This window comes from Schistocerca cancellata, chromosome 3 (assembly GCF_023864275.1).
Source record: "Schistocerca cancellata isolate TAMUIC-IGC-003103 chromosome 3, iqSchCanc2.1, whole genome shotgun sequence".
NCBI lineage: Eukaryota > Metazoa > Arthropoda > Insecta > Orthoptera > Acrididae > Schistocerca > Schistocerca cancellata.
In genome coordinates this window covers 956191076-956479433 of record NC_064628.1, presented here as the reverse complement: position 1 = coordinate 956479433, position 288358 = coordinate 956191076, and the positions used below count along the sequence as shown (strand labels likewise).

General features: G+C 41.6%; 1 protein-coding gene and 1 non-coding gene across 4 annotated transcripts; one reads left to right on the top strand and one right to left on the bottom strand.

Annotated features, from left to right (window-relative positions):
- Positions 1-97554: 97554 nt before the first annotated feature.
- LOC126176020 (zinc transporter 9) lies at positions 97555-271311 on the top strand. Of its 3 annotated transcripts, none has more exons than XM_049923143.1 (13): positions 97555-97923; positions 98077-98207; positions 98421-98693; positions 119197-119386; positions 119520-119602; positions 129551-129677; positions 138917-139055; positions 169836-169991; positions 209724-209835; positions 239889-240099; positions 249639-249831; positions 268274-268387; positions 269674-271308. In XM_049923143.1, the coding sequence occupies exons 2-13, from the start codon at positions 98111-98113 to the stop codon at positions 269716-269718; spliced, it is 1740 nt and encodes a 579-aa protein (XP_049779100.1). In that variant the 5' UTR covers positions 97555-97923; positions 98077-98110; the 3' UTR covers positions 269719-271308. The 3 variants fall into 3 exon arrangements, with proteins under 3 accessions (XP_049779100.1, XP_049779099.1, XP_049779101.1); XM_049923142.1 differs by having other exon boundaries at positions 97556-97919; positions 269674-271075; XM_049923144.1 differs by lacking the exons at positions 97555-97923; positions 98077-98207; positions 98421-98693 and having other exon boundaries at positions 119259-119391; positions 269674-271311.
- On the bottom strand, positions 237925-237998 carry Trnat-cgu (transfer RNA threonine (anticodon CGU)). Its single transcript has one exon. It is a non-coding gene; the product is annotated as a tRNA-Thr (tRNA).
- Positions 271312-288358: the final 17047 nt, after the last annotated feature.

The following is a 288358-nucleotide window of genomic DNA, read 5'->3' as shown; positions in this document are numbered from 1 at the left end:
TTCAGGAAGAATATAATAATCCCAATCCCAAATAAAGCAGGCGTTGACAGATGTGTAAATTACCGAACTATCAGTTTAATAAGCCACAAATGCAAAATACTAACACGAAATCTTTACAGACGTATGGAAAAACTGGTAGAAGCTCACCTCGGGGATGATCAATTTGGATTCCGTAGAAATGTTGGAACACGTGAGGCAGTACTGACCCTACGACTTATCTTAGAAAATAGATTAAGGAAAGGCAAACCTACATTTCTAGCATTTGTAGACTTAGAGAAAGCTTTTGACAATGTTGACTGGAATACTCTCTTTCAAATTCTGAAGGTGGCAGGGGTAAAACACAGGGAGCGAAAGGCTATATACAATTTGTATGGAAACCAGATGGCAGTTATAATAGTCAAGTGGCATGAAAGGGAAGCAGTGGTTGGGAAGGGAATGAGACAGGGTTGTAGCCTATCCCTGGTGTTATTCAATCTGTTTATTGAGCAAGCAGTAAAGGAAACAAAAGAAAAATTCGGAGTAGGAATTAAAATCCATGGAGAAGAAATAAAAACTTTGAGATTCGCTGATGACATTATAATTCTGTCAGAGACAGCAAAGGACTTGGAAGAGAAGTTGATCGGAATGGACAGTGTCTTGAATCGAGGATAGAAGATGAACATCAATAAAAGCAAAACGAGGATAATGAAATGTAGTCGAATTAAATCGGGTGATGCTGCGGGAATTAGATTAGGAAATGAGATGCTTAAAGTAGTAAATGAGTTTTGCTATTTGGGGAGCAAAATAACTGATGATGGTCGAAGTAGAGAAGATATAAAATGTAGACTGGCAATGGCAAGGAAAGCTATTTGGGGATCAAAATAACTGATGATCATCGAAGTAGATAGGATATAAAATGTAGACTGGCAATGACAAGGAAAGCGTTTCTGAAGAAGAGAAATTTGTTAACATCGTGTATAGATGTAAGTGTCAGGAAGTCGTTTCTGAAAGTATTTGTGTGGAGTGCAGTCATGTATGGAAGTGAAACGTGGACAATAAATAGTTTGGACAAGAAGAGAATAGAAGCTTTTGAAATGTGGTGCTGCAGAAGAATGCTGGAAATTAGATGGGTAGATCACATAACTAATGAGGAGGTATTGAATAGAATTGGAGAGAAGAGAAATTTGTGGCACAACTTGATAGAAGAAGGGATCGGATGGTAGGGCATTTCCTGAGGCATCAAGGGATCACCAGTTTAGTATTGGAGGACAGCATGGAGGGTAAAAATCGTAGAGGGAGACCAAGAGATGAATACACTAAACAGATTCAGAAGGATGTGGCTTGCAGTAGGTACTGGGAGATGAAGAAGCTTGCGCAGGATAGAGTAGCATGGAGACCTGCAACAAATCAGTCTCTGGACTGAAGACCACAACAACAACAACAACAACATTTATAATTGAGCTAAAACTTATGAGAACAAAAGTGAACACTCATGAATGACCAACAAGCTAATAAGCATGATAGTAATTCGTAATAAAGATGATCAAACAGTAAGACTTTATGTGCTAAGCTTAGTGTCAACTTAGTGTCTATTTGATTTAGTTTAAGAAGTATTTACCAATGAAATGATACCCCAGGGTCATGGGAACTTAGTATGTAGACATGGGCACACCAGTGATAATAATGAAGGGGTTATACCCATGAGGACTATTGTGGTAATGTTCGAGAAAGTGAAGAAGATTTGTAGTGTCATTTAAATTAATTTCGAACTGTGATTCTTGGGAAACAAAATTTCTCAGGTGCTATAGAAGACAGACTCTCGATTGTTTTTACAGTTAATTTGTAACACCTTTGTGATACTACACCACTAGAACGGTACAGGTCATCTGTAAATTTCCAGTAAAATTGACCAAAATTTAAAGAAAAATGTAACAAAAAAGATACAAATCAATAGAATTCTGTCTTAACTCCGAGAATACAGACTTCAACCAAACTTGAGGAGTAAGTACACGAAGCATGTATAAGTAACTTCTAAAATTTCATTCAGTTGCATGAAAAAGTGTTTGAGAAACTTTGTCATGAAATTACCAAATTTGACATTAGCGGAATAGGTCATGCATACTCGCCTTAAAAGATGGGAAGTTCTCTAATTGTCTGAACTAGACCACTTAACCCAATTTTAAAATTGTATAGCACACTGGCACAGTCTGTATAGTTGCCACGTATGTGTCTCAGAAATAGGAAAGGGATGCACTTGGGTTTTTATTTACACAAAGAGAAGGCCAGGTAGAAGGTCTTGCAGAGACCAAGGTTGGGTTTTATGGTCCCCACAGATCAGGGGGATGTTCCACACTGCTACTGCAAAGTTCCTCTGACACTGCCCCACTGACCACCTCATCCACGCCAGGCGGGGTGACGCCAATCTTTGTCGCACTCCACAGCTATGGACAAACTGCCAATAAGCCCTAGCACCTGACCACCGCACAGAGTACACAGTGCACTGTCACAGGGAGGCTGCATCAGCCTCTGGACTGGGAGAGGATCTACCACACTGGTAACTGGGTGCTCCACAGACTGGCGACTGACCCCACACTCAGGAACCTACTGTGGAATACGTGCAGCGGTATAACAGCAGCTGTGACGTCAGACAATGTTTTTGTACCCACCCAATAGACCAGAGCCTGCTCATACTAGAGTTTGGAATGCAGCCAAACACCTATGTTTGGCACAGGCTGAATACCCTGCCATAATACATTACACGACTTCTCACTTTGGGCAAGACTAATTTTAGAACTGTGTGATTTCTGGCCTCTTTGTAACCTGGAATGCAACCCCTTCAGACGTATTTCTAAAGCCTTAACCATGCCCCATTTTTAGAAATTCTTCACGAACTGATGCAGCCACTATGGCCATGCACCATCGTGCACAGTTGAAGAGTTTTCAAGTGAATTGTGCATAGAAGTTCCACAATGATACACCAATTAAACTCATCCAAGTACACATCGCAAGGCAGGCATGGGCGTGCTGTTACTCGTATCACTAGTTGATTATGCATGACACAAGCCTCTCAGAGGTTTATTTGGGGTACTCACGACCAACTGTTCACACTGTTCACGAACTTTATCAGATTCCAATTCGGTAGTTGTTATTTTTTTCAATCATTCAGACTAAATTAATAATAACCTCGAAAAGTTCGAAAATAGTTCTAACATGTGGCAATACTATTCACATTAAGATCTTTCCACTCCAGCTTCAGACTGAAAATCAGAACAATTAGGAAATTAAGGGTTCCACACATATTTCTGAGCATACTGGTGTAAATATAGACGTTACATATTTCCACAGGATTACTAAATAATTTCCAAAGAATATGTATGTGCTTCCCTCAACAAGTGAGCATGTGTGGAGTATGCAAGGTGGAGAAAAAATGCCGCACTTGGGGATCGGTATGCGATTCCTCATCCAGATTCAAGACAAAAATTTCTCTAGAAAAATCACATCATGAGTAGACTGCTGGGACATAAAACCCACGTAGACCACAGTGCTATGGTTGGACTCGTCGTCAGGTTCCTTTTTTATTTTTTAGACTTCCATTTTCTAGTACTCGTCGTTTATAAGCAAGACAGCATTTAGTCACATAACAATACCCTATGACATGACAGTGGGATCCACTAACTGTATGCTGTGCGCAACCATAACTGGTAATGTCAGCTTCCTGGTGGAGTACACAAACGATGAATGCGTCGATATACTTTTGGTGCTGTGTACATCCAATAATCAAGCTGCTACTACTGCTGCTCGTGCATATGCTGCAAAGTATCATCAAAGACATCATCCAGAGAAGAATCTTTTTTGTCGCCTGGAGGAAAGCCTTCCAGAAACCGGTAATCTTCGTCCACAACTAAAGGAAAGAGGTCATCCAAGGACTAGATGTACTCCACAGAGGACATAATTGTTGAAACCGTTCAACAGCCACCGCAGCAATGTGCCCATGATATTGTAAAGCAGTTTCAGATATCTCAAAGACTGGTTGTTTAAGAGTTGCACGATGAAGGAATGCATCCATATCATTACAAATTAGCTCAACACCAGTGGTCAGAAGACCACATTCAAAGAGCACAGTTTTGTGAATGGCTTTTGCACCAAGTGGAAGATAAAGTGGAAAATAAAAACTTTGAGGTTCGCCAATGACATTGTAATTCTGTCAGACACAGCAAAGGACCTGGAAGAGCAGCTGAACGGAATGGTCAGTGTCTTGAAACGAGGATATAAGATGAACATCAATAAAAGCAAAACGAGGATAATGGAATGTAGTCGAATTAAATCAGGTGATGCTGCGGGAATTAGATTAGGAAATGAGATGCTTAAAGTAGTAAATGAGTTTTGCTATTTGGGGAGCAAAATAACTGATGATGATCGAAGTAGAGAGGATATAAAATGTAGACTGGCAATGGCAAGGAAAGCGTTTCTGAAGAAGAGAAATTTGTTAACATCAAGTATAGATTTAAGTGTCAGGAAGTCGTTTCTGAAAGTATTTGTGTGGAGTGCAGCCATGTATGGAAGTGAAACGTGGACGATAAATAGTTTGGACAAGAAGAGAATAGAAGCTTTTGAAATGTGGTGCTACAGAAAATGTTGGAGATTAGATGGGTAGATCACATAACTAACAAGGAGGTATTGAATAGAATTGGAGAGTAGAGAAATTTGTGGCACAATTTAACTGGAAGAAGGGATAGGTTGGTAGGGCATATTCTGAAGCATCAAGGGATCACCAATTTAGTATTGGAGGGCAGCGTGGAGGGTAAAACTTGTGAGGGAGACCAAGAGATGAATACACTAAACATATTCAGAAGGATGTGGGTTGCAGTAGGTACTGGGAGATGAAGAAGCTTGCACAGGATAGAGTAGCATGGAGACCTGCATCAAACCAGTCTCTGGACTGAAGTCCACAACAACAACAACAACTTTTGTGAGAACAACAAGCTGCATACTACGTTTCGCTGAGCAGGAGCGAGGTATACAATTCACATAGAACTTCGCACTGTTTGTCAGCTGTGCTCCCTACTTGGTCGCCTGTGTATGTGCGAGGCACATACAAATACGTAAGAATAGTATCCATCCTGTTCCGCCGTCTGGATATCGTATGCGTGGATCTCGTGCAAGTGGTCACGTCCACACCGTAGGCGCTGGCGGAAATAGTCCACCATGGGTACTCTTTCAAGCTCATATGTCCCACGCAGAACGGGCTTTAAAGCTAATCACTGCCGGTGCACAGTTCTGTGCACACTCCACTTCATCACTTACATGCACTGCATCGCAGTCACACAGCTAGTGTGTGTTTCAACAGTACAGTGTGAAATTAAATAATTTCTCGTACTTGGCGAGGGTAATGTTTTCTGAACTTCTCTGGCTTGCAAACGTACAATGAACGTATTACATACGTATCTAAAACTTACATCCTAATAAGCAACATACATGAAACACGCAAAATGAAATCTTTCCTTAGTACTTAACAACAATCGTAATAAGTGTATTCAAGTGGGCAGTACGTCATCTCTTATACAGGGTGATCCAATGATCGTGACCGGTCCAAATATCTCACGAAATAAGCATCAAACGAAAAAACTACAAAGAACGAAACTTGTCTAGCTTGAAGGGGGAAACCAGATGGCGCTATGGATGGCTCGCTAGACGAATATCAACTGCGTTTTTTTTTAAATAGGAACCTCCATTTTTTATTACATATTCGTGTGGTACGTAAAGAAATATGAATGTTTTGGTTGGACCACATTTTTCGCTTTGTGTTAGATGGCGCTGTAATAGTCACAAACATACAGCTCACAATTTTAGACGAACACTTGGTAACAGGTAGGTTTTTTTTTTAATTAAAATACAGAACGTAGGTACGTTTGAACATTTTATTTCGGTTGTTCCAATGTGATACATGTACCTTTGTGAACTTATCATTTCTGAGAACGCGTGCTGTTACAGTGTGATTACCTGTAAATAACACATTAATGCAATAAATGCTCAAAATGATGTCCGTCAACCTCAATGCATTTGGCAGTACCTGTAACGACATTCCTCCCAACAGCGAGTTGTTCGCCTTCCGTAATGTTTGCACATGCATTGACAATGCGCTGACGCATGTTGTCAGGCGTTGTCGGTGGATCACGGTAGCAAATATCCTTCAACTTCAACTTTACCCACAGAAAGAAATCCGGGGACGTCAGATCCGGTGAACGTACGGGCCATGGCATGGTGCTTCGACGACCAATCCACCTGTCATGAAATATGCTATTCAATACTGCTTCAACCGCACGCGAACTATATGCCGGACATCCATCATGTTGGAAGTACATCGCCATTCTGTCATGCAGTGAAACATCTTGTAGTAACATCGGTAGAACATTACGTAGGAAATCAGCATGCATTGCACCATTTAGATTGCCATCGATAAAATGGGGGCCAATTATCCTTCCTCCCATAATGCCGCACCATACATCAACCCACCAAGATCGCTGATGTTCCACTTGTTGCAGCCATCGTGGATTTTCCGTTGTCTAATAGTGCATATTATGCCGGCTTACGTTACCGCTGTTGGTGAATGACGTTTCGTCGCTAAATAGAACGCGTGCAAAAAATCTGTCGTCGTCCTGTAATTTCTCTTGCGCCCAGTGGCAGAACTGTACACGACGTTCAAAGTCATCGCCATGCAATTCCTAGTGCATAGAAATATGGTGCGGGTGCAATCGATGTTGATGTAGCCTTCTTAACACCAACATTTTTGAGATACCCGATTCTCGCGCAATTTGTCTGCTACTGATGTGCGGATTAGCCGTGACAGCAGCTAAAACACCTACTAGGGCATCATCATTCGTTGCAGGTCGTCGTTGACGTTTCACATGTGGCTGAACACTTCCTATTTCCTTAACTAACGCAACTATCTGGCGAACGATCCGGACACTTGGATGATGTCGTCCAGGATACCGAGCAGCTTACATAGCACACGCTCCTTGGGCATTTTGATCGTGTGGCCGATATCGACCTTTTTCGCAGTTGGTAAATGGTCCATTTTAACACGGGTAATGTATCACGAAGCAAATACTGTCCGCACTGGCGGAACGTTACATGATACCACGTACTTATACGTTTGTGACTATTACAGCGCCATCTATCACAAAGCGAAAAAAGTGGTCCAACTAAAACATTCATATTTCTTTACTACCACACGAATACGTAATAAAAAATGGGGGTTCCTATTTAAAAAAAAAAACGCAGTTGATATCCGTTTGACCTATGGCAGCGCCATCTAGCGGGCCAACCATTGCGCCATCTGGTTTCCCCCTTCAAGTTAGACGAGTTTCGTTTGATGCTTATTTCGTGAGATATTTGGCCCAGTCACTATCAATGGACCATCCTGTATACACTTATACACATCGCTCCAAACCGTGCTTGATCAGTGTCAAATTCTGTTTAGTGCACAAATTGACATGAATCTTTGTGTGGGTAGAGACCTTTTTCCTCACCACTATTTAAGTATACTAACTTATAGGCTCCTGGGTGAGGGACTATTGATATAACAAATGGCCCTGTGTACAGTAGTTGCCACTTACAATTAGAGTCCTGAGGAGTACTTGCTGTCCTACATGATACTCTACAATGTCTCTTAATTTCAGTTTGCCTCTTAATTTCAGTTTGGCATTGCTTTGTCCCTGACCAGTGGTGGTTCTTCTGCAGAATATTCAATTGAGTATCACTATTTAAAAGCTACTTTGGGACAAATTTTCTGAAGAAAGACACTAATCCAATTTATCCCTTCCACTGTTTCTTGTTATGAGGTACAGGGCAGTGTCTGATATCATCGAGCTTCTTAGGGTCTGGAAGTGTAGCTTGAGGTGATATTATGTGTCCAAGGAGTTTAATCCTTTCTGTACCAAAATGTGACTTCATGAGGTTGTCTCTGACTTCGTATTCTGAAAAACCTGTACAAGACTTGAACCAAAAGCCTTAAGTGTTCTGACCACATGTAGGAAGCAATCTGTAGATCATCAACATACAGAGTGACTCTACTTAACAATTCAGGTCATAAGACTCGATCTAAAGCAGAAATAAATATTTCTACACCGATGTTTAAATCAAAAGGGAGAACACAAAACTCATAGCAGCTGCCCCCTGCATACAAAGGCAGTGTACTTAACGGCTGTCTTGATGCAGTGCAATCTGCCAGTATGAAGTCTGAGATCTATTACTGCAAATACTTAATGTTACAGAATTTTATAAATTGTTCTTCCAGGCTGTGAGGCCACATCCTGACAGCCACAATAATTTTCTTTATCCATTGTGTGTCGTAGCACAAGGCGGACACTACCATCTCATTTGATAGCAGCCAAAATGGGGCTACAGTATGGAGACAAGGAGGCTTTCATTAGTTCCCAGTTTAGCATTCTATTGATCTCTTTCCTCACAGCCTCCTTCTTAGCCCATGTTGTGGGGTAAAATGAAAATCAGAAGGTTTCATGTGGGTACATCTCCATTTTTTATTTGTATTCTTTGATTGTAAGGGCATCGTTCAAACACATGAGCGGAATGTATTAAAAGATCCTGCAGTTCTTCCTTTTGTTCTTCCATAAGACACGCTGACTTGCTTATGTTGATGTGCACGATCTCAGGGCCTATTTCCTCTTCATGTGATTGCTCAATTTCCTGCGTGTTTAGAAACATGACCCTGGGATAGACGAATTGTACACACATCAAAGAAAGTTTTGCATCACCTCGGTTCCGAGAGTTCCAGAACCTGTACAGAAAATTGGAATAGAGATCAACACAAACATCATTTCCACCCTTTTTATTGCTCATGAATACCACACATTGCATGTTGTACCACCATACAGCGAGACCATCTGAGGTGGTGGTCCAGAAAGCTGTACACACCAGTACCTCTTACACCCAGTAGCACGTCCTCTTGCACTGATCCATGCCTGTATTCGTCGTGGCATGCTATCTACAAGTTCATCAAGGCACTGTTGGTCCAGATTGTCCCACTCCTCATTGCCGATTCGGCGTAGACCCCTCAGAGTGGTTGGTGGGTCACATCGTCCAAAAACAGCCCTTTCCAGTTTATCCCGGGCATTTCCTATAGGGTTCATATCTGGAGAACATGCTGGCCACTCTAGTCGAGTGATGTCATTATCCTGAAGAAAGACATTCACAAGATGTGCACGATGGGGGGCAGAAATTGTCGTCAATGAAGACGAATGCATCGCCAATATGCTGCTGATATGGCTGCACTATCAGTCGGAGAATCACATCCACATATCGTACAGCTGTTATGGCGCATTCCATGACCACCGGCGGCGTGCGTCGGCCCCACATAATGCCACTGCAAAGCAGCAGGGAACCTCCGCCTTGCTGCATTCGCTGGACAGTGTGTGTAAGGCGTTCAGCCTCCAAACAGCTCTCCAACGATTGTCTGGTTTTAGGCACATGCGACACTCATCAGTGAAGAGAAAGTGATGCCAATCCTGAGCGGTCCATTCGGCATGTTGTTGGGCCCATCTGTACCACGCTGCATGGCGTCGTGGTTGGAAAAATGGACTTCACCATGGACGCCGGGAGTGAAGTTGCACATCATGCAGCCTATCGGGCACAGTTTGAGTCGAAGCACGACGTCCTGTGGCTGCACGAAAAGCATTATTCAACATGTGGCGCTGCTGTCAGGGTTCCTCCAAGTCATAATCCATAGGTAGCGGTCATGCACTGCAGTAGTAGCCCTTCGGCGGCCTGAGCGAGGCATATCATTGACAGTTCCTGCGTCTCTGTGTATCTTCCATGTCCGAACAACATCGCTTTGGTTCACTCTGAGACGCCTTGACACTTCCCTTGTTCAGATCCCTTCCTGGCACAAAGTAACGAAGCGGACGCGATCGAACCGCGGTATTGATCGTCTAAGCACGGTTGAACTACAGACAACACGAACCGTGTATCTCCTTCCTGGTGGAATGATTGGAATTGATCAGCTGTCGTACCCCCCTCCATCTAATATGCGTTGCTCATGCATGATTTTTTACGTCTTTGGGCGGGTGTAGTGATATCTCTGAATAGTCAATGGAACTGTGTCTGTGATACAACATACACAGTCAACGTCTGTCCTCAGGAATTCTGGGAACCAGGGTGATGCAAAACTTTTTTTGACATTTGTATTTGAATGTCAGCAGTGTGTTTTGGTTCGCTTTCTCTGGCGTTTGACTTGGCTAGGTCTACTGAATATTGTTGGTCGTTCACAACAAAATGACACTTCCTGTACCAATGTCAGTTTGTGCCTGGTGCTTCCTAAAGGTATCCATGCCAATACGGCAGTTTACTATGAGCCTTTCAACCACAAGAAGAATGCATTGTAAAGCCAAGCAAACAATTTGAATAGGAATCCATGCCCATAGTTTTACACCTTCATACAGGGTGTTTCTGTAAGATCTTGCAAAAATTCAGCAGGACATAGAGGATATTCCACTGAAAAATTTGAGGCAGGGAACCTGGGATTGGAGTAGTCAACTTAAGGAGATAATAGGAATAAAATCACTTTACTGTGTAGTTTTTATTTACATTAGTTACAGTGAACTGCAAATACCATCACTGACACAATGAACGTAACATTTGTGCTGTATCTGAAAAAAATGTGCGGAAACTGATGGCCAACAACCTCGATACAAGCATGGCATCGGTGAATTAGATTTTGAAACATACTGTCAAATATCCCTGGTATGTTTACAATCATATCACAGGCAGCTAAAATTCTTGCAACTAATTCCATCTCCGTATCCACTAGGGTCAGGTACACAGGAGACTTTAGATATCCCTATCCCTTTCCAATCCAACGACAAGAAAATACAGCACTGAGATGGTTGTGGACATCCACACTGAAGTAAGGCGGCATTCCTACAACATGGCTTCCTAGTAATCACGCTCGTCCTCGTTGTTTCCTTGCACGCAATAAAAATGTACATGTAAATAAACAGCGCAGTACATGTAAACTTGTTCACATGTCAGTTGTAAATAAGCTGGAAAACAGTCATGCTAGTCAAAGCGATACACAAGTTTGTTCCATATCTCCTTAAGCTGGCTTCTTCCATCCCAGGTTCCCTACCTCAAATAGTTCAGTGCGGCAGTCTCTATGTCTTGTTACACTTTTGCACGCCCTTATGGAAACACATTGTACTTACCTCCTACAGCTGCTTGGATTTTACGAGTATGGGAACAACACCGATTCCATTCCAAAGTACCATTATCCAAGATGGCGGCGATTACGTCGTCCAAGATGGCGGCGAAGACGTAATCTAATATGGCTGATTTTGGCGGGAATTTTGAATTTTGGCGGGAAAGTAGCACGCCCCCTGTTGTGAATTGGCAGGAGCCAATTCACGGAGTTTGGAGGAAGCCGAAAGGCACGCGTTTAAGCTCACGCAGGCTGGCGTGAGGTCTGGAAAATGACAAGGAATTATAGTAGCCAAAAATAGTACATAGCTTCTGGAATACTTAACTTTAATCCATTATTGGAGAACATCGCTCTTGATGATACATAATTACAATCTCAATATAAACTCGTAATGGCGCCTTGCTAGGTCGTAGCAAATGACGTAGCTGAAGGCTATGCTAACTATCGTCTCGGCAAATGAGAGCGTATTTGTCAGTGTAGCTTCGCTAGCGAAGTCGGCTGTACAACTGGGGCGAGTGCTAGGAAGTGTCTCTAGACCTGCCATGTGGCGGCGCTCGGTCTGCAATCACTGACAGTCCGACACGCGGGTCCGTCGTATACTAGCGGACCGCGGCCCATTTAAAGGCTACCACCTAGCAAGTGTGCTGTCTGGTGGTGACACCACACCCCCCTCGCCCAGAAATATGGCGCGAAGTTCAAATTCCAACATGATAATGCATCACACCCCAGTTATCTCTACTAAGCAAAGAAAATGGTGGGAAAAAAGGACTTGTCTTTATTATGTATCCAATTTCAAGCATGTGTTTTCGCCACTGGGCCTGGACTCCAACTGACTTAGTTAATATCTTCGCCACCAGAGAGCACCACCATGACGTCATCCAAGATGGTGGATGTTGGCGGGAATATACTACACTTGGCCTACCTCCACTAACCTAACCCCCCTCCCGCCAGAAAATGGCGGTAAGTTCAAATTCCACTACGATAATGGCGAGAAAAACTGACTTGTCTTTATTATTTAACCAATTTCAAGCAGATGTGTTCGCCACTGAGTCTGGACTGCAACAGGCTTAGTTCATATCCGTGCCATCAGAGGACACCACCGTGACGTGGCGCGAAAGAGAAAGCTGACAAACCTCAGTCATCTCCTGACGTCACAGACCCGCGAGCGGCCGAGCGCTACCTCCATACACGCTCTGGACACAGTCTTTCGTAAATATTCTGACACCCACATCCCACATCTAACCTATCAATTACCTAAGTACTTAATTCCATTTCAATTTTAATCATATTCAATAATTCAATTTACAATTTCGATATTGAATAATCAAATGAGAAGTTCCACATTTTCCCACTATCAGCGTGGTGTTCATTCATGACCTAGCACACCCCACCCCTAAAATGCTGCACTGGTATTGGCCACGTGATTCGACTCCATATAGGTATGAAAAGGGGTTCACTATACTTTCAACTACCTAGTTTCAACTACTTTCAAGGTATAGACCGCCACCTCTTCCTAGGAACTGCCGCCGAATTTGAATTCTGGCTGTAAAGAAAGGTCACTTCTGCTTTCGCTACCAACCTAGGAAAATTGTTGCAAACGAAGCTCACCACCACTACCCTAAGCCTCCAGGGAGCAACCTCTTCGTAGGGGTTGCTGGTAAAAGTACTCAGAACGCACTAGGCAGATGGAGAGAGAAAGGAGTGTAATTTATTTATTTGGGGGGCAATTTATTTAGGGATGGAGTATATGTATCACAGAACACACATGCCCCACATCATACAGACCTGAAAACTACTCCTACACAACTCATCTATAGCGCTCTACACATATGCTTGCTAACTGTAAACTGTCAAAAATAACACATTGCACAACCTACAGACGTGCGAACCACACGTAAATAATGCTAAGCAGTCACGTTCAAATAGCCAAATAACTCGTAAATTGTCAAAAATAATCCATCTAAAGCACTCTGTTTGCTAATTGTCGAATGTAGAAATCATACACCAGCCTTTATTTGAAGTATTAGAGGCAGTACCACCACCCAGTGTATTCGCCACTGAGTCCAGAGCCCAACTGACTTAGTTCATATCCGTGCCACTAGAGGACGCTGTAGTGACATCAGGTGATGACGCAAGTACCGTAATCTGAGATGGCGAAACCTAGTGCGTTCACCACGGGCTCCAGACCCCAACTGTCTTAGTAGATTTCGTCGCTGCCAGAGGATGCCTCCGTGACACCAGCTGATGACGCAAGTATAGTTATCCATGATGGCGGCAAACAGTGAGTTCTTCACGATGTCTAGTACTCAGTACCACCTGCAGAGGACGCTGTCGTCCTTTCCATGACGTAAACCAAGATGGTGAGGGAAAATGGTCGGAAAACGACTCAGCCTGCTCTGTCCGTCACACTGATACAAAACGTCCACCCTGATGTGCCTGGGGACATGTTGCACAGCCCACAGACACGCAACCAACTCGTAATTTCAGTACACAATAGCAAACTGCTCCTCAGTAATTCTTCACACTGATATCTAGACACACTCAGTACTCGTAATGGCGCATAGCAGGGCCTACAGAGCCGCTCACGAAATAATGCGATCAACGCACGCAAGCACAGTCCACCGCCCCCTACCTGTAGAGTACGCAGGAGGTAGCAATAAGTGACGCATCCGTCAGATGTCAAACCGCGCACAGCTCCTTCTCGGCTTCCGCTACATACTGATGACGACTCGATTGCACGTACAGCCGACGCGGTCGTCAACTGTTAAACCATGTGCAGGCCCCACACCAGCGTTCCGCAAGCATGAGAAGGCGTCAACCCCTTTCGTACACTACTGGCCATTAAAATTGCTACACCGAGAAGAAACGCAGATGATAAACGGGTATTCATTGGATAAATATATTATACTAGAACTGACATGTGATTACATTTTCACGCAATTTGGGTGCATAGATCCTGAGAAATCAGTACCCAGAACAACCACCTCTAGCCGTAATAACGGAGTTAATACGCCAGGGCATTGAGTCAAACAGAGCTTGGATGGAGTGTACAGGTACAGCTGCCCATGCAGCTTCAACACAATACCACAGTTCATCAAGAGTAGTGACTGGCGTATTGTGACGAGCCAGTTGCTCGGCCACCATTGACCAGACGTTTTAAATGATACGAGAACAATATTGCTTTGCGGAGACGTATAGTGTCCACTATTCACATCCGATCATGATTCAGAAATTATACGATGCCTGCATCAGGGCTATATATAAAGTGATAGTTAGTAGTGGGGGATACATCCTACAAGGAAACAGACAAACGCATAGCAGCAGCGTCCGACATGTGAAAATTACAAGTCATTCCGTCACTAACTCTGCAAACAGCACATCAGTCGGGTAAATCTGTACACAGGGATTGTAGTGCATCACAACCTCTTACCGCTAAGTTAGGTATGATGCTGAAATCTCGATTTTACACACACAAGATGCGACAGGGGGATCGCATAAAATCAAAATTCGTTTAGAGGAGTGTCTCAAGTTTCTTCACACATGAGATGGAAGTCCTCTGATGACCGACACGTTTACCGTTAACGATCGCAAGTAGACAGTGCTTTAAAACACATACTGGACACGTAGCTGTACACGAGTAGAATGCGGGCTATGTCACGTGCCTGATGGATCCGGACAGATCACTTGAAAAAAAAGAAAATGACCTCTATCAACTTATCCTCCTCTAGAAGGAATCTGTCAGCCATTAAATCGTACCTCATTACAGCTCTTTCTCAATCGATCACCCGGTCCACTCTCTGTTATCCTTTAACGCAGATGCAAGTAAGTTTAGAGGTGAAATGATCTCTGCACTCCTCAAAAGCACCGAATACAGTAGTCAACTCGCGTGTATTACTGATACCTCAATAGACATACAGTATAATACTGACTCAAAGGGAAAAAATTGACTATCTCCATGATTCCCCTTCGTTTCGATGTCTTCGTTTTCTCGCATTCCTCTTGTTGGCGCATACTTGTTCCTATGTACAAACTGTTCAGCGTGAACCAAAACATACACATGCACTTCCTCAATTTCCCCGCATTTTTGTGTATATTCGATCAATTTATACCTATTCCCTAGACATTTTTAGCAATTCTATCGATTTTATGTCAGATCTGTTCATGCGATCACGACGTACCCGCTTGTTCTGGGTTCTAAAATTGCATGTAAATTTAACACAGCTGCCAACACCTAGTCCAAATGCACTAATCGGGAGGTGTAATATAGCACTGTATTCGAATCTATCCAGTCACCTCCACATTCTGAGAGCATTTGCTCTGTTTTCTGCGTGTCTGTGTATATGTACAAAAGCGTGTTAGAAAACAGTGTTTGAAACAGGAGCAGAGGGAGGGTCTCATAAGACAATTCGCTTACAGTATAGGTGAAAGTTTAAAGTAGTCTATGCGGTGTTTGTATATTTAATATGATTGTCTCCACGTAGGCAGCTGTGGTTCGTGGTGTCGGACTTGGTGAACCGTTAGGAATTCTGGGTGGCTGCATCCTACGCTATTCTGGGGAAGGATTGTGAAATGTCTCTCTTCGCGATGGAGGCCCACCTTAGCTATACGTCATTGCGCCCACATCGACGCCTAGGTGACTTGTAAATAGGATGATCTTTTATAGTTCGTAATTTTTGTTTGTTGGGGTGGGTATAGAATAACAAAGATTGCATGCTGGGGATCTGTAGTACTTGTATCTAGTTTGGGTACGCACCACATTGTGCGCATTTCCACCGAATGCTCAAAACACGGTCCTGTTGCAGTAACTCAGCTCGATCTGTTACTACACGGGTTGCAGAAGGCGTTGGATATGTCTATCTCGAACTTAAATTGGAACTAGCTATTGTGGAAAACTGTAGAAATGGGTGCGACTGGAGGAAGTGTAGGGTGTGATTAAAAGGTGGTTGTAGTTTTACTGTAGCAGACTTATTCGAGGAAGGTGACTTGTTTAGAGATATGAGAGAGCGTGAAATATGATTAACTTGTGGGTGTGAGCCTATGCAAGTATGTATTTGAATGGACGAAATTTCTAATATATAACGTAAGGCTAGAGATCTGAGAAGTTAGTGTATATTTTTCTTTTTAGGACCTCAATCAGCACATCATCTATATCCCGGAACATCTGATAGGGGAGACAGAATGCATTGCAAAAACTTATGAATTATGCAGTTGCGTGCGGTGTGATGGAGTCGCAAATAGCGCTTGCATACGACGTTCCTTAGCTGAATGACTTACAATAGTTCATTGAGTTTATCGCGAGGTTGCATCATTGGCTCTTAATACACACATTTCTACGATCACCGTCACGGTATTTGTCCGGAAATCACCACCTCACTCAGACGTAATTCTTACCTCAATGTGTAAAGCAGTTACAGGTTTTAACACGGATACTGGGGTGCACCTGTAGAGCGACAAGCGCTTGTGAGAGTAACGTGCAGTAGTTGTTGGGATCGGGATGAGCTCGAGTATGTCTATGACATGGTGGTATGACTTGCAGGAAGAACGTAACAGACATGCACAACCATTGTAGATTTTTGGTCAGTATTACTTGGTGTCGTATGCATCCAGTTATTGAGGAGATAATATTATACTTAGTATTAGTGTTAGGTGTGTGATATGTTCGCATTTGAGCATCAGGTTTATAAAGTATATCTGTTTGTGTAAAGGAAATGTCTCTGTGCTGTTGTAGGGAGGGCATGGATTTCATCTGGAGTACTGTGATAGCGAAGGGAGGAGTATGTCTAGTGGTAAGGTAGGTATAAGTATTTCCAGAGCTGCAGCGTTCAAAAGAGTGTATTTCCAATACTTCGCTCATTGCCGAATACCGTTCAGTTGAGACCACAATCATAAGATTTAATTGTAAATATAATGATAGGACATATATGTGAGCGGTTTTCTAGGATGTGTTCATGTACGCAAAGTCTGTGGTGGTATTTATTCGCGTTCCCATGTTATTGGTAAAAGTCTTCCGAATGCAGAGGCCTGTTGGAGTGTAGGAATGTATCATAGTTAAATTTACCATCTTCTAGACGACCGAATAGCGAACTAATACTTAGTATGTGCTGGGCGGCTTTTGTGATCAGGCGTAACTTTGAGAAGATGGTGCGTTTGCTGTGGAGCATTATTCCCTCCCATGTATATTGTTCGTTCGACTGCTTCTGTAGATTTGGTGCCTCTATTTAGTTGAGCGAACATCGAATGTGGTGTGTTGGACACACGTTTGCCTGTTCTCTAGACGTGGGAAAGACCGTAGTTGGTTTTTAAACAATATTGATCATCTGGAACCTATTACATCACACTCTTCGGTATTCGAGAGTGGAAGTGTAAGTTTATTTGTTTCTAGTTAGTCAATGGTTACAGCACGCTGCATCTCACTAAACTTTGATGTTTGTGGAGAAATAATTTACAGTCTATATCTAGTGCATTATGTCGTGTTAACGATCGCGAGGCTACTGCTGTATGCTTGATATCGAGAAGTACGGCGAAAATTGTATAACATTATGTTGAAAATATGGTTCCTCTTTTAATCGAGGAGTATGGAGATGTCGGTAGAAATGCGAGCAAGAAAGCGGAAAGAGTAACGCGTTTGTGCTGGGGCGAAACGAGCCTGTCTTTGCACATCACTTCTGAAAGAGTAACTTCGGTTCACTGATGTAGAGGGGATGATTTGGTATGGTGGGTGATATGAATTGCATGTTTACTAGATCGAGACAGTACTCAGTGATATCTTCCCTGGTTGGAGATAGGTTTGACGCTCCAATATTGTGGCAAGTATTGTACGTATTTGATGACCTGTAGACAACTTCTCGATGTTTAGTTTTCGGTGCGAAATGGTGATCAGTGTAAAATAGTTTATTACCACTGAGTGCAGCTTCTGTCGAAAGAAAGAACAGGTTGGGGATGTATAGATTGAGGGAATTGTCGGCGCAATTTAGCAATCTTTGCAAAGTAAGGACAGAAAGCCACAGAAAGAAAATGCTCAATTGATTGTGGTGGGATATATGAGCGGTGAGAACATTTGCGTGTTTTGAGAGAAGGAAGGCTACCACGTTATGTGTGGGAGGGAGACGGAATTCGGCGATATTTTGGTAAACAGGTTCTGTTAGGGCAGGAATTTTGGCGCATACGAGCTGAGACAACAAGAAAGCGACCATTAACTCTTTCTGGGGGCCTATGGAATTTAGTAGAGTTAGGCTTTGTTATTATATTAGATGTGAATGTGACTTGAGTATAAGATTGATAACATTGTTAGATGCATTTGCAATGGTATGTAGCTACGCGCGGTGAAGCGTGAGTCAAACGTGATGTGTGATCCTTAAGACAGCAAATTCTGCTATTGAGGAACGTTACTACGCAGTGTCTTCGCCGGACCACAGTTAGAGTGAGTGTAGTGAGGAACGGCGAACGCGTGCGGCTCTGCTTGCTGTGGTTCAAATGGTTCAAATGGCTCTGAGCGCTATAGGACTTAAATTCTGAGGTCATCAGTCCCCTAGAACTTAGAACTACTTAAGCCTAACTAACCTAAGGACATCACACACATCCATGCCCGAGGCAGGATTCGAACCTGCGACCGCAGCGGTCGCGCGGTTCCAGACTGTAGCGACTAGAACCTCTCGCCCATTCTGGCCGGCTGCTTGGGGAGCGCGCTATGTAAATAAGCATCCGGTCATTAACGGCATCTACATACAACTTAGCCTGCGTTGGGTTGCAGCTCGCGGTTGCACTCCCACTCGATGACCTCACCGCGTGTGTGTAGGTGAACACGTATTTGGACAGGAATTATGCACACTACTGGCCATTAAAATTGCTACACCACGAAGATGTGCTACAAACGCGAACTTTAACCGACAGGAAGAAAATGCTGTGATATGCAAATGATTAGCTTTTCAGAGCATTCACACAAGGTTGGCGCCGGTGGCGACACCTACAACGTGCTGACATGAGGAAAGTTTCCAACCGATTTCTCATAGACAGACAGCAGTTGACCGGCGTTGCCTGGTGAAACGTTGTTGTGATGCCTCGTATAAGGAGGAGAAGTACGTACCATCACGTTTCTGACTTTGATAAAGGTGGGATTGTAGTCTATCGCCATTGCGGTTAATCGTTCGCGACATTACTGCTCGCGTTGGTCGAGATCCAATGATTGGTAGCAGAATATGGAATCGGTGGGTTCAGGAGGGCAACACGGAACGCCGTGCTGGATACCAACGGCCTCGTATCACTAGCAGTCGAGATCACAGGCATCTTATCCACATGGCTGTAACGGATCGTGCAGCCACGTCTCGATCCCTGAATCAACAGATGGGCACGTTTGCAAGACAACAACCATCTGCACGAAGAGTTCGACGACGTTTGCAGCAGAATGGACTATCAGCTCGGAGACTATGGCTGCGGTTACTCATGACACTGCATCACAGACAGGAGCTCCTGCAATGGTGTACTCAACGACGAACCTAGGTGCACGAATGGTAAAACGTCATTTTTTCGGATGATTCCAGGTTCTGTTTACAGCATCATGGTGGTCGCATCCACGATTGGCGACATCGCGGTTAACGCACATTGGTAGCCTGTATTCGTCATCGCCACACTGGCGTATCACCCGGCGTGATGGTACGGGGTGCCATTGGTTACATTGGTCTCGGTCACCTCTTGTTCGCATTGACGGCACTTTGAACAGAGGACGTTACATTTCAGATGTGTTACGACCTGTGGCTGTACCATTCATTCGATCCCTGCGAAACCCTACATTTCAGCAGGATAATGCACGACCGCATGTTGCAGGTCCTGTACGGGCCTTTCTGGATACAGAAAATATTCGACTGCTGCCCTGGACAGCACATTCTCCAGATCTCTCAACAATTTAAAACGTCTAGTCAATGGTGGCCGAGCAACTGGCTCGTCACAATACGCCAGTCACTACTCTTGATGAACTGTGGTATCGTGTTGAAGCTGCATGGGCAGCTGTACCTGTACACGCGATCCAAGCTCTGTTTGACTCAATGCCCTGGCGTATTAAGTCTGTTATTACGGCTAGAGGTGGTTGTTCTGGGTACTGATTTCTCAGGATCTATGCACCCAAATTGCGTGAAAATGTAATCACATGTCAGTTTTAGTATAATATATTTGTCCAATGAATACGCGTTGATCATCTGCATTTCTTCTTGGTGTAGCAATTTTAATGGCCAGTAGTGTATGAATGGGGTTGACGCCTTCTCATACTCGCGGAATTCTGGTGTGGGGCCTGCACATGGTTTGACAGTTGACGACCGCGTCTACTGTACGTGCGATCATGTCGTCATCTGTATCTAGCAGAAGCAGAAGAGGGGCTGTGCGCGGTTTGACATCTGACGGATGCGTCACTTATTGCTACCTCCTGTGTACTCTACAGGTAGGGGGCGGTGGACTGTGCTTGCGTGCGTTGATCGCATTATTTCGTGAGCGGCTCTGTAGGCCCTGCTATGCGCCATTACGAGTACTGAGTGTGTCTAGATATCAGTGTGAAGAATTACTGAGGAGCAGTTTGCTATTGTGTACTGAAATTACGAGTTGGTTGCGTGTCTGTGGGCTGTGCAACATGTCCCCAGGCACATCAGGGTGGACGTTTTGTATCAGTGTGACGGACAGACTCTATCATTAAATAAGTTGTTTGAAGATAAATAGAGTGCACACCGTCCCTACTCTCCCCAGCAGCCGACAGCAGGCTGAGTCGTTTTCCGACCATTTTCCCTCACCATCTTGGTTTACGTCATGGAAAGGACGACAGCGTCCTCTGCAGGTGGTACTGAGTACTAGACATCGTGAAGAACTCACTGTTTGCCGCCATCATGGATAACTATACTTGCGTCATCAGCTGGTGTCACGGAGGCATCCTCTGGCAGCGACGAAATCTACTAAGACAGTTGGGGTCTGGAGCCCGTGGTGAACGCACTAGGTTTCGCCATCTTAGATTACGGTACTTGCGTCATCACCTGATGTCACTACAGCGTCCTCTAGTGGCACGGATATGAACTAAGTCAGTTGGGCTCTGGACTCAGTGGCGAATACACTGGGTGGTGGTACTGCCTCTAATACTTCAAATAAAGGCTGGTGTATGATTTCTACAGTCGACAATTAGCAAACAGAGTGCTTTAGATGGATTATTTTTGACAATTTACGAGTTATTTGGCTATTTGAACGTGACTGCTTTGCATTATTTACGTGTGGTTCGCACGTCTGTAGGTTGTGCAATGTGTTATTTTTGACAGTTTACAGTTAGCAAGCATATGTGTAGAGCGCTATAGATGAGTTGTGTAGGAGTAGTTTTCAGGTCTGTATGATGTGGGGCATGTGTGTTCTGTGATACATATACTCCATCCCTAAATAAATTGCCCCCCAAATAAATAAATTACACTCCTTTCTCTCTCCATCTGCCTAGTGCGTTCTGAGTACTTTTACCAGCAACCCCTACGAAGAGGTTGCTCCCTGGAGGCTTAGGGTAGTGGTGGTGAGCTTCGTTTGCAACAATTTTCCTAGGTTGGTAGCGAAAGCAGAAGTGACCTTTCTTTACAGCCAGAATTCAAATTCGGCGGCAGTTCCTAGGAAGAGGTGGCGGTCTATACCTTGAAAGTAGTTGAAACTAGGTAGTTGAAAGTATAGTGAACCTCTTTTCATACCTATATGGAGTCGAATCACGTGGCCAATACCAGTGCAGCATTTTAGGGGTGGGGTGTGCTAGGTCATGAATGAACACCACGCTGATAGTGGGAAAATGTGGAACTTCTCATTTGATTATTCAATATCGAAATTGTAAATTGAATTATTGAATATGATTAAAATTGAAATGGAATTAAGTACTTAGGTAATTGATAGGTTAGATGTGGGATGTGGGTGTCAGAATATTTATGAAAGACTATGTCCAGAGCGTGTATGGAGGTAGCGCTCGGCCGCTCGCGGGTCTGTGACGTCAGGAGATGACTGAGGTTTGTCAGCTTTCTGTTTCGCGCATGTCACGGTGGTGTCCTCTGATGGCACGGATATGAACTAAGCCTGTTGCAGTCCAGACTCAGTGGCGAACACATCTGCTTGAAATTGGTTAAATAACAAAGACGAGTCAGTTTTTCTCGCCATTATCGTAGTGGAATTTGAACTTACCGCCATTTTCTGGCGGGAGGGGGGTTAGGTTAGTGGAGGTAGGCCAAGTGTCGTATATTCCCGCCAACATCCACCATCTTGGATGACGTCATGGTGGTGCTCTCTCGTGGCGACGATATGAACTAAGTCAGTTGGAGTCCAGGCCCAGTGGCGAAAACACATGCTTGAAATTGGTTACATAATAAAGACAAGTCCTTTTTTCCCACCATTTTCTTTGCTTAGTAGAGATAACTGGGGTGTGACGCATTATCATGTTGGAATTTGAACTTCTCGCCAATTTTCTAGGTGAGGGGGCGTGGTAATTTTCCACTAAAATTCAAATTTCCCAGCAAAATCCGTCATATTGGATGACGTCACCGCCACCCTCTTGGATGACGTCATCGCCGCCATTTTGGATTATGGCACTTTGGAATAGAATCGGTGTTGTTCCAAAACTTTTAGTTTTGGGCTGGAATTATCGGTATGTGTCCTCGTTTTCCTAACTGATCAAACAGACAGATCGTGGTAGCTGTACTGTCTAGTACTATGGCTACCCTTAAACGAAGTATTGTGCATTGATTCCTTCCTGTACTGTGTCTTCTTCGCATTTACACAGTTAGTGATGTCTTCTTGACATAGGTCAACTTTGACATTACTACAGCTGCCGTCATTCTGAAAACAGCTTTTAGCTACACTCATGCTCATAAATGAAGGATAATGCTGATACATGGTGAAACAGCGCTCTGGTGGGCGGTTTTCGGGTTTTAATCGCCTCGTGGTATGACCATGCGGTGCATGTGACCAGCAGTCCTTGCACGGTGGCATTGGCAACAGTTCACATATGCAGAGGTGTGTTGGTGCACGACAGAGTACGGTGCAGCGAGTAAGTGTGCAGACGTTTTCAGACGTGCTAATGGTGACTGTGTGTTGAAAATGGCTCAAAGAATACGCATTCATGACGTTATGAGGAGCACGATACTAGGGCGACTGGAGGCAGGTCGTAGCATGAGCCCTCCATGTGCCACAAAGTGTGATCTCAAGATTAGGGCAAAGATTCCAGCAGACAGGAAACGTGTCCAGGCGCTACATTACGGGACATCCACAGTGTACAACACTACAAGAAGACCGATATCCCACCATCAGTGCCTGCAGACGGCAATGGAGTACTGCAGGTAGTCTTGCTCGGGACCTTACCGCAGCCACTGGAACAGTTGTCTCCAGACATACAGTCTACAGACGACTGAACAAACATGGGCTATCGCCCGGAGACCTGCAAGGTGTATTCCACTGACCCCTGGTCACAGGAGAGCCTGTAAAGCCTGGTGTCAAGAACACAGTACATGCTCGTTGGAACAGTGGTCCCAGGTTACGTTCACAGACAAGTCCAGGTATAGTCTAAACAGTGATTCTGGCCAGGATTTCATCTGTCGTGAACCGGGAACCAGATACCAAACCCTTAATGCCCTTCAAAGGGACCTGTATGGAGGTTGTGGTTTGATGGTGAGGGTGGGATGATTGGTGCATGTACACCACTACACGTCCTTGACAGAGGAACTGTAACAGGTCAAATGCATCGCGACATCATTTTGCAGCAGTATGTCCGCCTTTTCAGGGATGCAGTGGGTCCAACCTTCCTCCTGATGGATGATAACGCACGGCCCCACCAAGCTGCCATTGTGAAGGAGTACATTGAAACAGAAGATATCAGGTGAATGGAGTGGCCTGCTTGTTCTCCAGACCTAAACCCCATCGAGCACGATTAGGATGCTCTCGGTCGACGTGTCGCTGCACATCTTCAAACCCCTAGGACACTTCAGGAGCTCCAACAGCCACTGGTGCAGGAATGGGAGGCTATACCCTAGCAGCTGCTCGACTACCTTATCCAGAGTATGCCAACCTGTTGTGCGGCCTGTGTACGTGTGCATAGTGATCATATCCCATGTTGATGTCGGGGAAATGGAAATGAGCGTTTGGCGTCATTGGCCGGGAGGCCCCTCGCGGGGCAGGTCCGGCCGCCTTGGCGCAGGTCTTATTACATTCGGCGCCACATTGGGCGACCTGCACGCCGGATGGGGATGAAATGATGATGAACACAACACAACACCCAGTCCCTGAGCGGAGAAAATCTCCGACCCAGCCGGGAATCGAACCCGGGCCCGGAGGACGGCAATCCGTCACGCTGACCACTCAGCTACTGGGGCGGACGATGTCGGGGTACATGCACAGGAAACAGTGGCGTTTTGTAGTACATGTGTTTTGGGACGGTTTTCTCAACTTATCACCAATACCATGGACTTACAGATCTGTGTCGTTTGTGTTCCCTATGTGCCTATGCTATTAGCGCCAGTTTTGTGTAGTGCCACGTTGTGTGGCACGACATTCTGTAATTATCCTTAATTTATGAGCATGAGTGTAGTTCCACACCCCTACCCCTACTACTGGTCATTTAATGGCGCCTATCGAGACCGGTTCGCCAGTTAATATCTTGTGCGGCTCTCGATTCGAAAATTAGTAGTCCCCGGCCGCTATTCGAAACTTAATTTTTATTGTAGTGATTATATCAGGTGGCGGTGGATTATGTTGTCACCTGGTTGCGTTCTGACCTTTCCAGTTGTCGTTCTGGTCATTGCCCCTGGTCGGCGGCGCATTGTATGTTTGCTGACCACGACTTCTCTGGCCATTAGATCCTGACCGACTGAAATTCTGTCCTCAGTTGTTTTCATATTCTCATTTAATTTTTTGTCTCTTTCCGTTTCCAAACTGGTTCCTGTTGATATTGCTGCGTGGGGGTATGGCTGTCAGCTGTGTCGGTTGGCCGGCCGAAGTGGCCGTGCGGTTCTGGGCGCTACAGTCTGGAGCCGAGCGACCGCTACGGTCGCAGGTTCGAATCCTGCCTCGGGCATGGATGTGTGTGACGTCCTGAGATTAGTTAGGTTTAATTAGTTCTAAGTTCTAGGCGACTGATGACCTCAGAAGTTACGTCGCATAGTGCTCAGAGCCATTTGAACCATTTTTGTGTCGGTTGTTATTGCCATTTCCACCGTGTCGTTCACTACTTCTTGTGGGGTCTGCTTTCTCGCTGTCAATTTCTGGTTGCACAAGTCTGTCTTCCTAGGTAAGATCAATGGAAAAAACTGAGAGGAAATTTTCTATATCGTGCTCAGAAGTGGTGATTAATTTCTCATGCATCTTAACCGGTAGTTGGTTTTTCAAAATTTTTAGGACATCTACGTGTGATATCGTGTTTGTCCAGTAATAGGTTATAGTTACATACTTCTCGAAGAATCTTCTGAGCCCTCCGTGTTTACTGCCGAATGGTGCCAGGTTAAACACTTCATACCTCAATCTCTCTTCTATTGGGAGGGACCAGAACTTGTGTAGGGATGACCTTTCAAATTGTTCATAGGTATGACATTTTCCGCTATGTCGGTGGCCCACAGCAAAACATCACCCTGTGTATAACCTACCACAAAGTGTATTTTCCGCACTTCGGTTCAGTTCCTTGGCAAATATTTCTGGAAGGCTCTTATGAACACGGCTGAGTTTGCTCGCTTACCTTAGGAATAAAAAATCGGAAACTGCCTGTGCCGTAATAAGCCTTCATCCAAGAGCAAAATACAAATTCGTGCAGCACTGTCCGTTGCCAGTGGTGCATTGTTTTGATATATCGCATAGTATTTCGAATACCTCTACGCGAAGTCGGCAGCACCTGATGCATATTATAGTTGTGAACTATTTCACCTGACAGGTTGCGTATTTCACGATGAATCACATAAAATTAACAAAAGAAAATCTTAATGAACCTAACTTAAAGCAAGGTAAACACATGAAAATTTTCGTATACAACTTTACACTAGTGTAATCTCAAAAAAGAAACAAATACTGACGTAACATCAGGTACACTAAACACATGAAAATGTACCAGAAAAATATTGCACTGACAGTGTTATAAAATTACTCAGTTGACTCCTCTATGGAGCTGTACAATATCGTGTATCTGCTGAATGCCTACCCCGAATTTAAGCCCCAAGAACGTACACGCAATATGTGGCTGACAAGGACACAAGGGAATGAGAAAAACTACACACATCAACTCCAATCTAAAGCAGATCTGAGGTGAACATACTCTAGCACTCCCATACTTCAGCGTCTGATGAACGCAGTATTTACCTTGTGCAGGCTGCGGGTATAATGGCAGCCACAGTCGGCTGTGGCGTGTGTTGGCGGCGGATGTGTTAACGACTTGTGAACTGTAGGCCTGACAATTCTGCTCTGGCCTTGACTGGCTATACAGTCGTAAACTTCCCTAAGTTTTCGTGAGGCGAAAAAACTACGTTTTTCTCTGGCTAAATTGACTGGCTGTGTGCACTCGCTAGGGCTGAGTGAAGTGTACACTGTTGTCCTCAAATGTTTGGCAGAACTTAACTAACACAGCTTGCAGCTCATATTCTAAAATATCGAGATATTACGAGGTATTAGAGCCTCGTGAGCACACACAGGTGTTCCTAACAAAATGTCTCTTCCAGAGTGTGATGTGCTCGATCCAGCACTCGGCCCTTCTAGGAAAAGAGTGTCCTCAAACTACTTATTTGTAATTGCATATATTGTCGCAGCCTTCCCCTGCCTTATTGTTGGTTCCCCTCCTCCTACAACTAATGTAAGCAAGTGAGTGATTTTGCTGCAAATTTCGTTGTTTGCATGACCAAGGGGGTTTCACAGACAAACTGCGATGTACATTTGTTTCACCCACTTCCCACAGCTTGTTTCTACTCTACATAATTTTTTTAATGTGTATAATTCGTGTATACGTATGAGTGTATCTGACTGTAGTTAAATGTAAATTAATGTGAGCAAAAAAAATTACTGGTAGCAAAGACTAGTGCAAAATACTATCACAAATTTGTCAGTAACTTGTAAATTATAGATTGCATCGATCAGTCGCCTTTTTTAAATTTTTTATTTGCAGATCTAGATTTCGGCTAGAAGATAGCCATTCCCAATGCACTATTATGCCAAAATCTAGATCTGCACAATAAAAAATTTAAAAAGGACGACTGATCGCTGCAACCTATAATTTACAAGTCAATGTACCAGTCGCTGAGTGCAACAGCCTTCTGAATGGAAGGTAATCTGATGAAATTGTCAGTATGTTATCATAATTTTCGCTGTCAACGGGCATTATGAGTGGAAACTAACTCGTTCGACACTACAGTGAGAGAATGCATTTATGACCCACTGACTAGGCAAACAATTAACCATCTTCTATGAATAAGTCGAAGGAATGCTGACCGATAGCGTCGAAAACCTCCGATATCTCGACAGGTAATCCTGTCATATCAAGGCATTTTCCAGTTCGTGTCTTGAAAATGATAGGAGTTTACTCGTCGCAATATCGAAGTTAATGACGAATTTATCCAGCCTCATTCTCGCGAGTAATTAGACCGTAGAACACGCTGGGCAGAGCCTAACTTCTCCTTCGGAAATATGTGGAACATTATAATCTACGTACTTCATGAGATACAAATTCCTAATCAAAAAAGGCTACGAAGTTCTCATTTACCACGTATGCAAACAATATGTTGACAAACAGATTTTTAAAACCATGAGTCTTTAAAATCAAGAAATATTAGTTTATTACTTTACTTTGTTGCAAAGTCTACATCGTAACACAATCGCCACTGATATCTGAGTCCATGTCTTAACCAACTGACTGTGAATTTAGGATAGTAGGTTCCAAGCTTATATAAATCTTCACCTCCCTATCAAAGTCTTCTTTCTGAAGCTTTTCAGTGTCCCACACAGTGTGCCCGCAGTCAAAGGGGATGTTGTCTATTGCTTCACACACAAACGATTCAGTGTCTGTAATGTTGACCGTTTAGTTTTTTCCCTCACATGTCTTTTAACATGTGTCCAAATTAACTCTGTCAGATTATAATGACAGTGACATCTGGGTAAAAGCAAAACTGTGTTACCACATTCAAGTGCTTGAAAGTCTAATTCGTCTCTCTGTAAGGTTACTTTTATTAATTAACAGGCTGCAAAAGTTTTGCAGGAGTCTAGGTTATAATGTGCTGTGGCCAAAAAAAGCGCTGTATCATCTGAGAGATACAGAGGAGAGCGAGTGTGCCGGGACTGACCCCAGTTCAATGCTAGTAGCGCCATGTCACCACTATACGTCTGTGCTTAGTACACAAGTATTGCACCATAATTTAAGAATAGAATTAAAAGTTAAAGTTGCTTTTCCAAACTCTGTCAGCATATGCTTGAGTATATTAATGTTTAAACTGTCAAATCTAAGATTGATCAGATGAATATTTTTCTCTAAATACATCGTTTTTTTAAAAAAAGTGGTTCTAAATAAAAAAAGCTACGAAGCAAAAAATTGGTCATAATGTGAAGATGCATGTCAAAATTAACTGCTACAAGTCTCAACGCGAATGAAGCAATATTTTGGTCGAAATTCACTTGTTTAAGAAAAGCTGAAGGCGCCCAATATTAGACTTAGAAATATGAAGTTTCAGTTTAGTAAAAACATTAATTATGTAATCCCATTCAGGTACTTATAATAGTTTTCGAGTAATTTGCTGAAAACTAAATTTGGAACAAAAATGTCCTTATTCGTAGTGGATTAAGTATCTGTTATATTAATGCTAGAAAGTTTTATTTACTGTACATGATGAAACCTATTAAATAACAGAGCTATAACAAGTGTCAAGGCCTGGATGTAAATAATAACAAATACAAGGTCTCTTAAATTTGTAGTTCAGAGGTCATGTTCGACTGTCAGTTCTGTTCTAAAAATTCTAAACGGCAGTGTTCAAACGCAGGCGATCTAAAACTTTATCTGTGATTTTATCCAACTTAACTACATTCACACAAAAATTACAATGATTCAAAAATTGATTAATGACATTGTTATACAATACATGTGTCCAAGAAAGTGGCCGTTTAGAGGCTATTACCGTGGGCATAGAGCGGATAACAGCAGATGTTCCCTTGGCCGTCAGTTGCACCCGTATGTAAATAGAGCCTGCGAGGCAAAACTAGTCTTCACTTTGCACCCAGCCACCATACGATCCACGTCAGTCAAACGCTGGAGAACGCATTGCCTCGCATGACGTCAGAGACAGGCTATTACTAAACGTATTTTTTTGAGTAATAATAGAAAGTGGAATCTTTAGGACTGTACACTGTCATGGACCTTTGCCTTTCGTGGGCAAGTGCTCTACCATCTGAGCTACCGAAACACGACTCACGCCCGGTACTCACAGCTTTACTTCTGCCAGTGTCTCGTCTCCTACCTTCCAAAGGTCCCGAGTTCGAGTCTCGGTCGGGCACACAGTTTTAATCTGCCAGGAAGTTTCATATCAGCGCACACTCCGCTGCAGAGTGAAAATCCCATTCTGGAAACATCCCCCAGGTTGTGGCTAAGCCATGTCTCCGCTATATCGTTTCTTTCAGGAGTGCTAGTTCTGCAAGGTTCGCAGGAGAGCTTCTGTAAAGTTTGGAAGGTAGGAGACGAGATACTGGCAGAAGTAAAGCTGTGAGTACCAGGCGTGAGTCGTGCTTCGGTAGCTCAGATGGTAGAGCACTTGCCCGCGAAAGGCAAAGGTCCCGAGTTCGAGTCTCGGTCGGGCACACAGTTTTAATCTACCAAGAAGTTTTATGGTCAGTATGTTCTTCATCGCTTTCTGGCTGACCACAGAAATACACTCCTGGAAATGGAAAAAAGAACACATTGACACCGGTGTGTCAGACCCACCATACTTGCTCCGGACACTGCGAGAGGGCTGTACAAGCAATGATCACACGCACGGCACAGCGGACACACCAGGAACCGCGGTGTTGGCCGTCGAATGGCGCTAGCTGCGCAGCATTTGTGCACCGCCGCCGTCAGTGTCAGCCAGTTTGCCGTGGCATACGGAGCTCCATCGCAGTCTTTAACACTGGTAGTATGCCGCGACAGCGTGGACGTGAACCGTATGTGCAGTTGACGGACTTTGAGCGAGGGCGTATAGTGGGCATGCGGGAGGCCGGGTGGACGTACCGCCGAATTGCTCAACACGTGGGGCGTGAGGTCTCCACAGTACATCGATGTTGTCGCCAGTGGTCGGCGGAAGGTGCACGTGCCCGTCGACCTGGGACCGGACCGCAGCGACGCACGGATGCACGCCAAGACCGTAGGATCCTACGCAGTGCCGTAGGGGACCGCACCGCCACTTCCCAGCAAATTAGGGACACTGTTGCTCCTGGGGTATCGGCGAGGACCATTCACAACCGTCTCCATGAAGCTGGGCTACGGTCCCGCACACCGTTAGGCCGTCTTCCGCTCACGCCCCAACATCGTGCAGCCCGCCTCCAGTGGTGTCGCGACAGGCGTGAATGGAGGGACGAATGGAGACGTGTCGTCTTCAGCGATGAGAGTCGCTTCTCCATTGGTGCCAATGATGGTCGTATGCGTGTTTGGCACCGTGCAGATGACCGCCACAATCAGGACTGCATACGACCGAGGCACACAGGGCCAACACCCGGCATCATGGTGTGGGGAGCGATCTCCTACACTGGCTGTACACCACTGGTGATCGTCGAGGGGACACTGAATAGTGCACGGTACATCCAAACCGTCATCGAACCCATCATTCTACCATTCCTAGACCGGCAAGGGAACTTGCTGTTCCAACAGGACAATGCACGTCCGCATGTATCCCGTGCCACCCAACGTGCTCTAGAAGGTGTAAGTCAACTACCTTGGCCAGCAAGATCTCCAGATCTGTCCCCCATTGAGCATGTTTGGGACTGGATGAAGCGTCGTCTCACGCGGTCTGCACGTCCAGCACGAATGCTGGTCCAACTGAGGCGCCAGGTGGAAATGGCATGGCAAGCCGTTCCACAGGACTACATCCAGCATCTCTACGATCGTCTCCATGGGAGAATAGCAGCCTGCATTGCTGCGAAAGGTGGATATACACTGTACTAGTGCCGACATTGTGCATGCTCTGTTGCCTGTGTCTATGTGCCTGTGGTTCTGTCAGTGTGATCATGTGATGTATCTGACCCCAGGAATGTGTCAATAAAGTTTCCCCTTCCTGGGACAATGAATTCACGGTGTTCTTATTTCAATTTCCAGGAGTGTAGTTTCCAGGCTCTCGTAAAACATGGCGATCAGTATTCCAATTTCCTATTACCTATGACATATTATTAATTATTCATTATTATTAACCCACTGCCCCACATTGTGGAATATTTTCATTTAATTTAGAACGCTCTATCCTGTTTGCTAGTGTTTGTACTTAATGTTTTCTCTGTGAGAACAAAGCGATAGCTGGCCTGGTAATTACATGACCGACTTTGAAGCAAGGTATGACAAAAATTGTTCAGTGAAACACTTCTGGAAGCTAGCAATGCTCATTTCCGAATGATAGTCGCTGCTGTCACATTGCGAAGGAGAAAAGAGACCCACTTGAAATGTTGGGAATATACCGTATACCGTGCACATGCGGAAAAGTTTACGTCGGAATGACTGGACGATCCATTAACACCAGGATCAAAGAGCATAAGCGACATTGCAGGTTGGGGCAGGTGGAGAAATCGGCAGTGGCAGAGCACGCACTGAATGAGACTGTGGCGGCAGCACCGTCCAACGCACGAAGGGCTGAACTACGGCACTGCCGACACAAGTAGGGGCAGCTGTACCGTTACGCAGAATTTCGGCAACGGTGCGTCGCACACCGGACCGCACGGGAACAAAGCAGGCCGCCAGTGCGAGCTAGTCGACGCGACGCGACACACGTCTCCCCAGTTCTTCCGCCGCGGACCACGTGCGTCGAGTCAACGCGACTCCGCCGTAAATGCGTATGCGCGGTCGTAAACGCAGTCGCCGTTAAATTGTCTTTCGCTTCTTCGCGGACGTTACGGCGCCTCCGGTCGCGCCAAGAGCAGAACATTCTGTGACGCGGCCTTTTGTCTCGCTCGGTCCACGCGGTCGCGCCACGGTTCGTCACTGGAGTGTACACCCTCCGGGATCGGTGACCGAGCCGTGCCGCCAGTGCAACGTGTCTGTATAGACGAACATTAGCGAAGTATATTATTTCTCATTTTGTAACGGTAGGAAAAATAAATGTGTCCTGTCCAGAAACCGCTTTAGTCGTTTATTGCTAGAAAGCCTCTCCCTTGAGCATAGTGCGTGGCCGCGGCGATAAAGCCGGTTCACTGCACATGAGAGACTGTAAGCGGAGATACAACACGTCCCCGCTTCAAGACCGACCACGTAATAAAATTCGCCGATACGGAAGTTCTGGCTGTAGAGAAGCACTATCACACGCGCATGTTCAGAGAAGCTGTAGAAATACAAAAACACGCGAACAGTTTGAACAAGAAAGAGGAAAGCCTTAAGGTAAACGGATCCTGGCTTCCCGTACTGCAGCGATCGACCGTCGCAGGTAGCAAGAGGGGAACCGCACCGGAAATGACCGCGGAGAAGCCCTCAGACGTTGACGCGCCGGGTACATATAGTCTGCGTCCGCGAGCTCGGCTCCAGTTCACCACCGGCAATGGAGGGTGAAGCTTTGACAACGCCAGCCACTCGTGCTGGCGAAACGTCAGAAAAATCATTAGATGAACGTCGGCCGAAGAACCCGAGACAGAAGCCAACAGGTAGTTTGTCATTTGTAAATGTGGCAAATAATCCCAGTCGCCTGCGTGTGAAGCATTTCACGTTTATTGCCATCATTTGACCGATTTATTTGGCAGTCACACTAAAATACTTACCGAGACATTCACAGCTACACTGGTAAAAGAAAGCAACGTCGACAACTGAATAAATAATTCGGTCGCCCTGTGAATGAAAGTGCATTGTACCGAAGTACAACAAGAGCGCAGCATGCGGGAGAGGGGTTCTCGCAGTCTTGTTGAAAATCACGGCTAGCAGTCAGTGGAGGGGGATGGGCACAACGTCTGAAAATTTGGTCGCTTTCTTACGTGAAGCGAATTGTAGTGTCAGCCAATGAGCGCTTTTGCTGCGAATTTTGTTGTTTCTTTGCCCAAGGGGCTTCACAGACAAACTGGGATGTATGCTGATATCATCTGGTTCAATGAGCGTTCGCCCTTCTTTCATTTAGTAATAAACTTCGTCCAAAAGGGCTGTCCACGTGAACATCATGCGTCGCTCTCTCCAGTATCAAGTGATTTTTGAATGTTTACCAAAAATACCAGTGCCTCGCACTGTTGTCTTTCTTTCTGCATCTCAAGAATAGCCCCCTGCTGCGTTGCTGAGTGATTTCTTAAGTTTAAAAGCTTTCAAAGAGCAGGTCTGTGCCTCGTGCCCTATACATATTAGTGTTACGTGAATTTTGTTTATGTCAAGCTAATGAAGCACTTTTTGCGTTCGTTTCCATGTAAATAGAAGGACAGTGTTCTTCTTTGAGAGCACACCAAAATGGATCCCCTACTGCGTTAAAATATTTACTTCAGCGAAGGTGTGCGTCAGATGATTCTTGTCTCTGCTGAAAAATGCCAGGAGTGGTCCGCGCGTCATGTTCCTAATTGACCTCCCGCTGTGGAGTGTCCGCTGGTTTGTGGCTTTCCTAGTTCCCTGTTGCTTTGCGTGGGTCGATTAGGTAGCTTCATTTACACTTCAGTCCACTGCCACAGAAATGCTACTTATTTTGTTTGTATCAACTTCATGTGAGCCATGCTTGATTTAATTACACTCCATACTATGCAAATAATGTGATTCTAAGCAAAGTATGGCTTGTGGAAAATCAAACTCATCATCTTGAGAAGCAGAATCGAGTTCCTGACAAAAAAGCGCGTTAGATGGTAAAAATTATCCTATCACATTACAACGGCTCCGTTAGCTACAACGAAATATTTGTTAGAGGGTGAAAGTTGCTATGGAAATATCTCCACAAGAAAGCAAAAGGCATAATTAACAAAAACTTTGGACCGTAACTGCCAGAATCGCTTTTTGAACAGAAGTACATTCGGAAAAGACCATGCTGATGTGGCCTTAATTTGAGTGAAAGCTGCGAAGGTTTTGCAATTTGTGGGCGACAAAAATTCGATTAAGTAGAAACAAAAGAATATCTGCAGGCCATGCAGTCTTGCATGCAAAGCAGTGGGCGCTAAGCTAATGTTTAAATAAAAGTAACAGTAACAGACAGAAAAACGCAAGATTCCGAATTGCTGTTGTGGTCTTCATCCCAAAGACTGGTCTGATGCAGCTCTCCATTTTGCTTTATCTTGTGCGAGCATCTTCATCTCCGAATACCTACTGCAAGCTAAATCCTTCTGAACCTACTTACTGTATTCGTCTCTTGGTCTCCCTCTTCGATTTTTAGCCCCCACACTTCCCTCCAATTGGTGATCCCTTTATGTCTCAGATTATGTCCTATCAACTGATCACTTGTTTTGGTCAAGTTGTGCCACAAATTCCTTTTCTCCCCAATTCTACTCAGTATCCCCTCATTAGTTATGTGATCGACCCATCTAATCTTCAGCATGCTTCTGTAGCATCACATTTCACAAGCTTCTACTCTCTTTTTATCTAAAGTGTTTGTAATTCATGTTTCACTTTCATATGTTGCTACACTCCATACAAATTACTTCAGGAAAGACTTCCTAACATTTAAGTCTATATTCGATGTTAACAAATTTCTCTTCTTCAGAAATACAGGGCTGTTACAAATGATTGAAGCGATTTCATAAATTCACTGTAGCTCCGTTCATTGACATATGGTCACGACACATTACAGATACGTAGAAAAACTCATAAAGTTTTGTTTGGCTGAAGCCGCACTTCAGGTTTCTGCCGTCAGAGCGCTCGAGAGCGCAGTGAGACAAAATGGCGACAGGAGCCGAGAAAGCGTATGTCGTGCTTGAAATGCACTCACATCAGTCAGTCATAACAGTGCAACGACCTTCAGGACGAAGTTCAACAAAGATCCACCAACTGCTAACTCCATTCCGCGATGGTATGCGCAGTTTAAAGCTTCTGGATGCCTCTGTAAGGGGAAATCAACAGGTCGGCCTGCAGTGAGCGAAGAAACGGTTGAACGCGTGCGGGCAAGTTTCACGCGTAGCCCGCGGAAAATTGGCTCATGCCACAACTGGAGACCGACAGCGCCGACGTCATCTTTCAACAGGATGGTGCTCCACCACACTTCCATCATGATGTTCGGCATTTCTTAAACAGGAGATTGGAAAACCGATGGATCGTGGTGGAGATCATGATCAGCAATTCATGTCATGGCCTCCACGCTCTCCCGACTTAACCCCATGCGATTTCTTTCTGTGGGGTTATGTGAAAGATTCAGTGTTTAAACCTCCTCTACCAAGAAACGTGCCAGAACTGCGAGCTCGGATCAACGATGCTTTCGAACTCATTGATGGGGACATGCTGCGCCGAGTGTGGGAGGAACTTGATTATTGGCTTGATGTCTGCCGAATCACTAAAGGGGCACATATCGATCATTTGTGAATGCCTAAAAAAACTTTTTGAGTTTTTGTATGTGTGTGCAAAGCATTTTGAAAATATCTCAAATAATAAAGTTATTGTAGAGCTGTGAAATCGCTTCAATCATTTGCCACGACTTGACTAGGCCTTTCAGCTGAGGGTGTATGCTATGGTATGAAACTTGGCGACGCCGAAGAGTTCGCAGAGTCGTGAGAAGAGTGCAGCCTCAAATTGACATCCCTGGTCGATGGTGAGAGATAGGGGAGAGCGAGAGCTGCATCAGGGGAGAGCGAAACTCATCTACTGCTTTAAGTGTCTCGCTTCCTAAACTAATTCATGTAGCATCACTTGATTTAATTCGACTATATTCCATTGTCCTCATTTTGGTTTTGTTTGTGTTCATCTTATATTCTCCCTTCAAAACACTGTCCATTCTGTTCAACTGCTCTTCCAAGTCCTATGCTGTCTCTGAAAGAATTACAACGTCATCGACAAACCTCAAAATTTTTATTTCTTCTCCCTGAACCTCAATTCCTTCTCCAAATTTTACTTTGGTTTCCTTTACTGCTTGTTCAATGTAGATATAGCATAACATTGGGGATATACTACAACCCTGTCTCACTCCCTTTTCAACCACTGCCTCCCTTTCATGGCACTTGATTCTTGTAACTGCCGTTTCTGAACAAGTTGTAAATCGCGTTTTGCTCCCTACATTTTACCCCGCTGCCTTCAGAATTTCAAAAATAGTATTCCAGTTAACCTTGTCAAAAGCTTTCTCCAAATCCGCAAATATTATAAGTGTAGGTTTGCCTCTCCTTAACCTATCTTCTGAGATAAGTTGTAGGGTCAATATTGCCTCGAGTGTTTCTACATTTCTTGCATTATGGAGGGGTAAATTGGATATAATTTGCTGCTTTAACTGGGGAAAATAAAGTTTGATGAGAACGTGACTCTGACTTTGGTGAGTTCCCCAGAGCATTTCCTCATCTTACTGAGCTAATGGGACACCTGCAGCACAGTGTAGAGTTCATGCTCCATTTCTTGGTCACGCTGCACACAGTTGCAGTGTTGCCAGAGCTTCATTTTTAAATCGTGTTATTGTTAAACCTACTGGCTAGAGCTTTTGCTAGGTACACTTTTGCCTTGAATTGGAATGAGGAACCACATGCTGACTGCAAAATGCATCATTTTTTTCTTCATCCTTTATAGTAGCTAAAATCCTGGTAAAATTAGGAAGCAGTGCACTGATATAACATCTTGTGGCGTCTCTAGCGCAGAGTGCCCCATCTTTGGCACCTTCCTTCTTTGAACTAGTTGTTCTTGTCTGAATTTCTGGAGTGTAGCATGTTCAACTGCCATCTTTGTGATATGTACGAGGACCGATAAATGTGTATTCAATATTAAGTGTGCTATCTCTCAACTAATCTTCTGTGATAACCAAAGTGGTGACCCCGACACTATCGACATCTCATCCAGCATTATTTGTCCTTATTTTCGTCATTCGCTCACAACGTGTGCCGGACTGCATTGTTTGCACCATAATGGATCTAACTGTGACTTTCAGTGCAAGTGTAACGGGCCCCATCAACTCTCCCACTTGCGACCATGAGTTGACAAGTGTACCTCCTGTGAACTTGGTTAAAACTGAACAGTTATTTACGCCCAGCCATGCTGGTGGCCACCTAACCTTATCCAGCTCAACATGGCCGCCACCTAGCATGGCAGCACAACAATAGCATCAATATGAACAGTGCTTGTCACCTGACCATAACTTGGACAACCTTCCAGTTACCTTCAGGATGGCCTGACGCACCAGCAAATTTCCAGGACTGTGAATCGAATATTTCTATGCATGGGATAGCACATTCTCATTAACATAGTATTGCAGCACCATCCCCCCCCCCTCCTGCATGCCATTTCGGCGACGCTGGTCGCCTGAACTGCGCCTATTTCCGCGACCATCTTCCAATCACTTTCGTACTGGCTGTTCCACCCACCCTGGTCACCTGGTCCGCCGCCCAATGGCTCCACCATGACCGCCACCCACCCACTGTCACTGTTGCTATGGCACTGGCCATTACACCCATGTCACGCTCATCGTCAGGCTTGCTGATTGGATACCCCTTGCCAACTTATACGCACGCTGCCTCCCCCACCTACTCTGTATCATGTGGTGCTTGTGGCCACTGCCCCACCCAGACTTCAGGCGACGCACCGCTCACCGCTACCACACTTTCGGTGTTGGAGGCGTCCTGCTCTGCCCGCACTGATCTCCATCTGCCAGTGCTGCCTCAACATGTGTTACCAGGCAGGTTCCCTAAGCTACCTGCATTGCAAAAAGACAACACAAAATCTTCGCCTTAGTGGACCACCTCCTGGACATCCACAGCATTTCCGACGACTACGTCTATTTTGTCTGCCTGGTTAGCCATTTCCTCACACGACTTCATCAGCGATGTGCTCCTCTCACCGCCCACCTTACACGATTATTCGATGGCCAAATCACTGCTTATCGATTGCCTTTCCTGCCCTCCGGCGGAGGCGATCCATGACATATTCACAAGGAGCATCTTGATGACCACACCCCTTCGCAACTCTGGTGTCGTCTACATTCTTTAATCGACAACCAAGCATTGCCTGATACCGCCCTTTGCACGTTGTGGGTGGTCAAAATGCCTTCGAATCTGCAGCTTCATCTACTGTGTCACGTCATTGACCCACTCGAGATTCCATTATGCATGGCGGATCAGGCTTATGCCATCATTCATCACCAACACCGCCCCCTCGAATGACATCTCAACCATTCTCAGTTGGCACACCTGCACCTCTGATTCCACGCCCTGCTGTCAAAGGCTGGCACAGTCACCTTGGCACCTCAGCTGCCTGTTGGGAGCTGCCACCTACTGACTTACAGGAGGTACTGCCAGCGGGCTCCCGACAGCCACTGACCTCACCTGAGCAGCGGACTGATCAGATACCAGCCCCAAGGCAGCCAGTCGCCACCCCCGCCCGCACCGCACCGGCCTGTCAAACCCCTTACCCGGTGGTTCCGTGCTACTTACTTTTACGCCGCCCGCAACTGCCGTGTGCCCTGCACCTACACCAACGAGACTGGTGGGTATGTTTAGGCGCCAAATCCCGCCATGTACCTTCACAGCACCTATTTTCTGACGCTGCACCACTCGCTTCAGTGACTTGACGCCTCTATGCCACAGATATCTCGATCAGCATCCGCTTTCTCGTTGACACTGGCGCCGACGTGAGCGTCCTACCAGCCAAGCACACCGTCGACGCGCTATCCCCCCCCCCGCCCCCCGTCTACCCTCACCTTGATCGCCGCCAACCGTTCTCTCATTGTGGTCCATGGCTCCATCAAGCTGTCGCTTCACCTCTCACCAGTTCACACCTTCCCTTGGACCTTCCACGCGGCCGCCGTTGATGAACCTGTGATCGGGTTGGATTTTCTACACCATTAGGAACTTTCAATAGACCTCCAGGCTGCCGCATTCTGCCACGGTTCCGAGCACACCTGAGTTCAGCACCACTTCGTTCTCTGTCTCCTTTGCTGTGCTTTTCACGTGTGCTCCCCTGGTCGAGCGCATAACCACGTCGCTCTTTGATCTGTCGTACGTACACTCCCAGATCGAGAAACTCTGCACCCAGAACAGTGACCTAGGCACCCACATTGCTTCTGCCTCTGCTGAATTGTCACATGCACAGCGTACGATACATCACCTGAAACTTCCTGGTAGATTAAAACTGTGTGCCGTACCGAGACTCGAACTCGGGACCTTTGCCTTTCATGGGCAAGTACTCTACCATCTGAGCTACCCAGACACAACTCATGCCCCATCCTCACAGCTTTACTTCCGCCAGTACCTCGTATCCTAACTTCCAAAGCTGTGAGGATGGGGCATGAGCCGTGCTTGGGTAGCTCAGATGGTGGAATACTTGCTCCCGAAAGGCAAAGATCCCGAGTTCGAATCTCGGTTCAGCACACAGTTTTAATCTGCCAGGGAGTTTCATATTAACGCACCCTCCGCTGCAGAGTGAAAATTTCATTCTGCATACATCGCCTATCTGCAGCCTTGCAGCAGGGCAGCCCAGCACACGTCTCTATAAAGTCTTCTCGGCAAGTAATGGTACGTGCCATAAGATTCGTACCACCAACCCCCTTAACCCTTCCAAACTTCTGCACCCCAAGGAGATTGGCTTCGGGTGTTCTCTGCCCCTCTGATAGCACTGGTCTTACCCTATTCACCTCGTTCCCAGAAAGGACGGTACCTTACGTATGTGCGGGGACTGAAGGTCCTTTAATGCCAGCAACATTATCAATAACTACCCCATTCCACACATGCAAGATTTCATGCAGTTGCATCATTGTTCTACGTTTTTCTCCATATTAGATTGTTTCAAAGTACCTCATCAGATTCCTATGCATCCACCGGATATTCCGAAGACGGCCATCATCATACCCTTTGGTCTACTTGAATACTGTTACATGCCTTATGGATTGAAAAATGCTGCACAGACTTGGGAGCAGTTCATTAATTCCATTTTTCTCCCTCTGCCTTTTGCCTATGCTTACTTAGACGATACCATTATCTTTCCTTTTTCCGCTGAGGAGCATCGATTCAATCTCTTTGGCCCTCCTCGCCAACGGTGTGGTGATCAGCCATCATAAGTCTCAACTGTGTTCCACATCCATTTCCTTCCTCGGCCATTTCGTCTCTGCCAATGGCCTCCGACCGACGAGTCCTCGTGTCGAAATCATACTCAAACTTCCTCTCCCTGAGGATTATGCTCAGTTCCATCGTCCTCGGCTAAGGACCTTCCGCCCAGGCGTTTCTGCCATACGGACTACATCTCTCAGCACTCTTCCGACACATGCTATATCCAAGGTGCAGAGAACGTTATGGCAGACTACCTTTCCCACATCTGCATTCTAACCACACCACTGAATCTGGAGGAACACGCCCGACTACGAGCCGACGACGATGATATACAGCGAATAAAATCAGACAGTGGCTCATGGCTCTCTGTCCAGCCCCACATACTACCTGGTCCGGCAATCCCTGTCCTTTGTGACACCTCTATAAGCACACTTGGCCCCCTAGTCCCAGCCGCAATTCGCCATAGTGTCTTTACTGCCTTGCATGGCTTAGCTCACCCTGGGACACACGGAGCACTTCGTCTGGCCTGGTGAGACCGTCGCCCATTCCCTCATCTCAGCGTGGGTTGCTCGCTTCGGCTCTCCTCTATCTCTCACCATCGACCAGGGATGTCAATTTGAGGCTGCACTCTTCTCAGGACTCTGCAAACTCTTCGGCGTCGCCAAGTTTCATGCCATAGCATACACCCTCAGCTGAAAGGCCTAGTCAAGTCGTGGCAGTGGACACTCAAGGCCGCCCTAATTGGCCACGGAGGCGTCTGGTCGGAAGCCCTCCTGTGGGTCCTGCTGGGTAATCACTAGGCTCATAAATCTTTCTTATAAAAATTAACTTTTGACAATCATTCAATTCCATTTAAAGATTTTACTAATTTCTCCAATCGATGGTCATCCTGACTATTGTAAAGAAAAATCAGTTGTTTCTTTTTATACGTGACAAATCTATCGGCCAGCATTGCCCTGAGCTGTGCAAGAAAAATTTCTTATAGGAGCAGATATATACGCGTTATCCGGCGACCTTATTGAGGTAAGAATTTTCAATTTACTCAGAATGATCTTTCAGGGCCATGACGCAGCGCTGCTGACGTCCAAAATTTACCAGTTTAAATTCAGTCAGTTATTGAAAGGTTATAAGTGAGCCACAATGTTATTGAGAGATTAGTCACATTGTATTATTGGTAGGTTACGGAATTATTTATTGGGAGGTTATGCTGAATGTGAATGATATAAATAATTATATTTTTTACTGTTGTGAGGTTTTTTTCTGTTGGGAGGTTACACTTGGCGACAACCGGCCAGGATCGTATTTTTGTGAATTTCTGAGAAGTAGTCAGTTATACACTCCTGGAAATGGAAAAAAAGAACACATTGACACCGGTGTGTCAGACCCACCACACTTGCTCCGGACACTGCGAGAGGGCTGTACAAGCAATGATCACACGCACGGCACAGCGGACACACCAGGAACCGCGGTGTTGGCCGTCGAATGGCGCTAGCTGCGCAGCATTTGTGCACCGCCGCCGTCAGTGTCAGCCAGTTTGCCGTGGCATACGGAGCTCCATCGCAGTCTTTAACACTGGTAGCATGCCGCGACAGTGTGGACGTGAACCGTATGTGCAGTTGACGGACTTTGAGCGAGGGCGTATAGTGGGCATGCGGGAGGCCGGGTGGACGTACCGCCGAATTGCTCAACACGTGGGGCGTGAGGTCTCCACAGTACATCGATGTTGTCGCCAGTGGTCGGCAGAAGGTGCACGTGCCCGTCGACCTGGGACCGGACCGCAGCGACGCACGGATGCACGCCAAGACCGTAGGATCCTACGCAGTGCCGTAGGGGACCGCACCGCCACTTCCCAGCAAATTAGGGACACTGTTGCTCCTGGGGTATCGGCGAGGACCATTCACAACCGTCTCCATGAAGCTGGGCTACGGTCCCGCACACCGTTATGCCGTCTTCCGCTCACGCCCCAACATTGTGCAGCCCGCCTCCAGTGGTGTCGCGACAGGCGTGAATGGAGGGACGAATGGAGACGTGTCGTCTTCAGCGATGAGAGTCGCTTCTGCCTTGGTGCCAATGATGGTCGTATGCGTGTTTGGCGCCGTGCAGGTGAGCGCCACAATCAGGACTGCATACGACCGAGGCACACAGGGCCAACACCCGGCATCATGGTGTGGGGAGCGATCTCCTACACTGGCCGTACACCACTGGTGATCGTCGAGGGGACACTGAATAGTGCACAGTACATCCAAACCGTCATCGAACCCATCGTTCTACCAATCCTAGACCGGCAAGGGAACTTGCTGTTCTACAGGACAATGCACGTCCGCATGTATCCCGTGCCACCCAATGTGCTCTAGAAGGTGTAAGTCAACTACCCTGGCCAGCAAGATCTCCGGATCTGTCCCCCATTGAGCATGTTTGGGACTGGATGAAGCGTCGTCTCACGCGGTCTGCACGTCCAGCACGAACGCTAGTCCAACTGAGGCGCCAGGTGGAAATGGCATGGCAAGCCGTTCCACAGGACTACATCCAGCATCTCTACGATCGTCTCCATGGGAGAATAGCAGCCTGCATTGCTGCGAAAGGTGGATATACACTGTACTAGTGCCGACATTGTGCATGCTCTGTTGCCTGTGTCTATGTGCCTGTGGTTCTGTCAGTGTGATCATGTGATGTATCTGACCCCAGGAATGTGTCAATAAAGTTTCCCCTTCCTGGGACAATGAATTCACGGTGTTCTTATTTCAATTTCCAGGAGTGTGTATCTGCTCTTACTTACTTATTTGTCACTTTTTCTTTCACAGATCATCGACAATTTATTGTTCTTTGTTGTTATTGTATTTGATCCATTTTTTGCTTTGTGTTTGTTTGATTTTGCGCTTAGCTTTGATTTGTGAAATGCCGCGAAAAACTGCTAACAGTACATCGCGATGTGCAATGAGCGAAAAAGCCGACCTGAAAAATTTGACCGATAATTCTAGCGACACTCACTGTCATAGTGATAATCCTCTAATTACAGACAATCAGTGCGTACCGACCACTAGTAATGATTTTAATCCTAATGAAGAGCAAACAAATACAATTATATCCACACTTCATTTAACGACAATTGATAACGCTACACGTTCCGGTACAATGAACGCTGTCCAGTTTGACACACCTGATTTGGAAAATTTATACAGTGAACGGATAAATGTTTCTCACGAAGATGAACAATGTAGTCAAAGTACGTCAGATTTATTTGATTCCGATGTAGTGACCAACAGTGCACATCCGATTGACAAACCTTTTGGTGAATCAGACAATGACCAAATGGTTACACAAAACGTGACATATGCAGATACACTATCACACAGCACAGAAAATAGAGTCGCTAATTTTGGCATGGATCAAGTTATGGCAGTATTGCTACAACTTCATTAAAGTTTCAAACAGTCGAATAAAGAACAAGATAACAATTTCAAATAACTCAATGAAAAGCACGACAGCCTCAATGAATCGAACAAACAACTTAATGAAAATCTCAAACAGTTGATTGAAAAACACGTCAACCTTAATGAATCGAACAAACAGTCAAATGAAAAACAAGACAACAATTTCAAACAGCTTACTGAACAGATTACAGCCGTTGCCGTACAATGTCATGATACTAAAGAACAATTACGTGAGGAAATTAAGGCTTGTGCTAGGAATAGTAGTGAAGAAATTATATCTGTTGCACAAGAATTAAGTAATACACGTGCAGCCACAACAAAATTACTTAGAGATGAAATTAGTGCAGTAGCTAAACAATGTTCAGTAAACGCAACACAGTTACGCGACGAGTTTAAATTAATGTCAGCAGAACTTTCACGCACACTGGATGCGAAAGTCGACAAGAAACTTGAACAACAAAACAGCCAAATTCACGAACGTTTTAATCACCACCTACAAAACAATGAAATGCGTTACCGTAAATTCATACAGGAACAGAACAAAGTAAAGAAACAAGTCATGGAAACAATTGCTGCACAGAGACAGGAAGATAAGCGTAAGTTATTTACGAAAGCAAAAACATATGTGACACTAACATTGCGACAGTATCAGACGAAATTAATACTATCAAACAGTTGAACACTGAATTACATGATGATATCTCCGCTCTTAAAACAAAAACAGACACACCCACAGTAGACTTTCAGACAATGACCAGCAGACTTGAACAATTGGAATTAATACAGGATCCCGATGCTATTAAAGCAGACGTTAAGAAATTAAACAAAACCACACGTAAAATGCAAACACAAATTAATGCTTGTGACACTAAAAATGACGATCAGGTTAAAGCACTGACTGAAAAATTTGATGAATTGGCCAGTCGTATTGATGTTATCGAAAATAACAAAGACACTAAATCAGACGATACGTCACCAATTTCGTTCAAACACCCGAATTCCAAAACATACAGCATAAAATCAGTGAGATAGGTTCGTCCAATAATACATTACGTAGAAAATTGTCATCTTTATAGCAAGAAGTGACAGAAATAAAAATTTTTCATCCTCTAACACGTCACAGCATATGCCACATTCCGAACATTTGTCACACTCACACAGCCAGTATAACTTAGGTAATTTACAGAGAGTACGTGCCTTAGATTCTGAACAATCACAGACAAACGGATTATCATACAATCCTGAGCCTGCTCAGACATTCAGAGACGATAATTTTGATTACGAGCACTTTCTATCTGTTAGGAAATTTAAGGATTTTAATAATGGCAGAACACAGATTCACCCTTGGATTGGATACTACGATTTACTTTTGCATTTCCACCAGCTTGGCGTGTAATGCAGAAACTAAAATTTGTTTGCAGCGCGTAAGTGACCTCAGGGGATTCGATTCATTACACTTCGATGAATATGTGCCGTAGCGTGCACACGACCCCGAGCCGTAGTAGTGCTATTTCTTCTTTGGTTTTCTGCACTGCTGCCTACTGTTTTACTGTCCTTTACATCTATCAAAACAGCTCTTCAACTATCGATCTATCTAGGACTAGGAATGAGTAAAGAAAACCAGATATGACAAGTTTTACCTGAAAGTGCCAGTTTTCATTAGACACTCCAGAAATGACAAGAAATACCAGTATAACTTTAATAACAGACAAAATTTTAATCATCAGTATGTACAAAATTTTCAGCAATCGCAGACACATTTTGGCAACAATAGGGGCTTTTCCGCCCTACAGCAACAAAACCAGTCGGTTAGCATACCTAACCAACAATATAATGTGCAAGGTCAACGCACAGCAACAAGGAAATCACTACGTACAGAAAACACACCATTTCAAGTCCTATCGCAATGCGCCGTTGTTGTTGTTGTTTTGTGGTCTACAGTCCTGAGACTGGTTTGATGCAGCTCTTCATGCTAATCTATCCTGTGCAAGCTCCTTCATCTCCCAGTATCTACTGCAACCTACATACTTCTGAATCTGTTTAGTGTATTCATCTCTTGGTCTCCCTCTACGATTTTTACCCTCCACGCTGCCCTCCAATGCTAAATTTGTGATCCCTTGATGCCTCAGGACATGTCCTACGAACCGATCCCTTCTTCTAGTCAAGTTGTGCCACAAACGTCTCTTCTCCCCAATCCTATTCAACACCTCCTCATTAGTTACGTGATCTACCCACCTAATCTTCAACATTCTTCTGTAGCACCACATTTCGAAAGCTTCTATTTTCTTCTTGTCCAAACTATTTATGGTCCATGTTTCACTTCCATACATGGCTACACTCCATACAAATACTTTCAGAAACGACTTCCTGACACTTAAATCTATACTCGATGTTAACAAATTTCTCTTCTTCAGAAACGCTTTCCTTGCCATTGCAAGTCTACGTTTTATATCTTCTCTACTTCGACCATCATCAGTTATTTTGCTCCCCAAATAGCAAAACTCCTTTACTACTTTAAGTGTCTCATTTCCTAATCTAATTCCCGCAGGATCACCCGACTTAATTCGACTACATTCCATTATCCTCGTTTGACTTTTGTTGTTGTTCATCTTATATCCTCCTTTCAAGACATTGTCCATTCCGTTCAACAGCTCTTCCAAGTCCTTTGCTGTCTCTGAGAGAATTACAAAGTCATCGGCAAACCTCAAAGTTTTTATTTCTTCTCTCTGGATTTTAATACCTACTCCAGATTTTTCTTTTGTTTCCTTCACTGCTTGCACAATATACAGATTGAATAACATCGGAGAGAGGCTACAACCCTGTCTCACTCCCTTCCCAACCACTGCTCCCTTTTCATGCCCCTCGACTCTTATAACTGCCATCTGGTTTCTGTACAAATTGTAAATAGCCTTTCGCTCCCTGTATTTTACCCCTACCACCTTTAGAATTTGAAAGAGAGTATCCCAGTCAATATTGTCAAAAGCTTTCTCTAAGTCTACAAATGCTAGAAACGTAGGTTTGCCTTTCCTTAATCCTTCTTCTAAGATAAGTCGTAAGGTCAGTATTGCCTCATGTGTTCCAACATTTCTACGGAATCCAAACTGATATAGCAACGATTATTATGACAGTCGCAAAAGTAAAGAGCACAGTTTTCAGCGTACGTTTAATAACAGTAGGTCTTAACCAGCAGCAGAATCATCCGCAACAACAGATTATCATTAATGAACCACAGTCAGTATCATCCCGAACCTATTACGTCAGGAAGAAATAACAGAACAGTACAAATAGTCGAAATGCCACAGCATCCTCCTGAAAATAACAGCACGTCAGACAGATTTTGACTAGATACAGTACAGGTTGCATCTTCCAGCAACGTAAGAAATACTTTTGACACACAGGATCTTGTTCACGGAAATGTTATTACTTTTGACGACATCCGAGACTCACTTTTACATGAAAAACCAGTTATACAAAAAGCCATTTCCCACCCTGGCATTGAAGTAAAGGTTGGATACTCCACAGTTTCAGCAGTAAGCGGTTCTGGTTCACCTATGTCAGTTATAAATGAATAAACCTTCAACGAATGTAACAAAGAGAATACTTATCTTACGTTACCATTAGGCAAAACTAAAGTAAAAGGAGCAGTATCTGGTAAAGGAGTAAATGTAAAATTACGGACACACTTATAATTTTGTATTGCAGGTCATACGTTCCACTCAAATTTTTGGATTGTTCCCTTATTGACAACAGGCGTTATTTTAGGTACGAATTTTTTGGTACAACACGACGCAATTATTGACTTTCAAAATTTCTACTTAATGTTAAAGGATGAATAGGTACAACTGGCATTAGAATTTCAGCACGCTTTATCTGCAGATGAACAGGCAATTAATCGAACAGAGGTCATTTCTATATCGCGTAACACAGACTGTCATTCCACATTGGTCACAGATACGTACGTACACAACTATAATACACCAGACGAAGCTGACTATGACGTTATGCAAATTATTTCAGAGAAAGCAAAACACAGCAGTTCAAACACAGACGACGAACGTACTCAGCTTCGCAAAATTCTTTTACATCAAGCTCCAGTTTTTGACAACATCCCTGGTACTACGTCCGGTTTCATATATGAATTTCAAGTTGAACAGCATGACACGCTTAAATTTAAAATTATCCTATTCCGTATCATCATCATCATCAGTTATCTGCTATATTAGCAGGTCCTTTGCCTCACCATTTTCTGCGATCCATTGCTTCCTTCTTAAGGCTGCTGTATGTTGTACCGTCCATCATGTCATCCAGTATCTGGAATCTCTTCCTTCCTCGCTTCCTTTTCCCTTCTACATAACCTTCTAAAACTGTTTTTATCAGTCCGTCATTCTTTCTTAATATATGCCCAATCCAATTTCTTTTTCTTCCCTTTATTACATCTAGTAACTGTCATTTCTCTCCCACTCTTCTCAGTACCTCTTCATTTTTTACTCTGTCCGTCCAACTTATTTTCTTCCATCTTCCGCCATGTCCAGATCTCAAAAGCCTCCAGCCTTTCTCTGTCTTTTTGCCTCATAGTCCATGTTTCAGCGCCATATAGAAGAACACTCCATCCAAGACATTTTATGAGTCTCTTTCTGAGTTCTCTGTCCAGACCACTGCAGAAGATTCTCCTTTTCTTTAACGCCTCTTTTGCCATTGCTCTCCTTGTTTTAATTTCTGTGGTGCACTTCCAGTCGGTGTCTATCCTGCTTCCAAGATACTTAAAATTTTGCACCTCTTCTAGTGTTTCTCCACTCAGCATAATTTTTATTTCCTTATTTCCTCCTAGTGCAAATACTTTTGTTTTATTTGTGTTAATTTTCATTCCATATTTTTTTCCGTTAGTTGCTATGGTGTCCACCAAATCCTGCAAATCTTTTTCACCTGTGGCTAGAAGGACCATGTCATCAGCAAATCTCAAACACCCTACTCTTCTTCCTCCAATTTCTACTCCTTTGTCATCTAATGAGCATTGGTCAATCATAATTTCCAAGTAGAGGTTGAAAATAGTAGGTGATAAACAGCATCCTTGTCTTACTCCTTTTCCTAGTCTGATCCAGTTTGTACTTTCTCCTCACACTTGAATTGAAACTTTTTGATTAAGATATAATGAGTTTATAAGTCTTCTGGTTTTCCAGTCCACTCTCTTTACCCTCATTATAGTCGCCAGCTTGTCCCAAACCACATTGTCAAATGCCTTTTTCTAGATCGATGAAGCACATATATAGGTCTCTTCCTTTTTCAATAAACCTTTCTCCCAAGATTCGTAGGAGCCCTGTTGCATCTCTGGTGCCCGTATTCTGTCTAAAGCCAAACTGATCCTCGCCAAGATTCTCCTCCATTACTTTTTCAAGTCTTTTATTAATTATTCTTAACATCACTTTGGCTGCATGTGAAATGAGGCTGATTGTCCTGTGCTCGCTGCATTTCTTGGTTCCTTGTTTTTTCGGTAATGGAATCATTACTGTTGTCACCACTGTCATATATTTTATTACATAACCTCAATATTTCTCTTATTCCATCGTGGTTCAAGCATTTCAGTATTTCTCCCGGTATTGTATCTGTACCTACCGCTTTGCCATTTTTCATTGCAGCTATGGCAGACTTTACTTCTTCCATTATGATGGTCAGTCCTTTCTCGTCATCACTTACACTGTTGTGTGATTCAAGTTCCAGAGTTTCTGGTTTGCTATTTGTGTCATATAGCTCTTTTATATATTCTTCCCATCTCTGGAGGACATCGTCACGATCTTTGTTCACTGCCTCTTTGTCTTTACTCAAAATTTCCATAGCTGCACTTCCTGCTCTGTTTTGTTCCCATGTCATAGTCTTTACTCTGTTGTATAGTAAGTCGTATCTTCCCTTCCTGTAGAGTTCTTCAATTTTATCACATTCCTCTTCTAGCCATTTTTTCCTAGCCTGCTCTGTTTCTCTTTGCAGTTCATTATTTAACATTCAGTATATCTTTCTTGCATCTTCAGTGTTCTTGTTTTTGAATTTTCTTCTCTCCTCCATCTTGGAAATCATTTCTTGTGTGACCCATGGTTTTTTTGACCTTTTCCCTTTTACATATCCTATATTTTGCTGTCCTGCTTTAATGATTCCTTATTTCAGCATATTCCAGTACTCGTTGGCATTTTCTGGAGCTTCTTTGTCTCGTAATGTGTTTAGAAAGTCCTGAGACAGCATTTTTGTAATTTGTTCTTTGTTGGATCTTATCTTCTCTAAATCCCACTTCTTCACCTTGGTCGCCTTCTTCAGTTTTTTCATTCTTATTGCTATTTCTGCCGTAAGTAAGTTGGGGTCACTATTAATATCTGCACTTGGTAATGTGTGCACCTTCTTGATTCCATTCCTGTATCTTTCTTCTACCAGTATAAAATCAATTTGGTTTCTGTATTTATCCCCTGGTGAGTTCCAAGTGTAGAGCCTCCTCTTGTGGTTCTTGAACCATGTGTTTGCCGCTATCAGCTGCCTTTCCCTGCAGAATTCAATTAACCATTCACCTCTGTCATTTCTCTTTCCAAGACCATGATTGCCTACTATGTTTCCCTCTTTCCCTTCTCCCACAATGGCGTTCCAGTCTCCCATTACTATTTTGCAGTATTTTTTTTTATTTTCGTCCATTATTCTCTCTATTACATTGTACGTTTCATCTACAATTTGGTCATCATGTTGTGAAGTTGGCATATACACCTGAACAACCAGTAAACCTTTTTGTGCTCCTTTCAGCCTTACACCAATAGCCCGGTCATTTGCATAGTCTACATATTCCACACATTTAGCCAATTCCTATGTCATAATCATTCCTACTCCATTAATTCCTTTTACTTCTCCTCCTGAGTAGTAGAATACATATTCATCTGACTGCAACTCTCCATGTCCATTCCATCTTACCTCAGCAACTCCTACAAGGTCCATATGATTCTTTTCCATCTCTCTTTTAAGGTTTTCTAGTTTTCCTACTTGTAGCAGAGTTCTGACATTCCCCCCGAATGGGGGACTATTTTACCTCCGGACACTGATTTAACATGAGAGGAAGCCATTTTTTGTGCATAAAATGGAGACTGCATTAAGCAGGGAAGATAATCTGCGGTGGTATTCCGTTGCCTTCCGCAGTTCTGGAGGCCTCCCCTAACATGGGATACAGATGCCTATAGCAGCCGCCCGCTCCGGGTTAGACGCTGCATGAGAAGTATAGGTTGGAAAACGAAAGACCCCTAGCCCTCGATACCTAATAGCGTCAGGGTCAGAAAAGAACAAGAGCTGGCTGAGGGTGGCCAGATAGGAAAGATAAAAGTGAGGAGCTGGGCTTAAGTAAGTGGAAGCAATGCCAGGACTCAGCTCGGGGCCCCGTGGTCGCCAGACACATATCACTAGGTGTGACTCCCTGAGGCAATATTGTAGCAGACGCACTATCCCTTTCTCTCAGCAACAATCAGCAAGACATGGCAACCAACTTCTGCCAAGCAAATTTTAGCGTCATGTAAATTCAACAAGTTGCATTCGACAATTTCATTTCGTCGTCATTACGAGACATAGCACAAGAGCAGAGCAAAGACAACGCATGGAAAGAAATTAAACAACTTTGGCAAGATAGGAACAACGTTACCATTAGAAACCATTATACTGTACGCAAGAACATTCTGTTTCGCCGCTCTCACCCTGACAGCAACAACTGGTTATTATGTATTCCTGACGAACTTGTTAACAAATTAATTTGGTATACTGATTTAAGTTACGCACATTATGGAGCCAGAAAATGTTTTCTTATACTGAGATAGAACTGTTATTTCGCCAACATGGAGAAACGTATCCGACGAGTTTTAGCGTCATGTACAATCTGCCAGAAAGCTAAATCAGACACGACTTTACATATTCCTCCGTTACATCCCATTGTACACGTTAAATTGAGACACATGGCCGCTGTAGACATTTTTGGTCCGATTCCCAGATCTAATATAGGTTTCTGTTACATCTTTGTCGCTGTTGAACTCACTTCGAAATTTGTGACCTTCACTCCGTTACGCAAAGCTACTGCTAAATCTGTTTCGAATGCATTTGTAAAACATTTTCTATTTCATGTAGGGCATGTATTGAAAGTAATTTCCGACAATGGACCACAATTTCGATCTGTAATATGGACACGTATGTTACGAGCAAGAAACATTTCTCCGGTCTATATATCCAAGTATCACGCTTTTCGAACTCTTGTGAACGACTAATGAAAGAAATTGGTAAACTATGTAGAATATACTGCCATAAAAGACATATTGATTGGGATACACATATTCTCATTCCAGGATGTAATTAACACCATACCAAATGAATCTACTATGCTATCTCCGACTGTTATATTGAAAACTGTTGAACCACCTAACAAAAATAAAGAATTAGTTTCTTTTCTTACATCTCGTCGACTACGCCACCCTGAAATAATTGACATTGCGCTCAACAACATCAAACGTGCCGCAGAGCGCCGGAGAAGACAGCAAAACAGGTTTGTACAAGCCGTGACTTTCACATTGGACAGAAGATATTAGTACGCACACATTATTTATCCAACAGAGGAAAGAGTATATGCAGTAAATTTGAGCTCCTATACGCTCGTCCATATAGAATTCGCAACATTCCTCACCCCAAGATAGTGCATGTCGAAACTTTGAGAACCAGAAAAAGCAAAGCAATATTTCCAATATTAAATCCTTTCGTGAATGAACATACTTTACGATTTATCACACTGTAATGCCATTTCCCGATATTTGTATGACCACTTACTGATGATGATTATATTTTTTCTTGGCGAGTGCCCGTCAAGGTAAGGTTAGCAGGTCGCTTTTCTTGTCGTTACATACCAGACTGTGCACATTTTTCGAGATAAACTTACATATCATGTGACCATGCAATTATATCTATGTGACTACTTACTGATGATGATCGTATTTTTTCTTAGCAAGTGCCCAGCAAGGTAAGGATAGCAGGTCGCTTTTCTTGTCGTTATATATCAGACCGTGCACGTTTTTCATTTTTTTGTGTATGTATGATTGTTTTCCTATCGAAAGTAGAATTTTTCTCTGTATGCACTTTGAAATCTTTAAGATATGATAAACTCCAGTTTACTTTTACATTTTTGCCTTATGATATCCCAATATCTTGAGCATTCTAAATCTTTTTGCTACTACATTATGATACTGTGTGTACATTTTTTTGCACTTGAAAACTGTCTATGTTTTTGACATAATGAGTTTTCTGTCATGCTATGATGTATGCTTCGTTATATCACTAGGAACAAGTTTTATTTATTTAATGGGTATGTGATTTAAATGCAAGATATTAATCCATATTCGTCGTTTTTCAGAAAGCAATAACGTGTAAACGAAATGAATTAAACAAACCTCAGTGGTTTACTATGAAATGGAAATTTCACCATCGGATTGGACGAAAGAAAATGCAATACCTTGTCATGAAGAGTAAATGCATCAGAATTAACAAGCAGTAACAAGAATATACTATACACACTGTATGATAGCAGTCTTGACTAATTATTTTTCTTTCATAATACGAGGTGATTAATGCAGGCTGTCAGACAGAACTACACATGTTAATTTTAGTAATGAAATATGCTAGAAGTAAGAAACCCTATAATATATGAAGTAATGAATGATAATGAATAGTTGTATGAGGAGAATGATAATACAAATATGAATAATGAAGTGTCTATTTTTGCAGATGATAATAAACGATGATGAATAGTTATATGTAGAATATGGTAATATGAATAATGAAGTTTTTCTTTGCAGATGATGATAATGATGAAGTTATGGTAATATGAATAATGAAGATTTCTTCGCAGATGATGATAATGATGAAGTTTATATATTTTCTGTTAGTTAAGAAATGCTATGTAGATATTTAAGTATTTGTTGCAGTTCCTTTCGACAGTATGTTTTATGTCACATAGTATAATGACTGAAAGTTTTGGGAAAGACAGCTAAAGTACATACATATTAAGTGCACGTTTCATTACCTGTTAATTCGAAGTTTACTACTTTCCAGCATAATATGAATACATTTCTTCTTTCAGCTCAGTAACCCATTTTGTATTTTTTTTTCAGGAGAAGCTTTTCATGATATTAATATGCTATAAGCAGTTAATTATTAACACTGTTCTAGTACTTGCATTTTTTTTACCCAGTTGTGTATCATTCATGAATGTGATCACATATGCTCTACTTGTTTCATAACCTTGCTACAGCTGACTCATGACGAATGATGTTATTAATCCTTATTTCCATCAATAAGTCATAAGCAAATATTTTCATAACCCAGCAATTGACTATCGAGCCCAATGCAATGCATTGCTAGCACAAAAAAAATTATTACCAGGCCCAACTATTACCAGTATACAAATAAATAATGCTACCAGTTTAAGATATATTTCTAGTCCTAAATATAATGCAAATTTCTCTGATGTATTGATTCCATTATGTATTATTGGACTAAACACCTTGAATACTAGTTCCAATGTCTTAAATTTTAAATATGTCTTATGTCACTAAAATGATACCAATATAAACACTAGCAGCTTGATGCTACACTCAATAACTCCTGTTTTGAATGATGACTTCTGAATAATGCATAATAAATGCCTTGTAACTGGCCTTTGAATGCCAATGATTACTGTAATGAGATGAGTTTTGAATAATTTTCTGTAATACTCCATACAAACTACATAAATGTTTAGTAACTGGCCAATGAATGCCAATGATTACTGTAATGAGACGACTTAGGCATAAATGCTATGCCAATGATTACTGTAATGAGGTGACTTATGAATAATGTTCTGTAATACTCCATACATACTATATAAATGTTTAGTAACTAGCCAATGAATACCAATGATTACTCTAATGAGATGACTTATGAATAATGTTTTGTAATACTCCGTACATACTACATAAATGTTTAGTAACTGACCAATGAATGCCAATGATTACTGTAATGAGATGACTTATGAATAATGTTCTGTAATACTCCATACATACTACATAAATGTTTAGTAACTATCCAATGAGTGCCAATAGTTATTCAGATCGATTGATACACTAGTGTAATTCTGAATGGCTAGCATAAGACTTGAGGTCCTTCACCTTCTGACCTAATAACCAGCAATTACTGCAATATCCATATGTCCTGTTCATCCTCATGATCATGGAGCACTATATTTGTTTTTTGCACTAATTCTACGTTGATGTAAGAGTATGGATTCTACAAGAATCACATCGAGCTCCACCACTCTGACCAAAGGAGATGTCATTATGGTCCTACTGTTTGGTGTACCTAATGTACTACCAAAATGATAACATAGAATATTAATACAACGTTTCAGTGTCTTGGCTACACTGATAAATACTTCGGGAAGAGAACTTCAGATTGTCTCACTTGGTGTCGTGCTTCTGTAGAAAGATATGGATTTTCAGTGTAGCTATGTGCAACCCACTGTGCTACAACCATGATGCTATCCTTCCCATTCCGTTCCTAGTTCTTGTAAAATGCTTAAGACTTGTACAGTGCATATGCACTTTATTTCATCTCTTAATGGGTTTAATTCATGTAAAAATGCTAAAGACTTTTAGAGTGTGTGTGCACTTTATTTCATTTCTTAATGTATTTAGTTCTTGTAAAAAAATGCTAAAGACTTATACAGTGCGTGTGCACTTTATTTCATCTCTTAATGTGACCAGTTCATGTAAAAACGTTAAAGACTTATACAGTGCGTGTGCACTTTATGTCATTTGTTAATATATTTTGTACTCATTGCGTATACACCTGTCATTTCTTAATATGTTCTGTACTCAGTGCATGTGCACCCTGTTTCATTTCCTAATATATTCTATACTTATATTATTTATCAATAATTATATATATATGTACATGCTCTGTGACTGTAGACTTAGTAAACTAAATAGATTATAGAAAAATTGGTTGCTCATGGCAAGTACAATTGACTCACCATCGCTGCCAAATTTTTGCCCCCCCCCCCCCCAGTGGAGGGTTGTGTAAGAGGTCCATGACTAAGGAATTTATTGCTAGCGCAATCGAGCAGATGTAATTTGTGTGGATTGCTCACGTGCTTCCTGCGATATGTAAGCTACAAGAGAATCTCAGACCAGAGAACAGTGTTGACTGCAGTAGGAAGTGTGTGGCAGTAGGAGTAAGTAGTTGCTTGCTGTCTGGTGTATCGTGTTGGCTGGGCCTGTCGTGTGGAGCGATGGTGGTGCCTGAGCGTTGTAGTATAAAGTAAAAGCAGCCTTGCGCATATGTAGTATTGTTATATCAAGTCCCATGTAAATGCTTTTAAAAAGAAATCTCTTAATAATAATGTTTCTTATAAAAATTAACTTTTGACAATCATTCAACTCAATTTTAAGATTTTACTAATTTCTCCAATCCATGGTCATCCTGATTATTGTAAAGAAAAATCAGTTGTTTCTTTCTATACATGACAAATCTATCGGCCAGCATTGCACTGAGCTGTGCCAGAAAAATTTCTTATAGGAGCAGATATATACGCGTTATCCGGCGACCTCACTGAGGTAAGAATTTTCAATTTATTCAGAATGATCTTTCAGGGCCATGATGCAGTGCTGCTAACGTCCAAAATTTACCAGTTTAAATTCACAGTCAATTATTGAAAGGTTATAAGTGAGTCACAATTTTATTGAGGGATTAGTCACATTGTATTATTGGTAGGTTACAGAATTATTTATTGGGAGGTTACACTGAATGTGAATGATATAAATAATTATATTTTTTACTGTTGTGAGATTATTACATTTTTCATGTGTGGAGAGGTTACATTGTGGTACCAACACGTTCATCATCCACTTCCACAGATGGCCACAGACAGTCTCAGTCATTAGACTTAAACTGGCGTGATCCCTCAATGACGACCATCCTCCCAACACGCCACTTCTCATGGGCAGCTATTGGAACCACTGGTCTGCAGCACCGCCAACACTACTGTCCCAATTCCCGCGCTGGCCACTGCCTACAACCATCACGTTGTCACCAAGATTACAACTTCATCTTATCAGGCTTCCCTCTGCCATGCTCTGCCATAATGGGTGGGAGGGGGGGGGGGGGCTCTGTGGGGTCTCTGACGCAAAGTGCCCTATCTTAAGCACCTTCCTCCTTTGAACTAGTTATTCTTGTGTGAACCTATGGTGTGTAACGTGTTCAATTGCCATCTTTGTGATATGTACGAGTGACCAGTAAATGCGTATTCAATATTAAGTATGTTATCTCTCAACTAATCTTCTGTGATAACCACAAGCTTTTAATTCTTTGCAATGAAAATTCTCGGTAAATGTCTAGATTGTTCTAGCGTCATCGATGTAATTTTTCCTTTACAGTAAATGACATTTAGACTTGGCCCTTTAATACATGGTATTTTCCAATACGAATTGCACTTAACATAGTTAGAAAACGGTACCACTGTAACTGTGGAAGATTTTCAGTGTCATATTCGCAACTGTTTGTTATGCACTTTCACATGATTTGCGGTCTTTCGTCTCACAAGTACATTATGTTTATGTGTCCAGCTGGTCACATAGGACTACCTTTGAATTCTCTGGAAGTCATGAGAATGATCTCTATGGTTAATTTTTTAATATAAGGTCTGATAGATTGAAAGTTATTGAAACCTATCACTATTAAAAGGCTATATATGCAATTTATGATACTATTCAGGAGCCTATGATTTCGTTCAACATCTATTGTCATGCTCTCCAAACAATTTTCTAGAATTGATCATATAGCATCTTCTATGTCATTTTCCTTTACAGTACATTTTTCGAGAACTATTCAGTCATCCGTCTGTTCCTCCTGTACTTTGCGAGGTCAAAGAATGATTCCACTATATCTCCAAAAGGTTTTCGACGTATGCACACTAGGTGAGAGTGGTGAACACGCTATTCAAGCGTGCTGATGGTGATTTAACACCGTCCAACCATCCTTAGACCCATACGTTCAAGTAAAATCAATAGAGCAGTACTGCATTCATACACAAAAATCCAATCATCCAGCCTATAAACAGAAAGTTATCTACTATTCAGGAGATTTTAAGCGAGTCGTCATATAAATTATAAGTGTTTTACATTGTATACAGAACGTCTAACATCTCTGGTGGACTTCTTTTGGTACTGTCCTCTAAATTTAAACATCAGGTGGACCTGTGCGCCACTGAGCTCAGTATCATTGTAAAGAACATGACCTCATGGGAGTCGATCCGTAGTATTGTCTTGCTTAGGACAATGAAACTTATGAGCTGAAGATATGTTGTTTGTAATTTTGGTTCCTCAATGTTTCTAAGTTTGAAGATAAGTTTAGCAGATTTGTGATCGAAAATAGATGGTAGTGCAGTACATTCAATCAGGAGTGTTGCATGAGATGCAGAGTGTGTTACTTGTCAGACATACACATCACATTTTCCACAAGATTTCTAAATCATTTCTGATGACAAAGGTGTGATACTTTCAACAATGCACTAGTGTAGGAACTCTTTTCTGGTCGAGGTTGGGAAGTCCACCAGTCGTGATGAAGAAGATTCTTTTAGAAGTTTTACACAGTGCTTCATAGTAAGGTATGCCCTGCAATTCGTCTGTACAAACTGCATCACCCTATAGCAAATAGCACACAGTTAAGGTAGCAGAATACCATGACTACATGAATCAGACTGTTATCACTGAACTATGCATGCCCTCACACCAAAGTAGCACAATTCAACCATCCTACATGGACACTCCTCCTGCTGCAAGACAACACAGTTATTTACACTGGACTGCAAAGATCCCACATCTCAATACATAAATGACAGACATACACATCGAATGGTTCCAGTGGATTCTAAATGATTTGTGATGAACACCAGTGCTAGTTACATTGGTCTGCAGTATTACGATTGAGTCTTACACCACAATTAATTATAAGGGTGTTTGTGCAGGAAAATTCTACTGCAGATCTCTTATGGTACTGTTTTCTGAGGTTTAATATTAGGCGAACCTGTGAACCACTTAGCTTAATGTCATCGTAGTACAACTTACTATTACCAATATTTATACACACGATCATAAAAGGAGATGTATAAAGTTTCATCCAACAGATGGTCATAGCCAAACTCTTCTCTGAAGCATTGTTTCCAATTTTGTGTTAAACTCTAGCACTGCATGTTAAAGTGATTTTTAAGTGCCTCTTCACATAAATTTTAAGTGTTTTTACGATATACATAAGACATCTAACATTTTCAGCTGATTTATAAACAGCAACAGTTGAGGAATCTGAAGGTCTGAGTGAGACATGAAACTTGTTTGTAATCGACTGGTGGGGTAGTGGGACTTCTGTATTAGAAAGCTTACATACTTCCACAGGATTTCTAAAGCATTTTCTGGCGCATGTCGTATGATTTCTCCAACAAGAGCCTTTGTGCAGGATGTCATTTTTCTGGTCATGATAGCAAGTTTCAGAGAATGCGATGTGAAATGATCATGCATGAGGACTTGGAAAAACTCTACAACGATGTGCAGATATATCAGATGTGACAGAAAAACGGTATATTTCATGCTGCCTCCAACCCATTCGCTTCTTGGTTTGGCAAACTCTAACTACAAAGGGGATTGCAACTTAATCTTCAATTTTGCGTTGAAATCAGGGAATTTAAAGTTAAAAAGGTTTTCCACCTGTTTGTGTCCAACATAAAGGAATCATGGTCCATATAAGTAGTGTTGCAATGTAGGTATCAGCACATTTTGTTAGTGTGGATTGCCCACATCAGGAGAAAGTATACATTCAGGAGCAAATCTACTGCTTTATTTTGATTGACATGTCCTTAACCTATTCTTCTGCTAAGTAAATTACGACCACTGGGGATAAGCCGTCTTTCTGAGAAACTTCCCCACTCCCCTCGACCTCCCCCTCCTCCCACCCCCACTGGAAATCTCTAACCCAACCCCTTCTCCCTTGCTGATACAAGTACACTTTCAGGCCTGTGTTACTCTCAATCTACCAATTTGATTGACTAATTAATTAAATTGATCAATTAATTAACCCCTTCCCCTGTGGTAAATCTTGAGCTCACTCCTCCAATCCCCCACCTGGAAATTGATGGGTCTGTGCTGGAGAGGAGGGGGATCTCATAACTGGAAATTCAGTTACATAGCAGAGGGTATATTGTTCATTTATTTTAAAATATCAATTTGCAGGAGTTGGATCTCTCTTTCTCATCATTCTCTCCTGTTTGGGAAGATGCAGGTCTTGTAAAATACATCGAAAAGAATTAATTAAATCTATTGTTTTTTTTAAATTCTGATTGCACAAGCAATACTGTCATAAAAGACTCATTACACGTAAAAATCTTTAGGATGTGAAGTATGCATCATCCACCAGGCAGCACCACATGCAGGCCACACTACGCCTGCTTGGAGCTTTGCAACTGGAGTCATGTTTGCTGTCACGCAGCCACCTCATGTGCCAAAAAGCGACGTATCCATCAGTGGCCACCGTTCGCCACAGACTGAACTGGCGACCGGAAGCTGTCTTTCTGGATGGGTCAAAGACTGCTTCCAGCACAAAGAATGGATCAGTGGTACAAGTTGGTATTTCCAGAGTGTGCCAGAACACACATGCAAAAGCGAGTGAAATGCATGGCCGAGAGATCAGCACCAACATGTCTTGCATGCTCAGACCAACGTTCATCAGCAAGAGGGAAGGAATGTGCACTCTTATTTGCTCCCTGGGTGAAATGCTGGCAGGAATTCAACATATCTACTTTAGGAGAGTGTGCACAGCTTTACATGGACAGTGACGAGTGCTCGTTTGTGGACGTTTTCGTGAAATTCTGGAGTGTATGCATGACCACATATTTTCTGGTTCCTCCCCCCCCCCCCCATTTATAGTACGGAGCCTGGGATGTCTTGGGACGAAATGCTCAAGTAAAAGAAGTTCAGCATTGAAATGTTGACCGATGTTGACATGCTTCTTTTCTTTGAGTGAGGAATCTGTGGGGGACTTTCCCAATGTGTTTATAGGCACACAAAGGCAAATGATGCACGGACAGGTGAGAGGTTTAACGCATCTCTTGACTGAGTTACGTAATGTACTTGGATGTAAATAACTTATACGGGCACACCATACAAGAGTTATCACTGATTAGTAAGTTTCGATGGTCGGCCGAAGATGAATGCAAAGGATTAGGTGGGAAGTTCATGGAGGACATGGCAGCTGATTCTGATGCAGGGTATGTGATGGAGGCAGAATTCACATATCCTATTCATTTGCGCAATGCACACGCCAATTTGCCACTGTGTTCAGAGCAACTAGTTCCACAAGGATGCTCCACCCCAAAACTGATAACAATGTTGGAGGACAGGTGAAGATACACAATTCATTATTGTAATCTGAAGTAGTGTTTCAGCTTGGGGATGGAGCTGGTTAGAATCACTCTTCAAGCAGTCCTCCTAGTTGGAGAAGTGTATTGATCTGAATACCATACAAAGACTTCTGTGATGTGTGACTTTCAGAAAGATTTTTATAAATTAATTAATAATTCAATTTTCAGCAAACCAATGGAGAATTTTAGGGAAATTTTTTATTAGAATCGAATGGGATGGGCGTTATGGCGCGAGAAAATGCATTGACAGACCGAATTTTAAGCAGGTCATCGCATTCAATAAGAATTTTGTTGCTGCAGAGATGGCGAAGACTGCAATAGAGTTTGTGAAGCCTCATTTATTTGGGGATGTCCATACTACACCTATCCAAAATCCACATGTACCGCTTTCATTATGAATTTCCAAGAATTCATTTCGCAGATCGTAAATTACTTTATCTGGATATAGATAGCTTCATCTTTTGAGTGAAGAACTGCAATCCATATGAAGTAATGAGGTACCACATTCGACACATACTCATACATGGCTGATAATCCCAATGGCATTGTTCAACAAAACAAGAAGGTTATAGAGATGTGAAAATGGAAATGGATTAATAATTGCTTGAATAACTGGAAAAATTTCCCCATGAACCACGGACCTTGCTGGTGGTGGGGACGCTTGCATGCTTCATATAGATAGCCGTACCATAGGTTCAACCACAATGGAGGGGTATCTGTTGAGAGGCCAGACAAATGTGTGGTTACTAAAAAGGAGCAGCAGCTTTTTCTGTAGTTGCAGGGGCAACAGTCTGGATGATTGAGTGATCTGTCCTTTGAACATTAACCAAAACGGCCTTGCTGTGCTGGCACTGTGAACGGCTGAAAGCAAGGGGAAACTACGGTCATAATTTCTCCCAAGGGCATGCAGCTCTGCTGTATCGTTAAATGATGATGGCGTCCTCTTGGGTAAAATATTCGAGAGGTAAAATAGTCCTCCACTCGGATCTCCAGGAGGGGACTACTCAGGAGCAAGTCCTTATCACGAGAAACAAAATTGGCGTGCTGCAGATCGGAGCGGGGAATATCAGATCCCTTAATTAGGCAGGTAGATTAGAAAATTTAAAAAGGGGAATGCATAGATTAAAGTTAGGCGTAGTGGGAATTACTGAAATTCGGTGGCAGGAGGAAGAAGACTTCTGGTAAGGTAAATACAAGGTTATAAATACAAACTCAAAGAAGGGTAATGCAGGAGTAGGTTTAATAAAGAATTTAAAAAATAGGAGTGCGGGTAAGTTACTACAAGCAGCATAGTGAATGCATTATTGTAGCCAAGACAGACACGAAGTCCACGCCTACCACAGTAGTACAAGTTTATATTCCAACTAGCTCCGCAGATGATGAAAAGATTGAAGAAATATATGATGAGACAAAAGAAATTATTCAGATACTGAAAGGAGGCGAAAATTTAATAGTCATGGGGGACTGTATTTCGAAAGCAGGAAAAGGAAGAGAAGGAAAAGTAGTAGGTGAATATGGAATAGGGTTAAGGAATGAAAGAGGAAGCCGCCTGGTAGAATCTTGCACAGAGCATAACTTAATCATGGACAACACTTGGTTTAAGCATCACGAAAGAAAGTTTACGTGGAACTGGTCTGGAGATACTGAAGGTTTCAGATAGATTATATAATGGTAAGACAAAGATTAAGGAACCAGGTTTTAAATTGTAAGACATATCCAGGGGCAGGTGTGGATTCTGATCACAATCTATTGGTTATGAACTGTAGATTAAAACTGAAGAAACTGCAAAAAGGCGATAATTTAAAGAGTTGGGACCTGGATAAACTGAAAGAACCAGAGGTTGTAGAAAATTTCAGAGAGAGCATTAGGGAATGATTGACAAGAACGGGGAAAGAAATACAGTAAAAGATAAATGGGGAGCTTTGAGAGATGAAATAGTGAAGGCAGCAGAGGATCAAGTAGGTAAAAAGATGAGGGTTAGTGGAAATCCTTGGGTAACAGAAGAGATATTGAATTTAACTGATGAAATGAGAAAATATAAAAGTGCACTGAATGATGCAGGCAAAATGGAATACAAACGTCTAAAAATGAGATCAACAGGAAATGCAAGATGGCTAAGCAGGGATGGCTGGAGGACAAATGTAAGGATATAGAGGCACATATCACTTGGGCTAAGATAGATACTGCCTACAGGAAAATTAAAGAGACTTTTGGAGAAAAGAGTTCAAATGGCTCTGAGCACTATGGGACTAAACATCTGAGTTCATCAGTCCCCTAGACTTAGAACTACTTAAACCTAAGTAACCTAAGAACGTCCCACACATCCATGCCTGAGGCAGGCAGGATTCGAACCTGCGAGTGTAGCAGCAGTGCGGTTCCAGACTGAAGCACCAAGAACCACTCGGTCAAAGCGGCTGGCTCGGAGAAAGGGGAAACGCTTATATATCAAGAACTAACATGGAAAACCAGTTCTAAGCAAAGAAGGGAGGACACTTAGGTGGAAGGAATTATAGAGGGTCTATACAAAGGCGATATGCTTGAGGACAATATTATTGAAATGGGAGAGGACGTAGATGAAGATGAGATGGGAGATACGACGCTGCATCAAGAATTTGACAGAGCACTGAAAGACCTAAGTCGAAACAAGGCCCCGGGAGTATACAACATTCCATTAGAACTACTGATAGCCTTGGGAGAGCCAGTCATGACAAAACTCTTTCATCTGTTGAGCAAGATGTATGAGACAGACGAAATACCCTCAGACTTCAAGAAGAATATAACAATTCCAATCCCAAAGAAAGAAGGTGTTGACAGGTGTGAAGATTACCGAATTATTTGTTTAATAAGTCACTTGTTCAAAGTACTAACGCGAATTCTTTACAGATGATTGGAAATACTGGTTGAAGCTGTCCTCAGGGAAGATTAGTTTGGATTCCATAGAAATGTTGGAACACAGGTAGCAATACTGACCCTACGACTTGTCTTAGAAGAGAGAGTAAGAAAAGGCAAACCCACATTTCTAGCATTTGTAGACTTAGAGAAAGCTTTTGATAATGTTGACTCGAATACTTTCTTCCAAATTCTGAAGGTGGGAGGGGTCAAGGACAGGGAGCAAAGGGCTATTTACAATTTCTACAGAAACCAGAGGGCAGTTATAAGAGTCGAGGGGCATAAAGGGGAAGTAGTGGTTGAGAAGGGAGTAAGACAGTGTCCACGCCTATCCCTGATGTTATTCAATATTATTGAGCAAGCAGTAAAGGAAGCAAAAGAAAAATTTGGAGTAGGAATTAAAAACCATAGAGAAGAAATAAATTTTTTTACGTTTGCTGATGATACTGTAATTCTGTCAGAGACAGCAAAGGACCTGGAAGGGCAGCTGAACGGAATGGACAGTGTGTTGAAAGGAAGATATAAGATGGACATCAACAAAAGCAAAACGAGAATAATGGAATGTAACCGAATTAAATCAGGTGATGCTAAGGGAATTAGGTTAGGAAATGAGGCACTTAACGTTGTGGATGTGTTTTGCTATTTGGGGAGCAAAATGAATGATGATGGTCGAAGTAGAACGGATATAAAATGTAGACTGGCAATGACAGAGAAAGCGTTTCTGAAGAAGTTTGTTAACATCGAGTGTAAATTTAAGTGCCAGGAAGTCTTTTATGAAAGTATTTGTATGGAGTGTAGCCATGTATGGAAATGGAACATGGATGATAAATAGTTTAGACAAGAAGCTTAGTTTAGAATAGTTAGAATAGCTTAGACAAGAAGCTTTCGAAATGTGGTGCTACGGAAGAATGCTGAAGATTAGATGGGTATATCACGAATCTAATGAGGAAGTACATCGCGTAGTCTCCTTCCGCCGCCGAGCAGTGTGTCAGCAGTGCCCAAGTGGCAGCATTACTGCATTTACTAGGCAATCTTGTATTTTAATAACCGTTTCAATTTTGTGTCGTTTTGTTTGCGCTCTCTGTAGATTAGTTCAGACGTTCTTTGCACAACAGTTTTTAGCATGGATAGGGACTGCAACTGCTGTGTTCGGATGCAGGCTGAGTTGGCATCCCTTCGCTCCCAGCTTCAGGCAGTGTTGGCTTCGGTCACACAGCTTGAGGCTGTTGCCAATGGGCATCACTGTGGGGGTCCGGATGGGGGTTTGTCGGGGACGGCCAGCTCGTCCCACGCATCCCCCGATCGGACTACGACTGTGGTTGCCCGGGATACTGCCCGCATTGAGGCTGATCCCTCACCTGTGGTAGAGTGGGAGGTCGTCTCAAGGTGTGGCAGGGGGCGAAAGACATTCCGGAGGGCTGAACGGAAGGCCTCTCCAGTTTGTCTGACGAACCGGTTTCAGGCTCTGTCTCAGGCTGATACTGATCTTCAACCTGACATGGCTACTTGTCCTGTTCCAGAGGTTGCCCCTCAGTCTGCAAGATCCGGGCAGTCGCAGAGGGTGGGCTTACTGGTAGTTGGGAGCTCCAACGTCAGGCGCGTAATGGGGCCCCTTAGGGATATGGCAGCAAGGGAGGGGAAGAAAACCAAAGTGCACTCCGTGTGCATACCGGGGGGAGTCATTCCAGATGTGGAAAGGGTCCTTCCGGATGCCATGAAGGGTACAGGGTGCACCCATCTGCAGGTGGTCGCTCATGTCGGCACCAATGATGTGTGTCGCTATGGATCGGAGGAAATCCTCTCTGGCTTCCGGCGGCTATCTGATTTGGTGAAGACTGCCAGTCCCGCTAGCGGGATGAAAGCAGAGCTCACCATCTGCAGCATCGTCGACAGGACTGACTGCGGACCTTTGGTACAGAGCCGAGTGGAGGGTCTGAATCAGAGGCTGAGACGGTTCTGCGACCGTGTGGGCTGCAGATTCCTCGACTTGCGCCATAGGGTGGTGGGGTTTCGGGTTCCGCTGGATAGGTCAGGAGTCCACTACAGGCAACAAGCGGCTACACGGGTAGCAGGGGTTGTGTGGCGTGGGCTGGGCGGTTTTTTAGGTTAGATGGCCTCGGGCAAGTGCAGAAAGGGCAACAGCCTCAACGGGTGCAGGGCAAAGTCAGGACATGCGGGGACCAAGCAGCAATCGGTATTGTAATTGTAAACTGTCGAAGCTGCGTTGATAAAGTACCAGAACTTCAAGCGCTGATAGAAAGCACCGAAGCTGAAATCGTTATAGGTACAGAAAGCTGGCTGAAGCCAGAGATAAATTCTGCCGAAATTTTTACAAAGGCACAGACGGTGTTTAGAAAGGATAGATTGCATGCAACCGGTGGTGGAGTGTTTGTCGCTGTTAGTAGTAGTTTATCCTGTAGTGAAGTAGAAGTGGATAGTTCCTGTGAATTATTATGGGTGGAGGTTACACTCAACAACCGAGCTAGGTTAATAATTGGCTCCTTTTACCGACCCCCCGACTCAGCAGCATTAGTGGCAGAACAACTGAGAGAAAATTTGGAATACATTTCACATAAATTTTCTCAGCATGTTATGGTCTTAGGTGGAGATTTCAATTTACCAGATATAGACTGGGACACTCAGATGTTTAGGACGGGTGGTAGGGACAGAGCATCGAGTGACATTATACTGAGTGCACTATCCGAAAATTACCTCGAGCAATTAAACAGAGAACCGACTAGTGGAGATAACATCTTGGACCTACTGATAACAAACAGACCCGAACTTTTCGACTCTGTAAGTGCAGAACAGGGAATCAGTGATCATAAGGCCGTTGCAGCATCCCTGAATATGGAAATAATAGGAATATAAAAAGAGGGAGGAAGGTTTATCTGTTTAGCAAGAGTAATAGAAGGCAGATTTCAGACTACCTAACAGATCAAAACGAAAATTTCTGTTCCGACACTGACAATGTTGAGTGTTTATGGAAAAAGTTCAAGGCAATCGTAAAATGCGTTTTAGACAGGTACGTGCCGAGTAAAACTGTGAGGGACGGGAAAAACCCACCGTGGTACAACAACAAAGTTAGGAAACTACTGCGAAAGCAAAGAGAGCTTCACTCCAAGTTTAAACGCAGCCAAAACCTCTCAGACAAACAGAAGCTAAACGATGTCAAAGTTAGCGTAAGGAGGGCTATGCGTGAAGCGTTCAGTGAATTCGAAAGTAAAATACTAGGTACCGACTTGACAGAAAATCCTAGGAAGTTCTGGTCTTACGTTAAATCAGTAAGTGGCTCGAAACATCATGTCCAGACACTCCGGGATGATGATGGCATTGAAACAGAGGATGACAAGCGTAAAGCTGAAATACTAAACACCTTTTTCCAAAGCTGTTTCACAGAGGAAGACCGCACTGCAGTTCCTTCTCTAAATCCTCGCACCAACGAAAAAATGGCTGACATCGAAATAAGTGTCCAAGGAATAGAAATCAACTGGAATCACTCAACAGAGGAAAGTCCACTGGTCCTGACGGGATACCAATTCGATTCTACACAGAGTACACGAAAGAACTTGCCCCCCTTCTAACAGCCGTGTACCGCAAGTCTTTAGAGGAACAGAAGGTTCCAAATGATTGGAAAAGAGCACAGGTAGTCCCAGTCTTCAAGAAGGGTCGTCGAGCAGATGCGCAAAACTATAGACCTATATCTCTGACGTCGATCTGTTGTAGAATTTTAGAACATGTGTTTTGCTCGAGTATCATGTCGTTTTTGGAAACTCAGAATCTACTATGTAGGAATCAACATGGATTCCGGAAACAGCGATCGTGTGAAACCCAACTCGCTTTATTTGTTCATGAGACCCAGAAAATATTAGATACAGGCTCCCAGGTAGATGCTATTTTTCTTGACTTCCGGAAGGCGTTCGATACAGTTCCGCACTGTCGCCTGATAAACAAAGTAAGAGCCTACGGAATATCAGACCAGCTGTGTGGCTGGATTGAAGAGTTTTTAGCAAACAGAACACAGCATGTTGTTATCAACGGAGAGACGTCTACAGACATTAAAGTAACCTCTGGCGTGCCACAGGGGAGTGTTAGGGGACCATTGCTTTTCACAATATATATTAATGACCTGGTAGATAGTGTCGGAAGTTCCATGCGGCTTTTCGCGGATGATGCTGTAGTATACAGAGAAGTTGCAGCATTAGAAAATTGTAGCGAAATGTAGGAAGATCTGCAGCGGATAGGCACTTGGTGCAGGGAGTGGCAACTGACCCTTAACATAGACAAATGTAATGTATTGCGAATACATAGAAAGAAGGATCCTTTATTGTATGATTATATGATAGCGGAACAAACACTGGTAGCAGTTACTTCTGTAAAATATCTGGGAGTATGCGTGCGGAACGATTTGAAGTGGAATGATCATATAAAATTAATTGTTGGTAAGGCGGGTACCAGGTTGAGATTCATTGGGAGAGTCCTTAGAAAATGTAGTCCATCAACAAAGGAGGTGGCTTACAAAACACTCGTTCGACCTATACTTGAGTATTGCTCATCAGTGTGGGATCCGTACCAGATCGGGTTGACGGAGGAGATAGAGAAGATCCAAAGAAGAGCGGCGCGTTTCGTCACAGGGTTATTTGGTAGCCGTGATAGCGTTACGGAGATGTTTAACAAACTCAAGTGGCAGACTCTGCAAGAGAGGCGCTCTGCATCGCGGTGTAGCTTGCTCGCCAGGTTTCGAGAGGGTGCGTTTCTGGATGAGGTATCGAATATATTGCTTCCCCCTACTTATACCTCCCGAGGAGATCACGAATGTAAAATTAGAGAGATTAGAGCGCGCACAGAGGCTTTCAGACAGTCGTTCTTCCCGCGAACCATACGCGACTGGAACAGGAAAGGGAGATAATGACAGTGGCACGTAAAGTACCCTCCGCCACGCACCGTTGGGTGGCTTGCGGAGTATAAATGTAGATGTAGATAGATCTACATCTACATGATTACTCTGCAATTAATACTTAAGTGCCTGGCAGAGGGTTCATCGAACCACAATCATACTATCTCTCTACCATTCCAATTCCGAACAGCGCGCGGGAAAAACGAACAACTAAACCTTTCTGTTCGAGCTCTGATTTCTCTTATTTTATTTTGATGATCATTCCTACCTATGTAGGATGGGCTCAACAAAATATTTTCGCATTCGGAAGAGAAAGTTGGTGACTGAAATTTCGTAAATAGATCTCGCCGCGACGAAAAACGTCTTTGCTTTAATGACTTCCATCCCAACTCGCGTATCATATCTGCCACACTCTCTCCCCTATTACGTGATAATATAAAACGAGCTGCCCTTTTTTTCACCCTTTTGATGTCCTCCGTCAATCCCACCTGGTAAGGATCCCACACCGCACAGCAATATTCTAACAGAGGACGAACTAGTGTAGTGTAAGCTGTCTCTTTAGTGGACTTGCATCTACCAAGTGTCCTGCCAATGAAACGCAACCTTTGGCTCGCCTTCCCCACAATATTATCTATGAGGTCTTTCCAACTGAAGTTGTTCGTAATTTTAACACCCAGGTACTTAGTGTAATTGACAGCCTTGAGAATTGTACTATTTATCGAGTAATCGAGTTCCAACGATTTCTTTTGAAACTCATGTGGATCACCTCACGTTTTTCGTTATTTAGCGTCAACTGCCACCTGCCACACCATACAACAATCTTTTCTAAATCGCTTTGCAACTGATACTGGTCTTCGGATGACCTTACTAGACGGTAAATTACAGCATAATCTGCGAACAACCTAAGAGAACTGTTCAGATTGTCACCGAGGTCATTTATATAGATCAAGAACAGCAGAGGTCCTAGGACGTTTCCCTGGGGAACACCTGATATCACTTCAGTTTTACTCGACGATTTGCCATCTATTACTACGAACTGCGACCTTCCTGACAGGAAATCACGAATCCAGTCGCACAACTGAGACGATACCCCATAGGCCCGCAGCTTGATTAGAAATCGCTTGTGAGGAACGGTGTCAAAAGTTTTCCGGAAATCTAGAAATACGGAATCAACTTGAGATCCCCTGTCGATAGCGGCCATTACTTCGTGCGAATAAAGAGCTAGCTGCGTTGCACAAGAACGATGTTTTCTGAAACCATGCTGATTACGTATCAATAGATCGTTCCCTTCGAGGTGATTCATAATGTTTGAATACAGTATATGCTCCAAAACCCTACTGCAAACCGACGTCAATGATATAGGTCTGTAGTTCGATGGATTACTCCTACTACCCTTCTTAAACACTGGTGCGACCTGCGCAATTTTCCAATCTGTAAGTACAGATCTATCGCTGAGCGAGCGGTTGTATATGACTGCTAAGTAGGGAGCTATTGTATCAGCGTAATCTGGAAGGAACCTAATCGGAATACAATCTGGACCTGAATACTTGCCCATATCAAGCGATTTGAGTTGCTTCACAACCCCTAAGGTATCTACTTCTAAGAAACATATGCTACCAGCTGTTTGTGTTTCAAATTCTGGAATATTCCATTTGTCTTCCTGGTGAAGGAATTTCGGAAAACTGCGTTCAATAACTCCGCTTTAGCGGCACAGTCGTCGGTAACAGTACCATCGGCACTGCGCAGCGAAGGTATTGACTGCGTCTTGCCGCTTATGTACTTTACATATGACCAGAATTTCTTCGGATTTTCTACCAAATTTCGAGACAATGTTTCGTTGTGGAACCTATTAAAGGCATCTCGCATTGAAGTCCGTGCAAAATTTCGCGCGTCTGTAAATTTTAGCCAATCTTCGGGATTTCGCGTTCTTCTGAACTTCGCATGCTTTTTCCGTTGCCTCTGCAACAGCGTTCGGACCTGTTTTGTGTACCATGGGGGATCAGTTCCATCTCTTACCAATTTATGAGGTATGAATCTCCCAATTGCTGTTGCTACTACATCTTTGAGTTTGAGCCACATCTCGTCTACATTTGCATAGTCAGTTCGGAAGGAATGGAGATTGTCCCTTAGGAAGGCTTCTAGTGACACTTTATCCTCTTTTTTAAATAAAATTATTTTGCGTTTGTTTCTGGTGGATTTGGAAGAAACGGTATTGAGCCTAGCTACAACGACCTTGTCATCACTAATCCCTGTATCAGTCATGATGCTCTCTATTAGCTCTGGATTGTTTGTGGCTAAGAGGTCAAGTGTGTTTTCGCAACCATTTACAATTCGCGTGGGTTCGTGGACAAACTGCTTGAAATAATTTTCGGAGAAAGCATTTAGGACAATCTCGAAAGATGTTTTCTGCCTACCACCGGTTTTGAACAAGTATTTTTGCCAACATATCGAGGGAAGGTTGAAGTCCCCACCAACTATAACCGTATGAGTGGGGTATTTATTTGTTACCAGACTCAAATTTTCTCTGAACTGTTCACCAACTATATCATCGGAGTCTGGGGGTCGGTAGAAGGAGCCAATTATTAACTTAGTTCGGCTGTTAAGTACAACCTCCACCCATACCAATCCGCACGGAGTATCTACTTTGACTTCACTACAAGATAAACCACTACTGGCAGACACAAACACTCCACCACCAACTATGGCTAATCTATCTCTCCTGAACACCGTCTGAGACTTCATAAAGATTTCTGCAGAACTTATTTCAGGCTTTAGTCAGCTTACTGTACCTATAACGATATCAGCTTCTGTGCTTTCTATTAGCGCTTGAAGCTCAGGGACTTTCCCAGCACAACTACAACAATTTACAACTACAATTCCGACTGTTCCTTGATCCAAGCACGTCCTGTATTTGCCATGCACCCTTTGATATTGCAGCCCACCTCGTACTTTCCCGAGGCCTTCTAACCTAAAAGCCGCCCAGTCCACGCCACACAGCCTCCACTACCCGTGTAGCCGCCAGCTGAGTGTAGTGAACTCCTGACCTATTCAGTGGAACCCTAAACCCCATCACCCTATGGCGCAAGTCAAGGAATCTGCAGCCAACACGGTCGCAAAACCGTCTGAGCCTCTGATTCAGACCGTCCACCCGGCTCTGCACCAAAAGTCCGCAGTCGGATCTGTCAACGATGCTGCAGATGGTGAGCTCTGTCTTCATCTCGTAAGCAAGACCGGCAGCCTTCACGAAATCAGATAGCCGCTGGAATCCAGAGAGAATTTCCTCAGATTCAAAGTGGCACACGACATTAGTGCCGACACGTGCCACCACCTGCAGCTGGCTGCACCCTGTGCTCTTCATGGCATCCGGAAGGACCCTTTCCACATCAGGAATGACTCCACCCGCAATGCACACGGAGTGCACACTGGATTTCTTCCCCTCCTTAGCCGCCATATCCCTAAGGGGCCACATTACGCGCCTAGCATTGGAGCTCCCAACTACCAATAAGCCCACCCTCTGCGACTGCCCAGACCTTGAAGGCCGAGAATCATCCTCTGAAACAAGACAGGCAGCTGCATCTGGCTCAGCCAGAGACAGTACCTGAAACCTGTTTGTCAGACACACCGGGGAGGCTTTCTGATCAGCCTCCGGGGACGTCTCTCGCTGCCTGCCACGCCTTGGAACGACCTCCAAATCAACCACAGGCGAGGACTCAGCCCCACTGTGGGCAGCAACCGGGGCAACCACAGTGGCAGACCAATGTGGGGACAGACGGGACGAGGTTGACATCCCTGTGATACCCAAATCCAGCTCCCCACAGTGGTGTCCATTGGCAACAGCCTCAAGCTGCCCGACCGGCAGCTGTGAGCGAAGGGATGCCAACTCAGCCCTCATCCGAACACAGCAATCACAATCCCTGTCCATTCTAATCGATGTTGAACGACAGTTACTGAAACACGAGTCCGTGTCTACATAATGCAAGGGAAACATGCAAAGAATGTATGAACTAACCTGTACAAATGCCTAACGACTGCGCAACAATCTGCCTGAATTTACGATTACAGTAACTAAAATTCGAAATTACACCTCCTATACGAAACTCACACGCAATTTAAGTAAGAATCTACGAAGTAAACACAGAAAAGAAGCTTTATGCGCTGTCGATGTGCACCAACTGGGAGCTCAGGCCACACTGAATAGAATTGCGGAGAAGAGGAATTTGTGGCACAACTTGATTAGAAGAAGGGATCGGTTGGTAGAACATGTTTTGAGGTATCAAAGGATCACTAATTTAGTATTGGAGGGCAGCGTGGAGGGTAAAAATCGTAGAGGGAGACCAAGAGATGAATACACTAAGCAGATTCAGAAGGATGTAGGTTGCAGTAGGTACTTGGAGATGAAGAAGCTTGCACATGATAGAGTAGCATGGAGAGCTGCATCAAACCAGTCTCTGGACTGAAGGCCACAACAACAACTGGAAAAATTGATTGGAAAGAATAGTTGAGAAAATTTTAAGGGTAAATTATGAATCTGTGCACAATCTTGGGAGAACTTTAACTGATACCAGTATCACAGACTTTGAATATAATAACATTCAAGGTCAATAAACATAATTTCCATTACAGACTGCTGCTTCCAGTAGTAGTTGTTGTTGTGGTCTTCAGTCCTGAGACTGGTTTGATGCAGCTCTCCATGCTACTCTATCCTGTGCAAGCTTCTTCATCTCCCAGTACCTACTGCAACCTGCATCCTTCTGAATCTGCTTGGTGTATTCATCTCTTGGTCTCCCTCAACGATTTTTACCCTCCACGCTGCCCTCCAATACTAAATTGGTGATCCCTTGATGCCTCAGAACATGTCCTACCAACCGATCCCTTCTTCTAGTCAAGTTGTGCCACAAACTTCTCTTCTCCCCAATCCTCTTTCACAGTAGTTATGTGATCTACCCATCTAATCTTCAGCATTCGTCTGTAGCACCACATTTCGAAAGCTTCTATTCTCTTCTTGTCGAAACTATTTATCGTCCATGTTTCCCTTCCATACATGGCTACACTCCATACAAATACTTTCAGAAACGACTTCCTGACACTTAAATCTATAGTCGATGTTAACAAATTTCTCTTCTTCAGAAACGCTTTCCTTCCCATTGCCAGTCTTCATTTTGTATCCTGTCTACTTCGACCATCATCAGTTATTTTGCTCCCCAATTAGCAAAACTCCTTTACTACTTTAAGTGTCTCATTTCCTAATCTAATACCCTCAGCATCACCCGACTTAATTCGACTACATTCTATTATCCTTGTTTTGCTTTTGTTGATGTTCATGTTATATCCTCCTTTCAAGACACTATCCATTCCATTCAACTGCTCTTCCAGGTCCTTTGCTTTCTCTGACAGAATTACAATGTCACCGGCGAACCTCAAAGTTTTTATTTCTTCTCCATGGATTTTAATACCTACTCCGAATTTTTCTTTTGTTTCCTTCACTGTTTGCTCAATATACAGATTGAATAACATTGGGGAGAGGCTACAACCCTGTCTTACTCCCTTCCCAACCACTGCTTCCCTTTCATGCCCCTCAACTCTTATGACTGCCATTTGGTTTCTGTACAAATTGTAAATAGCCTTTCACTCCCTATATTTTACCCCTGCCAACTTCATAATTTGAAAGAGAGTATTCCAGTCAACATTGTCAAAAGCTTTCTCTAAGTCTACAAATGCTAGAAACGTAGGTTTGCCTTTCCTTAATCTAGCTTCTAAGATAAGTCGTAGGGTCAGTATTGCCTTACGTGTTCCAACATTTCTACGAAATCCAATCTGATCTTCCACTAGGTCGGCTTCTACTAGTTTTTCCATTCGTTTGTAAAGAATTCGCATTAGTATTTTGCAGCTGTGACTTATTAAACTGATAGTTCGGTAATTTTCACATCTGTCAACACCTGCTTTCTTTGGGATTGCAATTATTATATTCTTCTTGAAGTCTGAGGGTATTTCGCCTGTGTCATACATCTTGCTCACCAGATGGTAGAGTTTTGTCAGGACTGGCTCTCCCGAGGCCGTCAGTAGTTCTAATGGAATGTTGTCTACTCCTGGGGCCTTGTTTCGACTCAGGTCTTTCAGTGCTCTGTCAGTAGTACACAGTACCAAATAATCACTGCTGCCATTGAAATTGTCAATTCATCTACAAGTTCTTAAACAAACGAAACAATATTTTTAGTATAAGTAAACCAAGTTCAGTAGGTGCACGTGACATTGTTGATGCAGGACTGCTCCTCCAGGTATGGCGTTAATTATTCTTGTCTGCAGTGAACCCCTTGATGCAGGATCTCAGAGGCGAGAGAAATGATGAACAGATAGGACTGTGTATAAATATTCCTTTATATAATAACCTTTTATAATACTTTTAGTGAATGGATAAAATACACGTTTCTAACAGTGCTGGTATGACAGATCCAAGCATATGTTTGTATGCTTCCACTTCCCGAAACAAAAGGGTGAAGATACATGAATTAATGAATTGAGGAACATATTTCTTACTTTGTTTCATACATATATTAGCGATGTATCAAAACATTATCCTTTCCACAACCCCTGCAGTGAACCCCTTGATGCAGGATCTCAGAGGCGAGAGAAATGATGAACAGATAGGACTGTGTATAAATATTCCTTTATATAATAACCTTTTATAATACTTTTAGTGAATGGATAAAATACACGTTTCTAACAGTGCTGGTATGACAGATCCAAGCATATGTTTGTATGCTTCCACTTCCCAAAACAAAAGGGTGAAGATACATGAATTAATGAATTGAGGAACATATTTCTTACTTTGTTTCATACATATATTAGCGATGTATCAAAACATTATCCTTTCCACAAAGTAACTCGTTAATTTATTTTTGGCGGTTTCTTTGGTTCATAGCTCATTCAGTTTACATATAGCTTATATATAAGAAAAGAAAAGAAAGAAAAATAATATGATTCAATACAATTGCCACCCACTGTGCACTGATGTCATACAGAGATGGACAGTGTTTGAGCTTATTTCCCTTTTTCAGGTTTGATAATACTGGCCCCTATGGACTCAGCCTTTATTTTAGGGCCATTGGAGTTATCCCGAATCATTATCAATTTATATGGGCGTGTCAGCTTCTTTTAACACATACATATATACGTTTTCTCGCCTAACAAAGTGCATGCTGTAGCTGTTGTATCCACGGACCCAACCAACCAACCAACCAACCAACCGCCGACTGAAGATGTCGCTCCATGGCTGAGCTCGGGTCCACAGCCCCCTCTGCCTTTTGCATATAAGAAGGAGCGCTGGCCCCGAGACAGACAGTCTATTGTCGATTGTCTATTGCTAGCCTTTCGTGGAGTTTATAGCGGAGCCATTGCAGTGTGATATTTGCTATTGTATTGACTAGGCTCAGTACACAGATTACTCTTGGATATTACTTGGACTTGTATTGCTGGTGCACGTTTCGTCAGAAATAAAGAGAATTTATCTCTTCATTCTGGCTGGCGCAATTCTTGTCCTTAATTGTTTTTCGGCCAACAGACATAGCTACATCCTGGTCACTACCCACACTTTATACAATTTGTGGTGGCTGTCCCAAAAGTACCGCCGAGGGCCTTGAGTTTGGGAGCCGTCACAAAAGTACCCACATAGTCCCATTATTGTGAGTCAGCGTCTGAACAGTGTTTAGCTTGTAAAGTACGTGCACACAGCCCAACGTCCATTATCATCACAGTTCGCGTTCACTCGTTCAGTACGAGGCCAGAGTGTCTGTGTTGTACATTTACAGTGGCTTTCACTGCACAAATTCGTGAAGCTTCTTTCCAGCTGCATTATCTTTTTTGAAATCTTTGAAGTGACAAGTGATTTTCATATCAGTGGCCCGAGGAATTCATTTCACCTCGTCGCTCCCACTTATTCAGTGGGGAGACAGCTGTACATCTCACATCCATCAACAAGGTAAGTTCCTTGCTGCTTTTACAATGTTGTCAAGCACAGAAAATTCATTTTACATGAAGTATTGCCATTTTTAGTTTACCACCCACACATCCACTTACAGTTTTAACCCACATACACTTAACAATTTGCAGCAAAGTTTCGTATGTTTGTACCCTTTGTTTTTGAATGTCTTTCATACAGTTGCATTACATGAAGTTTCTGTAGTGTTCTTTCCACATACTGTACACATAACGTAATAAAATACAAATACAATTACAAAATACACTTATTCTATTAATTTTCTGGCATGCCATTAACGTCGCTCATTCACATTATAGTCTGTAACACACTATTTCCCCTTTTTCTATATCGGGTCATTACTTGTCATTTGGATTTAATACATTTTGTCAGATTTCATTTTTGTTACATTATTCGATTCCAGTTATATGAGTATACATTTTCCTCTCGTTTATACAAGCTTCATATAACATTCATACAATAATAGATTCTGTTTTCATTTATAGCATTAACTGACATACATTTCATTTCAATTTACAATGACTTCTTGCCGGAGTATATTTATCAATTCAAAAATAATCAAAGAAGTAAACAAACCTTTGACAATCGGATCTGTCAGTACACCCAATAAACATGGAAGTCACATCAAAAAGTCTTTATGTGGCGATAAAAGCGCTTTTTTACATTATGCATTATTTCTTTTTTTCTTTACCTAATTAATAATGTCTTAAACAACTGTATTTCCCTCCTTCATTAGAACTGTCTTTCCACTTAAAATTTTATTTAATGAAAATTTCTGTATCAACTTGTTCTTATTTATATACAGTGAGGGCAATAGTGTAAGAGGTCCATGACTAAGTAATTTATTGCTAGCAGACTCGAGCAGATGTAACTTCGATGGATTGCTCTCGAACTGCCTGTGATATGTATGCTACAATAGAATCGCAGACCAGAGAGCAGTGTCGACAGCAGTAGTAGTAGTAGCTCGCAGTCGGGTGGTGGGGTCAGGTCGCATGTAGAGAGCAGTTGTCTAGTTGTATAGCTCATAGAGAGTACATGTGTCCTGTATGGAAATACTACGGCCAGTCGTGAAGAGTGATGGCGGTGCCTGAGCGATGTAGTATAAGGTAAAAGCAAAAATCATTATTATTTATAGCTGTGCGCATATGTAATTTGTAACAACTGATTTTGTATTATTGGTGTATCAAGTCCCATCAAAATGCCTTTAAAAATCTTTTAATGATAATCTTTCTTATAAACATAACTTTTGACAGTCATTCATCTGAATTTAAAGATTTTATTTATTTTTCCTATGCATGGGCATCCTGATTATCGTAAAGAAAAATCAGTTGTTTCTTTTTATACATAACAAATCTAGTGGCCAGCATTGCACTGGGCTGTGCCAGAAAAATTTCTTGCAAGACCACATATATAGGCGTTACCCGATGACATCATTGAGGTAAGAACTTTCAGTTTATCCGGAATGACTTTTCAGGGCCATGATGCAGCACTGCTGACATCCAGATTTACCAGTTAGATTCACAGTCAAATATGAAAGGTTATATATAAGTCATATTTTTATTGAAAGGTTAGCCATCCCATTTATCGGGAGGTTACAGAAATAAATAAACTGTTGTGAGCTTACACTTGCCAACAGCTGGCCAGGATCGTATTTTTTTTTAATTTCTGAGAAGTAGTCAGTTATATATCTGCTCTTATCTACCTAGTGTTAAATGTAGTTTGCACCTGGCGCAACGCATTTACTAATTTGTCACTCCTTCTTTCACAGATCATCTGCAATTTATTGTATTTGTTCCATTTTGCTTTGTCTTTGTTTGTTTTTGTCCCCACTTTTGACTTGTGACAATGCTACGAAAAACTGCCAACAGTATATCGCGATGTGTAATGAGTGAAAAAGCCGACTTGAATAATTTGACTGATAATACTAGTGGCACTCAGTGCCGTAATGATAATCTTCCAATTACAGATAATCGAATGGCTTTGAGCACTATGGGACTTCTGAGGTCATCAGTCCCCTAGAACTTAGAACTACTTAAAACTAACTAACCTAAGGACATCACACACATCCATGCCAGAGGTAGGATTCGAACCTGCAACTGTAGCGGACGCGCGGTTCCAGACTGTAACGCCTAGAACCCCTCGGTCACTCCAGCCGGCTACAGATAATCAGTGCGTGCTGACCACCAGTAATGATTTTAACCCAAATGATGAACAAACAAATTCAATTATGTCCACAGAAATTTAACGTTCCGCTACAATGAACGAAGCCCAGTTTGACACACCTGATTTGCAAAATTTACACAGTGAACAGATAAATGTTTCTAACGAAAATGAACAATGTACGCAAAATATGTCAGATTTATTTGATTCCGATATAGTGACCAACAGTGCACATCCAATTGGCAAACCTTTTCAAGAATCAGACAATGACCAAATGGTTACACAAAACGTGACAAATGCAGATACACCATTACATAGCACAGAGAATAGAGTCGCTAATTTTGGCATGGATAAATTTATGTCAGTATTGTTACAACTTAATGAAAATCTCAAACAGTCGAATGAAAAACAAGGCAACAGCTATAGACAACTTAATGAATGGAACAAACAATTTAATGAATCGAACAAACAACTTAATGAAAACTTCAAACAGATTAATGAACTGATTACAGCCATTGCCGTACAATGTAATGAAACTAAAGAACAATTATGTGATGAAATTAAAGCTTGTGCTAGGAATAGTAGTGAAGAGATACGCATACACATGCAGCCACAACAAAATTACTTAGAGATGAAATCAGTGCAGTTGCTAAACAATGTTCAGAAAACGCAACATAGTTGCGTGACGAGTTTAAACTGATGTCAGCAGAACTTTTGCGCACTCTGGATGTGAAAGTCGACAAGAAATTTGAACAACAGAACAGCCAAATTGACGAACGTTTTAATCACCACCTACAAAACAGTGAAACGCATTATTGTAAATTCATGCAGGAACAGTAAAGAGACAAGTCATGGTGAGACGTAGTGCCTTATAACGATCCTGCCTTGGAGGCAGTAAAGTGGGAGATGTGTCTCAGAGCTGGATAGTGACAGATGGTGACGCGAGACTGGATGCGCACGTAGTTTTTGCATCAGCCGATAGAGGAAAATATTGGATAGGGGGACTATGATTTTAGTTTCGATTGTGCCCACTAGAGTGCACTAAAGTAAGAGAATGTTTTTCATAAACTGTTCTAGTATTTTGACAAAGTTTTATTATATCTTTTTGTGTATGTAAAATGTTATAAACGTGTTTCAGCAGTATGAATGATGTGCGAGTGTGGTTTAAGGTTAATATGGAGATAATTGTTTAACGAGTTATATAGTAGGATATAGTGAGGGAACATTTCGAAGAAGTGTGGATATGGACAAAGGGGATTTTTGTAGAATAGATTTTTAAAGTTAGTTTATGATAAAGGGAAAGTTAATTCAGGTATAAATAACAACAGTAAATAACTTTATGCATAAGCAAAACTTCAGCATATTAGATAATTACTTCAGTAAAACGTGCAGTCGTTAGGTTTACTATTTTGCCATTGGTTATTGATGAAAAGCGCGGACTGACGCGGGAGAATGTTCTTTTGCTATTGGCTGTTGAGTAAACTGAGGAATGGTAAAGCAATATTCTTCGCACGCCTTTCTCTGCTGATAGAGAAGAGTTAGAGTATTCTAAAGAAGAGTCGAAGCCTAGCCATGAAAGAGATCGGACGTGTGCAGTAGTAGTTCCGATGGAAATGATAAGTTGCCGGATCTAGCGGTGTTTCATACATCAAAAGTGTTGGAAAGTGACGGCATAATTATTCCGATGTGTGTGTAGAAATTTCGGAAGTTTTAAGTGAATTTTGTGACGAGAAAAGACATAAATTCCGCGTGGCGTATTGAGCAGGTCGGTGGCTAAAAACTGTGACTGCCTTTGGTACCGACAGACTAAATATTTGGCGAGCATTCTCAATCAAAAAGAATCAGTATTTTTGTAGCTATTACGTTTTCGGGAAATGCAACACCATAAACTTGCTAACGTGAATGAAAGGGATTGTGAGTGACTGTGTTAAGACTAGCACGGGCTTGGCAGTGATACTTGTTCTCCTAAGTTTCAGAATATATTAATTGAGGACAAAATTTCCAACCTTTCATTTCGTGTTTCTCCCGAAACGTAGATTAGTGACTTTAATTGCAGCCTGGTTCACGTCGAAGTACAGTAGGGTTTACTCAGCTTTCCTACTGATGATCTGCTGACAATGTTCACAGGTAGGTGCAGGTCCGTCGTAAAGGGACGGAAAGAACCGCGCCGCCGCAATGGAAACAATTACTACACAGAGACTCGAAGATCAGCGTAAGTTGTTTACGAAAGCAAAAACTTACATAGACACCAGCAGTATCAGACGAAATCAATACTATCAAATAGTTGAACACTGAATTGCATGGTGAAATCTCCGACCTAAAATCAAAAACAGACACTAATATTCAGACTTTGGAAAATAAATAAACAATAGTCTTTCAGACAGTTACCAGCAGACCTGAACAATGGGAACTAATACAGGATCCCAATGCCATTCAAGCAGATGTTAAGAAATTAAGCAAAACCACACATAAAATGCAAACACAAATTAATGCTTGTGACACTAAAAATGACGATCAGGTAAAAGTACTGACTGAAAAATTTGATGAGTTGGCCAGTCGTACTGACGTTATCGTAAATAACAATGACACCAAATCAGACGATACGTCAACAGTTCATTCAATCAAACACCCGAATTCCAAAACATACAGCAGACAATCAGTGAGATAGGTTTGTCCAATAATACATTACGTAGAAAATTGTCATCTTTATAGCAAGAAGTGACAGAAATGAAAAATGTTTCATCCTCTAACACGTCACAGCATACTCCACATTCTGAACATTTGTCACACTCACACAGCCAGTATAACTTAGGTAATTTACAAAGACAAATAGATTCTCGTACAATTCTGAACCTGCTCAGACATTCAGAGACGATAATTTTAATTACGAGCACTTTCTATTCGTTAGGAAATTTAAAGTATTTAAAAATGACAGAACACAAATACACCCTTTGGATTGGATACAACAATTTAGTTTTGCTTTTTCACCAACTTCGCCAGTAACACACAAACTTGAATTTATTTGCAGTTTTTTGGAATGCGAAACAGTAACTCGTATGAGACCAATCGCGAGACAATGTTACTCGTTAGAAGAATTTCAGAACGCTTTTCTGTCAGCGTATTGGCCAAAGATGACAGTGCGGAATCAAGGATCAGTTAATTAGCTTACCAAATTATGAGAACTCAAACTTTTCCAACGCAATTTTTTGAACACATGGTACAGCAAAACCAATGTTTATGTGAGCAATACAGTGAGTCAGCACTTATCCAATTATGTATTTCAAAATTACCACGATCGTTAAGAGTGTCACTTTTTAACAGGACAGCAGAAAGAAAATATCTCGGCATTTAGAGATCTGGTGCAGCTTCTGGAAGTTCAGCAATCAGATTATTCCTTCACAACCAAACTTTTTCACAACATAACCAAGGCCAACAAGCATACAGTAATCAACCACGCTATTTTAACAGCAAAGGTGATAGACGTTCCAGCAATGACAACCACTAGAACTTTAATAACAAACAAAATTCTCGCTACTATTTGCCCACGAAAGGCAAAGGTCCTGAGTTCGAGTCTCTGTTCGGCACACAGTTTTAATCTGCCAGGAAGTTTCGGCAGTAGCTTGCAGTCGGTCGGTGGGGTCAGGTCGCTCATAGAGAGCAGTTGTTTAGTTGTATAGCTCACAGAGAGAACTTATGTCCTGTATGGAATTACTAGGGCCAGTCGTGGAGAGCGATGGCAGTGCCTGAGGGATGTAGTATAAGGTAAAAGGAAAAATTATTATTATTTTTAGCTGTGCGCATATATAATTTGTAACAACTGATTTTGTATTATCGTTATATCAAGACCCATCTAAATGTTTTTAAAACTCTTTTAATTTTTCTTATAAAGATAAATTTTGACAATCATTCATCTGAATTTAAAGATTTTATTAATTTCTCCTATCCATGGTCATTCTGATTATCATTAAAAAATCAGTTGTTTCTTTTTATACATAACAAATCTAGTGGCCAGCATTGCACTGGGCTGTGCCAGAAAAATTTCTTACAGGAGCAGATATATACGCATTAGCTGGCGACATCATTGAGGTAAGAACTTTCAATTTATCTGGAATGACTTTTCAGAGTCATGACACAGCACTGCTGACGTCCAGATTTACCAATTAGATTCACAGTCAGTTAATTATGAAAGGTTATATATAAGTCACATTTATTTATTAGTCATCCCATTTAACTGGAGGTTACGGAAATAAATAAACTGTTCGGAGATTACAATAGCTCTGTTTTGTTACTGAATAATGTAAATAAATTTTCGCTTTCAAATACCTGATCTCACATGCTGAAGAACACACAACAGAAAAAATATTCAAAATGTCATAGAACATTTGTAATTTGCTATGAAAACAAAACATGGTAATAAAATAAAGTAGCAGACAGAATGTCTTTATATAGGTCAATGGCCAGTGATGCACAATCACATATTGTTTTTTAGTCTTGGCTGCACTTTATTTCTCAGACACAACAGAGTGCAACCAAGACTTTGTTGTTTTTGAGACAATTGAGTGTTTGTGTATAAAGCGAGGATCAAGCACCAAGTATTTGTTCCAAGGATGAAGATGATCAAATTAGGATTAAATAACAAAGGAAATTATGAAACGCTAGCAAAATTTTTGACAGGATCTTAAGCTGTTCATTTCCAACAGTTAAATTAGTATTTCCAGCAATTTGAGTCTCGGTCTGGCACACAGTTTTAATCTGCCAGGAAGTTTCAATAACACAAGCTTTTGAAGACGATTTCCCAATGACTGAGCATAAATTCATCAAACCATCATAGCACTCAAAAACAACAGAGAAAATGGTGAAGACTCCATTGCAGCGGAATTATTGAAATGGTCAGAACAAAGATTACAAACGGTCTACAACAGCATTTTGAGAACATTTACAAAATTAAAAAGGTTCCAGAACGGTGGAAAATAGCATTAATCCATCCACTACATAAAAATGGAGACAAACAAAAAGTCATCATTGCAGAGTCTGCCAGTGGAATACAAAATATTAGAGCTATAGTAACTTTGTACAAACAATTGGGAGAATATGTGGGCGGTTTTCAAAGGGGATTATTCTGGGCATAACAAATTTTTAACTGAATATCAGTTACTCGCCATAGAAAGTTAACAAGAAAACCTATTATATATCTTATATTAACATCAAAAACCATTTGATTCAGCATAATTGATGTAATAGTTAAAAAAGTGGAGAGAGCATATAATTTTACAAAGAATATTTACAGCAAGAAATGTGTATCTATAAAAACGAAACTAAAACGCCATACCACGTTGGTGCAACTGGAATGTTATATGTATGTGAATGCCTAACAACGAACTATTATAAACTGGACAAAACAGAGATACTTGAAAGATGGATTGTCAGAAAAATAATGTTTGCAATACAAACTATAGATGGCTGGAAAATAAGAAGTAATGAGGAGATCTGTGGGAGATTAGAGAAAAAAATTAAAGGTAATGTCTAAAAGAAGATTAATTCATTTTGGAAACCTCTACTGAACAGGCCCACAAAACAACTGTTCCTGTATTTTTGAAATAAGAATTCGACAACAGCATGGATTGCAGAAATAAAGAAAGAACTAGATAGAAATAAGAATCAAATACTAAATTTAGAACGCTTTCAGTGCAGAAGAAATAAGATATCGGGAACAGCATGGACAGAAAAATGAAAAGCAACATGAGGGAGAAGATGAAGGAGTAATGAAAAAATAGGAAACAATAAGGAAAGAAAAGGAAGTGAAGATGTTACTTACTCCCAGTTGGTCAATATGAAAATAAAAAAAGATTAAAGTGAAACAAAAGCACAACATCAACTACTATGAGTGAGCATGGACAAGGTCGGTTCATCTCCAATGCTAGTGGATGATGATACCATCAGCACCACAGTGGTCAACACTTTCTTCCCAAGAAACTTTGAAGTGATGTGACGTGATGTAGCGATTCGTTGATGGCCTGTGTGAATGTCGCCTTTTGAAATGCGTTGTGAAACGTTTTAAGGTAACGTAATGTGAAATTTGTTTGGTTATTTAGGAATTACATAACTTTTTTGTAGATAAAAAACACACTGGTTTATTAGAAGTCTGCAGAAGAACGCTTAACAACGGTAATAAATTTCCACTGTGCCAAAGATTGCACAAACTGTTCACAATGCAAAACTTTAATACTCTCCCATATTTAGTAACTTACAGACTCTCAGATTTTTGCACAACTGTTGCAGTTGGGCAGCCAAGTAGTCTGGCATCAAATAATAGTTTTGTTAATAAATCCACAAGCTTATTTTCTGTATCTACTCCTGAAATTGTAATTTCACCAGCTGTAACTCATTCTTGAAGAAAGAAGTGTCTGAGATGAATATGTTTTGTCCATTGGTGAAATTCAGGATTCTGTTTGAGTCGAACATAAGCTTCATGGTCCACTTGTAGGCAAGGTTTCGAAGCCTTTAGCTGTCAAAGTTACGATAAACAGTCTCTTCCTCCAGACCATTTCTCATGCTGCTTCATTAGCTGCTACAGCTTCATGTTCCATAGTAGTGATTACAACTGAAGTTTGTTGCTAAACCATCCAACTGACAGGTGCGCCGAAGTACAGGAAGAGAACACCTGAGGTCGACTGCCCAGTTCCTAAATCACCTCCATGATTGGCATATACTATAACATTAAAGATTGCATTTGTTTTCACTGTTTTTGTAAATAAGTTCATAGTCATATGTGCCTCTCAGATAGCGAAAAATTCTTTTTACCTTTATTACATCAAGCGCGCAATGGATAAGTCCCTGCAGTCGCGCTATTCATCTGTGTCCTCAGTGCCATGCAAGCAGGAGGTCCCGGGTTCGTGTCCCAGTCGGGGAACACATTTTCAGCTGTTCTCATTGAGGTAAATCAACAACACCTGTTGGCAGCTGAGGGTTTCGATTAATTATCATTTATTCTTGAGAAGCTGCATGGTCATCAATGGTATCTGTTCTTTCGGGAACAGTTACTATCTTCGTATGTAGTTAAAGGCTACATGGACATCAACCTTCATCTTGTGCACAAGTTGCACGAACCTTGTACAGGAATCGTCTCCTTAGTGGGTGTGAGTAATGAGTGGATGGGCAAATATCTATTAGGAACATTAAGAAATTAGACTGTGGACAGTTGGAAATGTGGGTCTCACAGGAAGTGTGCAAGGGATAAGGCCCTGCAGTCGCGCTATTTATCCGTGTCCTCAGTGATTCAAATGGACAGAGTGTCTGCCATGTAAGCAGGAGATCCCGGGTTCGAGTCCCAGGCGGGGCACACATTTTCAGCTGTCCTCACTGAGGTAAATCAACAACACCTGTCGGCAGCTGAGGGTTTCGATTAATTATAATTTATTCTTGAGAAGGTGCACAGTCATCAATGGTATCTGTTCTTTTGGGAACAGTTACTGTCTTCATATTTATTACATCACGCTCTGTTGGATGTTCAAGACGTCTAGATAGTACTCCAATAGCATATTTTATGTGTGGTCTTGTTCCACACATCACGTACACCAAGGATCCACCTGCTTGTCTATAAGTATACTCATTAATGATAGGGTCTCTTCCATACTATCGTCCTTGATAATTGGAATTGTTAGAGCGCTACAACCACTCATGCCAAAGTGCTCCAAAACCTTCTTGGTATAGTGAGTCTGACTGACTTGAATGCACCCATCTTCTTTTCTATCAATTTCCAAGCCTAAGAAAAATTATGCTGGCTTTTATTTTATGTGGAATTCTCTTTCAAGTGCTCCAATAAATCCTTTAAGTTCACTATCATTGTTTGCTTCAGTCAGTTCATTATTAACATAAAGTATGAAGAAATCTTTTAAGAACCTTTCTGTCTCATGAAGAGGCAAGGATTAGCTTAATTAAATCCTAATTCCATCACATACCTACTGAACCTTTCATTCCAGTAGTGGGGTGCCTGTTTCAGGCCATATAAGGTTTTCATTAATCGATATACTTTTCTAGAACCATAATTATAACCTTCAGGTTGTGTTATTAATATAGTTTCCATCAGGTCACCGTAAAGAAAGGCACATCTATTTGTACCACGTTCATCTACCCTTTGTCTGCCACACATATTAATGTTCGAATAGTCAACATCTTTGCAACAGTTAACATCCCTTTCTTTTGAGAAAATCCTTTGATAACCAATCTTGCTCTGAAACTGTCAACCGATTCATCAGCATTCGTCTACAGTTTATAGATCCACTTACATGGAACTGCCCTCGTTTCAAGAGGCAAATCTTCCAAAATCCAAATTCCATTTTCTTGATGTGCCGCCATTTTTTGATCCATTGCAGCTTTTCATTCGTCTTGTTGACTCGAATTTATGATGTGGCAATAAGATTCTGATTAGTTAAAGGTCATTAACTGCTTTACATAGTTTTGAAGTCTTTTCGGACGTTTTAGCTTTAACTGTTCATGCAGTTGTAGCGTAATTCTTCTATAATCAGACTGTTCTAATCTCACATCAGTTTCATATAGTAAAACATCATAATTACTGAACTCTTCTTCTGCTTCTTCTTCTTTTGGTAAAAGTAGTTCTGATAATATTTCAGGTGCTGTAACCCTTCTTAAACAACAAGCACCAGCAACTGAGAAATTCTCTTGGTCAAAAATCACCTCTGGCCACATTATCAAATCTATAAAGAAACATAAAAACTAAAAAACAGAGGACTATTATGGGCTTAGTAACAGTATTGTTAAACACATAGCCACTTCAATCTTAATGCCACTAACATATCTGACAAATCATAAACTTCAAGAAGGAGTATTCCCTGAATGTCTGAAAATGACAGCTACACTCCCAATCTATAAAAAAGGTGACAGAAAAATGCCAAACAATTATAGACCTGTATCAATAGTTCTCATTATATCAAAAGTAATAGAAACCTGCATACATATCTAAATTTACAATTATTTTGAAAGTAAGAAATTATTGAGTAAGAACCAGTTTGGCTTTCGATCTGAACTATCAACAACCAACGCAGTTGAATGCCTCCTTAGTAATATATATGAAGGATATGAAAACAAGAAACTCACTTGTGCTACACTGTTAGATTTAACGAAAGCCTTCGACTCAGTCACACATGAAATAACGATAAAAAACTAGAACATTATGGTACTGTAGATAAACCATTACAATTTGTTCAATCATACTTCAGCAATAGGGTACAATTAGTAAAAGCTAACTATCAAAAGTCAACACCCATGAAACCAAAGGTGAGGAATTCCACAAGGGTCAGTGCTTGGCCCTTTCCTGTTCATTGTTTACATCAATGACTTCTCACATTATATGCCATGCAACAATGTACTGTATGCTGATGATATGATGCTAATAACAGAGGGAGAAAATCTGCAAGATGTCATAGAATACAACACAGTAGTAACTGAAATGCAGAGCCAACCTTTTATCAATAAACAAATTGAAAACTGAAGTAATTTACTTCACACTGAAACCAATCGAACAGAATACAAAAAATGCCAAGTTACTAGGTTTACATATAGATCAGAAACTTACATGGGACAGACACACAAATTATCTATGTGGCAAACTTGCTCAAACTCTCTTTCTATTACACAAGCTGAGACATGTTATCAGTAAAAATCCGCTAATCTCCACATACTTTGCTCTTTTCCATTCACAACTGCAATATGGGGTACTTCTTTGGGGTAACTCAGTGGGTTCAAGTACACTCTTCAAGTGACAGAAGAAAGCAGTTAGGTGCATTTTAGGACTAGCACCAAGACAAAGTTGCAAAAATCGTTTTAAAGAACTAAAGATAATGACACTACCTAGTATATACATTTATAATTGTTTCATATATGCTAAAGAGAACGTAAAGAACTTTAATTTAATATCTGAAGTGGACGTTCATAATACTCGAAATAATAGTAAAATAGACCAACCATACACATGGCTGCCATTAACACAAAAGAGCCATAAACACCTTAGTTTGAAATTTTATAACAAACTCTCAAAGGCTGTGAGCGAACTTCTGATGAATAACTTTTAGCAAACAATAGAAGTGTGGCTCAAATGTACGCCACGTTACTCACTTAACGAGTTTCTAAACAGTGACACAAAAGAGATATGCTACATGAAACAAAAAATTACAATATGAATTATACCTATATGTTTGTGACAGTAATGTACCAACAAAGACTTTTATGTGGATACCTAAAATGTGCCATAAATGTATCTTGATACTATTGTATATTTGACTGTTATGATGTATTATTATTATTATTAATATTACTATTGTGAGTGAGTAATTGTTGTATTATCAATATTACTTTAGCATGTGTATCTGCTTGCCCTGCACAGGCACAATTATGTACAATAATAATTACTGTAATTTAAAAAAATGTATTGAACACACTGACGATGCCAATTGTATAGAAAACATACTGATAGGCAAATAAATATTCTATTCTATTCTACTCTATTCTATTCTTGAAAACTAAATTTCTCTTTGCTCTTAATTTCGTCTGATGACTCTTGAGACTTCTGATGGAGGAAATCAAGAACCACAGGAACTATTTACTTTCCGTTTGCATGATTTTCTCTTCAAAAATAACATCCTGTGATTGCATTAAATGTCAATTTTCTTCACAGCAGATCCGATAACCATCGTCATTGTCATAGCCAATCATAGTCCCTTTTACTACTTTTCGATCCCTTTTCGCCCTTAATTGTTTTGGAATGTGAACATATCATTTTGACTCAGTTATATGTAGGTGCTTCACGCCAGGGTTCTTTGGATACCATATTTCATATGGAGACGTTCCTAAAATACCAGTAGGCCCCATTTAATTCATAATGCATGCTACAGAATTTATCATTTCAGTCCAAAACGACTGAGAAATGTTTCCATAAACATATATTATAGCCCTGACTGTTTCAACAAGTGTGCGACTTTCTATTTCACTACATCAGTTTTGCTTTGGAGTTTATGACATAGCAAAACATTGGATTATGCCATCTTCTGCAAAATCTCCCTTGTCTGTTTATCGTTGAATTCTCATCCATTATCGCTTAAGAGGTTTTTAATTGTATGTCCAGCAGTCTTTGTTTCAGTTACAAAGTGTTTTAGTTTTTTTCTCCCTGACGAAGTAAACAGCTCGAAATTTACTGTAATCATCTTTGAATAAAACAAAGTTGCGATACACAGAATTGTACTTTTCAAAAGGACCACAGAGATCTGTGTGAATCAGCTCTCTCAGTTCAGAAACTCTCTTATGGGTTCCAAATGGAAGCCAGTGTGTTTTACCATAAATACAGTCTTCACAGAACTCATAACCCAGTCCCACTTTTATGCCTAAGATTTGGAAATTAACATCTTAAAAAGTCGCTTATTTTGATGTCTAAATCGTTATGGTACAATTGTAGTAAATTTTCTCGACTGATTTCATTTACTTCAGTAGAAATGTTTTATAATTTAATCAGTCCTCCATAACGATAACGGTAACCAATTAGTTTTGCAACTTCACACCAATTTTTAAAATAACTCCTTTATTTTGTAGATAAAAACGTACTTTTTGATTTTTATCTTGTGCTGCTAAGACTGAAAACAGGTTCTTTTTAATTTTTGATACGTACCATAATTCACTCAGAGTGATTTTGTGCCACTTTCCATTCACTGCCGCTTCCATTTCTATTATGCCGTTGCCAACAGCCTCAACAGTATCACCATCTGCTAATGTCTTGAAAAAATTGACAGTATTGGTGATACAAATCAGCTGCCAGTATCACACTCAGCTGACATAACAACAGACGTCTCAGAGAAGAGAACCATCTTTGTATTTGAAGTTTTAGCAGTTTCTGGAACATTGCTTTTCTGAGACTTTTGTGGTCGACCATACACAATCCACTTTCGGCATTTCTTTATCACATGATTACTTACAATAGTGACAGACAACTTCCTTTTTCCTCTGAGGTTGTTTAGAAGACTGTTTCAGTGAGTTACATATAAGAGGCTCTTATGATGTGAGTCTCCTTCTTTATTCAACAAAGCATTCTCATATGCCCAAAGTTGAGTTGTCAAGTTATCAACAGTCCTATTGTTTTCTAAAGTGGCGTGATTTGGTTCATGGGGTCACGAAGAGTCGGTACCTACTAAACGAATAGAGAGAGAGAGAGAGATTGTTTTCTAATATAAGTATCCAACTTGAGTTAAAAGAAAAATACTCGTCTGGTAGCGTGCCTAAAATTTTACAGATTAAAAATAAGTCGTTTAATTCTGGATTATTTTCTGTATCTTTGGTCATTTCTTGCTTTAAATCATTCCACACGTTTTTCGGCTTCGGTATATGAGTTGCTACATCATCACTATAATGTGTCACATATCCAAAAAAATTATAAAAAAAGGTCATACACCTTATCTTCAGAAACATGATCATATAATTTATGCAATTCATTCTGTCCGTACTTCTCAAGATGTATTAAGATACATTATTTTCTGCAATGTTTCCTTTGTCACATTCGTAGTCAATAAAAATAAAGCGTTGCTGTCAGCCTTAAGATAATTATTTAGTGCTTTCTTATATGTCTATTTGACTTGAGCATCTTCCACATGTTCTGTGGGTTTAACTAACTTACCTTCGATAACATCAAGCGCTCCAGGAATACCACATAGACAGACCTTTGCTTTGTATTTCCATGTGTTCCAGACTGATTGCCCTCCCACTAAACCAATGCTTATTACTCTTGTCAAATCTGTGGTTGTACTTCACTCCAAAAGTTACACCAACATACGAAAGTCACAATAAGCGAATTTCAGAATTTACACTTCATTTACATACGAAACTTACAACTTGTGATTTTTCAATTCCTTTATATAATTGCACAATAGCACACCTGGGCCTGTAACCCGTTTGGTTATTTAGGAATGACCACAAGTTTTTCGTAGGTAAAAAGAAACACACTTGTTTATTAGAACTCTACAGAATAATGCTTAACAACAATAATATATTTCCATTGTGGCAAAGGACGCAAAACAATCCATGTGTGGTAAGACAGAGATATTTAAACGTCAGTGAAGTTATTAAATAAAACTGTTCACAACCCAAGACTTCAACAAAATTTACTGCGAGAATGAATTACACATATACAGGGTGAGTCACCTAACATTACCGCTGGATATATTTCGTAAACCACATCAAATACTGACGAATCGATTCCACAGACCGAACGTGAGGAGAGGGGCTAGTGTAATTGGTTAATACAAATCATAAAAAAATGCACAGAAGTATGTTTTTTAGCACAAACCTACGTTTTTTTAAAATGGAACCCCGTTAGTTTTGTTAGCACATCTGAACATATAAACAAATACGTAATCAGTGCCGATTGTTGCATTGTAAAATATTAATTACATCCGGAGATATTGTAACCTAAAGTTGACGCTTGAGTACCACTCCTCCGCTGTTCGATCGTGTGTATCGGAGAGCACCGGATTACGTAGGGATCCAAAGGGAACGGTGATGGACCTTAGGTACAGAAGGGACTGTAACAGCACATTACGTCCACATACTAACACCTTTTTATTAGTCTTTTTCACTGACGCACATGTACATTACCATGAGGGGTGAGATACACGTACACACAAAGTTTCCGTTTTCAATTACGGAGTGGAATAGAGTGTGTCCCGACATGTCAGGCCTATAGATGTTCAATGTGGTGGCCATCATTTGCTGCACACAATTGCAATCTCTGGCCTAATGAATGTGGTACACGCCGCAGTACATATGGTGTAATGTCGCCGCAGGCTGCCACAATACGTTGTTTCATATCCTCTGGGGTTGTAGGCACATCACGGTACACATTCTCCTTTAACGTACCCTGCAGAAAGAAGTCCAGAGGTGTAAGATCAGGGAAACGGGCTGGCCAATTTATGCGTCCTCCACGTCCTATGAAACGCCCGTCGAACATCCTGTCAAGGGTCAGCCTAGTGTTAATTGCGGAATGTGCAGGTGCACCATCATGCTGATACCACATACGTCGACGCGTTTCCAGTGGGACATTTTCGAGCAACGTTGGCAGATCGTTCTGTAGAAACGCGATGTATGTTGCAGCTGTTTGGGCCCCTGCAATGAAGTGAGGACCAATGAGGTGGTCGCCAATGATTCCGCACCATACATTTACAGTCCACGGTCGCTGTCGCTCTACCTGTCTGAGCCATCGAGGATTGTCCACGGACCAGTAATGCATGTTCCGTAGATTCACTGCCCCGTGGTTTGTGAAATCCGCTTCATCGGTAAACAGGTAGAACTGCAACGCATTCTCTGTTAATGCCCATTGAAAGAATTGCTCTCGATGATTACAGTCATCACCATGTAATTGCTGATGTAGCGACACATGAAACGGGTGAAAGCGGTGACGATGCAATATGCGCATGACACTACTTTGCGAGAGCCGGTGGACTGAGTCAATGTCCCGTGTACTCACGTGTGGGTTCATGGCAACAGCAGCTAACACACCAACTGCACCCGCCTGTTACGGACCCGTTTGCGTGCTACGACCATACCTGTTGCATACAGTTGGTGGTAGATGTTTTGCAATGTTCGGCACGTTGGATGCTCTCTGTCCGGGTACCATTCTGCATACACCCTGCAGGTTTCAGCTGCATTTCGTCGACACTCGCCATAGATGAGTATCATCTCCGCCTTTTCAGAGTTCGAATCCACCATGGTCACAGTTCCTACAACACTATACTATCACAGACGTCTGGTAACACGGTGTACTACAGTTGGTCTGCATGCAGAGACGAATGCAGAATAACAATAGCAGCAAGCGCTACATGCGGACACTGCGACAGCTAGACCAAACAACAACAGTGCACTACAGCCACACTCGTAAACACGGTCGTCATCGTAAACATGTCCCTGCAGATGCTGCTCGCCGACCGTGGCCCGTGTTTGTTACAACACGCAACTGAACGTCAGAGGTTTCAAGCGCCAACTTTAGGTTACAATATCTCCGGATGTAATTAACATTTTACAATGCAACAAACGGCACTGATTACGTATTTGTTTATATGTTCAGATGTACTAACAAAACTAACGTGGTTCCATTTTAAAAAACGTAGGTCTGTGTTAAAAAACATACTTCCGTGCATTTTTGTATGGATTGTATTAAACAATTACAGTAGCCCCTCTCCTCACGTTCGGCTGTGCAATCGGTTCGTCAGTATTTGGTGTGGTTTACGAAATATATCCAGCAGTAACGTTAGGTGACTCACCCTGTATAGTACCAAAAACCACTGCCTGTAAACGAATATCTTCAAAGTATACTGAAGGACATGAATGATGACAGAGGAATCCCTAATTACTGAAAAATAAGAGTACCATAGCTCTATAATCATAATGTACTTTTGCAGTCATGAAAAATGTAGGTACACCATATGGGCAACCTGAAACTGGAAGAATATGTGTGTACTTCTGTAATTAAGCTGCATGTAATATATAATGGAACAGATAATGTATTTATTTGTATAATGATATGTAATAAGATGTACTAGAATCTCCCCCCATGAACCATGGACCTTGCCATTGGTGGGGAGGCTTGCGTGCCTCAACGATACAGATAGCCGTACCGTAGATGCAACCACAACGGAGGGGTATCCGTTGAGAGGCCAGACAAACGTGTGGTTCCTGAAGAGGGGCAGCAGCGTTTTCAGTAGTTGCAGGGGCAACAGTCTGGATGATTGACTGATCTGGCCTTGTAACACTAACCAAAATGGCCTTACTGTTCTGGTACTGTGAACGGCTGAAAGCAAGGGGAAACTACAGCCGTAATTTTTCCTGAGGGCATGCAGCTTTACTGTATGATTAAATGATGATGGCGTCCTCTTGGGTAAAATATTCCGGAGGTAAAATAGTCCCCCATTCGGATCTCCAGGCGGGGACTACTCAAGAAGACGTCGTTATCAGGAGAAAGAAAACTGGTGTTCTACAGATCGGAGCGTGGAATGTCAGATCCCTTAATCGGGGAGGTAGGTTAGAAAATTTGAAAAGGGAAATGGATAAGTTAAAGTTAGATATAGTGGGAATTACTGAAGATCAGCGGCAGGAGGAACAAGACTTTTGGTCAGGTGAATACAGGGTTATAAATACAAAATCAAATAGGGGTAATGCAGGAGTAGGTTTAATAATGAACAAAAAAATAGGAGTACGGGTAAGCTACTACAAACAGCATAGTGAACGCATTATTGTGGCCAAGATAGACACGAAGCCCACGCCTACTACAGTAGTACAATTTTATATGCCAACTAGCTCTGCAGATGATGAAGAAATTGATGAAATGTATGATGAGATAAAAGAAATTATTCAGGTAGTGAAGAGAGACGAAAATTTGATAGTCGAGATGTACGAGACAGGCGAAATACCCTCAGACTTCAAGAAGAATATAATAATTCCAATCTCAAAGAAAGCAGGTGTTGACAGATGTGAAAATTACCGAAGTATCAGTTTAATAAGTCACAGCTGCAAAATACTAACGCGAATTCTTTACAGACGAATGGAAAAACTGATAGAAGCCAACCTCGGGGAAGATCAATTTGGATTCCGTAGAAATGTTGGAACAAGTGAGGGAATACTGACCTTACGACTTATCTTAGAAGAAAGATTAAGGAAAGACAAACCTACGTTTTAGCATTTGTAGACCTGGTGAAAGCTTTTGACAATGTTGACTGGAATACTCTCTTTCAAATTCTGAAGGTGGCAGGATTAAAATACAGGGAGCGAAAGGCTATTCACAATTTGTACAGAAACCAGATGGCAGTTATAAGAGTCGAGGGGTATGAAAGGCAAGCAGTCGTTGGGAAGGGAGTGAGATAGGGTTGTAGCCTATCCTCGATGTTATTTAATCTGCATATTGAGCAAGCAATAAAGAAAACAAAAGAAAAGTTCGGAGTAGGAATTAAAATCCATGGAGAAGAAATAAAAACTTTGAGGTTCGCCAATGACATTGTAATTCTGTCAGAAACAGCAAAGGACTTGGAAGAGCAGTTGAACGGAATGGACAGTGTCTTGAAGAGAGGGTATAAGATGATCATCAACAAAAGCAAAACGAGGATAATGGATTGTAATCGAATTAAGTCGGGTGATGCTGAGGGAATTAGATTAGGAAATGAGACTTAAAGTAGTAAAGGAGTTTTGCTATTTGGGGAGTAAAATAACTGATGATGATCGAAGTAGAGAGGATATAAAATGTAGACTGGCAATGGGAAGGAAAGCGTTTCTGAAGAAGAGAAATTTGTTAACATCGACTATAGATTTAAGTGTCAGGAAGTCGTTTCTGAAAGTATTTGTATGGAGTGTAGCCATGTATGGAAGGGAAACATGGACGATAAATAGTTTCGACAAGAAGAGAATAGAAGCTTTCGAAATGTGGTGCTACAGACGAATGCTGAAGATTAGATGGGTAGATCACATAACTACTGTGAAAGAGGATTGGGGAGAAGAGAAGTTTGTGGCACAACTTGATTAGAAGAAGGGATCGGTTGGTAGGACATGTTCTGAGGCATCAAGGGATCACCAATTTAGTATTGGAGGGCAGCGTGGAGGGTAAAAATCGTTGAGGGAGACCAAGAGATGAATACACCAAGCAGATTCAGAAGGATGTAGGTTGCAGTAGGTACTGGGAGATGAAGAAGCTTGCACAGGATAGAGTAGCATGGAGAGCTGCATCAAACCAGTCTCAGGACTGAAGACCACAACAACAACAACAAATGTGTTAAAATCTGTCTGCACTTAACTAAAATTATGTGTACATGTATAGCTTCAATTGACAGTCAGGTACACGTTAAACATGCTAAAAAATAAACAAATAATAAATAAACAATGGCGGCGAGTGTGTAGGCTTTCAATCGTGTGGCGGCGAGATTAACTGATGACCCTGTAGTTTGGTTCCGTTATATCTCAAACCGAACAAACAATGTTGGCCAGTGTGAATTTGCCTCACCACTGCAAGATTTCTGGGATCAATAAAAAAATCAAATCACGAAAGCTGTTCTGGTAGGAATTCTGATTGCGAGTGTAGAAACAATTACTGGTGCCAAAATGCATCAAACCTTTCAATCGTGTGGCTTGGCAGATATGACGCTGCGCCGGTGTGTGCAAGGCTCAACAGTGCTTTACAGCGATTGCTTCTTCAAAATCTATTTCAAACATCTTTGGCCTGAAAGTGACAGTATTATAGCTGAAGATAGGATTCTGCTGCAACATAGTATGACGTATAGCAGACAATTCTTGCAAATTTCTGTCGATAAATTGAGTTAACGCATTGGTGTAGTCAGACATTTTCACCACAACCTTACAAGATTTGCCACCATATCAAGACTGTTTCAGCGCAGTTAAGAAATTACATACGGTCGGCGTCCCGTATTGCAAATATTAAATGCATCTTTCAGACTTCGGCAGTAATGAAAACATGTTCGATTTAAGGGAAATCAGAAAAAATTGCTTTTAGTACAGCATTGTTGTATATTTGCTACCTACGTAACGAAGTAAACACGGGCACCTAGATGGTAAGTAAGTAAACAAATTGTTCAGAAATTGAGAGTAAGTTTTTTATTTTTTTTGTAATTTATTTGCATAAGCTGAAATATTGTGACATACATCTTGATGTTGCCGATTGTTGGTTGGTTAAAATTACGCGGTTGGTGGGCACTGTTTCCTTTTCAGATTGTAGTTTAAAGTCGGGGTGTGCCCTAGAGCAATGTTATTGAAGTCAGCTTCGTGCACTTTCCTTCGCCACAGGCCTGTTGCGAAACATACATACAAAACGTTTGAGCAGTTACTGTTGAATAAGCATGGTAAGAATATTTTTTTTAATGAACTTCAGTCTTGTCTGACCTGAAATTATTCATCAGTCATGACTTGCAAGTAAACAGGTCTGTTTGTGTTTCCGTTTATTGTGTATTTATTTGTGCTTGATAATTAGTGGTTATGTTGTGTTCAAGGCATAATTTGTAACGTGTGTATAAGGCATGCTCCAGATTTGTGGTAACTGAAATGGATTGTTACAGGATGTCATGGTAGGAGCTTTTTTAGTAGGAACTCACCATCTGCAAATAATTGTTGCGGCATTAAATGTATACAGAACCATATCATTCCTAAACAAGATGGGTGTTTCAAATGGAAATTTAACGCCCTGTGTTGGCAGTTCTTGTCAACTGATTCTACAACTAGAGGTGAAACTGTCTCTAATGCACAGGCAGAATTGGACACCCATAATATAGGGAAAGATGAAGGAAAAAAGAACACTGCAGAAGCAATTAAGGACGCAATTGCAAATAAAGGTATAATGCTAGCCTACTCTTGGGTTATTCCATGTCAAGTCAACCAAACCATGTCGTACACCATCTGAGATCTGGGTGCAGCTTGTCTGTTCTCCATACAGGGATGTGTACCCATCAGGGATGTGTTAGCTTATCTGTCTGTTTCCATTTTACAGCATTTCAAAGTTTTGAAGCTTTGATATTCTTCACACCATGATAGTGCAAAGTGACATTTACTAATACTGTCAACATAAGTTTCAGATTTTTTATTTATCATTTTCACAAAAATGTATAGCCTACTTACATTTTGGTATTGTACATTGTAAAAACATATTTTGTTACTTTGAATATTACATAAAGAGAAATGGATAATGGCTGAAATCTATTTGTTTTCAAAAATAAGCCTTGAAGCTTGGACTGTCGCATGGAAAAATAAAATTCATTCGCCATTTATCTTGCTACATTGGAAAGTCTATCTGTTTCCTTGCAGTCGTCATACTAAATCTGTCATTCTTAAAACATTTTTAAAAAAATATGTTTTTAGATTTTTTTATGTTTTTTATTATGTCTTCTCAGGTACTTGAATTAATTCTCATGTGTGTTGGGACAGGCAGCATGTTTGTTTTATTAGAATGTTGTAAGATAATTTCTTGAAAGCAGTTCCTTTGGCAGCTACCATATCTTCCCCATTTTTTGGGTAACAAATGGCATCTGCAATGCAATAAATCATGATCTTTTGTGCTGATCCTCTCAAGTAGCCAGTTTTTGAGCTTGTTAAAAGTTCTGAAGTGTTTTTCAGGAAGTCAATACTGCATGGACTAAACAGATGTAATGAAAAGGGGTGATGTGAAATAACACTGAAAGATAGTTCTTTTAATTGTAGCCGGCCATAGTGGCCGAGCGGTTCTAGGCGCTTCAGTCTGGAACCGTGCGACTGCTACAGTCGCAGGTTCGAATCCTGCCTCGGGCATGGATGTTTGTGTTGTCCTTAGGTTAGTTAGGTTTAATTAGTTCTAAGTCTAGGGGACTGATGACCTCAGATGTTAAGTTCCATTGTGCTCAGAGCCATTTGAACCATTTTTAATTGTAACTGTGTATAGATCCCTGCTGGGAAATTTTAAACTGGGTGTGGATATCTTACTGTGCTATGTCAGACAGCAACAAGCAGTTATGTCTGTGCTAACTTCAGTGTAGATTTCCTAAAGGACTGTGATAGGAAAAATGATCAGGAAACCTTGTTTGTATCCTACAATTTGATCTCAGTAACTAACATTACAGCACGGGTGGATAATGACAGTAGGACCCTTTTTGAAAATATTTTCTTTTGTGAAACTCAATGCAAGAAAAAACTGTTTGCTGAGTAACAAATGCTCTCTCTAATCATGATGCGCAATTTGTCAGGATAAATAACACAGTGCCAAACAGTGTGGATACTCCACAGTGAAAATCAGTTAGAACAGTTGACAAATCCAGGAAAAATTGTTTTTAAGAATAGTTTACATTGGGTAACTAGGGATGAAATTTATAATGAACTTAATGCTGATATAAAATCTATTCAGTGATCAATTCATATCATTATTTGAAAATAGGTTTCCGTATAATATAAGAAAGGGCATCAATAGCCAGGTAAGAAAACCATGGATCACAAGAGGGATTAAAGTATCTTGTGAAAGGAAAATTTTTTTTTTTTGGCACGAACAAGTAGAGTGTTTCTGCAGTAGTCAAAATTACAAGGAAAGATTATTAAAAAATATCAGAGAACATGCCCATAATGTTAGAAATCAGTAATTCCGACAGCAGACAATATGGAATGTGGTGAAACAAAAGATGGGACAATAGGTGACAGAACAGGATAACATCAATATTGAACTAAATGGAGGGGCTGTAAATGATGACGAGTCACAGGTAGCAAATATATTTAATAACCATTTCTTAAATATAGTAGAAAGTGATGAATAAACAGTTAAACAGAAAAATCACAGCAGTAGATTGAAAAAATAACCCTCAGAAAATTCAGTCATATTATGTATCACCACCTTCTCTTGAAGTTAAGACAATCATGCAGTCTCTCTCTCTCTCCACAAAAAAAAAAAAAAAAAAAAAGTCTGAAGTATGTAATGCATCACTCACTCAAGGCAATTTTCCAGAGACTGAAATACCCTTTCGCTCAACACTTCAAGAAAGGTGATACGAGAGAGATCAATAACTACAGATCTGTTTCACTGCTGACATCATTTTCCAAATTTGTTGAGAAGGTGATGTATTCTAGAGTTATCTCTCACCTTAGCAACAACATCCTCTTCAAATCACAGCTTGGGTTTCAGGAGAGTTGTTCTACTCAGAATGCCATTTCCATGTTCACTGACAAACTTTTATAAGTATTAAATAATAAAACAGTGCCAATTGGTATTTTCTATGACCTGTCTAAGGCATTTGGCTGTGTGGATCACAGTATTCTCATTGATGTTTTATGATTTTGATGGTACAGCCAACTAATAGGTAATGTCATATCTAACCAAAAGAGTACTGAAAATTGTGCCTAGTAGTTAAGTCAATGTTGTCTGGGGACATAATCCTGATTAGGGAGAAATCATGTATGGCGTTCCCTAAGGCTCAGTCTTAGATCCACTATTGTCCCTCATATATTTGAATGATTTTCCATCTAATATACAAGTTAATTCTTTTTGCAGATGACAAAAGTATTGTAATTACTTCAAGCATACTTTTATATCTTCAAATTTAACACATATTTCGGATAACAACACATATAAGTCACTGAGTAAGTTGACCTGTGTACAAGTCGGCATTCGATTAAACACTGAGTCTCAGTCTAGCGGCCGCTGCTCGGCTGGCCGCTTAGGTGGCGCAGCTGCTGCGTGGCTGGCAGACAGCGCCGCACGTAGAGGACGTGCGTAATTGCGCGGCGGCACTTTGAATAATTGGCGAGTCACAACACATACATACAGAAATGAAAGAAATGGTAAACAATGTCCTTACGAGCATCATTGACTGGTTTTCTCTGAATGTGTCATCCTGAATTTTAAAAAGACACAGTATATTCAGATCTGCACATCTGCACATCAGTGATGAGCGTCACACATGGTGAGGAAATAATAAATAGGGTTGAAAATTCAAAATTGTAGGTGTCTCTATTGATGAGAATTTAACCCAGAGAAAGCACATTTTGAAACTCCAAAAACAACTTACTTTGGTCACATTTGTATTTAGAATTATTGCAAATCTTGGTGAGAAACATATAAGTAAATTGACGTACTTTTTATATTTTCATTCAGTAATGTCATATGGAACAATGTTCTTTCCCTCTTAAGAATGAGTCTTCATTGCTCAAAAATTAGTGTAAGAATAATATGTGGTGCTCACCCATGATCATCTTGTAGAGTTCTGTGTATGGAGCTGACAGTCTGACTGCTGCTTCACAGTATATTTACTCCCTCATGAAGTTTGTTGCAAGTAATCCACTACAGTTCAAAAGGATCAGTAACGTACCAAAGGTGACATTCATTACCCCACATTAATACTGTCTTTAGCACAAAAAGAGGTGCTCAATGCCACAACAAAATTTGTGGTCACTTGTCCATTGATACAAAATGTCTGACAGACAATGATATAAAATTTGAAAACAAACTGATAAAGTTTCTCCTTGACAGTACGTAGATTTCTATCTTCGTAATGTGTAAGAGGTGGTGGTAGGAATTACAAACTCACATTGTATTTTTTTTATACCATGCCATGAGAAATGTTTGCATGTAAACATAAGTTATGATGTAAATGATTACACATCATTACCTTTTATCGTGTGAAATGATCCCTGGAACACAGGGGTAATTGACATAGAAATCCCTTACCAAACGAGGTAGCTCTGCGGTTGGCGCACTGAACTTGCATTCGGAAGGACAATGGTTCAAACCTGTGCCTGGCTATCCTGATTTAGGTTTTCCATGATTTTCTTAATTCACTTCAGGCAAATGTCAGAATGGTTCCTTTGAAATGGCATGTCCTACTTTCTTCTCTGCTCCGAGATTGTGCTGCATCTCTAATGACCTAGTTGTTGACGGGATGTTAAACACTAATCTCCTCCTCCTCGAAGTCCCTTCACTTGGCTTACGGCATATGGTTTGGCATTGTCATGATGGAGAATGACTGACATATCTCTCAGCATATTGTGGGCATTTGTCTTTATGTGAACGATTCAAATTGAGTAATTGTGCTTCGTAGCATCCAGCATTCACTGCTTGACCAGGATGCAATTAGTTATTCATGTCAAAATTGTTGTCTTTGGATCATCGAAACTAGTCTCTTCACATCATTTCCAGCAGAGCATGTGCTTAAATGATGGCTTTTTGCAGCAGATTTCTTGAGAGGAAAGCAGAAGGCTGACACTTACTGCAAGTGATGAAGCCCAATATGTTTCAGGCACAGAATATGTATGTTCTTTTTGCTCCACTCAAAAAGTCACACACGGATCTGAAAGCCTTCTGTTTCTATTGTTAAATAATTCTTGTGTGTGGTGTGCTATGCTGCATTAGCACTACTACTACCCAACTTTGTGAACGGTGAGATTTAATTCAAGCTCCCAATATTATCCTTCTTAATAAATTATACATTATTTAAAAACTGAGGAACAAATGGCAGTTGGCATGGTTAATGAATGATGAAGTGGCAACAGGTAATGTCATAGGTACTGGGTTATGCGACAAAACATAAATTTTAAGCAGATAAAACTTCTAACAAACTTGTTCAACTAGCACTAATTTCTTAACTGCTTTGTATATAGTTCAAGTCATTTTAAGCAGAAACTTTTGTTTTTGAGTTGAGCATATCCAACATACCAAGGTTTTGAAAAAACAAATTGTACTAAAAGAATAGTAATGGAGGAAATCAAAAATTTCCATATAATTATTTGAACAAATATTCTACCGACAACAGATTTTGTAAGACACACTGTAAAAAAAGTGACAAAAAATCAGAAAAGAACAAACACCTCACTAATTTTATCTTCCTAGATTATACTCCCTATTCTGAAGATGATTTTGGCGCAAATATTGTAGGGATTATCACATTCCCTTTATGATATTAAGTGTGATGCAGGACTGTATTGTTTTCAAAATAAAACCCACAAATGTAAATATAGAGTTTTCGGATCAACCTGGACATGTGATACCACTCATCTGCTTTGACCTGTGGCATAACTGTGTTATGTGGTATGTGGCATAGTTGCAGTGTATTATGTTTGGAGAGGGCTCTAGTGTGGGATATTTGTGATTTGTCTGTGAGTGGTGTTAGTGGTACTGGGATCTGCAAGTGCTGTCTGGGGTATTAATATTGGAAGAATTTATTAGTGAGATATTTTAATGATGGTGATTATGTGCAGTAGATTCATTTTTTGATTTGGAGTTGTTAGTGGAGTGTATTGTTTATGGTTGGAGATTTAATTTTCTGTTTCGCTCTTTGAGTCACAGTGGGGGATGGCATGTTGAGCACGGTAAATTCTTGTAATTATTCATTGTAATTACTGACTGTGTGAAGTGTTACATTTGTGGAGAATCTGTGAGATTGACCAAAGTTGCTGCATTTCAGGCCATGGACCAGTGTATACCGTGTTGTCGGCAAGATGACATATAGCTTTATGTTTATAGGTGCTCCTGATTTGAGAGCTCTAGGCTTGTTGTCAAGAGAGATTGCGTTGTAGACGTATTGTTTGTGCTGTCATTAGAATGCTAGATTTATACGTTGGCTGACATTGGTTGGTAAGTATATTTCCGTGGTTTTATGTAAATAATTTAGGAGTTAGGAGACTACTCGTGAAATAGCTGAAGCATTGAGTTGTCAACAGGCACAAACAAAACAGATAGAAAACTTGCTAGCTCTCAGAATAAATCCTTTGTTGAGTTAGAGTACACACACACACACACACACACACACACACACACACACACACACACACACACACGCGGTTTGCTGACAAGGAATGTGGGAGGGAGGGATGGCAGGTGCATATGCTAGGTATATGATATGTGGGTACTAATACCAATGGATTAGGTGCACATTGAAGGTGATGTGAATTGGGAGGAAGAGGTAACTGTTGGGTGGAGGGTGTGGGGACAGTGGGTTAATGGACATTGAAGCCAGGAGGGTTGTGGTAGGGTTATGATCCTGTGGTCAGGGTTCAGAAGTGGCATAGGGAGGGATGAGTGTTTACTGTGTGGAGGTGGGTGAATGAATACAACTTTAGGAGAGGTGTGAAGGATCTTGAATATAATGGCCCATGTTTCTGGGGATGATGATGGATAATAAAAGTCCTGATGAAGGATGTGGTTCAGTTGTTCCAGTCCATGGTGATGTTGGGTGACCAGGGAGATGGGAGGGAGGGCTGCTCCTTTGTAGGTGATTTGTGGTATGTAGGCGGAATTAGAAGTGGCATGGAAAACCTGATTGTTGACTAGGTTTGGGGGGTACTGCATGACCGGAAGGCCCTTGTGAGAGCTTCAGCGTACTGGGCAAAGGATTTCTCACTACTGCAGATACGCTGTCCACACACAGATGGGAGACTGATTTTTTGGTGTGGAAGGGATTACAGCAATTGAAATGGAGGTACTGTTGGTGCCTAGTGGATTTAACATGAACGGAGGTGTGGAGGGAGTTATCAGAGGTTGAGGTCAACTTCCAGGAAGGTTACACATTGAGGTGAGGATGACTAGGTAAGGCGGATGGGAAGAAGGTGTTAAGGTTGTGTGGAATGGAGATAGGGTGGCTTGGCCCCCAGTCCAGAACATGAAGATTTCATTGCTGAATCTGAACCAGACAGTGGTTTTGGGGCTTTGGGAGCCTAGGAAATTCCCCCTGTATGGTCCATAAAGAGGTGTGCAGTGGAATGTGCCATGCGGTGCCATGTTTGTACGCCTTCCCCTCGAAGGAGAAGTAGTTGTGTGTCAGTATATAGTTGGTAGGGAATGTCAAGAATGAGGTAATGGGTTTAGAGTCTGTAGAACATTGGAAGAGGTAGTGTTCAATGGTGGCAAGGCCAAGTGCATGAGAGACATAGGTATATAGGGAGGTAGCACCAACAGTGAGAGGCATCGAGAAGATAGAGGGGTGGGGATGATAGAAAAGGAAGTGGTTAGTGTCTTCAATCTGAGAGACTGTGTGTCAGGCAGATGGATACAGACATTGGTCAACAAGAGCAGAAATTCTTTCAGTAGGAACACAATAACCAGCTACAGTGGGTTGCCCTGGACTGTAGGGTTTGTGGATTGTTGGGAACATGTAGGTGTGTGGGTTGTATATGGGTGAGGAGAGAAGTGGATTGGGGAGAGGTTCTGGGAAGGGCCACAAGGATTTCAGTAGGGATTATAGGTTATGTTGGACTTCTGGGATGAGCTCACTGTGGTAGAGCCTCAGAGGTGGAGGAGTCAGACAGTTGGCGGAAGCCTTTTTTTGTCTGCAGGGAGGATGATTAGGTCGGGTTATGTTTTTTCTGCTGAGAGGTTAGTGTTCTTGGAGGGGACCTGAGGAAGGATAGTGAAGCCACGTTGGAGGTAACGAATTCCTGGAAAGTGACCAGGAGTGGTTTGGTAGTGGGGGTGAGATGGTCATAGCTGTGAATGGTAGTATGAACTGGGAGGGACAAGGTTTAACGTTGGGATTAGACTGGCATTAGTTGGAAGGACTGGTAACAAAATAATGTATCCACTTTAGGAATTGAGAGAAGAGTAGGTCTTTGATGAGTCCGTGATTAAACTTGCGTGTGGGGCCAAAGGTGAGACCTTAGGATAGGACTGAAACCACTGTGGGATTTCCATTTCTGTTGAAAAAGTTTTTTGCATTTGTCTGGGTTCTAGATTTCATGAAGTGTTGGGAGGGAGTTTTGGAAGATGCTGCAAATTGAAAAGGCCAACTGGTCAAGACCTGGGAGCTATGAGTGGTTTCCTTATAGGTAGAACAGGTATTTATGGGTAGTGGTGCTTGTAGGTGGGAGTAAGATGTCAACAGATTGGACAGTTTACAGGAGTGGTGTCTGGAATGATCTTCCAGATGTTGGAGGACAAGAATTTCTAATTTGGAGATGTGATGTATGTAGTTAGGGTTTCACACTAATAGTATCTTGTGAAGGGAAGCAGGGGTGGTTCTCAGGTGCCTTGGCCATGAAGATGTGTTCTACAGTACCATGTTTGTGAGGGATTGGTGGAATCTGAAAAGATGAAGGTTGATGTGAAAGGAGGGTTGGAATCCAGAAATGCAGGTTGATGATTCGTCTGAAAAACCTGGAATTTTGAGGAAATTACATTTTACCTGGAAAGATCAAGGAAATCTTGGGGAATTTCAGGAATTTTGTAAAATGTCAGGAACTGTTTTTAAACTAACATTGAAATTGTGTAATTCAGCTTTATAAACCATAAATTTTAAAATATTTAATATTTCAGAGTGTATTAATTCTTTTAATATTAGTCCTTATAAATTACTGATGTTTAAAAACTGCAGTTAAAAGCCACCTGCACTGTTAATTTCACAGGAGCTTCTTATGACATGTTCTTCTCCCAGGCCCAGATCTAGAGAGGGCCAAACCAAGGTATCTGCTCTGGGTGGCAATATCAGGTGGCACCAAGTTCATATTCCTGAAGAAAAAACCTTGTTTCATAAAGTGCCTAGCATTGAGCACACATTGGTCCATTGATTATTCATATGATTGTGGAACACATCCCTGTTTGTTTTTGAACATTTTTGAACACATACTAAGTTGATTTCTGAACGAGTAAGTTGATTTTTGAATACATACGTGGTGTAGTGGTGTATCTGATGTCTCTGCCAGGGGAATCCCATAATATCAAGAAATAAATAATCTTTCCACAGACAAAAGGGAATGGAGCTATACAAGCTGAGCTGAATAAACCCAACTGGGTGAATGCCAATCACTGTTTATGTGGTTGGATGTGCAAATGACCAGTGTTGTTATAATTATTAGCGAAAACTGTAGGTTCAGGTTACCAAAGTGGAAATAAACGGCTAACAGGAATAAGAAGTAAGAAAGGTTATACGAGGGTATTTCGGAAAGTAAAGATACACCATACGCCAGAGGAACAGAAGAGTTTTGGCGAGCAAGTTGGCAACACTTGTGTTGACCTTGAACCGTTAGCTTTCTCGTCGCGGTCGTTCAGCAGTTGAACGTTGCTTCTGGTTGGAGAAGGTCGTGTTTAAAATGGCTGCGCCGATTCAGAATCCCACCAAATGTGAAGTGTGCTCCGTCACAAGTTTTCTTCACGCAAAAGGTCAGCGACCAGCAGATATTCACAAAGAAATTGTTTCTATTTATGGGAACGTTATGAATCGACAGAATGTAACGAAATGGTGTTGTCATTTCTCTGAAGGTAGGACCGATGTTCATGACGAACAAAGAACAGGTCGGCCATTGTTGATCTCTGATGCCCTTTGTCAGTGACAACTCTTTATGACATTGTGACTGTCAAGTTAGGGTACAGGAAATTGTGTGTGTGCTGGCTTCCAAAACTTTTAACGGAAGAACACAAAAAGAAAAGGATGGGCTTTGCACTCGACTTCCTCACACACTGTGCTGCAGCAGGTGATGAGTTCCTTGATCACATTGTGACAATGACGAGATGTGTGTTTATCACCATACACCTGAATCCAAGCAACAATCAATGCGCCATTTGAATTCACCAAAAGCCAAGAAATGCTAAGCGTCGATTTCAGTGAAGAAAATCATGGCTTCGGTTTTTTGGGACAGACAAGGCAGTCTTCTGTTGGAATTTATGCCTCCTGGAATGACAATTAATGCTGCTGCATATTGCCAGACTTTGAAATGTCTTCGAATGGCAATTCAAAACAAACACAGGGGAATGCTGACAAGTGGAGTCCGCTTGCTTCATGACAATGCTCGGCCTCACACAATGCTCGTAACCAAAGCACTACTGAAACAATTCAAATGGGATTTATTGGACCATCCGCCATACAGCCCGGACATTGCACCTACCGACTTCCATGTCTTCCGTTACCTGAAGTCACATCATTCCACGATGATGAAGAGATCAAAGCCTCCGTATGAGCCCTAATTCTGGCACATTACATTCATGGTCCTTATGCAAAATGTACATTGGCAGCAGTAGAACTGTTCTGCAGTCAGCCTCAAATGCTGGTTGTCAAAATTTCCACAATAAGAGAATTGTTTTCCCTCCAGAGATTCCCATGTGAGTTCCCGAAGCATCTCTGTACTATTTGCGTGTTGATCGAAATTATTAGTTAAAAATCTAGCACCTCACCTCTGACTTGATTCGTCGGCCTTCAGTTTGACCTGCTGTGGATTCCAAACACTCAAAACAGCGCTCAAGGGAGGGTTATACCAGTATTCTGTAACCCGTTTTTCATGGATGAGCAACACATTCTCAAATTTTCTAAGTAAAATGAAGTCGAGCATTTGCCTTTCCTACTACAAACCTGAAGTGCTCATTCTATTTCGTATTCCTTTGTAACATTTGCCTATATAGTTAATTGATGTGGCTGTGTCAACCTGTACAGTACTAATGCTATATTTGAAAGTTACAGGACTGTTTTCTTACTTGCATGCATTAACTTGTGTATAGGGAAACATTCCACGTGGGAAAAATATATCTAAAAACAAAGATGATGTACCTTACCAGATGAAAGCATTGGTATGTTGATAGAGAGACTAACAAACAATCACACACACACACACACACACACACACACACACACACACACACACAAAATTCAAACATGATTTTGTGCATGTGCATGTGCGCACGTGCGTGCGAGTGTATACCTGTCCTTTTTTCCCCCCTAAGGTAAGTCATTCTGCTCCCGGGATTGAATGACTCCTTACCCTCTCCCTTAAAACCCACATCCTTTCATCTTTCCCTCTCCTTCCCTCTTTCCTGATGAAGCAACCGTTGGTTGTGAAAGCTTGAATTTTGTGTGTATGTTTGTGTTTGCTTGTGTGTCTATCAACCTGCCAGCGCTTTCGTTTGGTAAGTCACATCATCTTTGTTTTTAGATATATTTTTTCCACGTGGAATGTTTCCCTCTATTATATGTCCTACCAACCGATCGCTTCTTCTAGTCAAGTTGTGCCACAAACTCCTTTTCTCCCCAATTGTATTCAATACCTCCTCATTAGTTATGTGATCTACCCATCTAATCTTCAGCATTCTTCTGTAGCACCACATTTCGAAAGCTTCTACTCTCTTCTTGTGTAAACTATTTATCGTCCATGTTTCACTTCCATACGTGGCTACACTCTGTACAAATACTTTCAGAAACAACTTTCTGGCACTTAAATCAATACTCGATGTTAACAAATTTCCCTTCTTCAGAAATGCTTTCCTTGCCATTGCCTGTCTACATTTTATACCCTCTCTACTTCGACCATCATCAGTTATTTTTCTCCCCAAATAACAAAACTCCTTTACTACTTTAAGTGTCTCATTTCCTAATCTAATTCCCTCAGCATCACCCGACCTAATTCGATTACATTCCATTATCCTCGTTTTGCTTTTATTGATGTTCATCTTATATCCTCCTTTCAAGACACTGTCCATTCCATTCAACTGCTCTTCCAAGTCATTTCCTGTCTCTGACAGAATTACAATGTCATTGGCAAACCTCAAAGTTTTTATTTCTTTTCCATGGATTTTAATACCTACTCCGAACTTTTCTTTTGTTTCCTTTACTGCTTGCTCAATATACAGATTGAATAACATCGGGGAGAGGCTACAACCCTGTCTTACTCCCTTCCCAACCACTGCTTCCCTTTCATGTCCCTCGACTCTTATAACTGCCATCTGGTTTCTGTACAAATTGTAAATAGCCTTTCGCTCCCTGTATTTTACCGATGCCACCTTCAGAATTTGAAAGAGAGTATTCCAGTCAACATTGTCAAAAGCTTTCTCTAAGTCTACAAATGCTAGAAACGTAGGTTTGCCTTTCCTTAATCTTTCTTCTAAGATAAGTCGTAGGGTCAGTATTATTGCCTCACATGTTCCAACATTGCAATGGAATCCAAACTGGTCTTCCCCGAGGTCGGCTTCTACCAGTTTTTCCATTCGTCTGTAAAGAATTCACATTAGTATTTTGCAGGTGTGACTTATTAAACTGATAGTTCAGTAATTTTCACATCTGTCAACACCTGCTTTCTTTGGGATTGGAATTATTATATTCTTGTAAGTAAATAAGTTATACACAACTGCAACAAGTCACTTTTTTTGAATAGTAATGCTTTATTACATGAACTGGTTTTCGAACCTTTTCATGTTCATCTTCAGATGGTTTCGGGAGGATCCGGGAAGTTACATCATTACTGGTAGTAGCATAATGCTGGGTGCTGGTTTGCGACAGTATAGGCGGCTTCTTTTGTAAAGCGCATGCTGGATGCTGGTAAAGTGTCACTGTCAAAGAGGAAACTAACATAGTTTGTGTGAAAGTGTTCGGGACATCAAAATGGAGGCAGACAGATCCCAAAAAAAACCCGCCTATACTGTCGCAAACCAGCACCCAGCATTATGCTACTAACAGTAATGATGTAACTTCCCGGATCCTCCCGAAACCATCTGAAGATGAACCTGAAAAGGTTCGAAAACCGGTTCATGTAATAAAGCATTATCAATCAAAAAAAGTGACTGGTTGCAGTTGGGTATAACTTATTTACATTCAATATACAGTCATGGTTCTAAAATATCCGTAAGGATAAGCATGATCTTATTATATTCTTCTTGAAGTCCGAGGGAATTTCGCCTGTCTCATACATATTGCTCACCAGATGGTAGAGTTTTATGAGGACTGGCTCTCCCAAGGCTATCAGTAGTTCTAATGGAATGTTGTCTACTCCCGGGGTCTTGTTTCGACTCAGGTCTTTCAGTGCTCTGTCGAACTCTTCACGCAGTATCGTATCTCCCATTTCGTCTTCATCTACATCCTCTTCCATTTCCATAATATTGTCCTCAAGAACATTGCCCCTGTATAGACCCTCTATATACTCCTTCCACCTTTCTGCTATCCCTTCTTTGCTTAGAACTGGGTTTCCATCTGAGCTCTTGATATGCATGCAAGTGGTTCTCTTTTCTCCAAAGGTCTCTTTAATTTTCCTGTAGGCAGTATCTATCTTACCCCTAGTGAGATAAGCCTCTACATCCTTACATTTGTCTTCTAGCCATCCCTGCTTAGCCATTTTGCACTTCCTGCCGATCTCATTTTTGAGACATTTGTATTCCTTTTTGGCTGCTTCGTTTACTGCATTTTTGTATTTTCTTCTTCCATCAATTAATTTCAGTATCTCTTCTGTTACCCATGGATTTCTACTAGCCCTTGTCTTTTTACCTACTTGATCCTCTGCTGCCTTCACTATTTCATCCCTCAAAGCTACCCATTCTTCTTCTACTGTATTTCTTTCCCCCATTCCTGTCAGTTGTTCCCTTGTGCTCTCCCTAAAACTCTGTACAACCTCTGGTTCTTTCAGTTTATCCAGATCCTATCTCCTTAAATTCCCACCTTTTTGCAGTTTCTTCAGTTTTAATCTACAGTTCATAACCAATAGATTGTGGTCAGAGTCCACACCTGCCCCTGGAAATGTCTTACAATTTAAAACCTGGTTCCTAAATCTCTGTCTTACCATTATATAATATATCTGAAACATTCTAGTATCTCCAGGGTTTTTCCATATGCAACCTTCTTTCATGCTTCTTGAACCAAGTGTTAGCTATGATTATGTTATGCTCTGTGCAAAATTCTACCAGTCGGCTTCCTCTTTCATTTTTTAGCCCCAATCCATATTCACCTACGTTTCCTTCTCTTCCTTTTCCTACTGTCAAATTCCAGTCACCCATGACTATTAAATTTTTGTCTCCCTTCACTACCTGAATAATTTCTTTTATCTCATCATAAATTTCATCAATTTCTTCATCATCTGCAGAGCTAGTTGGCATATAATCTTGTGCTACTGTAGTAGGCGTGGGCTTCGTGTCTATCTTGGCCACAATAATGTGTTCACTATGCTGTTTGTAGAAGCTTACCCGCACTCCTATTTTCCTATTCATTATTAAAGCTACTCCTGCTTTACCCCTATTTGATTTTGTATTTATAACCCTGTATTCACCTGACCAAAACTCTTGTTCATCCTGCAACCGAACTTCACTAATTCCCACTATATCTAACTTTAACCTATCCATTTCCCTTTTTAAATTTTCTAACCTACCTGCCCGATTAAGGGATCTGACGTTCCACACTCCGATCCGTAGAATGCCAGCTTTCTTTCTCCTGATAACAACATCCTCCTAAGTAGTCCCCGCCCGGAGATCTGAATGGGGGACTATTTTACCTCCGGAATATTTTACCCAAGAGGACGCCATCATCATTTAATCATACAGTAAAGCTGCATGCCATATATACAGGGTGATTCAAAAAGAATACCACAACTTTAGGAATTTAAAACTCTGCAACGACAAAAGGCAGAGTTAAGCACTATCTGTCGGCGAATTAAGGGAGCTATAAAGTTTCATTTAATTGTACATTTGTTCGCTTGAGGCGCTGTTGACTAGGCGTCAGCGTCAGTTGATGCTAAGATGGCGACCGCTCAACAGAAAGCTTTTTGTGTTATTGAGTACGGCAGAAGTGAATCGATGACAGTTGTTCAGCGTGCATTTCGAACGTAGTATGGTGTTAAACCTCCTGATAGGTGGTGTATTAAACGTTGGTATAAACAGTTTACAGAGAATGGGTGTTTGTGCAAAGGGAAAAGTTCTGGACGGCCGAGAACGAGTGATGAAAATGTAGCACGCATCCAGCAAGCATTTGTTCGCAGCCCAGTAAAATCGACTCGCAGAGCTAGCAGAGAGCTGCAAATTCCACAATCAACTGTATGGAGAGTCCTACGAAAAAGGTTAGTTATGAAACCTAATCGTCTGAAATTGGTTCAAGCACTGTCTGCAGCTGATAAGATTAAATGAATCGATTTCTGTGATTTAATCCTTGCTCAAATGGAAACAGATGAATCTTTCATTTCAAAGATTGTGTTTAGTGATGAAGCAACTTTCCACACTAACGGGAAAGTCAACCGTCACAATGTCTGTATATGGGGCACTGAGAATCCGCGGGAAACAACTCATTATGAACGTGACTCGCCTAAGGTGAACGTTTTCTGTGCCATTTCAGCCAATAAAGTTTTTGGTCCCTTTTTCTTCGAAGGTGCTACTGTAACTGGACTACAGTATCTGGAGCTGTTAGAGAATTGGCTGTTCCCTCAGCTCGAACAAGAATCACAACAATTCATATTTCAGCAAGATGGAGCGCCACCACATTGGCACTTATCTGTCCGTAACTACCTGAACGTCAACTACCCGAGGCGATGGATCGGCCGCCAGGCAGCCCGTGACAGAGCACTTCATCACTGGCCTCCAAGAAGTCCTGATCTTACCCCCTGCGATTTTTTCTTATGGGGATATGTTAAGGATATGGTGTTTCGGCCACCTCTCCCAGCCACCATTGATGATTTGAAATGAGAAATAACAGCAGCTATCCAAACTGTTACGCCTGATATGCTACAGAGAGTGTGGAACGAGTTGGAGTATCGGGTTGATATTGCTCGAGTGTCTGGAGGGGGCCATATTGAACATCTCTGAACTTGTTTTTGAGTGAAAAAAAAACCTTTTTAAATACTCTTTGTAATGATGTATAACAGAAGGTTATATTATGTTTCTTTCATTAAATACACATTTTTCAAGTTGTGGTATTCTTTTTGAATCACCCTGTATATTAGAGGGAAACATTCTACGTGGGAAAAATGTATCTAAAAACAAAGATTCTGTAACTTACCAAACGAAAGCGTTGCTATGTTGATAGAGACAACAACAAACACAAACACACACACAAATCTCAAGCTTTCGCTACCCTCGGTGGCTTCATCAGGAAAGAGGGAAGGAGAGGGAAAGAAGGAAGGATGTGGGTTTTAAAGGAGAGGGTAAGGAGTCATTCCAAGCCCGGGAGCGGAAAGACTTACCTTGGGGGGAAAAAGGGACAGGTAATACACCCGCGCGCGCGCACGCGCACACGCGCACACACACACACACACACACACACACACACACACACACACACACACACACACACACACACACACACACAAGCAGACGTGTAAAGGCAAAGAGTTTTGGCAGAGATTTCAGTCAAGGTGGAAGTACAGAAGCAAAGATGTTATTGAATGACAGGTGAGGTATGAGCGGCGGCAACTTGAAATTAGCAGAGGTTGAGGCCTGGTGGGTAACGGGAAGAGAGGATATATTGAAGGGCATGTTCCCATCTCCGGAGTTCTGATAGGTTGGTGTCAGTGGGAAGTATCCAGATAACCCGGACGATGTAACACTGTGCCAAGATGTGCTGGCCATGCACCAAGGCATGTTTAGCCACAGGGTGATCTTCATTACCAACAAACACTGTCTGCCTGTGTCCGTTCATGCGAATGGACAGTTTGTTGCTGGTCATTCCCACATAGAAAGCTTCACAGTGTAGGCAGGTCAGTTGGTAAATCACGTGGGTGCTTTCACATGTGGCTCTGCCTTTGATCGTGTACACCTTCCGGGTTACAGGACTGGAGTAGGTGGTGGTGGGAGAGTGCATGGGACAGGTTTTACACCGGGGGGCGGTTACAAGGGTAGCAGCCAGAGGGTAGGGAAGGTGGTTTGAGGATTTCATAAGGATGAACCAAGAGGTTACGTGGACGGCAGAAAGACACTCTTGGTGGAGTGGGGAGGATTTCATGAAGGATGGATCTCGTTTCAGGGCAGGATTTGAGGAAGTCGTATCCCTGCTGGAGAGCCACATTCAGAGTCTGATCCAGTCCTGTAAAGTATCCTGTCACAAGTGGGGCACTTTTGGGGTTCTTCTGTTGGATGTTCCGGATTTGGGGGGATGAGGAAGTGGCTCTGGTTATTTGCTTCTGTACCAGGTCGGGAGAGTAGTGGCGAGATGTGAAAGCTGTTTTCAGGTTGTTGGTGTAATGGTTCAGGGATTCAGGACTGGGGCAGATTCGTTTGCCACGAAGAGCTAGGCTGTAGGGAAGGGACCGTTTGATATGGAATAGGTGGCAGCTGTCATAATGGAGGCACTGTAGCTTGTTGGGTTTGATGTGGACAGATGTGTGCAGCTGGCCATTGGACAGATGGAGGTCAATGTTGAGGAAGGAGGCATGGGATTTGGAGTAGGACCAGGTGGATCTGATGGAACTAAAGGAGTTGAGGTTGGAGAGGAAATTCTGGAGTTCTTCTTCACTGTGAGTCCAGATCATGAAATGTCATCAATAAATCTGTACCAAACTTTGGGTTGGCAGGCCCGGGTAACCAAGGCTTCCTCTAAGCGACCCATAAATACGTTGGCGTATGAGGGGCCCATCCTGGTACCCATGGCTGTTCCCTTTAATTGCTGGTATGTCTGGCCTTCGAAAGTGAAGAAGTTGTGAGTTAGGATGAAGCTGGCTAAGGTAATGAGGAAAGAGGTTTTAGGTAGGGTGGCTCCTTTAAAACCCACATCCTTTCATCTTTCCCTCTCCTTCCAACTCTTTCCTGATGAAGCAACCGTGGGTTGCGAAACTTTGAGATTTGTGTGTGTGTTTGTGTTTGTTGTTGTCTCTATCAACGTACCAACTCTTTCGTTTGGTAAGTTACAAAGATGATGTGACTTACCAAACGAAAGCGTTGGCAGGTTGATAGACACACAAACAAACACAAACATACACACAAAAAATTCAAGCTTTCATCAGGAAAGAGGGAAGGAGAGGGAAAGACGAAAGGATGTGGGTTTTAAGGGAGAGGGTAAGGAGTCATCCCAATCCCGGGAGCAGAAAGACTTAACTTAGGGGGAAAAAGGGACACACACACAGCCATCCGCACATATACAGACACAAGCAGACATAGGTAAAATAGCCTAAAACCATCACCTGCTCAACGAACTTTCCCCAATGTCATCATGACTCTCGACACAGGATAAGTTGCAGCTTAGCCCCTGTTTGTTATAGGGCAACAGAATTCTTGGCAAAGTTTTATGTGAATGACCAACCCTTTAAATGAGCCATCTGAAATTTGGCTAGAAAATTTGTGGCAAAAGTATATTAACCGTATGCTAATAAAGCCTAAAGAACAACTGGCTACAGGGAATCGTGTACTGTTTCTGACACAGAGGGTGTTTAACTGCTTAAGAATTGGCATCGCACAGCCCAATACTAGTCTGAGTGGCTCCTGTTAGTGTGGTACAATACAATGTCGTCATATGCCCCCCCCCCCCCCCCCCCGCCAAAAAAAAAAAAAAAAAAAAAAAAAAACAACTTGCACATTGGCAGACCTCATAATAGCAAATGGCAAAGCCATGCTTTATAGTTGTTGACTCAGAAATTTATTTAGCTCTCATAATTTTTCGCAAGGTGCGTAGTGCAATTTTGCTATTTCTGTATTAATCAAACAATGGAGACCCTAGTAGGAATATCAACAATGTAGGAAAAGAAAAGATTGCTACTTACTGTAAAGAAGACACGTTAAGTTGCAGACAGGCACAATTAAGACATTTGCATATATCTTTCAACCACAACCTTCATCAGTAAGAGAGACGCACACCATACTGCATACTTTTCCTGCATTGTTGCGATTTCTGTATTGATTTTTACGCTATATTGGATTCCTGTCATTGTTGCATTTTGTGTATTTTACTTGGGATTAACAGAAATGTGGATATTTTCTAAAAAAGAAAACCAAGCCAGAAGATTAAATAGTATTTTTATGCATTTTATTTTTTATTTATTTTTATTTTTTGGAATTTATTGGTATTGACAATAGTTAAACTATTTAGTTTAAATTCTTATAATTAAATTATTGAAAACATTCTTGCAACTCCTTTATTCTAAAAATGTAAAATTTGTAACAGAGCACCCTGAAGAAGTCTCTGATAACATAAGCAAAATCTTGGATAACATCGTAATTTATGAAGATGGAACTCATCTTCTCTGACAGCTGTTGGAGGTTTGTCAAGTCCTGAACCTCCTTTGAGCAGACAGCACAAACATTGCAGAAGCTGTCGAACTATGGATAGATCTTCTAGACAGAATCAGAATGTAGTGAAAAAAGAACTGTAGGGAACAAGCAGTAAATTCCTTTCACTATCTTGCTAATATGTTACACCTGAGATTCGGATGGAGAAGATTCATTACAGAACAAAAAGAAAGTGTGGAAAATTGGCTCATAGAGATGCATCCACACTAGGTTGCGTATATTATGCCTTTTAAGATTGCTGCTTCTGGTTATTTTTCTGCCACAGTGTTTTCTCATGTAGTTGTAATACAGTTCCTTCCAAACAGTTGGTGAACAGCAGTGGAGCTGAAAACAGGGGAAAGAAAGAAAACTTACCAACAGGATTTGTTACTTTTGTGAAGAACGACATTTCTTGCCCTGTTAGCAGTTTACTCAATGAGAGAATCTTCTTCATCTACAGACTACTTTGGTCAAAATTAAGAAATAATTTAGGAGAGAAAAGACCTGAGAAATTATGAAAATCTCTAAATTTCTGCATGCTTCTAAAACAGACGAAGTTGTACTTTACAGTCATTATGATTCACATCAAGTTAGTTTTTTTATGGAAGTTAAATGTTATTTAACTGTATTTCTTATATAACAAAACAAGTTAAAACACAATATAAATAAAATAATTTTGTAAGGCTAACCATGTAACATTTTATATGTTAAATAATTATAGACGTTTTAAACTTGTGTTTCTTGTGTGTGTTACATTACAACATCCCTGATCTACCTGTTCATGTGATTTTGGAGTTCTGTTAGATTTTAGCTTGTCCCTACCCAAAACTCCCACTTTCCCACAATATTTATTTCAAAGAATTTGTACGATTTTGTACCTGGTGGTTATAATTCTTGTGCAGTTCAAAGGTCTAAGGTTATTGGTGCCATCTTGAAATCATGTTTTTGTTGCATCTGGGGGATTTTTATGATACCATTGGTCAAAGCTTGCCAGATGGTAACGGATGCTCTGGTTTATCCTAATGTTTTCCTGCCTTTGTGTGCTACTGAAAAAGTATTAGGTCATTTTACTTACAATCCTTATGCTGTTGGGTATAGCACCACCAAATTTTTTATATTCTGGATGACAAACGAAAAACTATAATTTATTTTCAGAATGTTAGAAAAACTTTGTGCCCTTGCGATGCTAAAATGCGATGCTAAAAACCAAAACTTTGAAGTGCCATAAAATGAAAGTGAAGTCAGGTAAATTGCTGAAATTTGATTTGGGTAAGGTGAAGAAATAAGCCAGGTTTCATCAATATCTGAGATGCTGAGTAAGAAAGTTACTGTCTTAATTGACATGGAATGACCTATGTAAAATTATTGTAGCCAGGGTGTTATTTTGTGTGTAAATAAATACATAGTTGATTAAAAGGTTGAATATGGTTTAGGGCTATGATTTTAAAACAGTGTTGCACCTATTTAATTTACAGTGAAGAAACGACAGCGTGTAGATGTTACTGCAACGTCAGTAGAACGGAACTTCATAACGCCTGTCAGAGCAATGGCAGATTTCCTTTTGAAACCATCCGATCTTGAGGGTCTGCGAAAGACAAAACGGAGATCACCATATGAGAATGAACCTCCAATTACTGTTTATTGGAGGAAAGATGTAGAGGCAAAGTAAGGTATTTCATGCTTTATTGTAATTATTTCTTTCTCAGTTTTTGTCTTATTAGAAATAAAAGTATGATGTGCAAATTTTACTAGTCATCTGTAAATCGTTACCAGTTATATTTCAATACTCTATTGACAGAGCACTGGAAGTTTGGGGATCAAAGGAACAGCTTCTACATGAACTTATGATCCGAGAAAATGAAAGGAAAAGATATCAGCAAAGTAAGTATATGAATTATTTGTCTGTAAGATAGGCTCATGAAACATGATTTGTAAAATAAGGGTTTCATGAGGAATTTCCTGTTTTGAGAGAGTACACATTGTGTGTGAGCATTTCTGAATGGATGAGAACTGAAAATGCATGCTTATGAGATCAATAGCAGTGGAATTTCTAGTGTAAAGTTATGGACAATGTCTGACAGTACAATATATGTTATGTTACTTCTAAATTCTATCTACATGTATTATATACATGATGAACATTGATTGCAAATGTAGTAATTCAGCAAAAGATAAAAAGTGAAGTTGATCGCTGTAAATTTGTCTTTAAATTCCTCAGTTAATTGATAATTTTCCAAACATCTTACACACAGACCAGAACACACTTGAATTATGGCCTATTCAGAACCAGTGGAAATGTTGCAGAAATATTTGGTTTATGTATATTTCGATAAAATATTATATATTATAAACTTTCTCTTGTCTGTAGCATTACAGATGAGTTAAGAGAATAGTACCTTGGCTAATTTCTCAGTTCATTAACCAAAAATATAAACTGAATGAAAAATGTAATAAAGAGTTGTAAGGTAGGTAGGAATCTAATTGTGTATACGAGAAATTACTAATTTGGAATTGAGCAAGATGGTTGAGTGGATAAAACACTGGACTTGGACTCAGGAGCAGGAACCACAGTTTGTTTCTATCAAGTGATCCGAATGTAGACAACACATGGTTACCATAGATCGCTTAAAATGAGTAGTCGTATGGTTCCTTCAGAAATACTTGGCCAATTTCTTGCTCTATGCTTATCCCACCTGATATAGTTTTCTGTTATTAAACTGCTTGTTAGTGGTCATTCTATGTTCTCTGGAGTTGTTGGGGAGAAAAATATAGGTGGATAGTCGCTGTTCAGGATTTGCAAATAGTATCTATTCTGGAAGTATCTATTTTCTGCACAGTTACGCGATTGACAAGAGATATGGTGTTTCTCATATTTTGTGTTCCCCCTTAACATCGTCCCAATACAGACAAGTACAAATAAATCCTGCTGCTTTCATTAACTTCATTATTGTGTGTTATATTTGTTAGGCTGCACGTTTTCTGTGTACATACATCAGAACAATGGTTGGAATATAGAAGTAAATTTTTAACAGCTTCATTTTCTGCAAATCACCTTCCTTTCCTTTCCTATTCAACTGTTTTCTTTTGTTTTTAAATTTGTCTTGCGTTCAGTATGTCATTACCTTTTGCAGTCAGTTCATGTCTGTCACTGTCACATGTCTGGACTTAAAAAATTATCTTGTGCATCAGCAAGGAAGGCTGAGGATTAACATTGCTACAGTCATTTTACACTGCTAACAGAATCTACGACATTGTTGCAGAAAAAGCCAATGCTTAATATTTTAGTCTTTACAGTGAAGCACATACTACTTTTGGACTGAATTTTAAAACTTTTTTGGAAAATGCAAGTTGAAGACTTTCATTCGTATTTCTTGCTGGCAATACTAGCAAACTGAGTTTAATCTTGTTTCATGGGAAAGCAACATTTAAGAACATTGTTTTTTAGTAAATAAAAATAAAAAAAAGTTCTGTAGTAATTGTAGTTGCTCGAAGCAAAGCAGAAATTACAAGATTCCTTCAGAGCATTTAGAATATACCAATTGCAATACACGCACAGAGACGTGCTCTCTGCATTTTTAACTGACATCCTATGATGGCAAACTGCATTCATTATGAACAGTTGCATGCACAGTGTTGGTGCGTTCTTTGGGATAACAAAAGAGAGAGCTGGATTTCATTCACTTGTTCTTTTAATAGTTCTGCTACTTCTTCTGTCATGCAGGCCAACCTCTGATCGCTCTCTGGGGCCAAGATCTATTCCTCAGCATCCGACCTGACTGTAGCAGACAGTGTCAGTGTAGACCCTATTTGTATCTCTATCATCTTGGGCAGCCACTTTGTGGAAATTCCAAGCTCCTCCCACTATCGCCCTGCCTTCCTCCATCAGAAATTGGCAGAAGTGGCCCGGATGATACCCTTCTCTTCTTAGTATTATGAGTCCTACAGTGCAGCCTTTGCTATGAGGGAGCTAGTTCATGCTCTCAGTTCATCCTGGTCCTATGTCCCAGGGCCAGACGCTGTTAACATTCAGATGTTCCAGCACCTTCCCGTTGCAGGCAAGCACTTTCTGCTTAATACATAGAATTGCATCTCAGCAGAGGGCATGTTTCCCAGATGCTGGCATGAAGCCACTGTCATACGTGTACCTAAGCCAGTAAGGACAAAGACCTTCCTTCTAGCTACTGCTCCACTTCTCTCAACGCATAATTCCTGCCCTGGGTTGACAGATAGGGTCTGTATGTACCCCTTGGCACAGGCCAGGCCCAGAGAGGCGTGATTGCCTGAGCTGCTACCTTCCCAAATTGCCAATTAGTCCCTCTTTCAGGTGTTTGGGAGGTGTGACCTGAAGTGTGTACAATCACCTAAGGCAGGTGTGCCCCCTTCTGAAGGGTGCCCCCAGTTGGAAGGAGTGTGCCATCAGAGACACTGGCAATCACATGGGATTTTCTCACAATGAGTCAATCATCTTCACAGTCAACAGCTATGAAACGTAAACAGAATAGGCTAATGATCGAAGACCCTCCCAGCTGCATCATGGCTCGTATACTGAAGATTGTTACTCCTTCACTACGGTAAATCCGTTTATTATTGAAAAAGGTGTGGGGCTTCCATGCCAAGTTTGCTTCTGGAATTTTTATAAGACTGAGTTTTCAAGGTCCATATGGGTTCTGCATTGTTGGACAGATTCGTACAGATAAACAGTGCTTCTCAGGACTCCGTCCTAAGCATTGTCTTCTTTACTATCACCATTAACCCTATAATGGCCTGTCTCCTGCTGAACTTCTCCGCCTCCTTTCTTGTTGTCAATTTTGCCATCTATTGTAGTTCCCAATGGACCTGTCTTATTGAGCAGCATCTTCAGCCATTTCTAGATTATCTTTACCCATGGAGCATCGACAATGTCTTTCATTTTCCCCTGACAAAACTGCTCATATGAATCTCTGCTGCCACAATTGGTTTCTTCCAACATCTTTACATTTTGGGTCTGTGGCTCTTCCGTTTTTTTGAAACTACAAACTTCCTGGGGCCCTTGCTCGATACAAAAGTTTCTTGGCCCTCCCACATGTCTTACCTGGCAGTCTGCTGTGTGCGGTCCCACCATGTCCTGTGTCCTCAGTGGTATTTCCTGGGGAGCATGTTGAACCACTAGTCCCTTGTCCATTTGAAAGTAGACTATGGATGCTTTGTTTATGCCATCATCTCAATACTATCCACCATTGTGGCATCTGTTTGGCCACTGGTACCTTTACACTAGCCTGCTTGAGAGTCTGAATGCAGAAGCTGCGAAACTACCGCTGTCATACTGCTGTGACTTTCTCCTCAGCAGATATGCATGCCATTTATCTGCCATGCATGACCGTCCATCGTATGCCTCCTTCTTCGATGACTACTTTCTCCTCAGCAGATATGCATGCCATTTATCTGCCATGCATGACCGTCCATCGTATGCCTCCTTCTTCGATGACTCCTATGATTGCCAGAATGGGATGCATCCCTTTTCTCTGTTACCTCTTGGAGTTCACTTTAAGCTCTTGGTCTGGCAGCTTAACTTCATGCTACTTGCAACTTTCCTGGTGGGTGTAAACCCTTCACCACCTTGGCTTCGTCCCTGCAGGGGGCTTGCCACTCTTTGGCGAGTTCATGCTTGGCTACCATGGGGCCCCAGCCTTTGCAGCATCTTTTTCCTTCCATGCTGCATGTCTGTCTTCTTGCTACTCTTTATCCCCTGGAGTGTTATTGGCAATGTTCCACACTGTCCATTGCTGACACAAGAACAGTGTCACCACTGTTTTGCGTTCGTTTTCCTTTCTATGATCACCTTCTCCTATCCTTCCTCTGCTTTGGTGTGTGAGGTTCCTTTTTCCCTTCTTCCTTCCTGTGTGCTTCTGAAGGCTGGCCCACGTCTCTGACATGTGACAGGTGGCTGGGTAATGCATAATTCCCAGCCCTGGGTCGACAGGTAGGATTTGCATGTAACCCCTAGTAGAAGCCAGGCCCAGAGAGGGGTGATTGCCTGATCTGCTACTTTCCCAAATTGCTGATTGGCCCCTCTGTCAGGTGTTTGGGAGGTGTGACCTGAGGTGCGAACAGTCACCTAAGGTGGGTGCGCCCCCTTGTGAAGGGGCCCCTAGTTGGAAGGAGCACACATTGGCAATCGTGGGGAATTTTCTCGCGGGATTTTCTTGCATTGAGCCAATCGTCCTCAACAATCAACATGTATGAGACATAAATGGAATGTTACTAACGATTCAAAGACCCTTCCAGCTGCACCACGGTTGCTCGTAATTTCACACACTGAAGACAATCAGTCCTTCGCAACAATAATCCGTTTATTATTCAGAAAGGTGTTGATGCAATTGCCAGCTCTGTGAAATTCTGCTCTCATTTATGGAATGGCACATTGCATTTGGAGACTACTTCTGGTTCTCAAGCACAACTACTACGTGCCGCCTCGCTTCTCCACAGCTATCTTGTCTGTGTTCAGGCCCGTAGAACTTGGAATTCTTCCCGTGATGTTTTTTTACACTAGGCTGCTTGACGAAATCCAATCGTACCTCTCTGATCAGGATGTCATTGCCATCCATTGGTTGATGAAAAAGGTGGATTCCTTCGTAGTGCTCACACGCACTCTTTTTCTTCTTTGATAGAATGGTGCTTCTGTCCAATATCAAAGCAGGCTACGAAATTATCACAGTCGGACCGTACATTGTGAACCCAATGAGCTGTTACCAGTGTCATCGTTTCAACCACACTAGAACGTCTCGTCGACAGCCAGCCAAATGTGTAAGCTGCGGTACGGATGCTCAGGACGACGATTGTCCGCCTCCTTTTTCCCCACTGTATCAACTGCAATGGTGACCATGCCGCCACCTTTCAAGATTGTCCCATGTATCTTGACAAGTGGGCTGTCCAGGAGATCCAGGTAAAGGAAAAAGTGCCTTACTCGGTTGCTCACAAGTTGTTGGCTGTTTGCAAAACCTGCGTTCTACCGTCTGGCACTTATAGTTCTGTTCGTGCTGCATCTTGCACCGTGAAACACATGCCACGCATACATGCATCCTCAAATTCACCTCTGAAGTTGTGAAAGCATCCAGCGTCAAGGTAGCATCGCCGTCTCCTTGTCCAGCTGTGCAATGAGCCATCAAACTCTGACCTCAAAGGTCGAAGTCACCAGCTACACAGCTAGCAGGCACGAAAGGACAGAAGGAGCACTCCCGTGAAGACTTTTTATGTCCCTCCAGCCAACCGACACACGAGTCTTCTTCTGCTAATTGGAAAGGCTCGAAGAAGTCAACAAAGGCATATGGTCTTCTTCTTCGCTGACTCGAAGATCCTCTTTGACGGTGTCGCCACTTGATACTTTTGCCCAGCCGGCCTCTGTGTCACCGGTGTGCACCACCAACTGTTTTTCTGTGTCAGACTCCACAGATCGACAGCACAAAAAAGCTGACGCTTCCGTGGACCTCGTGGAGCTGGATCCTCCTGCGTCTGTGCCCTGTAGCAGCGAATCTTCACAGGCTGGCACTCGGCAGCCGTCGATGTGACACTCCTTCATTTTTTCCTCATTGTGGCTCTCCTCCGATGGAATGTTCGTGTCCGTCAATGCAACAAAGAGGGTTTACGGCTGCTTTTAGAATTGCTGTGTCCGCTTGTACACTGCCTTCAGGAAACGAAATTGCGTCCTTACATCTGCTTTGAGCTTTCACATTTCTTCCTGGTTCATTTTGAGCTTCCCCCTGAGGTCGGCATTCCATCTTGTGGGGGGGGTCATGCTGCTCATATGGGATAACATTCGTAGTCCCTGACTAACCATCCACAAGCTGTTGCAGTTTGCCTTTTCCCTCCTCACTTGACCTTTCCCCATTGTACCATTTACATCCCTCAGCCATTCGATGTCAACAGGGCAGACTTCCTCCAGCTTCTTGGGCAGCTACCCCTCACCTGTTTCTGCTGCTCGGTGACTTTAATGTGCACCATCAACTTCGGTGTTCTCCCAGCACCTGTCAGAGAGGTGCCCTCTTGGTTGACCTTCTTAATCAACTTAACCTCATCTGCCTTAACACAGGAGCACCCACATCCCTTTCCGACTCTTTGCATACTTTTTTCCGTTTCTACTTATCCTTCTGCACTGCCCAGCTTGCCCATTACTGGTCCGTTCTTTCCGACACGTAGTTGAGCGACCATTTCTCGCGTGCTATCATTTGCCGACTCCTATGCCACCTGCGTGCACACCCAAATGGCAGATTACTAAGGCCAACTGGTGACTTTACTCCTCCCTGGCGACCTTCGACGAACACGATTTCCCCAGTTGTGATGACCAGATGGACCTTACAAACATTATTCTTACTGCTGCATATCATTCCATTCCCTGCACTTCCTCTTTACCACGCTTTGTCCTAGTCCCTTGGTAGAGTGAGGAATGCTGTGATGCAATTGACGCACGGAGACGTGCTCTCTGCGTTTTTAGCTGTCATCCTATGATGGCAAACTGCATTCGTAATAAACAGTGTCTTCGCGTTCTTTGGGATAGCAAAAGAGCTAGCTGGATTTCATTCACCAGTTGTTTTAACAGTTCCACTCCCTCCTCTGTCATGTTGGCCGTCCTCTGACTGCCCTCTGGGACCAAGGTCCATTCCCCAATTCGTGGCCTGACAGTTGCAGATGTCATCGTGGACCCTATTGGTATCTCCAACACCTTGGCCCGCCATTTTGCAGAAATTTCGAGCTCTTCCGACTATCACCCTGCCTTCCTCCATCGGAAATGATTGGAGAAGGCTAGAGCCGTATCCTTTTCTTTTCAGAATTGTGAGTGCGACAATGCTGCTTTTACTGTGAGTGAGCTAGTTCATTCTCTCATTGAATCCCAATCCTCTGCCCCAGGGCGAGACGCTGTTAACATTCAGATGTTGCTGCAGGACTGTTCTCTTGTGGGAAAGCACTTTCTGTTTAATATGTTCAACCACATCTGGGCAGAGGGCGTGTTTCCCAGATGCTGGTGTGAAGCCAGTCATACCTGTACCTAAGCCCGGTAAGGACAAACACCTTCCTTCTAGCTACCACCCCATCTGTCACACCAGCTGTGTTTGCAAGGTGATGGAATGTACGATTCATGCCCGCGTGGTATGGTGGCTCAAGTCTCGCAATTTAATAACCACTGCAGTGTGTGGATTTCTAGTTCAGCGTTCTGCAGTTGACCATGTTGTCACTTTGTCCACCCGTGTCGTGAATTTTGCCATCTATTGCAGTTCTTCATGGACTTATCCTCAGGAGCATCATCTTCAGTGTTGTGTCGATTGTTTTTACTTGTGGAGCATTTGACAATGGCTGTCATTTTTCCACTGACAAAACTATTTGTATGAATTTCTTGTGGTGCAATTGGTTTCTCCCACCATTTTTACATCTTGAGCCTGTTGCTTTTCCATTCATTGAAACTACAAAATTCCTGGGACTCGTGCTCCATGCAAAACTTTCTTGATCTTTCCACGTGTCTTATTTGGCAGCCCGCTGTACACGGTACCTCAATATTGTACGTGTCGTCAATGGTAGTTCCTGGGGTGCATATCAAACTACTCTCCTCCGTTTTTACCAGTCACTTGTCCATTCAGAATTATACTATGGTTGCTTTTGTTTATGCATCTGCACGTCTGTCCCTCTTATGTCGTCTCAATACTGTCCACCGCTGTGGTGTCTGTCTGGCCACTGGCGCCTTTTACACTAGCCCGGTTGAGTGTCTCTATATAGAAGCTGGTGAACTACTGCTGTGACTGTCTCCTCAGCAGATATGCATGCCGTTTGTCTGCCATGCGTGGCCACCCATCCTATGCTCCCTCCTTTGATGACACCTTTGATCGCCAATATGGGGTGCATTCCTCTTCTCTATTACATCCTGGGGCTTGCTTTCGGCTCTTGCTCCGGCAGGTTAACTTCTCGCTCCCTGCAAGCTTCACAGTGTGTGTGGACCCTTCACCATCTTGGCTTTGTGTGGTGCTCCGTGTCCACCCTGGTCTTCATTTGCTTCCTAAGGACACTACTCCAGCCTTGCTCTGTCACCTTCAGTTTCACGACCTTCGCACGGAACTTTGCGACTGTACCTTTGGCTCTCGGTTGACCGTGATGTTGGGTGTGCCTTTGTCATTGGTGCCCTGTATCGGGCCGTGGAGTACTTCCGGTGACACAGGCTTTTCAATTGTGTGCTCTGCTCGGACACTCTCAACACACCTTTCAAAGTCTCTGTGCACTGTACACCGCCCATCCCTTAGTGCAACAGGTCCAGGAATATTGTCACTTTCTTACTCTTGATAGAACCACTGTGATGTTCATGTGGATCCCTGGTCATGTCAGTGTGCCAGGAAACAAGGCTGTCGATGCTGCTGCCGAGGCTGCAGTCCTCGTACCTCGGCCCACAAGTTCTTATATTCCCTCTGATGGTCTCTGTGTTGCAGCCTGTCAGGAGGTGGAGTCACTTTGGCATCATCAGTGGTCCTCCCTTCATGGGAAGAAGCTCCAGGTTATTAAGTCTCTCCCAGCAGCTTGCACAACGCTCTCTCAGCCCTCTCGTTGTGAGGAAATGATTTTAGCTAGGCTACATATTGGGCACGGCACTGTCTTTTTATCCATCGCCATTTGTTAATTCGTACTCCCCCACCACTTTGTACTCATTACATTCAACCTTTGATGGTCCACCTTTTCCTGACGGAATGCCTTGTTTTTAATCACTACATTCTTGTTTGTGTTTGCTGTCTGAGTTATTGGCCGTTTTGCGACACTTGTTTGCTGGAAACGCCTCATAGTTTCACACAGTTTCTGAATGCCTGTGGTGGTAATAGCCCAGTTACTCAGTAATACTGAGCTAACTGCTCCTAACCCTCATAATCATTAAAACTCCACTTTTTCTTTTTCTTTCAGTGTGAACGTACTGGTCACACACTACGACAAAGCAATGTCCAAATGCCATAAGCTACATTTATGATTGAAAATTACATTATGTAGCATTGATTCAACTGCCTGCAACTGTTAAACAATTTTTGAACCTGTATAAAGAATATGTGGTTGTGATTTGTGGATTTGATCTCGGGATTTCATCTACGTGTTGTACAAGCATCACAGTTATATATGTTTGCAGCTGCAACAAAGGTTAGATTACAAAGTATGTTTTCGTATCTATCTTTGGCACAGTTTGGTCCTTTGTTGAAATAATACATTTGCTATAAGTAACCCCTTGCTGCTTTGGTTGCTGTAGTTATGGGATGCCAATGCACCAGTAAGTTTCCACGTTAGTGAGGGACAGCAGGCTCCGTGTCAAATCGGACCTCCATAGAGGTGCTGTCAGTTGAGAGGTATTGCATTAGTTTGCTCGGAGTTTCGGCCAGTACTACGGACATAGGTCAAACGGTGTGGGGTGGTGCATCTGTCTTGATTTCTCAATCTGTCCTTTCATTTCAGAGATGCAGCTGACACAATAGTAAGCAATGTCCCTCTTACTTTCACTGATGCCTCCCTCTCCATCTGTGCCTCCCCTTGGCCTCATAACAGGTGAGTCCACTTCAGCTGTGAATCTGAGTTGTTGGCCAACCAAAATCTATCCCTCTTTTTCCCCTGACAAAGGACTTAACAGTTCTGTAAGTTAGAAATAGTTTTTTCATTTTTAGAGGAGGTCATTAGCAGTACTAGAATTTCACATCCAGGCTGCCCAAATCACCAAATGCTTTTACCGTTTGTGTTAAGTGTAACATTTGGTCTTTTGGTTACAAAAAAACATACAGTTGTATTTGTTGTTAAAAAAAGTTAGTTATTGTGCTTCTGAGATTTTCAATGTACACCCTTATTCAGATATCTTCAATGTGAAGAGACGCCTCCGTGACTACAGACGTGAACAAGGGGCACAGACCAGGCAAGAAGCTCAGGAAGCGGGGCTGTTTGGATCATCGGGACGTGTCGTCATTACTGCTATCATTATGTGAGTCAAATGCTTGTCCACTGTAGTAATCGGCATGACATTTACAAAAGATTGAATTAAAATTATGAGTAAACTGTGTAATTGTGAAAACAACAGAATCAAATGATATTTTCTGCATAAAGCATTAGTTTGGGTGTCAGATTCCAGAAATGTTGACAGGACACGGTAGAATCAAGTTACAATGGTAATTTTATAAATTGTGTGATCTAGTTTGGCTAGCATTAAAATCTGTTATTTTCAGAGCATTTTTAAAGCTCCTACAAGTCGTGTAAATTAAGTTTTATGTGAGAATAGTGGTGTGTGTTCAGAAAGAGATAGTTATCCCTCATACTGTTGGTGTGCCCTTCCCAGTGTGGACCAAACAGATGAGTGGCAAATTCTTCTTGTCAAATTTATGAACAATTTTCACCACTTAAGTTACTTTTTACTAACATTTATTAGCACAACACATTTTGATAGCGTGCTGCAGTTGTCAGGTGCATTGCAGTTACACACACATCACATTAATCTCAATTATGATGCTTAATGCCAGATGCTCCCATGGCGTTATGTACCAAAATTTAACCTTGTACAGAAATATACATTATTTTAGTGTGTATGTTGAGGGAGTTGCATATTAAAATACACTGAAGGACTAAAGAAATTGGTATTGGCATGCATATTCAAATACAGAGATATGTAAACAGGCAGAATATGGAAGTGCCTATATAATACAAGAAGTGTCTGGCGTGCTGCTAAAGTGGCAGGTTATCAAAATTTAAGCGAGTCTGAACATGGTGTTGTAGTTGGTGCACGAGTGATGGGACACAGCATCTCTGAGGAAATGATGAAGTGGGGATTTTCCCATATGACCTGCTTCCAATCTTGTCCATTGTGAATTCCGACGGACTTGAGCTATTCCAGCAGGACAATGTCCAGAATTGCTACATAGTGGCTCCAGGAACATTCTTCTGTGTTTAAACACTTTCGCTGGCCACCAAACTCTCCAGACATGAACATTATTGTCATATGTGGGCTGCCTTGTAATGTGCTGTTCGGAAGAGATCTCCAACCCTTCATACACTTACAGATTTATGGACAGCCCTGCAGGGTTCATGGTGTCAATTCCCTCCAGCACTACTTCGGACATAAGTCAAGTCCATGCCACATTGTGTTGTGGCACTTCTATGTGATCGTGGGGGTCCCACATGGTATTAGGCAGATGTGCCAGTTTCTTTGGCTCTACAGTGCAATTTTTTCTGGATATTTGTCTGGCATACAGAGCACAGTAATAAACATGGTAGTCGTCACTGTCATCATTGTCTGGATTATTGTTAGTTAATATATCACATTCAGACCAGACGTTTGCCTTCAAAAGACTCTTAACTGCTATGATAAACTTATTTCAGTCGCTAAAGGTATATAAACACTGAAGATAAAATATTTTTTATACAAGCATATAGGATAGGTTGATATTTTGGTATTTGGTTAAAAACACTAATGTTAAGATAATTTTTCTTTATATTAATAAATAATCACTCCACATTAGAGAAATTTTTGAACAAATTTACATTGCAATTTTCTATCTTACAATTTAGCAACCTTTTACCGTATACAGTGCCGTGAATGGATATTCCTAAATTTTCCTACAAGTCCATTTGCCGCCCCCTGACTACTTTATGTAATACATGAAGATCATTTTTCTTTATATCGTGGAGTGAGTGGGCAGAGTCCTTTATCTGGGTGCCTATTGCTGATTTCGTATAATCTTTCTTTTTTGTATTTTTATATTATTTTTAAGCCTCTCTCAGTAGCCTAGGACTTTACATGTATTACTAACTGTTTTGTAAAGGCCTAGTTGTGTGTGCTTACATTGTGTCCGAGTGTGTGCTGCTGTTTGCCTGTTGCGAAAGCATTGTTGATGTTGTACATCTGAAAATATTTGGTATTCTATAGGTGAGTTTGCCTGCAAATGGTTTGCAAGCAGTGGGTTCCTCTTTTATTTTGTGTGTAGCAATTGGTTTATTATTGTTTTTGCTTTTCTATGTGAGATCGATAAGTGTTTCTGTCAGAGCCATTTGCTAGAGCTATTGGCCTGATTATGTTGAGTTGACTATGCTTTGCATATTCATATGTTGGTACTGGATGGTTATAATAAGTGCAGCTACACACAGAGGCCCATTGTGAGCTGTAATTGTTGTACGGGAGCAAAACTCGATAGATACTCTATTGCAGAACTGATTTATGCTAGAAAAATTAATTTCAATTTTAGCCACCAGATGCAAATCTGGTGCTGTTAAATATAAGAAAGATACAAAAATGTTTCCATATGCAATGGATTAGGAATGGGATGTGAGCAGAAAAGGTCAAACAATTGAGAGAGGCATACTCTTGATATTATTATCAACCACTGCTTCCACAATTTGTTCAATATCAGCACTGGAGAGGACGACGAGGTGATGTACAGCTCCAGATTTGTACATGGTGACCAAAATTGGAACTAATTTTTTTCCAGTGTAAATCAATTCCACATTAACATGTTATTGTATCTACCAAGTTTTGCTGCCATTCGATAATCACAGCCCACACTGGGCCTCTGTGGACAACTGCACATTAATGATAACCATCTGTTATATTGCTGACTTTGTTAACTAGTGCTCTGTATTTGGTGTGTTTCTGTGTTGTAGGGTGCCAAGATCAGCTATGTATGGTGATGTTTGTTGTTTTTCTGTGAACTTTGGAATTCTGTAAATTATTATCCATACTGAAGTTAAAGCTTAGGCAGATAATGCTACCATTGTGTTCATATTCTACAATGAATTTTATTTATCTGTCCAGTTTATTGAGTGTATCGAATGTGTTGTTAATATCACTTGTGTCACAATTTGCCAAGAGCAATGTAGTCAACATTTATAATGAATAATTTTGGCCATAGAGGTTGATTTTATCATAAGGAGTTTTTGCTTCAGGTGGTATTTGTATCTTGTCCGCAGCTCGTGGTCGTGCGGTAGCATTCTCGCTTCCCACGCCCGGGTTCCCGGGTTTGATTCCCGGCGGGGTCAGGGATTTTCTCTGCCTCGTGATGACTGGGTGTTGTGTGATGTCCTTAGGTTAGTTAGGTTTAAGTAGTTCTAAGTTCTAGGGGACTGATGATCATAGCTGTTAAGTCCCATAGTGCTCAGAGCCATTTGAACCATTTGGTATTTGTATCTCAATTTCAGTAAAAAAAGACATTAATGAAGTTACTTAAACACACAGCTTACCAAAAATGCACACTAAAGTAATGTGTCATTCCATACATGTTCACATTTTTGCACACAACCTCACAGGCACATCCAGCATACAATCCTTCTCATACTTCAGATCAGTGTAATGTACCTGATGATGGCAGCATGCAGCCAAAATGTGACCACTGTAAACATCATTTTATAAATTTGTAATGCAGTTGCAGGTCTCATACAATTCCAAACAACATGGATAAATTTAAATTCTTGGAGAATGGGTCTCATGAAATTATTTGAATGTATATCTCTACAGTCTCATGTGTAACAGGAAATGTACTGAGCTTCTATGCTTCTAAGGATATAGGCAGTCACAGCAGATACAAACACTTGCCCATTTCTATAGATACTGGATGAGCTGGAACATGGGTTAGTCCATATGAAATCAACAAAATTATTTTTTTCTTTGATCTCTTTCCTATGAAGGCCTGTTTGGCCAAAAGCTTACTTGCTGGTAATCTGTTTGTTGTGCCTATCTGCGACCTAGGTTCTCCACTATATGGTGAGTAGCAATATCCTTTTCATAATATTGTCAACAAAATTAGGTGCATTTTTTCACCTTGATGTCCCAGATTAAGGAATTTTTAATAATTTATGGTACCCATAAAACTACGAGATACTGTAAGTTCAAATAGCTTTTGACCTAGCAAGTCTTTCTTCCTTTCTTTTTTCTATTTTTGACAAATTGTCCTTTCCTCAAAATATTTAGAAACTTTTGGAAAAAACAGTATTGAACTGATGCACCAATCCAATAGGATACCATTGAATTCAAGTATTTGAATTGCATCTTCACTTTCAACTGCTCAGAATACAAGATATTGTCCTTAAATCATTTCTTGTAAAAGCTGATTGCTTAACAAGCCATTGAGCAGCACAGAATTATTATAACATAGTAAAGACGTCCTTCTTTTATTATTGCTGTGCACCACCATATGAAATATATAAAAAAATATCTCGCTTGAAAATTGAATTATGACATCTAAGCAGCTGTATGAATGTCTACATCTACATCTACATCTACATTTATACTCCGCAAGCCACCCAACGGTGTGTGGCGGAGGGCACTTTACGTGCCACTGTCATTACCTCCCTTTCCTGTTCCAGTCGCGTATGGTTCGTGGGAAGAACGACTGTCTGAAAGCCTCTGTGCGCGCTCTAATCTCTCTAATTTTACATTCGTGATCTCCTCGGGAGGTATAAGTAGGGGGAAGCAATATATTCGATACCTCATCCAGAAACGCACCCTCTCGAAACCTGGCGAGCAAGCTACACCGCGAAGCAGAGCGCCTCTCTTGCAGAGTCCGCCACTTGAGTTTGTTAAACATCTCCGTAACGCTATCACGGTTACCAAATAACCCTGTGACGAAACGCGCCGCTCTTCTTTGAATCTTCTCTATCTCCTCCGTCAACCCGATCTGGTACGGATCCCACACTGATGAGCAATACTCAAGTATAGGTCGAACGAGTGTTTTGTAAGCCACCTCCTTTGTTGATGGACTACATTTTCTAAGGACTCTCCCAATGAATCTCAACCTGGTACCCGCCTTACCAACAATTAATTTTATATGATCATTCCACTTCAAATCGTTCCGCACGCATACTCCCAGATATTTTACAGAAGTAACTGTTACCAGTGTTTGTTCCGCTATCATATAATCATACAATAAAGGATCCTTCTTTCTATGTATTCGCAATACATTACATTTGTCTATGTTAAGGGTCAGTTGCCACTCCCTGCACCAAGTGCCTATCCGCTGCAGATCTTCCTGCATTTCGCTACAATTTTCTAATGCTGCAACTTCTCTGTATACTACAGCATCATCCGCGAAAAGCCGCATGGAACTTCCGACACTATCTACTAGGTCATTTATATATATTGTGAAAAGCAATGGTCCCATAACACTCCCCTGTGGCACACCAGAGGTTACTTTAACGTCTGTAGACGTCTCTCCGTTGATAACAACATGCTGCGTTCTGTTTGCTAAAAACTCTTCAATCCAGCCACACAGCTGGTCTGATATTCCGTAGGCTCTTACTTTGTTTATCAGGCGACAGTGCGGAACTGTATCGAACGCCTTCCGGAAGTCAAGAAAAATAGCATCTACCTGGGAGCCTGTATCTAATATTTTCTGGGTCTCATGAACAAATAAAGCGAGTTGGGTCTCACACGATCGCTGTTTCCGGAATCCATGTTGATTCCTACATAGTAGATTCTGAGTTTCCAAAAACGACATGATATTCGAGCAAAAAACATGTTCTAAAATTCTACAACAGATCGACGTCAGAGATATAGGTCTATAGTTTTGCGCATCTGCTCGACGACCCTTCTTGAAGACTGGGACTACCTGTGCTCTTTTCCAATCATTTGGAACCTTCCGTTCCTCTAGAGACTTGCGGTACACGGCTGTTAGAAGGGGGGCAAGTTCTTTCGCGTACTCTGTGTAGAATCGAATTGGTATCCCGTCAGGTCCAGTGGACTTTCCTCTGTTGAGTGATTCCAGTTGCTTTTCTATTCCTTGGACATTTATTTCGATGTCAGCCATTTTTTCGTTTGTGCGAGGATTTAGAGAAGGAACTGCAGTGCGGTCTTCCTCTGTGAAACAGCTTTGGAAAAAGTAACCATTCCTGGAATCTATTTTGAATTGTGCACAGCAGAGAAATATATGCAGAATGAAATCATGTTTTCCCCCTGATACAGTAATTCATAAACCATTCAGGACTCTTATAAACTACACTCTGTCATTTTAGTGTCTAATTTTCAGGCTGCAATGAAGCCATACCCTTTGAATGGTAAACCAAGTATGCAGATCATTTCTTATCCTCAGAAGATTTTTGCATCATTGAAGCTGGATTTATTAAAACTGTGTTAGACAATAGTGTTAGTTCTCAAAGTTGGTGGCATGTTGCTTGCATTCTTGGAAACAATCATAAATCCAAGAAATGCAAAGGTAGTGTTCTTTGTCCAGAGGGACTTGCTGCTTCATTTTTTAACATTATCCATATCCAGAAATCTCAGATATGCCAACTGATTGTATCCTAAGAAAGTTTGAGCACAGTATGCCTACTGGAAGACGCTACACATTGATTATGGATCACATATCACCAGCTTTTTTATTTTGTTTATAGGTATCCTCTCTACCACAAAATCTGACAAAGAACTATATCTCATACAGTTACTTGTGTAGATCTAAATGTAAAGGTGGTAAAATGTGTATATATTAAAACAGAAAAACTCTGAAAGACTGTAAATAATGAAGATGAGAGATTACTTATTACTAAAGAAAAGACTTTGAAATTACTAAATTAGTGACATGACATATGAGTGTTTTGTGTGTGAAGGTCACCAGATAGCAAGATTACTTACTATCTTTTTGGAGGGGAAAGGGGAGGGGCGGGGGATTGCCATCATTCAGTGAATGAATATGAATGTGAAAGTTTTTGAAAATAATAATATAGTTGGGTGAATAAAAAATGTACTCACCAGAGAACTGCAGGAAAAAAGAAATATAAAATGTCAGGAAATGTTCAAGCCTCCAGAACCAGTAGCTCCTTCTTCTGGCAGAAGGATTGAAGGGGAAGGAAGAGGGGTGAAGGAAAAGGACTGGTGAGGTTTTGATTTTTCCTTCTGCTTTTGCCTGGTAAGTTTCCCCTTGCCCAGGGTTATGGGTGACTTTTCTGTAACTCTCCCATTTCCTGAACCTCGCCAATCCTTTTCCTTCATCCCTCTTCCTGCTCCTCTACCCTGTCCCTTCTCCTTGTCTGCGTTTGCCACATACTCCTTTCCACTCTGATTCTGTACAGAACCTCCTCGTTCCTCACCTTATCAGCCCACCTAATTTTCAACATGCGTCTGTAGCACTGCATCTAAAATGCTTCAGTTTTCCTCTGTTCCGGTTTTCCCACAATCCATGTTTCACTACCATACAATTCTGTGCTCCAAATGTACATTCTCAGGAATTTCTTCCTCAAGTTAAGGTTTGTATTTGATATTAGTAGATTTCTCATGGGAAGGAATGTGCTTTTTGCCAGTGCTAGTCCACTTTTGATGTTCTCCTTGTTCCATCCATCATTGCTTGTTTTGCTGCCTAGATAGGATTCCTTAACTTTATCTACTTCATGACCATCAACCCTCATGTTAAGTTTCACACTGTTCTCATTTCTGCTACTTCTCATTACTTTTGTTTTTCTTTGGTGTACTCTGTTGATATTCAGTTCTCGTTGGACTGTTTTTTCCATTCAGCAGATCATGTAATTCTTCTTCACTTTCACATTTTTAACCACCCAACTGTATTATATTGTATTACATTATGTTGTATGATATTTTGAAGAGAAACATTGTTATAGTTGGAGGTTTTAATACTGAAGGAAAAGGATCAAAATCAATAAAAGATTTAGAATTATTGTTAATACAGTATAATATGGAGGCAACAGTGTCAGCACCAAAAAGAGTTAAGTCTCAGAATCATACAGTTACAGACAATGTCATTAGTAATGTTTGTAGATATAGCTATGAGTCACATGTAGTCCAAAGGGAAATATCTGATCAACATAAATAGCTGATTCTGGATTTTTTTCCCAGGCAATGACATGGTATTAGAATAAAAACGAACAGTCAAAAAAATTGTGATAATCAGTGAGCAAAATCTTAACATCCTTAAAACAGTAGTAAGTAAGGAAAATGTACATGAACAGAATGTAAATGAAAAGTATAATTCATTTATTACAGCTGTTAAAAATCATTTTAATGTACTATTCTACAAAGTAAAGGGACAAGAGAAGCTTTAGGATCAAGTACAGTGGGTGCCAATGAAATATTGGAACAGTGTAAGAAGCTGAAGGAAATGAGATGGATGGACAGTACTGATAACTATAAAACATAACAGAAGTAGTACAGGAAAATAATAAGAGAGATGAAAGCAAGAGCCCATAACACCATCACAATGAACTAAAAAACCCCAGATAAAGGCAGTTTAGAATGTAATTAATACTGAAAGAATGTAAAATATTTGTCAAACGGAGAAAGAGATCAGTTTAATGAAAATAGACCACTCTGTGGTTACAGATGGTAGAGAAATAGGAAACATACCCAGTGATAGTAATATAAATGTGGTAGAGAACCTAAAGTTGGTAATAAATAGACTAAAAAAGAAGGTTGCTGAACTATGAAAAACCTCGTACAATACCATGCTCTTGTAACCTTCATAGTCTCGGATTTAATTTGGCATTTGTTAAAATTCAGGAGTAAGTAAGAAATGTATTTTTTTTGTTTTCTCTAAAAAAATTACTGCACTGACATACAGGCCTCAAACATGACACTGTGAACACCATTTTGAAGATGCGAATTTCGTAAAAAAAATTTTAAATTCTGTATCTCTGTAACAGTTTTAGATATTTTGTTAGAGTTTGTCTTATTTGAAAGATAATTGCTTTATGATTACAATGGTTTCTTCCGTTTGGACTTGTTTACTTAGTCCTTCGTTTTAATATATGCTAAATTCAATAAAATCAGTGACTATGAAGGTAAGATTTTTTCCTAGCCTGCCTGAATTCATATGGACTAAGCCAGTCATATGCTTCTAATGATTGAAAATCATTGTTTCCAAAAATTCAATGGCCACCTTTGACAAGAGGGACTTAAGTGCTCATGCAGTACAATTGCGTGTGATGTATATTGGGTGCTGGCCACTTATTGTAAACAATCTTGTTAGGTACTAAGGTGATTGGTGCACAAAATGAGTCATGGTGTGTAAAGAAGGAAGATTTGGGTAGTGAATGCCCTAACATCTGCACACAGTAGATATTTTTGAATACTCTGTAAATCTGTTGTCTATGGGTAGCAAATATTATGACACAGTATGCACCCTGTGTAACCCTGTTTTAGAGTGAAACTTCTTCACATTCTAGATTATGGTACTCCACGCAGAAATTTATTTTGTATTATAATGATACTATATTCATTACTTTTTTTCTTTTTTACAGAAATGGAACCAACTTTATTCTCAAACTCTGTGCTTGGATGTACACAGGGTCTCACAGCATGTTTTCAGAAAGCATTCACTCCCTAGCTGACACTATTAATCAGTTGATATTAGCATATGGGATACACAAATCTGTGCAGGTGAAATCCTTTATTATGTCTGAGCTTAAAATAGTACAGATATTTGCTCTTGTTAAATGTCATTTTCTATTCTGTCTACTTTACATGTAATGTAATTAACAAAGCAATCCAGCCATTAATTCATTCACAAGATGTTTGGTGTTCCCTCATATTTTCGTTGCTGTTGCTCCCATTAGTTCTGAGAGGTGTACTGTAAATATAATGTCAAAATGATAATTAGCAATAGTCGAGGTTATTATTAAGGCATGGTTTTTGTGATCCAGAAGGATCCTTTCCGGGAATAATGAAATGACCATAAAAATAAAAGGCAGGGGGATTAGAAGCTGGCCATTCTCATATAAATAAAAACACTCACCTTTGTATGAAGTAAAAATAGTAAGCACTGTTGCAATATGAAAATTAGTTCTGAGATCAGTAGGGAGGGAAAGTAGAAAATAATACTCAATGAGTATAAAATAATAATAATTCATTGACAACTTTCATGAATGAGTAAAACTAAAGCTCTGTGCAATTTGAAAGATGGTTAGAATACTGCAGTGCCTTATCAGGCGTGGTCCTGTAGGAAGGGCTACGCCCTCGTCTTACTTCAATCTTTACTCGGCCAGGAAAAAGGGACCTACTGTTTGTTGAGGACTCCAAATGTAAGTACAGATTAGCATTTTCCATGGAAAGAAAATTTTGGCCAGAGGTGATAAGTGATGAGGGACAAACTGGGGAGTCTTACGGTTTGTATCCTGAGTAAAAGCTGAGTGCAGCATGAAAGAGGCCTTGGGAGTTACTAAGAAATGAGCACTAGCAAGGTGGAGAGGAAGGGGGTGTGAGACAGCTAGGCGAGGAAGGTCTTAACATTCTGTGAAAGAACAGGAAGTAGTTAGAAAGGAACTGATGACTGAAGGAGCAAGTACAGAGCAGATTGTTAGCAAATAACTTCTGCTTAATGAAAGAAATTGTTGGAAAGCAATCCACTGTTCGCTGGAACCTAAGACATTTGTGCTTCAAAGTGACATCAATAGCATCTGGTAAATTTGAAGCCATGAAGATATGACCTGGACGTTTCCTTCTGTCTTAAACTGAAGTTGTATGTGAAATCTGGAATGGACAGGACTAATGTCAAATCATCTGGTGTATTAAGAGATTCGGACTAGTCTGAAATACATGGGACTAAACATTCAGTTAGCTCTGAGACACAGAGACACATAGAAGAAGGTGTAATTAGGTGAATGAGGAACACTAACTTCATGTAATGAAGGTTTATTCAGCCCGCACATATAAGAGCGCGGAGCAAATTGCCTCCAGCCAGAACACATACAGTATATAGACAGCTACAGAACATTCCAGTACAATGATTCTTGCCATTTGTGGATACTTCTAGAATGTACTAGAACCGAATATAAAACTTAAAAATGCACAATCCAGGTGAGTTTTGAACTCACGACCCTTCATGAAACAGGTTAGTATCATACCCACTACACCACGGTGCTACTCGGCTTCTTCTGTGACATTGCTCCCTCCTTAAGATAACAGCTTATTTGTGTTATGTCCTCCTAGTCCAGCAACGAGTCATCGGTCTTGCATACTCCAACTCCTGATGATTGATTCTCGCCCTGGTGGTGATCTTCTTAGAAGTTATTTTGCCGCTACGCTCTTCGTCACCTTTCTGCTTGTTGCCTGTCACTGGAGCTTCGAATTTACCCTGGGTTGCAGGATCCTTATGGGGCTTAATTCGAAGGACATGGACCGTATCTCTGATCTTTCGTTGTCTTGTGTCGGGGTTGAAATCTTCAACTTCTTAAGTAACGTCGGACAACTGTCTTTCAACCTTATAAGGTCAAAAGTAGTGCCTGAGGAGCTTCTCAGAGAGACCAACCTTCCGAACAGGAGTGAAGATCCAGACGAGGTCACCAGGCTGGTAGACAACAGGGCGGTGGCTCGCGTCATACCTTCAGCGATCGTTTTCTTGTGCCTGCAGTGTGCGGAGTTGAGCTAACTGCCGAGCTTCCTCAGCTCTGGTTGACACCTGGCTGATGTAATCGTCATCCACATCATCAGGATGTAACAGAAACACAGTGTCTATCGTTGTCATCGCTTCACGCTCATGCACCAGGGAAAATGGTGTAAATCCTGCGGTGTCTTTTTGGCAGTTTTGTTGGCAACCGTCATGAAAGGTAGCATCCTCATCCCAGTTGATCTGCTCAACATTGACGAACATTGATGGCATGTTGGCTAAGGTCTCATTAAGGCATTCAGTAAGCCTGTTAGTTTGCAGATGGTAGGCTGTTGTCATGTGATGAGAAATGTTGCACTGACGGTTTATCTCTGTCACAAAATTCAATTGAAAAACTTTCCCTCGATCCGTAATTAATGACCTTGGGGCACCATGTTTTAATACAGTGTCTTCTACGATGAATTTGGCTACCTCAAATGCTTCGGCTGTTTTCACAGCTTTTGTAATGGCATAGCATATCAGATAATCAGTGCAACAATAATCCATCTAGTGCCACTAGCAGACGTTGGAAATCGTCCGAGGTGGTCAATCCCAACACGCTGGAAAGGAATTTCGGCTTGTGGAATTGGTATGAGTTGGCCAGGTGGTTTCTGAGGAACTGCTTTTCTCCTCTGGCACTCTCGACAGTGTGACACATAGTGAAGGACACTACTAAATAAACCTGGCCAGTAAAATCTCCTGTGGATTGTGTTGTATGTGTTAATAAATCTTAAATGTCAAGCCTCAGATGTGTCATGGAATTTCTGTTGAACATCTAAGTGAATGTGTTTAGGAATCACTGGTAGCCACCTCTTTCAAAATGGATCAAAGTTTTTATTGCAAAGTAATCCATTAACTACCTTAAATTGTCGTGTCACATCTTGTGACCGATTTAAGGCAAGCATAATTAGAGATATCTTGGCGCCCTTCTCCTCAGCAGAGAGATCCTGGAGTGCAGCGAGACAGTTACTATCTTCATTAAAATCTTGATGGTCTTGCACAGGGTTTCTTGAGAGACAGTCGGCATATTGGTGTTTTCTTCCACTTTTGTACACTATGATAATATCATACTCTTGAAGATGTAGTGCCCACCTGGCGAGTCGTCCTGTTGGATCCTTAAGACCTGTCAACCAACAAAGTGAATGATGGTCTGTAACAACTATGAATGGAATTCCATAGAGATACTGTCGAAATTTGTACATGGCCCAGATCACAGCAAGACATTCTCTTTCTGTAGTTGAGTATTTCTCTCAGCTTTTGTAAGTTTCCTAGAAACATAGGCTATAACCTTCTCTTTTCTATAAGAAATCTGCACCATAACAGCACCGATTCCATACCCACCGGCATCTGTGTGTAGTTCTGTGGCTGCTTGCTCATCATACAGACCAAGTACAGCGTTCGTCTTCAGAGCTTTTTGCAGCACATCGAAAGAATCTTGTTGAGCACCACCCCAGATAAATTTAGTATCAGCTTTTAACAACTCTTGTAGCGGCCTGGCTTTGATACGCAAGTCTTTGATAAAACAACTGTAATAAGAACATAATCCAAGGAAGCTTTTCACATCTCTAATACTTCTAAGAATAGGAAATTCCATTATAGATCACACATTTTCTTTGTCTGGCTGCACACCTTCATTTGACGCAAGGTGTCCAAGTACTTTGATTTCTTTTGCCCCCAAGAGACACTTTCTTGGTTTAAGTTTCAGTCCGCCTTGTTGGAGGCAGTTAAGAATGGCCCTCAGTCTTTTTATGTGTTCATCAAACGTCTCTCAAAACACCATAATGTCATCTTCAGGTGCCTTAGAAGATTATCCGTTATCCGTTCAAAAGCTGTTGATTCATTACACAAACTAAACGGCATTACCTTAAACTCATACAGGCTCTTGAGGGTGATGAGTGCAATTTTCTCACGATCAGCCTCATCTACTTTGAGTTGCCAGTATCCCGAGTAAGTGTCCATGGTTGAGAAAAAGTTAGCCCCCTTCAGACAATTTAGTGTATCGTCAATTCGTGGAAGAGGGGAAACATCCTTTTTAGTTATTTAACTTCCTGTAATTAACGCAGAAGTGCCAACTGCCATCCTTCTTCCTGACTAGGACCACTGGTGATGGCTATTGGCTCTGCGAAGGCTGAATGATGTCAATCTTCACATTTTCCCTACCTCGTCGTGAATTATTCTACATTCTGTTTCTGACACACGGTATTCTCTCTGGCTTATTGGTTGATAGTCTCCAGTCAGTGCTAATCCAGTACTTCACCATCGATTTGTCTAATTTGCTATTCACCTGTGGATCTAAGCATTCAGAGAACTCTTGAAGAATGGCAAGTAGCTTCTTTTGTTGTTCCTTAGTGAGATCTGGTGATAGTCGAGCTAGAAGATCGTGTCTTCTAGTGGTAGGGCTAATTTCACCCACAGACTCTGCATGGGAGGTTTCTATGATGCTCAGCTGTTCTTCAATTATTGGTTCAGCGACATGCGTCTTGGAAGTATCTGCGGTTCTTGGTGACAATTAACTATCCACAATTCACCAAATGCATTCTTAAACAAGTTGACAGAGGCTGGGATGACCAAGTTATTCTTCACTGGTAAGGTTCTCTTACATTCCATTAAACTTCTAATTGTTGTTGTTTATAGGTCCCCTAACTCTGACTTCAGAGCATTTCTGCTCAAGCTAGAGCGGGTTTTTGATTCACTTTGTAGGAAGTACCAGAAACTAGTTATATGTGGTGAATTGAATATAAATTTTTTATATGATGGTACAAGAAAAAGGATGTTGGTAGACCTAAATTCATATTATCTGATGCAAACTGTATTTTTTCCAACAAGGGTGCAGGGGAACAGTAGCACAGCCATAGACAATATTTTTATTCATTCTTCATTACTAGATGGGCATTCTGTTAGTTGAAGCGTGAATGGCCTTCAGACGATGATGCACAAATTTTAACACTAAAAGGCTTTTGTACTCAAACCAATGTCATATTTAATTACAAACTATGTAGGAAAGTTAATCCAGCAGCAATAGAGAGTTTTTTAAACCTTGTCAAGGAACAAGAGTGGCAGGATGTTTATAGTGCCGATAACATAGATGATAAATACAATGCTTTCCTTAACACATTTCTCATGCTCTTTGAGAGTTGCTTTCCATTAGAACATTCTAAACGGGGTACTAGCAGTAATGGGCTGCCCGGGTGGCTGACTAGTGGGATAAGGATATCGTGTGGAACAAAGTGGGAATTATATCAAAATGTTAGAAGTAGTCACAATCAAGCTACAGTAGCCCATTACAAATAGTATTGTAAGGTGCTTAAAAATGTTATCAGGAAGGCAAAGAGTATGTGGTATGCAAATAGAATAGCTAATTCACAGGATAAAATTAAAACCATATGGTCAGTTGTGAAGGAAGTGTCTGGTCAGTAGCATGAGGTTGACGGAATAAAGTCAATTTACAGTAAAAATATTTTGGTTACTCATAAATCAGATACATGTACAGCATTTAACAATCATTTTCTGAGCATTGCTGGTGAATTAAATAAAAATTTAGTTTCTACAGGAAATCATATGACTTTCTTGGCAAATGCCTTTCTGAGATAGATGTCTGAAATATTCCTCTGTGTCACAGACAAGAGGGAGATTGAGGCAGTAATTAAATCACTGAAGACTAAGGACTCTCATGGTTATGATGGAGTGTCTAGCAGAATATTAAAGTACTGTGCTGCACATGTTAGCCCTGTATATAGCGATATTCGTAATTTTTCCTTTATGTATGGTCAGTTTCCTGAAAGATTAAAGTACCCAGTAGTAAAGCCGCTTTCTAAAAAGGGATGAAGGGATAATGTAGATAACTTTAGACCTATTTCTATGCCATCAGTGTTTGCAAAAGTTATTGAAAAGGCTATGTATGTAAGGATAATTGATCATTTTATATCACACGATTTGCTATCAAATGTACAGTTTGGCTTTAGAAGTCATTTAACAACTGAAAATGCTATATTCTCTTTTCTTTTTGAGGTACTGGGTGGGTTAAACAAAAGGTTTCGAATGCTTGGCATATTTTTTGATTTAACTAAGGTATTTGATTGTGTTGATCACAAAATATTGCTCCAGAAGTTGGACCATTACGGAATACGGGGAGTAGCTCACAATTGATTCACCTCTCACTTTAAATAGCAAAAGGTCATTGTTGTGACTTGCCAATCTTTCAAAGTCCCGCTGTGCTGTTACGCGCGTCCTCTACATGTGGCGCTGTCTGCCAGCCATGCAGCAGCAGCGCCACCTAAGCGGCCAGCTAGCCAGCGGCCGCTAGACTCGGACTCAGTTTTGATTGACTGTTAAAGTGTACACACGTCTTACTCTTGTTTACTTGATCCGTGACTTTCAAGTATTGCGTCTTCCTTGAAATATATTTGTTCAACTTGAAGTTATAACAATTGGCGACGAGGTAGTGATTTTTCTTTTCCATCGTTGACCCACATGTTTCCATGGCTACTTTAGAGCAACTATTGCAAGGTCTCATAGAACAGCAAACACTTCTCACAAATGCGATTCATGATTTCGTCGCGGCATCAAATGCGGGGCATCTCTCGTAGTCATCTCTACCTCCTTTTCCTCCTTACGACGAGACGGCGGTAGACTGGTCTGATTATGAAAAAAGTCTTCGAAGGCACTTCTTGGCATTTCATGTCGCGGACAAACAAACATGTAAGTCTCTGTTCCTTTCATGGATTTCACCCAAATGTATTGGTTGTTGTCGCAATTTGCTTCTTTGAAAGATCATGCGTCTTTGTCCTTTGCTGAAATGTGCTCACTTCTGTCCGTCTATTTTCAAAAGCAAACGCATGTGGTAGCCTCTCGTGTTGCCTTTTATCATTGTCAAAAACAACCGAATCAATCCTGTAGCGCTTGGGCTGCTGAACTTCACGGCCTCAGTAGAAAGTGTCAGTTTGTTACTGAAGTTCACAAAGAATCCTACGCCGATTCCATGGTTGTTGTTGTTGTGGTCTTCAGTCCTGAGACTGGTTTGATGCAGCTCTCCATGCTACTCTATTCTGTGCAAGCTTCTTCATCTCCCAGTATCTACTGCAACCTACATCCTTCTGAATCTGCTTAGTGTATTCATCTCTTGGTCTCCCTCTACGATTTTTACCCTCCACACTGCCCTCCAATGCTAAATTTGTGATCCCTTGATGTCTCAAAACATGTCCTACCGACCGATCCCTTCTTCTAGTCAAGTTGTGCCACAAACTTCTCTTCTCCCCAATTCTATTCAATACCTCCTCATTAGTTACGTGATCTACCCACCTTATCTTCAGCATTCTTCTGTAGCACCACATTTCGAAAGCTTCTATTCTCTTCTTGTCCAAACTATTTATTGTCCATGTTTCACTGCCATACATGGCTACACTCCATACAAATACTTTCAGAAACGACTTCCTGACACTTAAATCTATACTGGATGTTAGCAAATTCCTCTTCTTGAGAAACGCTTTCCTTGCCATTGCCAGTCTACATTTTATATCCTCTCTACTTCGACCATCATCGGTTATTTTACTCCCTAAATAGCAAAACTCCTTTACTACTTTAAGCGTATCATTTCCTAATCTAATTCCCTCAGCATCACCCGACTTAATTTGACTACATTCCATTATCCTCGTTTTGCATATGTTGATGTTCATCTTATATCCTCCTTTCAAGACACTGTCCATTCCGTTCAACTGCTCTTCCAAGTCCTTTGCTGTCTCTGACAGAATTACAATGTCATCGGCGAACCTCAAAGTTTTTACTTCTTCTCCATGAATTTTAATACCTACTCCGAATTTTTCTTTTGTTTCCTTTACTGCTTGCTCAATATACAGATTGAATAACATCGGGGAGAGGCTACAACCCTGTCTTACTCCTTTCCCAACCACTGTTTCCCTTTCATGCCCCTCGACTCTTATAACTGCCATCTGGTTTCTGTACAAACTGTAAATAGCCTTTCGCTCCCTGTATTTTACCCCTGCCACCTTCAGAATTTGAAAGAGAGTATTCCAGTTAACATTGTCAAAAGCTTTCTCTAAGTCTACAAATGCTAGAAACGTAGGTTTGCCTTTTCTTAATCTTTCTTCTAAGATAAGTCGTAAGGTCAGTATTGCCTCACGCCTCACGTGTTCCAACATTTCTACGGAATCCAAACTGATCTTCCCCGAGGTCGGCTTCTACCAGTTTTTCCATTCGTCTGTAAAGAATTCGCGTTAGTATTTTGCAGCTGTGACTTATTAAACTGATAGTTCGGTAATTTTCACATCTGTCAACACCTGCTTTCTTTGGGATTGGAATTATTATATTCTTCTTGAAGTCTGAGGGTATTTCGCCTGTCTCATACATCGTGCTCACCAGATGGTAGAGTTTTGTCATGACTGGCTCTCCCGAGGCCATCAGTAGTTCAAATGGAATGTTGTCTACTCCCGGGGCCTTGTTTCGACTCAGGTCTTTCAGTGCTCTGTCAAACTCTTCACGCAGTATCTTATCTCCCATTTTGTCTTCATCTACATCCTCTTCCATTTCCATAATATTGTCCTCAATTACATCGCCCTTGTATAAACCCTCTATATACTCCTTCCACCTTTCTGCCTTCCCTTCTTTGCTTAGAACTGGGTTGCCATCTGAGCTCTTGATATTCATACAAGTGGTTCTCTTCTCTCCAAAGGTCTCTTTAATTTTCCTGTAGGCAGTATCTATCTTACCCCTAGTGAGACAAGCCTCTACATCCTTACATTTGTCCTCTAGCCATCCCTGCTTAGCCATTTTGCACTTCCTGTCGATATCATTTTTGAGACGTTTGTATTCCTTTTTGCCTGCTTCATTTACTGCATTTTTATATTTTCTCCTTTCATCAATTAAATTCACTATTTCTTCTGTTACCCAAGGATTTCTATTAGCCCTCGTCTTTTTACCAATTTGATCCTCTGCTGCCTTCACTACTTCATCCCTCAGAGCTACCCATTCTTCTTCTACTGTATTTCTTTCCCCCATTCCTGTCAATTGTTCCCTTATGCTCTCCCTGAAACTCTGTACAACCTCTGGTTCTTTCAGTTTATCCAGGTCCCATCTCCTTAAATTCCCACCTTTTTGCAGTTTCTTCAGTTTCAATCTGCAGTTCATAACCAATAGATTGTGGTCAGAATCCACATCTGCCCCAGGAAATGTCTTACAATTTAAAACCTGGTTCCTAAATCTCTGCCTTACCATTATATAATCTATCTGATACCTTTTAGTATCTCCAGGATTCTTCCAGGTATACAACCTTCTTTTATGATTCTTGAACCAAGTGTTAGCTATGATTAAGTTATGCTCTGTGCAAAATTCTACAAGGCGGCTTCCTCTTTCATTCCTTCCCCCCAATCCATATTCACCTACTATGTTTCCTTCTCTCCCTTTCCCTACTGACGAATTCCAGTCACCCATGACTATTAAATTTTCGTCTCCTTTCACTACCTGAATAATTTCTTTTATCTCGTCGTACATTTCATCTATTTCTTCGTCATCTGCAGAGGTAGTTGGCATATAAACTTGTACTACTGTAGTAGGCATGGGCTTTGTGTCTATCTTGGCCACAATAATGCGTTCACTATGCTGTTTGTAGTAGCTAACCCGCACTCCTATTTTTTTATTCATTATTAAACCTACTCCTGCATTGCCCCTATTTGATTTTGTATTTATAACCCTGTAATCACCTGACCAAAAGTCTTGTTCCTCCTGCCACCGAACTTCACTAATTCCCACTATATCTAACTTTAACCTATCCATTTCCCTTTTTAAATTTTCTAACCTACCTGCCCGATTAAGGGATCTGACATTCCACGCTCCGATCCGTAGAACGCCAGTTTTCTTTCTCCTGATAACGACGTCCTCCTGAGTAGTCCCCGCCCGGAGATCCGAATGGGGGACTATTTTACCTCCGGAATATTTTACCCAAGAGGACGCCATCATCATTTAATCATACAGTAGAGCTGCATGTCCTCGGGAAAATTTACGGCCGTAGTTTCCCCTTGCTTTCAGCCGTTCGCAGTACCAGCACAGCAAGGCCGTTTTGGTTAATGTTACAAGGCCAGATCAGTCAATCATCCAGACTGCTGCCCCTGCAACTACTGAAAAGGCTGCTGCCCCTCTTCAGGAACCACATGTTTGTCTGGCCTCTCAACAGATACCCCTCCGTTGTGGTTGCACCTACGGTACGGCCATCTGTATCGCTGAGGCACGCAAGCCTCCCCACCAGCGGCAAGGTCCATGGTTCATGGGGGGGGATTCCATGGTACGGGATGCTATTATCCGATCGGCACCCGACAAAGAAGTTAGGCCACATGCCCTTCAGTTGGCAAATCTGACTCTAGATGAAGTCCTATCCATCGCTCAGTCTTTTGAAATTTCTCGCGCTGCTGGAGCGCAAATAGAGGCATGGGGCGACGTCGGGGAAATATAACCTCTGTGCATGTTGACGAAGCGTGTGGCGTGTCCCTGCCGGCCGACGTGGCCGCAGTACGCTTCCAAGCTCAGCCTCGACCTAACCGTAAACAAACCTCTGAGAAACTGCAGCAAAACCCACGGCAACTTCCTTCATGTCTGCTGTGTTTTACGAAACATTCATGAGAAGATTGTCCACAACGTTGGGCTGTGCGTCACAAATGCAAAGAAAAAGGGTCATGTGTCATCCGTTTGCAAATCTGACCACATACATGATGTTCATGAACATGACGGTGATTTTGATTCTGTGTTGTCTGTCAATTGTACTTCTTCCCTTTCAGGTAAGTTATTCCTCACTGTCCAAATACTTGGTCAAGATGTTCGCATGCAGGTGGATACTGGTTCTGCTGCCACTATCATCAATTCTCAGATGTATCTTCAGTTGGGTTCTCCAATCCTGTCACCTGTCACTAGGCAATTACAGACTTACACTAAACAGAAGATTTCTCTCTTGTGACAATTTGATGTTGAGGTATCTTACAAATCTGTCGTTCGCACTGTTCTCATATTTGTGGTCGACCATAGTAATGCGGAGAATTTTTTTGGTTTTGATGCCTTTCGCGTTTTTGGGTTCTCCTTAGATGACTCCGTCCATCTCATCTCTGATGCTATTCCTTATGCTCAATTGGATTCCTTGTCGACGACATTTTCATCCCTTTTTTTCTCCTGAGTTAGGCCGTGCAAACGACTTTGAAGCTCATATCACACTCAAACCCACTGCTCGGCCTAAGTTTTTTCGGGCTCGGCCCATTCCTGTGGCCCTTCGTGATCAGGTCAAACGGGAGCTGGATCGTCTCACTGCTTCAGGGGTCTTGCTTCCTGTCACTTCCAGTGAGTGGTCCTCTCCTGTCATTGTCCTTGCTAAGCCAAATGGTGATATTCGTCTCTGTGGCGATTTCAAAGCCACTGTAAATGCTCAGTGCCTTATCGACACTTACCCTATGCCTCGACCTGAAGAATTGTTCACTAAACTTGCTGGAGACCAGTATTTTTCTCGACTTGACCTGTCAGAAGCTTATCATCAACTTCCTCTCTACACTGCTTCCCGGCAGTTTCTGGTCCTTAACACACCTTCCGGCCTCTGTCAATACCAATGATTGCCATTTGGGGTTGCCAGCGCCCCTGCTCTCTTTCAGCGATTCTTGGAACAATTATTGCTCACTGTCCCTGGGTGTATAAATTACCAGGACAACATTGTTGTCACTGGCTCCACCACTGACGAACATCTTCAAAATCTCTGCACACTTTTTCACGTCTTACAGACTGCCGGTCTTAAGTGTAATCTTTGGAAATCAAAATTTTTTTCAGGTATCTATCACGTACTTGGAGTTTCAATTCTCTTGGGATGGTATTCGTCCGCTTCAGCAAACTGTCGCTGCGATTGATGCCCTTCCTCGCCCTACATCTGTTAAGGAACTGCAGGCCTTCTTGGGGAAAATAGCTTACTATCACAAGCTCTTACTGTCTGCTGCTTTGGTGGCTCAGCCGTTACATCGCCTGTTGCATAAAAACAGGCCTTTTCACTGGTCCGCGTCATGCGATGTGGGTTTCCAAAAATTGAAGACTTTGTGAAACAGGCCCCGTGCCTGGCTACTTATCGACCTGGCCAACATCTTGTTCTTGCCACGGGCGCCTCTCACGGGGTCGGTGCAGTCCCGTTTTTCTGACGGTTCGGAACAACCCATTGCTTATGCCTCCAAAACGCTCACGGATGCCCAACAAAAGTATTCTCAAATTGAAAAAGAAGCTTTGGTCATTATTTATGCTCTTTATAAGTTTGGTGTTTCTCTCTCTGGATCCAAATTTCATCTTGTTACGGATCACAAACCACTTGTTTCCTTGTTTCATCCGTCAACGTCACTTCCTGACAAGGCTGCACACCACCTCCAGCGTTGGGCTCTTTACTTGTCTCGTTTCAATTATGAGATTCATTTCCGGCCGACGGCTCAACATGCAAATGCTGAGGCACTGTCCCGCCTTCCCATGGGTCCTGATCTGGCATTCGATAGGGACGAACTTTTGTGTTTCCACCTGGATGTTGCCGAGCAGCGGGTTGTGGACGGGTTCCCCATCACCGGGGACCGGCTGGCGGCTGCTATGGGTCCTGACCCTACCCTCTCCCGGGTTTTACGCTGTATTCAGAAGGGTTGGCCAGATCGCCCGTCCGCTAAGACTCCTGATCCGTTGTGCAACAACCACACTTTGCGTTACCGCCTCACGGCTAGCTATGGTATCCTCCTTTCCACCGAAAATGCTCCGCCGCATGTTGTGGTACCTGCGTCTTTGCATGCTTCGGTCTTGCGCCTCCTTCATCAAGGGCACTGGGGTGTCTCTCGCACAAAATCTCTGGCGTGCCGTCATGTGTACTGGCCCGGCATCGACTCTGAAATCACACACATGTTCGCTGCCTGCGGCCCTTGTGCGTCACAGGCTGCCGCCCCGATGTCATATTTGTCACCGTGGCCTTCGCCTGAGAAGTCCTGGGAGCGTATTCGTGCTGACTTCGCGAGACCTTTTTTAGGTACTTATTAGCTTCTCGTTATTGACGCCTACTCTAACTTTCCTTTCATTGTCTGTTGCACGTTGCCTACCACCGTGGCAACCACCAATGCTCTAGCTCGCATTTTCTCTGTGGAAGACCTTCCCTCTGCTCTTGTTACTGATAATGGTCTGCAAATTGCCTCTTCCAAATTTGCGGATTTTTGTGCCCGTCACGGCGTCGTGCATGTCACAGCCCCTCCATTCCATCCACAGTCAAACAGTGAGGCTGAACGACTGGTCCGCGCATTTAAGGCTCACATGAAGAAACTCCTGACTTCCTCTGCTGCTGATGATGCGGTTCTTCAATTTCTGGGCGACCACAGCCCGGCTGAGCTCTTACATGGCCGACAGCCCCGCACGCTACTTCATCTTCTGCGGCCTTCCACCTCACGGCCGTGGGTGCCTTCGCTTGTCCGGTTCACAACCGACGACCTTGTATGGGTACGGGGATATGGCAGGCGGCCGAAATGGAGTCCTGGCTGCATCTTAAAGACACCATGGCCGACACCTGTATGAAATCCAGACGGACACGGGTGTTGCAGTGTGTCATTCAGACCAGCTTCGGCCTCGTGTGCCGGCAATGCTTGTTCCGGATGCCGCTACACCACTTTCGGCTCTACCTGACGCTTGGGATACTGGAGTCTGTCATTACTCACAACGCAGTCCTCTCACTATCATATCAGTGCAAGCACAAGAACTGATGCCACCAGGAGACGTGCCCATGCAGGAACCAGATGATCATCATCTGTCGGAGCAACTCTACTCGCCTCCTCCTCCTACGGACGCAGACACATAGCCCATGTCTCCTGTTATAACAACTGGACTTGCCACAACAAGCAGATTGGTGCACGGGGCATCAGCAGATTCGACCCCCACGTCTCCTGTCATCTCGACCCGTTATCATCGGGGACACTTCTGTCCGTACGGGAAGCCTCCTCCTCGAGACTTTACAGCCAGTCAAACAACACGTATGGACGTTAGCAATCTACAGGCCACCTCCATCAAGACCTGTACAAAAACTTCAAAGGGGGGAAAAGTGTTGTGACTCGCCGATCTTTCAAAGTGCCGCCGCGCAGTTACGGGCGTCCTCTACATGCGGCACTGTCTGCCAGCCATGCAGCAGCAGCAGCGCCACCTAAACGGCCGGCCAGCCAGCCAGCGGCCACTAGACTCGGACTCAGTTATGATTTGACTGCTAAAGTGTACACACGTCTTACTCTGTTTACTTGATCTGTGACTTTCATGTATTGTCTTCCTTGAAATATATTTGTTAAACTTGAAGTTATAACAGTCATTATTCACAGTGTTGAGAATGGCTGTGATTGTGGGGTCTAAGAGGGGTACAGTCAAGTGGGGGGGGGGGGGGGTGCCTCAGGGATCAGTGTTGGGACCACTCCAGTTCCTTATTTATATAAATGATATGCCCTCTAGTATTACAGGCAACTCTAAAATATTTCTGTTCAATGATGACACTAGTTTGTAGTAAAGGATGTGTGCAACACTGGCTCGGTTTCAAATAGTGCAGTACATGACCTCAGTTTATGGATTGTAGAAAATAAACTAACGCTAAATCACAGTAAGACTCAGTTTTTATGGTTTCTAACACAGATTTCAACAAAACCTGATGTTTTAATTTCGCAGAATGGACATGTTATTAGTGAACAATTCAAATTTCTAGGTGTTCAGATAGATAGTAAGCTGTCGTGGAAAGCCCACATTCAGGATCTTGTTCAAAGACTTAACACTGCCATTTTTACTATTAAACGGTATCAGGAGTGAGTGGTCGTTCGACATGAAAATTAGTCTACTTTGCTTATTTTCATTCGCTATTGTCATATGGTATTAAATTTTAGGGTAACTCTTCTCATTCTAAAAGGATATTTTTGGCTCAGAAACGGGCGGTTTGGGCAATAAGTGGTGTTAGTTCACGAACCTCTTGTTGACCTCTTTTCACGAGTTTGGGTATTTTGACACTGGCTTCTCAATACATATATTCCTTGTTGTCTTTTCTTGTTACCAATATTAGTTTATTCTCAAGAATAAACAGCTTTCACTCGGTTAATACTCAGCAGAAATCAAACCTGCATTTGGATCGAACTTCCTTAACTCTTGTGGAACATACTGCTGCATCCATTTTCAATAAGCTGCAACTCAAATTCAAAAATCTTAGCAGTAATCCACTCACTTTGAAATTGAAACTGAAGAGGTTCCTCATGGATCACTCCTTCTATTCTGTCGAGGAGTTCCTTGAAAAATTAAGCTGGTTTTTTATTGTATTGCTGATAGCGTTTACTTAAAATTATGGACTGACTTTATTAAGGTTCATGAACATTTATTTTCATCTGTTACATTTCATGTACTGACACGTTCCACGACCTTGGAGATGTGCTCCTCAATTTGGTCCTATGGAACTTGACGAGTAAATAAATAAAAAAAATACAAGATCTGTCGGTTGATGCATGGCACGGCACATGACAGTTACCTTTCTAGTGCTGACTGGAGGAATGATCACTTCATCCTGCACACATAGTCTCCACACACTCAGATGTGCATCTTCCTGTCCACAGTATCTCGTCTCGTCCATCATAATCTTCGAGCGACCACAATCTGTAATTCCCTGAGAAGCTTTCAAAAATTCCCATCCAAGAATGTCGTCGTGACTACATTCTTGTAAGATGATGAATTCTAAGGGCTGTGTATGGCCACTTATACCCACACGAATGACACATCGTCTTGTAGGTTTTACATATTTCCCATTAGCCACCTTAGCCAGAGATGTTTTGTTGTCTACGAATACGGTTTTCTGCAACTGGCGACAGTACTTCTCCGAAATGACTCAATATGATGCTCCAGAGTCCACAAGAGCTTGGCCTGGTCAACCATTCATGAATATATCATTTTTGTAGTGATCGACTGCAGGTGATTTTTCTCTTCTGCAGCTTCACCTCCAAGAAAGGTTGCACCGTTTAGTTTTCCAGGTTGCGGTGGCTAGGTGATCAGCTGGAGCTGCTAAATGGCGATGGAGACCTTGATCGGCACGTTGGGGAACGTCCTCTCCAGCGGCTAGCTTGCAGCGATGGTGACCTACGTCATCCTGCACCCAGATCTTCTTTTTCATCTTCTTTGTCCCGGAGTTGGTGTCAGCTAAGATCAGTCTGCTGTCTTCTGGTGCGGGCGTCATTAAATATCCGCCACCTTTCTTGACAATAGCGTATCAGATATCCCGGTCATCTGCAGTGGAAACATACTGGTTGGTTATCGTGGGTCCTCCAGACGTCAGTGTTCCTTGGTGCCCAAACAGGTTCCTCATGTGGCATTGTAGGAACGTAACTCCATCTGGGTCTCGACTTTTTTGTCGTTTCAAAGGGAAGTGAAGGACAAGGGATTGGATTCAATGTTTGTTCCACTTCCTCCTTTATGACCTCTTGAAGTGTCTTGTTTTTTTCTCACTGTGCAATCCAAGTGCATTCTCAACTTCCTCTCTCACTATCAGATGAAGAACACTTACGAAATCAGTTGCTTCCTCCATCACAAACATCAATATGATGTTTGGAAGCCGTTCAAACTTGTTGCATGTAATTCTTTTTTGATGCGTTGTCTCAGTCTATTGGCACCATTTCATGAAGTTGTCTGCTGTCGAAACCACCTTCAGGAGTAGGGCTTGATACATGCCCTCAGCAATACCCTTCATGAGATTTGCAACCTTATCTTCCTCCTTCATTCTAGGACCCACTATTTTACACAGCTCCAAAACATCTTGAATGTAGGATGCTGTAGTTTCTCCTCGATGCTGTGCCCTGCACTTTATCTTTAGCCTCGCATGTCTGTCGCCGTGTGTTGCCATAATACTTGCACAGTTCTGTCTGGAATAGATCCCAGTTTGTGAACTTCTCCAAGTAGAAAAATACGTTAGCCAAACACACAGTGTCATCCCATTTGTTAAATTTGGCTATACACTCATATACCTTCAGTCACTTGTTTGGATGTTGGCCATCATCACCAGAGATCCCGGAAGGATGTCTCGTGTGGTGGCACACAGTTGCTGTCATTGTAACGTCCTCTTCTTCTGTCTCTGATAGGTGGCGATCTGTTGAATATGGCTCGAACTTGGTTTTCTCACCATATAAACGGGGGTTCTATCTGCGGAGACAACGACCAGAGACTTCCTTGCACCTAATATCCAGCACGGTAGCCAGTCCGTTGTGATGGGGCCACCATGTACCCTGTTGGTTGTAGCCCCAGACAGGGATCGCTCTACTGATGCGTGCGCCGTTAACTCCCCACGTATGCCAAGAAGTAGATGCCTCTCTGCCTGGGGCATCGGGACTCCCGGCAGTGGCCATCCTGCCAGGTGGCCCTTGCTGAGACTGGGTGGCGCCTGTGGGGAGGGCCCTTGGTCAGAGTGGGTGGCATCAGGGCGGATGACCCGCAATGAAGTGTGGTACATAATCTCTTGTTGCTGGCCAGCCGCCGACACTCTATAAGCGTTATCAGGCTCAATTCAACGCTCAGAAATAAAATCACAAATTGTTCCCCTCCCTGGCCACACTGTGGGAGGAGTGTAAGGCTCAGGATGGCAGTGACACTTATTTGCCCCGGTTCCTAGTTTGTACGAGAGCTGATCGGGAGTCTTTCATGGCAACGAAGCCTCAATTCTTCATGGAGCATTCAGAGGGCAAGTTTGGGGAGGTGGAGGGCTTGTCCAAATTGCGCTCAGGGTCAGTAATGATAAAAACGGCATCCTCTGCCCAGTCACGAAGGTTACTTGCTTGAGACAAGTTGGGGGATGTTTCAGTTACCATCACACCCCATAATAGTTAAAATATGGTCCAGGGCATAATTTTCCATAGGGACCTTCTTTTGCTGTCTGATGATGAGCTGCGCGCCAATTTAGAGCGGCGAGGTGTTCATTTTGTCCGGTGCGTTCATTGACGTCCGAAGGATAATCAGATTGCTACCGGTGCCTTCATCTTGGCCTTTGAGGGTGATACATTATCGGAGAAGGTCAAGGTGATGGTCTACCGCTGTGACGTCAAGCCCTGTATCGCTCTCCCGATGCGGTGCTTTAAGTGCTGGAAGTTCGGCCATATGTCCTCCAGCTGTACTTTCAGCCTCACATGTCGAGATTGCAGACACCAATCACATCCCGATACTCCATGTGCCCCACCTCCCACCTGTGTCAACTGCAGAGAACACCTTGTCAGACTGCAGGAACTTACAGAAAGAGCGGAAAATCATGGAATATAAGAGCCTGGACTGACTGACCTATACTGAGGCTAAGAGGAAATATGAACGACTCCATCCTGTGTGAATGACTTCCTCATATGCCGCCACTACGACAACGGTGATAGTCCCATCAGTTCAGTGAATTCCAGTCGGCTCTACAAGCCGTACAACTCCACATGCCCCCTTGCCCACGGGGGGCACTACCCACCCCGTTGCTCCTGCGCCACCTACCTTGGGAGCAACACCCTCCCCCCCCCATCCTCTCAACCCCCCCACCCTCCACCAATTGGGGACGTCCGTCCCTGCTTCTGAGTCGGAGAAGCATCCAACTTCTTCAGCTCCTCTCACTCCCAAAGGGTCCCTTTGGTCCCTCCCTTCCCAGGTTTCCGCAAGTGGGAAGGACGTCGTCCTGCAGTGGCATAAGTGGCTGGTTGTAGGGCTTTGTGATCCTCCTCTGTCCCGGAGACTGAATCGGTGAAGCCCTCCCTACCAGTGAAACCCAAGGAGCAGCGAGAAAAGTCCAAGAAGAAGACCTCTAAGACGAAGGAACTTGCTGTGGCACCCACCCCACCGCAACCTACAAACTCTGCATCTGAGGGCGAGGTAGAGATTCTGGCAGCCGCTGAGGACCTATATCTTGCCGGACTCTCAGACACAATGGATGTCACTCGCACAGGTTCTGAATCGGTGGCAGCAGAGCTGCCTCCTCGGTCCCTTCATGCCTTTCTCGGCCATGGACAATGTCATCCTCCAGTGGAACTGCAGCAGTTTTTTCCACTTTCTTGCTGAGCTCTGACAACTCCTCAGCCTTTACCTTTTCCTCTGAATTGCTCTTCAGGAAACTTGGTTTCCGGCGATGCTGCCCCTGCCCTCTGTGGCTATCGGGGTTATTATAAGAGCCGGGCACAACATCACTTTTCTGCGCGCCCCTGCAGATGGGCCATGAATAAGGCTGACAGGGACTTGTTCACCTCCATTGCCACTGTTGAGCATCTTTCCAATGACGCCATTGATGAGGTGGTTCACTCGGTCACCACCGGCATTGTTACTGCCGCAGAGTCTGCCATTCCCTGTTTTTCTGGGTCTTCTTGGCGGAGGACTCTGCCTTGGTGGTCGCCTGAGATCGCTGAGGTGATTAAAGATCGCAGGCAGGCACTCCAGCATCACAAGCGGCATCTCGCATTGGAACACCTCATGCCTTTAAACAGCTCCGTGCACAAGCATGCCGCCTCATTTGCCGACACAAGCAGAGGTGCTGGGGAAGGTATGTCTCCACCATTGACCTCCGTACCTCTCCATCGCAAGTTTGGGCCAAGATTAGGCGACTCTGTGGCTGTCAGACCCCTGTCAGTGTACCTCCGCTTTCACTGAATGGAACAGTCCGTGCTGCCTCCAACACAATTGCATACTGCTTAGCGGAACATTTTGCTCAGAGTTTCGCTTCAGTGAATTACCTACTGGCCTTCCCCTCCCTGAAGGAGTGGCTGGAACGTTGGAGCTTTTCATTTCACATGCGCCAGCCTGAATCGTACAATGATTTGTTCAGTGAGTGGTAATTCAAAAGTGCCCTAGCCGCTTGCCCCAATATGGCTCCCGGGCCAGATCTCATCCACTGTCAGATGCTCAAATGCCTCGCAGTGGACTGCCAGTGACGCATCATAGACCTTTTCATCCATATCTGGGTTGAGGGTGAGTTCCCGTCAAAATGGCGGGAAAGCATCGTAATTCCCGTGTTGAAACGTGGCAAAAACCCACTGGAGGTGCACTGCTACCGCCCCATTAGCCTCACCAACGTTTCTTGCAAGTTGCTCGAACACATGGTGAGCCGGAGGTTGAGTTGGCTACTTGGCTCTCGGAGCCTTCTGGCTCTGTCTCAGGGTGGGTTCCATAACGGCTGCTCTGGCGCCAATAATCTGGTGTGCCTGGAGTCTACCATCCTTACAGCCTTTGCCCGCCGTCCGCATCTGGTTGCTGTTTTTTTTGACATAGGAAAGGCATACGATATGACATGGCGACATCACATCCTCTCTACGCTACATGGTTGGGGTCTTCGGGCTCCACTCTGGATTTTCATACAAAATTTTTGTTCGCTTTGTTCCTTCCGTGTGCAAGTTGCGGCCTCCCATAGTTCCTCCTGAGTTCAGGAGAATGGTGTACCACAAGGCTCTGTCTTAAGTGTCTGCATCTTTTTGATTGCAATTAATGGGCTTGCTGTGGCGGTGGGAACATCTGTGTCAGCTTCGTTGATTGCTGATGACTTCTGCCTATACTTTAGCTCCACTGGCATTGCAGTTGCTGAACGGCAGCTGCAGGGCACTATCTGTAAGGCGCAGTCTCGGGCTGTCCCGCATGTCTTCCAGTTTTCAGCTGCCGAGACCTGCGTCATGCATTTCTGCCGGCGACGCACTATTCCCCCTGAGCCACGGCTTTATCTTGATGGCGAACCTCTTGCTGTGGTGGAGACGCATTGGTTTTTGGGATTGGTCTTTGATACCCAGTTGACTTGGCTTCCTCATATTCGGCAGCTTAAACAAACGTGCTGGCAGCATCTTAACGCTCTTCCTTGCTTGAGTCACACTAGCTGGTGTGCCGATCAGTGTACCCTCAACGGCTGTACCAGGCGTTAATTCAGTCCCATCTATATTATGGGAGCCTGGCTTACAGTTAGACATCCCCTTGTGCATTGCATTTGCTGGACCCCATCCTTCACAGCGGGTTCCGACTCGCCACTGGAGCTTTCTGGACAAGCCCTTTCAACAGCATACTTGTGGAGGAAGGTGTCCGTCCATTGCGGTTCCGGCACCAATGATTACTGGCCGCTTATGCTAGACGTGTTTGTAGCTTGCCCGGGCATCCCAGTTATCGTCTCCTGTTCCCTCAGTCGGTCGGCCATCTTCTGGAACGGCGGCACGGTCAGGGTTTACAATCGCGGTTTGCGTCATAGCTCTTCTCTCTGGGCTTCCGGTTTTCCATCTTCCACCTCTCTTTCAGGCCCCTCTGTGTATACCCCCATGGTGTGTGCCTCGCCGATGCCTTCGGCTTGATTTGGCACAGGGCCTGATAGACTCAGTCTCTCCTGAGGCCCTCTGCCACTGCTTTCTTTCAATCCTTGTTGCATTTCCAGGCTCTGACGTTGTGTATACTGACGGTTCGTGTCCATACTGATGTTTCGATGGTTGCTGGTCGTGTCGGTTATGCTCTTACCCGAGGGGATCATTATGAAAAACTCATTACCAGTTGGCTGCAGTGTTTTCACTGCCGAGCTGGTCGTCATCTCTTGCGCCCTAGAGTATATCCGCTCCTGCTCAGGTGAGTCCTTTATCTCTAGTGACTCCCTGAGCAGTTTACGAGCTATCGACCAGTGTTTCACTCGCTCTTGTCTGGTGATGGCTATCCAGGAGTCCCTCCATACTCTCGCCCATTGTGGCCGCTCTGTGGTATTTGTGTGGACCCCGGGTCATGTCGGCATCCAGGGAAGTGAATGTGTTGACACGCTGACCAAACAGGCTGTCGGTGCACCAGCATTGGGGATCAGGCCATCAAGGAGGCTACCAGTGCATGGCACTCCTCCTTGTGGATCTCTCACACGGACTCTGTTGTCCTCTGCCGGCTGCGCATTGACCACACCTGGATAATGCACAGCTATTTATTGTGCCACGGGGACCCACCTTTATGTCGCTGTGGGTCAGCTTTGACTGTGTTCCACATCTTGTTGGACTGCCCACTTTTAACTCCGCTCAGGCAGACATTTGCGCTGCCTGATACGCTTCCTGCACTTTTATCAGATGACGTTGTGATGACTGATTTAGTTTTGAGTTTTATTCATGCAGGGGGTTTTTATCGCTTGATCTAAATGGTTGTCCTTTTTTGTGTTGAGCCTAGCCTTTGGCCTATGATTTTAGACTTGGATTTTTAGTGTGTTTCTTGGTAGTCGGATTTTTTTTTTGTTTCTGTGATCGGACAACCACTGTCACACTCGGTGTGAATTTAATTCCTTTCTTCTGGTCTCTGTCTGTGTCTTTCTTGTCCTGTGTCATCTCTTGTCATCTCCGTCATTTGTTTTTATTCCTTGTGGGCGTTTCAAGTTCATGGAAAAAGGGACCGATGGCCATAGTAATCTGGTACCTTCACTCCCACAAACCAACCAACCAACCAACCAGACAATTCCCATCTGCATAGTTCAGAGGAACTTGTGCTGGAAGGGAGTATCCAAATAGCCCTTGTAGTGAAACAGCCATTGAAGTCACTTTGTGTTTATGTGCAGCAAGTTCACAAATGAATGGTCAAGTCTGTGGTTTGCCACAGATTGGCAGTGGCTATCCATGTGAGTAAACCGTTGGTTATGTGTCATTCCCACTGAGAATGCTGTACAGTAATTGCACCATAGCTTATATTTAAAATGGCAGCTTTCATATGTGGCCATGCGTTTTGTTGGGGTAGGAAGTGCCTATAACAGAACTGCATTGGTGGGTCCTGCACTTGGGCCAACCATAGGGGAATGACCAATGTGGTACAGGATTGGCAGTAAGATTGAAAAAGTGGTGGTGTTGATAATCATCATCTTTACTTGTCATATTAACTTTGCAGTCTTGGACATCATCATTTTTTTGTGCATTTTTAACAGTGATTTCTTGTAATACATATAATTAATACATATATCAAGTAGTACATTGTATGCTTTTATAAACAATTCAGAATTACTTAAGTGAGTACCAACATCTTTCAGTTAACATTTGTTTCAATTTGCCCTTAAGAAGACTGCCATGGAGTTACTTCATATTATTTGGCTATCTGATTATATTAGCAAGTATCCTAACTGCTCTCTTTTGAACCCTAAAAATCCTATCCATCTAGACTGTGGCTGCCCAACCTCAAAATCTCAGCCCCTTATTACAAATGTGAGTGAATTAAACTGTAGTACACTAGTTTAAGGGTGGGGGAGGATATTATATTGGCAAGATTTTTAGTAAGTGAATATTACTGGTAATATTTTTACAGATATAGCTGGTATGCCTTTTTTATGTGAGATGTTTATCAGGGTGCCTAAAAACTTACGTTTATCATATTTTTCAACTGTAGAAAGTCATTCAATATCAGTATTACAATAATTTAACAAGAACTTTATTACATTTGTCTTGTCCCTGATCTGTGTAAGTTTGTACATTGTTTAATGTTCTATGATCATTTCAAAGTTCTCTTTATTGCTTATGCTAGCTGCTTGGTATGGTGCCAGCATAGTTTACTATTTAGAATTTTGTGGCTGTTTTATGTCATTGATATATACAAAAAACAAGAATGGCCCAAGTCTACAAGGGTAGAAGTATGGAAGGGTATTCCTCATCTCAGGCCACAATAGTAGTTGAGGTTGTTGAAGTCCTGGTGGAGGATGTGGTCAAGCTTTTCAAGGCCAGGGTTTTACTGGGTGGTCAGAGGAGAGCTGGTTGGCTGCTAATTGACAGGTTTAATGATGGCATAGGAGCATGGCTCAGGAGATATATAATTGGGAGACACTTGCACTTGCACTTGCACTGCTGGCAAGGCTGTAAGCAGGAATGGGTAACAGTTGTCATAGTGGAAGTACTGTTGGTGGTTGACACAGTTGATATGCACATATGAATTTATGCAGCCATATTAGAGGTGGGTACATGGATACAGACATCTAGGAAGGTGGCTCAATGAGTTGAGAAGGACCATGTGAAGGGATTTGGGAGTAGTCGTTCAGGAAAGAGCAAATGTTGAATTCACATCATGAGAATGTTATCAGTGAATCTGAACTGGACAAGAGGATTTTGGTATTGACTGGATAGAAATGATTCCTCCTGACAGCCTAAAAAATGGTTGGTATAAGATGCCATCGTGCGAGTATGCATGGGAGAACAGTGCATTTGTTTATAAATTCACCCTTCAAAAATGAAAGAAGTGTGGTTCAGGATGTCGTTGTCTGGGAGATTAGGAAAGAGGTGGTTGGTGTGGGATCAGAAGGATATTGGGAAAGGCAGTTTGGGCTGTGGACATGAGAGGATGTTGGCAGACAAGAACATTATGTCCACAGAAACAAAGGAGTCTGGTGGTAATGGGACAGGAACTGTGGAGAGGAAGTGAAGGAAGTGAGCAGTGTCTTGAATGTGGGATAGGAGGTTACAGACAGTAGTTTGGAGGTGTTAGTCAACAAAGGCAGATGTTTGTTCAATGGGAGCAATGTACCCGGCCACAGTGGGATGACCAGTAGGGAGTTCTGCAGGGTTGGGTTTTTGGAATTTGGGGAACAGGTGAAAGGTAGGATTGTGGGAGTTGCGGGTATGAGAAAGGGGGATGCGTTCAGGTGTCAGGTTTTGTGACCTAAGGCCTCAGAGAGCTGCTACAGCTTGTGTTTGACTTAGGCTTTTGGCTGGAAGTGAATCCTTTAGAAAGTATTGAGACTACTGTAGTGGTCAGAGTTTAGCCAGGAAGACTGGCAGTAGCGTTAAATCTACATCTATAACTCTGCAAACCACTGTGAAGGGCATGGCAAAGTGTATGGCCCATTGCACCAGTCATTAGGACTTTCTCCCCATTCAATTTGCATATGGAGTGTGGGATGAATGATGTTGCTCCATGCTTGCTGTAATTGATCTAATCTTGTCCTCAAGATCCCCAAATGAGTGATACATAGACGGTTGTGGTACATTTCTGGAGTTGTCATTTAAAATCGGTTCTTGAAACTTTGGTAGTAGACTTTCATGGGAGAGTTTCCATTTATCTTGAAGAATAGGCTACATAGGTTCTTTCAGCATCTCTGTGATACTTCCTCCACATGTCAAATGGACCTGTGACCCTTCTGTGTATATGTTCAATATACCCGTTGTTCCTTTGCGGTATGGGTCCCAAGCACTTTGTGTGAGTAAATTGTAAACAATCACCCGTCACAGACTTATTGCATTAACCTCTTAATCTACTACTTGCTTTACCCATGATGGATCCTATATTTCATGTCCCTGTCAAGTGTTACCCTGAGATATTTGTATGAAGTTACTGAGTTAAATTGTGACTCACTGATATAGTCATAGGATACTACATTTTTTCATTTTGTGAAAGCGCACAATTTTACATTTCTGAACATTTAAAGCAAGTTGCCAGACTTTGCACCAATTTGAAATCTTAATTGTCCAACTTCGTGCAGACTGTATGTACTTCATTCTAGATAGCTGCATCATCTGTGAAAAGTGACGTTGCTCTTAATATTGTATGCAAGGTCAATAATACACACCATCGACTGCAAGGAACCCTGGGGGACACCCGATGTTACTTCATCTGTTGATGACTCTCCATCAGAGATAATATTCTGCATCTTCCCTACCAAGAAATCCTCAATCCAGTCCTAAATTTTGCCTGATACCCCATATGATCTTACTTTTGATAATAAGTGTAACTCTGAGACAAATGCTTTTTGGAAATAGAAGGGTGTTGTATCTACCTAGCCACCTTGACCCATGGCTTTCAGGAATTAATGTGAAGAAAGTGCGAGTTAGGTTTCATGTGAAAAATGTTTCCAAAAATCATGCTGGCTGGGATGGAGAAGATCATTCTGTAAGAGGTACCTCATTATGTTTGAGCTCTGAATATGTTCTAAGATTATGTTACAAACTGATGTCAAGAAAAGTTCCTACACACCATATAGTGGAGATGCTGATACGCAATAGGCACAACAAAAAGATTCACAATTATAGCTTTCAGCCATTAAGGCCTTTGTCGGCAATAGACACACATGCACACCTGCACTGGCGCCTGGAAAATGAAGGTTAGTCACTGCCCTCACCCATCCAGCCCCATCCCTGTTCCCATTCCAGCACTACACAGCCGTCATTTCATGGCCACACCCAGTCTGTTAATTTATTTTTATATCTCTCCTTTCTGCTACTTACCCCCCACCTTATCTCCTGCCCTCCGTCTAAATTGCAACACTTCACTGTCTGCCACCCCCGCCATACTATCCCTCCCTGCCCCAGCGTCCTCCTTAACCCCACCCAGTCGCCACTCCCATCATGCACTGATGCTGCTGCTCGCAGTGTGGTTTCAGTTATCTGAAACTGCAGACGTGTGTGCAAGTTACATTTGTGTGAGTGGGTGTATGCATGTGTGTCTATTGCTGGCAAAGGCCTTAATGGCAGAAAGCTATAATTGTGTGAATCTTTTTGTTGTGCCTATCACGACTCAGCATCTCTGCTGTTTTGTGAATAGCAACTTTCCTTCTCTAATATTGTCACATTCCATTCTGGATTTTCTATTGTTTGAAATTGATGTCAAGGTTATTCAATGGTAGTTTTGTGAGTCGTTTCTGCTACCCTTCTTGTAAATGAGTGTGACCTGTCTTTTTTTCCAGATACTGGGCATGCTTTTGTGTTCTGTGGCTCAATGATAGATTATAGCTAATATAGGAACTAACTCAGCCTTGGATTGGGTGTAGAATCTGATTGGCATTCCATCTGACCTGGAGATTCGTTCAATTTTAATAATTTCAGCTGTTCATCAGCACTATTGACACCAACACCTATTTCACTCAGCTTTTAAGTGGTATGAAGATTGGAATGGGTTTTACTTTGTGAAGGAATATTTGAAAACAGAGCTACAAATTTCTCCTATTGCTTTGCTGCTCTCATTTTCAGTTCGTGTCCTGTTCTTGAATGACTCGACTTCAACACCACTAGCAGCCTTTACATAGACCAGAATTTCTTTGGGTTTTGTTAAAGACCATTTGACAATATGTTGCTGCGGTAGTCACTGAAGGCTTCACACATTGCTCTCATTACTGCCAAATATGTTTCATTCAGCATCTCTCTGTTTGCATTCCTATACTTTTTTAATACCTGTTATACAGTTGTCTCTGTTTCCCATAGAAGTTTTTTTTTACATTGACTATGTAATGGAGGATCTCTCCCATCAATAACTGTTCCACTGGGCACCTATCTGTCCAGTGCAAGGTTAACTGTTCTTTTAAATTCAAGCCATAGTTCCTTTCCATGCTCCTGTCCTAAGCTAAAAGTTTCAAGTTCCTCATTGAGATATGACACTACGATTATTTATTTAGTTTGCTGAACATATAAATCATTCTACTTGTTTTAATTGCCCTCTGTACTTTGTTCATTGTTGCGATAACTGCCTCATAGTCACTGATACCGGGTTTGATATAGGTGTCCTCAAAGAGTGTCATGTATGTATGTCTGTCTGTTTCCATTAGATCTAATATACAAGGTGGAATCCAAAAAACTTTTTGGGACTTGTGCTGCCATCTGGAAAGTAGTAGTAGTAGTAGTAGTAGATATTTGCACTGCTAGGTTGCGAGAGCAGTATATCTGATGAGTCAGTGTGTGGAGTGGCATTCAGCTGGGAGGATGTGTTGTGTGTCCACAGTGATTTCCGTAGTACTCTGTGTTTGGTGTGTGGCGATTTTACGATGGATCTGCGAACAGAACAGAGCGTGTGTATCAAATTCTGTGTGATTCTGGGGAAAAGCGTTACGGAGACCCTTTCAATGAATCAACAAGTGTTTGGGGGACAGAGCATGAGCCGTATGCGTGTGTTTGAGTGGCATACTCAGTGTAGGGCCGGCTGTACGGACGTCGAAGATGATGCTCACACTGAAGAGCATGATCATTGTTTTCTTTGATACCAAGGGAACTGCGCGCAAAGAATTAGTCCCACCTAACCAAACAGTGAATTCCGCATACAACTGTGACGTTTTGCAACGGCTCCATGAAAATGTGTGGCGATGATGGCCCGAACTTTGGCGGCAAGGGAACTGGCTGCTGCATCTCAATAGTGTGCTCTTCACATGTCCTTGCTCACCAGGACCATTTTGGCAAAAAACAACGTGGAGGTTGTACCCCACCCGCCGTATTCGCCAGATTTGGCACCTTGCAACTTCGCGCTATTCCCAAAACTGAAACTCAATTTGAAAGGCCGTCGGTTCGACACTCTAGAGAGGATTCAAGAAGCATTGCTGGTGATGATAAACACCCTCAAAGAAGAGGACTTCCAGAAAATGTTTGACCAGTGGCAGAAGTGCTGGTACCAGTGTGTACATGCGATGGGAACTACTTTGAAGGTGATGGTGACCATTAGTCCAAAGGTAAGGTTTTCAACAGTGACAGCACCAGTCCTGAAAATTTTGGATAGCACCTCATATTTCTATTATGGTTGGGATTCTGAACTATCTATTCTAGGTAGTTTCAGAGAAGGCATTTAACAATGCACAGGATTCTTGTCGTGCCCACCACTAACGAAATTATAAGTATCCCAATCAAGTGATGAATGATTAAAGTGTCTTTCAGTGATTACTAGCTCATTACTCACACAAAGTTATGAGTGCTATCGACAAGGAATTTCAAATTGATTCCATATTTCTAGATTTCTAGAAATCTTATGACAATGTACCTGACAAGCAGCTTGTAATCAAATTGATTGCTTATGGAATATTGTCTCAGTTATGTGATTGGACTTGTGATTCCCTGTCAGAGAGGTCACTGTTCATAGTAACTGACGGAAAGTCATCGAGTAAACCAGAAGTTATTTCTGACATTCCCCAAGGTAGTTTCACAGGCCCTGTTCTGTTCATTATCTATATAAGTGACGTAGAAGACAATCTGAGTAGCTGTCTTCAGGTTGTTTGCAGATGATGCTGTCATTTATAGTCTAGTAAAGTCACCAGAAGATTGGAACCAATTGCAAAATGATTTAAATAAGATATCTGTATGGTGCAATAATTGACAATTGGTCCTAAATGATGAAAAGTGTGGGATCATGCACATGAGTGCTTAAAGGAATCCATTAAACTTTCATTACATGATAAATCAGTGAAATCTGAAGGTCATAAATTCAACTAAATACCTAGGAATTACAGTTACAAACAATTCGAAAGAGCACACAGAAAATGTTGTGGGTAATGTGAACCAAAGACTGCATTTTATTGGCAGAACATGATGCAACAGATCTGTGAAAGACTGCCTACACTGTGCTTGTCTGTCTTCTTTTGGAGTATTGCTGCATGATGTGGGATCTTACCAGAGAGGATTAATGGAGTACACCGAGAAAGTTCAGAGAAGGGCAGTACTTTTTGTCCATCAAGAAACAGTGGAGAGTGTCACATACAAGACACAGGATTTGAGGTGGAAATCATTTAAACAAAAGGCATTTTTCATTGCAGCTGTCACCAAATTTCCCTGCAAATGCGAAAATATTTTGTTGATGCCGACCTACATAGGGAGAAACGATGATCATAATAAAATAAGAGAAATCAAATGTCGCTCGGAAATATATAGTTGTTCGTTTTTTCCTCCCGCTGTTCAAGAGTGGAATAATAGTGTGCTATTAGGAAAGTGGTTCGATGAATGCTCTGCCAGGCACTTTAGTATGATTTGCAAAGTAACTGTGTAGATGTAGCTTAACGAAGTTAAGTGCACATGAACTGATATCTTCTGTGAAGTTTTTGGTTACATCAGGAGGTGAATCTGGTGGTAGACAGAAGGAGCCTATTATAATTTTATGCCTATCCTTGTTACTGAGTCTTACTTGATCAATCTCTCATGCAGCTTAAATTTTTATCTCAATGGATTTGAGTTTCTTGTCTATTGCACCACATCCATTTCCATAGCATTTCGGTTTATGCTTACAGAACGGGTGTCCAGGGGCAGTGTGTTTTGTGGGGGTGGAGGAAGTTTTTTGGATTGTGGAAGACGGAGAAAGTCATCAAGGCCTGGTCAGGGAGTTGCAAGGGTTTAGACTGGTTTTCTAATCCTCCTTGTCAGCCACATCATGACCCAAAATTATTTCACTTTTGAAGGGTAAATCTATAAACAAATCTGTCATATTACCATGGGTACTTGCATAACACCATCCTATGCCAACTTATTTGTGGCCACATGCAGGAAACCATTTCTATCCAGTGAAGACCTAAAACCTCTTGTCTGGTTCAGGTTAATTGATGAGATTTTCATGCTGTGCACTTATTGGCAAGGACATTCATTGCTCTTTCATCCATAACCTCATCACCTACTCCCAAATCCACTTCACCTGGTCCTTCTCAACTCATTGAGCCACCTTTCTTGATATCAAGCTCTTAGGTTGCTCCATATATACATCTTAATGTATCAAGTGCATCGACTACGAACAGGACCTGCACGTCTTTGTGGTTGTGTGTGGATGCTGTCTCCTGTTATGTGTTTCTGTGCTCCACGCAACAGTACGCTGTAGGTGACTGGTTGCCTTTCCTTATTTTACATGTAAATAATACTTTTATGAATGAGACATTGAAGAAAATAACTGATTACCAGATTTCACTAACATTAGTGGTATGTAATTTTAACTCTTATTGCATGCTATTCTGTATAATAATTTTCTTTTCATCTCCTGTCTGTCTCACATTTGTGTAATTTTTAAAGTTAAATTTTGCTTGTGTCATTTCATATGTTTAATACTATGTCAGTTCGTAACATTAAAATTTAAGTCTTAGAGCTTTGACTACTGAAATGAACTTTGACAACCTTACTTCTTTCCAGAGTGCAAATCTTGAACATCCATATGGCTATAGCAACATGAAGTATGTGGCTTCATTGATATCTGGAGTGGGTATCTTCTGTGTAGGCACGGGCCTTTCTCTGTATCACGGCATTGTTGGCCTACTGCATCCAGAACCTGTGCAGTCTCTATATTGGGTATGCATACTACATGTTACTTATTTCAGTTGCTAGAATAAGTTTTAAGTTTTAGTGACTTGATGTTTTATTAATTTGTCATGTGGGCTTTCTGTGTTGAAGATACAACCATGTTTGTGTACAGTGCTTGGCACCAGTGACAATTAGCAACAGTTGTCCAAAATGGTTGACCAAGCGAGAGGTTGCAGTGGCGAGACACAGGAAGATGGTAGTCAAATCCCTGTCCGAATATCCAAATTTTTCGTTTCCCCAAATTACTTAAGGCAGGTGCCTGTATGGGACCTTTGAAAATAACGTAGTCCGTTTTCTTCCTTATCCTTTCTCAATCTGAACATAGGCTTCATCTCTGATGACCTTGTTGGCGACAGATGTTAAACCCCAATCTTCTTCCCACAGCATTTGATGCGCCTTTCTGAATAAAATTACTTGAATATGATTTAGGACCTACTAGGTATATTATCTGTCCAGAGAGTTAGAGAGCTTCATGTTATTACCACAGATCCAGTTGGCCTGAATTAAGTGGACATTAACCTTCTTTTGAATATAATTATTCCAAAGCTTTTGAACTTTAACTTCTCATAAAATATCTTACTGTTTTCTTTATGATTTTGCTCAAATACTACATGCATAAGAATTTAATTAACAGTAATAATTGAGTCCATAATATTGCAGTGTCAACAGTGTGTTGTGGTCTTCAGTTCAAAAACTGGGCCCCCTGCGGGTTCGGGGTTAAGAATAGGCCTGCGGTATTCCTGCCTGTCGTAAGAGGTGACTAAAAGGAGTCTCAAACTTTCAGCCCTTACGTAATGGTCCTCTCTTGAATTTGACCACCATATTTCAAAATTATTCCAAAGAGCGAGATAATTGGGGAAGGGTGCCTTACTTGGTATATTGTGTCCATCGCACATCGAGACCTTTAGCGAGCTTATTCGTCGTCGCATTGCAGGCCCGCTCGCTCTCCATCTCTTGGGCGAAGATACTTTCCTGGGTGCGATTTCCACCATGCACTCTGCAGTGTCGCTTTCTGTGCTGATGACGACCATTATGCCACCTCATATCCAGCACGGTAGCCAGTCCGTTGTGGTGGGGCCACCATGTACCCTGTTGGTTGTAGCCCCCTGACAACACAGGGATCGCTCTACTAATGTTTGCTCCGTAAACTCTCCACGTATGCCAAGGAGTAGGTGCCCATCTCCCTGGGGCATCGGGACTCCCGGCAGTGGCCATCCTGCCAGATGACCCTTGCTGAGGCCGGGTGGTGTATGTGGGGAGGGCCCTTGGTCGGAGTAGGTGGCATGAGGGTGGATGACATGCAATGAAGTGTGGCACATCTTCTCTTGCTGTTGGCCAGCCACCAGCAGTCTCTAAGCGTTCGAAGGCTCACTTTAATGCAAACATGTATGACCCCAAATCATTCCCCTCCCTGGCCACACCATGGAAGGAACGAAAGGCTATGAATGACAGTTAGACATATTCGCCCTGGTATCTAGTCTGTACGGGAGCTGATGAGAAATCCTTTGTGTCCATGAAGCCTCAGTTCTTTTTAGAGCATTAAGAGGACAAGTTTGGGGAGGTGGAGGGCTTGTCAAAAATGCGGTCCGTGTCAGTCTTGATAAAAACAGCATCCTCTGCCCAGTCATGGGCATTACTCTGTTGTAAGAAGCTGGGAGATGTTTCTGTTACTATCACACCCCATAAAAGCTTAAATATGGTCCAGGGCATTATCTTCCACAGGGATCTTTTACAGTCCGATGACTAGCTGCGCACCAACTTAGAGTGACAAGGTGTCCATTTCGTCCGGCGCGTCCACCGGTGTCCGAGGGATAATCAGGTTGCCACTGGTGCCTTCATCTTGGCCTTCGAAGGTGACACATTACCCGAGAAGGTGAAGGTGATGGTCTACCGCTGTGATTTCAAGCCATATATGCCTCCCCCAGTGCAGTACTTTAAATGTTGGAAGTTCAGCCATATGTCTTCCCGCTGTGCTTCCACCCTCATATGTCGCGATTGTGGTCGTCCATCCCATCCCGATACTCCATGTGCCTCACCTCCCATCTGTTTCAGCTGCGGAGAGCACCATCCCCCTTGCTCACCGAACTGTAAGATTCTATAGAAGGAAAGGAAAATAATGGAATACAAGACCCTGGATGGACTGACCTGCACTGAGGCTAAACAGAAATTTGAATGGTTTCATCCTGTGTGCATGACCTCACCTTATGCCACCACTGTCACTCCTGTTACAGCTTTACAGCTCCATCCATTGCACCACATACAGTCAGCTCTTTGAGCCAAAGGACGACACCTGCCCTCTTGATGGTGGGGGGGGCACTTCCCTCCCTGTTGCTCCTGCACCACCTACCTCAGGAGCAGCAGCACCCCCCCCCCCCCTCCTGCCCCCCCACTGCCCCCCTTCCCACCATCGGGGACACCAGTCCCCACTTCTATCTAAGCCGGAGAAGCATAAGTCTTCTTCGGCTTCTGTCGCTAGGAAGGGATCCCTTTGGCCATTCCCTTCCCAGGTTCCTACCAGTGGCAAACCAACCAGACACCCGCCAGGGGATGAGGAATCCCCAGGCAGATGGTCATAGGGCTTCATGGTCCTCTTCAGCCCCGGAGACTGAATCAAAGAAGCCCTCCCAGCAAGGGCAACCCAAGGACCCCTAAGACCAAGGAAATTGCAGTGGCATCCACTCCATCGCTACCTACAAGCACTGTGTCTGAGGATGGGGTGGAGATTCTGGCGTCCACTGAGGACCTAGATCTCGGCGGTCCCTCAGACATGATGGATGTCGCTCCCATCGGTACAGCAGGTCGCCCAGTGGCATAATCTGCCTCCTCGGTCCCTTCACACCTTTCTCGGCCATGGACAGTGTCATCCTCCAGTGGAACTGCAGTGGTTTTTTCCACCATCTTGCTCAGCTCCAACAACTTCTCAGCCTTCAACCCTTACAGGAAACTTGGTTTCTCTCCATGGCTATCGGGGTTATTATAAGAACCAGGCAGTTTATGAGAGGGTATCTGGAGGCATCTGCATCTATGTCCTTCACTCTCTTTACAGGAAGTCTGTCCCTCTACAAACACCTTTAGAGGCTGTCGCTGTTCAGGTGTGGACGCCAAAGGATGATAGTGTCTGCAGTCTCTATCTTCCACTGGATGGTGATGTCTCGCAGCATGTCTTGGCTGTACTGATAGCCCAACTGCCATCACCTTTTCTGTTACTGGGCAACTTTAATGCCCATAAACCTCTGTGGGGTGGATCAGTGGCAACAGGCCGAGGCAGCAATGTTGAGCAAGTATTGGTGCAGCTCGACCTTTCAGTTTTAAGTAATGGTGCCTTCACACATTTCTGTGTAGTGCATGGCACGAACTCAGCCATCTACCTTTCGATCTGCAGCCCTAGCCTATTACCATCTGTTCAATGGAGTGTGCATGAAGACTTATGCGATAGTGATGACTTTCCGATCTTCCTGTCACTGCCACAGCATCACTCTTCTGCGAGCTTGTGCAGATGGCCTATGAATAAGGCTGACTGGGACTTCTTCACCTCCATTGCCACTACTTAGCCATTGACGCGGAGGGTCACTCGGTCACCACCGGCATCGTTACTGCCGCAGAATCTGCCATACCCTGTTCCTCTGGGTCTCCTAGGTGGAGGACTGTGCCTTGGTGGTTGCCCAAGATCACAGGTGGGCACTCCAGCGTCACAAGCGACATCCCTCATTGGAACAACTCATCGTCTTTAAACGGCTCCATGCGCAGGCCCGCTACATCATTCTCCAATGCAAGCAGCAGTGCTGGGAAAGGTATGACTCCACCATTGGCCTCCGTACCTCTCCATCACAAGTTTGGGCCAAGATTAGGTGACTCTATGGCTATCAGCAAGGGGAAACTACAGCCGTAATTTTTCCCGAGGGCATACAGCTTTACTGTATGGTTAAATAATGATGGCGTCCTCTTGGGTAAAATACTCCTGAGGTAAAATAGTCCCCCATTCGGACCTCCGGGTGGGGACTACTCAAGAGGACGTCATTATCAGGAGAAAGAAAACTGGTGTTCTATGGATCGGAGCGTGGAATGTCAGATCCCTTAATCGGGCAGGTAGTTTAGAAAATTTAAAAAGGGAAATGGATAGGTTAAAGTTAGATACAGTGGGAATGGATGAAGTTCGGTGGCAGGAGGAACAAGACTTTTGGTCAGGTGAATACAGGGTTATAAATACAAAATCAAATAGGGGTAATGCAGGAGTAGGTTTAATAATGAATAAAAAAATAGGAATGCGTATAAGCTACTACAAACAGCATAGTGAACGCATTATTGTGGCCAAGATAGACACGAAGCCCATGACTACTATGGTAGTTCAAGTTTATATCCCAACTGGCTCTGCAGATGACGAAGAAATTGATGAAATGTATGATGAGATAAAAGAAATTATTCAGGTAGTGAAGGGAGACGAAAATACTCATGGGTGACTGGAATTCGAGAGTAGGAGAGAAGGAAACATAGTGGGTGAATATGGATTGGGGGAGAGAAATGAAAGAGGAAACCGTCTGGTAGAATTTTGTACAGAGCATAACTTAATCATAGCTAACACTTGGTTCAAGAATCATAAAAGATGGTTGTATACATGGAAGAATCCTGGAGATACTAGAAGGTATCAGATAGATTATATAATGGTAAGGCAGAGATTTAGGAACCAGGTTTTAAATTGTAAGACATTTCCAGGGGCAGGTGTGGACTCTGACCACAATCTATTGGTTATGAACTGTAGATTAAAACTGAAGAAACTGCAAAAAGGTGGGAATTTAAGGAGATGGGACATGGATAAACTGAAAGAACCAGAGGCTATGCAGAGTTTCAGGGAGAGCATAAGGGAACAATTGATGGGAAAGGAGGAAAGAAATACGGTAGAAGAAGGGATGAAATAGTGAAGGCAGCAGAAGATCAAGTAGGTAAAAAGACAAGGGCTAGTAGAAATCCTTGGGTAACAGAAGAAATATTGAATTTAATTGATGAAAGGAGAAAATATAAAAATGCAATAAATGAAGCTGGCAAAAAGGAATACAAACGTCTCAAAAATGAGATCGATAGGAAGTGCAAAATGGCTAAGCAGGGATGGCTAGAGGACAAATGTAAGGAAGTAGAGGCTTATCTCACTTGGGGTAAGATACATACTGCCTACAGGAAAATTAAAGAGACCTTTGGAGAAAAGAGAGCCACTTGTATGAGTATCAAGAGCTCAGATGGAAACCCAGTTCTAAGCAAAGAAGGGAAAGCAGAAAGGTGGAAGGAGTATATAGAGGGTCTTCACAAGGGCGATGTACTTGAGGACAATATTATGGAAATGGAAGAGGATGTAGATGAAGACGAAATGGGAGATACGATACTGCGTGAAGAGTTCGACAGAGCACTGAAAGACCTGAGTCGAAACAAGGCCCCGGGAGTAGACAACATTCCATTAGAACTACTGATAGCCTTGGGAGAGCCAGTCCTCACAAAACTCTACCATCTGGTGAGCAAGATGTATGAGACAGGCAAAATTCCCTCGGACTTCAAGAAGAATATAATAATTGCAATCCCAAAGAAAGCAGGTGTTGACAGATGTGAAAATTACCGAACTATCAGTTTAATAAGTCACAGCTGCAAAATACTAACGCAAATTCTTTACAGACTAATGAAAAAACTGGTAGAAGCCGACCTCGGGGAAGATCAGTTTGGATTGCACAGAAATGTTGGAACACGTGAGGGAATACTGACCTTAAGACTTATCTTAGAAGAAAGATTAAGGAAAGACAAACCTACGTTTTAGCATTTGTAGACTTAGAGAAAGCTTTTGACAATGTTGACTGGAATACTCTCTTTCAAATTCTGAAGGTGGCAGGGTTAAAATACAGGGAGCGAAAGGCTATTCACAATTTGTACAGAAACCAGATGGCAGTTATAAGAGTCGAGGGACATGAAAGGAAGCAGTTGTTGGGAAGGGAGTAAGACAGGGTTGCAGCCTTTCCCCGATGTTATTCAATCTGTATATTGAGCAAGCAGTAAAGGAAACAAAAGAAAAATTCGGAGTAGGTATTAAAATGCATGGAGAAGAAATAAAAACGTTGAGGTTCGCCGATGACATAGTAATTCTGTCAGAGACAGCAAAGGACTTGGAAGAGCAGTTGAACGGAATGGACAGTGTCTTGAAAGGAGGATATAAGATGAACATCAACAAAAGCAAAATGAGGGTAATGGAATGTAGTCGAATTAAGTCAGGTGATGCTGAGGAAATTAGATTAGGAAATGAGACACTTAAAGTAGTAAAGGAGTTTTGATATTTGGGGAGCAAAATAACTGATGATGGTCGAAGTAGAGAAGATATAAAATGTAGACTGGAAATGGCAAGGAAAGCGTTTCTGAAGAAGAGAAATTTGTTAACATTGAGTATAGATTTAAGTGTCAGGAAGTCGTTTCTGAAAGTATTTGTATGGAGTGTAGCCATGTATGGAAGTGAAACATGGACGATAAATAATTCGGACAGGAAGAGAATAGAAGCTTTTGAAACGTGGTGCTACAGAAGTTTGCTGAAGATTAGGTGGGTAGATCACATAACTAATGAGGAGGTTTTGAATAGAATTGGGGGAAAGAGGAGTTTGTGGCACAACTTGATAAGAAGAAGGGATCGGTTGGTAGGACATGTTCTGAGGCATGGAGGCATCACAAATTTAGCATTGGAGGGCAGTGTGGAGGGTAAAAATCATAGAGGGAGACCAAGAGATGAATACACTAAGCAGATTCAGAAGGATGTAGGTTGCAGTAAGTACTGGGAGATGAAGAAGCTTGCACAGGATAGAGTAGCATGGAGAGCTGCATCAAACCAGTCTCAGGACTGAAGACAACAACAACAACGTGGCTATCAGACCCCCGTCAGTGTACCTGCTCTTTCACTGAATGGAGCAGTCCGTACTGACTCTGACACAACTGCAAACCGCTGTAACGGAGCATTTTGCTCAGAGTTCCACTTTTGCAAATCACCCACTGGCCTTCTGCTCCCTGAAAGAGCGGTTGGAACGTCGGAGCCTTTCATTTCACACATGCCACCCTGAATCGTACGATGCTCCGTTTAGTGAGTGGGAATTTCAAAGTGCCCTAGCTGCTTTCCCTTATGTGCCTCCCAGGTCATATCGCATCCACTGTCAGATGTTCAAACATCTCTCGGTGGACTGCCAGTCGCACCTCCTACATCCTTTTAAATGGTATCTAGGTTGAGAGTGAGTTCCCATCGCAATGGTGGGAAAGCATCATAATTCCTGTGTTGACACCTGGCAAGAACCCACTAGAGATGAATAGCGACTGCCCCATTAGCCTCACCAACATTCTTTGCAAGTTGCTCAAATGCATGGTGAGCCGGAGGTTGAGTTGCCTAGTTGAGTCTCGGGGCCTTTTAGCTCCATCTCAGGGTGGGTTCCATATGGGCCGCTCTGCCACCGATAATCAGGTGTGCCTAGAGTCTGCCATCTGTACGGCCTTTGCCCGCCATCAGCATCTGGTCACTGTCTTTTTTGACACGCGGAAGGCATATGATACGACATGGCGACATCACATCCTCTCTGCGCTTCATGGTTGGGGTCTTCGGGCTCCGCTCCGGATTTTCATACAAAATTTTCAGTTGCTTTGTTCCTTCCGTGTGCAAGTTGCGGCCTCCCATAGTTCCTCCTGAGTTCAGGAGAATGGGGTACTGCAAGGCTCTGTCTTAAGTGTCTGCATCTTTTTGATTGCAATTAATGGGCTTGCTGTGGCAGTGGGAACGTCTGTGTCAGCTTCCTTGTATGCTGACAACTTCTGCCTGTACTTGAGCTCCACTGGCATTGCAGTTGCTGAACGGCAGCTGCAGGGTGCTATCCGCAAGGCGCAGTCTCGGGCTGTCGTGCATGGCTTCCAGTTTTCGGATGCCGAGACGTGCGTCATGCATTTCTGCCGGCAACGCACTATTCACCCTGAGCCACGGCTTTATCTTGATGGCGAACCTCTTGCTGTGGTGGAGACCCATTGGTTTTTGGGATTGGTTTTTGATCCCCAGTTGACTTGGCTCCCTCATATTCGGCAGCTTAAACAAACGTGCTGGCGGCATCTTAACGCTCTTCCTTGCTCGAGTCACACTAGCTGGTGTGCCGATCAGTGTACCCTCAACGGCTGTACCAGGCGTTAATTCAGTCCCATCTATATTATGGGAGCCTGGCATATGGTTCAGCATTCCCTTCCGAATTGCAGTTGCTGGATCCCATCCTGCACAGTGGGATCAGACTCGCCACTGGTGCTTTCCGGACAAGCTCTGTCAACAGCATACTGGTGGAGGCAGCTGTCCCTCCATTGCAGTTCCGTTTCCAATTATTACTGGCCGCTTATACTAGACACATTTGTAGCTTGCCAGGGCATCCCAATTATCGTCTCCTGTTCCCTCAGTTGGTCGTCCATCTTCCGGAACGGCGGCCCCAGTCAGGGTGTACGATCGTGGTTTGTGTCAGAGCTCTTAACTCTGGGCTTGAGGTTTTTTTCCACCTCTTTTCCGGGCCCCTCTGCATATACCCCTGTTGTGTGTGCCCTGCCCATGCCTTTGACTCGATTTGGCACAGCGCCTGAAGGACTCAGTCCCACATGAGGCCCTCTGTCACCGCTTTCTTTCAATCCTTACTGTGTTTCAAGCCTCTGATGTTGTCTGTACTGACGGTTCGATGGTTGCTGGTCGCGTCGGTTATGCTCTTAGTCTGTGGGACCATTATCAACAACGCTCGTTGCCGGCTGGCTGCAGTATTTTCACTGCCGAGCTGGTGAATTGTCTCGTGCCCTAGAGTATATCCGCTCCTGCTCAGGTGAGTCGTTCATTATCTGTAGTGACCCCCTGAACGGTTTACGAGCTATCGACCAGTGTTTCCCTCGCTCTTGTCTGGTGATGGATACCCAGGCGTCCTTGTTGCGGCTGCTCTGTGGTCTTTGTGTAGAACCCGGATCATGTCGGCATCCCGGGAAATTAACATGTTAACACGCTGGCTAAACAGGCTGTCGATGCACCAGGCTTGGAGATTGGCCTTTAGGAGAGTTCAGTTTTGCGGCAGAAGGTACTTTGCACCTTGGGTGAAGAATGGCGCACCCTTCCTTCACCCAACAAACTTTTGGCCATCAGGGAGGCTACCGGTGCTTGGTGCTCCTCCTTGCGGGTCTCTTGCAAGGGCTCTGTTTTCCTCTGCTGGCTGTGCATTGGCCACACCTGGATGACGCACAGCTATTTATTGCGCCACGAGGACCCACCTTTATGCCGCTGCAGGTCAGCTTTGACGGTGGTCCACATCTTGTTGGACTGCCTGCTTTTAACTCAGCTCAGGCAGACATTTGCGCTGCCTGATACGCTTCCTCCACTTTTATCAGATGATGTTGCAATGGCAGGTTTAGTTTTGAGTTTTATTCATGCATGGGGTTTTTATCGCTTGATTAAGTGTTTGTCCTTTTTGGTGTTGAGTCTGACCTTTGGCGTACGATTTTAGACTGGGATTTTTAGTGCGTTTCTTGGTGGTTGGCCTTTCCTTTTTTTTGTTTCTATGGTCAGCCAACCGCTGTCATAACCTATGTGATTTTAATTCCTTTTGTATGGTCTCTGTCTGTGTTTTTCTTGTCCTGTGTTGTCTCTTGTCATCTCCATTGTTTGTTTTTATTCTTTGTGGGTGCTGAAAGTTCGTGGAAAAAGGGACCAATGGCTCTAGTAGTCTGGTCCATTCAATCCCACAACCCAACCAATCAAAAACTGGATTGACAGCTCTCGAAGCTAGATTATATTGGGCAAGACTCATCATCTGTTCATAGCTGCTGCAAGTCTCTATGTAGGTGGGAGTCAACAAAACTTTCACATTCAGAGGAAAAAGTTCTAGTTCGAAGTTTTGTGAAAGGATCATGCCACAACGAAAAATACTTATTCTTTAATAATTGCGACCCCTCCCTGCATATTATATCTCTCTCCCTCTCTCCAACATTTCACTGGAATACGAAATGAGCTGCCCTTGTTTAATGTCCTCCATCAGTCCTATCTAATAAGGACTGCATACTGCACAGCAGTGCTCAGAAAGTGGATGAACAAGAGTAGTGTAAGTACTCTCTTTAGTATAATTGTTACATCTTCTAAGTGTTGTGCTTTGGGTCACCTTTCGCAAACATTTACAGTGTGTTGGTTCCAGTTGAAGTGGTTTGTAATTGTACTCTGTAGATATTTATTTGGTTTGACAACTCATAAATTAGTATTATTTATTGTGCATTGTGTGTCCTTTTAGTACCCAAGTGGAGAAGTGGAGGACCTTATACTTCTTATTGTTCAGGGTCAGTTGCCACATTTCCCACTTTACAGATACCTTGCCTAAATTATTTTGTAACTTGTATTGATATTTTGATGACTTTACTAGACGCTAAATGAGAGAATTATCTGCAAACACAGCTACACCTCTGTTTGAAGGATTCGTACAGTCCACTTCATATGTTGCTTCACATTGTACCTGTCTTTCCAAAGAGCTCTGCTGCCCACTACTAGATAGCACTGATGCCATTTTTCTCAGCACTGTACAGTAGTGATGGTGCTGAAAAGGAAAAAAGAGGTGGTTGAGCATTAATTCCCACTCCTGTATAGCCTAAAGGATAAAACATTGATTTTCTACTGTAATTTTTCATGTGTGAATTTAGTGCAGTAAAATACACACTGATTGTGACTGAATTTGCAAATCCCTCTCAAAGAAGACCAAGGAAAACAAAAGTTACTTACGGGGTAGAAATATCTGCAGTGATGCAACTGTTTACCATTGCATTAATAATTTATATCTATATACAGTAAAATCCCCTTTATACAGTTTTCAGCAGACTGACCCAAAAAAGTGTGAAATGCAGGAAAATGTAAAATACCGGAAAGCATAGGAAACACAACAAGCAAAAATGAATAAATTACTCTTAATGTCATTCTCTTTATATTGTTCAGAATATGAAAGTAAAACAATTTAAATATCTCCTGTTTAAAAAAATCTGAAATAATTAATTGCTTTTGTTTCTTTCTAATGGCAATTAACTCCACTCTTTTGTGAAACCACGTTAAAAAGATATTCGTGTTCTAATGTGAGAATTAGGGATAATCATTATAAAGTTATGGTAAATAAAACTTGTGTACAATATTGGTTAAAACATTGAAAGTGGCAGTCATAGTAAACAGAGAACAGTAGGCATGAAATCTCCAGCTTGTTGCTGACAAGGATGTTACTTGGTTCAGGGACATCCTGGGTGAGAGTGAGGGTGGAAATTGTTGTGTTATAGAGCATCTTGGGGAGGAATGTTTATGTCTGAAATCAGGTCGTACCGACCTAAAACTGCATGCCTAGTACGAGTTACAAATTTCATGTGGATTTAATGACTATTCATGAAAGCCAGTTATAAAGATGACCATCTTCAAAAGTGGTGTTTATTTGTATATATGATCTTGAAATTAAATTAAAGCTGTTGTGATGCAACACAGTTAGCAGAAGGAAGGTTGCTACTAGAGTGATGTAGTGTATTTTCCCATCATTCTAAACACTGCGAACCTATACTGTGGGCAGACATGACCAAACATGCTGACAATAGAAGTCTTGCTTACTGTGCTTATGCTATGTTACATAATCAATAACTTTGTGGATAATCTATTTTTCCTGCTTTGCTCTGAGGCTGACTTTGAGCAGGGATATGATGCACTTTTTGCCGAAAACTGTAAGAAAATTGATAATAAAGGTCGTAATAATGACAAAGAAATCTTAAAATGTGGGAAATGCTTCACCACACAATTGTTAGCATTATATTGAGAGAATAGGGCTTGTGTTGGAAATGACAAAAATGAATGTGAAAAGTGGAAAAATGTGAAATGCAGTAACATAAAACCGGGTTTTATTATATATACTTTGAAAAACACCGGAAGTACATGTCAGAGGGTATGTGCCATTGTACCACATATTAGGGTACCCCTCTCTCCCATTACCAACCCCCTTGGTCTGTGGGGAGAATTATTTCTTAAATGTCTGTGTGCACACCATAATTAGACTAATCTTGTGTTCACAGATCCCACCAGAACGTTACGTGGTAGGGGGTTGTAATATATTCCTCACCTTGAATTATGAAAACTTTGTAAATAATCTTTCATGACACAGTTGGTGGTCTTTAAGCTTTGTCGGTTTAGGTTTTTCAGCATTTCCATGAAGCTCTCCTACAGTCAAGCAAACCTTGGACCATTCATGCTGTTCTTTTTTTATATGCCGAATATCTCAAATTAGAGCCCATTTGGCATGGATCTCACACACACTTGAGTGGTACTACAAGAATGGCCACATAAGTGTTTTGTAACCAATTTCAATTGTGGACAGACTGTTTTTCCAGTATCCTACTAATCAATCATAATCTACCACCTGCTTTACCTATGAATGGGCCTAGGTTATTATTTGAGTTCACATCACCACAAATTGTGAAGCCCAGCTAACACACTATTATTTAACAGCTATGAAATGGTGGTGCTTATAGTAGTATATTTAAGATAGCAGGATTAAAAGGAATGTTTGTGCTTTGCAGGTGGAATGACCTGTCTCCTCAGTGTACATAATTACATTAATAACTCGTATAACATGCACCATGTTGTTTAGTTCCATTATCAGTTGTGGAAAACAAAATATGCTTATAACAACAGCCACAATAAATTTCATGAATGAAGTCATTTTCATCTGTGAGGCATTACAAAAATTGTAATGAACAAATTGTCAATAAGCTGATTTTACCCTCTTGAGCATTATCAAGCAGCTTTGTGGTAAAAACAGTAGCAGTACCAAACAAACAAAAAATAAAAATTTTCCTCACCCAGTTGTTTACGACTCACAAAATTTGGGTTATATGCTGCTATTGTCAGAAAGTAATCCACACAGTGGTATGAATAGATCAGTTTATAATTGTGTCTATAATAATAATAATAAAATTAATAATAATAATAATGCAATGTTATCCATCCTGGATCTTCCATTGTTTAATAATAATAATAATAATAATAATAATAATAATAATACTCCCCGTGGAGGCCCGGGAAAAGAATAGGCCTCCGGTATGTTCTGCCAGTCGTAAAAGACGACGAAAAGAACAAACCACTAATAGGGCTAACCCCCCTTTTAGTGTGATTACTTGGTTCAGGACAGAACTAAAGAAGCCTCGGACAAGTGCCGTCATGGTCGGGGACGACGCTTGAACCCTATACCCGCCCACAATGGTAACGACACTGCTAGCCAACTGGAAAATGATTTAAATCCAAATAGAGGTGTTTTGCAGGATATGCTTCCTGCAACCACCCTAGAAGGAAAACAAAGACAGAGGATGAGATGGTCAGATGAAGTTAATCGACACCTCATGTTCTGTTATTACCAAGCAACAGACCTAGGAACCAACACAACTGGATACAGATCACAAGTATACACAACATTTATTACCAGATACCCGGAATTAAAATTTTTAACAGGACAACGACTAGCTGATCAGATCCGTGTGATAATAAAAAATAACAGGATACCCCAGTCAGAATTAGAAAACATCAAACAACAAGTACAACAAATACTGGAACAAAATAATGTGCAATCAGTAGAAGAAGAAAATACAGTAATGGACTCAAACATCCCAGAGCAAACAAACAAAGACCAACACGTATCAATTAAAGAATCAGAGGAAAATGAAATCTTAAGACAGCCACCAGAACAAGCACAAATAGAACACGAAGTGACACACATGTTAGATATAGAAGATAAATTTCAGCTGACATATATAGAATACAAAGACACAAATACAGACATTAGACCATTCTTGCATAGACCGCCAAATAACCCACAAGTCGAAACAACAATAAAGACTATCAACACAATCATACACAACAAAATAAATGAAAACACAACTATGGAAGAGTTACAACTACTGGTTTATATAGGAGCACTCACTACACTAAATATACACACTAGGCAGAGATCAGAACAAACCAACACACATAAGAAACCCACAAAACCAGCATGGCAACACAGGCTACAGATCAGAATAGAAAAACTGAGAAAAGACATTGGACAGCTAACACAATTTATAAGAAATGAAATATCAGAAAAAAAACGAAAAAGGTTAGGTAAAATCTCACAACAAGAAGCAATAGAGCAATTAGATGAAAAAAAGCAGAAATTGCAAGCATTGGCCAAACGACTTAGAAGATACAAAAAAAGTGAAAATAGAAGGAAACAAAACCAGACAATCAACACAAACCAAAAGAGATTTTACCAGACAATAGATAACACACACATTAAAATAGACAATCCACCAAACATAACAGACATGGAACACTTCTGGAGCAACATATGGTCAAACCCGGTACAACATAACAGGCATGCACGGTGGATACAAGCAGAAACAGACACATACAAGATGATACCACAAATGCCTGAAGTGATAATTTTGCAACATGAAGTCACCCGAGCAATTAATTCTACACACAATTGGAAAGCCCCTGGAAATGATAAAATAGCAAATTACTGGCTAAAGAAGTTCACCTCAACGCATTCACATCTAACTAAATTATTTAACAGTTACATTGCAGACCCATACACAGTCCCTGATACGCTTACACAAGGAATAACTTATCTGAAACCTAAAGATCAAGCAGACACAGCAAACCCAGCTAAATATCGCCCCATAACATGCCTACCAACAATATACAAAATATTAACTTTAGTCATCACACAGAAATTAATGACACATACAACACAGAACAAAATTATAAATGAAGAACAAAAAGGCTGCTGCAAAGGAGCACGAGGATGTAAAGAGCAACTGATAATAGATACAGAGGTGACATATCAAGCTAAAACTAAACAAAGGTCCCTACACTACGCATACATTGATTACCAAAAAGCCTTTGATAGTGTACCCCACTCATGGTTACTACAGATATTAGAAATATACAAAGTAGATCCTAAATTGATACAGTTTCTAAACATAGTAATGAAAAACTGGAAAACCACACTTAATATCCAAACAAATTCAGATAACGTCACATCACAGCCAATACAGATTAAGCGTGGAATATACCAAGGAGACTCATTAAGTCCTTTCTGGTTCTGTCTTGCTCTGAACCCACTATCCAACATGCTAAATAATACAAATTATGGATACAATATTACTGGAACATACCCACACAAAATCACACATTTGCTATACATGGATGATCTAAAACTACTGGCAGCAACAAATCAACAACTCAACCAATTACTAAAGATAACAGAAGTATTCAGCAATGATATAAATATGGCTTTTGGAACAGACAAATGTAAGAAAAATAGCATAGTCAAGGGAAAACACACTAAACAAGAAGATTACATATTGGATAACCACAGCGACTGCATAGAAGCGATGGAAAAAACAGATACCTATAAATATCTAGGATACAGACAAAAAATAGGAATAGATAATACAAATATTAAAGAAGAACTAAAAGAAAAATATAGACAAAGACTAACAAAAATACTGAAAACAGAATTGACAGCAAGAAACAAGACAAAAGCTATAAATACTTATGCTATACCAGTATTGACCTACTCATTTGTAGTAGTGAAATGGAGTGACACAGACCTAGAAGCACTCAATACACTTACACGATCACAATGCCACAAATATAGAATACATCACATACATTCAGCAACAGAAAGATTCACATTAAGCAGAAAGGAAGGTGGAAGGGGATTTATAGATATAAAAAACCTACATTATGGACAGGTAGACAATTTAAGAAAATTCTTTCTAGAACGAGCAGAAACTAGCAAAATACACAAAGCAATCACTCATATAAATACATCAGCTACACCATTGCAATTTCATAACCACTTCTACAACCCTTTAGATCACATAACATCAACAGATACAAAGAAAGTAAATTGGAAAAAGAAAACACTACATGGCAAGCACCCATATCATCTAACACAGCCACACATAGATCAAGACGCATCCAACACATGGCTAAGAAAAGGCAATATATACAGTGAGACGGAAGGATTCATGATTGCAATACAGGATCAAACAATAAACACCAGATATTACATCAAGCATATTATTAAAGATCCCAATACCACAACAGATAAATGCAGACTTTGCAAACAACAAATAGAAACAGTAGATCACATCACAAGCGGATGTACAATACTAGCAAATACAGAATACCCCAGAAGACATGACAATGTAGCAAAAATAATACATCAACAACTTGCCATAAAACATAAACTAATAAAACAACACGTTCCCACATACAAGTACACACCACAAAATGTACTGGAGAATGATGAATACAAATTATACTGGAACAGAACCATTATAACAGATAAAACAACACCACATAACAAACCTGACATCATACTCACCAATAAAAAGAAGAAATTAACACAACTAATTGAAATATCCATACCCAACACAACAAATATACAGAAGAAAACAGGAGAAAAAATTGAAAAATACATCCAACTGGCTGAGGAAGTCAAGGACATGTGGCATCAGGATAAAGTCAACATTATACCAATTATATTATCAACTACAGGAGTCATACCTCACAATATCCACCAGTACATCAATGCAATACAGCTACATCCAAACATATATATACAACTACAAAAATCTGTAATTATTGATACATGTTCAATGACCCGAAAGTTCCTAAATGCAATATAACATATACCATACAGTTACAAGGAAGTCACGCTTGACCGAGGTCCGCGTCACGTTCCATTTTTAACCAGACTTAAGTCTGAGGAAAAAAAAGATAATAATAGTAGAATGAGATTTCCACTCTGCAGTGGGTAGGAGACGAGGTACTGGCAGAAGTAAAGCTGTGAGGATGGGGCGTGAGTCGTGTTTGGGTAGCTCAGTTGGTAGAGCACTTGCCCGCGAAAGGGAAAGGTCCCGAGTTCGAATCTTGGTCCGGCACACAGTTTTAATCTGCCAGGAAGTTTAATAATAATAGTAAGACAAAATCTGTACAGACATCAGCATGTAACAGAATTCCCATTAAAGAAAGGAAAGTACAATTTATGTGCCACAGTTATGTCTTGGTATGCAACATTTCCCTAAAATGGGGTAATCTTGTACAGTCACAGATGTGAAGGTTTAAATTTAGAACTAAAGATGTGGATTACATACTAAGAAATACATAACACAGTTTTTGTGTGATGTAGGTATTTTGTTTCTTCTCGTTTGAATCTGCCCCATACTGCCACCCCCCCCCCCCCCCTTTTTTTTCCAATTGTTTGCTGGCCCCGGGAAGAATAGGTTTGTGTTGGTTTTAGGGCACTCCAACAGATACTGAAATCCATGTGCATTCTTAATTTACTGGAGTTTATTTCAACAGAATTCATAGCTGTTTGTAATTTCCTTAAGAGAATTGAATTGTTACTAATTTTAATTATTTCTCTGGAGCTTCTCTTACTTCAGAAAAGTACCAAATGGGTACACTAGTGTTGGTGGCTGTGGTGTGTCTTTATCTTCATTAAGAGAAATGTTATCTATTCCTTGGGATTCAACAGTAATTTTTAATTGTCTGATTGTTTCCTTTCATACAGTTTATCTCCATGGTTTGTTTCCATGTTTGCCCATTCATTGCATTCTATATTGATCACTGCTTAATGGTTTCAGCTCTCTGAAGAGAACTGTCTGCTGCGAGAATAATCTAGCATGTGGAGATGAGCCTATTTTAGGATTGATTTCTCTTCTTGACTAAATACATTGCAGTATTCCTCCCTCCTCCATTTGCACTGCAGCATGGTACTTCACTGTTTCTGTGGTAGGACAAAGTGAGAAAGACTAGTGTGCACACTTCTGCTGTTACCAGATAGCGTGCGAAAGAAAGCTGCTCCACAATGCACTTACCTTAGTACTGAACATTGCTATGCAGACTCATATACTTTAGCTCTGCAACACCTATCTGCTTTTCAATAATTGCAAAATACACACATGCTAAGCTGTTACCATTGCACATATTACTTGGGGATATCGAGTACTTTAATCAGGAGAAGATTTGTTGCAATAGCTAAATAAGGGCTCCCATTTAAAAGGAACAAGAAATTAACTCAAAGCATGGTGGCATCATCAAGCAGTTCGTCTGGCTCCAAAGCAGAAAGAACCAAATCAATCGAAATAATTCTAAGCACATACCTTCCCAAGCTTACTTCTATAAGCACTGAGGTGGTGAAAATTTCCATTTCTTTCTGGAGCAAATGGTAAACAGAAGATATTGCTTACATTAAACTGCATTCTGCCATGTGGGTCGTACACATTTACTACACACAAAACAATCTTCCATCAGATATTGCCGTTGTGAGTCATGAATGTCAGATTCATTCTACAAAACTGTATACTTTTGTGGAGGCTGCAGTAATTGCCCCGAAACCCTTCTCTGCCGAAAAGCAGGTGGCATACATTGTGTTTATCTCTTTCGTTTAATTTTCATCAGTTTCAGTTGTTGTTAATATTTCTCCAAAAGTTGTCCTTGAAAATTAATAAGGTTTATTCCAGAATATTTCTTAATATTTTGTTCAAAATGTTTAAAAACCATACACCCTTTTACCTGAGGAGAGTTTGTTGCTTTATTTTGTTGAAAAGTTGAACATAGTACTTTGCCGTGATGGTTTTACCATGTTGTAAGTAATCAGTATGTAGTATTTTATCTTTATCCCAAAAGATGAATGTGAACAACCTGTCTGCGATATTTGTATTTTTAACTTCCGTGGACATGGGGAACCAGTATATCTCTCTTCTCTGTTTGCTGGATCGTAAGTGTGTATCCATGTTTCATGAGTGGTAACATGACAATCTAAAAATACCAGGAGATCCTGATGAAATTGACCCAGAACGGATTGTGAAGCAACCACTCATTGCGCTTTTGGTCTGCATTGAGACATTTAGGAACACACGTCGTTGAGAGCTTTCTCATGGCCAAAATCTCATGATTAATATGTAATATGGCCCACAAGTTCTCAGGATATGACCATGATCTCTTATAGCCTTTCAGGATGCACTTCATCCTACGTGCTAAAATCCCCTTTTCAAATGCAGCAACACAATTTTTGACAGTGGAGTAGGAACGGCAGTTTACCACACAGTATATCAGACGTACAATAAATTTTTTTGTCTCTGTTCCCTTTTAAAAAATATACTTACCTGCAGCCTGAATATTTTTCACTGTGAATTCTCTATTTTGTCGCGCTATGTTTACTTCAAACCTGCAGTATCATTTATAATATAAAGAATAAGGTTTGATGCCAAAACAGTAGAATTAACCTTCATCAGTTTTAACTAAGAAAAGCTTTGAGACTGAAATCTTTTATTATATTCAGTGCCTTGCACTTAAAGGAAAAGCAAAATTCCTTCAGTTCCTCAGCACATTGCATCAGCAGGCAAATACTCTGCACACCTCCGTAGTGAGAAATGGCGTAATGTTGGCTACGTTGCTTACCGATGCTTGGATCCCGAGTGCACTCTCTGTGCATAGTTGGAGCACCACATTTCAGCACTTGAAAATAGTTACGCATGTGCATTTTATACAATGAAAATTACTAATACAACACATTATGTAGACAAACTAGGAGTGAAGATTACAACTCGCCAAGTTGTACAAGCATTAGTTAGACAAACACTGAACATAATTAAGTTTAAAGCAGTAAGTATGCATTGAAAGAAAACCTTAAGACATCATGTAAATGACCACCATAATGCCAGATTTTCCTCTGAGAAGGTGTAAGTTATTCTTATTGTAAAACTCTCATTTTATATCATAACATGCGTGCCTCAGTGATACAGATAGCTGTACCGTAGATACAACCACAATGGAGGGGTATCTGTTGAGAGGCCAGACAAACCTGTGTTTCCTGAAGAGGGGCAGCAGCCTTTTCAGTAGTTGCAGGGGCAACAGTCTGGATGATGGACTGATCTGGTCTTGTAACACTAACCAAAATGGCCTTGCTGTGCTGGTACTGCAATCGGCTGAAAGTAATTTTTCTTGAGGGCATGCAGCTTTACTGTATGGTTAAATGATGGCATCCTCTTGGATAAAATACTCCTGAGGTAAAATAGTCCCCTGTTCAAATGTCCGGGCGGGGACAACTCAGGAAACACCATTATCAAGAGAAAGAAAGCTGGTGTTCTGTGGTTCGGAGCGTAGAATGTCAGATCCCTTAATTGGGCAGATAGGTTAGAAAATATAAAAAGGGAAATGGATAGGTTAAAGTTAGATATACTGGGTATTAGTGAAGTTCGGTGGGAGAAGGAACAACACTTCTGGTTAGGAGAATACAGGTTTATAAATACAAAATCAAATAGGGGTAATGCAGGAGTATCTCTAATAATGAATAAAAAATTAGGAGTGCGGGTAAGCTACTACAAACAGCATAGTGAACGAATTATTTTGGCGAAGATAAACATGAAGTCCATGCCTACCACAGTAGGACAAGTTCATATGCAACTATCTCTGCAGATGATGAAGAGATTGAAGAAATGTATCATGAGATAAAAGAACTTATTCAGATAGTGAAGGGAGACGAAAATTTAATAGTCATGGGTGACTGAAATTCGGTAGTAGGAAAAGGAAGAGAAGGAAACGTAGTAGGCGGATATGGAATGGGGGGTAAGGAATGAAAGATGAAGCCACCAGGTAGAATTTTGCACTGAGCATAACTTAATCATAGCTAACACTTGGTCCAAGAATCATAAAAAAAGGTTGCATACATGGAAGAAGCCTGGAGATACTGGAAGGTCTCAGATGGATTATATAATGGTGAGACAGAGATTTAGGAACCAGGTTTTCAATTGTAAGACATATCCAGGGGCAGGTGTGGACTCTGATCACAATCTATTGGTTATGAACTGTGGATTAATACTGCAGAAACTGCAAAAAAGTGAGAATTTAAGGAGAATGAACCTGGATAAACTGACAGAACTGGAGGTTGTAGAGAGTTTCAGGGAGAGCATTTGAGAGCAATTGACAAGAAAGGGGGAAAGAAATATATTAGAAGAAGAATGGGTAGCTCTGAGGGATGAAATAGTGAAGGCAGCAGAGGATCAAGTAGGTAAAAAGACAAAGGCTAGTAGAAATCCTTGGGCAACAGAAGACATATTGAATTTAATTGATGAAAGGAGAAAATATAAAAATGCAATAAATGAAGCAGGCAAAAAGGAATACAAACGTCTCAAAAATGAGATCGATAGGAAGTGCAAAATGGCTAAGCAGGGATGGCTAGAGGACAAATGTAAGGATGTAGAGGCTTATCTCACTACAGGAAAATTAAAGAGACCTTCGGAGAAAAGAGAACCACTTGCATGAATATCAAGAGCTCAGATGGAAACCCAGATCTAAGCAAAGCAGGGAAAGAAGAAAGGTGGAAGGAGTACATAGATGGTCTATACAAGGGCGATGCACTTTAGGACAGTATAATGGAAATGGAAGAGGATGTAGATGAAGATGAAATAGGAGATATGATACTGTGTGAAGAGTTTGACAGAGCAATGAAGGATGTAAGTCAAAACAAGGCCATTGGGAGTAGACAACATTCCCTTAGAACTACTGACAGCCTTGGGAGAGCCAGCCCTGACAAAACTCTACAATCTGGTGAGCAAGATTTATGAGGCAGGTGAAATACCCTCAGACTTACAGAAGAATATAATATTTCCAATCCCAAAGAAAGCAGGTGTTGACAGATGTGAAAATTACCAAACTGTCAGTTTAATAAGTCACAGCTACAAAATACTAATGTGAATTCTTTACAGACATATGGAAAAACTGGTAGAAGCCGACCTTGGGAAAGATCAGTTTGTATTCCATAGAAATGTTGGAACACAATACTGACTCAAAGACTTATCTTAGAAGATAGATTTTTGGATATAGAGAAAGCTTTTGACAATGTTGACTGGAATACTCTTTCAAATTCTGAAGGTGGCTGGGTAAAATACAGGGAGCGAAAGGCTATTTACAGTTTGTACAGAAACCAAATGGCAGTTACAAGAGTTGAGGGACATGAAAGGGAAGCAGTGGTTGGGAAGGGAGTGAGACAGAATTGTAGCCTCTCCCCGATGTTATTCAGTGTGTATATTGAGCAAGCAGTAAAGGAAACAAAAGGAAAACTCAGAGTAGGTATTAAAATCCATGGAGAAGAAATAAAAACGTTGAGGTTTGTCGATGACATTGTAATGCTGTCAGAGACAGCAAAGGGCCTGGAATTAGATTAGGAAATGAGACGCTTAAAGTAGTAAAGGAGTTTTGCTATTTGGGGAGCAAAATAACTGATGATGGTCGAAGTAGAGAGGATATAAAATGTAGACTGGCAATGGCAAGGAAAGCGTTTCTGAAGAAGAGAAATTTGTTAACATCGACTATAGATTTAAGTGTCAGGAAGTCGTTTCTGAAAGTATTTGTATGGAGTGCAGCCATGTATGGAAGTGAAACATGGACGATAAATAGTTTAGACAGGAAGAGAATAGAAGCTTTCGAAATGTGGTGCTACAGAAGAATGCTGAAGATTCAGTGGTTAGATCACATAACTAATGAGGAGGTATTGAGTAGAATTGGGGCACAACTTGACTAGAAGAAGGGATCGGTTGGTAGGACATGTTCTGAGGCATCAAGGGATCACCAATTTAGTATTGGAGGGCAATGTGAATGGTAAAAATCATAGAAGGAGACCGAGAGATGAATACACTAAGCTGAGTCAGAAGGATGTAGGTTGCAGTAGGTACTGGGAGATGAAGAAGCTTCCACAGGATAGAGTAGCATGGAGAGCTGCACCAAACCAGTCTCTGGACTGAAGACCACATCTGCTACAACAACAATGACAACAATAAACAACAACAACATGCACAGAACATGCAAATAACAAATTAACCAACTACCTTCATAAATAATAGTGGTAAAATATTATGTCTAAGCAACCAGCTCAGACAGAATGCGTGCAATTTTCTGTCAGCACCGGCCTATCATTGACAAGGGCACAGAGGATTTGTCTCGAAACAAAGAATGGTCCCTTTCCATGTGTGAGCTGGATTGGTCACCTTTGCTATCACCATTAACAGATCAGTGTCTGTAAATAGATGACCAATTCAAGCTTTCCTATTCCTTGATGATTTTACATCAGTTTGCTCTTCTTACAGTCTTTCAACAACAACATACCAGCTAAGAAAGTTGCTTACAAAACACTTGTTTAGCTCCTTTCTATAATACTGCTAAAATGTGTGGAATGCATACCAGGTAAGTCTAACAAGGGACATTGAACATATACAAAGAAGAGGGGAGGCCATATGGTCACAGATTTGTTCAGCTTGTGGGAGAGCATCACAGAATGCTGAAAAACTGAGCTGATGCACACTTAAGTTAGGCACCAACTGTCCTGGGAAGGATTACTTAAAACATTTCAAGAACCGGTTTTTAATCAGGAATTGAAGAAATGTGCTACAGCTCCCTATGTAGCTCTCCATAGGCACTGCGAAGACAGTCAAACCAATTTGGATGTGTTTAATGGCACTTCAGCAGCCATTCTTCCCCCACTCTATCTGCAAATGGAATGAGCAGACACTCTAATATGTGCTACAGTGGAAAATGCCCTCTGCTAGGCATGTCACAGTGATTTATGGATTACGGAAGTAGATATAGATGCAGAACTTTCCATATGTAAATGTTGCATTTGCATAGCTTGATAGTTAACTTTGTGTGTTGGGTCTTTCATTACTTCTGTACAGTATTATTTTTTTAAACATAATTGTTGGCAGTAATGGAAGATACCATATGATAGCTTTAATAAATGGATTGTGGTTTATTTGTCTCATAACACACAGTTATAAACCTTTTGATTTTTGGTCAGAAATTTACATTACAATTACAATAATTTTCATGCTAACAAGAATAATCCAACACTTACTGAACAATGATACGAAAAGGGTAGATTGCTACTCATCACATAAGAGGCATTGAGTCACCAACAGGTGCAATAGGCTGCTAAATTTTAACTTTCTGGACAAAAATGTCCTCCTTCCGAAATAGAAAGTATACACACACATATGGCCACTGTCTCCGGGTGCTGGGGCTTGTTGGAAGACTGCAACTGTGTCCTACATTAGCAGCAATCTGCTTGGTTGAATGGTGGGAGTAAAGAGGTGGTGTGGGGTGGGGCGGGGTGGTGTGAGGTGGGGTAACAGGGTAGGAGTCGGGAAAGCTGCTGTGCTGCCTCTGGGAACGTACATGGACATGGTAGGGTCAGTATAGAGCTACTAAGTGCAAAGAGTTTCACAAGATCTTCTCTCTTTTTCCCAGTCCGTACAGTGGAAACACTTTTTCTTTACTGACCTTGCTAATCAGGCCCAATCCAGAAACAATACATAACCCCGTGTGACTCAATCCACTACTCCAACAAACCGTGATTCCCACTCCCGCAAATCAATCCCTCAACATTTCAGGATTTTGTGATGTTGAACCTTGCCTCAGCATGATTCCCCAAATTCCTGTACGTCAAACCAACATGGCATACACACAAAAAAAAGAGCCACACTCCACCACTGATCCCGAGCCAACAATGGCTCCACTACTGTCGTTACGAAACACAGAGGTTACCTAGAGAGTCTATGTACAAACTGTGCTGCTGTGACCCATTCCATAAATCCAGCATGATCTCCATCTCTTCCTCAAATCCTTAGGCCCATACCAGCAATTCTCTCTTAAGTCTGCCTCCCTCTCTATTCCCTATCCCCCTTCGGGTTTGGGGGTAAGAATAGGCCCGCGGTATTCCTGATTGTCGTAAGAGGCGACTAAAAGGAGTATCACACGTTTTGGCTTTTATGTGATGGTCCCCTCAGGGTTTGACTTCACCTTTCGAAATTCTTCCGAAGAGCGAGCCAATTGGGAAAGGGTGCCTTACATGGTGTATTGTGTCCTTCGTGCATTGAGACCTTTAGCCAGCTTTCTCGTTGTCGCATTGCAGTCCCACTCGTTATCCATCTCTTGGGCGAGGATACATTCCTGGGTGCTATTTGCACCATGCACTATGCAGTGTTTCTTTCTGCGGAGACGACGACCATGGACTTTCTTGCACCTAATACCCAGCATGATAGCCAGTTCATTGTGGTGGGGCCACCATGTACCCTGTTGGTTGTAGCCCGCTGACAACACAGGGATCGCTCTGCTGAAGCGTGCGCCGTTAACTCCCCTCGTTCGCCTATCTTTCTGGGGCATCGTGACTCCCGGCAATGGCCATCCTGCCAGATGGCCCTTGCTGAGACTTGATGGTGCCCGTGGGGAGGGCCCTTGGTCAGATTGAGTGCCATCAGGGCGGATGACCCGCAGTGAAGCGTGGTACATCATCTCTTGCTGGTGGCCAGCTGCCATTCTCAGGCTCAATTTAATGCTCAGAACTAAAATCTCAAATTGTTCCCCCTCCCTGGCCACATGGTGGGAGGAGCTTAAAGCTCAGGATGGCAGTGACAGTTATTTGCCTGTTTCCTAGTTTGTACAAGAGCTGACGGGGAGCCTATCATGGCAACGAAGCCTCAATTATTCATAGAGCATTTAGAGGACAAGTTTGGGGAGGTGGAGGGCTTGTCCAAAATGCGCTCAGGGTCAGTAATGGTAAAAACGGCATCCTCTGCCCAGTCACGAAGGTTACTAGCGTGTGACAAGTTTGTGGATGTTTCAGTTACCATCTGATGACAAGCTGCACGCCAATTTAGAGCGACGAGGTGTTCATTTCGTCTGGCGCGTTCATCGGGGTCAAAGGGATAATCAGGTTGCCACCGGTGCCTTCATCTTGGCCTTTGAGGGTGATACATTACCTGAGAAGGGTAAGGTGATGGTCTACCACTGTGACGTCAAGCCCTATATCCCTCGCCTGATGTGATGCTTTAAGTGCTGGGAGTTCGGCCATATGTCTCTCTGCTGTACTTCCAGACTCACATGTCGAGATTGTGGACGCCCATCACATCCCAATACTCCATGTGCCCCGCCTCCTATCTGTGTCAACTGCAGAGAGCATCATTCACCTTGCTCGCGAGGCTGCAGGATCCTCCAGAAAGAGCGGAAAATTATGGAATATAAGAGCCTGAACCAACTGACCTACTCTGAGGCGAAGAGAAAGTTCGAACACCTCCATCCTGTTCGCATGGCTACTACTTACGCTGCCGCTACCACTGTTCTAGCCCATATCCGCTCCACTTCCAACAGTCGCCTCTCAGAGCCAGAAGTGTACGCCTGCCCCCTTCATTGTGGGTGGCACTTCCCTCCCTGTTGCTCCCGCTCCACCTACCTCGTGAGCAGCACCCCCAACCATTGGGGACATCACCCCCCCCCCCCCCCCCCTCCCCTTCCCCCAAGTGGCTGAAGAAGCCACAGTTCGCAGGTTGTAGGGCTTCGCGATCCTCCTCTGTCCCGGAGACTGAATCGGTGAAGCCCTCCCAGCCAGTGAAACCCAAGGAGCAGCGAGAAAAGTCCAAGAAGAAGACTTCTAAGATGAAGGAACTTGCAGTGGCACCCACACCACCGCAACCTACAAGCTCTGCATCTGAGGGCAAGGTAGAGATTCTGGCATCCGCTGAGGACCTAGATCTCGCCATCTCTCAGACACAATGGATGTCACTCGCACAGGTTCTGAATCGGTGGCAGCAGGTGGCCCAGCAGTGTAATCTGCCTCCTCAGTCCCTTCAAGCTTTTCTCGGCCATGGACAATGTCGTCTTCCAGTGGAACTGCAGCAGTTTTTTCCACCATCTTGCTGAGCTCTGACAACTTCTCAGCCTTCACCCTTTGCTCTCCATTGCTCTTCAGGAAACTTGGTTTCCGGCAATGCTAATCCCCACCCTCCGTGGCTGTCGGGTTATTACAAGAACCGGGCAGCTTATGAGAGGGTATCTGGTGGCATCTGCATCTGCGTCCTTCACTCTTTTTACAGCTAGTGTGTGTCCCTCTACAACCACCTTTAGAGGCTGTTACTGTCTGCAGTCTCCATCTTCCACCGGATGGTGATGTCCCGCAGCATGTTCTGGCTGTGCTAATAGGCCAGTTGCTGCCACCTTTTCTGTTACTTGGCGACTTCAACGCCCATAACCCTTCGTGGGGTGGATCAGTGGCAACAGGCCGAGGCAACATCATTGAGCAAATATTGGCACAGCTCGACCTTTCTCTTTTAAATAATAGTGGCTTCTTACATTTCAGTGTGGTGTATGGCATGTACTCAGCCATCGACCTTTCGATCTGCAGCCCTAGCCTATTACCATCTCTCCAATGGAGTGTGCAAAACGACTTGTGCGGTAGTGACTACTTTCCGATCTTTCTGTCACTGCCACAGCTTCACTCTTCTGGGCACCCCTGTCGATGGGCTGTGATTAAGGCTAACTGGTAGTTGTTCATGTCCATTGCTACTATTGAGCCTCTTTCCAATGTCGCCATTGACGCGGTGGTTCACTCGGTCATCACCGGCATTGTTACTGCAGCAGAATCTGCCATTCCCTGTTCTTCTGGGTCCACTCGGCGGAGGACTGCGTGTGGGTGGTCGTCCAAGATCGCTGAGGCCATTAAAGATTGCAGACGGGCACTCCAGCGTCATAGGCGGCATCCCTCGTTGGAACACCTCATCGCCTTTACACAGCTCCATTCGCGAGCTCGTCACCTCATTCGCTGACACAAGCAGGAGTGCTGGGAAAGGTATGTCTCCACCATTGGCCTCCGTACCTCTCGATCTCAGGCTTGGGCCAAGATTAGGCGATTCTGTGGCTATCAGACCCCCGTCAGTGTACCTGCACTTTCGCTGAATGGGGCAGTCTATACTGACTCAGACACAATTGCAAACCACTTCGCGGAGCAGTTTGTTCAGAGTTCCGCTTCTGCTAATTACCCGCTTGCCTTCCGCTCCCTGAAGGAGCGGTTGGAACGTCGGAGCCTTTCATTTCACATGCGCCGCCCTGAATGGTAAAATGCTCCATTCAGTGAGTGGGAATTCCAAAGTGCCCTAGCTGCTTGCCCTGATACGGCTCCCAGGCCAAATTGCATCCACTGTCAGATGCTCAAACATCTCTCAGTGGACTGCCAGCAACACCTCCTAGACCTTTTCAACTGTATCTGTATCTAGGGTGAGTTCCTCTCGCAATGGTGGGGAAGCATCATAATACCCGTGTTGAAACGTGGCAAGGACCCACTGGAGGTGGACAGCTACTGCCCCATTAGTGTCACCAACGTTCTTTGCAAGTTGCTCAAACGCACGGTGAGCCGGAGGTTGAGTTGGCTGCTTGAGTCTCGGAGCCTTCTGGCTCTGTCTCAAGGTGGGTTCCGTAAGGGCTGCTCTGGCGCCGATAATCTGGTGTGCCTGGAGTCTGCCATCCATACAGCCTCTGCCCACCATCAGCATCTGGTCGCCATCATTTTTGACGTGCGGAAGGCGTACGATATGACATGGCGACATCACATCCTCTCCACACTTTCTGGTTGGGGTGTTCGGGGTCTGCTCCCGATTTTCGTACAAAATTTTCGGTCGTTTCGTTCCTTCTGCATGCACGTTGAGGCCTCCAATAGTTCTTCCCAAGTTCACGAGAATGGGGTACCGCAAGGGTCTGTCTTAAGTGTCAGCCTCATTTTAATTGCGATTAATGTCCTTGCTGCAGTGGTGGGAACGTCTGTCTCAGCTTCCTTGTATGCTGACGACTTCTGCCTACACTGTTACTCCACTGGCATTGTGGCTGCTGAACGGCAGCTGCAGGGCGCTATCCGCAAGGTGCAGTCTTGGGCTGTAGCACGTGGCTTTCAGTTTTCGGCTGCCAAGACCTGCGTGACGCATTTCTGCCGGCGTCGTACTGTTCACCCTGAGCCACAGCTTTTATCTTGATGGTGAACCACTTGCAGTGGTGGAGACGCATCTGTTTTTGGGATTGGTTTTTGAAACCTGGTTAACTTGGCTCCCTCATATTCGGCAGCTTAAACAAACGTGTTGGTGGCGTCTTAACACTCTTCGTTGCTTGAGTCTACCCTTTTACGGCTGTAACAGGCATTAATTCAGTCCTGAATTGATTGTGGGAGTCTGGCTGACGATTTGGCATCCCCTTTTGCGTTGCGGTTGCTTGACACCATCCTTCACAGCTGAATCCGATTTGCCACTGGAGCCTTCCGCACAAGCCCTGTCAACAGCATTCAGATCCGGCGCCAACGATTATTGGCTGCTTATGCTGCCCACGTTTGTAGCTCGCCCGGGCATGCCAATTACCGTCTGCTGTTCCCAACCTGAGTCGTCCATCTTCCAGAATGGCGGTCCCCGTCAGGGTGTACGATTGTGGCTTGCATCAGAGTTCTTCTTTCTGGGCTTGAGGTTTTCCCTCTTTCACCTCTTTTCCGGGCCCCCCTATGTCTGCCCCCATGGTGTGTGCCCCGCCCATGCCTTTGGCTCGATCTGGCACAGGGCCCAAAAGACTCATTGCCTCCTAAGGCTGTCCACTGCCACTTTCTTTCAATACTTGCAATGTTACGAGGTTCTGACGTGGTCTATACTGACGATGCGATGGTTGCTGGTCGCGTCAGTTATGCTCTTAGTCTGGGGGACCATTATGTACAACGCTCATTGCCAGCCGGCTGCAGTGTTTTCACGCCGAGATGGTTGCCATCTCTCACGCCCCAGAGCATATCCGCTCCTGCTCAGGCGAGTCCTTCGTTATCTGTAGTGACTCCCTGAGCAGTTTACGAGCTTTAGTCTGGTGGTGGCTATCCAGGAGTCCATCCATACCCTTACTCTACTCTTGTCAGCATCCCCGGAAATGAACGTGTTGACACGCTGGCCAAACAGGCTGTCGGTGCACCAGCCTTGGTGATTGGCCTTTTGGAGGGTGACCCAGGTCAGTTTTGTGACAGAAGGCACTTGGCAACTGAGGTGAAAAATGGCGCACCCTGCCTTCATGCAACCAACTTTGGGCCGTCAAGGAGACTACTGGTGTGTGGCGCTCCTCCTTGCGAGCTTCCTGCAGGGATTCTGTCGCCCTCTGCCGGCTGTGCATTGGCCACACCCGGATGACGCACAGTTATTTATTGTGCCGTGAGGACCTACATTTACGTCGCTGCAGGTCAGCTTTGACAGTGGTCCACATACTGTCTGACTGCCCACCTTAAACATCGCTGAGGCAGATTTTTGCGCTGCCTGATATGTTTCCTGCACTTTTATGAGATGATGTTGCAGTGACAGTTTTAGTTTTGAGTTGTACTCATGCGTGGGGTTTTTATCGCTTGATCTAAGTGTTTGTCCTTTTTTTTTGTGTTGAGTCTGGCCTTTGGGCTACGATTTTAGGCTGGGGTTTTTAGTGTGTTTCTTGGTGGTTGGCTTTTCCTTTTTTGTTTCTATGGTCGGCCAACCACTGTCACACTCTGTGTGATTTTAATTCCTATTTTATGGTATCTGTCTGTGTCTTCCTCGGTCTGTGTTCTCTCTTGTCATTTCCATTGTTTGTTTTTATTCTTTGTTGGTGCTTAAAGTATGTGGAAAAAGGGACCGATGGCGTTAGTAGTCTGTTCTCTTCAATCCCACAAACTAGCCAACCAATCTCTATTTCCTACCCCCTCTGCTTCGTGCACTTCTATCTTCTACATACTTCCATAGTCCATAAAAGTCCACCCTGAATATGCCATTGTGGCTGGTTACTGTGCCCCACAGACAAAAACTCTGCTCTTGTGGATCAACACTTTCAACCTATTATCCGTAACCTACCTTCCTATATACACCAACTGTGTCCTCTACTGATACTCCGCAGTTCCTGTTCCCTTATCACCCGATGCCCTGCTCATCACTGTCAGTGCCGCATCTCTCTGCACTAACACCCCAGTGTTCATGACCTTGCTGCTATTTTACACTACCTTTCCCAACACCCAGCTGACTCCAGACCTGCAACCTCCTTCCTAGTCATCACAGCCATCTATATCTTCACCCACTGTTGCTTTTCCTTTGAAGGCATAATCTACAGACATATCCATGTTACAGCAATGGGCAACTGCTTGGCACCATCCTAGGCCAACCTATTCATGGTCCATCTAGAGGAAACCTTTCTAAATCACCTAGAATCCCAAACCCCTCACCCAGTTCATATTCATTGATGACCTCTTTGTGATCTGGACTGAGGGTGGGGACACCCTATACACATGCCTTCAGACTCTCTGCCATCACCTCTGTAGATCTCATGGAGCAGGATCCTCCATCTTCTGGCCTCAGAAGCAGTGAGCCTTTGAAGACTGGCACTCGACAGCCTCCTTGGTGATGCCCCTTTATTTTCCCCCCCTCATCTTTCCTCATTATGATTATTCAGTGGAACGTTCCTGGCCTTAGATCCAAAGAAAGAGGAGTTACAGCAGCTCTTGGAATCACAGCATCCACTAATTGTCCACCTCCAGGAAACAAAATTGCATCCTCACGACTTCTTTGACTTCTCGCATTTCTTTCTGGTCCACTTTGACCTTCCCCCTGAGGACGGCATTCCATCTCATGAAGGAGTCGTGCTGCTCATCTGTGGTGACATTCATAGTCAGACCATCTCCCTGATTATGCAGCTTTAGGCTGTTGCAGTCCACATTTTCCTTCCTCACTTCACCTTTTCCCTTTGTACCATTTACATTCCTCTGTCATTCAGTGTGTCCAGTGCAGATTCCTCCAGCATTTTGGGCAACTCTCTTACCCCTTTCTGCTGCTCAGTGACTTTAATGTGCACAATCCCCTTCGGTGTTCTCCCAAAACCTGTCTGAGAGGAGCCCTCTTGGCTAATATTTTCAATCAATGTAACCTCATCTGCTTTAGCATGGGAGCACCTATGTTCCTTTCAGACTCCACGCACAACTGCTCCCATTTGGACCTCTCCTTCTGCACTGCCCAGCTTGCCTGTTGTTTCGAGTGGTCCGTTCTCTCCGGCACATACTCAAGTGACCATATCCCTTGCACTATCCATTTACTGACTGCTACCCCACCTATGTTGCACACATAAATGACTGGGGGCTTTACTCCTCACTGGCAGTCTTCGATGAACAACATTTCCCGACTTGTGATGACCATCTAGACTAACTTACCAACGTTGTCCATACCACTGCGGACTTCTATTCCTTGCACTTCATCTTCATGTCACCGTGTCCCAGTTCTTTGGTGGACTGAGGCATGCTGCAATGCAGTTCGCACTCAGAGTTGTGCTGTCTGCATTTTTAACCATCATTCTGTGATGGCCAAATGGGAATATTTGTGTGTGGAGTCTGAAAGGACCATGGGTGCTCCCATGCTAAAGCAGATGGGGTTACGATGTGTGTGCAATATCGTCACTTTCTGGATTTCATTTACTAGTTTTTTTAACATATCTAAAACAAAGATGATGTAACTTACCAAGCGAAAGTGTTGGCATGTTGATAGACACACAAATAAACACATACACACACACAAAATTCAATCTTTCGCAACCAACAGTTGCTTCGTCAGGAAAGAGGGAAGGAGAGGGAAAGACGAAAGGATGTGGGTTTTAAGGGAGAGGGTAAGGATTCATTCCAATCCCGGTAGCGGAAAGACTTACCTTAGGGGGGAAAAAAGGACAGGTATACATTCGCGTGCACACACACACACACACACATATACATCTGCACATATACAGACACAAGCAGACATTTGTAAAGGCAAAGAGTTTGGGCAGAGACGAGTTCTTTTAACAGTTTCATTCCCTCTTCCGTCATGAGGACTATCCTCTTTCGGCTCTCTGGGGCCAAGGTCCATTCCCCAATTTCCGGTCTGACCATAGCAGAGGATGTCATAGTGGACACTATTGCTATCTCCAACACCTTGTGCCGCTATTTTGTGGAGATTTTGAGCTCCACCCTCTATCTCCCTGCCTTCCTCCATCGGAAACGAGTTGAGGAGGCTTGGGTGGTACCCTTCTCTTCTCAGAATCGCAAGTGCTACAATGCCGCCGTTGCTATGAAGAAGCTGGATTGTGCTCTCACTTCATCCCAATCCTCCATCTGGGGCCGACGATGTTCACTTTCAGTGTTCACTTTCAGATGTAGAACCTCTCTCTTGCGGGCAAGCACTTTCTCCTTAATACATACAATGGCATCTGGGTAGAGGGCACGTTTCCCAGATGCTGGCGTTACGCCACTGTCATATACATACCTAAGCCCGGTAAGTACAAATGTTTTTGCAGCTACCACCCAATTTCTCTCACCAGATGTGTGTGCAGAGAGATGGAATCTTTGACCCATGACCGGATGGTATGGTGGCTAGAGTCTTGCAATTTACTAACCACTGCGCACTGCAGATTGCGAGCATGTCATTCTGCAGTTCACCATCTTGTCACTTTGCCCACCTATGTCATGAATGGTTTTCTACGGAAATACCAGAATGTGATTGTGTTTTTAGATTTGGAGAAAGCATATGACACATGCTGTGGGACTGGTATCCTCCATAGTCTCTACACATGGGGTTTCAGAGTTTGCATGCTCCCTTTCCTTCAGGAATTTTTAAAAGACTGAGTTTTCAAGGTGTGTGGGGGTTCTGCCTCATTGGACACTGTTACCCAGGAAAAGTGTGTGCCTCAGGGTTCCATCCTGAGCATCGTCCTCTTTGCTATCACTGTTAACACTGTTATGGCCTGTCTCCCATTGGGCATCCCCAGCTCCCTTTTCATTGATGATTTTGCCATCTATTGCAGTTCTCCATGGACTTGTCTTCATGAGCAGCTTCTTCAGTGTTGTCTCGATCGTCTTTACTCGAGGAGCATCAACAATGGCTTTCACTTTTCTGGTGACAAAACTGTTTGTTTGAATTTCTGGCGGTACAATTGGTTTCTTCCACTGTCTTTAAATCTGGGCTCTTCCATTAGCTGAAACTGTGAAATTCCTGGGGCTCATGCTCGATACGAAACTTTCTTGGTCCTCCCACATGTCTTGCCTGGCTACACACTGTACCCAGCCCTCAGTGCCCTGTGTGTGCTCAGCTATACGTACTGGGGAATGGATCACACCACCCTCCTTCATTTGTACCGGTCCCTTGTCTATTTGAAACTAGACCATGGGTCTTTCATTTATGCATCTGCACGTCCGTCCATCTTACGCCACCTCAGTAAAATCCACCATTGTCGCCTCCGTTTGGCTACTAGTGCCTTTTACATTAGCTCGGTTGAGTCTGTATGCAGAAGCTACTAAACTACCACTGTCATACCTTTGTGATTTTATCCTCAGAAGTCATCAAAGAAGGAGGCATAGGCTGGGTGGCCAGGCATGGCACGTGAACAGCAGGTGTAGCTCCTTTGATCACCAGTACGGGGTGCGTTCCTCTTTTCTATTATCTCCTGGAGTTTGCATTTGGCTATTATTCCAGAGACTGAACTCCACACTACCTGCCACTTTCCCAATGGGTGTGAACTCTTCACAGCCTTGGCTTCGTGCCCCAGCCCGTGTTAACTCCTTGGACTTCACTCACCTCCTGAGGACACTATTCCAGACCTGCACTATCACCGACAGTTCCTCAGCCTTCGTACAGAACTTTGCGATAGTGCCTTTGTGTACAACTTCGGATTGACTGCGGTGCCTTCATCATTGGCCTCGGCGCTTTTTGGAGTCAGCTTCTGGAACTCTGCTCAGTATTTACAGCGGAGCTCTTCGCCCTGTATCAGGCCACACAGTACATCCAGCGTGTTGCTTTTCAATTTCATCATATACTCCAACTCTTATCAGTGCTCTTCAGAGCTGCTGTTTGCTGTGTACTGTCCATCCCTTAGTGCAACAGGTCCAGGAAAGCTTTCACTTCCTCACTGTTGATGGAGCCACTGTTATGTTTATGTGGGTCCCTGGTGATGCCGGTCTGATGGGCAACCAGGCTGCTGATGCTGCTGCCAAGGCTGCAGTCCTTGAACCTTGGCCCGCTAGTGCTCCCATTTGCTCAGATGATGTCTGTGTTGCCGTCTGTCAGCAGGTGGTGTCACTGTGACATCACCACTGGTCTTTCCTTCATTGGAACAAGCTCTGAAGAATTAAACCTCTCCCAGTGGCTTGGCCGGCTTCCTCTCTGGCCTCTCGCCGCGAGGAGATCATTTTAGCTAGGTTGCGTATTGGGCACTGTCATTTTAGCCATCATCGTTTGTGAAGCGGTGATCTCCCACCACTTTGTGCTCATTGCCGTCAATCATTGAAGGTTCGCCATTTTCAGATGGAATGCCGTTTTTTTAACCACTTAACGTTCTCACTTAGGTTTACCATCTAAGTTATCAGCCATTTTAGCAAACCAAACATTAGCTGTTGACCGTGTTTTACATTTTATCTGTCATTGCAAAGGACATTTAATCCTTAGTTCAGGACCTCTGTTGTTTGCATGGAGTATTTTATGACCCTTTCACCAAGTCCGTGCTTTTAGCACACTCTTCGTCTTCATGCTCTGTGGTTCTGACATGGGCGTGTATGACCCTAGTTGTTTTTGCACCCTAGGCAAAAAAAGAAAAAAGGGCAGAGAGAGAGAGAGAGAGAGAGAGAGAGAGAGAGAGAGGGTTGAAGTAGGTCGAACAGTACGATTCTTGTGGGCAGAATGTTTTAACTGCTGACATATTCACTGTGAACTTCTGGCAGTATGTGGACCAAGTGTAGTGGTGCATACTGAGATGGTGCCAACAATTTGACTGAGACCAGTTGGGAATTACAGATCTTGGACTGTGCAGTTTCCACCTTTTTGCAAGCTGAAGGAAAATCTGTGGGGAAATGGATTTTTCTGTGATGACTTTGTTCACGTAGCATTTCTCGAATGCCACCGTGTCTGGTGAGCAGATTTCTATTGCAAAGGAATGGAATGATTGGTAGAACATTCTGATGTTGTTTAGAGAGACTATGTTGAAAAACTGTGTCTTGCATCTGCGTCACTTTGAAGCATAGCATTCAATAAAAGTCACATTGTCTGCCATAATAATGTGTAATTCACATTTTGAAGTCACCTCTTAGCAAACTAGGCAGCTGCCATGTTGATTTAAGTACTTGCAAAGCTAAGCAGCCGTGTTTGGCAGTTTTTCAGATTTATACTTGAGTAGTATGGCAACATGCTGTTTAAATGTTACAATGTGATAATGATATTTACAAAACATATCATTTTTAATGTAAGTTTTCATTCTTAAGTGTTGGGAAAAAGAAGTCAGCAGCTGAAAATGCCTTGAGCTTATCTGCCCATTTCAGATCCTATAACAAAAAGTGCATTATCATGGCTTGTGAACATAGTGGCTAGGCTATACCACTGGGTAGTCTGTCAAAAATTCACATTCATTGGCCTAGCTTACTTTCAACCAAATTCTCACATTCAAACCCAGCCTTGACCTCTGGCTACTCTATACTATACTACTTCGTGTATATGAAAGCCGTTCATATGTTCAACAGAGATACGCTTTCTAAAGTGACAAGATTATTGTCAGTGTGTAGGAAATCTTTCAGTGGATGTTTTTGCTGCAGCTTTTCTTGCAATTAAGTGAGTAGTTCCAGTGTCACCAGTGTTACTCACATTTGGTGTATCAAATCTGTTTCAGTTGTTTTCTTGAATGAATGCTGTTTTTTGAAAGCAGTTTGAAAGCAGAGATGGTTGACTTACTTAACCTCTGTCCGTGCCTCAGCACTATAACACGAAGGATCTAAAATAGACGCTTCAAAGGAGGCTGAATCCTTTCCAGGTTCCGTCAAACTTAATCTTCCTGTACAGTGGATTTCCTGTAATAAGATTTGAAGGTGTGAATAATGTCCAAATCTAAGGGCCACAATTTGCTTATGCAGTTTGGTAGAAAGTACTCTTAACTGCAAGTTGTGTAAATTTAAATTTTTTGAATGTACTAGGCTATTTTGTGTTATACATTCCCATTCTTGCACTGAGGCTATGCAATTGCTTCTCAAATAGTTCCGGTGTCATCTACACATTTTTTTACATAAATAAACAGTTTTTTTTTCAGAACATTTTTGGGGCTAGCATTAGTGCAAGGTGAACTATACTGTGTTTCTCTCGGAGGCAATTTATGCCTTTAAAGGCAAGTGTTTTGTTTGATAAGCAGACCAGTTTCTTTATGTTGAAGATTTCCTTCAGTTTATAGTGCTTTGAGTTCTAGCAATCTACAACTCTGCAGTTCACCAACAGTTTAAATGTTTACATGGATTCCTTTGCCATGTACGATTTTGTACACCAAATTGTACTGATTCAGTCGACAATATTGAATTGCACAGGTGAGGTGCTTAATTTCATTGGTAAGTGAAACTGTGGGAAATCTGGGATAGAATAACAATACAAATTTTTAGGACAGATTTTTGCTCACCATACAGAGGGGTCGTCGAGTGAAGTGGCATATGGGCGGATTTAAAAGTAGTCTAAGCTCTTTGACAAAGTCTATCAGATTAAGGAAACTACACATACATTCATACACGCAAACTCACACAGACACGGCCACTGTTGTCTCTGGGTGCTGAGGGAGTAATGATCTCAGATGTAGTGGGTGAGGTTCTACAGAAGAGGTCAGGCATGGGAGTGAGAAGAATAGCAGGGTAGGGGTGGGGGAAGATGCCATAGTGCTGCCAGTGGGAGTGGTGATGACAGGATGGTAGGCAGCTAGATGCAGCATTTGGAGGCTGTTTTGCATGGGGAAAAGGTAAATGAGGGAGGTAGAGAAGGGGAAAGGATACACTAGATGTAAAGAGGAGGATAAAAGGTGTGTGTGAGGCTGGATTAGGAGCAGGGAAGGGCATAGAGGCAGGTGGAGGATGGGGCAGGGACTGGCAAAGGTCGGTGTCAGAGGTTATGCTGCAGGGAAAGTTTCCACCCACGTGGTTCGGAAAAAGCTGCTGTCGGCAGGAAGAAACCCGATGCTACGTGCCGTGAGGAGTTACCAAAGTCGAGCACACGATGTCGCAGCGCTCGCTCGGCACGTGGTCACTGTATCTACATTGTCGAGTAGCCCCTCTCCACATATGCAGAGGGTTTCACCGATTAAGGCCTTTGCAGACCAAAATTACCCCTCCACCATGTCCAGAAATTGATCTGCTGTGCCTCATCTCCCCAGTCACCTGCCATCCCCCACGTTTTCACCGATTGGCCGCGAAACTCAGTACCGGTCAGGAACGGTACACCCGAATCACATTCTCTGCCGAGGCTTCCGTTAACTCTCGTCGTTCCCTGAAATGAAAAATATCATCCGCCACACACCTCCCACAGTGCTATTCCGCTGCCCGCCTGACCTACACAGTATCCTCGTACAACCCTCTCTTGACCCCTCGCATCGTGGCTCATATCCCTGCAGTACACCTGGATGCGAGACTTGTTCCGTACCTCCTCCCACGACCTACTTCAGAGTGCCCCAGGGAAATGTAATAGGATCGATTTTGTTCTCTACATACATAAATGGTCTGACAGGGTGAGCAGTAATCAGTGGTTGTTTGCTGATGATATTTTCATGTACAGCAAAACATCACCATTATGTGACTGTAAAAGGATACAGGATGACTTGACAGAATTTCTGTTGGATGCATTGAATGACTGATTCCCCCACATGTAGAAAACTGAAGTGAAAGCAGATGAGTTGGAAGAACAATCCTGTAATGTTCAAATATAGTTCTGCGGTGTGCTGCTTGCACAGTCACGTAAATTAAATGTCGAGGCATAAAAATGTAAACTGATGTGAAATGGTACAGGCACACGAGGACAGTAATGGGCAAGGCATTTATGGTAGACTTCAGTTTATTGGGAGAATTTTAGGACAATGAAGAAGACAATGTATTTGGGATTCCCATCCAGTCAAATTAAAGAAGACCTCGAGCAATTTAGAGGCGTGCTGCTAGATTTATTACTGGTAGCTTTGATCGAGTTGTGAGTATTGTGGAGATGTTTTACGAACTCAAATTGGAATGCCTGGATGGAAGAAAACTTTCTTTTCGTGAAATGATATTGAGAAAATTTAGAGAACCGGCATTTGGAGCGACTGCAGGTGATCCTACTGTGGCCTGTGTAAGGATGAAGACAAGATAATAGAAACAGAGCTTGTATGGAGGCATAGTGACAGTTCTTTTTCCCGTGTTCCATTTGTGAGTGGGACAGGGGAGAAAATTACTAGCAGCTATACGAGGGACCCTCTGCCGTGCATCATATGGTAGCTTGTGGTTTATATATGTAGGTGCAATCCAGTCTGGTCACAGGTGTTCCCTGCCCCAGCAAATGCGGAGCTGCCATGTGGTTTACTGACTTAGCTGCAACTAATGTGTAGTAAGCTACAAGTTTACTTGGGCATGACTACTAACTAGCCGTATGTCCTCATGAAGGGCCACTGCTGAACTGTGATTGGACTAAGTTTTGCTGAGCATGCAGTGGAACATGATGTACTTGAGCTCAGTGATTGCTTCACACCGTGCCACCGGGCTTATTCCCACCGACATGAGCTTTTCTGAACTGCACAGATGGGAAGTCTCCTAGCAGTATATCCTTCATTCCCCTAATCCTGATGGCCTCAACCTTTGCACCTCCATAGTCCTTTGCCCTTTTCTGTTTCTATCCTGACCCATTCCTGCCCCCACCGGTGCAGTCTTCCGATGCTGCACCTAGTAGTCCATTGTGTGTGTGTGTGTGTGTGTGTGTGTGTGTGTGTGTGTGTGTGTGTGTGTCTGTTGTTCTCTTACTGTAGTTCATGACTTATTTTTACATTTCCAGGCCTTCTTTATACTTGGTGGTTCATTAATATCTGAAGGAGCAACTTTACTGGTAGCTGTGCAGTCCCTCAGAAGAGGAGCCAAGAAAAATAATTTGCAGTTTTGGGAGTATGGTAAGCTTTTACCCATTTCATTACATCTGTTTTTTTCATGTGAAGTTTGCAGATACGATCTAATAAAAAATACTGAATTCTTATGTAAATGTATAGGCACCCATTTTCAACCAGAAAACCAGGAGCACTAAATGGCTTAAGAGAAGATTTGTCTGTATCAACATTAATCCTTTGCAGTGGCTAGGTCGGAGCGTCCTGCCTGCTCAGCCGGCTATCAGGATGCGAGCATATTGTGGCCTGGTCTGTGGGCAGTTGACACAGCCCAGAGAAGGTTGCAGGCTGTGGCCACTGGAATATAGTGCCATGTTCCAGCTTGCATAGAACCACTATTCAGTAATGCTCCCTATAAACTCAATATCACACTGTATGATCGCAGTGGCTGTAGTTTCTAGTAACCACGAAAGAGAGCTTCAAACCTAATCCATTATCCTGCATTGAGGAAGTGTTTTAAACAAATGATAAGGAAATCTTTTATTTGTGATAGGAAAACTCTGCGACTTGAGATTTGCACTACCAATACATTCGCCTACAATGTATTAAAATTTTGTTAACATTGGACAAAAATGTTTGATGTATAGTTTTAATGTGAGCATTTCTTAGTGAAGGCACCCACAATTTGCACTGTCTTCTGTTCCACATGGCAGTGTGTGTGGCTGAGAAACTACACATCTTTTGCTATATTGTTCACCCTTTGCAACATCTGATATGGCAGTACTGCAGGATATTTTATGTGCTTCCAGATTGTGTGTGTTTGTATAGTGTGTACTTACCATATAGAGGAGATGCTGATGCGCAGATAGGCACAACAAAAACACACTCACAGTTAAAGCTTTTGGCCATTAAGGCTTTCGTCAACACACACACACACACACACACACACACACACACACACACACACACACACACACGATTGTAGTCTCAGGCGACTGAAACCACACCGTGAGCAGCAGTACCAGTGCATGATGGGAGCGATGACTGGGTGAGGGTAAGGAGGAAGCTGGGTGGGGGGGGGGGAGGGGGAGGGATAGTATGTTGGGGGTGGCAGAGAGTGAAGTGCTGCGGGTCAGATGGAGGGCAGGAGAGAACTGGGGGAGGGGGGGGGAGAAGTAGTGGAAAAGAAGAGAAATAAAAAGACTGAGTGTGGTGGTGGAGTCACAGCTGTGTAGTGCTGGAATGGGAACAGGGAAGGGGCTGGGTGGGTGATAACAGTGACTAACAAAGGATAAGGCCAGGAGGGTTAAGGGAGCATAGGATGCATTGCAGGGAAAGTTCCCACATGCCCAATTCAGATCCATATGGCACAGGTTGTGAAGCAGTCATTGAAATGAAGGATGTAGTGATTGGCAGCATATTCAGCAACAGCATGGTCCACTTGTTTCTTGGCCACAGTTTATTGATAGCCATTCATGCGGACAGACAGCTTGTTGGTTGTCATGCCTACATAGAATGCAGCACAGTGGTTGTAACTTAGTTTGTTGACCACATGACTGGTTTCACAGGTAGCCCTGCCTTTGATAGAATAGGTGATGTTAGTGATCGCACTGGAGTAGATGGTGGTTGGAGGAAGAACAGATCTTGCGTCTAGATCTATTACAGGGGTATGAACCACGAGATAAGGGATTGGGAGTGGGGGTTGTGTAAGGATGAACGAGTATATTTTGTAGGTTCGGTGGACAGCGGAATACCACTATGGCAGGGGTCGGAAGGATAGTGGGCAGGATGTTTCTCATTTCGGGGCATGACAAGAAATAATTGAAACTGGCAGAAAATGTAATTCAGTTCCTCCAGTACTGGGTGGTACCGAGTTATGAGGGGAATGCTCCTCTGTGGCCAGAGCACAGACTTTGGGAGGTGGTGGGAGGGTGGAAAGATAAGGCATGGGTGATCTGTTTTTGTACGAGGGCATTTTGAAAAGTAAAGATACAATGGCTTGCAGTCCTTAAATAGAACATTTATTTAGAAATCGTCAGTTACATCTTATTAACTGGATTATTTGTTATTTTTTGACATAATCACCCCCGTTATCCAAACATTTGTTAAGTCGGTGCACAAGCTTTTGTATCCCACAGTCATAGAAGGTTGCCGCCTGTTGTCGGAACCACATTTCAACTTCATCTTTGAACTCTTCATTGTCGTGGTATGATTTTCCACCAAGATGTGACTTCAGGCAATGGAAGACATGGAAGTCGGTGGGTGCTAGGTCCGGGCTGTATGGCGGATGGTCCAATAAATCCCATTTGAATTGTTTCAGTAGTGCTTTGGTTACGAGCGCTGTGTGAGGTTGAGCGTTGTCATGAAGCAAGCGGACTCTACTTGTCAGCATTCCTCTGCGTTTGTTTTGAATGCGCTTTGAAGACGTTTCAAAGTCTGACAATATGCATCAGCATTAATTGTCATTCCAGGAGGCATAAATTCCAACAGAAGAATGCCTTGTCTGTCCCAAAAAACAGAAGCCATGATTTTCTTTGCTGAAATTGACATTTTGCATTTCTTGGCTTTTGGTGAATTTGAATGGCGCCATTACATTGATTATTGCTTGGATTCAGGTGTATGGTGATAAACACACGTCTTGTCACCTGTCACAGTGTGATCAAGGAACTCATCACCTGCTTCAGCATAGCGTGTGAGGAAGTAGAGCGCAAAACCCATCCTTTTCTTTTTGTGTTCTTCCGTTAGCAGTTTTGGAACCCAGCGCACACACAATTTCCTGTACCCCAACTTGACACTCACAACATCATAAAGAGTTGTCATTGACACGTCCGGTATGATCTGAAGCAATTCTTTCAATGTGAGATGTCTATTTGCAAGAATTGCTTCCTCCGTTCTCCAAAGAAGGGCATCAGAGATTACAGATGGCCGACCTGTTCTTTGTTTGTCATGAACATCGGTCCTACCTTCAGTGAAATGACGACACATTCTGTCGATTCATAATGTTCCTATAAACAGAAACAATTTCTTTGTGAATATCCGCTGGTCGCTGACCTTTTGCATGAAGAAAACCTATGACGGAGCGCACTTCGGATTTGGCAGGATTCTGAATCAGCACAGCCATTTTAAACACGACCTACTCCAACCAGAAGCAACGTTCAACTGCCGAATGACCGCGAGGAGAAAGCTAATGGTTCAGGGTTAACACTAGTGTTTCCAACTTGCTCGCCAAAACTCTTCTGTTCCTTCGGCGTGCGGTGTATCTTTACTTTCCGAAATACCCTTGTACAAGGTTGGGAGGATAATTACGGTCAGTGAAGGCTTCAGTGAGACTCTCAGTATATTTCGAGAGCGACTGCTCGTCGCTGCAGATGCGATGACCACGGGTGGCTAGACTGTACTGAAGGGATTTCTTGGAATGGAATGTGTGGCAGATGTCGAAGTGGAGATATTGCTGGTGGTTAGTAGGTTTGATAAGGACGGAGGTACTGATGTAGCCATCTTTGAGGTGGAGGTCAGCATCTAGGAAGGTGGCTTGTTGTGTTGAGTAGGACCAGATGAAGCAAATGGGGAAGAAATAGTTGAGGTTCTGGAGGAATGTGGATAGGGTGTCACCTTCGACCTAGATGGCAAAGATGTTATCATTGAATCTGAACCAGGTGAGGGGTTTAGGACACTAGGTTTTTAGGAATGATTCCTCTAGATGGCCTGTGAATAGGTTGGCACAGGATGGTGCCATGCGGGTGCCCATTCCCGTACCCCGGATTTGTTTGTAGGTAATACCGTCAAAGGAGAACTAATTGTGGATGAGGATATAGTTGGTCATGGCGACTAGGAAGGAGGTTGTTGGTTTGGCATCCATCGGGCATTGGGAAAGGTAGTGTTGAATAGTGGTAAGGCCAGGGGCATTACGAGTGTTAGTGTACAGGGTGATGGCCTCAATAGTGACAAGCAGGGCACAGTGTGGTAAGGGGACAGGAACTGTGGAGAGTCGGTAGAGGAAATAGTTGGTGTCTTTTGTATAGGAGGGTAGATTCCAGGTAATAGGTTGGAGGTGTTGGTCTACGAAAACAGAGATTCTCTCAGTGGGGGCACAGTAACTGGCCGCAATGGGGTGTCTTGGGTGGTGAGGTTTATGAACTTTAAGAGGTATGTGGAAGGTAGGAGTGTGGGGAGTGGTAGGAGTGAGTAGAGACATCGAATCTGGGGAGAGGTTCTGGGATGGGCCTAAGGATTTGAGCAGTGACTGGAGATCCTGCTGGATTACTGCAATGGGGTCACCCCCATCCCAGCCTCCTCCTTACTACCACCGAATCACTACTCACATTATGCGCTGGTGCTGCTACTCGCAGTGTGGTTTCAGTTGCCTGAGACTGCAGTTGTGTGTGTGTGTGTGTGTGTGTGTGTGTGTGTGTGTGTGAGAGAGAGAGAGAGAGAGAGGAAATCCTTAATGGCTGAAAGCTTTAATTGTGAGTCTTTTTGTTCTGTCTCTCTGTGACTCGGCATCTCCGCTATATGGTGAGTAGCAACTTTACTTCTCATAATTGTTACATTCCATCCTGGATTTTCCATTGTTTGATATAGTGTGTACTTTGTAGATTAGGAAACATTTCATTTGTATAGCCTTGCAGCCCATTTTTTGTTCTGGGCAACAGGAAGTGTTCCTTAGAAACTGCACAGTGATGGTGGTGATGAAACTTTTGGTCTGAAATACTCTATACGAGCCAAAATATTATGACTACTGACCACAGTGAGATTGAATGCTGCCTGGTGGTGATGCAGGTATGTCACACAGTAAGGAAAATAGTGGGAATACTTTTAGTGGCAATATAGGCCACAAGTGGGTAAATACGTGATTTCGATTAAGATCATTTCCTATTGTCCTTCATGTGAGAAGAGTGCGAGAAATGGTGAAGCTGTCCTTTTGCTACTGTAGTGAGTTTGTATGAAAAGTTATCAAAGGATGGTGAAACTACCAGTAGATGGCAAGGTGTCATATAACCGCACTTCATCACAGAATGTCCTCTGTAAAGTAAGATAGGCCACGATATGTGGCAGATCTGATGACAGAGTATAGGGGTGGGGCAGGCACAAGTATTTCAGAGAACATTTGACGGCGGACATTGTTGAACGTGGGCTTCGCGGACGATGGCCCCTCAATTCTCCCGTGTCAGCTGCATGACATCATCAGTTACGATTGCATTTGGGACACCTTTGTGCTTGATGTCTTCTTGCTCATGGTGGCGTCTACTGGCAGGATAACTGCATGTCTCATGGGACCTGAATTGTATTCTTACGGTTTGAGGAGCACGTTAGTGAACACACGTTGACGTCACACCACCAGATTTTCTGAATCTGGATTCAACCTCGTGCAGCGCATCTAGGACACCATTGGTTGCCAGTTACACACCCACTAATGACCAGCCTGTGACTTACCTCTAGAAACAGGCCGTGGAGTTGTAGAATACATACCACTCAGGATTGCTTTTATATAATATATAAATGGAGAAAACGTAAAAATGGAGAAAATGAAGCTGTGGATATGACTACAGGTTTCTAGAAAATGATATTGGTAGGAAGTGCAACAATGTGCTTAAGCAAGAATGGGTCGAGGACAAATCCAAAGCTGTATCAGCATCCATGAGTAGAGAGAAGAAGAGATACAGCCTGTAGGAAAATTAAAAATAAATCTTTGGAGAAAAGAGAAGCACTCGTGTACTCGTGTACACTCGTGTAGATAGACAGAGGCTTGAATACAGTTATCAGTTTTGAATGGATGTAGGTTGCAACAGTTAATGGATAGTTAAAAAAGCTTGCAGAGGGTATACTTTAGAGATGTAGATGCTTGTGATTTCTACCACTGGTTTTGGCTTAGTGAGATTAGATTGAAACCCCCGATTTCTTGTATTGTTGTATAATTATAGCTTTTAAAGTAAAGGTGGGTGCATAATAGTGTCAAAAGCCTTATACTCATCAGTGCAGAGTCCAGAGGAAAATTACTTTTGATTAAACCATGTGAGGGTTTCGTAATTGAAACTGGAAAGTTCATCTCTAATAGGTCTCTGTTCTTACGAAACCCAAACTGGTGTTAGTGAATGATTCCATCTTATTGGGAAATGCTGTTATTTGACTGCATATGACTTCTTCAGTTATGTTACAGTGGTAAATCCAGGATGTAATAGCAATAATATGCTAGATATATTCTGCAGTAGAGCAAGTACTACCCATGGGGGAGCCATCCCCCCCCCCCCCCCCCCCCCCCTCCCCCAGCCTCTGTGCTCAGAGGTGACAGTGGCCACGTGTGTGTGTGTGTGTGTGTGTGTGTGTGTGTGTGTGTGTGTGTGTGTGTCTGCTGATGAAGGACTATGTCCGATATCTGCATATATCTACATTCCTGCAACTCGGCACCTTGTCTTTGTGGCAAGTAGCACTCTCACCTTTCCATATTCTCAAAAATATAGCGGGCAGAATGGAAAAAGGGCAATGATTGTTTACCTTATGACTGTCTCCTTTATTAATGACTGAAATTACAGTTGAAATCTTTAACACTTCTGGAAAACACTGTCTTCTTATTGAAGTGTTTAACATGTTACTTGAGGTGTCACAATTCCCACAGAAATATTTGTCTATAAATAATATTGAACATGACAGTTCCAACTGAGTAAGGTAGTTTTTTGGCTCTTATAATTTGTAATGTTGGGTTCAGTTACATTAGGGTCAGGAAATTGACCTAGGACTAAAGGGTTGTGTCTGCCAGCACAGTGATTCCTGACAGTAGAATATCGATAGCCTTTGAAAAAAAAATGCTTGTTAATTAATTCAACTGGAAGTATTCAGATAGTACCATTCTTAGACCACAGATGATGTAGACCTTGCAGTGACCTCATTATATTGAAACCGACATCTTGACAAGTGGTGACTTCTGAAATACTGTTCAGTTTATTTTTATCTTAAAATTTATTGTTTTTAGGAACAATATCCTGATTACAGTTGTAAAGTTTTGTACATCATTCAGTTGCATCGAAAGGTGTGTGAAAGGAAATAATATGAGATGTGATCAAAAAGTAATGGGTCTTTTTTTATTTATCTTATAGTCCTTATTTATTCATCAATTACAGCTTTGTCCCCATGTCCCCTTCAAAGTAACCCCCTCAGATATAATACACTTGGGCCAGTGCTTTTTCAGGTCTTGGAAGCACTTCTGGAACCATTTCTTGTTATGGTGTTCTACAGTGATCTGTTTTTATCTCATCAGTGGGGGCAAAATGATGTCCTTTCACAGTTCTCTTCATCCTCGATAATAGGAAGAAGTTGCAGGGGGTCACGTCTGGCAGAAATGGTTGCTGAGGTAACATAAAAATTTTGTTTTTTTGCCAAAAAGTTGGGGATGAGCATTGAGCTGGTTAGCAGGAGCAATACCGTGATGCAATTTCCGAGAGTGGTTTTGCTCCAGTTTTTGACATTTTCTTCAGATTGCTTCAAACAAATGGCACAAAACTTCCAGGTAGTATTTCTTATTGACTGCACGACCATAAGACGAGAACTGACGACGCACTGTCGCATCGTAATTGAAGAACCTTCACACGTGATCGAATTTGTGGATTTTTTTTCATCTTGCCTCTTCAGGCAGTTTTCATTGGGACGATTGGGCCTCAGTTTCGAAGTCAACCTGTATATCCGTGTTTTGTCACCATTTATAACTTTCTTTAGAAGTTCTGGATCATTGTCGAATTTGACATATACTGGCAGTAAGCTTGACAGACCCGTAACCCTGCAGACAGTGAAGCATCGTGTACGTGCATAACTCCAAGGTGTCGCTTTTGAGGACTCCAGCTGCTGGTGAGTGTCGTAGTGCAAATGATAGATGGTGGGGCAGCACAACCAGAGGTCCTTCTCACTTAGGATCTACCTGCCTCTGTTGAGTCACATGGGCAGAAGTAGATGCAGACGTATACCAATACACACTGGCTATTTACAACAGTGCAGCTTCATTCATTGGCATGTCTTCACTGATGCTCTGGGCCAGTTAATGTGTTGTGGGTAATACTAGATCTCCAATTAGAGCCTGGTTGAAGCCGCCACATCGAGACTTCAGACCTGTCCAATATGACCTGTGAGAAGTAGCTTTGGCCAGCTGCTGCTGAGTGCACTCTCCTTCCTTCGTGGGAAACTTCATTGAAATAGTCTTTACCTCCCTTCATCTTAATTAAGTTGGTGTTTTCTAGGCAGATACCTTATCAGTTTCTTTGAGTTTTGCATGAAGTCTGTAAGAAGTAATTTTTTGTTTAGCTAATATCCTATTGTGTGGTAATGACCCATTCTGTTGTTAATTTGGAATGTGTTCTTCCTCAGGCATCTCACTTCAAGTGATATAGCAGCTTGGTGATGATTGTCTGTGGACCCTTCTGTTCTTTACTCCTTCCAGGTCCACAGATGGGCCAAACCTTCTCACTTCCCTTTGGCCAAACACCGGGTTCCTGACCCACTTGATACGACACAGATGATGTTCCTCTTCCTGTGGTACACAGAGCACATTACGCAGGGGCTGATAAATATGTAGGTGGACATTACTGTGACATCCGTGATGGACCACAACTCTGGTCTTAAATGGACTCCGTGGGTGAAGGACTCTGCAGGGCTCACCTGCTGTGTCCCACCTGTGACAGGAAAGAAGGATCCTCGTCCAAATTTTCTGGTCTGCCTCGAGCTATGCCTATTGTCGGGCATTCCTCGTTTCCTACGTTGACCAGGTATCTACTGCCTTCCTCAGCAATTAAATCCCAGACTTGAACTGGAAGCCCTGCCATATGAGAAATTGAAATAGCCTGTTGCCCTCGGCAGTTGGCCCCTCGCATTCACTGTTTCACCCTGCATCCTAGGCACCAATGTCAGTTTCACCCTGCCAAATGTGCAGTGTGTGGCAAAATAGGTCACAAACCGGAGGTCTGCTGAGCCTTCTCTGAAATGCATGCGGATTACATTCGGGTAGAGCAACCTGATGTGGCAAACCCAGAGGTCCTCTGTGTCCGTGTGCTACTCTCTGCCCAGAATGTTCAGGATCAACAACTGTCCCTGCAGGTGTTAGTCAGTGGTCACCCAGTCAACTTCCATGTGGACACTGGTTCTACCTCATCAATCATAGTGTGGAATACCTACCAGCAGTTGGACTCTTCTCCCCACCAAATGCTCAGTCACCACCTTCGCAGTTACAGCAAAGACATAGTGGTGGTCAGTGGACAGTTCACAGCCCTCATCCAACATCGTGTCACAGCACGCAGAATCAGGTCACAAAGGGCAGGATCAGGGTGTATGCACTCTGGGACAACCAGGAAAAAACCAGGAATTTTTTCATCTGGAGAAATCTGGGAGTTTTTAGACTTCTGGTAATTTTTCATTATTTTAGTTTTCAGTTAAATTTTTGTAAATTTCACTGGTAAGACCAGATGACTGTGATATAGAATTCCACTTAAGCCCACTATTGCAGAATAATACTGCAGCAAAAAAACATAAATGAAGGAATAACACTGAAATAAAACTTTAATTGCAAAGGAAATGTCTCATTTACAACAACAAAACACAGTGCCCAGAAAAGTGTCTGCCAACAGCAAAATTTGTCAACTTCATAACACCTAACTGCTTTCAATCCAATATTCTCGTGGGCCTTGTTTCAATGAGTGTGACATCACAACTGTTTACATTTGTAATAGGTCGTGGGAAAATATTGCAAATGGTGGTTTGAGAAGCGTTACTTTCAAAGTAAATTTCCTTTTATGCAAGATGAATTACGTTAATTGTGAGAATGTGCGATGAATTTCTTAAGCCTTGGAGCATTAGACTCTCATTCAAAATGTAGCATTGAGGACCAACCACTTAGAAAAAATTATGGCCCAGAAGACTAGCCATTTATACTGTTATTTAATATTTTATTGGCACATTTGTGTTTGATACCTCTCAAAGGGTAACACACACTTTAAAAGACCAAGTTTTGAGGTTAATTTTTCATATTTGTTTTAGTTCTTTCATAGATTACAAATTATGCATATGTCATTGACAAAAAGTATAATTATCAAAAAAAAGTGTGAAGTGAGCCCATGTGCAATTTTCTATGAAAAGTAAGTACTTGATGAAACATGCGTTCAGCCAGGTAACCCACTAAATGTTTGGTGCACAGCAGTGAAATTTATAATCATGCTTTCAGTTGTGCTGTTAGAGTTCCACCTGACTACACCCTCGGAAAAAAGAGCAAAAACTTTTTGGTGATCAGTGTTATATGTGAAACCTGAGCTTTTCTTGTGTGTATATGTATGCATATTAATTTAAACATTAACTTTTCTGATTTGGTATATGTGTTTGCACTACTTAACAGTGATGTTGCTATTGTCTGACTACATCATATCTCCTATGCTCTGAATAGCTGCTGTCAGTGGCTGGCAAAACCACTGGTCATGAGCTATTATTGGCTGACCAAAGTGCATTGCAGCCGTGATTTCAGTGCTTTGGAAGTTACTGTGCTATATTTGGTGGAATTCCTGTTTATACATTCATAATGCAAAAATAAGCAGTGTAAATGTTGCCATGCATCAAAGATCTTTTCAAAACATGTTTCTTGCTGGGTTTCATTTTCTAAAGTGCCATGAAGTTCTATGCAGGTATATAAAACCTTCACTATTCGAGAAGATTTGATTAGTTTTACAACTATGAGCGAAAGTATATAGTCACTTAACATGGGAAAAAATGTACTTTCATGAGGGTTATAACATATCTTCACCCAGGAAAAAGTGTACTTTAACTGAGAAATACGGGAAAAATCCTGGATTTTTCTTTTTGTCCACATATACACCCTGAGGATGTGCCTTCTCATCGTCAATACTCTTGGGGTGAGGGACTTATTGGCACTTGATCTTTTCAGTGCTTTGAGACTAGAAGTGCACGGTGCAACCGATAGCATCTAGTCGAGTATGAAAAATTCTTTCTCACATGCTCTTCATTCATATTGTCATTCAGTTTTTGAGCCTTCTGCAACAGGCATTGTGGGATTTGAAGCCCACATCACCGTCCTACCAAATGCCATGCTCCACTTTCTCAAGGCTTGGAATATCCCATTCGAGGTGAGTGGGAGCTGCAATATTTGCAAGAAGCTGGCATCTTGACAGCTGTTCCAATAGTCAGTGGGCAACACCCATCGTGCTGGTCGACAAACTAGACAGCTCCCTCTGCATATGTGGTGACATCAAGAATACCATTAATGTGCAGTCTGTTGTTGATTCTTACCCTACCCCAAAGGCGGAAGAGAGTCTTACTTGGCTGGCTGGAGGCAAAATCTTTGCGAAAATTGATCTCGAGGATATATATTTACAGCGTCTGTTGGATGCGGTATTGCAAGACTTGCTTGTGATCAACACACCCTTCGGTCTCTTTCATTACAATCACCTGCCCTTTGGAATATGTGAACACCGCAGAGATATTTCAGAGGTATTTGAAACACTTTACGTTTTAAGTGCTGGGTGTGGCCAATTACCTGGACGACAACATTGTTGCCGGCCACTCTGTTCACTTGGCAGCTGACTAAGACGCCCTTTTTTTCATGCTGTACCTAGCTAATCGTCATTGAAACATGGAGAAAAGTCAGTTTTTCATTCCTCAAGTTGAATATTTGGGACATATCCTTAGTGCCACATGTATCTGGCCAGTGCCACAGTATGTCCAGGCTGTGCAGAACTTGCAACATCAGATGAATGTGAAGCAACTTCACTCTGTCTTAGGCCATCTGAATTACCATTGCAAGTTCATCCCCTTTGCTGCCACAATTGCAGAACCACTTTACCATCTCTTATGTAAAAACAGGGCATGGAATTTAGACGCGGCATGCCACCATGCCTTACAGGACCTTTTAAACAGGCATTGTTTTGACCCACTTGTCTAATGCCTTAAGATTCCTCACTCCCTGTGATTGTCACAGCAGACACATCTCATTATGGACTACAAGGTATCCTCCACCACATCATCAACAGCATGGAACAGCCTGTTACTTTAATCTCAAAAATGTTGTCATTGGTCCAGTACAACTATGGACATATCAAAAAGGAGGCTCTGGCCATAGTGTTCACTTAAAAAATTGTCATTGGGTACGGACTCCTGTTTTGACTCGAATCCGGAAGTATGCTGCTACTCGGACCCCAGTGATGATGAAGTTGTCGCTCTACCCCCTATTGATGCCAAACTGGTGGCTCAGTGTTCTGCAGACCTGATTCTTGGTGATCTCCTCGTCCTCCTTGTCCAGTGGGATGGTCATAAAAATTGCCGAGAGGTGCTCAACCCAGAAGTTCAGAATTATTGGCATTGCAGGCATGAATTCTCTGCCTTTTAATGGTGTTCTACTGCTCCAGAGCAAAAATGGGTGGCCTCAGCACTGCATCCTACACCTGCTTCACTGCGGTCATTAGGATGTCGCGCTAATGAAATGCATGGCTGGTCAACGTGTGTTGGAGAGCGATTGCCACCATGTTTGCACCCTGCACATCTTGCCAAAGCCAGCAAGTGGCTATGGCAAGTTGCTGTGTCCCATATCCGGAGGCATCGACACTGTGGTCGTGGCTCGGTTTGGATTTCGTGGGTTTCATTGCGGTCGATGCTAGACCTAGTTTTCCCTGCATGTCCCTGATGTCCTCTACGTCTTCAACATGTGTGATCCAAGCCTTGACACAGATATTTGTGATAGGTCTTCCTGTAACAATCATCACAATGGGCTTAAAAAGCTCGACAGTTTGAAAAATACTCTCTGTGTGGAGAAAATGTTAGTGAAATTGAACTGTTGTGCAGCATGTGTTCTCGCTCTGTTAATTTTGAGACAAAAAAGTTTTTAGGCAATTTTTAACCACTCATTTTCAACAAAACATAATTGTAATTTTGAAATTACGTTTAGAACTTTCAGATTAGACACAACCTTAAAGTTCAGTATGTTCGCCAACAATAGAGATGTTCAGCACCAAGGGTAGTTACACTACCCCTGAACTGATTTATGCAATGAAATCAGTAATCTACAGTTTCTCTGTGAATTTGTCAAGTGATATTTGTAACATATTTAAGACGATGATCCTGGATAGTGTTCCTCAACATTTTTCACTTTTGTCTAAGAAAATGAGGTACCTAATAACTGATGGACTGCCACCATATTTCTGGGAACACATGTTAGAAGTAGCTTGTTCATCGTATTATACATTGAGTTTTGATGAAACTACTAATGCTAAAGATAAAAAAGGATGGAAACAATCATTACATATTGGTCAGAGAGTATTGTATAATAATGTGTCAGTGGTGAAATGCTGTATCAGAAATTATGTGAAGCGCTATCTGAATCCAAGTTGTCCCTGAATAAATGCCTATTGCTGGGACCAGACAGACCTAATATCAAAAAGAGGGTTTAGGCTTGTAGATAGACCTAGTGATGTCAAGTTGACCTGAGGCAGGCAACTTACAAACATCAGTCTGGAAACATTCATGCAGTGCATAATGTCTGTGCGTAGACTTTGGAGTGTTTAGGTGAAGAAGCATCCAAATTTCTGGCTAATATTTACCATTATTTTGATGGTTGGTCTGCTCACTGGGAAGAATTTGAAGTAATTTAGCCTGAAGTTTAAGCAACCACATCATACATTTTAAGATATACAGTCAAAACCTGACTTGTTTTAGCACCTTCAGTCAGCAGTATTTTGGAACAGTGGGATGGTATCCAATATTACTTTCTTAGCTGTATACCTCTAAAAGCAAATTCTGCTGCCATCCATTTCAGTCCTACAACACTGTATACTTTAATGAAAGCAGAATGTCATTGCACATCGTCATCTACAGAACTATTCAGTAAGTTCTCACAACATTTTCAGGGCCTAACATCGTTGATTCACAAGTTGCATACAGAAATAGAAAACATACTTGTTAGTATCTGCAGAAGACCTGGCAACGACACTACTTGACAGTGAGCAGTACTTCTGGCCAACAGTGATTTCCACTGTTCTATTCATGACAGTTCATCTGCCTCCATCAGGACACCTGGTGGTGGTTATACTAAGTATTTCAGATCTTTTTATCTCATGTTTTGTAAGTTCCAACTTTGATTCACATTGAGAGTATGTCTGAAGGTCTACATAATGAACTCATTACATTGTATAATCTGCTTCCTTTTGAAAAACTATTTGTTAGACGGTCAGTAGCCGAAGAGTTTATTGAAATGGAAGGAGGTGACAAATTTTGGTTTCTAAAGAATGCCCAACAGCATTGTCACAGCTTGCAGACGTGATGGAAAAGTCTTGATTATCAAGTGCACCACTGAAAAGTTTTAGATATTTGGACACGTAAGAAAGATTAAAGAGCAGAAGCCACAGTAGCATGTTAAAGGTGACAAAAATAATGCTGTTTGATATCTAGCAAGATTACTTATTAAATGAATGGAAGGTTGTACAGTTGAAAAATATGACCCAGCTTCAGATAACAAAGGTATTGACAGTTACTGGCAGCAGCACATCTAAAAAGAGAGTTAAGTGTCCAAATTTTTCAAAAACTTGGTAAACAAGTCTAAATCCGGACATAGAGAAAATATGTTCCATTTCAGAGTGCACATTAGGAGAAGACAAGACAACACAACGCTGATGAAAAGATTTTTATATAGTGTTTTGACTGTGAGGGATGCTTTGATACAATACCCTCATTTACTTGCTGTCCCATTGACTCACAGCAAGCACATGCAAATTATACTGCTTACAAGGAAGTACGCACCTGAGAAATTAGCCACATTGTCCTCAGAGAATGTTTGTCATTGCACATCAGGAATAGAAAAGGTTAATACGGTTTTATTAAATTGCAGGAGCATCCGAGGAAAGGTTCAAGAATTTAATATCTCTTACTGAAGGTTATAAAGCACAGATAGTGAAGGAACAGAAAATTGGTTGAATTAGAAGAAATGCTAAAAGATGAACAAAACCTGGTTCCCTACACCTTAGCAACAGGTACGAAGTGCTACCCAGTGTTGACGATAACTCTGAGCCAGAGCAGGATGTGTCTCTCGTCGGGCCAGTGGGATTTTCCAGCCCGGTCCGGACAAGTGCAAAGGGTGGGTAAGCCTGTCATTGGGAGCTACACTGTTAGAGGGTGATATAGCTCCTCAGGGAAATATCAGGCAAGGTGGGAAAGAATGCCAGCATGCACTCGGTATGTTTGCCTGGGAGTCTCATCTGCAATGTGGAAGAGGCCCTTCCAGCAGCTATTGAGCACAGTGGGTGCAACCTGCTGCATGTAGTGGCACATGTCCGCACGAATGATGCCTGCCACTTGGGTTCTGGGGGCATCCTCGGCTCCTTTTGGCATACAGTTGATTTGGTGAAGGCAACTAGCATCACACATGGGGCACTGGCTAATCTGTCTTATTTGTAGAATCGTTCCCGGGGTTAATCACAGTCCTCTCGTTTGGAGCAGAGTGGAAGGTCTAAACCAGAGGCTAAGACAACTCTGCAATGGTATCGGATGCGAATTTATTGACCTCCGCTATTGGGTACAGAATTTCAGCGTTCCGTTTAATAGGTGGGGATGAACTACATACGCAAAGTGGCTACTAGGGTAGCAGAGGGTGTAGCATGCACATGGAGATTTTTTAGGTTAGAAAAACCCTCTCTTGAGATAAAAGATGATTTGCGTGATAAATTAGCAACAGTGCATTCAGAGAACGTTCATCATCGCAGATCAGACATAGAAAAGGTTAATATGATTTTAGTAAATTGCAGGAGCATCCGAGGAAAGGTCTCAGAATTAGTATCGCTTACTGAAGGTAAGGAACAGAAAATTGGTTGAGACCGGATGTTAAAGACCACGAAATCATAAGTTGATATTGTGTAAGTATAGGTTAGTCACCAATGGTGGTGGCATGTTTATTGAAGTAAAGAAATTGATAAAATCTAGTGAGGTTATCATGGATTACAATTTTGAATTAGTCTGTGGGAAGTTAAGTATCAGAGATCGGTCAAAAATGGTAATCGGATGCTTTTGTAGACCACCTGGGTCAGTAGCTTAGTGGTAGAGCACTTCAGACAGAACTTGCTGAATATTGTTAGTAATTTTCCTGATCATGCCTTTATAATAGGGGTTGACTTAACTTACCAGGTACATATTGGGAGTGTTATGTTATCAAAACTAGTGCCATGTGGCATTGTTCTGGATGTCTTGTCCGAAAACTACCTTGAGCAGATAGTTAGAGAACCAACTCGAGAGGGTAACAGGTAATGACTTAGACCTCCTGGCAACAAACAGACCTAACCTTATAGAATCAGTTAATGTAGAGGAAGGTATTAGTGATCATAAGGCTGTGATAGCATCTATGACAATGGTTCTGACAAAGAATGTTAAAAAAGGTAGGAAGATACTTTTGCTTAGGGAGAATGACAGGATATAAAGTTCAGAGTATCTCAGCAGCCAGCATCAAATCGTCGGTGATGAAGTTGACAATTGAAAAGAAATGGAAAAAATTCAAAGGAATCGTGTAATATGCCCTAGACAAGTACCTTTCGAGTAAGGTCATAAGGGATTGGAAAGACCCACCATGATATAATAACCACATTAGAAAACTGCTGCATGAACAAGGAGAACTTCACCGCAGATTCAAGAGAAGTAAAAACCTAACTGACAAACAAAAGCTGAACAAAGTGAAAATGAGTGTATGGAGAGTAATGAGAGAAGCATTCAATGACTTTGAAAGTAAAACTTTATGAACCAATCTGAGTAAAAACCTTAAGAGGTTTTGTCCATAAGTAAAATCAGTTAGTGGGTCAAAATCATCTGTTCATTCACTCAGTGACCGTACTGGCACTGAAACGGAAGATGACAGAGAGAAGGCCGAAATATTGAATTTGGTCTTCCGAAAATGTTTCACCATGGAAAATCGTTACACAGTCCCTCCTTCCAGTCGTCGTACGAACATCAAAATGATAGATATTGAGATAACCGATTGCGGAATAAGGAAACAACTACAGTTGCTTTGTAGTGGAAAGGTGTCGGGACCAGATGAGGAACCTATAAGAGTCTACAATGAACTTACAAGATTCTACAAAGATAATGCAAAAGAACTTGCTTCCCTTTCATAGTAATTAATTGTAGATTGAGTGAGTAGCAAAGGGTACCTATTAACTGGAAGAAAACAAGTCATTCCCATTTTTAAGAAGGGCTGTAGGAGGGATGTATGCAATTTTAGATCTATATTGTTGACTTCAATCTGTTGTAGAATTATGAAACATGTTTTATGTTCAAGAATGATGAAGTACTTGGAGAAGGAAAATCTCCTTTATAAAAATCAACATGGGCTCCGCAAACAAAGATCCTGCAAAACTCAGTTTGCTCTGTTCCTCCATGAGATCCATAGTGCCATAGACAATGGTGCTCTTGATGCCATTTAGGAAGGCATTTGATACCGTCTCACACTGCCGTTTAGTACGGGGGGGGGGGGGGGGGGGGGGATTGTATCGAATATTGGAGCAGATTTGCAACTGGATTCAAGACTTCCTTGCAGACAAATTCAGCATGTCGTTATTAATGGAATAAAATTGACATATGTAAAGGTAATATCCTAAGTACCCCAAGGAAGTGTAATAGGACTGTTACTGTTTATAGTACATATAAATGATCTTGTAGAAAGTGTCAAATATTCTCTAAGGCTGTTCATAGATGATGCAGTTGTCTATAACAAACCAGCAATGCCATAAGATAGTAACCATTTCCAAAACGCCTCCAGAGGATTTGTGAATGGTAGAGGCTCTGGCAGTTGACCCCAAAGGTAAATAACTAACATATTGCGCATTCGTAGGAAAAGAAATTGACTACTGTATAGCTACACTATTGATGGCAAACTATTGGAAACAGTATCTGCCGTAAAATATCTGGAGCGATCTGCAGTGGAATGACCGTGTAAAACAAACAGTGGGAATAGCGGATGCCAGACTCCGGCGTAGCAAAAATGTTGAGAAAATGTATCTTGTCTCTGAAGGAAGTGGCTTATAAGGTGCTTGTTCAACCTATTCTTGAGTATTGTTCATCTATCAGGGATCCCTACCAGATAGGACTGATAAAAGAGATAGAGAAGATCCAACCAAGAGTGGCACGTTTCGTCATGGGATCATTGACTCGGTATGAGAGCATTATGGAAGTGCTCAGCAAACTCCATTGGCAGATGTTACAAGAGAGGCGTTGTGCGTCACAGAGATTTACTGTTTAAATTTTGATAGAGCGCTTTCTGGGAAGACTCGGGCAACAGATTACCTTCTGCCACATATGTCTCGCTTAGTGACTGTGAGGAGAAAATTCGAGAAATTAGAGCCAGTACAGAGACTTACAGAGAATCGTTCTTCCAACGTACCATTTGCAAAATGAACAGGGTTGGAGGGATCAGTTAGTGGTGCAGAAAGTACCATCTGTCACAGAGTAGACGTAGATGTAAACTGAAGAAAGCACACAAAGAAATGATTCAAAGGCAGCAAAATGGGCACAGGGTATAATTCAGAATGCTCAGAACATGAAATTAGAAGAAAGAGTTTAAGAAAGAGAGGGAAATTGTGAAGAAGAATCTTGAGAAAAGGTACTCTTGTATGATTATTTTTTGCTGAGATTCCTAAGAAACAGTAATCGAAAAATACACTGATGTCCAAAATTAAAGTAAAAAACCACCATTTCTCCATCCTGTGTCTAATTCATGATATTATCATACAAATTGTCAAGAGATGACCGTACGATTGTGTCCTGTATGCTAGATAGCATTTTGGTCAACGGACAACTGTGCCAACAGTGACATCAGGGCACCTATCAAATGGTAGTCCCACATACACAGTTGCTGTGAACACAGTATGGAGGGCCATGGGAAGAATGGAAGCAGGACAGTCACAAACTGATATGGGCCAGTGGCTTAATGTGAATTGTTCTGTTGTTTTTTGGATGTAGCGGCAGGTTATAAGAGATCTAAAGTGTATCCCAAAGACCAGGGCAGGGCTAACCACATGCAGCATCAGAAAGAGAGAACTGTTTCTTGGTTGTAAGGGCATGATGGTACTGCCTTAGTGCTGCAGGCCAACTGGCACCTGACCTCGCAGTATGCGCTGGACGTATTATAATGAGACAAATGGTGTGAAGAATGCGTGGCAGAGTGACCTTTGTCAGAGACCTGCTGTATGTGTACTTTTAATGCGTCGTCGCAGAAGGGAACATCAAGAGTGGAGCTGTCAACATGCCAACTGGACAGTTGACCAGTGGGGCAATGTTCTGTTCATACATGAGTGCTGATTTGGTCTGGACAGTGATTCTCAACAGATTTGCATCTGGAGGGAACATGGAACACGATTTTAGGACCCAACCATTGTGGCAATGGACTGATATTGAGGATGTCCGTAATTGTTTGGGCAGGTATTATGTTGACTGATCGAACACCTCTTTGTGAAATTGTATGGTTAAATAGGCAAGGTTTAGCTGTTATAAGGTATTGTGACGAGATCTTGGGACCTCTTGTATTTTTTGCGAGGTGCTGTGGGCCAGACTTCGTATTGCTGGACAAGAATGCTCGACCTCATAGAGAAAAGGTGGTTGACATTTTCCTGGAAACAGAAGATACTGCACACATGGCATGGCCTGCCCGTTCTCCCGATTTGTGTGTGTGTGTGTGTGTGTGTGTGTGTGTGTGTGTGTGTGTGTGTGTGTGTGTGTGTGTGTGTGGTTTGAGGTTTTCGGGTGCTAAACAGCATGGTCATCAGCGCCCAAACGCATAGAAACAGGAACATATGCGGTGAAGGGATGAAGATGGACAGCGAACAAGGAGAACGGCTAAAAGACACAGACCTGACGCAGTTCCAAATCCTCACATACAGAGGCAAAACAAGAGGAGAAGAAACACACTAAAAAGGAAAGGAAACACAAGGAAAAGGGAACAGAAATCGAAGTGAAACAAGTAGGTAATCGTGACTGGCGGACCTCTTACCTAAAACCTGGGTGAGCCGGTCACCCAGCAACACATTAAAATCCTCTCCCTAAAATCCGAGGCAACAAACTGGACAGGACACAAAACCTTAAGACCTTAACCACAGCCGTTGCGTCTATTTTGCCCTCCTGATTTGAATCCCTAAGAGCAAGTCTGGGATTCAGTAAGAACACGGGTTGCATAGTGTCAGCATCTGCCGACCATTCTCCAAGACTTGTGAGCAGCTGCAGGAAGAATGGGCATTGTTGCCTAAACATGGGATTGATGACATCATTGACAGCATGTGCCGTCATTTCTCAGGCCTGCATCCATGCCAGAGCTGGTCACACTCCATACTGAGCATGTTGACCAGTTGATAGAATGTGTGTGTAAATCCTTTAAGTTGGAAAAAAACCAAGAACATTTTTCTCTGCCGTTAGCAAGTTGCAGGTATATTGTTTCTACTTTACTATCACCTGATTGTACCTTTTTTGGCAAAATAAATGTTACCTTGCAGAACTTCAGTTTGTTGCTTTAATTTTGGACACCAGTGTATTTTGTTGATCTTTTTCCAGTATTGGTGTGTAGAATGTGATTAGCTGTAAAAGTGTGATGCAGATTTCTTGTATTAAGATTACCAGAACTGAATTACCAATGTATCTGCATGTGTTAATAAATTTGTATGAAGGAAAAGAATGGCCTACCCTATCTAAAATCATAATAGAGAAATTTATTGTGGTCGTAACAGGCCTTTTTGGTAGGGGATTATCAAAAATGAGAACAATTCATTTCTGACTTACCTGTTTGTTGAAATAATTTGCAGGGTGTATACGTGGACAAGGAAGAAAAATTCCCAGATTTCCCAGTTAAAAATACACTTTTTCCCGGGTGACAACACGCTTTTTCCATGTTAAGTGACAGTATATTTTCCCTTATCAATCCTTTGAATGGTTAAGGTTTTATACATGGGCGTAGAATTTCCCGGCCCTTTCGAAAATGAAACTCAGAGAAAAAGAAGCGTTTTGGAAATATCTTTTATGTGCAGCAACATATACGTTGCGAATTTTCGTATTGCGAAGGATACATTGGAATTCCACCAAACACCGCATGTTACTTTCCGAATAATTGAAATGGAGATAGCGATGCTTTTCTCTAAGCCGGTCAAAGCTCATGTCATGTGATCTCGGCAGTTGGTGATGGCAGATATTCAGAGCATAGGACACTTGATGTAGTCAGCCAACAGCATCATCACTGTTACGTAGAACGAACACACAAACAGGGAAAGTTAATAGTTTAAATTAATATACATAGTGTTGCTACAAGAAAACCAAAGCTGTCACATATAATATTGGTCTCTAAGGTTAATAAGCTGCAAGAGAAGCTATGATTTCGCATATAATGTTGGTCTTTTTTGTGCATGTTACACTTATAGAATCACACAAATGTGCCAGTAAAATTTTTAATAAAGACAAATGTCTGACCTTCAGGGTTCGAAATTCTTCTAAATGGCTAGTCATCAAAGAGCTGATTTTTAAATGAGAGTCAAACGCTCTGTGATTTAAGAAATTCATGGTACGTTCTCGCACATAGTTCAACTTACATAAATGGGTATTTACTTTGAAAGTAACGCTTTTCAAACCACTATTCACAATATTTTTCCGCGACCTGTTAGAAATAGGTTCGTTTCAGCAGTTGCCAGAGAGCGCAAATAACTGGCCTCACCACGCTTACGCGGGTACCATGATGCAGGAAGACCGTATGTATGTACGTGTAAAACATTGAAAGGTCATACATTATGTCATTAAAGAAACAAGACATCAGAGAATACTCCAAGAGCATCGGAATTTCGTGAACCATAACTAAAATGTGCACATTTAAAGTGCATACTTAAAGTGCACATTTGTATGTCCGGATTCCCAATCAAGTACACCTCGACCTGATATTAAGCTTTTCAGTATGTTTTTGGTATGTAAATTTTCTTGGAGCACCAGTACTGTATTATATCATGTTTGGTTCTTTATTATGACATAACGCCATATGTGCTAGAAGATGAAAACGTGCATGTGAGATGCAGCGAACAGGTGAAACTAGCCAGTACTGTGGAATTAAACATTTCATTTCAAATACATTGACTGCCTCTGCGGAAAAGGTTAATAAAAGTCAAATTTCTTTAGCAAACAGACAAAAATAACTTCATTGTTCTGCAAGGCGATTAATGCTTGACAGTCATAGAAGTGGAAATAAAATAAAATCTGGAATTAATGACATATTTTAGCCTTTCGTAATGATGTGAATGTATTTTAATTCACTTGATAGCTCCTGGCCACAGATATCTGTTTTGTTTTCATTTGACGTGAGAGTAAACTAAGGGGAAACAGCAAAATCGCTAAATGTAAACACGGGTCACGTGAAGACTATTCACTATAACTCAGACTGCTCTGCGCATCAGCCTCAGATCTACGATATTTGTGAACCCGGTGAATACTAAAAAAATTGAATTTTAAAAAATATGTTAATATTGTAGTGCACATCTTTCTGAAAATTCTGAAACATAAAATATATGTGTTTGAGGAAATGTAAGACATGTTGTTTGGTCTTAAGTGTGCCAAAGTGCAGTGCCATGCCTCTTCATAAAGCATTCTTCTATCGCACGTAAGTGTAATTCGCTCTGTGGAATTGAAAAGTGGTTTTTTTTTTTTTTTTTTTTTTGGATGCCATCAAACTATATTCAGGACAGTGGAAGTTGAAATGTTCTGTGGTGCCTCTCCTGCTCCCAGTTGCCGGTTTGACAGCCTGCCCCTCTTTAAAAATATTCTCCCAATTAATAGCAGATGGGATTATTTGTAATCGGGAGAACAAGAACTCTTCAGAAAATTTGAACTCTTTATTGCCTATTAGCTAGTAACTTGCTGTTTTTGTGACATAAAATTAAATATAGAATACAAAAAACCAACGAAGAAAAGAGACAAGCTAAAAAGTACACATTTCTTCAAACCTTAGCTCCTAGCATTTTTTCTCTCTAATCTTGCTTGCTACAGCTTTACATGGCATGCTTTCCTTTCTGCGAAAGAATCTATTACCTCATCAAAGCTCGTCAAATGATTCACTACATGAAAAATCGAAATGTCATTATCTAATACTGTAAAAGCTGTTAACACAAATGATACCCACGACTGGTGTGGTTTCTCGATCTGATTACGTCTATTTTGTCACTGTCTGCTGGATAAAACAGAAGAGGCCTGTCTAATATTGGAGCAATTTCGTAAGACACGCCAAATATATGAGACTGTTTTGGCACAAATGGCCATTTTTATAACACAACAGAATATAATTCACGAAGTGCCAATATCAAATGACTACTAGGCCTATTACAAGCAAAAAGTTTTATGTTAGGAAACAGTTTCACATTTCATTCATACACACCAGCTTCTCAAGCATGAGATCGAAAACCAGTATTGCAAAATTTTTATATAAATTGGGAATTGTCTTATTCTCCATAATTTGTGTGATGTCCCTGTTTCTTCTCCTTCCTCGTTCTAACAAACAATCTTGTCATCACCAATTCTGCAGCTATTCCTACCATTGTCAAAATTTGTTTGCCGATTAATTTCACTAACCATGCCAGAATCACAGGTTTAGTTATCCCGCGATTGTTTTCCGGTTAGGCGTCATTACGTGTACGTACAACACGTTTTCCCCATTACCTCCAGAATAGAACTACAGTACAGTACATTACAGTACAGTACAGTCCCCGGCTAGCGGCTGCTAGAGTTTCTCCCAGATGAAAAAATTCCTGGGTTTTTCCCGGATCTCCCAGTTGTCCCGGGTCGTATACACCCTGAATTAGTCATCTTTTAATCATTAAAAATATTTCATCATCTTTTAGTCACCTTTCTAAAATATTTTGTTACCTTCTCACTATTTTCAAGTGCCATCATGGCTCCTCATGCTGTACATCTGTAATATTAACACATGAAACATTCACATATTAAAATTCATGCTTGATTTCAGCTATAAAGCTATATAATTCACGTAGTGGATAATGACAGAAACTTGGCTTTTGCTCTCAATCACCTAATGTGAGATTGATTTAAAATTCAATGAGGCAGAGATAAGGGGCATGTGCAGTCTGAGTTGAAAATACAGTGTGTTCAGTATTTAAGTCAGTTGAGTTGCTGCTAAATTTATATTAAAATCACCTCACAATGTAATTCTTGTGCCTTTAGTCATTCAGAAGCTCCACGTTATCCTGAAATACTGACTACCATCTAGTGTCACATAGATAAAGATTATGATTATGGTTTGTTACCTGATCACCATCTGTAAGTTATATCATGCAATCTGAAAATCTCCCTGAATGGTTGAAAAGGAGATCTACATTTTAACTTCATGCGCAAAATCTGTCATTCTTAGACAGTAAGAGAAAGTTGCTAAAAATAAACACATTGTCTAATCAGCCATATGGCACGGTTGACTGGAAGATAGATTATGCAGGCCAATGTCTAATAATGGTTGTAAAAACTCTGCTGACAGTTTTTGTTATATTTGTGGCGAATTTGTGATTTAAAATACCAAAGAAACATTACAGACTTTGTGAAAAAGGCTTATCTATCATACTTTGGATCTAAACTTGTTGATCAAGATAAATCTTGGGCGCCGCATAAGGTATGTTATGTGTGTGTTGAAGATCTGAGAAAATGGTCCGAAAAAGAAAAAAAAGCCTTTAGATTTACTGTTTCTATTGTTGTGTCTAGACAAGACAGCCTAGACACAATGAGAGGAAGCCGAAAGGCACGCGCTTAAACTCACGCAGTCTGGCGTGAGGTCTGAAACAGGATACGTAATGAATGCTATAAAGAAAAGTATGTAGCTTCTGGAATACTTAACTTTAATCCACATTTGTAGAACATCGCTCTTGATGATACATTAATAGAATCTCAATATCTATACTGGTAATGGCGCCTTGCTAGGTCGTAGCAAATGTAGCTGAAGGCTATGCTAACTATCGTCTCGGCAAATGAGAGCGTAATTCTCAGTGAACCATGGCTAGCAATGTCGGCTGTACAACTGCGGCGAGTGCTAGTACGTCTCTCTAGACCTGCCGTGTGGTGGCGCTCGGTCTGCAATTACTGACAGTGGCGACACGCGGGTCCGACATATACTAATGGAACGCGGCCGATTTAAAAGCTACCACCTAGCAAGTGTGGTGTCTGGTGGTGACACCACATCTATGTTATGGAGGGAGCCAAGAAATCATATCAATGATTGCTACTTTTCCAGTGTTGATATTGTCATAATTCGAAAAACAAGAAGGTAATAAGCTACCTTAACCTTCTGTCTGCCATTCAACAAATTCTGTTCCAACAGAATTATTTTCTGATGTACAATGTGATTTAGATGAAACAGATGATGATGAATTCCATTGTAATACAGGAAGTCTAGAGCCCAAATTGTTTACTCAGACCGAACTTAACGATTTGGTTAGGGATCTGGGCTTAACGAAATAAAAAGCTGAATTTCTTAGCTCCAGGTTAAAAGGAACTTATTGACATTTTGAACCACCATTACATGTATAGAAAGAGAGAGCAGCAATTTTCCAAGTCCCTTTTCATAAGTGTACTGCTGAGACATTCCTGGTCTGATGAATAAGTTTGGTATTGAATGCAAAAAGGAAGACTGGAGGCTGTTTATTGGTTCATACAAAACTAGTTTAAAGGCTGTTTTGTTACACAATGTTAACATGTCTGCATCTATACTTGTTGGACATTCTGTATATATGAAAGAAAGCTATGAAAACCAAGAAATAGTGCTAAATAAAATAGGCTATTCTGCTCATGGTTGGATGATATGCGGCGATCTAAAAGTAACATGGATGCTCCTTGGTCAGCAAGGTGGCTGTACCAAATTTCCATGTTTCTTGTGTGAATGGGGCAGTAGGGCTAAGGATCAACACTAGTGCAGAAAGAACTGGCCTGGGAGGGAGTCTTTAAAACCTGGTGAGAAGAACATTCTACGCAAAAACCTCGTAGATCCAGAAAACATACTCCTACCACCTCTACATATAAAGTTTGGCCTAATGAAACAGTTTGTAAAGACTTTGCCTAAAGATGGACCATGTTTTAAGTATCTCTGCCAAAAGTTTCCACACCCTTCAGAAGCTAAACTAAAAGAAGACGTCTTTGTCGGACCTGACATTAGAAAATTGATGTTTGATGTTAACTTTGAATTCACAATGACCTTAAATGAGAAAGAAGCATGGGTATCATTCAAGCAAGTTGTTACAAAGTTCTTAGGACATGAAAAAGACCCAGAATATGTTTCTGTTATAGCTACAATGTTTAAAAGAAGTTTAAAACTTTAGGATGTTTAATGAGCCTGAAATTTCACTTTTTGAACAGTCGCCTTGATTATTTCCTGAACAATATGGGAGATATTAGCGAGGAGCAAGAAAAGTGTTTTCACTAGGACATTAAAGTGATGGAAAAATGCTACCAAGGCCACTGGAACACCAACATTATGGGGCATTACTGTTGGTCACTTCACCGAGAAGTTCAGCAAGCGACTCACCGTAGAAAAAGCTACACAAGAAGCTCCAAAGAAAAAATAGAGAGAAAATACAAACCAATTCCAGCTGACAAGTCAAACCTCTATTAACACATATCAGTTTTAAGTAGCTTATTGTAAATAGAGACCATGTTTATTTTGTAACAAAGCACTTCATTAATTTCCCCATTTACCGTATAGCATTGGAGTTTTATACTATACAATAAAAAGCATATTGCTTGAAAACTATGGGTGATAAAAAAAAGGCTAGATTTGGATTCAGCTTATAAAAATCTATAAAGATCAGCTATCAAAGTAAAAAGTTTAAAAAAAAAATTTTTTTCATTGGCCTGGGTTATTTCTGTATGGCTAGTGCTGTCCTTTTTTCCCCCTAAGGTAAGTCTTTCCGCTCCCGGGATTGGAATGACTCCTTACCCTCTCCCTTAAAACCCACATCCTTTCGTCTTTCCCTCTCCTTCCCTCTTTCCTGATGAGGCAACAGTTTGTTGCGAAAGCTTGAATTTTGTGTGTATGTTTGTGTTCGTTTGTGTGTCTGTCGACCTGCCAGCACTTTCATTTGGTAAGTCACATCATCTTTGTTTTAATAACTATTTCAAAACCACAGAAAAATCTGTCAGTATTGAAACATTAAAAGATGATATGGATACACATTTTCACAAATTTAAATATTTGTGCTGAACCATCCTGGCAGCAACATGTATTACCTACATGTACATGCTGCAAACTGCACTCCTGCTTTGTGGTGAGGCGCTTCTAGCAAGTATTTGTCGTTTTGTTATTAAGTAGTATGTGTATTGCATTTTGAGGAACTTGAGAAGAGTTTTGTTTCAAAAGTTGTGAAACAATAAATAACTGGCATGACAGATTGTCACTTTGGTAACCTACCTCTAAAACCATTGAAAACATCTGTACGTACTATAAATTAAAATCCTGTGCCAAATTTTTCTGTAAGTATGTGGCGGCCAGTCTCAGGAAGTACTGTAGATGTTTTGGTACAGGTTTCACTAATAGGTAGAGTGACTCAAGAGAAAGGTTTGTGTATGTAATTTATTACCACTACACTGGTTGAATCGTCTGGTCATTGATTCTCAGTGCTACTCTTGCAAAGCTGGGGTGGCTCACTACTTTTAAATAAATAAAAGATGAATTGGGCAAATTTTGCAGATTTACTGCTTGCACTGTCATTATTCTGGCATGAAGAGATGTTTTTAGACTGTCCTAAATTGGTTGACGTCGTGCCACATTGTATGCAGAGCCACAGGGTGCCCCAGTGTACCTGAAAAGGGGAATGGAATGGAAGACTGTAACAAAGACATGTTGCTAGAAATCATCCTAGTATTGAAGTGCAGTGATTCATGGACAGTGGTAGAAACCACCAACCAGACAGTTGAATTAGGCAACAATCCTGAGCCCTCATTACAAGAACAATATATCTTAAACCACATTGTAATGCCTGATGTTATCCCACTATTTTTAAGTCCGGTCGAACTTACTTGCACCTAAATTTGCTTGATGCTCCTCTTCTTTCAATGTGCACCTAAGTGGAAACTGAAATTACAGTGAAATCCAGACCTTTAGCTACTTACAGGCGTTGATAAATATAAATGGGGACAGTTGAAAATGTGTGCCCCGACCGGGACTCGAACCCAGGATCTCCTGCTTACGTGGCAGACGCTCTATCCATCTGAGCCACCAGGGACACAGAGGATAGTGCAATTGCAGGGACTTATCTCTGGCACGCTCCCTGTGAAACCCACATTTCCAACTTATTGTCCACACACTATGTTTGTAGCTCACCTGCCCACTATACTCATTACTTGCGGCCATCTACCAATTCTCATCAGAGTTCAGGCAGTGTGAGTGCATCTGCACTGAAGAAGATCATTGGCCAGTAAGCCTTGTCTATATATGAAGATGGTATCTGTTCTTTCGGACATGCCCGAAAGAAACTAGTTCTTGTATATAAAATTAAAGTAATAATAATAATAATAATAATAATAGTAGTAGTAGTAGTAGTAGTAGTAGTAGTAGTAAAAACTATGTGTTTTCCTGCCAGCTGTAATTTCCTAATCTCCCTCCATCCCTAGGCCTCATCTAAGCTTATCTGGTGTAGACTTAGCGTTATCTAATCGTATTTGACTGGCACAGTTCTTCCCTTCCTTCTGCAGTATTAACTTGTTCATGCCAAGTTCAAATGTGGTGCAGGTACCACAGGAGTTGGGTTTAAATATGCACTCAGCTGGTGTAAGGGCACGCATACATTTAAACAAATCATTAAAAAATCTAGTTTTGCCTCATAATTTTGTATTTCTATTTTAGAAACTTTACACTTACCTTCTGAGTTGGTTGAGAATGGAGTTTTTGTGTAGTAGGTTTTGAAACATTTCTATAAATGTGGAGGGATGCAACATGTGGAGGGATGCAACATGTTTCTGCATTGCCACACAGTTTCACTTTCCTTTCTGTACTGAATACTTTTCAGCACTTGGTTGGATTCTTCTGTTCTTCAGAGGCACCAATTTCCAGTCCTATAATTATAAATGCATATTCCAGGTGCTGCATTGAATGGTTCATTGTTCTGCAATGTTTGCAAGAAATTGCAAATTTATTATACACAATGTAGGCATCAAATAGGCTTATATCCAGAATACAGAAAAAAAAAACTTTGTTGCATTTTTCTCGCTATTTTCATCACTGAAATTGTTGCCTTTTTCATAAACTTTAGAAGGGAAGATCACCAGCATTGTCTGCAGTATCACTAAATTCAGAATGTGCATCAAAAACATTGCATGCAAAATTTTTAATTGTCTCTTCTTTTCAGAACTGATATTACTTAAAAATCATTTCACAACTGGAGAATGAAAGTTTCAAAGTCTCAACATAGAGGCAATACACAAATGGATAACTGTGTGGAAAAAAGCCACACATTTGGTACACTCGCTGAAGTGCTTGCAAGAACAATCTACAGCATTACATCAACTTAACACAGAATGCTGCTGTAACTGTGCGAACTGTGGTAATAGACTCAATTACAGGGGGGGCCTGAGGGCAATGTGATGAGCAACACTCAACAAAATGATGTGAACATGTTAATGCACTCCTTTCACTAACAGTCCTGTACAAAGAGGGGCCACACAGAGCTCTCTCTATCACATTCACACTTGTTAGACCACCTGTCACACCATGTAGAGCTCTTCAACTACGGTGGTCTCCACACTTTACATGTAAAGCAAGATGCAGATTCTAGAGCTTTTTCTATCAATGCATACACTGACTTAGTAGTCAGATCCTCGGATTCTGGAGACTGTTACTCGCCTGACGTCTTTCACTGTGGGGCAGCAACAGCGTCAACTTCCTAATACACCTTGATGGGGGAGTTTTGGCTGTGGAGTTGTCACATGTAATTGAACTGCAACATTTTTATTTTTTACCATTCTTTAATGTTTGTAAAGATGGTGTTAATTTTTTAATTAATTTTTTTTTTTTTTTATGAATTATGTTGTGGATGAAGAATGTATCAGAAGTAAAAAGATCAACAGGGAAATAGTGTATAAGTAAAAGTGAACGATTGTGATGCTCCTTTTGGCAGTGTTCCGCGGGCAAGACCCCAGTGTTAACGTAGTGCTGATGGAAGACTTAGCTGCAGTCCTCGGCGTCGGTGTGGCCGGAGCCTGCATGGGACTGTCTGTGCTCTACAACAGTCCCATCCCTGATGCCGTGGGCTCCCTCTTAGTCGGTGGAATTCTGGGTGGTGTTGCATCGTTTCTTATTTACAGCAATGTGGCTGCTTTGGTTGGAAGGTATGTATTTTAATAGCATCTCATTTAACTTCTGATTTTTGTATTTGGGCCATTTAATATATGATTGTTACCATGAGAAATACCTGCTTGAACATAAATGTAGGTGCTACCCATGCCTGCAGTTGCCCAAACTCTTTGCCTTTACAAATGTCTGCTTGTGTCTGTGTATATGCGGATGGATATGTGTGTGTGTGCGCGAGTGTATACCTGTCCTTTTTTCCCCCTAAGGTAAGTCTTTCCGCTCCCGGGATTGGAATGACTCCTTACCCTCTCCCTTAAAACCCATATCCTTTTGTCTTTCCTTCTCCTTCCCTCTTTCCTGACGAGGCAACCGTTGGTTGCGAAAGCTAGAATTTTGTGTGTATGTTTGTGTTTGTTTGTGTGTCTATCGACCTGCCAGCGCTTTTGTTTGGTAAGTCTCATCATCTTTCTTTTTAAATATATTTTATTAAAAATGTTGATTTCCATTGATTGATAAGTATGGTATTAAAAAAAAGGTAAAGAAGCTATATTACTTGCGAGATTTGAACTGGAGACTTTGTGGTTACAATATGATTATGCCAAATGTTGAGGTATCAACAAATCTTTTATAAATCTGCAGGTGTCTGACATAAGTGCTAGGAATTCTACTAATCTAAAAAGGCAAAAATTCACATCTGTTTTGAGAATGAAGTAGTACTGCTTTAGGAAATTTGTGTTTGGACACAGACCATCAAATCCTATAAGTATGAAGAAATGGAAGAGGGCAGAGTAGCACTCTACCTGAGAGCAGCTAAAGGGATTTCTACAAAAGACAAGGGGAGGAGAGCACTGGAGGAGGATATACCTGCAGATAGAAGGCCTAGTGCAGTTAAAATGAATTCCCTGTCAGTACTTGAAAAGAAACATGTCAGGATGAAGACTAGCAGAAGTAATAGATTATTATTATTAGTATTAGTGTTTACTCACTATAACATAAGCACCAACTGCTTTCATCCATGCAGTATTGTTTGATGAGTATTAAATCTTCTGTAATCAGTAAATATTTCCAAAGGTCTGATCTATCAGGAGTGTTCGCAATGAAACCCCCACTATGTCAGATTGAATATTTTAAGTTGAACACTGGAAAATTCAGGATGGAATAATGACAATATTATGAAACAATGGAAAATAAAGAATGGAATGTTATAATATTATGAAAAGGAAAGTTTCTTCTCACCGTAGAGTGGAGATGCTGAGTCCAGATAGGCACAATAAAAAGACTGTCACAAATATAGCTTTCTGCCCGTGAGGCCTTTGTCAAAATCAGACAACAGACACACACACACACACACACACACACACACACACACACACACACACACTCACGCAAACGCAACTCACACACACGACTGCAGTCTCAGGCAACTGAGGGTACACTGCGAGCAGCAGCACCGGTGCAATCAGTATGGTCTTGTAGCAACATGTTGAGCACAGACTTGATGATTGGTACAGTGTTGCTCATAAGTAAGAGCATGTGGTGAGGTTTGGAAGGCGACATGTAAAACACTGGAAAGTAGAGAAAGAAAAGGATAGACAATGAGAATAGTAGAATTAGAAAACAGTAACAATGGAAAACAGTACTGGATTATGGGGTGAAAGAAGTGCCAATAGGCAAAATCAAAAAATGGAAAAGACAGGCTGGAATAATGACCATATTACAAAAAGGATAAATTGCTGCTCACCACATAGCGGAGATGTTGAGTCGCAGACAGGTACAACAAAAATACTACTAAATGCATAAGCTTTCATTCAGAATGCTTTCTTTTGAAATAGACAACATATACAGACACATTCACACAATCACAGCTGTGGCTGCTGGGCTCCGACTACAACCAACTGCACATGCTAGGAAAAACAGTGTGGGTGGTGGGGGTAAGGAGTTGGCTGGGGTGGGGAGGGTGAGGGAGAGTACGGTACAGATGGGGTACATTAAGTGCTGTTTATGGGAGCATACACAGGGATGAGGTGGAGAGAGGGTAGGGCAGGGTCGGCAGCTAGGTGCAATTTGTTGATGGGCAGGGTGGGTTTTGGGGGTGGGGGTGGAAAAGGAGAGAAGTAAAGGGTAAAGGACTATGGGTGCACTTGTGCAGTAGAAGGCTGTGAGTGGGAACAGGGGAGGTGATAAGTAGGTGAAGGACAAGGACTAACAAAGTTTGAGGCCCACAGGATTACTGGAATGAAGGATATATTGCAGGGAGGGTTCCCGCCTGCACAATTCAGAACAGCTGGAGTTGGTGGGAAGGATCCAGATGACACAGCCTGTGAAGCAGTCATTAAAATTAAGAACACTATATTAGGCAGCGTGCTAAGCAACTGGGTGGACCAACTGTTTCTTGGCCACAGTTTGTCGATGACCATTCATGATGAAAAACAGCTTGTTGGTTGTCATGCCCACATAGAATGAGACGAAGTGGTTGCAGCTTAACTTGGAGATAACATGACTAGTTTCACAGGTAGCCCTGCCTTTGTTGGGATAGGTGGTAGATGGTGGTGGGAGAATACGTGGGACAGGTCTAAGTCATATTTCAGGGATATGAGCCATACGGCAAGTGGTTGGGAGCAGAGGCTGTGTAGAGATGGACAAGGATATTGCATAGGTTTGGTGAACGGCACTGTAAGAGGGTTGTGGGTAAGACAGTCGTCATTTCAAGGCACGATGAGAGGTAGTCCAAACCCCGGTGGAGACTGTGATTTAGTTGCTCCAGTCCTAGGTGGTAGTGAGTCACGACAGGGATGCTCCTCTGTGGCCAGACAGTGGGACTTCGGCAGGCAATGGGCGACTGGAGAGATAAGGCACAGGAGATCTGTTTCTGTACAAGATTGGGAGGGTGATTTAAGTTCTGTGATGACCACAGTGAGACCTGCCTGGTATATTTTGAGAGGAGCTGGTCGTCACTACAGATGCGATGGCCGCAGGTGTCTACGCTGCATGGAAGGGACTTCTTGATATGGAATGGGGGCAGCTGTCGAAGTGGAAGTATTGCTGTTGGTTGGTAGGTTTCATATGGGCAGAGGTACTGATGTAGACATCTTCGAGGTGGAAGTCAACATTGAGGAAGGTGCATGTTGGGTTGAAAGGACCAGCTGAACCAAATGAGGGAGGAGAAGGTGTTGAGGGTCTGGAAGATTGGAATGTTAATAGGGTGTCCTCACCTCAATTCAGATCACGAAGATGTCATCAGTGAATCTGAACCAGGTGAGGGGTTTGAGTTCGGGGTGGTTAGGAAAGATCCCTCTAGATGGCACCAGAAAAGGTTGACATAGTATGGTGCCATGGGAATGCTAATTGCTGTAGCCCAGGTTTGTATGTAGGTGATGCCTTCAAAGGAGAAGTAGTTGTGGGTGAAGATGTAGTTTGTTAAGGTGACCAGGAAGGAAGTTGTAGGTTTGGGATCCTTTGGGCATTGGCGTAGGTAGTATTAAAGAACAGCTGTGCCATGGGAATTAGAGATGATAGTGCAAAGGGAGGTGGCATCAAAAGTGACGAGCAGGGCACCATGTGGAAAAGGAATGGAAACTGTGGGGAGTTGGTGGAGGAAATAGTTGGTATCTTTTGTTCAGGAGGGTAGGTTGTGGGTAATGGGCTGAATGTGTTGGTCTATGAGAGCAGAGATTCTCTCAGTGGGGGCACAGTAACCAGCTACAATGAAGGTCCAGGGTAGCAGGGTATATGGACTCAAGGAATGATGTAAAAGGTAGTAGTGCGAGGAGTGGTAGGGGTGAGGAAAGAGAAACTCTTGGTAGGGATTGTGGGATGGGCCAGAGGATATCCCCTTCCCTGTTCACACTCCACTGCCATCTGTTCCGCAAGTGCACTTACAGTCTTCTTACTTTTTACTTCTCTCCTTCTCTGCCCCCCCCCCCCTCCCCCCATCCCCTTCATCTAACCTGCATGTAGCTGCCCTGCCCTATCTGTCTCCACCTCGTTCCTGTGTACGACCCCACAACAACACTTTACCAACCTCCACCCCTGCCATGCTCTTCCTCCCCTTCCCTGCCCCAGCCTCCTCCTTACACCACCACTCAGATTGCTTCTCACATCATGTGCAGTTGCTTGCAGTCTGATCTCAGCAATCAGAGATAGTAGTCATGTGTGTGTGAACTCCATTTGCATTTGCATGCATATGTGTGTGTGTGTGTGTTTTTCGTCTATTTCAGAAGTAGGCCTTCTGGATGAAAGCTTATGTGTTTAGTAGTCTTTTTTGTTGTGCCTATCTGTGACTCAACATCTCCGCTATATAGTGAGTAGCAACCTATGCTTTTCATAATATGGTGAGTATTTGTAATGCTGAATATAGTTTCTCACATTGCCAGTTTCTCTTCCACCTAGTTTTGAATGAAGAGTGGTGGTAAAGTTGTTAGAGCTTACAATTTTGAATAAATAAATAGTAGAGGGCAAGTAGAAATCTTTGGGTAATGCAAGAGATATTGAATTTAATTGATGAAAGGAGAAAATATAAATGCAGTAAATGAAGCAGGCAAAAGGGAATACAGACGTCTCAAAAATGAGATCGATAGCAACTGCAAAATAGCTAAGCAGGAATCTATAGACGACAAATGTAACGATGTAGAAGTTATCACTAAGGGTAAGATCTATGCCACCTACAGGAAAATTAAATATATCTTTGGAGAAAAGAGAACCACCTTTATGCATATCAAGAACATAGATGGAAAAGCAGTCCTAAGCAAAGAAGGGAAAGCAGAAAGATGGAAGGAGTATATGTTGTTGTTGTTGTTGTTGTTGTGGTCTTCAGTCCTGAGACTGGTTTGATGCAGCTCTCCATGCTACTCTATCCTGTGCAAGCTTCTTCATCTCCCAGTACCTACTGCAGCCTACATCCTTCTGAATCTACTTAGTGTACTCATCTCTTGGTCTCCCTGTACGATTTTTACCCTCCACGCTGCCCTCCAGTGCTAAATCGGTGATCCCTTGATGCCTCAGAACATGTCCTACCAACCGATCCCTTCTTCTAGTCAAGTTGTGCCACAAACTCCTCTTCTCCCCAATTCTATTCAGTACCTCATGATTAGTTATGTGATCTACCCAGTATATAGAGGGTCTATACAAGGGAGATGTACTTGAGGGCAATATTAAGGAAATGGGAGAGTACTTAGATGAAGATGAGATGGGAGATATGATACTGCATGAAGAATTTGACAGAACACTGAAAGACCTAAGTCAAAACAAGGCTCTGGGAATAGACAACATTCTGTTAGAATGACTGATAGCCTTGGGAGAACCAGGCATGACAAAACTCTTTCATCTGGTTAGCAAGTGTATGAGACAAACCCTCAGACTTCAAGAAGAATGTAATACTACCAATTTCATAGAATGCAGGTGCTGACAGTTGTGAAAACTATGAACTGTCAGTTTAATAAGTCACAGTTGGAAAATACTAACATGAATTCCTTACAGACAAATGTAAAAACTGGTAGAAGTCGAGCTTGGGGAAGATCAATTTGGATTCTGGAGAAATGTAGGAATACGCGACACAATACTAACCCTATGGCTTCTCATTGAAAACATCTTAAGGAAAGACAAACCAATGTTGGTAGCATGTGTAGACTAAGAGAATGATTTTTACAATGTTGACTGGAATACTCTCTTGGAAATTCTAAAGGTGGCAGGGGTAAAATACAGAGAGCAAAGGCTTTTTACAATTTGTGCAGAAACCAGATGGCAGTTAGAAGAGTCGAGGGGCACGAAAGGGGGGCAGTGGTTGAAAAGGGAGTAAGACAGGGTAGTAGCCTATCCCTGATGTTATTCAGTCTGTATGCTGAGCAAGCAGTAAAGGGAACAAAAGAAAAATTTGGAGTAGGAATTAAAGTTCAGGGAGAAGAATTAAAAATTTTAGGTTTACCGATGACTGTGTAATTCTGTCCGAGACAGGGAACGACATGGAAGAGCAGTCTAACAGAATGGACATTGTCTTGAACGGAGGACATAAGCTGAACATCAAGAAAAGCGAAACAAGGATAATGGAATGTAGTCGAATTAAATCAGGTGATGCTGAGGAAATTAGACACTTAAAGTAGTAGATGAGTTTTGCTGTTTGGGGAGCAGAATAACTGTTGATGGTCGAAGTAGAGAGGATATAAAATGTAGACTGGCCATGGCAAGGAAAGAGCTTATGAAGAAGAGAGATTTGTTAACACCAAGTATTGATTTAAGTGTCAGGAAGTCCTTTCTGAAAGTATTTGTTTGGAGTGTAGCCGTGTATGGAAGTGAAACATGGACGATAACTAGTTTAGACAAGAAGCTTTCAAAATGTGGTGTTACAGAACGATGCTGAAGATTAGATGGGTAGATCACGTAACTAATGAGGAGGTACTGAATGGAATTGGGGAGAAGAGGAATTTGTGGCACAACTTTACTAGAAGAAGGGATTGGTTGGTAGGCCATGTTATGAAGCATCAAGCAGTTTAGTATTGGAGGGCAGTGTGGAGGGTAGAAATCATACAGGGAGACCAAGAGATGAATACATAAGAGATTCAGAAGGCTGTAGGTTACAATAGTTACACGGACATGAAGAGCTTGCACATGGTAGAGTAACATGGAGAGCTGTATCAAACCAGGATTTGGACCGAAGACCACAACAGCAACAAGGAGTTAATTAGCTTTTTGTACAAACACTATAAAGAAGCAGAATAAATCTAGGCATTGGTTGTTGCTATATTTATTTACATTTCTAATGTACTTTTAATACGTAATGTCAAACACATTTCACTCATGAAAAGTTAGCATCTTGAAACAGTGTACTTTGTGGAGCATGTGCTAGACCACCAATTCAAGCATCTGGGCTGCAGTCCCCAGGTACTGCTGGACTTGTTCACAGTCACCTGTGCATGGTAGTGGTGTGTAAATGTGAAATAATTCTATTTTATCGCCTATGTTACACTGTAGGTCCCTCCATTGCTGGTTGGGCATTAGTTTAGAGGCTAGGAGAAAAGGGTATACTGTATCCATTACCACCATAACTATCGATGCACAGTGGTGGTGAAACCAACCTTCAGGTCCATTAGAGCTATTGTAATGTGGTGCATAGCCAGAAATGAAAGTGAGAAGTAGAGGAAATCTGTGTGTATGACATTTATGTTGCTAAATTGCCAACCAGGTTTGTGGTCCATGGCCCCAGTTGCAGATTGCATATTTGACTGCTTTGAGAGCAACAAAAATTTTATTATTTTAAACATAGCTGCACAACAGCAACGGTGCCACGTAATAAAATTATAAACAGCCGACCAGTTGCAATGGATAAAGAAATCTTTGCCTAGGTTTCAACAAATTTAAATTTGTCTTCTTCAGAAGGTGGCAATTTTACATTTTATTTTTGCTATTTCATGTGACTAATTATTCCTCAAATTTAAAATGGTCCCGTAATATACTATTGATAGAATAATCTTACGTTAAAAGTTTGACATGATAAGTATTACAGTTAGAGACTGTTTATCCTCAGGCATCATAGCTCATGACTTTCGTATTAGCCAAATTATATCCATCCAATATTTAAGAATGAAAGAACTTAGAGATAAAGTGTACACTTAATTTCAAAGCTTTTTGAAACTTTTTCCTGCTGCCAGCCCCCAAAAGATGGTGTAAGGAAAGAAGTTTATTGCTTACTACATTTCCGCTGTTTGTACAGTATCATCAGTTATGATATTCTGATTTATTGCTGTCGCAGCACAGTCTGCAGACAGTATCCACAAATGCCATGGAGTGTACCTGGAAAATTATATCATTGTATGACAATTAGCTCAGCCAATATGACAGCATAAACATTGAGATGTTTGAAAAACACACTTTTGTTAAAAACTGAGCGCAAATTGCTCAGACTACACCCATATAGTGTTCGATAATGATAGCATTTAACATATCTTCAAACATGTTTAAACTTTAAAGTTTAAATTTCTTCTCACTTGCATGCTTAATGTCAAATATTTAACACATTAACCTTTTTGTAAAGTAATCATACAGAGTTTGATTCTTTATGAAACTGGGGGTTTACTGGTTATTTCTTTAGAATGAAACTCCCTTGATCTTACACAGTATTGTTGATTTGTAAAGACATTTACATGTGTAATGACTTCCTGTGGCAGATGCACTCATGCTCGCACATTTGCCACACCCGCGTGCCAAGACTTGTCAGATGCATTTTATGTGGAGTTTCATTTATTAGCATCTCAATTTTCTCCACAACCAGTTGTTTAATTAATGAAAAGGCTGCTGCTCTGTATAACTTTATTGAGTCCACTACGGGTTTCAGCCTTTTTTTTAAAAAGCCTTTCTCAAGTTGGTCTGAAAAGTGATGATCCACAGTATATAAGAACAAGTCTGTTAGATTTAAAATCTTGCTTGTCTAATGATGTCATGATCATTCTCAAGTGGATCATGATCCTGACATCATTTGACAAGCAGGCTTTTAAATCCACCAGACATTTTCTTATATTTTTTTGGATATTATTTTGTCATTTTTCAGATCCACATGAGAAAGGATTAACAAAATAGCCGAAACTGGTTGTGGACTCAGTAATGTTCTACAGAGCAACCAGACTGGCCTTTTCATTAATTTCATGTATACCATGTGTAGATGAAGTCACTTCAGACAAATACTATTAGGTGAAACTCGGATCATTTTTGGAAAATGTGGGTTTGCCTCAAGTTACAAACAGTTCTTTTCAAGGTGGAAGTGCTCCTCTTCGAAAGCTCATTTCCAAATTTAGTGTGCTATGTCGTATCAGAGCTAGCAGATTAATAGTGTGGTACAGTCTGGTGCATGAAATAAGGCAAATTGGGTACATCTGAGGCGTATTCACTGGGTAGTAAAAAAGTGATAATTACAGTGGGCTGAATTAGTATGCGGTGTGAGACACTCTGTTAGTTGACAACAACACACACTAAAATACCCGTAATCATGTGTTGGTAATGACTTGCTCACCCAGCCGCCTCACATGCTGGCCTGTTCTGCTCTGTCTGCTACCACCGTGCAGCAGCACTGCTCAGGTGCTGCTGGGATTATCTCTATTCGTCATGTGTTGTTGTCCCTGTTCAGAAATAGCGTTAAACTGAATAGAACTCTAGACTAATTTGGAATTGCTTTAGCGAATAGGCACACAAAACTCCACTTTTAAAAAATATTTTGTTTGTAATGAGGTACAGACAGATATTTCCTGTAAGTGCAGCATGTCCTTTGAAACACATGGTGAGCGGCATTGGTTTTAGCTGATTCCATTTACGCACTGCATTAAAAAAAACTCTAAAATTTATTGGAACACTAGAGGAAATGTTCCTGATAATGTTGGAAGGGAGACCAGGTAATGTGTGAGCGAAAAACAGTAGAGCAAGCTGTGCCTTGGGTAAATTCTGTATTTTGTGCAAGGTGCAGAACTCTGGATTGATACTTGGCTATAGCTGATGGTCATATTTTCATTATTACAAACTACTGATATTAACGTTTATTACTTTGCTTGAAATTACTTTTTGTAGAACATAGCCTCATTTTATGTACTTTCTTTTACAGATCCATACCCCAGGAGAGACTGGATGTAATCAATGCAGAGCTGGAATCAGATGTTATGGTTAGAGCTATTCATGATGTAAAAGGAATCGACATAGGAAATTTCCTAGTGAGGTACAAAGCTGAACTAGATTTTGATGGAAGGGAATTGACAAGAAGCTATCTGGACAAGCAAGACTTGAATGCACTGCTAGAGGTACACCACTGAAAATTAGTTGTCACATGAAATTAAGAATTAGTGTAGGTGATTTACTGTAGCAACTCAAATATAGGTCACACTACAAAAAGCTAGGGTGCAGCTTACCAATGTAACCCTACAGATATCAGTATATTTTCTCTTCTCAGGAATTTCAACATCAGTGCTCGCTCCTTAATTCTGAATGAATATTGCTAGTGTTTGGAAATTGAGTGTTTATGTTTCATTTTGGTATTGACTATTATTGTGCTGACAATTTTGTTATTTTACACAAGTGTACAGAACATTTTTTTGCCTAAATAAAAAGTAAAATTTCTTTACCAGTAAGTGGTAATGTAAAAAAGAGTTCTCTGGCAGGCTTCAAAATGCAGAACAATCACAACACAAATTTAAAACTGATAATTATGTGTTATGTAAAGTCCTCACTGTATAACTTAAAGCCAGCCATTCAGTTCAGAGACAGAGTCAGATTCATTTACTTAAGGTGACACTAAAATTGGTCGCCCCCTCGGAATCCTAAGTCCAGCTATCTGCACTAGCTTGTAACACAGTAGAGTGCAGAAATTTCTTGAGGAAGTGTTGTATTTCACGTGAGTTAGTCAGGGGCCTTATTTGCATGTGGTCTCTTGGCTGGCATCACACAATGTAAAGATAAAGTCGAGGGTTTGAGCTCATTCCTTCCCCCATTTTTCGAACGGCATTTAGTCTATCTACTGAAAGAATCATTATGATTGAAAATCAAAGATAATTTACTTCACTTTCTAACCTGCCAATAATAACAATATCTTCCATTCGAATTTGTCCCAAGCGACTCTTGACATTAGAACAAATAATGTATTGTGCATCACAACTGCACCAATTTCAGAATGAAATGACCAATTTTTGTCATTGCCAGCTAACCCCAGGTCATAAAACAGATGTTGTGGCTCAGTCCCACCATTGCGGAAATCATATTCTTTCCAAAAAAATAAGTGTCCACTCATGAGTTCCCTATTAATGCATGGTACACCATCCACTGCACTGACCACCAGCCATCTTGTACCAGCTGGTGTCTGCTCAGGTGGCTATGAATTATGCACCTTCTGCCACTGAGTTGCAGTGTAAGTTTTTACATATCCGGAAGATTACTTACTAGTGTGGTTTATTTTTCTACATTAAATGTCTTGGATAAAGTGAATGAAAATTGTGGAGTAACAACAGTGGTGTGACCATTGCTCATACAGCCTATAATGTGAGGAATATTGAAGTATGTAATTTACTGTTGCAGACGAAGTTTGCTTGAAAGTGTAGGGGGGGCAGGGAGGGGAGGGGGTGCCCAAGTTATGGTGGTTTTTCCCATGTAGTTTCTATAAATGTGGTTATCAATCATCATTTTTAATGTAACATTCTACCATTGTTCTTATGGTGACATATTGAACAATATATTAGCTGTAACTCTTCAGGCTTTCCCGTTGAGATCTTGACACGTGGAATAATCGGGTTTACTGCTGGATGTTTGTTTCGCTCTGGCACAATATTTTGGCCATGTAACTCGTTGCCTTCTTCAGGTGCTACCTGTTACGTGGCCGAAATATTATGCCAGAGCGACACAAACATCCAGCAGTAGAACCGATTATTCCAAATGTCAATATATTAGCTGGTTTTAAGCATTGGGAAATGGAGTGTTAAATGGGTAAAGCCTAATATTTGTTACTTGAGTTTGCTTTGAATTTAATAGAGGGGTGAAACTGTGGATGAAACAAAAAATAACACACATTTCTTTTGTGTATGAGGCAACTACCACCACAGAAATCACACCAATAAGTGGTGTTCTCATTTCTGTAGGCATCCAATAAGTGACAAATGTGATCAAATTTGATCATTTACCATTGAAAAGTTTGGTGTACTCCAGCCGCATGTTTTAATTCGAAGCAACAAAAATCAGTGCGATGGCCACATCTGGATACTTGTCTGAACGTAACCAGTTTCTAGTCAAGTATTTATATCTAATGTTGTTTCTGGTGAATAGACATTGTGCCTTTATTTAGATTAACTTCATAAAAAGCAATTAATGGCATTAAAGATCAGCTTACCCTCTCCCTTAAAACCCAAATCCTTTCGTCTTTCCCTCTCCTTCCCTCTTTCCTGACGAGGCAACTGTTGGTTGCGAAAGCTAGAATTTTGCGTGTATGTTTGTGTTTGTTTGTGTGTCTATCGACCTGCCATCGCTTAATATAAAATATTATATTAATATAAATAATTATATTAATTATAATAATATAATTTTAGTATTATTTATAATTAGATTATTTAACTATTAAATATTTAAGTTAACTTAATATAAACTTAATTTTATATTAATAAGATATCACATTAATTTACATAATTGTATAAAATATATTTATTATATTATTTAATCTTTCTTTATTATTAGTGAAAAGAAAGATTAAATAAGAAAGAATATAATACATTTATCGGTATACATGTTCCATATTAATCTTTATTTAGATACAATAGAGAAGTTGTGGTCATACGGGGGAGCGTTTTTTTTTTTTTTTTGTTAGTGTTTGTGATTTTTTTCTTTTCTTTTCTTTAAATATTTGAATCTCTTATTTTTTCTTAATTTGATAAATTTTCAAATTTCTTATTTTTTGTTCTTAAAAGTTTTTTCCTTGCTTGTTTATTCACTTTTTCTTTGTATTATATATAAGTTTTGTTAAACTAAATGTTCTTTTTGCAGTAATTTGATTTACTTATCAAGTGATTTTGGATTTAGCAATTGATTTAGTATCGGCATAATTCGTGCCAGCAGCCGCGGTTATACGATTGATACAAGTGAATATTATTGGTTAAAACAGTTGTTTATATTATTAGGGTTAAAATATAAATTTGTAAGGTGAAATGTTAATATTTATTTGTAGCTCTTTTTATGAATCTGTGAAATTCGAATAATAAACTAGGATTAGACACCCTGTTATTTTAAATTAACTATATTTACCAGGGTACTATTAGTTAAGGTCTTTAAACCCAAAGAATTTGGCGGTATCTCATTCCATTCAGAGGAACCTACCCCGTGATTGATAATACACGATTTACTCTACTTAATTTATTTGTTTGTATATCTCCGTTATCAGAGAATCTTTTTAGAGCTACAATTCTCAAGATTTATAATTATAAAATATTTCCGGTCAAGGTGCAGCTTATAGTTAAGAGGAGGTGGGTTACAATAAATTTTTGTTTATAATGGATTTGATGGTGAAATACTGTTAATGAAGGTGGATTTGATAGTAATTTGATTTATTTAATTTAACTGATATTGGCTCTGAGGCGTGTACACATCGCCCTTTGCTCTCATTATTGATTATTCTATTTTATTATTTTAAAGTAGTTTCAATTTAGATGAGATAAGTCGTAACATAGTAGATGTACTGGAAAGTGTATCTAAGAAGAGGTTCAAGATATAACTTATTAGTAAAGTGTTTCACTTACACTGAAAAAATTTCTGGGCAAATCAGGATATCTTGATTATTTATTTTATTATATATATTTTTTGTTTATTTAATTATTTAATATAAATAATTTTGTTGAATTTTGTCTTAGTATATTTTATAGAATTGATTTTTTAAATTATAGTTTATTGGTAATGTAAGTGTTTTATGAAATATTATTTTGAATTTTTTTAAGTAGATTTTATTTATTGTACCTTTTGTATCAGGGTTTATCAAAATTTTAGTATTTTACTTGTCTCGATTTGGGTTGATTTATAAATAATTTATAGTTAATGTATCATAATTATTATTAAATTATTTACAGAAATGATATGTTAATCATTTCCTAAGATATCTAGTTTCTTAAGAAAAAATTTAATTTTTTGAAGTTAATAGTTTTTATTTAATTTTTTAAGTATAAATATTAACTTATTTACTCTCTAAGGGATAAGCTTTGAAGTTAATAACCTATAATTTGTTTTATAAAAATATAATATTAAGCTTTAAACCAGCTATCTTTGAGCCCGCATCTCGTGGTCGTGCGGTAGCGTTCTCGCTTCCCACGCCCCGCTTCCCACATTACAAATGTCTGCTTGTGTCTGTGTATATGCGGATGGATATGTGTGTGTGTGCGCGAGTGTATACCTGTCCTTTTTTCCCCCTAAGGTAAGTCTTTCCGCTCCCGGGATTGGAATGACTCCTTACCCTCTCCCTTAAAACCAAAATCCTTTCGTCTTTCCCTCTCCTTCCCTCTTTCCTGATGAGGCAACCGTTAGTTGCGAAAGCTTGAATTTTGTGTGTATGTTTGTGTTTGTTTGTGTGTCTATCGACCTGCCAGCGCTTTCTTTTTAGATATATTTTTCCGACGTGGAATGTTTCCCTCTATTATATTCATATTAATAATGATGTTATTAATACAAATGTAATAGAATCCTTGAAAGTAAAGTATGGATGAAATGGAATTTTTTCGATATCTCCATTTAGTCCTAATGGGTTATTAGACCCTGTTTGGTGAAGAAAGAATAAATGAATTGCTGCTATAGCAGCAATAATAAATGGTAATACAAAATGAAATGTGAAAAATCAATTTAATGTTGCGTTATCAACAGCAAACCCCCACTCGTTGAACTAAATCTGTTCCTAAATATGGAATTCCTGATAATAAATTAGTAATTACTGTCGCACCTCAAAATGATATTTGACCTCAAGGTAAAACATATCCTATAAATGCAGTTGTTATAATTAAGAATAGAATTACTGTACCAATTATTCAGGTGTGCATGTATATATAAGATCCATAGTAAATTCCTCGTCCTACATGTAAATAAATACAAATGAAAAATATAGAGGCTCCATTTGCATGTAAAGTTCGAATAATTCAACCATTATTTACGTCTCGGCAGATGTGTACTACACTACTAAATGCTATTTCAATATTTGATGTATAATGTATAGCTAAAAATAGTCCAGTTACGATTTGAATTACCAAACATAACCCTAGTAGGGAACCAAAATTTCATCAAAATGAAATATTTGTTGGTGCAGGTAAATCAACTAAAGAGTTATTAATAATTTTAATTAAAGGATGTCTTAATGGTAAGGGTTTATTCATTAGTAAATTATCTTATTTTACGAATAGACCCCTGGTTAATATTAGTGCTAAAAATAAATAAATTATTATTATTATTATTGTAATAATGAATGTTGGTCTGTTATATAATTTTTCTAAAGATATTGTTATTTCTTGGTAATTGATTGAATTATCAATATTTATAGTTTCAGTATTTTTGAAAAAGTCTATAAATATTGTTATATCTAGGATAATTAATGTTGATATAATAAATACTCATATTGTTAAGGTAATAATTATAGTAATTGATTTAGGTTGAAATATTTCGTTTGATGCAATTCTTGTAATGTAAATAAATAGAACTAATATGCCACCAAGAAACGTTAAAAATAAAATATATGATAATCAATATCTTTCCATTATTGTTCCTGTTATTAATCCAACTAAAAAGGTTTGTAGGATAATGAAAAGCATTATTGATATTGGGTGTCTTAATTTAATAAAATTAATATTCATTACGTTTGATAGTGATATAATTATTATTTTAATCATTTCAGGGGTTAGTTTATTTAAAATATCGGTTTTGGGGACGTATAATGGAAGCTTTTTCACCTCTGAAGTTTTAAAAGCGGGGGCTAGACTTATTTCCGGTTTACAAGACCGGTGTTTTTTTAAACTATTAAAACTAATGTTTATATTCTCTGTTTTTACTTCTTTGTTAGTTTATTTTGCCTACAGGCATAATTAATATGAAACCATCAGGCAATAAATTAAGCAGGAACTACAATGTGTTGTACTGAAAATCTGCTTCACTCTTAGGTAGGTGAATATCTAATTGCTATTTTAGTCCCCCATCCCCATCATAATCATACTGCAAACTGAGTAGCTCATTCATCAGATGCTATTTGATTTGGGAGATTGACAAAGTATCAGCAGCATTTATTTTGTAATCATTATGGATAGAAGTTACTATTCTTTCTTTCGATTATTATAGACTGAATGACAGTTTTGCTTAAGGATGATGTGGTAAAGATTTTTCTGTCACCATATTGTGTTCCCCTTTACATTCTTGTTTTTATTTCTTTATGCCTTTTCAGCGTGGTTTGTTGGATAATGTGCATTATTTCTCTGCACAGTGCACTGCTACATGAAGTGTTATTAGTAAAATAATGTGTCTCTCATTATGCTGAAGGGCGCTTTCGAAATTTCCCTCTAAGTGACTGCATTTTGCTATCAGTACTGTGTTGCTGACATTGCATTTGTGTTCCTTTGTTATGGGGTATTGTCAGAGTTAAAACAATACCTGTTTTGAAAACTTCAGTAAAGTGAATCACTTCTGGTGAATGAGTTCTTTAGTTTGCACTCTGCTTAAGACAGAAATACAAAAATAATTATAACAGGTTTTGAAGAGGAGGGCCACCCAAATAATTCCCATTGGTCTTAATTTATGGTGTTTCAGTTGCAGTCAATGCTTCAGAGTATTACTCATAACTACACTCCTGTACCACCTCATGTGCAAAACCCCCTCAAGAAGCATGTCGCTTGGAGAAACATATTGTTCCTGCTGCTAGTATAATTGAGACTTTGCAACATCACAGAACATGTTGGGAAACACTTGTGCCATTGAGTTACTTTCTGGAGTGCCACAGAATTATCCTATTAAAGTCACTTAACATTTTCTTGTCATTTCCATTAAATATTCAGTGACTTTCAATGAAAGTGTGATCATGAGGTATAAAATTGTTTTTGACTGCAGAAAGGCTGTTGCACACACAGAGTATACAACTAATCCCTCATTTTATGTTACAAATTTTCTGTATTATTGACAATTATGACAGCGAAAGAGGAGAGCATGCAGCACTGGTCTGCTAGCTTTGTGGTAATGAGGCATCTTTGTGAAGTGGAAGCTACCTTAGCTGCTAGATCCCATCTCACTGGAGCCTTAGACACTTTGGCAGCTTTTTACCATATTTGTGATAGAGATACAAGTAGCCAGGTGGAAAATCAATAAGGATATTTTCAGTACCCCCATGGACCCAATGGTAAAAAACTTGATGTTGAAGAATTGCACACTTGATGGTGCCTGGATTTTTCTGCTACTGCCAAGATATTTTTAATGTTTGTGAATACACAATTTTACTGATGAATTTGTGGCATTAAGTAATTAGTTAGATTTCTTTATGCATTTATTCCCACTGCCACATTTTTATACTTGCACGGTAGTCCTTTAATGCTACTGAATATGAAACGGTCTGTGTTTCTGTACAGGCCAGTGCCAAACTCAAAAATTAGTAATATTGTACTAATTTATAAGAATTTGTGGGTACTCTGTTTTATTAAAATAGACTTTATCACAGTAAGTTGTAATTCATTTTTATATATTTTTATAGTGTTTTACATTAGTTTATTGAACACAACAGATTATCGTGAGAGAGAAATAATCATTTACAGTTTATGCTCTCACATTATCTAGAACAGTCTGACAAGGCTAGTTCCCCAGTTTCATGCCTGTGGAAACCTACTGGTTTGAAAATGTCATCAACCCTTATTTGAAGCAACTCTTTTCCAAGAAGGAAACTTCTTTGATGACTGTATGCCAAAGAGTGAGAAAAGTAATTACTTGAGGGCATAAGATGAGAAGAAAAAGTCCCGTGAAGGACGACTTCCTACACTAGCTCCTGGACAATTTGTTTTATTAAAGCAGCAGAATGCTAGTGGGTGTTTTTTTAGCAGTAGTCACAGTTGGTCATCTTTTTAGTCATTTTCCTTACATTGCAACTAAAGGGCACCTCAGTTGTTGGTGTTGTTTGTAACAAATGCAAGTTGTGATCAATGCTGCCCTGGGGAACAGTTCGTTGTAACAAAGTCAAGTCATAAGTGTTAAGCATCTCATTCAACACTACAGTTTCTAGTGCTTAAATAACAATCCATATAACATCCAAAATGTAACTGCAAGAACTACAGAAGAACTTCAGATGAAAAATGATGATTGATAAATTAATTTATAACAACAGTTTGGTAATATTCGAATCACACACTTAACTTAGCCATAACCTTCATTTGATTGTTTCAACCATTTACGTAAATTTTGACAGTAGAGGTAAAGTACATACATGAGTGTTCCTCACATCATGTGCTGCATGAACTTTGGTCACAATCGTGTTGTTACCGCATGGTGTTTACTTGGTTTAACAATGTTAAAATTAAAATTTAAAACAGTCTATGCAACTGAATGAAGGCAGTTTGTTTGTTCCCATATGCATTTTGCTTCTTTTATTTGGGAACATCATCAATGGCGATTTCCAGTGCTGTTAATGTCAGCTATGTCAAGGCAATTCTAGTTTGACTTGAATTATCCATTTTTATACAATCAAGACCAGTTTTTAGCTTGACAAGCATATTTTCGATTACATTTTTATCTGCCAATTTGGGTATGACATTGTACTTTAGGCCTTTTTCAAGTAAGACAGTTTCATCCTGTGTAAAAGTAATGTTAGTCTTATTTAAAATTGTCTTATAAACTACATGACTTCTTTTCTTAAAAGTACTTTGAGGACATTTTTCAACAGGAAACAGACAAAAAAGTTTATGCAAAATACCTTGTTTACAAATTTCTATATGTTCGTTAATCTGTATCCAGAAATCATCAACATTAAAGTTTAACAGGGAAGATATTTATGAGCTCTAAATACAGATAATATGCCTCTTCATTGAGAACATCTTTTTTAGCGTATAGCTTTTCAACATGATCAGAAATGAGATTTTTAACTACATGTCTAAAAAAACTTGATCTTTTTTACAATTCGCGAAATTAATATAGGCTTTCGCATAATCAAGGACTAGCCACTTTTTATCACATTTATTAATAAACTGAGTGGCCATACCTGTACTAAGCAGTTTCATCTTTAGATCTCTCTATTTAGAGGCAGTCTTAGATGCTTGGGAAGGCAGAAATCTTAAAGCTTTAAAAATGGCTGTGTTGTCAGAGATTGTTACAAGGTAAAATTAAAAATATTGTAGCCCTCGGTCATGAAAATCAAGTCTTTTTTACCTAGGTTTCTGCCAAATTTAAGAGCATCTTAATCAGAAATAAAACATTTAAAACAGGCATGACACGTATAAAATACATATGAAGCAAAAACGCTTTAGACTCAGAATATTAAAATAGAAAACATAGAGGCAGGCCACTAAGAGTTGCACCTCATGTTGAACTGTGGTAGCATCGGACTTAGGTGCCCGCATTAGCAATTGTGGGCAGGTGAACGTTAAACCAAAAGTGCCATCTAGTAGCTGCAAATACAAACCAGCTACTTAACATTCCAGATACAGACAGGTGGAATGTGTAATACATGAAGTAAGAGGCAATATTTTATCTGACAGCAACAGACATGGTAAAAATTTGTCTACATAAGAGCTTACCCCCCCCTCCCCATGAACCACGGACCTTGCCGTTGGTGGGGAGGCTTGTGTGCCTCAGCGATACAGGTAGCCGTACTGTAGATGCAACCACAACGGAATGGTATGTGTTGAGAGGCCAGACAAACATGTGGTTCCTGAAGAGGGGCAGCAGACTTTTCAGTACTTGCAGGGGCAACAGTCTGGTCTTGTAACACTAACCAAAACGGCCTTGCTGTGCTGGTACTGTGAACGGCTGAAAGTAAGGGGGGAAACCACAGCTGTAATTTTTCCCGAGGGCATGCAGCTTTACTGTATGGTTAAATGATGATGGCGCCCTCTTGGGTAAAATATTCCGGAAGTAAAATAGTCCCCCATTCGGATCTCCAGGCAGGGCTACTCAGGACGACGTCGTTATCAGGAGAAAGAAAACTGGCGTTCTACGGATCGGAGTGTGGAATGTCAGATCCCTTAATCGGGCAGGTAGGTTGGATAGGTTAAAGTTAGATAAAGTGGGAATTAGTGAAGTTCAGTGGCATTACGAACAAGACTTTTGGTCAGGTGAATACAGGGTTATAAGTACAAAATCAAATAGGGGTAATGCAGGTGTAGATTTAATAATGAATAAAAAATAGGAGTGTGGGTAAGGTACTACAAACAGCATAGTGAACGCATTATTGTGGCCAAGACAGACACGAAGCCAATGCCTACTACAGTAGTACAAGTTTATATGCCAACTAGCTCTGCAGATGATGAAGAAATTGATGAAACGTATCATGAGATAAAAGAAATTATTCAGGTAGTGAAGGCAGACGAAAATTTAATACTCATGGGTGACTGGAATTCGACAGTAGGAAAAGGAAGAGAAGGAAACGTAGTAGATGAATATGGATTGAGGGTAAGAAATGAAAGAGGAAGCCGCCTCGTAGAATTTTGCACAGAGCATAACTTAATCATAGCTAGCACTTGGTTCAAGAATCATGAAAGAAGGTTGTATGCATGGAAGAACCCTGGAGATAACAGAAGGTTTCAGATAGATTATATAATTGTAAGACAGAGATTTAGATACAAGGTTTTAAATTGTAAGACATTTCCAGGGGCAGATGTGGACTCTGACCACAATCTATTGGTTATGATCTGTAGATTAAAACTGAAGAAACTGCAAAAAGGTGGGAATTTAAGGAGATGTGACCTGGATAAACTGACTAAACCAGAGGTTGTACAGAGTTTCAGGGAGAGCATCAGGGAACAATAGACAGGAATTGGGGAAAGAAATACAGTAGAAGAAGAATGGGTAGCTTTGAGGGATGAAGTAGTGAAGGCAGCAGAGGATCAAGTAGGTAACAAGACGAGGGCTAGTAGAAATCCTTGGGTAACAGAAGAGATACTGAATTTAATTGATGAAAGGAGAAAATACAAACATGCAGCAAGTGAAGCAGGCAAAAATGAGTACAAACGTCTCAAAAATGAGATAGACAGGAAGTGCAAATGGCTAAGCAGGGATGGCTAGAGGACAAATGTAAGGATGTAGAGGCTTATCTCACTAGGGGTAAGATAGATACTGCCTACAGGAAAATTAGAGAGACCTTTGGAGAAAAGATAATCACTTGCATGAATATCAAGAGCTCAGATGGAAACCCAGTTCTAAGCAAAGAAGGGAAAGCAGAAAGGTGGAAGGAGTATATAGAGGATCTATACAGGGGCGTGGTTCTTGAGGACAATATTATGCGAATGGAAAAGCATGTAGATGAAGATGAATCTGATACTGCGTGAAGAGTTTGACAGAGCACTGAAAGACCTGAGTCGAAAGAAGGACCCGGGAGTAGACAACATTCCAGTAGAACTACTGACAGCCTTGGAAGAGCCAGTCTTGACAAAACTCTACCATCTGCTGAGCAAGATGTATGAGACAGGCGAAATTCCCTCAGACTTTAAGAAGAATGTAATAATTCCAATCCCAAAGAAAGCGGGTGCCGATATATGTGAAAATTACCAAACTATCAGTTTAATAATTCACAGCTGCAAAATACTAATGCAAATTCTTTACAGACGAATGGAAAAACTGGTAGAAGCCGACCTGGGGGAAGATCAGTTTGGATTCCGTAGAAATGTTGGAACATGTGAGGCAATACTGACCCTACGACTTACCTTAGAAGAAAGATTAAGGAAAGGCAAACCTATGTTTCCAGTATTTGTAGACTTAGAGAAAGCTTTTGACAATGTTGACTGGAATACTCTTTCAAATTCTGAAGGTGGCAGGAGTAAAGTACAGAGAGCGAAAGGCTATTTACAAGTTGTACAGAAAGCAGATGGCAGTTATTAGTCGAGGGACATGAAAGGGAAACAGTGGTTGGGAAGGGAGTGAGACAGGGTTCTGGCCTATCCCCGATGCTATTCAATCTGTATATTGAACAAGCAGTAAAGGAAACAAAAGAAAAATTCGGAGTAGGTATTAAAATCCATGGAGAAGAAATAAAAACTTTGAGGTTCGTAGATGACATTGTAATTCTGTCAGAGGCAGCAAAGGACTTGGAAGAGCAGTTGAACGGAATGGACAGTGTCTTGAAAGGAGGGTATAAGATGAACATCAACAAAAGCAAAACGAGGATAATGGAATGTAGTGGAATTAAGTCGGGTGGTGCTGTGGGAATTAGATTAGGAAATGAGACACTTAAAGTAGTAAAGGAGTTTTGCTATTTGGGGAGCAAAATAACTGATGATGGTCGAAGTAGAGAAGATATAAAATGTAGACTGGCAATGGCAAGGAAAGCGTTCCTGAAGAAGAGAAATTTGTTAACATCGAGTATCGATTTGTCAGGAAGTCGTTTCTGAAAGTATTTGTATGGAGTGTAGCCATGTATGGAAGTGAAACATGGACGATAAATAGTTTAGACAAGAAGGGAATCGAAACTTTTGAAATGTGGTGCTACGGAAGAATGCTGAAGATTAGATGGGTAGATCACATAACTGATGAGGAGGTATTGAATAGGATTGGGGAGAAGAGGAGTTTGTGGCACAACTTGACTAGAAGAAGGGATCGGTTGGTAGGACATGTTCTGAGGCATCAAGGGATCATGAATTTAGTACTGGAGGGCAGCGTGGAGGGTAAAAATCGTAGAGGGAGACCAAAAGATGAATACACTAAGCAGATTCAGAAGGATGTAGGCTGCAGTAGGTACTGGGAGATGAAGCAGCTTGCACAGGATAGAGTAGCATGGAGAGCTGCATCAAACCAGTCTCAGGACTGAAGACAACAACAACAACAACAACAACAACAACAACATGTTGGCACAATTTTAATAACAATAGTGTGCATTTGCTGTAGTACATATTATCACTCTGAATTTTTAGTGTCACACACTTTGTGTGATATTTACTCAACGTAATCATAGTTACCCATTTTTTGAGGATGAAATAGTGATGTTGCTGAAAGTATACAGTTTCATTTGATTCCAGTAGCATTTATGTAAATTTTGCTCCATCTAGTTCACAGTTGAGATAATTTGAAAATACAATTAGCAGTAACAACACTCAACTCTGAGTAACAATTGACATTATCATAGAAATTACAATAATTAAAAAGTCAAGAACGATGAGGTGTTTTCAAAAGCTGCATAGCTGTATGAAGGTGCTTTATTCACAACTACTGGTTTCACGTCAGTGTAGATGTATCTTTAGTTTATAATGGTTATATTTACATAATGTATGTGGACTGTTACAGAATCCCAGCTTTCAGGAAGTTATGCACGTTAAAGAGCCTGTGGAGATTAGCAATACACTGGAAGGTAGAATACTGTATTTACTAAGAACAATGTGGCCTCCTGCCTTCCAACATATTGCTAGCCTCCATATGGTGGTTAACGTAGATAACTTCCTGAAAGCTGGGACTCTGTAATTGTCCACAGACATTATGGAAATATAATCATTATAAACCTGAAGATGCACGTATAGTGATGAGATATCAGTAGTTACAAATAAAGCACTTTCATACAACTATGCAGCTTTCGGAAACATTTAATCATTCTTGACTTTTTAATTGTTGTAATTTTTATGATAATTTCAATGGTTACTGAATGTTGAGTGGTGTTATTGTTATTCATAATGTCTCTGAGCTGTTGTTGCCCTCCCCAAAAACGTAAATGTAACTTTAAAATACTTTAGGTGAAACTATTTTGGCTTGTCACAATATGAAATATCTGTAAGTCAGATCTTACAATAGCCACCTGTCAGTTTGCTTTCCTTTCCACCATCATTGAAATGGTAATAAGAAGGAATCAGGTCTGGACCTACCCGATCTACAGTTATTAACAAATATAAACTTAAAAGAATTCAGTTATTGCACACTTATTAAACAATATACCTCAGTCAGTATTTGTGAGACACATGTGTTTCCTGTGAGTTGGGCGACTCTCGGGTTAAGACACTGCCATCTGGTGGTATCGTGTACCATATCGGACAAATTCAGCTGCATGTATGTGGCATTAGAAAAAAGTGCTGCTCTTGAGTTATAAGTATTTTAACTTAAGCGTATGAAGAATTTTCTGTAATATGGTTATCTCTATCACGTTTTGTTGTGTGATGATGTCACTGGAATCAAACATGGGTGTTCAATAGGAAACTGAAGATGTATATTCCTGAAACAGGTATGTAGAAACGTGTTTGATTGTAATTGTGCGCTCAAATGCTGTCATGAAGGAGAGCCCATTAGGTATGTGAAATGAGTTCAGCTACACATTAACAGGCAGGAGCAACTGCTGTAAAGTATATTGGCAACAAATTCTGGCTAGAAGTTGTCTATGTTATGATCAATACTTCTAGATTACATAACATTTGTGTGTTAGGACGGGTATAAAAAAATAAATAAAAATAAAAAAAAATTAAAAAAAAATGAAATAATAATAAAAAAAGACCACACACCACCATCAGTTGTCTGAATGAGTCTTAATCCCCAGTATTCTGGTAAACGGTGGTATCGTTTTACTTTGGTTTTAAATATTTGGGGTTGTTCAGTTTTCTGTCTGATGTCTATTGGCAACCAGTAATAGGCTTTTGCACCAGAGTATAAAACACTATTTTGAATCCCCAGTGAGATATTCAGTCTCCATGAAAATTATTTCTAATTCGTGTTTTGTGTTTGTAACTTATTGGGTCCATCCCAAATTCACTCTTTGTTATTCACCAGAAATCCCATTAGGGAGTATGTATGTTGGCATGCAAGTGTAAGAGTGAAAAAAACTGTTTTTGACCAATGTGTACTGTGAGTAATAATGTATAGCTCTGAGATACGGTTGTTAAATGAGTTCATTGTTAGGAAACTGAAAGAGAAATGGAAAGAGTGATGTGGAACTACATGAAGAAAGAAAGAAAGAAAGAAAGCATTGTATATCAGGCATATAATAAATGTGACTGATGTAACGGAAAAAGTGTATACGTTAAAATGACATTGAGCTGGTCATGTCACTCAAAGAAAGATGGCAGATGGTCAAAATAGCTGCTGGATTGAAGTTCAGTTTGCCAAAAACAAACCGAGGGAAAGCCAACTGGACAGCTGTGAAAGATATTTGTGAAAGACAAGATTGGAGAGATTTCTGAGTGCAAAGCAGGCAGAACTGAGCCTTTTGGTTAACTTATCTACATGCTTACCTGGGTTTATATCCATTTGGATCCCCAGAAACTTCACACATTTAGTCTCATGTAATGTGTGACCATTGATCTGTACTTCTGGTACCTACAGTCATTTTATTTATTTGGAATTGCATAACATGATTTTTTGTAAGACTAAGGGTTATGTTGCTGGCTATGAACAAGTTGTAAGTCTATTCCATCATTCTCCTGGACGTGCTTGGGCCCGATACTTGTGTGATCAGCAAACATTGCTGTTTTTCAAGAATCCTCCAATGTTCCCGGTAAATCTTTCGTGTAGACCACAAATGGGAGCAACCCGAGCATCGAACCCTGTGACATGACGTATTCGATGTTTCCCCACTGTGAATTTAACCTTACTCATGTTGTATCCTAAGTTGATGTGACCATCAGTTTTGTATTGTTAAGATATGACTCAGACCATGCAAGGCGAAGACCTTTACTGCTATACTGTTTTAGTTTCTGTAGCAGAGTTTTATCATCTTCACAGTCAGAGATTGTGACAAGATCACAAAAAATGCCAACTCGATAATGTTCATTGTTCAGTCCTACTTTGAGTTCATGAGGTCATATATTCTCGGTAGAGAAGACTTAGCAGAAACCAAACTCAACTGTTACTAAAAGTTTTCTCCCAGAAATATGGTTCAGTATTCTGAGATAAGATATCTTCTCAAAAACTTGTGAAAACACTCGATGAAGGATATCAGTCTGCATTGAGAGGTCAGTCACTTATCTCCACTTTTGTGCATTCTGGTGTCACAACTGCATACCTAGGTATTTCAACTCATTGCTTGATTCTGACACTAAAACAAGAGTGGTTCTACCAAATTGGAACAAATTTTAGTACTTTGGCTGATATACCATTGCAGCCATTCCAGTATAGTGTTGTGTGTTGTTATGTTCCCTGCATATACTGCTGACTGCTTGTCTTGGGCACTTGGCGAGCTAAATTGCTGTGCTCGCCATGTTCTGATGTATGCCATTTAGCATTTTGTCTGGTAGGCCATGGCAAAGCACATTTTTTCACCAGAAGATACTCATTTAGAATGAAATCAGTCACAGCTATAATAAACACACATTCAGTACCAGCTATTTTGGTTTTTATTAACATTCACATTATGCAGCTTTGGAGGCACAAAATGATCAAGATTTTAAAAAATGCTCAAGATACCAGAAGAGTTACTACTTTTTATTACCCTAATGATTTTTGTGTTCTCTCTAACAGATGAGTTAGAAAAACTGATGTGTAGTGGTGGAGTGTGTACTGCTCATGTAAATAAACTTATTCTATATGCTTTCCATAGATGATATTATGTCTCTGTTTTCAGCCTCTGTTAGGAAGAATTTTTTTCAATTTAGTAGCCAACACATTTAATTTCATATAATCTATCTCATTGTCACTGGTATCTGGGGATTCAGTGTTGTGTACGTAGTTGAGTTTTTCATTACACACCATTACCTGATAGTGCTCCACAATGTCCTCACTTTGTTCTTGGAACTTTGAATTTTCTGTTCATAGTAGATGGTTTTAGCCTTTCTGATGACTTGGTGAAGAATTGTCAATAATTCTTGTAGTGCATTTTCAATTCACGAATGGGGCTAGTCTTTTGCAGTAAATGAAACACTTTCTTCCAAGTACACGTTATTTTGATCCGAGATGATAGCCACCCTTTTTCTTGGCTTCCACTGTAAATCATCCTGACCTATTGCAAAGGAAAATTAGACTCATAATTTTGTAAGGATATTTTTAGGAAAGAATTAAATTTTTCATCTGCTGTTTGTCTTTGGAAAACTTCTTCTCATTTTCCATTTGGTAAACTGTCTATGAATAAAGTGGGTCAGCATGTACAATTTTGTTTAATTTTCCTTTTCTTTCCCCGTAGTTAAATATGATTGATGAAGATGCTTTATTGCTGCCATGCAACTGTCATGGCCAGATAAACAATTTATAATTAGACTAACCTCATGTTTCATTACACAATGGGCTGCCTTTTGTCACTCTAAACTGATTATTTTCTTTCCCATTCAAATTGACAGTGTCAGTAATATCACTTGCAAAAATAACACTCAGTGAATCACTGGTGTCTTCTGCATCTACATCTATACTCTGCAACCATTTTGAGGAGTATGGCAAAGGGTATGTCCCATTGTACCTGTTATTAGGGTTTCTTCCTGTTCGATTCACATATCGAGCACTGAAAGAATGATTGCTTGAATGCCTCTGTGTGTGCAGTAATTATCTTAATCTTATCCTCATGATCTGTGTGTGAGCAATAATATGGGGTTGTAGTATATTCCTAGAGTCTTCATTTAAAGCCGATTCTTAAAACTTTGTTAATAGACTTCCTTGGGATAGTTTACACCTATCTTCAAGTCTCTTCCAGCTCAGTTCCTTTATCTCTGCGACACTTTAACATGAATTAAACAAACATGTGACCATTGTGCTGCCCTTCTGTGTACACTTTCAGTATCCCCTGTTAGTCCTACCTGGTACGTGTCCCACACACTTGAGCAATATTCTGGAACTGGTCACACAAGTGATTTGTAAGTAATCTCCTTTGTAAACTGATTGCACTTCTCCAGTATCCTACCAATAAACTGAAATCTATGCCTGCTTTACCCACTGCTGAATTCATGTGGCCATTCCATTTCATATCCATGCAAAGTGTTACACCCAGGTATTTGTATGAGCTGGCTGATTCCAGCAGCGACTCATAGATATTAGTGTCATAGGATACAATGCTTTTTCATTTTGTGAAGTGCAAAATTGTACTTTTCTGACCATTTAGAGCAAGTTGCCAATGTGTACATGACTTTGAAATCTTATTAAGATCTTTCTGAATATTTATGCAGCTTCTGTCAGATAGTAATTCATTATAGATACCTGCATCACCTGCAGATGCCTGATTCTACTATTAATATTGTCTGCAAGGTCATTAATATGCAATGTGAACAGCAAAGGTCCTAACACACTTCCCTGGGGCACACCTGAAGTTACTTTTATAAACCTGACGATGACTCATCATCCAAAATGACATGCTGTGTTCTCTCTACCAAGAAGTCCTCAATTCAGTCACAAATTTAACTTGATATCCCATATGATCATACTTCTGACACCTTGTGTAATATGTGAGTGAAGGAGTGCTCCACATTAAACTAGAACTGTTGTTTTATATTGTGAAGCTATGTTTGACATGTGTTCACTAAGGCAAAATAATTATGCAATGAGTCAACTACATCTGAATATTTGTGTTTGTTTTTCAGTACTTTATTTAAGTTGTACTTTCAGTACTCTAGCAGTAAAAATTCTGGTGCTTAATGCATCTTCATTGTGTCTTTTTTTAATAGTGATTCTTCTTTATTGCAGGAAGTGAAAGAAATGAAAAATATTGATGAGTTAGAGAACTTTCTACTCAAACATGGTGAAAACATTGTAGATATGATGGGTGGAGAGATAGATAGGATTGAAATGAAACTTCGTGTAAGTAAAATTTTGTTTCCTTTATGCAGCATTTTAAATGTACGACGGCATGGTGAGAAGTTGTTGGGATGTCAGAGATGGTGTTATTTAAAACTTTGTTGGTGCATGTTGTGCAGTAACGCAAGTCAAGTGGCAATTTCACATGCTAAATAGATATAGATTCATAAAGTACTCATGCTATATGTTCAAATTCCTCCAAATTGGTGTAATGGAATATTGTGCCTTCATAAACCTCTCTTAAGTTTGGACAGCTTAATGCCAAAGTTCACATAAAATGATCAGTTAATGGCAGCTGAGTACAAACTTTTGTACTCCTCTTGAAGACTGTTTATGTGTAACTTATGGCACACAGTATTGGAAAATCAGTGTCTGAACATGTCTGAAGAAGCTCACAACATAGGTGTATCAGGCAAGAAAGAACTACAATAGTGTCGTCCCCTCTCTTTGAGAAGTTCACTGTGGGAAAGCCTAGTGAAAGATGGGAGCTGTATTACAGAACAGATTTTTTGGAACATTCAGGTGGTATTGGAAAGAATGCAGTGATTTTGTTACCAACTTGAAACTGTGGACAATCTGGGAGTATACTACTTCACACAAGAAATAAAACCACAATAGCAAGTAGGCTAATCTATTATCTGCTGAAAACATGTCACTGTCAGCTACTTTCTCACTGTGATTAATGTGCATCTCTTTGCAGCAAATTATGTCTCTGTCAACTTAACACACTGGTTACTGATGGAACCAAATGGTGCACTGGGATAACAGTGAAGTCAGGTATCACCTGCTAACAAGGGCATGGCTTTTGTTGCCTTGCAAGAATAGCTGGTGAGTACCATGGAATTCATTAGGACCAACTGGATAGAAAATAGGTATGAAGAGCCTTGAATTGCAAAAGAAAAGGAAAAAAGATAACAACTCTGAGTCTGAGCTGGTTGTTTTACAGTGGGAACTATGAGGGGTTTAAGATACAAATTATTGGAACATTCACCTGATTTGGCATGTTACATGTGAAGAATATGTGGCTGGAAAATGTTTCAAATCCAAGGAAGAGAATACTGTAGTGATATGCACACCTTGCAGAAAAGCACTTTGTGGGTTAATCTACTTTGTAGAAAAATGTTGTACTGTATGCACTGACATAACCGGGGAGGGCACTATTGAAATTCATTCTTGCCTTAATAAGCTCTATATTTCACTGCCAGGCCAAAACTTTTTGCATTGCCCTCAAAGTATTAGTTTCTTCGTTATATAAAGACTTGATTTAAACAAAGATCATGTTGTTACAGGAAAAACACCCGGAAATACGGCACTGTGACCTGGAAGTTCTATGAGCTTCTGAGGATGTGTACTTCATCCATACTGTCTGGCTGCAAAGATGTGTGACAATGGTGGATGGTTACTTTTGCAGATTGAATAGCTACATTACAGGAGATCGTTGAGATGCTTAGAAGTATTTATTTTGTGTATGGAAGAGGGAATGTAAATGTAGACTCAGTGAGCTGCTTTTAATGGAACACACAAGTTTCTTATAGATACTATGACTTTCAGCAGCATTTACCATTCATCCAAGGAGATCCAGTGGTGGTGTGCTGTAAAATCACATCCATTGTTTGACTCATGTTGCAGATAACTTACTGTTATTTTTGTTGAACTTGATCTTACACAGAGGTAATTTAGTGAAACTCCTAGTGGTCTTGTCATGACTGAAAGATTGAAACTAGAAAGGTGAAATTCTTGACCCATAGGCATACAGTGTTTGCGAAAAGCTGACATCTCACAAAGATGTGAAATGACATTTCACTGTAGTCAAAACAATTTCCACTCTATATTATTCAACTGTATGGTGATATATACTCTGTGAACATAGTAGTATTGCGATACGAAGTTCAGTCAGACTGAGTCTCAGCAGCTTTTCAGCTTGTTATCTCCATTAGACAGCTATAATTTAAAAGCTAAATATATGACTGATAAAATTATAGCCATACATATTTTGTTGGAGAGTTTGAGGGACTGAAATGTGTTATGCAGGTCTTCACATTTCCAACTTTATTTAAAAATATGTGCCTGGAAGATCTAAATAAGATATGTTTCTGATTTAAAAGACTTACTGCAAGTTCCTGTTGGTTCGGAAATGTTCTGGATAGCAGATGAAAAGATGATGTGCAAAAAGTGACTAGGTGATGTTAACAGGGCATTTCTAAAATATGTGCATTTGAAGCAGAAATAAATTAAATGTAGCTTACTTAAATGACCTCTCTCTATACAGGTGTAGATTCAAATATTTTGAAGCAATAACTAGAAGATGACTCGGGATGCCCTAACATTTCTGATAGCTTAGACATAATCATTTCTAAAATGTTCACATATCTCGGAAGTTAAAATCATTTCTGACAGTGACACATGTACATTTTAAAATCTGAATAGAAATGATTCTCAGTAACATTTGCGATTCTTATAAAGGTTGCTGTATTACTGTATGTTTTACTTGCCGTAACATTTTCAGAAAATATTTTAATTGTTCAGTATTGTTACTTATTGTCGATGTCAGTTATGTGAATACCAAAGCTTCTTTATGGTGATTAAAGCATTGAAATCTTTTTATATATATATGTATGTCTCAGTTTTCATAGTAACCTTTTAATTTTCAAATAAATTGCTGTAGTGCAGAGAGTGGGTTTGAGAGAGTGAGTCAGAAATCTTGCTTATTATTTCATTCAAACTTTGATACTTTAACTGAATATGATACGTATGGACCATTAATACTTGTTGTTCATTGTTTGGAGGAAAGAGTGAAATATGAAACTACTTCTCCAAGTGGCTCAAGTTAACTGATTGCTTTTTGAACATACCCGCGATTAATGTGCGTGCTGTTTTGCAATGTTTAGTAGACAGGTATATGGTGTTAGTTGATATGAATTAAAAGTTAATGGGAAGGACCTTATGACTGAAGATTACATAGACAGTTTAAAGATAAAGGAAATCTGAATGGCATGAATGTTAATGTAGATACATTGGACTAACACTCTGTTGACTAACAGAAAGGGAATAGTTTTCAAATAAAAAATAGTCATAGAAAAGAATGCAACTTTTTTCTGGCAGGGCTTAATATTCTTGGCCTACCGTAATTCGAGGAATTTGATTTACTGCACAGTGGTCACTCAGCCCCATGTAGCCCCATTGTTGATGTACTGATTAAGAGTAGCACCTTCCTGGCAAGAACTTGAAATGATTCCATAACAGTTGCTAGTCTTCATTGTCTATATCCAACACTGTAGGCCAGTAACAGAAACACGAGAGATAACTACAGTACCTCAGTAGAGGCGAGAAGATATATTACAGTCAATGAAAATAACTGTGCATACTGAGGACCAGCTGACGTAGAAACAATCATGTCTTTAATGGAATAGGTGCTAAGAGTATTCTTGTAGCAAACAGGGGTGGCTATAATTCTGAACAAAATCTTCATGTACAAAAAAAATAAACAATAAAAGTATTCAGAATTAAACAGAAATAAAGAACAGCCTCCAGCTGAGACAGAAATCACATTTTTCAATGAAATGTGGAGCAATAGTAACTCAGTCTTATCATTTTCAATGGTACAGTCTTGAGTTTGCATCTCGGTGATCACAAAAGCATCATGTTTCGCATTCTTGCAGCAGCTGGAATTCTGTACACCAGGAAGAGACTTATGCTGCCTTGTTCGTGACAAGGCTTGCTTTATTTGAAAGGGCCAAGACTGCAGGCTAGGCATACAGGTGTGATGTGTCAGTTTCTGAGGTGGAACTATTAGATAAGTGTTATTCACTAGAATTAATTCAAATCAATCTTAGTTTGTAAGTGTATTACAGTTTTTGTTGTATATTAATTAAGTCACTATTACAAATCCCAGTTAGTGATACGTTCAAAAAAGATAGGTGGTATTGACAGATGTAAATACATATTTTTTCCATGGAACAAGACAACTATTCATTGTATAAGTGTAGCTAATATAAAATGGCATTGAACTGTAGATGTTGGCCAATCTGTGATACGAAAACTTTTTTCATATGTGCCATGGTCCATGGGTAATGATTTGTTGTGTTGGGATCTTCAGTGCAAAGGCTGATTCGATGCAGCTCTCCACTAGAAAAAGTTTTTTAAAGGTTTGAAATTATTTGAAGTTTTTTGGGAGTCGTTAACTGCTCCCATTCAAAAATATTGGGTGAATAAGTTGTGGCTATTTATATGCCGTCAGCTATGCTTTCTCAGGTCAAACACATGTTTCCTGTGTGTAATACTTCTCTTATTGTGTTGAACTTTAACTTGGGACTATACTTCTCAATGAGCATATTTTGAAAGTACTTAAAATTTTTTAATTTGCTCAATAATTTCACGAAGTATTGATGATCAAATTTTTGCTATCCTGGAAGCTGTTTGATAGATGACCTGCAACTGATGTGGTTTTCTGGGATAGTCGCTTAGTAATTACTGCCTACTACTGTTAGTGTCTTGTTTCCTAAACTGATTCACAGGATGTCATCTCATTTAAAACATTTTCTAATGGCATGTATATGATCCACTAAACCACAAAACAGAAATTTTTAATCATAACAGCCGTATGGAAAAGGATAGATTACTACTCACCGATAGAGGTGGTATTGAGTTGGAGATGGACACAACACACACACACACACACACACACACACACACACACACACACACACACGTGCGCGCGCGCGCACGAGACTAGTCCCTGGCAGCTGAAAACAGACTGCAAACAGCAGCATGTCATGGGAGACACACCTGCAGGGGTGGGGGATAGCAAGTACCCAGCTGTCAGCTGTTTCTTGGCTACAGTTTTGTCGATGGCCATTCATGCAGACTGACAGCTTGTTGGTTGTAATGCCCATGTCGAATGCAGCACAGTGGTTGCAGCTTAGTTTGTAGATCACGTGACTGTTTCCACAGGTAGTCGTGCCTCGATGCTTGTGAGCAGACTGAAATAGGTGGTATTGTCAGTATGTATGAGACAGGTCTTGCAAGTAGGTCTCCTACAGGGATATGAGTCATGAGGCAAGGGGTTGGGAGCAGCGGTTGTGTGGGGATGGACAAGGATATTGTATAGGTTTGGTGGGCAGCGAAATGTCACTGTGGAAGATGTGGGAAGGATAGTGGGTAGGACACTTCTCATTTCAGGGCATGACGAGAGGTAGTCGAAACCCTGGCGGAGAACGTGATTCAGTTGCACCAGTCCTGGGTGCAACTGAGGGGAGTGCTCCTCTGTGACCAGACAGTAGACTTTGGGAGATGGTGGGTGACTGGGAAGATAATGCATGGGAGAGCTGTTTTTGTAGAAGATTTGGAAGGTAATTACACTCTGTGAAGGTCTCAGTGAGACCATGGGTATATTTTGAGAGGGACTGCTCATCACTACGGATGTGATGGCCTCAGGTGGCTAGGTTGTATGAAAGGGAGTTCTCGATATATAATGGTGGTAGCTGTTGAAGTTGAGATATTGCTGGTGGTTGGTAGGTTTGATATGGACAGAGGTATTGATGTAGCCATCTTTGAGGTGGAGGTCAACACTGAGGAAGGGTTGTTAGGTTGGATAGGACCAGGTGAAGCAAATGGGGGGGGAAAGTGTTGAGGTTCTGGAGAAATGTGAATAGGGTGCTCTCACCCTCAATCCAGATCACAAAGATGTCATCAGTGAATCTGAACCAAATGAGGGGTTTGGGATTCTGGGTGTTTACGAAAGATTTCCTTACAAGGCTGATGAATAGGTTGGCGTAGGATGGTGTTGTGTGTGTGTCCATAGCTGTAACCCATATTTGTAGGTAATGCTTTCAAAGGAGAAGTAATTGTGGATGAGGATACAGTTAATTATGGTGACTAGGAAGGAGGTTGTTGGTTTGGGATTCCATTGACCATTGAGAAAGGTAGCATTTAGTAACAGTAAGGCCATTGGGGTTAGGGATGTTAGTGTAAAGGGAGGTGGCATCAATAATGATGAGCAGGACACGATGTGGTAAAGGAATTGTGGAGAGTTGGTGGAGGAAATGGTTTGTACCTTTCACTTAGGATGATTGGTTGTGGGTAGTAGGCTGAAGGTGTTGGTCTACAAGAGCAGAGATTCTCTTAGTGAGGGCACACTAACTGGCCACAGTGGGGCATCCTGGATGGTGTGCTGCATTTTACATGGGCATGACAACCAACAAGCTGTATGTTTGTATGAATGGCCCCAGTGAACTGTGGCCAAGAAACAACCAGACCACCCCATTGCTGAGCATACTGCCCAACATGACATTCTTCATTTCAATGATTGCTTCACAGCCTGTGCCTATCTGGATCCTTCCAGCAACACCAGCTTTTCTGAACTGCGCAGCTGGAAACTCTCCTTGCAATATACATCCTATTTTCCTGTATCCCTCCTGGCCTCAACCTTCAGTAGCCATTGTCTTTATCCATCTTGCTCCTTCACTGTTCACATTCCAGCAGCACTACACAGCACTCCATTCGGCCAGTGGACCGTGTCTTTTTACTTCTCTCCTTTTCCGCACTCCCCCCCCACCCCCCAAAATCCCTTCCCTCCTCCATCTAATTTCCTGATTGCACCTAGTTGCCCCACCCTCTCTCCACCTCATACCTGTGTGCTCCCAAAAGCAGCACTTTCCATGTTCTCACCCTTACCCTCCTATCCCCCCACCCTCCCCGCCCCAGCCCCCTCATTACCCCCCACCATCTGGCTGCCTCTCCCATCGTGCGCTGCTGTTTGCAGTCTGGTTTCAGCTGCCAGAGACAGACTAGGGGGTTGTGTGTGTGTGGGTGAGGGGGGGGGGGGGAATCTATTTGCAACAAAGGCCTTGTTAGCCGAAAGCTCACCACTTTCCGATAGTCTTTTTCTTATGGTTATCAGTGACTCAGCATCTCCGCTATATGGTGAGTAGCAACTATCCTTTGCATAATATTGTTACATTCCATCCAGGATTTTCCATTGCGTGTGAGTTCTGTTTCTAAAGCTTAAATATTTTAGCAGTCTTTTTCATTGTACCTATCGGTGTGCCTCCTCTATGTGGTGAGCCGTAATCTATCCTTTCCGTATTGTTCTTATTATGTTCTGGACTCTCCTTTATTCATTAAACTTGTAATCATTCTTCAGTTAACAGTCAAAATCATATTCTACCAGAATGTTGACATCGGTGTTTTGTACTAGAGTAACATTTACAGCAAATACCGTGTGTACACATTAGGGGCTAAAAGATAAGTGTGTCTTTTGCACGGGGATCATGTGACGACACCTTTGCTCTGTCTGGCACTTAGAGCATCATAAGCATTATTTCTGTGATTATAAAGAGTTGAAGGACATGAAAAGAAAGTAGTAGTTGAGGAGTGTGATAGGGTTGTAGCCTATCCTTGATGCTATTCAATCAGTACATCGCCCAGAGCATAATTTAATCATCACTAACACCTTATGTAAGAATCGTGTAAGAAAGTTATATATGTGGATCAGACCTGGCGACACTAGAAGGCGATTATGTGATGACGAGACAGAGATTTTAAACTGGAAGAATCCATTCCCAAATCATCCAAACAGAAAAAAATGATGTACTCCACAATAGCATAAAAACCATATTAATATTGTGCAAGTTTTTCAGTGACAATATTGTGCAAGTTTTTCAGTGACAATATTGTGCAGGTTTTTCAGTGACAATATTGTGCAAGTTTTTCAGTGACAATATTGTGCAAGTTTTTCAGTGACAATATTGTGCAAGTTTTTCAGTGACAATATTGTGCAAGTTTTTCAGTGACAATATTGTGCAAGTTTTTCAGTGACAATATTGTGCAAGGTTTTCAGTGACAATATTGTGCAAGGTTTTCAGTGACAATATTGTGCAAGTTTTTCAGTGACAACTGGCTGGCCAAACTGAAAAACTTAACTCAAGCACAAGTGTGTACAATATTAAGACGGCTTATGTGCTATCATGGATATGCCATTTTTCATTTGGATGATTTCAGAATGGATTCCGTTACCTGAAACTGGTCATCAATTAAGTAAACAGAACTGCATTTTGCAGCTGTGACTGTTTTCTAATCAAACTGGTTAATACATGTTGCCATCCTTTTATTAACCCAGAATGCTGGAAATCCATAATTTATTGCTTATGAGATGTAAGTTAAAGCTGAAGAAAATGCAAAATGGCAGTAATTTGGAGATCAAACCTGTATCGAAAGAAATGGAGATTATGGAGAGTTTCAGAGGGAATATTAGACAATATTTAACTGAACCTGGGGAAGGGACTACAATAGAAAATGAATAAATAGCTTTGACAGGTGAAATAATGAAGATAGCAGTGGATCAAATAGGTCAAAAGACAACACTTAGTAGAAATCTTGAGTAATACAGGAGTTACTGATTTAATTGATGAAAGGAGAAACTATAAAAATGCAGCAGCTGAAGGTGAAATGGAATACAGATATTTAAAAAATACGACTGGCAGAAAATGCAAAATATGACCAGAGGACAAATGCAAAGCTGTAGAAACAAAGATGATGTGACTTACCAAACGAAATCGCTGGCACGTTGATAGATACACAAACATACACACAAAATTTGAGCTTTCGCAGCCAACGATTGCTTCATCAGGAGAGATGGAAGGAGAGGGAAAGACGAAAGGATATGGGTCTTAAGGGAGAGGGTAAGCAAATTACCAGAGCCACTTCCTCATCCCCTCAAACCCAGAACCTCCCACAGAAGAACCCCAAAAGTGCCCCACTTGTGACAGGATACTTTACGGGACTGGATCAGACTCTGAATGTGGCTCTCCAGCAGGGATACGACTTCCTCAGATCATGCCCCGAAATGAGATCCATCCTTCATGAAATCCTCCCCACTCCACCAAGAGTGTCTTTCCGCCGTCCACCTAACCTTCGTAACCTCTTGGTTCATCCCTATGAAATCCCCAAACCAACTTCCGTACCCTCTGGCTCCTACTCTTGTAACCGCCCCCGGTGTAAAACCTGTCCCATGCACCCACCCACCACCACCTACTCCAGTCCTGTAACCCGGAAGGTGTACACGATCGAAGGCAGAGCAACGTGTGAAAGCATCCATTGATTTACCAACTGACCTGCCTACACTGTGGAGCTTTCTATGTGGGAATGACCAGCAACAAACTGTCCATTCGCATGAATGGACACAGGCAGACAGTTTTTGTTGGTAATGAGGATCACCCTGTGGCTAAACATGCCTTGGTGCACGGCCAGCACATCTTGGCACAGTGTTACACCATCCGGGTTATCTGGATACTTCCCACTAACACCAACCTGTCAGAACACCGGAGATGGGAACTTGCCCTTCAGTATATCCTCTCTTCTCGTTACCCACCTGGCCTCAACCTCCGCCAATTTCAAGTTGCCGCTGCTCATACCTCACCTGTCATTCAACAATATCTTTGCCTCTGTACTTCCGTCTCGACTGACATCTCTGCCCAAACTCTTTGCCTTGTCAAATGTCTGCTTGTGTCTGTGTATGTGTGGATGGATATGTGTGTGTGTGTGTGTGTGTGTGTGTGTGTGTGTGTGGGCGCGCCTGTACTCTTTTCCCCCCTAAGGTAAGTCTTTCCGCTCCCGGGATTGGAATGACTCCTTATCTGCTCCCTTAAAACCCACATCCTTCCGTCTTTCCCTCATTCCTGATGAAGCAACCGTTGGTTGTGAAAGCTTGAATTTTGTGTGTATGTTTGTGGAGGATTAGAGAGACCATCGGAGAAAAGAAAAGTAAAAATATGAATATCAAGAGTTGAGATAGCAAGACAGTACTAAGCAAAGAAGAGAAAGATGAAAATGTGAGGTGTATATAGATGGACTCTGCAAAGGATAAGAAGGGAAGAGGAAGTAAATGAAGATGAAATATGAGATGTGATACTGTGAGAAAAGTTTGACAGAGTACTGAAATACCTAAAGTGGAAACAAGGCCCCCGGAGATTCTGTCATTCCCTCAGAATATCCTTGATAGAGCCAGTCATGACACAACTATTGCACCTGATGTGCAAGACGTATGAGACTGGGGAAATTCCTTCAGACTTGAAGAAGAAGGTAATAATTCTAAAAGGTGTAATATTACCAAATTATCACTTTACAGTGTCATGGTTGCTAAATACTGACACAAATAATTTGCAGAAGACTGTATATTTGTGTAAGATGAGTTTTCGTTCTGGAGAAATGCAGGAACATGTGAAATACTGACCTTTATTTTCTGGCATAAGTTAAAGGAAAGCAAACATAAATATATAGATTTGTAAACTTAGAGGAAGCTGTTGACGGTGTTGACTGGAACACACTTTTTGAAATGGTGAAGGCAGGAGGGATAAAACACAGGAATCAGAAGGTTGTATCTAGCTTATCTGGTAACCAGACTGCAGTTATGAGCTGAAGAACATGAAAGGAAAGCAGTAGCTTACTTAATACTAGGAGGTATTCCATGAGTTTAGTTACCTCAGGGTATTGTGGCTATTGTCTTGAGGAATGTGGTACGTACAGTGTGTTCTGCAGCTGCAAATAACAAGGTATTGAACAGTTAGGGCAGTTTGCTTTCTTTAAGTGAGAGCGGTGTCTTGAACTCTATTCTGAATAGTGGATCGTTTGATCTTATGATTAGGTGGTTATTCTGCCTGTTGTATTTACTGAATTCATTTACGCTTGACCACGTTGTAGGCTCTACATGCAGTTGTGTAGCAGTAACGGCATGGTGGGCAGGGCTAAGTTACATAAGGCTGCACTTTTCATTACACATTTGAAGACATTGACTGTAAAGAATGGCAAGGTACATGTTGGTTTTTTCGAGAAACTTCATAGCAAAATTCCAGTAAATTCTCATAAATGAGATACTTCAGCTATATTCGTTATAATCTTTTAATTTAGGTAAATCATTGTTTTAAAATATTTCTAGAGTAAAAACATATTTTTAAAGTTGTAAATTCTATTCAAAATTATATTCTTAAAAACATGTCAGTGGTTACTTAACATTGTTTACTTGCAAACTGAATGCACTTATCATCAGTTACCATTTGGTTTCACTGTTAGCTCGCTGGGCGACTTCAACGAACATTATTGTGAGACAACTCAGACATACAAATTTAAAAGCTCAGTATTGTTTTAGTTTATAGTTTTCAGATTTGCGTTACCAGTTTATGAAATAATGAAATATAGCAACCGCCAAAATTAATGTATGATTCAGCACAATCTTAACTATAATGTTACCAATGCATATTCAATAATTTGTACCAGGAATTGTTGGGGGGGGGGGGGGGGGGGGGGACACGTGTACTTCCTTCTAGCACAAATACTCCCTTGGCCTTCTTTAGTAACCATCACTGTCAATAACGTTAGGCCTGTTTATAGATGCATGGTCTAAAATATTTCCAGTGCATATGTGGGTTGTCTGACTAGTTGTTCAAGGCAGTTTTCTGAAAGTGTCTTCAGAAATAGTGTGTAAGAGTGTCTGTACACACCACCTGCAGTGAATCGATAAACAGCCAAGTCTGTACTCGGTAGATTAAAGTTGCCACCAACTAATACTGCATGATGTGGGTATATCCATGAGTAGGAGGCCGAATTATGCTTTGGGGCATTTTATTACTGCAGGTTTCCTACATCAGGAGCAATAAGCATAGATTCAGGGCAAACTTGATTGATTTATGAGCTTAACATATTGTTTTGCTAGGTTTACCCCATGAGGATAATCCAACCTGAGAACAATCCCCCTACGACTTGCCAATACAAACATGCTTTTAATATAAAATTAATTGACTAATTATTTAATTTGATTAATTAGTTACTCCCTCCCCATCCTGGGAAATACTTCAGCCCTCCTCTCCCCTCCCCCACTCCCACCCCTCCCCTCCCCCCCAAATATTGAAATTGGCGGAAGAAAGATTCAATCTGGGTGTGAGAGGAAGGATCTCATGATATGAAATTGAAATCATGTCAATTACATGGCAGAGAATATATTGTTTATGTATAAAATTCAATGCACGGAGGTTGGATCTCTTTTATTTGGTGGGAAAAGCTCACCATTTTTTGCTGCTTTGGAAGATGCAGACCTTGTTAAATACATTAAGTAGATGGCATTTTTATGATCGCCACATGTAGTTACACTGCCACAGATTGTGCTAAACATATTTGATGGGAAAAAATAACCCTCTCGATCACATTACTGACTGCTGGCTCAATCACACTGCACCATGCATGCCACTGGTCAGGGACCGCCACAGCAGTGGGACTGTGCTAATCTTCCGCAAACAAAGCATCAGCTAGTAGCCACCCTGTTGAAATTTGATACCAGACTCACCTCCTGCCTCTCCCTCTCTCTGTCTCAATTGGTTGCTTCCCATTTATCTAAACCAATGTACGCAAAATACAGAAAGACGAAGATATCCCTGCCATCCTTCCAGCTCCCTCCGCAGCCCACTCACCTCTCATTGATAGTCTGTACATCCCTTTGTGCCCAGACTTCCACTCCTATGGAAATCTGTAACAGATTGAACAAAGACATTCAAGAAGAAGTAGGTAGTGTCTGTCATGTGTCACACTAAACCCTCCTTCATTCTGAACAATGTAGTGGATACCTGGTAAACACCCAGCTATGGATGTCTTGAAAATATTCCCTCATTCCATCAGATTGATTAACTAATTAATTAAATTGATACCTTTTGTATGCAGCCAGTTTTTCCTTGCATCTTATTGGTGGATACTAGGACTCATACATTTGGCAGGATTCAATCCCACAACTGCCCAAATTGCAAAACCTGCTCTTCCCAATTCTGGATTTTCTTTCCTATATAGGCACAGTTAGGTCATTTGGTAGGTAGTCCATTAAGTTGGAGGTAGCTGACAATTTAAAATATCAGCTGTTGCGTGCTGATATCCTTACACAATTTGCAGGAGAGGATGGACAGATGCGTGCTCACAATCCCACTATCAGAAACAATAAATTTCAGTCGGGAAGTTGACAGTGTGAATGGGTTTTTAAAGCACTATAGAATGCCTAAGTTGGTTCTCTTCACTACATTCAGGAGGAGGAGGAGGAGGAGGAGGAGGAGGAGGAGGAAGGGCCTACTGCGTGGTAGGACAGAGGCAACAACAAATACCACTGCAAGACAGAGCCTACTGTGATGTCTTGAGAAGCACTAAACGTGACACACTTAAAACATGGTCCAGTCTGTATTAGTGGTTGTAATAGCTAGACGTCAGGGATCGCTGAAACACTCATACATCTCATGCGCTCATGTCCCGATGCCCAGGTCAGATATCATCAAGCACTGCTACTTGACATCTTGGACAAGTGTATCGATGCTCACGCCTGGTCTGCAGCTGGACTCGGGCTATCAGAGAGGACCACCAGGATGTGGAGGGTATCCATGATGCCTGGAATTGTCGGAATTCGGATGTTATCAATACATCCAGTGCTAATGCTTGCCGTATTGAACCTTCTGAATGGAATCACGAAGGCTGCCCAACAGATACTGAGCATTAGCTCGCTATTCACTCGAACGGAGGGCGACATGGTTTGGTCAACTGCATGCCCAGTTCCCGCCTGACTGGTTCGGAGTCTCAGAGACGGCTGCTGCCTTAAGCCCAAAATGTCAATTCATTCTGGTCACTGACTACCTCAAACACCCACACGCCAGGTAGAATCGTCCTAGGAAACCACCACATATTTATCGGTGTAATTACAATTAAATATGACGATTGTAGCCCTAACCCGGTGACATCTGACAATGAGCAAAGTATCGGAAATGCCTCCTCCTGACAACTGTGGTTCCGGAAATATCAATATCCATACCATTCTTGTGACTGGACATAACTTTCCATGTAAAATCATTCATCCCTCTTATGACTATTGATGCATAGAAATAGCAATTTTCCACATCAAACCTGTTGCTCCGTTGCGACGGGCAGTCGTCATATTCTTTGCACATGTCGGAATGTCGACCACAGTAACTTTACATCCCAACACATACCTTAGAAGCTTGCTGATTACAGAGAATCTATCACACATCCATTAGTAATACTTCGCCAGTAACTGAAAGCTGATGACACCAAGCAATACTGAGCGAAAAATCCACAATCGATGGGCGGGCTTCATTTGTTTTTCTTGTGAGTGGTACCAATGTGTCTTAGGAAGAGAGGTGTAATCGTTTTATTAGCGACCATGTAATAAAAACACGATCACGATGACTATATTACTGTCACCCTGCATAAAAAGGGTTCTTGGTTCTACAGGCACACACAAGAGTCAGTAACGATATCCATTTCAAAACCTATACATGCTTTATAATTCAAGGCATCGTATTGCTTCTGAATGAAGTGATTGTGTTGTAGTAATAAAAAAAATAAATAAAAAAATACAAATAAAAATATTATTACTAAATGTTATTGAATATTCACATGAAAACACATTTTTGTAGGATATAATATGATTGCGTTATTAGAAATGTTCTGTGCTTGCTTGAATTTTTCTTGGCTATCAGACTCTGCTTACATTTCAATTGTAGTTGCCGGCAGCGGACTCTGAGAACATGGGCGCTTGCTATAATCAAGAAAAACCTCCTTATATTGTTTTCAGTTCACTTCAATAAATTAAAAATAGTTGATACTGTTGTTCAATATACTATTATTCATGCACACATGATACATAGAACTCGTAATACTTCATATTTAAATTCGCATATCTTCATTTCCCTTCTATATATGAGAGAGTGTGTGGAGGAAAAAAAAAACTGTACAAATAATTAAATGTTTTTACATTTGCCTGCGCCTTACTGCGCATTCATAATTAATGTCTTTGCTAACTCTTCTGGTCGATGATCGGTGTTTCATTTTCTGTTTTTTAATAACTATTAACTTTACGATATCCTGGGGTTCTTTCATCATGGACCTACACAACTGCCCCCCACACAGTACGTTGGTATGGACACATACAGTGTTTTTTTTTTTTTTCTTCTTCTTTTGTATTTACATTTGCCGATCCAGGGGTCGGTGCCCTTTATTGTCGGCTCTTTTTATTTAACGGAATGGGTATGTCCCCCAAGTCCAACCCCTTGTCCAAGTCATGGGCAATGGCATGAAGTAGGGGATTGCCTGTGGGAGCGAGTTACAGTGGGGACTGTGTGTGCCCCGGGACCGCTATGGCAGCTGTGAAGATCCTACAGTAACCCTGAAAAGTGACAGCTAATGGGGCCCAGCAAGCCAGTAGTGGATTATGATGTCTGCTTTCAAAAATAGAACAGTTCTCAGAAAGGATGGATTTAATCGACGACGAACTGGCTATAAACGAGGACTAAGATTTTGAACATTAAATATACAAACATTGACTGGAAAGGTGGAGGAGATGGTAGACATGATGGAGAGAAGGAAGTTAGACCTATTGGGGTTAGCTGAAACGAGATGGAAAGCAGAAGGAAGGAGAGAACTGAGGAATGCTACAGACTTTACTGGTGTGGAAATGAGGAGGGAAGGAGAAATAGAGTCTGAATAGTAGTAAGAGATGGATTAATAGAGGAAGAGAATAAGTGAAGGATGCTGAAGACCAAAATATCAGTCAAGGGGATGACCATAGATGTACTACAAGTGTATGAACTGCAGGTGGGTTGCACTTCTGAGGAGAAGCAAGGATTTGAAGAGGAAATGTAGAAGCAGATGGGAAGGAAGAATATGATAGTAATGGGGAATTGAAACGCACACGGTGGAAGAGCAAGACAAGGCTGCGAAAATGTGCTTGGACCAGAGGGTTGTGGCTGCCGAAATGAGGAAGGTGAAAGACTATTGGAGTTATGTGAAAGGAATGGCTTGCTGGTTGGGAACTCTTGGTTCAGGGAAAGGGAGAGCCACAAGATTACCTGGTACAGTCAAGACTTAAAGAGAAAGTCGATAGTTTACTTCCTGTGAGATGAATAGGAACATCACTGAATAAGATAATACCATCAGAGGCCTTGGATAGCGGCCACTGTTTGCTGGTAATGAACCTGAGAGGGACTAAGGATAATAAAGGGACAGAAAGCCAGGAAAGACGTATAAGGGTATGGAAGTTGGAGGAGGAAGAAAGCAGGCTACAGTACCTGCAAGTAGTAAAGGAAAGCATCCCAAAGGATGGACCAAAAACGGCAGAAGAGGAATGGGATAGATCCAAGGGAACATTAGTAAGTGTGGCAGAAGCAATATGTGGGAGGACAAGCAGCAAAAAGAGATGGAAAGAAACACCCTGGCAGAGAGATAGAACAAAAGATATAGTACAGAAGAAGAATACAGCCTTTAGGGTATGGTTCCAGAAAAGAACAGTAGAGACAAGAGAAGAGTATCAGGCAAGAAAGAAAGAAGCAAAAAGAGTGGTGGCGGAGGAAAGGAGAAAGTGGATGGAACAGTGGACCAGAATGATGGAGAAGGATAGTGAAGGTTAAAGTAAGGTGTCATATGGGATGATTAAAAGTAAGAGGAAGAACGGTATGACAGATTATGCTCGAATGGTGAACAAAAGTGGACAAGATGTAGAGAATAAGGAGGAACTCAAGAATATGTGGAAGGAGTGTTTTGAAGAACTCCTGAACCCGAATGGAGACCTGGGTGAGAAGGAACAAGCCGAGGAGGAACAGCAAGATGATGGGAGCGAAGTCACAAGGTCTGGATGAGCTAAGTGTAGAGATGATGAGAGCAGCAGAAGAGGTGGGGATACAATGACTATATCAAGTAATTAAAATTGTGTGGAGACAAAAGATGATCCCAGAAGACTGGAAGAAGGGAATAACTGTCCCAATCTTTAAGAAGGGAAATAGAAAAGAGTGCAAGAACTATCAGGGGTTAACATTGATGAGTCATTGTGCAAAGATTTTTGAGAAAATTTTGGAAGCAAGAATTCAGGCAAAATTAGAAGGATGAATGAGAGAAGAGAACATGGCTTTAGAACAGGAAGGTCCATGGTGGATCTAATTTTTGCTGTTAGACAACTGCAAGAACTGCGAAATGAATATGGAATACACCTGCTAATGACTTTCCTGGACATTGAAAAAGCGTACGATAGTGTGTGTGGAAGCAAAGTGTGGAAAGCCCTGGAGAACAGAGGAGTAGCAAAGCAGATTATTTTGAATAAGGGAAGTGTACCATGGAAGTGTGAGCTGTGTGAAAGTGGGAGGAGAGAAATCAGCTTGGATTGAACAGAAGAGTGGCTCGAGGCAGGGAAGTGCACTTTCACCATTACTCTTCATTGTAGTGATGGATGATATAATGAGTACAGTAACACAAGTAATTGGCGAAAGGAAGATGAAAGCTATGGTGTTTGCAGATGAAGCCTGATACAGGAAGATGGAAAAAGAGAGAGAAATAAACGAGAGGGGGAGAAAAGCAGAAGCATTTCAGAAGCCTGATATGGAGCAAGGATGTAACCCAAATCAGTAAAAAGGTTATATACTGGTTATACTATTGCCCGATCCTCACATATGCATCAGAAACCTGGGTTATGAAAGGAAGAGAGAAAAGCAAAGTACAAGCTAGTGAGGTTAAATTCTTGAGAAACAGTATTGGAGTTACAAAGATAGACAGGTTAAGCAATGAGAGGACGAGAGTTAATGAAGATGGAACCATTAGAGAAGATAGAGAAATCGAGGCTGAGATGGTATGGATACGTTTAGAGAATGGAGGAGAAGAGGAGGAGGATACACGAGATGAAACTGGCAAGAAAGAAACCAAGAAGAAGACCAAGGAACAGATGGCTGAAAGGAGCAGAGGAATGTGTCCAGAAGAAAGGAAAAGACTGGACCAAGGTGAAGACACAGAGGTGGAGGCAAGACAGAAGACTATGGAGAGGCCTATGTCCCATACAGACCCAGTCAGAGGCTGGAAATTGTCCAAGATGTTGATGATATGTCAGCTTATCCCATGTTCTACAAGAAATGCTAAATGCTACCGTTGCACATGCATGCACTCGCTTTCTTAGTGGTGATTTCACATTGAGTGTCACACTTTTACGTGAGTGTCACATATCGAAGAATTGCTGTGGCATTTGTCTTCATTCTGGGTGCAGTGGGTATGTGCTTATTGGACAAAATCCGACACTGTGGCAGAAGATCTACTTGTCGTACTCACGTTTTTCAGTGGAGAGAACCCTGACCAACAGCATCCATCGATGAGGTAAGTACCTGCTCAAACAACTAGAGTTCACTTGTTAAAGTGTCAAGCGTTGTGAGCCGTGATACTCAGAAATTATTTTGTTGCACACACATCTTCATGTCACCACACTTGACCGTCCACTTGTTGAAAGACACATATAGCCGTCCAAAACATTGTATAAATTGCTTCTCCTTAAAGTTCATTTCTTCATATAGAGTTTGTTTTCCAGTGAAAATTCATACAAGTATTGAGTTACAACAATACACATAACATGCTAGCTTACACCTAAGGCTGACATTCCATCCATTGCTTATACTAAAAGTATAAACTTCTTAAGTTTTAAAAATTTTTCGTTAACTGGAGTCTGTTACTACAGTTTCTTCATTAGTTTCAACTCCTCTTCTTTCACATCATATGTACAAGATAATTACATGCACAATATCATGATACAATACAAGCATATGATACATTTATGTTTCATTTTATAGATAGGCTTTTATCACTTGTTGTTATTGTCCTGAGACTGGTTTGATGCAGCTCTCCATGCTACTCTATCCTGTGCAAGCTGCTTCATCTCCCAGTATGTTCTGCAGCCTACATCCTTCTGAATCTGCATAGTGTATTCATCTCTTGGTCTCCCTCTATGATTTTTACCCTCCACGCTGCCCTCCAATACTAAATTGGTGATCCCTTGATGCCTCAGAACATGTCCTACCAACTGATTCCTTCTTCTAGTCAAGTTGTGCCACAAATTCCTCTTCTCCCCAATTCCATTCAGTACCTCCTCATTATTTATGTGATCTACCCATCTAATCTTCAGCATTCTTCTGTAGCACGACATTTCGAAAGCTTATATTCTCATCTTGTCTAAACTATTTATCGTCCATGTTTCACTTCCATACATGCTTACTACACTCCATACAAATACTTTCAGAAATGACTTCCTGACACTTAAAGCTATACTCGATGTTAAAAAATTTCTCTTCATCAGAAACGCTTTCCTTGGCATTGACAGTCTACATTTTATATCCTCTCTACTTCGACCATCACTAGTTATTTTGGTACCCAAATAGCAAAACTCCTTTACTACATTAAGTGTCTCATTCCCTAATCTAGTTCCCTCAGCATCACCCAAGTTAACTCGACTATATTCCATTATCCTCGTTTTCCTTTTGTTGATGTTCATCTTATATCCTACTTTCAAGACAATGTCCATTCCGTTCAACTGCTCTTCCAAGTCCTTTACTGTCTCTGACAGAATTACAATGTCATCAGCAAACCTTAAAAGTTTTTATTTCTTCTCCATGGATTTTAATACCTACTCAGAATTTTTCTTTTGTTTCCTTTATTGGTTGCTCATATACAGATTGAATAATATCAGGGAAAGGCTACAACCCTGTCTTACTCCCTTCCCAACCACTGCTTCCCTTTCATGCCCCTCGACTCTTTATAACCCGCCATCTGGTTTCTTTACAAATTGTAAATAGCCTTTCGTTCCATGTGTTTTACCCCTGCCACCTTCAGAATTTGAAAGAGCTTTCTCTAACTCTACAAATGCTAGAAACGTAGGTTTGCCTTTTCTTAATCTATTTTCTAATATAAGTCGTAAGGTCAGTATTGCCTCACGTGTTCCAACATTTCTGCGGAATCCAAACTGATCTTCCCCGAGGTTGGATTCTACCTGTTTTTCCATTCGTCTGTAAAGAATTCATGTTAGTGTTTTGCAGCCGTGGCTTATTAAACTGATGGTTCGGTAATTTTCACATCTGTCAACACTAACTTTCTTTGGGATTGGAATTATTATATTCTTCTTGAAGTCTGAGGGTATTTCAC

Coding starts and splice junctions, on each gene's coding strand:
- LOC126176020 (XM_049923143.1), top strand. CDS start 98,111: ATGTTATTGAAGTCAGCTTCGTGCACTTTCCTTCGCCACAGGCCTGTT. Junction 169,992..209,723: donor CTGTGCAGTCTCTATATTGG/GTATGCATACTA, acceptor TTACATTTCCAG/GCCTTCTTTATACTTGGTGG. Junction 209,836..239,888: donor TTTGCAGTTTTGGGAGTATG/GTAAGCTTTTAC, acceptor TCCTTTTGGCAG/TGTTCCGCGGGCAAGACCCC.